The sequence below is a fragment of the Megascapheus bottae genome, chromosome X, assembly GCF_031878675.1.
Source record: "Megascapheus bottae isolate mThoBot1 chromosome X, mThoBot2.hap1, whole genome shotgun sequence".
NCBI classification, from domain to species: domain Eukaryota; kingdom Metazoa; phylum Chordata; class Mammalia; order Rodentia; family Geomyidae; genus Megascapheus; species Megascapheus bottae.
This window is the reverse complement of record NC_143547.1, coordinates 49718807-50007164: the sequence shown is the minus strand read 5'-3', so window position 1 is coordinate 50007164 and position 288358 is coordinate 49718807. Positions and strand designations below refer to the sequence as shown.

Below are 288358 nucleotides of genomic sequence, written 5' to 3'. Positions count from 1 at the left end.
GCCTCAGCACCACTTCCGGCTTTTTGCTATGTATGTGGGATACCGAGGAATTGAACCCGGGTCTTCATGCATGCTAGGCAAGCACTCTACCACTAGGCCAAACTCCCGGCCCCCTAGACCTCCATTCTTAACAATATAAAAAAAATTTTAAACCGGTCATGGGGCTTAAACTATGGACTTGGGCACTGAGCTTTTGCGCTTAAGGCTAGCACTCTGCCATTTGAGCTCCAACTCCACTTCCAGCTTTTTTGGGTAGTTTTAGTGGGGTAAGAATCTCCTGGGAGCCAGGAGCTTAGCCTAGTTGTAGAGTGCTCGCCTAGCATGCACAAATCCCTGGGTTCAATTCCTCAGTACGATTTACACAGAAAAAGCCAAATGTGGCGCTATGGAAGAGCACTAGCCTTGAACAAAAATTGTCCAAGGACAGTGTGCAGGCCCTGAGTTCAAACTCAGGACTGGCAAAAAAAAAAGTCTCCTGAGCCTGGTGCTGAGTGGCCCATGCTGTAATCCTAGGTACTCTCCTGAGATCTGAGGATCACAGTTCAAAACCACCCTGGATGGTGCTGGGATTTTGGCTGAGAGTGCTTTACTAGCATACAGGAAGACCTGGGTTTAATTCCTTAGTACCACATACATAGAAAAAAGCTGTAATTGGTGATTTGGCTCAAGTGGTAGAGCTCTAGGCTTGAGAAATCCAAGGACAGTGCTGAGGTCCTGATTTTGATGGGGATTGCATTGAATTTGTATAGACCTGAGAAAGCCAAGGACAGTGCTTAGGCCCTGAGTTCAAGCCCCAGGACTAGCAATTTTTTTTTAAAAACACCCTGGAGTTGGGTGCTGGTGGCTCACACCTGTAATCCTATATATTCAGAAGGCTGAGATCTGATGTTCAAAGGCAGCTCGGGCACAGAAGTCTGTGAAACTCTTTTTTGGGGGGGGGGTCATGGGACTTTAATTTGGCCTGGGGACTGTCCCTGAGCTCTTCAGCTCAAGGCTACCACCCTACCCTAGAGCCAAGCCCCACTTCATGTTTTCTAGAGGTTAATTGGAGATAAGAGTCTCAGGTCCTTTTGTGCCTGAGCTGGCTTTGAACCTTGATCCTCAGATCTCAGCTTCCTGAGTAGCTAGGATTACAGGCAAAAGCCACCGTGCTGGGCCGTGAAACTCTTTTTTTTTTCTTTTTTTATAGAAAGGTTACATTTTATTTGCCAGATTAAAGGTGCATTACTTAACAATCATTGCTACCCATTCTCATGTTTTTGTCCCCATTTCCCTCCCCCACCCCCTCCCCTCATCTTGTTTCCCCCACTTCCCTATCCTATTTCAAATGAACAAATAAACATATATACAATATATCAGACAACAAGGTAAGATACTGTAACAATACAAGATAACCAAGGGACAACAAAAGAGATGAGAAATAACAGTACACTAAGAACAAGTAACACCTTATATGGCTCTCTTATCTTGGTGGTCATTTAATTTACAGGCTGTGAAACTCTTATCTTGAATTAACCACCAGAAAACCGAAAGTGGTACTGTGGCTCAAGTAATAGAATGTTATCCTTGATCTGAAGAAGATTTTAAAACAGCCCCCTGGACCATAGTTCAAGCCCCACAACCAACACAGAGAGAGAGAGAGAGAGAGAGAGAGAGAGAGAGAGAGAGAGAGAGAGAGAGAGAGAGAGAGAGAATCCCACAACAAATTTTTCCTTCCCAGGCTTGCATGGAACTGTGAGTCTCAGATCTCAGCCTCCTGAATAGTGAGGATTACAGACGTGAGCCACTGGCACCCAGCTACTATATAAACATTTATCTGTCTGTATGTCCCAATGGGGGAGCAGGTGGAATCTGCCAAAAACTAACAGTCTTACTTTATGCTACACAAAGTTTCTAAAATATGAACAGTTTACTTGGATTGCAATAGCCCATTGGGTGTTCTTATGTTTAAATGAAATTGTCTGCAAACTGAAAACAAGAAGAAAGGAGAAGCTTTCAGGGGCTGGAAACGTGGTTTAGTGATGGTGCTTGGATAGCATGCATGAAGCCCTGGATTCAATTCCTTAGCAGCACATAAACAGAAAATGCTGGAGGTGGCACTGGGTTCAAGTGGTTATACCACAGGACAGAGATGAGGTTTAATGAAGTGTCTCTTTGAATATAGGACGTCTTATTTAGGGTCCTGGGCTTCAAAGAATAAGAATTTCTGGACTATGGTAAGAAAACTTGGCAAAGCTTTATTGAGTAAATAAACAATAGGCAATCAAACAGACAAAAAGCAGACAAACAGAAGAGCAGAGGCACAGAGAGTATGAGTGTTTTCATCTGGAGATAGACAAGCACACAGCTCCTTGAGCTGTTGGAGTATTTATAAGTTAAAAGCAGGAGGTCTGGAGACTGGCCTAGTGGTACAGTGCTTACCTAGCACACACAAAGACCTGGGTTCAATTCCTTGGTACCACATACATAGAAAAAAATGTCAGAAATGGTGATGTGGCTTAAGTGGTAAAGCTCTAGCCTTGAGAAAGCCCAAGGACAGTGCTCAGGCCCTGAATTCAAGCCCCCGACTGACTAAAAAAAAAAAAGGCAGGGGGGGTCTGGATTCAATGTTATGCAAAGATGGGTTCTTTGTCTTTGCTATAATTACACCTGGTGTTACTTTGAGTTTCCTAGTAAGAATACATCCTGCCAACAAACAGAAGCTTATCCTGAGACAAGGAGGCGCCCTGTTATCTGTATTTTGGGCAGGTAGCTTAAGTTTTCTCAGGAAGGCACACGTTCTGTCAGTTAGCTGTTAAGTTGGGTGAGATATGCATCCCTCAGGAAGAATAGCATTCTGTTGTCTCTCTTTGAAGTAAAGATAGCACTTCTAATCACCATATTTTTGAGTTGCCTTTACCAGGCCCCAGTTTCCTTAAGTTATCCTGCTTCATTTCCCCTAAAATGACTTTTGTTTCTTTAATCTTAAGGGAAGTATATGATGGAATATCTCCTGTATTTCGTGTAAGCTAACTGTACCTCATTTTCCCTAGTCTATCAAACAGAGACAGTGCCCAGGCCGTTAGTTCAAGCCTCAGGTCTGGGAAAGCAGGGTGCTGTTGGCCTCACTCCTGTAACCCTAGCTACTGAGGAAGCTGAGATCTGAGGTTCAGGGTTCAAAACCATCCTGGGCAAGAAAGTCCATGAGACTCTTTTCTCTAATTAAGCGCCAGAAAACTGGAAGCAGTGTTGGTAGAGTGCTAGCCTGGAGTTGAAGAGCTCAGGAACAGCACTCAACCCTCCCTTCCCCCACCCGCGGCGGGGGTTGGGGGGCCGCGGAGGAAAGCTTTCCATGTTCAGAATTTATGAGACCCTGAGTTTAATACCAGCACTGGGAGAGTAACAGATGCAATTTATTGAGCTGTTGGTTATAGAGTCTTCCTGTGTTCACAGTATAATTGTTAGCATGCCCTCCATCTCAGATCCTCAGCCCCTCCCCCAAAACGAGTTGATCAGCTCAGGCCTACCTAACTGCAGCCGGCCTTCATCCCCTGCGATTCCTCTCACTGCATTTCCCAGAGCCACATGGTACCCCGCCCCCCATCTGCATCAGAGGAATGCTGCCTGTTATTACAATCAGAAAACCTTCCCCTCTCCCCCATGGGCTAACTTCAGTGGTGCGCTGTGCAAGCATTGCCGAAGACTTCCCATATTTCCCGACTATGAAATCACCCCTGAAGAAAAGACAAGCGCCATTTCTCTCTCTCCCATGAAAGAAATGGCTGTGTCAGGCCCTGCTGGCAATAAACTCCTTTGCTGTACATGACTGTGTCTGTGTGGTCTTCTGTGATGGTGGCTTTCTAATTATTCTGCATTTTTTGCATAGTTTCATCATAAAATAGGGAGAACAAGAACTCTTGTATAGCTGTTACTTAGGTGAAATAAAGGATAATATTTTGCCAGCGAGAGGAAAAACATTTAAAGAGACCATATTTCAAAGGACAAGTTACACTTCTGTAATCCCAGCTATATGATTGAGGCTAGCCCCAAGAAAAAGCATGGGACACTATTTGAATAAATCATTATTATTATTATTATTTTGCCGGGATTGGGGTTTGAATTTGGGGCCTGGGAATTATCCCCGAGCCTCTTGTGCTCCAGGTTAATGTTCTACCACTTCAGCCACAGCACCACTTCAGGAAATTTTCTGAATTGTTTCTTGGAGATAAGTCTAATGGACTTATTTACTCGAGCTAACTTAAAACTCCAATCTTCAGATCTCTGCCTCTTGAGTAGTTAAGGTTACAGACATGAGCGACTGGCACCCAGCTTGAATAAAATATTTTTTTAAAACCCACAAAGCGGGGTGCTGGGAGTTTGGCCTAGTGGTAGAGTGCTTGCCTAGCGTGCACAAAGACCCGGGTTCAATTCCTTGGTACCACATACATAGAAAAAATAGCTGGAAATGGTGTTGAGGCTCAAGTGGTAGAGTTCTAGCCTAGAGAAAGTCCAAGGACAGTGCTCAGGCCCTGAGCTCAAGCCCAGGACTGGCAAAACAACAACAACAAAAAACCCACAAAGGGGTCTGGGAATGGTGGCTTAGTGGTAGAGTGCTTGCCTAGCATGCATGAAGCCCTGGGTTCAATTCATTACTACTACATAAACAGAAAAACAGAAAGTGGTGATGTGGCTCAAGTAGTAGAGTGCTAACCTTAAGCAAAAGGACCTCAGGGACAGTGCTCAGGGCCCCAGTTCACGCCCCAGGACTGGCAAAAATAAAAGCTCAGTAATAGCTGGAGGCATAAACCAACAGGTATAGTAAATTGCCTTGCAAGCAAGGGCCCTGAGTTCAATGCCAGTACTTGCAAAATAATGTAAAAATTGAAGTGTGATTTAAAAAAATATTATTAGTTGGGCGCGGTGGCTCATGTCTGTGATTCTAGCTAGTCAGAAACCTGAGATCTGAGGATCAAGGTTCAAAGCCAGTATCAGCACAAAAGCACATAAGACTATCTCCAATTAACCTCTAGAAAACGGGAAGTGGAGCTTTGCTCAAGCTTGGGACAGTAGCCTTGAGCTGAAGAGCTCAGAGCCAGTGCCCAGGCCCAGTTTAAGCCCCATGATGCATACACACACACACACACACACACACACACACACACACACACACACACATCATTAAATCACTCTATGTAAACATTACACGATTTACCTTCTCTCCAGCAATGTGTAAGGTTGCTTATTTCACTTTGGTTTACAGCTTATATTGTATATCTTTTGTATTTTTGTCAATATGATTGATGAGGTATCTCTTCAAGACTTTAAAATGTTAAAATGCTGAGGAGAGGGAGTATTGGAGCTTGAACTCCCTTAGTTTTTCCTTGTTCTACCAACTGAGCTACGACTCCATATCTAGCTTTTTGGTGGTTAATTGAAGAGTCTGTTAGATTTATCTTCTCTGGAACCTTGATCTTCAGATCTATTCTGAATAGCTAGGATTTTAGGTGTGAGTCACCTGTGTCAGCTTCATCTTTATTTCCGTAACACAGTTGAAACATAGTCCCTAAAGGCTGTTTCTCTCTCCCCCTTTTTTTTTTGCCAGTCCTGGGCTTGGGCTCAGGGCCTGAGCATTGTCCTTGGACTTTCTCAAGGCTAGAGCTCTACCACTTGAGCCTCAGCACCACTTCCGGCTTTTTTCTGTGTATGTGGTACCGAGGAATCGAACCCGGGTCTTCATGCATGCTAGGCAAGCACTTTAACCACTAGGCCAAACTCCCGGCCCTCTCTCCCTTTATGTTTTCCTTTTCTCCCCTCCCCCCTCCTTTTTTTTGCCAATCCTGGGCTTGGGCTCAGGGCCTGAGCACTATCCTTGGACTTTCTCAAGGCTAGAGCTCTACCACTTGAGCCTCAGCACCACGTCCAACTTTTTCTAGTACGGAGGAAACAAACCTGGGTTTTCATGCATGTTAGGCAAGCACTCTACCACTAGGCCAAACTCCTGCACCTCCCCCCTTTTGTTTGTCGGTTATGGGGCTTGAACTCATGGTCTGGCATTTGTCTCAGAGGTTTTTTGCTCAAGGCTAGTGCTGTACCACTGTGAGCCATAGGTGTGCTTTCGGTTTTAGGGAGATTATGAATGTCACAAACTTCCTTCTGAGACTGACTTCGAACCGAACCGTGATCCTCAGATCTAAGCCTCCTGTATATATATATATATATATATATATACACATATATATATTACTTGCACCTGGTTGTTTCTCTCCCCGCCCCCAGTCTTCTTTAGAACTCTGTGCCTCAGCCTCAAGTTCTGGCATTACAAAGATGTGCCACCACACCCTGTTTTTCATCAAATTCTTACCCATATTGTATCAAAACAATCCTTCAGTAGTATTAAGTATATTTTTGCTTTCCTATTTTCTCTTTTCTTTTTCAAATATTTGGGATTAAATGCTCATCACTCTAGTGGCTAATATGTACAAAATAAGTGGATTTCAAAAAATTCTAAATGCGTCTTTGGGAAAAAATTGCGTCTTAGCAATTCCAAGCTATTTTGGATTGAAAATATCCGCAGCAATCCACAACTGCGCACGCGTGTTGCGCACGTATGCTGGAACAGCCATTCAGCTCGACATCTTTTCCCATAACGAAAGGGGCGGCCCATTATTTTCAACGGACCAATGAAAAACTTCCAGATGATCCTATTTCTATTGGCTAACGAAGACCAATTAAAGGCAAATCGTCTTTTAGCGGGCGTCTAGCCATAGCGTGCTGTGACGTAAGGTAAGGGGTCGCCTTGCAGGGCTGAGCTGAGCCAATGAGAAAAGGCAAGGGGCGGGTTTGCCTGTTCTCATGTCCCTCCCACAGACCCAGCCAAAGGAAACTTTCGCTTATCTCCGGGAGAGGAGCGAAGATGGCAGCGCGTAGGTGGTTTTGGTGTGTCTCTGCGACTTTGGCGGTGGCGCTGCTGCTCTTGTACAAGGTTCCCTCAGCTTCTGCCCAAAGAAAAAAGGAGGTGAGGATACGCTCTCAGCACCAGAGGCCTTTCCCACTGGGAGGGGCTTGACCGGGTCTGTGGATTCCTTCCCGCTTCCCTTTCCCTGTCCACGCCACTTGCTGGGCTTTTTGTGTCTTTTAATTTCATCGTTTTCGAGGTTGTTGGTTTGCGAAGGAATGAGACGCAGACTTGTTTTGTGAGTGTTGGGTGCAGTAAGTGGCCACCTGGCTTCTGATGGGCTGAGACAAATTTGGCCACTTCAATGTGATGTGGGGCCCCATAGGGTATTGGGGCTGGAAGGTTGTGCTTTAGATTCAGGGTGCAGGATATAAAGAGAGTCTTTCTGATCTTGGCAGATATTAACTACCCAGACATGTGCAACAGCTTCGCAGCCTTTTTAAGATCTAGATGTGGAAATGAGAGCGAAATGAAATTAGACCAGGTTAATCAACCTTGTCCAGATAGTCGATCAGCCAACAAATATTTGGTTTGACATATACAAATGAACAAAAGTAAGATTCCCTTCGGTGGAATTAATCATATTCGTGTGCGTATGTATATGTGCGTATGCGTATGTGTATGTGTGTGTGTTATTCATGCTTAAACCAGCAAAGCAGAGCAATTTGAGCATTGTGGTTTGAAACATCTTTTATTTAGATTTATATATTCTTGCAACATTGAAAAACTTTGTAGCAATCATTTGTGCTCTCTAATTTTAATTCTTAGTTATATTTTCTTTTTTGGTACTGGGGATAAAACCTAGCATGTTGCAATTGGTAGAAAAGTGCTTTGCCACTGAACTGCTTCCCAGCTCACTGGTTAAGTTTATATGACAAAAACCAGTTTACAAAATTAAAGCAGAACAAGGAATAAACCAGATCAGTCATTCTGTTCACAAAGTCACTCAAACATTTCACATGTTAATTTCTGCTGAATTAAGATGAAACTAGCTTTTTCTGTGCCTTTTTTCTTTTATTAAAAGGATTTAATAAAACAGTAAATCTCTACAGAGTATACATCTCTTTCATAAAATTCTTTGATCAAGCTGGTCAAGATGTCTCACACCTGTAATCCTGGCTACTGAGGAGGCTGAGATCTGAGGATCAAGGTTCAAAGACAGCCTGGGCACAAAAGGGCCTAAGACTCATCTCCAATTAACTTCTAGAAAAGGGGAAAGGGGACTTGGCTCAAGGTGGTCCTTCTGTGCTTGGGCTGGCTTTGAACCTTGATCCTCAGATCTCACTCTCCTGAATATGTAGAAATACAGGCATGAACCACCAGGCCAGGCTGCCTGATTATCCTTAAAGCAGCATTTTGAAAATGTTTCTTTTCTGTTTGTTACTATGTAATGTTATAAATGTTTCAAATATGAGACATAATATAGAGAACACCAAGTCTCCTTTAACTGGGAGCATTCTTTCACATTTCCCAGCATATGGTTAACTTATATGCACCCTTACTGCATAGGGAAGCTTTGTTTACATGTGTGGAAATGTCTCAATTCTTATGTATATTATTCTGAAAACAAAGACATTACATGAATATTTGGAAACAAGATTGTCTTGTTTCCAAGCCCCCTGGGCTTGAGCTCAGGGCCTGAGTACTGCCCTTGGACTTTAGCAAGGCTAGAGCTCTACCACTTGAGAGCTCTACCACTTGAGCCTCAGCAACACTTCTGGCTTTTTTGTATGTATGTGGTATCGGGGAATTGAACCAGGGCCTTCATGCATGCTAGGCAAGCGCTATACCACTAGGCCTAACTCCGGCCCTTTTCAGCCAATCTTTCTGTGGTGTTTTATGAGCAACAATCTTAACATAGTATTGCCTGTTCTTTAACAAGGCAAGCTATCACTGGAGAAATTTTTTTGTTGTTGTTGGTCATGGGGCTTGAACTCTGCACCTGGGTGATGTCCCTGGAGCCACAGTGCCTCTTCCCTGGAGAAATGTTTTTGTTTACCAGTCCTGGGGCTTGAGCTCAAGGCTTGAGCACTGTCCTTGAGCTTTCTCAAGGCCAGCACTCTACCACTTGAGCAGGGGCCGGGAGTTTGGCCTAGTGGTAGTGTGCTTGCCTACCATGCACGAAGACCCGGGTCCAATTCCTAGGTACCACATATATAGAAAAAAAGCCAGAAGTGATGCTGAGGCTCAAGTGGTAGAGTTCTATCCTTGCTAAAGTCCAAGGACAGTGCTCAGGCCCTGAGCTCAAAAAATCAAGCAAAGAGACAGTGATATATTTTTACAATATCCAGGAAGTCAACTGAAAATGAAACAGATGATATTGAAGGATTTAAAATGCTCTTCTCATCACTGTCTTCTGAAATAATTATCTGTCCATTATGCTTCTGTATCTGCTCAGTTTCACTCTTCTTATTTTTTTGGTTGTGGAGCTTGAACTATGGCCTAGGTGCTCTCCCTGAGCTCTTCAGCTCAAGGCTATCACCCTACCGTTTGAGACACAGCACCACTTCTGGTTTTCTGGTGGTTAATTTGAGATTAGAGTCTTACAGACTTTAGTGCCCAGGACTGGGTTTGAACCTCAACACTCATATCTCAGCCTCCTGAGTAGCTAGGATACAGTTGTGAGCCACAGCACCGGACATCAATTTCACTCTTAATTCAAGGATGGAGTTGGAAATTTATTCCTTAGCCAGAAATTTCATTTTAGTAACATCTGAAGACCGATAAAAGATTAGGAAATCTAAAAACTTGAAAAAAAGTTTTGTTGTATTCTATTGTTTCCATCATGTAAAGAGGGATTACAGTTATATTCATCAGGCAGTGAGCATATTACTTCTTGGACCTTAATACCCCTTCTCATGTTTTTGTCCCCTTTCCCTTCCCTATTAAATGTTTTGTTTTATATTAATTGAAAATAGTAAAGGGTTATGACATTTACATTCATGGGTACGATGTACATTGATTGTATGCATCCCTCCACTGCTCTGGCCTATCTACCTGCTATTTCCCCCCCTCCCTTTCCTTGTTACCCTTTCCCTTGTTTTCTCCCAGTTTTTGTTTTGATTTGGTTTGTTTGTTTTTTGTCTTTGCTGATCCTGGGTATTGTACTCTTGGCCTGGGCACTGCCCCTTGGCTTCTTTAGCTCAGAACTAACTCTCTACCATTTGAGCCACAATTCCACTTCTAGACTTTTATGTTTAATTGGAGATACGAGTCTTCTGGAGCCAAGTGCCAGTGGCTCACACCTATAACCCTAGCTTCTTAGGAGGCTGAGATCTGAGGATCAAGGATTGTAGCCAGCCTGGGCAGAAAAGTCTGGAGACTCTTATCTCCAGTAAGTTACTCAGAAAAAAAAGGCTGGAAGTGGTGCTGTGACTTACGTGGTAGAGTGTTTGCCTTGAGAACACCCAATGACAGTGCTCAGGCTTTTGAGTACAAGACCCAGGACTGGCCAAAAAATATAAAATGTGTATTTTGAAACTATGAGCCAATATTGTGTGATCTGAAGCATAAGTAACAGTCTCTTGAAGCTATTTTATTCTTTTAAGTGGCAAAGCATGGAATTGAATAGAGAGAAAAATTACTTTGTTAAGGGAAATAGTAGGCCTAGGTCTAGGTCACTGTAGAGCTTCCTGAGGTAGTGTTAGTCTGCATTTCTTCCTTAGCCTATCTTCCCATTGATCAGTCTTCTGCTCCCTTCACTGGCTTGGTTGAATGGAAACTGTGTGTTTAGTTGCTTGAGTATTTAAGACACTGTGCAACTGTTTTGGAGAGTGGCCATGCATACATAGTACATTCCCCTAGAGCAATCTTAAAGAGACCCAGTTTCTCTACATTCTCTTGAGGGTGATTTTATTTTCACTTTATTAACAAGCATACATTGTTATCTCTCCTTGCTTTTTTTATTTTTGTGATGCTGAGGTTCAAAATCAGGCCTTTGTTTTTACTGGGCAAATGCTCTAGCACTTGGGCCACAACTCTTGGTGGTTAGTTGGAAATAAGAATGTCATGGACTGGGGCCGGGAGTTTGGCCTAGTGGTTAAAGTGCTTGCCTACCATGCATGAAGACCTGGGTTCGATTCCTCGGTACCACATACATAGAAAAAAGCTGGAAGTGGTGCTGAGGCTCAAGTGGTAGAGCTCTAGCCTTGAGAAAGTCCAAGGACAGTGCTCAGGCCCTGAGCTCAAGCCCAGGACTGGCAAAAAAAAAAAGAATGTCATGGACTTGGGCTGGGAATGTGGCCTTGTGGTAGAGTGCTTTCCTAATATTCAGGAAGCCCTGGGTTCAATTCCTCAGTACCACATACACAGAAAAGCTGGAAGTGATGCTGGGATCAAGTGGCAGAGCACTTGCCTTGAGCAAAAGAAGCACAGGGATAGTTCCTAGGCTCTGAGTTCAAGACCCAGGGTTGGCAAAAAAAAATTTCATGGATTTTTCTGCCCAGATGATCTCAAAACATAATTCTTAGATCTTAGCCTCCTGATATATGAGCCCCTGATACCCCAACTCTTACTGTGTTCTTAATGATGTTGAACTTTTTTTGGTGGATTAGAGGTCTGGGCCTGGGCACTGTCCCTAAGCTCTTCAGCTCAAGTGAGCCACAGACACACTTACCCTTTTCTAGTGGTTAATCGGAGATAAGAATCTCACAGACGGGGGGGGGGGTAGGGAAATGGGTACCAAGACATGTGAAAGGGTATCAATGTACGTGAATTAATGCACCTTCTATCTGGCAAATATCATGTAACCCTTTTACTAATTACAATAAAAAAATGCAAAAAAAAAAAAAAAGAATCTCACAGACTTTAGAGCCCAGTCTGGCTTTGAACAGACGTGAGCCACCACGCCAGGTGTGAACATTTTCTTTCCCTTTCTTTTTTTTTCTTTTTGTGTGTATGTGGGAGGGTGGGGTCGTGGGGCTTGAACTGCATCTGTTTGCTGTCCCTGAGCTCTTCGGCTCAAGGCTGCTGCCCTAAGCTTGAGCCAAACCCCACTTTCCATTTTCTAGAGGTTAATTGAGATGAGTTTCAGGTCCTTTCGTGGCTGGGCTGGCTTTGAACCTTGATCCTCAGATCTCAGCCTCCTGAGTAGCTAGGATTGCAGGCGTGAGCCACTGTGCCCAGAGCAGCGTGAATATTTTCTTAGGCTAGTAGGTTGTAACTTATTGAACATCTTTGTGTGTGTGTGTGTGTGTGTGTGTGTGTGTGTGTGTGTGTGTGTGTTTGCCACCTATAGTTCCTCTTCAGGGAAATATCTCATGTTTTTGGTTGGTTTGGCTTTTTTTTCATTTTTTTAATTAAAGAATTTATTAACATTGATTTTTACATCATATTTTAAATGACATGTTTAACAAACAAGTCACTTTTGGCTTTTTCTATGTATGTGGTACCGAGTAACTGAACCCACCCAGAGCTTTGTGCATGCTAGGCCATGCTCCCAGCCCCTGTGCTGGCTCTGAACTGTGATCCTCAGATCTCAGCCCACTCGTTAGCTGGGATTACAGGCGTGAGCCTGGCAGCCTGCAAGGAATAGGTGCTTTTTTTTGGCTTTATTTTATTTTATTTATTTCATTGTATTGTAAAGATGATGTACAGAGGGGTTATAGTTACATAAGTAAGGTCAAAATGCATTTTCTATTTGATCTATGTGATTATTTTCATTATTACTATTATTTTTTTGACAGTCCTAGGTTTTGAACTCAGGGCCTGAGCACTGTCCTTGGTTTTTTCCTCAAGACTAGAGCTCTACCACTTGAGCCACAGCACCATTTCTAGCCTTTTTTTTATATGTGGTATTAAGAAATCAAATCCAGGTCTTCGTGCATGCTAGGCAAGCACTCCATCACTCGGCCAAACTCCCAGCCCATATTTTCATTATTGGATTTTTTTTCCTAGGTGTTCCTGTTACTTGAACTCTGGGTGTGGGTGCTGTTGTTACTGATTTTTTTTTGCCAATCTTGGGCTTGGACTCAGAGCCTGGGCACTGTCCTTGGGCTTTCTCAAGGCTAGAGCTTTACCCTTGAGCCACAGCACCACAGCTTTCTCTGTGTACATGGTACCAAGGAATTGAACCCAGGGCTTCCTGCATGCTAGGCAAGGAGTCCAGCACTAGGCCATGCTCTCGGCCACCACTGATGTTTTTGCTCAAGTCTAATTTCAGTTGTTTTTTGTGTATGTGTGCATGTGCTCACACTGGAGCTTGAACTCAGGGCCTCTTGCTGTTGCTCAGCTTTCTCTCTAAGGGCTGTTTGCTGGTTATTTGGAGATAAGATTGTCATGGAAACCAGTATTATAGGTGGCTCCCAACTATAATATTAAATAGTTATGGGGCTAAGATCTGTAGATTTCAGTTCAAAGCTAGCTGGGACAGGAAAGTCTGTAAGATTTTATGTCCAGTGAAGTACCAAAAAGCTAGCAATGAAGCTGTGGAATAAGTGGCAAACCACCACCTATGAGCAGAAAAAGCTAAAGAAAGCAAGTGGACCTGAGTTCAAGCCTCATTACAAGCACAAAAAATGTCGATACATGTGTGTGTGTGTGTGTGTGTGTGTGTGTGTGTGTGTGTGTGTGTGTGTGTGTCTGGTCTGGAGACAAGGCTCAAGTAGTAGAGTACCAGACTAGCAAGAGCAAGGCTCTGAGTTCAAACCTGGTACCACTAAAACACATGCATACATACACACATATATATATTTTTTTTTTTCCGGGAGTTTGGCCTAGTGGTAGAGTGTTTGCTTAGCATGCATGAAGACCCAGGTTCGATTCCTAGGTATCATATACATAAAACAAGGTGGAAGTGGTACTGTGGCTCAAGTGGTAGAGAGCTCTAACCTTGAGAAAGTTCAAGGAGAGTGCTCAGGCCTTGAGTTCAAGCCCCAGGACTGGAAAAAAATATATCCTGTTGTGAGCTGGTGGCTCACACATGTAATCCTAGCTACTCAGGAGGCTGAGATCTGAGGATCAAGAATCAAAGCCAGCTGTACATGAAAATCCCATGAGACTCTTATCCTTAGCTAACTAGCAAGAAAAGAGAAGTGGACATGTGGCTCAAGTAGTAGAGCACCAGCCTCCAATAAGGGAAGGGGGGAAACAAGATGATTCGGAAGGGGGAGGGGGAGGGAATTGGGGACAAAAACATGAAAAGGGATGTCCGTGTGTGAGAAGTGATGCACCTACTACCTGATGAATATAACTGTAAGCCTTCTATACATTACCTGGACAATGAAATGAAAAAGAGTGGGAGGCCCTGATTTCAAGCACCACTATCATTTGCCCTTACACACACACACACACACACACAAGAAAACCAAAAAACAAAAAACAAAAAAACCCACAAATAATTGTGCTTGATGTGATGGTACATGCTAGGAATTCAAGCATACTTAGGAGGCTAAGGCAGGAGGATTATAAATTGATGCCACCCTTGGCTTGGTAGCTAGACTGCCATCTCACAGGAAAAGTGGGGGTGGATTATCAGGCTTTTTTTTTTTTGGTCATGGGGTTTGAACTTGGCTTGGGTACTGTCTCTGAGCTGGCTTTCTTTCTTTTCTTTTCTTTTCTTTTTGTCAGTCATAGGGCTTGAACTCTGGGCCTGGGCCCTGTCCCAGAGCTCTTCAGCTCAAGCCTGCTGACCTGCCCCTTGAGCCATAGCGCCACTTCCCATTTTCCAGTGATTAATTGGAGATAAGAGTCTCATGGACTTTAGTCCTGGGTCTGGCTTTGAACCACAAACCTCAGATCTCTGCCTCTTGAGTAGCTACGATTATAGGTGTGAGCCACTGCACTCGGGTCGCTGAGCTTGTTCTGTTCAAGGCCACAGAGCCTGGGCCCTGTCCCAGACCTCTTCAGCTCAAGACTGCCGACCTCTTGAGCCACAGAACCATTTCCAGTTTTCTTTTGGTTAATTGGAGATAAGGGTCTCATGGACTTTCCTACCCGGGATGGCTTTGAACTGTGGTCCTCAGATCTCAGCCCCCTGAGAAAGTAGGACTACAGGTGTGTGCCACCAGCACCTGTCCTAAATATCATTTTCCATTATCTTTACTTGCTAGTCTTGCTTTATAGTTGCCTGGCTAAATTAACTTCTTATTTTGTTTTAGTTTTTTGGCACAGGGTCTTGCTATGTAGCCAAGTTGACATTGAATTGATGATTTTTCTTGCTCCACTTGAGTGCATGGTCCACTATGGTTAGTTTTTGAGAATATTCATGTTCTCATTTTGTCTTTTATAGATGGTGTTATCTGAAAAGGTTAGTCAACTGATGGAGTGGACCAATAAGAGACCTGTAATCCGAATGAATGGAGACAAGTTCCGCCGTCTTGTGAAAGCCCCCCCAAGAAACTACTCTGTTATTGTCATGTTCACCGCTCTCCAACTCCATAGACAGTGTGTCGTTTGCAAGTATGCTCTTTCTGCTCTGCTTTAAAATTCAGAACCTCATAGCTTTATTTTAACCATTTTTCAATCCCAGGAGAATCAATCTAGTGCGGTGGGTGCATAAATAATTAATAGGGATATCTTAATTAAAAGGTTTATAGCACCACACTGCTCCAGCTACAATTTGTAACCAATTCTCGGAGGGAGAAGAATAAATAACCATCATAGGAATTACTTAAAAATCAAAGAATTATCTTAAATCAGTGACAAGTTATATGCAGTGTGCCAATAATCTTGGTATAGTGCTTTATTATTTATAAGTACTTTCAATTTCATATCGCTGTGTTCTCATAATTCCAGAAAGTAAGTAAAGCAAATTGGAGATAGAGAAAGGGGAGATATTGGACCATAGATTCATAGAATAAATAAGTTTTAGTGGTCTATTATAGATTGTGGGGGTATACTTAATAATAAAATATACTTTGATTTTACTATGTATAATTTGAATTTACTGTCATAAAAAGAAAATGATTTTTTTTGTCAGTCCTGAGGCTTGAATTTATAGCCTGGGCACCATCCTTGAACACTTTTTGCTTAAGGCTAGCGCTCTGCCACTTGAGCTACAGTACATTTCTGGCTTTTTCCGTGCATGTGGTACTAGGCAAGCACTCTGCCATTAAGCTATACTCCTGGCCCCAAGAAATATTTTTCTTTTTTTTCTACTCATGGGGCTTGAACTCAGGGCCTGAGCACTGTCCTTGGGCTTTCTCAAAGCTAGAGCTCTACCACTTAAGCCACAGTGCCACTTCTGGCTTTTTTCTATATATGTGTTTCAGAGAACTCAAACTCAAGTCTTCATGCATGCTAGGCAAGCACTCTGCCACTAGGCTAAACTTTCAGCTCCAGAAATGATATTTTTACTGTTATCTTTTTTTGTGTGTTTTTTGCCAGTCCTGGGCTTGAGCTCAGGGCTTGAGCATTGTCCTTGGACTTTCTCAAGGCTAGCACTCTACCACTTGAGCCTCAGTACCACTTCCGGCTTTTTGTTATGTATGTGGGGTACCGAGGAATCGACCCCGGTTGTCGTGCATGCTAGGCAAGTACTCTACCACTAGGCCAAACTCCTGGCCCCTGATATTTTTAAAAGATAGGGAGTGGCATGTTGGATTAGCTTGCTTCACTCATGGCTGGCATGCTACAAATTGAATCATGTATCCAGTCTAGCATTTTGCTGGTTACTTTGGAGAGTTTTGTAAACCTTTGTGCCTAGATTGGCTTCACATTTTTATCCTCTCTACTTCCCGAGTAGCTAGAATTATGGGCATGAGCCACCAGCATTCATTTTACTTCTTTACATCTAACAGGTGAATGAAAAGTATGTTTAAAAAAATTAAAGAGATAAGTTCCAGTTCAAAAAAAAAAAGAGATAGGGAGTGGGCTGAGTGTGGCCAAGTTGTAGAGTACCTTCCTAGCATGCATGGAACTCTCATTCTTCAGTACCACATAAACAGAAAAAGCCGGAATAGCACTGTGGCACAAGTGGTAGAATGCTAGCCTTGAGCCAAAGAAACTCAGGGATAGTTCAAGGCCCAGAGTTCAAGCCCCACAACTGACAACAAAAAGAGTCTTATGAACTATTCCTGCCCAGATTGGCTTTGGACCATGATCCTCAGATCTCAGCCTCCTGAGTTGCTAGTATTACAGGCATGAGCCACTAGTACCGGTCCATGAGACATTGCCAATAAACTATCAAAAACAAACAAACAACAAAAAATACTGCAAGTGGACCTGTGGTTCAAGTGATAGAGCATTAGCCTTGAGCAGAAAGAAGCTTGGGGATAGTGCCCAGGCCCCAAGTTCATGTCCCAGGGCTGGCACCAAAAAAGTTTGTGGGGGGGTGCTAAAAAGAACCTTTCTAGGGGCTGGGAGTTTGGCCTAGTGGTAGAGTGCTTGCCTAGCATGCATGAAGACCCAGGTTCAATTCCTCCATACCACATACATAGAACAAAAGCCAGGAATGGTGCTGAGGCTCAAGTGGTAGAGCTCTAGCCTTGAGAAAATCCAAGGACAGTGCTCAGGCCCTAAGCTGAAGCCCAAGACTGGCAAAAAAATGGGGGAAGGAGCCATACATCGGTTCTTTATGGTTGTAATCCTAGCTACTCAGGAGACTGAGTCCAGAGGATTGCAGATTGAATCTATTCTGTGTAGAGAAGTCCATATAAGACTCTTACCTTCAATTAACTAGCAAAAAGTCAGAAATGTAGCTATGGCTCAAATGGTAGAACACTGGCTCTGAACAAAAAGCTTTAGGGACAGTGTGCAGGCTCTGAGTTTAAGCACAAGTATAACACAGGGGAAAAGTTAAAAAAAACCAGGGGCTGGGAGTTTGGCTTAGTGGTAGAGTGCTTGCCTAGCATGCGCAAAGAACCAGGTTCGATTCCTTGGTACCACATACATAGAAAAAAGCCAGAAGTGGTGCTGTGGCTCAATTGGAAGAGCTCTAGCCTTGAGGAAAGCCCAAGGACAGTGCTCAGGCCCTGAGATCAGGCCAGGACGGCTAAAAAAAAAAATAAATAAATAAATAAAAATAAACTGTTGGGCACCCATACCTCATGGCTGTAATCCTGCCTCCTCAGGAGACTGAGATCTGAGGATTTTGGTTAAAAGCTATCCCTAGTAGGAAAGTCCATGGAACTCATAAGATTACTATCTCTAACTGAGTACCAAAACAGCTGGAAATGGACCTATGGTTCAAGTGGTAAAGCACTAGCCTTAAGCACAAAAGATCCGGGACAATGCCCAGAATCTGAGTTCAAACCCCAGGACCTGCATACACACACACACACACACACTTAAAAAAAATTAAAAAAACAGGACTGGAAGTTTGGCCTAGTGGTAGAGTGCTTGCCTAGCATGCACAAAGACCCAGGTTTGATTCCTTGGTACCACATACATAGAAAAGCTGGAAGTACTGCTGTGGCTCAAATGATAGGGATCTAGCACTGAAGAAAGCCCAAGGATAGTGCTCAAGCCCAGGACTGGCTACAAAAATAAATAAAAAAACAGATAAACCAAAAACATAAGATAACAACTTACTTTAAAGACAAAGCCATATGATTGAGAGATGTTTCTTTGTTCTTTATTATTTTGGAATAATTGTAAACCTTGGAGATGAACACTAATCTCACTTAAGCTTTTACCAAAGAATGGCTTATTGATTTTATTTCACTTTTTCTGAGTGATCTTAAGAACTAAGATTGTTGCCGGGTGTGGTGGCTCACGCCTGCAATCCTAGCTACTCAGGAGGCTGAGATCTGAGGACCCCAGTTCTGAGTCAGCCTGGACACTAAAGAAACAGAGATTCTTAACTCCAATTAAACACTACAAAATGGTAAGTGGGGCTATAGCTCAAGGAGTAGGGTGGTAGCCTTGAGCTGAAGAGCCTGGGACAGTGCCCAGGCCCTGAGTTCAAGTCCCACAGCCCACCAAAAAAAAGAAGATTGTTGCCTGGCACTAATGGCTCATGCCTATAATCCTAGCTACTCACATGGCTGAGATGTGAGGATTGAGGTTCAAAGCCAGCCCAAGCAGGAAAGTCTATGAGACTCTTATCTTCAATGAACTACTCAGATAAAGCTGGAAGTGGTGCTATGGCTAAAGTCACAGAGCACTAGCCAGAGGCTCAAGGACAGAACCCAGGCCCAGAGTTCAAGCCCCAGGATCAGCAAAATAATAATAATAATAATAATAATAAGAAGAAGAAGAAGAAGAAGAAGAAGAAGAAGAAGAAGAAAATTGCTATTTCCTTAAATGAAAACACCACTGACAATTCAAAATAGTTGATACTGAAAAAAAGAAAGCAGCCCTTTATTTTTAGTGTTTTATTTATTTATTTTTTGAAAAGTCATGTCATTTATTAATAATTTTTTTCATCTATAAATTGTAAGGAAAAAGTCTTTGGTGACACTCTATAAAACAATCTATCTCGGGCCAGGAGTTTGGCCTAGTGGTACAGTGCTTGCCTAGCATGCACGAAGACCCGGGTTCGATTCCTTGGTACCACATATATAGAAAAAGCCAGAAGTGGTGCTGAGGCTCAAGTGGTAGAGCTCTAGCCTTGAGAAAGTCCAAGGACAGTGCTCAGGCCCTGAGCTCAAGCCCAGGACTGGCCAAAAAAATAAATTAATTAATTAATTTAATTAAATTAAAAAAAAAATCTATCTCGAATGGCAAAACCCAGACATAAAGTTACACAGATCAGTGAAGTAAAGCAATATCTATGGCTTTGAAAGTTCTTGCACACACACTCTCTCACACACACATACATACATTAGGGCTTATTTGTACTAAATCATTAATCATCTATAACAAATGAGGAAAACATCTTCAGAAAAGATCGGTGACACTACAAAAACATTGATAACAGATTAGAAAACTCTGTCCCAAATGTACATCGTATACAAAATAAGGTATACTAATTATTTATTTTTTTTTGCTTTACAATTTGCCACCTAAAATAGTTCCAGTTTTCCATGACTTTCTTTCTGTCCCTCAACACAGCCTATACATATTTTTCTCTCAGAATGTACAAGATTCATTACATGGTAACAGGTCGTTTGCATGGCCTTAAATTTTGTAAGAATTAGAACCAAAAGGAAGAGAAGAGTATTCCTGTAGAACAGAAAACTATTACAGAAATCAAGTGACCTGAAAGGCAAATCATTACAAAAATAGAGTGACTGAAAGGCTAGCTCGACTTGATTTAAAACAAGGGTGAGATATACTCCTGAGAGTTCATCTTGCTCAATGGTTGCTTTTCCCAATAGTGGCCCCAAAAGGCCCAATTTGGGCTAGCTCATCTAGGCCCCTGATAGGCAGTACAGTGGACTTCTAGGTCAGTGACAAAGTAGAGTCTCAGTCTAATGAAAACCATGGAAGGAAAATCCTTTTACTCTTAGAGAAAGTACAGATGATTTCCAGCCAGAAGTTCTCTTCATTATTGAGATTATTCTGTAAATATCAGGTTTCTATCAAGAGCTCCTGGACAACATTTAATGAATGTATGAGTGTTTTAATCCACTGTGTTTTATTAAATTAAGAGACAGGTTCTTACTATGTTACTCAGACTATACTCACATTTCTGCACTCTAGCCATCCTACTGCCTTAACCTCCCTGTTGGCTGAGACTACAGGCATGCACTACATGGCATTTAATCATTTTTCAATCAGCATCTCCAATCTCGAAATGACAAAGCCATCTGTAAAGAACTAGTTTAGTAAAAAAAAATAATGGAGGCTTTACAAATCCTGACATACTGAGTCATGTGAAGGAACAGGAACAGGTGACCTTGTTTCAGATCAGATGTTATGTTACTCCAAGCCTTGGTAGCTTTTTCTTTCTTTTTTTCTTTTTTTTTGGTAGATGTTGGTTGTAGGACTTGTCAGGACTGTGGGTCTGGGTGCTGTCCCTGAGCTCCTCAGCTCAAGACTAGTGCTCTACCACTTTGAGCCACAGTGCCACTTCTGTTTCTCTGGTGGTTAATTGGACATAAGAGTTTCACGGGGTGCTGGGAGTTTGGCCTAGTGGTACAGTGCTTGCCTAGCATGCACAAAGACCCGGGTTCGATTCCTCGGTATCACATACATAGAAAAAAGCTGGAAGTGGTGCTGTGGCTCAAGTGGTAGGGCTCTATCCTTGAGAAAAGTCCAAGGACAGTGCTCAAGCCCTGAGCAAAAAAAAAAAAAAGAGTTTCACGGACTTTCCTGGTCAGGCTAGCTTTGAACCGCAATCCTCAGATCTCAGCCTCTTGAGTAGCTAGGATTGTAGGCATGAGCCTCCAGTGCCCGGTTTTGTTACCTTTTCTTAAGTGATTTCCTCACTGGAGGGGGGAGTATAGTCAAAGTTTTTGTCTTTAAAGTGGGTTTTCTTGTGTGCCAGAACTGGGGCTTGAACTCAGGGTCTTTATGCTCTTGCCCAGCATTTTCCCTCTAGTCTAGCAATCTTTCATTTAAGCTACACATCCACTTCTGGCTGTTTGCTGATTAACTGGACATAACAGTCTCTCGAATGAGTTTGCCTGGGCTGGCTTTGAACCTCAGATCCTAGGATCTGAGCTTCCTGAGTAGCTAGGAATACAGGTGTGACTCATTTTGTGCACAGCTAGATGGGCTTTGCATTACTACTGGTAAACAGAATTGATTTTAAAAGTTGTTTATGTTTTCTTCACAAATCTAATTGCATTTAGGCAAGCTGATGAAGAATTCCAGATCCTGGCAAACTCTTGGCGATACTCCAATGCATTTACCAACAAGATCTTTTTTGCCATGGTGGATTTTGATGAAGGTTCTGATGTATTTCAAATGGTAAGATATTTGCTTTATTCTCTGATGTAGGAATCAGTGAATATTTTTTGGTAGACAGAAGAGGTTAAATTGGAGCTGGGAATGTGGCCTAGTGGTAGGATGCTTACCTATAGCATGCACAGAGTTCTGGGTTTGAGTCCTCACTATCACATACACAGAAAAAGCCAGAAATGATGCTGTGGCTCAAGTGATAGAGTGCTAGTGCAAGAAAGCCCAAGGACAGTGCCTAGACCCTGAGTTCAACCTGCAGGACTGTCAAAAGAAAAAAGACTATTTTCAGCTGGGTACGGACAAAAAAAGGGGGGGATTATCTTCTTGATGATTAATACTTTGATGGTATATACTTCATTCAGCTAAATATGAATTCAGCTCCAACGTTCATGAACTTCCCTGCAAAAGGAAAACCCAAACGCGGTGATACCTATGAGTTGCAGGTGCGAGGGTTTTCTGCTGAGCAGATTGCCCGGTGGATCGCAGACAGAACTGATGTCAACGTAAGTCTTCCTGCTTTGTAGAAGTGATTTCCACTGTCCCCATTGAACCATCCTGGAGGCCATAATTAGGCTCCTTCCAAATCACTGAGATAGTAGCAGTTTGTCAGTTAACACAAGTCTCCTGGTTGAGAATGTGACTTACTGGTAGAGTGCTTGCCTAACATTCATGAAACCCTGGATTTGATTCCTCAGTACCACATACACAGAAAAGCTGGAAGTGGTGATGTGGCTCAAGTGTCTAAAACACTAGCCTTGAGAAGCTCAGGGACAGTGCCCAGGCCCTGAGTTCAAGCCTCAGGACTGGCAACAAAACAAAACAGAATTCTCCTGATGGGGGGAAGATTGTAATGTATATTCTTTTGCCCTATTGAGCCTGGAAACCATTCTCCTCACCTTAACTCTGTATGTCCTTGACTTATTCTTCTTCATCTAAAAGCTGTTAGAATTTGAGTCACCTGAATATTCAGTGTATTTCTTCCCATTTTAGAATATGGATTGCTTGGATTGGAATAAGGTTGGGGGAAACAAAAAGTATTTTTCCTGAAAAGACCATTACTTGCTTTCATTCCCTTATGATTGCTTTCTATTTCCTTCGTATGTAATTAGGAAATAAATGTTATGCTTTAAAATATTTTCTCTTCTTTCTATTAGATTAGAGTAATTAGACCTCCCAATTATGCTGGACCCCTTATGTTGGGATTGCTTTTGGCTGTTATTGGGGGCCTTGTGTATCTTCGAAGAAGCAATATGGAATTTCTCTTTAATAAAACTGGATGGGCCTTTGCAGCTTTGGTAAGTGAATTTTAGAAGAAAAATTACTTGCATAGAACTGATCTTATGATTTTTAGATAAACATTCATTTGCATAAGGAATAGCATTTTATTCATTTTTAACCTGAGGGAAAGGGTTTTGGCATATTTATCTGCCTTATTGTCAGTTCATTTCCTCTACTATCTCATTAGGATGATCAGAGCTTCCCAGAACTGATTACTGATTATATCTTGATTGTATGTACTGTATCTACTCGTGTGTGTGTGTGTGTGTGTGTGTGTGTGTGTGTGTGTGTGTGTGTAATTGGAAATATGATTCTCATAGACATGCCCAAGCTGGTTTATAATCACAAACCTCAGATCTCAAGTATCCTGAGGAATTAGGATTACAGGCCTGAGCGACTAATGCCCAGCTTAAATCTGCTTTGAATTCAACCTAAATTATACACTAGAATCTCTATGAGTATATATGGTTACTTTGAAAATACTATTATAAAATGTCTTTTTTTTCCCCGCCAGTCCTGGGGCTTGAACTCAGGACCTGAACACTATCGTTGGGCTTTCTCAGGGCTAGGGCTCTACAACTTGAGCCACAGCACCACTTCCAGTTTTTTCTATGTATGTGGTACCAAGGAGTGGTACACCAGGTCTTTGTGCATGTTAGGCAAGCACTCTACCACTAGGCCATACACTTGGCCCCCTAAAATGTCCTTTAATACTATGCATAGTGGTGTGCTTTTGGAATCGTAGTACTTGGGAGGTAGAGACAGGAAAATGGCAAAGATGCCAAGTTCAAAACTTGCCTGGTCTCCATAGTGAGACCCTGTCCATAAATAAATACATAAATTAATTAATTAATTAATTAACAGGCATTGGTGGCTCATGCCTGTAATCTTTTTTATTTTTTTGGCCAGTCCTGGGCTTGAGCTCAGGGCCTGAGCACTGTCCTTGGACTTTCTCAAAGCCAAAGCTCTACCACTTGAGCCTCAGCACCACTTCTAGCTTTTTCTATGTATGTGGTACCAAGGAATAGAACCTGGGTCTTCGAGCATGCTACCACTAGGCCAAACTCCTGGCCCCTGTAATCTTTTTTTTTTAAGTAAATCTTTTTTTATTTGTTATTACAAAGGTGGTAAACAGGAATTACAGTTATACAAGCCAAGTATTGAGTATATTTCTTTTTTTTTTTTGGTGGGTCATGGGGCTTGAACTTGGCCTCGGCACTGTCCCTGAGCTCTTCAGCATAAGGCTACCACCCTACCCTTGAGCCAAACCCCATTTCCCATTCTTCAGAGGTTAATTGGAAATAAGAGTCTCATGGTCTTTTGTGCCCAGGCTGGCTCTCAATCTTGATCTCAGCCTTCTGAGTAGCTAGGACTACTGGTGTGAGCCACCCACCCTCTCTGTGAGACTCTTAACTCCAGTTAACCAACGGGAAGTGGAAAGTGTAGGGCTGGGAGTTTGGCCTAGTGTTAGAATGCTTGCCTAACATGCACAAAGACCCAGGTTCCATTCCTTGATACCACATACATAGAAAAAAGCTGGAAGTGGAGCTGAGGCTCAAGTGGTAGAGCTCTGGCCTTGAGAAAATCCAAGGACAGTGCCCAGGCCCTGAGCTCAAGCCCAGGACTGGCAAAAAAAAAAAAGAGCTCAAAAACAGTGCCCACGCCCTGAGTCCAAATTCTAGTGTGCATACACACACAATGCTTTTCAATATTTAATTTTAAAATTTGTCAGCTTAGCTATACTGCTTTTTCATACTAATGTTTACCTTTTTTAAAGTATTGCTAAATTATGATTACATACAAAAAGTTATATTTATTATCTAAACAGATATTCCTTTTCATATGTCTACTAATATAATGGACACAGGGCATGCATGGAAAAACCATGAGTATTTGATTTGTGTTTGTTTTCTAGTGTTTTGTGCTCGCTATGACGTCTGGTCAGATGTGGAATCATATAAGAGGACCTCCATATGCTCATAAGAATCCCCATACAGGACATGTGGTAAGGAAATCTGAGATTGTTTTCCAAGTGTACTAAAGTAAACCTAAAGATTATTGCCTTGTTGGATCAGTGCCACCATAGGAAGGAACAACAGTTTTAACCTTTCAGTTTCTTTGTTTTTAGTGAGCTGTAGTTCCTGTTAGGATTCTGTAGTGCTCCCAAAAAGTGAGAAGTGAGGTTCTGTTGGGTGCTGGTGGCTGACACCTTTAATAATCCTAGGTACTCAGGAGGCTGAGATCTGAGAATTGAAATTCAAAGCCAGCTCAGGCACAAAAGTCCATAAGATGGCCAGGAGTTTAGCCTAGTGGTTAAAATGCTTGCCTAGCATGCACGAAGACCCGGGTTCGATTCCTTGGTACCACATACATAGAAAAAAGCCGGAAGTGGTGCTGAGGCTCAAGAGCTAGAGCTCTCGCCTTGAGAAAGTCCAAGGACAGTGCTCAGGCCCTGAGCTCAAGCCCAAGACTGGCAAAAAAAATCCATAAGACTCTTTTTTTGCCAGTACTAGAGGCTTGAACTCAGGGCCTCGACACTCCTTGGGCTTTCTCAAGGCTATTGCTCTAACACTTGAGCCACACTGCCGCTTCCAGTTTTCTGGTGGTTAACTGGACATAAGAGTCTCATTGTTTTTTCTGCCCAGGCTGGCTTTGTGCTATGAACCCTAGATCTCAGCCTCCTTAGTAGCTAGAATTATAGGCATGAGTCATTGCCACACAGCTACAATACTGTGTCTTAATGAAGCATGGCACCCAGCTATAATACTGTGCCTTAATGAAGCAAGAAAACTAATTTTGCATATATTCTCACATTTTCTTCTCATAGTTTTCATTGTATACCTAAAATGAAGAGACAAATGATAATAAATGCAGAAATGGTTTTTGTAGTAATCAGACTTGCTGATGAATGCCACAGATTCAACAGTTGTTTCTTAAATATATCAGAGGAATTAATTGTTTCAGAGTTTAAATTAACCCATTATAGGGGTAGGATATTGGAATTTTTTTAAAAAAATGTTTAACCAGGGTAGTTTCAAATTCATGCTCCTCCATCACAGAAGATTTCATTTTGTCTTCTCTCCCCAGAATTATATCCATGGAAGCAGCCAAGCCCAGTTTGTCGCTGAAACACACATTGTTCTTCTGTTCAGTATCCTTTCTTTGAAAAGACTTTGTAGGTCTGTTTTCATTTGCCTATTTTTCTCATAAGGTAGTATCCACTGTACAGCATGTGGTTGGTACTGCTTTCCTAATGCAGACTATAATATCCTTTGAAAGGCATGGTTCTTGGATCCTCCATCTTAGCCCATTAAGGTCAAGTTCACCAAGGACAAATTTGAAGTTTGGTAAAGCCAAGTTTATTGATTCACTGATACATGACTACACATCAGAGGAAGTAATGATGTCTTCTTCTGAAGAAAAGGTAAGTGCAAATAGTTCACACCTATAATCCTAGCTGCTCAGGAGGCTGAGATCTGAGTATCGAGGTTCAAAGTCAGCCCTGGCACACAAGTTCTGTGAGACTCTTATCTCTAATTAACCATCAGAAAACCAGAAGTGGTGGTGTGGCTCAAAGTGGTAGAGCATGAGCCTTGAGTTGAAGAGCTGAGGGACAGTGTCCAGGATTAGCGTTTAAGCCCCGCAAAGGACCAAAACAAACAAACAAACAAAAACAGAAAGAGAAAGAAAGAAAAGAAAAGCTAAGCCTGGTAGTAAGAATTTGGAAAAGGAATGGCATTGAAGGGAAATGTCAGTGAAGCACCATCTTTGGGGGTTTTTGTTTGGCTGGGATTTTTGTTTTTCAAGCAAAGTTGTATATAAGCCCTGGTTAAGCTAGAACACATAATCTTCGTGTCTCAGTCTCACCTACAGAATGCTGGAATTATGGACCTGTATCACTAGGCCTGGCTTCTTCTATTCTTTCTGCTTATGTTCATTATTTGCAGTGCTACACATCAAATCCAGGGTGTTATACATGAGTTCCCTACTTCTCAGCTTCATCCCTCAGCCTTAGCTTTGTGTTTAAACTATCAAAACAGAGTTGGAGGGGCTGGAGCTAGAACTCAGTGTAGTATTTGCCTAAACTGCACAAGGCCCTGAAATAAGGAAAACAAAAAAGGAAAAAAAAACCTTCTCTACTAAAAACTTAAGGTAATTTAGATTTTGCTTTTTTTTTGCCAATCCTAGGGCTTGAACTCAAGGTCTGGGCTCTCTTGTTTCTGAATCTTGCTGTGTTCAAGGTTAACCTTGAGCCACAGCACCATTTCTGACTTTTCTAGTTTATGTGATACTAATGAATCGAACCTAGGGCTTCATGCGTACTAAGCAAAGACTCTATTAGTAAGCCACATTCTCAGCCCAGATTTTATCTTAACAAACATTTTTTGTTTTTTTTGTTTTTTTTTTTTGCCAGTCCTGGGCTTGAGCTCAGGGCCTGAGCACTGTCCTTGGACTTTCTCAAGGCTAGAGCTCTACCACTTGAGCCTCAGCACCACTTCCGGCTTTTTTCTATGTATGTGGTACCGAGGAATCGAACCCGGGTCTTCATGCATGCTAGGCAAACACTTTAACCACTAGGCCAAACTCCCGGCCCCAACAAACATTTTGTTGTTTGGACTTTGTATTGGTTGTAATTGAAGCTCCTTAGAAACTATACTTGTAGTGGGGCATGGGTGCCTATAATCCTAGGTACTCAGGAAGCTGAGATCTGAGGATCAAGGTTCAAAACCTGCTGGGGCGCTAAAATTCATGACTCATCTTCAATTAACTACCAGAAAACAGGATGTGGTGCTGTGGATCAAGGGGTAGAGCGGTAGCCTTGAGCTGAAGAGCTCAGGGACAACACCTAAGCCTAGAGTTCAAGTCCCATGACCATCCAAAAAAAAAAAAAGAAAAAAAGAAATTGCTTGTAGCCATGTGCTGGTGGCTCCCACCTGTAATCCTACCTACTCAGGAGGCTGTGTTCTGAGGATCACAGTTTGAAGTCAAGGCTGGCAGACAGGTCCCTGTGAGGCACTTATGTCCATTTAATCACTCAAAAACTGTAAGTGACTGGCCAGGAGTTTGGCCAAAAGGTGCTTGCCTAGCATGCAAGAAGACCCACATTCGATTCCACATACATAGAAAAATAAGCCGGCTGGGCATGTTGGCTCATGCCTGTAATCCTAACTGCTCAGGAGTCTGAGATCTGAGAATCTCTGTTCAAAGCCAACCTGGGCACTGAATAATGTGAGACTGTTATCTCCAGTTAATCACAAGAAAACGAGAAATGATGCTGAAGCTCAGGGATAGGACAGTAGTCTTGAGCTGAAGAGCTCAGGGACAGCTCCCAGGCCTAGAGTTCAAGCCCCAAGACCCATAAAGAAAAAAATAAAAGGCCGGAAATGGTGCTGTGACTCAAGTGGTAGAGCTCTAGCCTTGAGAAAGCCGAAGGACAGTGCTCAGGTCCTGAGTTCAAGTCCTGGGACTGGCAAAAAAATAAAAACCTGGAAATGGTGCTGTGGCTTAAATGTTGGAGCACTAGCTTTGTGTACAAAGAAGCTCAGGGACAGTGCCCAGCCCAGAGTACAAGCCCCACAACTGACCACACACACAAAGAAAGAATTTACACTTGTAAATTGAAGGGCTTAAATCCTCCAGGCAAATAAATACGTAGAAATGTAAAATGTTTCATGCTTACTGTTACAATTTCAGAGAATCCTAGCTCCTCAAGAGGTTAAGTCGTAAAGAATTGCAGTCGAAAGCCAGCCTAGGCAGCAAAGTGCATGAAACTCCATCTCCAGTACAGCAGCAAAAAGCTGGTCTAGAAGCATGGCTCATGTGGTAGAGCCCCAGCTGTGAGCAAGAAAGATGAACAAGAGAATGAGGCCCTGAGTTCAATCCCCAGTACTGGCAGATGTAAATATTAAAAAAAAATCCATGCATCATGCATATAGTCCATGATCCAAAGACAGTTTCAAAAATAAAGAAGTGTTGATCATTAATCTGAGATCCTGGTTAAGAAAACCAGCAGAAATGATCCATCTTTGCTCCAATCTGGACATAAAGAATCTCTTTTCCTTCAAGTAAATCAGTGGAGAAAAGACTTGGCTGAGCAACTAAAAGCCATACTGAATGGGCCTCATCCCTAACAAGAGCCTATTGAAGAGACTGGAACATGGTAACGACGGGATGAATCATGAGTTTGTAAAGCAAATTATGTATTCAAGGCCTCTTCTGATCACCTAGTTTTCTCTTTCTCTTAATTATACCCGCATGCAGTCATACACAGGGCGCATGCATGTATGCATAATTAATTTGGAAATATTTTTACTGCTCTTCGTGTACACTACACTGCAGGGTAAATTTCTACTTTCTACAAGAAAATAATGTATTTGTTTGAAACTCGATGTGCCTTATTTTTAACATCTAGCCATGCAAATAGGTAACTGTATTCTGTTTTCACATAGCTTCCATTACTAAGCACAATATAAGTAAGGTGTCTGTATTAGAATAAGGCAAAATTAGGTAGAAGAGTAATAATTTGTGCTTGAAACATTAGCCGTTGAAACGAGAAAAATTTGAGACATTGCTTTCCTAATACAAACAAGTCCTGTCTAAATGGTGTTTTTCCCCCCAGTGTATTCTTTTTTTTTTTTGCCAGTCATGGGCTTGAGCTCAGGGCCTGGGCACTGTCCTTGGACTTTCTCAAGGTTAGAGCTCTACCACTTGAGCCTCAGCACCACTTCCGGCTTTTTTCTATGTATGTGGTACCAAGGAATCGAACCCGGGTCTTCATGCATGCTAGGCAAGCACTTTAACCACTAGGCCAAACTCCCGGCCCCCCAGTGTATTCTTTTGTCGGGAGTGGAGATTGAAATGCTGGAAATGGCTCTCTAGTATTTATAATGTGTATGTTGAGTGTGATTTCAAAGTCTGATTTCCAAAATCCTTGTCTTAAGGTGAGATGTTGAACTAAAATATCAGTTCTCCTTTGTCCAAGTGGAGTTATTTTCCAATCTTAATTTTTTTATGTATTTGTACTACAAAGTTGCCATACTGTATAGATTACTTGTTTTAGTTAATTTTCTGAGGATAAGTGATAAAGACCAGTATTTATTCATTTAAATTGTCTTCAGGAAATCAGAGTAGTATATGTGCTTTGTGTCTATATGAATTTCTCCTTAAACTGTTTTTCCAAGATGGTGGGGTTACTTTAGGAATGGTGCTTTTATGTGAAGCTGCTACCTCTGACATGGATATTGGGAAGAGAAAGTGTAAGTCATCACCTAATGATAACATAATAATTATAGTAATAATAAATAATAAAGGTTCTGCTTTTTCTACAGTCCAATTTTCCCTCTTTGTTATAAGCATGCTATTTTGCTCTTCATATCTGGAATTATAGACCTGCGCTACTGTACCCATCCTTCTGAAACAACTGCTAAGATCTAAAATGAAGTCTAGGAATTAGTGACTTTGTTAGTAAAACAGTTTTTATTTGTGCCAATTGGGATTTGAACTCAGGGCCTAGACACTGTCTCTGAGGATTTTTGCTCAAGGCTAGACACTACCACTTGAGCTAGGATCACTTCTGGCTTTTTGGCAGTTAACTGAAGGTAAAAAGTCTCATGGAGGGCCGGGAGTTTAGCCTAGTGGTAGAGTGCTTGCCTAGCATGCACAAAGACCCAGGTTCGATTCCTCAGTACCACATGCATAGAAAAAGCCGGAAATGGTGCTGTGTCTCAAGTGGTAGAGCTTTAGCCTTGAGAAAGCCCAAGGATGGTATCCAGGCCCTGAGTTCAAGGCCCAGGACTGACAAAAATAAAAGTCTCATGGAATTTCTTACTGCGGTTCGTTTTACACTTTAAAATGCTTTATTTTTATTTATTTATTTTTTTTTGCCAGTCCTGGGCGTGAGCTCAGGGCCTGAGCACTGTCCTTGGACTTTCTCAAGGCTGGAGCTCTACCACTTGAGCCTCAGCACCACTTCTGGCTTTTATCTATGTATGTGGTACTGAGGAATCGAACCCGGGTCTTCATGCATGCTAGGCAAGCACTTTAACCACTAGGCCAAACTCCTGGCCCTAAAATGCTTTAAAATCATAAGAATGCTGGGGCCTTGGGACAGTGCTTGCCTAGCATGCATGAAGAACTGGGTTCCATTCCTTGGTACCACATACACAGAAAAAGCGAGAAGTGGTGCTGTGACTCAAGTGGTAGACCTCTAGCTTTGGGAAAGCCAAGGACAGTGTGCAGGCTGTGAGTTCAAGCCCCAGGACTGGCAAAATAAATAAGTAAATATCCTTAAATGCTTTACAACCATAAAAATCTTGGGGCCAGAAGTTTGGCCTAGCATACACAAAGACTGAGGTTTGATTCCTCTGTACTACATACGTAGAAAAAGCTGGAAATGTGCCAGGGCAGTGGCTCACGCCTGTAAACCTAACTTCTCAAGAGGCTGATGTCTGAGGATCAAGGTTCAAAACAAGCCTGGGCACAAAAGGACCTGAGATTCTTATCTCCAGTTATCCTCTAAAAATGGGGCTTGGCTTAAGGATAGGGCAGTAGCCTTGAGCTGAAGAACTCAGGGACAGTGCCCAGGCTGAGTTCAATTCCCATGAACCACAAGAAAGAAAAGAAAAAAAAAGGCAAAGCTATAAGTGGTGTTGTAGCTCAGGTGGTAGAGCTCTAGCCTTGAAAAAGTCCAAAGACAGTGCTCAGGTCCTGAGTTCAAGCCCCAGGAATGGATAAAAAGTTTGCTAAGATCTCAGCCTCCTGAGCAGTGAGGATTATAGGCATGAAGTCACAGGTTTCCTGCTGTAGTAAGACAATTTATTATTATTATTATTATTATTATTATTATTATTATTTATTACTATTATTACCACCGCACCTGGCTTCCATAAGACCATTTTAATAGTAAATTCTTGGGTGTGACTTTTTTTTGCCAGTCCTGGAGTTTGAATTTAGGGCCTGAGCACTGTCCTTGGGCTTTTTCCTGAAGGCTAACACTCTATCACTTGAGCCACAGCACCACTTCCGGCTTTTCTATGTATGTGGCACTGAGGAATTGAACCCGGGTCTTCGTGCATACTATGAAAACACTTTACCACTAGGCCAAACTCCCGACCCTGGTGTGAATTTTTTAAAGGAATTTATTATTTTATGGCATTTCATCACTCAAGGATGTAAATGTAGTTGCTGTTACGTTGTAATGGAACAAATTAAAAAGAAATGCAGACTCTGGAATACTAAATGTTGAGAAATCACTTATCAAGTAATTGAAGCCCTTCCTTTTACCCTTTGAAAGTGTAAACTAACATTTTTGCCCTGATTGTTTATTTTTATTCCAATTGCTCATTTTGCTCTTTCTGCTTTTCTGCAGTAATGTGCTTAGCTGGCATTGGACTTGTTGTGCTATTCTTCAGTTGGATGCTGTCCATTTTCAGATCTAAGTATCATGGCTATCCATACAGGTATGACTCTTATTTCCATTTACTTAGTGATTACTTATACTTATAGTGATGAGCCTTCATATTGCTTTATAGTGTTTCTTTTCTTGCTTTTCTCTCAAGCCATTATGACTTCAACAGGAAAAAAAAATTAACTTAGATATGTCAGCTATAACATTTGAAAAATCATTTAGGGTATGATGGGCCATTGGTCTATATTGTCTCAGGACAATATATTTATTTGTAATTTAGTCTGATGTAACCTATTTTAATCTGCCACAATGCCAATTCAGGCTTTTTCTGTGTATGTGATACTGAGGCATCAAATCCGGGGCTTCATGCATACTAGGCAAACACTCTACCACTAGGCCATATGCCTGGCCCAGGAATACTTTTTTTTATTGTAATTAATAGAAGGGTTACATGATATTTGCCAGATAAATGGTGCATTAATTCCCATACATTGATACCCTTTCACATGTCTTGGTCCCCATTTCCCTTCCTCCCTCCCCCACCCCTTATCTTGTTTTCACCTATTCCCTATCCAATTTCAGATAACCAAATACAAATATATCCCATATATCAGGTAACAAAGTGAGATAGTGTAACAATATGAGATAACCAAGGGACAGTAGAAGTGATGAGAAATAACATAGTCCAGGAATACTTTTAATGTGTGTCAGTTCTGAATCTTGAACTCAGGACCTGGGTACTCTCCTGAGCTTTTGTGCTCAAATTCAGTTCTCTACCACTTGAGCCACAGCACCACTTCTGGATAATTTGTAGATAAGAGTCTCACAGGGCTGGGAGTTTGGCCTAGTGGTAGAGCGCTTGCTTAGTATGCACGAAGTCCAGGGTTCCATTCCTTGGTACCACATATATAGAGTAAAGCTGAAAGTGGTGCTGTGGCTCAAGTGGTAGAGCTCCAGCCTTAGGAAAAGTCCAAGGACAGTGCTCAAGCCCTGAGTTCAAGCCCCACAACTGGCAAAAAAAAAAGAGTCTCACAGACGTTCCTGTTCAGGCTTTTTGAACTGGAATCAAATCCCAGCCTCCTGAGTAGCTAGGATTAGTAGGTGTGAGCTAGTAACAGCTAAGGAGAATTCCTTTTTTGCCAGTCCTGGGCCTTGAACTCAGGGCTTGATCCTCTCTGTGCTGAAGACTTGAGCTATACCACCTGAGCCACAGCGCTACTTGCAGCCTTTTCTGTTTATGAGGTGCTGAGAAATCCAAGCCAGGGCTTCATGCATGCTGAGCAAGCACTCTACCACTTAGATTCCCAGCCCAATACTGAGTTTGTATGTGTGTGTGTGTGTGTGTGTGTGTGTGTGTGTGTGTGTGTGTGCGTGCACGCGTGTGCGCTCGTGTTGTAGTAATGGGGCTTGAACTCAGAGCTTGGACACACTATCCCTTAGCTTTTTAACTGAAACTAGTGCTTTACCACTTGAGCAATAGCTCCACTTTTGGCTTTCTGCTGGTTAATTGGAGAAAGAAATCTCAGGCAGGGCCTGGCAAAGTGACTCACGCCTGTAATCCTAGCTACTCAGGAAGCTGAGATATGAGAATCAAGGTTCAAAGCCAGCCTGGACACAAAAGGACCTGAGACTTATCTCCAGTTATCTAGAAAATGGGAAGTGGGGCTTGGCTCAAGGGTAGGGCAGTAGCCTTGACCTGAAGAGCTCAGGAACAGAGCCCAGGGCAAGTTCAAGCCCCATGACCCACACACAAAAAAAGAATCTCATGGAGGACCGGGAGTGTGGCCTAGTGGTATAGTGCTTGCCTAGCATGCATGAAGCCCTGGGTTTGAGTCCTTAGTACCACATACACAGAAAAAGCTCAAGTGGCTCAAGTGGTAGAACACTAACCTTGAGAAAGCTCAAGGAAAGTGCCCAGGCCTTGAGTTCAAACCCCAAGAATGGCAAAAAAAAAAATCTCATGGACTTCCCTGCTTAGGCTGGTTTCAAAAATGGATCCTCAGATCTCAGACACTTAAGACATGAACCACTGGTGCCCTGTGCTATATAACTTGCAACACAGATCGTACCAGACACATTATATAGCTTCCTAGTTTATTCATCATCTTGTGTAGCATTGCTAGTGGCCCTTTATTTTTTCAAATTTTATTGTAAAGGGTTTACAGTTATATAAAGAAGGTAATGAGTACATTTCACTTTTAACAGTGTTACCCCCTATCTCTTTTTCTCCCCCTATTCCATCCCTCTTCCCCTAAGTTTTAAAGTTCATTTCCAATATAGTGTCCAGTGAATATCACTGTTGAATTTATTCATCCTTTTTTTTGCCAGTCCTGAGCTTAAGTTCAGGGCCTGAGCACTGTCCTTGGATTTTTCTCAAGGCTAGAGTTCTACCACTTGAGCCTCAGCACCACTTCTGGCTTTTTCTAAGTATGTGGTACCAAATCGAACTCGGGTCTTTGTGCATGCTAGGCAAGCACTCTACCACTAGGCCAAACTCCTGGCCCTTATTCATCCTTGTTATTCTGCTGTTTCTTTTCTTTTTTTTTTCTGGCCAGTCCTGGGGCTTAAACTCAGGGCCTAGGGTGATGTCCCTGAGCTTCTTTTGCTCAAGGCTAGCACTCTACCACTTGAGCCGCAGCATTACTTCCAGCTTTTTCTGTTTATGTGGTACTGGGAATCAAATCTAGGGCTTTGTGCATGCTGTCAAATAACTCTACCAATAGGCCACACTCCCGGCCCCACTTCCCAGGTTTTGTTGTTTTTTTGGGGGGGGGGATTAGTCATTCTTGAGTCTTGAACTCTGGGCTTGAGGTTGTCCCTGAGCTATTCAGCTCAAGGCTATTGCCCTGCCCATTGAGCCATAGCGCCACTTCCAGTTCTGTAGTGTTTATTTATTTTTTTAATTTATTTTTTTAATTTTTTTTTGAGCTCAGGGACTGAGCACTGTCCTTGGACTTTCTCAAGGCCAGAGAGCTCTACCACTTGAGCCTCAGCACCACTTCCGGTTTTTTTCTGTATACATGGTACCGAGGAATTGAACCCGGGTCTTCGTGCATGCAAGCACTTTAACCACTAGGCCAAACTCCCGGCCCCAGTTCTGTAGTGTTTAATTGGAGATAGAGTCTCACGGGGAAAGGAGTTTGGCCTAGTGGTAGAGTGTTGTCCTAGCATGCCCAAAGACCCGGGTTCGATTCCTGGATACCACATAACTAGAAAATAATAGCCAGAAGTGGTGTTGTGGCTCAAGTGGTAGAGCCCTAGCCTTAAGAAAACCCAAGGACAGTGCTCAGGCCCTGGCTGGCAGAAAAAAATTAAGAGACACAGGAATTTCAGTACTGGCTGGATTTGAGATCCTCATATCTCAGCCTCTTGAGTAGGTAGGATTACAGGCGTGAACCACTGCACCTGGCTCAGGAGGTGTTTTTTTTTAATTGTACTGTTTTCAGTTACCTCCTTTTATTCTTTTTTTGTGGGGGGGGGTTATGGGGCTTGAACTCAGCCTTGGCACTGTCCCTGAGCTCTTCAGCTCCCTACCCCTGGGTCTGGGTGTTGTCGCTGAGCTCTTCAGTTCAAGGTTACCGCCCTACCCTTAAGCCAAGTCCCATTTCCCCATTTTCTAGAGGTTAGTTGGAGATAAGAATCTCAGGTTCTTTTGTGCCGGGCTAGCTTTGAACCTTGATCCCCAGATCTCAGCCTCCTTAGTAGCTAGGATTATAGGCTTGAGCCACCAGCATACCAAATACCACCTGCCCGGCTTATTCTTTCTTTTATTCCCTTTAGCTTATTCCCTCTTGTCACTGTTTTTGATGTCTTTTTTTTGGCCAGTCCTGGGGCTTGAACTCAGGGCCTGAGCACTGTTCTTGGACTTTCTCAAGGCTAGAGCTCTACCACTTGAGCCACAGCAGCACTTCTGGCTTATTCTATTTATGTGGTATTGAGGAATCAAACATGGGTCTTCATGCATGCTAGGCAAGCACTCTACCACTAGTCTAAACTTCTAGCCCCTGTTTTTGATTTCTGTACCGTTTGTGTTGTATGTAAGCTTTAAAGCCAGCCCAGGCAAAAAAAAAAAAAGAAATCATCTCTTACTAACCATTAAAAAACTTAAAGCAAGCCGGGCGTTGGTGGCTTACATCTGTGATTCTAACTACTCATGAGGCTGAGATCTGAGATTTATGGTTTAAAGCCAGCTTGAGCGTGAAAGTCTGTGTCTCATCTCCAATTAACCACCAAAACACAGGAAGTGTGCTGTAGCCCAAGTGGTAGAGTGCTAGACTTGAGCTAAAGAGCTCAGAGACAGGGCCGGGAGTTTGGCCTAGTGGTTAAAGTGCTTGCCTAGCATGCACGAAGACCCGGGTTCGATTCCTTGGTACCACATACATGCAAAAAAAAGCCGGAAGTGGTGCTGAGGCTCAAGTGGTAGAGCTCTAGCCTTGAGAAAGTCCAAGAACAGTGCTCAGGCCCTGAGCTCAAGCCCAGGACTGGCAAAAGAAAAAAGAAAAAAAAAAGAGCTCAGAGACAGCTCCCAGCCCTAGAGTTTAAGCCCCATGACTGATAAAACAAGAAAGAAAAGAATTATTTGATCACAAGGGTTTATTTAATGATGAATCTGCATTTCTATTTAAGAGACATTTTAACTTGAGGTTATGTGTAGTTTCTTTCTGTCTAAGACTACCTTGTCTCTTGGTGTTTCTCACTTTATCATTGATCTGCATTGGTTTGTTAAAATCAGCACACTACTTATTTACTAGAGGTATATTTCTTTTCCTTCAGAAAATAATAGATTGATCCATACTTTTGTTTCAGCTTTCTGATGAGTTAAAAAGGATACCAGAGCCACATAGACACTGTGCTAAATGAAACTGAACAAGAACCGTGTGTTTGGAAGAAGAATGCATCCTGTGTGTTTTGTATTACCACCCTTTTTTTTCCATTGAGTTCAATAGTTAAATCATTTAACCAAAGAAGATGTGTAGTGCCTTAACAAGCAACTTTTTTTTTGGTTAAAATCATAAAGTCTTTGTGATTGATTCTCTTCTTAACCTTCCCTTCAGTGAACTTAGAGAACATTTTCTTTCGTAGAATTAAATACATTATAAAGTTCTGAAGTTACTACTTCATTGTAATTGGAACAAAGCTCAAAATGAGTTGAGTGAGCGTGTGCTCATCTGGTTTCCTCCTATCAAAGGTCAGAAATGACAGCTCTTACCCATTCTTCCTGCAGATCCTGTTAGAGATCACTGCACAGGAACCCACTGGTTAGTGTTCCATTTTTGCATTTGTGTGTAAACCTGACAAATCTTTCCTTTGGAGCCAAGAAATGACTTGTGCTCTGTGGTCTTCAGAAAATGGAACATTCTTCAGAGTAGAGGTCTGGTCTTTATTAAGACAAGTTAGCTACCCTTCTGCATGTTTTCTACTGAAATATAGCACAGCTGTCTCTGTGTCTTCAAATTTGTAGACTCAAGCAGTAACTCTCAATACAGCATTAGGATTCTGCATGACTGCTATGTGAACTCCTTGTCTTTGGTGAAATTTCACGTTCACTCTATCTCCTTTGCTTCCTTTTATTTAAAGTGGTCCATCGCAAATAATAAGGTAGTTTAGTGCTAAAAATCAGCATCACTTACAGATGGTCTCTCAAATATCTGTGAATGGTAGAAATTGTCATTTATTTAGTTTTTATCTAAGAAATATAAGCTCACTTGTATTTAGAAAAAATGACTCCTCTAGAATGGGGAAAGAAAACATGAAATATTGGGCTGGGAATTTGGTTTAGTGGTAGAGTGCTTGTCTAGCATACATGAAGGCCTAGGTTTGATTCCTCAGTACCACAAACACAGAAAAAGCCAAAAGTGGCACTGTGGCTCAAGTGGTAGAGTATTAGCTATGAGCAAAGGAAGTTCAGGGACAGTGTCCAGGCCCTGAGTTCAAGCCCAAGGACTGGCCAAAAAAAAAAAAAGAAAGAAAGAAAGAAAAGAAAAGAAAAGAAATACTGAGTATTGGCTGTGTACAGAGGTGGAATGTTTTTTGAAAGCTTTTCTGAGTTTTGTTATCAGCTTAAGCTTTATTATCCACCTGAAATTATAGATGTGCCTGTCCCAGCTTCTTGGGTGACTTAGGGAGGAGAGCATTATTGCTTGAGTCCAGCAATTTGGGGCCAGCCTGGAAACATTCTATCTCGGGCGGGGGAGGGCGGGGGAGGGCGGGGGAACAAGTGTACAGAAAAAGCCAGAAGTGGTACTGTGACTCAAGTAGTAGAGAGCTAGCTAGCCTTGAGAAAGCCCAATGACAGTGCACAGGCCGAGTTCAAGCCCGGAATGGCCAAAAACAAAAAGAGAAAGTACAGAGAAACAAAACAAAATATGAAGGAATTTTGTTAGAATGTTGTTTTTTTTTCTGACAGTGGAAATAACCATTCAAATCAGATTTCTGTGCACAGCCAGGTACCTGTGGCTTATTCTTTTAATTCTATCTATTTAGGAGGCTGAGATTGAGGTTTAAAGCCAAACCTAGGCAGAATACTCCATGAGACTCTTATCTCAAATTAACCAGCAAAAAGGTGGCAATAGAGCTTGGTTCAAATATTAGCCTTGAGCACAGAAGCTAAGAAACAGCATCCAGGTTCTTAGTTCAAGCTCCAGTACCAGCACCAAAAAAAAATGTACACGTACACACAATTTTGTGTGGAACGTTTCATGGTTATCATTATCTATATAACTAGAATCTCCCACATAGTTATGAAAAGTAACCTGAAATGTCACTGTTGGGAAAGGGGGAGGGCAGCGTTTAAAGCTCATCGCAAAGTGTTTGCCTAGTGTGCATGAGGCCCTGGGTTTAATCCCCAGCACCTCAAAAACAAAGAAGTATGAGAATTATAATTGTGAACAAAAATAATCTTAAAAGTATTACATTTAAAACATACTACGAGCCAGGCACGTGTAGCTCCTGCTTCTATTTGTAGCTACTTAAGAAACTGAGATGTGAGATTTGCTGTTTGAAGCCAGCCTAGGCAGGAAAGTCCATAAGCCTCTTTAACCACCAAAAAGCTAGAAGTGGAGCTGTGGCTGAAGTGGTAGAGCACTAGCCTTGAGCACAAAAGTTCAGGGACAGCAACTAGATTCTTGAGTTCAAGCTCCAGAACCTGCACAGAAACAAACACAGACTGTGACTGCCTCCTGTTTTGTTTTTTTTTTTTTACCATTAAACAACCCTCTTGGGTGATCACAATGTCTTATGCAAGAGAGCTTTGTGGAAGAAATGGAGATAAATATATGTGGGTAGTTGATTTCGTGGGGGAGGGGATACGGTTGGCCTTTTGCTCTTAAACAGAGCCACTTTTTGTTAATTACTCTCTTGTAATTCGGTGGTTCTCAGTTCCTCATGTGCTAATCTTATACTTGTCTCTGGCCCTATCACTTTGTGCTGTGATTCTTAGGAGATGTGTATAAAGACACCCTGATTGTCATAGAGGGCTGGAGGGAACATTACTGCCATTGTAGTCTGTATAGCTTAGCTATTTGCCATGGTCACTGAATGAATGAGAGGGTTTTTGTATTTGTTTTGTCTCCTGTTTAAAGAGCACAGTTTGTTTTGTTTTGTTTTCTGTAAGGAGAAGGGCAGCATTTTGGAAAAATGTGTGCAAATGCAGATGTACTATACTTTTTTTCTTAAAGTGTTTGTTTTGTGGAAAATTTAAAAGTCGCTTTTATCTGAAGTGCCTTAAGTAGACACTTAATTTCCTTTTCCTAGTAGTGATACATTATAGTGGCAAACATAACCAAATGTCTGGCTGTGTTCATTTTGACTCTGTCAATAAACTTTTACAACCCGATTTCTGAGACTTTTCTGTTTATTTGTCTGTCTTGATTTGGGGTTTGTTTTGTTGTTGTTTTCCTGTCTTGGGGCTTAAACTCAGGGCCTGAGCATTGTCCTTGAGGTCTTTTGCTCAAGGGTAGTGCTCCACCACTTTAAGCCACTGCTCTACTTCCAGTTTTCTCGTGGTTAATTGGAGAAGAGTCTTATGGGCAGGATTGGAACCATGATCCTCAGATCACAGCCTCCTGAGTAGCTAGGATTACAGGTATGAGCCACCAGTGCCCAGCTTTTGTTTTGTTTTGTTTGAGATTGGGCCTTATTATTTAGTCCAGGCTGGCCTCAGACTCACTATGTAGTCCAGGTTGGCCTCAAAATCATTATCTTCCTGCCTCAACCTCCTGAGTGGTAGGATCTCCAGGTGTGTACCACCAAACCTTGCTTAAATCTGAAGTTGTTGGTTATGTGTCTAAAGAGAGGTCATTTTAAAATACTAAAGGAGAACCAGGTGCCAGTGGCTCACTCCTATAATCCTAGCTATTCTAGTGGCTGATATCTGAATATCATGGTTTTCACAGGAAAGTTCCCTGTGAAACTTATCTCCAATTAACCATTTAAAAAGCCAGAAGTAGGGCCCGGGAGTTTGGCCTAGTCGTAGGGTGCTTGCCTATCATGCATGCTAGGCATGCACCCCACATACATAGCAAAAAGCCGGAAGTGGTGCTTAGGCTCAAGTGGTAGAATGCTAGCCTTTAGAAAGTCCAAGGACAGTGCTCAAGCCCTGAGCCCAAGCCCAGGACTGGCAAAAAGAAAGCCAGAAGTAGAACTATGGCTCAAGTGGTAGAGTGCTAGCCATGAGGACACATGGCTCAGGTACAGCACCCAGGCCCTTATTTCAAGCCCCAGGACTCATGAAAGAAGAAACAAGAGAAGGAGAAAAGGAGTGAGGAAAGGAAGGAAGGAGAGAAATGCCAGGAGTTTGGCCTAGTGCTAGAATGCCTACCATACACAAAGATCCAGGTTTGATTCCTCAGTACCACATACATAGAAAGGTTGGAAGTGGTTCTGTGACTCAAGTGGCAGAGCACTAGTTGGAGAAAAAGCCCAAGGACAATGCTCAGGCCCTGAGTTCAAGCCCCAGGACTAGCAAAAAAAAAAAGAAAGAGAGAGCTGAATGAGTGTGCAAAGCCACCATAATGGCAATACTAAGAAAATATAGCTACATCAAATCCTTGTCCTAATGACAATGCATTTGATAGAACAGGATCCTTAAGTACTTTTTAGGTTAAGATACTCTAGGAACTAAGCATAGAGATGTGTACCAGCAACTAGGATTACAGGCGTGAGCCACTGTGCCCAGCTCATTGCACTATTCACAGTAGCCAAGGTATGGAAACAGCCTGCCAGGATGCTCTATGGTGGGTGAGTGGGTCTAGAAAATGTACCTATACACAATGGAATTTTATTCCTTCATTAGAAAAAAATATGTCATTTGCAGGGAGATGGATGAATATAAAACAAATTGTGCTAAGTGAAGTAAGCCAGACTCGGCTCAGAGACAAATGGTGCATGTTTTCTCTCATATGGAAGCTAGGTCTACAGTACACCAAGATATGATGACATAAACAAGGCTCAATGCATTTGCACAGACTAAAGGAGGTTATGTGTAGTCCAGGAATCCTTTTGGATGTGTACATAACTCCCTTTAACAACTAATATCTTCTATACAAATGAGTACCAGGGGGGCTTGGAAGGTGGCTTAGTGGTAGAATGCTTCCTTAGCATATATGAAGCACTGGCTTCCATTCCTCAGTACCACATACACAGAAAAAGCTGGAAATGGTGCTATGGCTCAAGTAGTAGAATGCAAGCCTTGAGCCAATGAAGGTCAGGCCCTGAGATCAAGCCCCATGACAAGCAAAAAAAATGAGTACCAGGAGCCAGGATTTTGGCCTAGTGGTAAGAGTGCTTGCCTAGCCTATACTTGAAGCCCTGTGTTCAATTCCTCGGTACCACATAAACAGAAAAAGCCAAAAGTGATGTGGCTCAAGTGGTAGAGTGCTAGCATTGAGAAAGCTCAAGGGCAATGCCCAGGCCCTGAGTTCAAGCCCCAGGACTGACAAAAAAGAATACCAGGAAGTAGAAAAATGTTTTTGGGGGTTGGCAAAAGGGGAGAGAGAGCACAGGAATGGAAGGAGGATGAGCAAATGCAGTCACCATATTCAATGTACATTATGGAAAAAAACAACCATGTAACTTGAGGGTAAGAAGGCCTATGAGACTCCAATTTCCAGTTTACCACCGAAAAGTTGGAAGTGGAGCTTTACCTCAAGTGCTAGTGTTAGCATTGAGAATAAAAGCTCAGCGAAAACTCAGACCCAGGCCATGAATTTAAGCATGTTTGCATGCGTGCGCGTGCGCGTACACACACACACACACACACACACACACACACACACACACACACACACACACACACTCTGAGCTTTTTCTCTCAAGGCTAGCACTTTGCTACTTCTACTTGAGCCACAGTTCCACCTCTGGCTGTAGTTGATTGGAGATGAGTCTTTGCTTAGGTGATGATGACTCATGCCTGTAATTTTAGCTATTCAGAAGGCTGAGATCTGAGGATTGTAGTTCAAAGCCATCCCAGGCAGACAAGTTCCCATGAGACATTTTTTTAACCAGTACTGGGATTGAGATCAGGGCCTGAGCTCTGTCCTTGAGTTTATTCTCAAGACTAGAACCTTACCACTTGAGCCACAGCATCACTTCTGGCTTTTTCTATGTATGTGGTACCAAGGAATCAAACCTGCATCTTTGTGCATGCTGGGCAAGCACTCTACCACTAGGACTAATCTCCAATTAACCACCAGAAAACCAAAAATGGTGCTGTGGCTCAAGTGGTAGAGCATTAGATTTGAACTGAAAAGCTAAGGGACAATGCCCAAGCCTCACACACAACAACAACAAAGAAACAATGCATTTAGAACCAATATATTGAATATCTGATTGTAACTTTTTTGTGTAGGGGTCATGGGGTTTGAACTCTGGGCCTGGGCACTGTCCCTGAGTTCTTCAGCTCAAGGCTACCACCCTACCCGTGGAGCCATGGCCCCATTTCCCATTTTCTAGTGATTAATTGGAGATAAGAGTATTTTTTTAGAGCCTGGGCTGGCTTTGAACCTCAATCCTTAGATCACGGCCTCCTGAGTAGCTAGAATTACAGGTGTGAGCCACCACGCCCAGTCTGATTGTAATTTTTGTAGCCCCCATCCAGTGTTGAGCAAGGATGAGATAAACACTCAACTAATATGCTGACATGATTGAAAGCCAAAGCTGAAGAAGTTTAGGTGTCATACAAATTAGTCTCTTCATTTTGACAGCTGATAACCTGCCCTAGAAAAGTGAAGTCACTTATAGAAGGTTATTCCAAGGAAATGCCTGTACATTTCCCATTTGGCTGAAAATTCTCCCTGGATTCCATTTTACTTGTAGGTACAAATTACTGTCTGGTTATTGGAAACCATGGTCCATCTTGATTGGTTCTAGACATCTAGATTGCTGGAAGAAAACAGAGAGCAAGGGAAGAGGTGGCAATGTTCAAAAAGAATGTACGCATTACCCGACTTATGTAACTGTAATCCTTCTGTACTTCATCTTTACAATAACATTTTTTATAAAAAGCCCTAATGAGAGAGGTATTTTCCCCAGGGAGGCTGAGATTGGCTCAGAATTCCTGAGCAGGAGGGAGGGTATTTTGTGTGTTTGGTTTGAGATTTGAGAGTTCGTTGTTTTTGTTTTTGTTTTTGCCAGTCATGAAGCTTGAATTCAGGTCCTGGGCACTGTCCCTCATAAGAAGCTGGGCACCAGAGGTTCTCACCTATAATCCTAGCTACTCAAGAGGCTGAGATCTGAGGATCACGGTTCAAAGCCAGCCCGGGCATGAAAGTCTGTGAGACTCTTATCTTCAATTGAGCACCAGAAGATCTAAAATGGCAAAGTGGCACTGTAGCTCAAGTGGTAGAGCATCAGCCTTGAGCCTGAAGAGCTCAAGAAAAATTCCCAAACCAGGGTTCAACCCCCACGACCAACACACACACACAAACACACAAAAGTTTCACGAGGATTTTTATGCCTAGGTTGGCAGAGATCCCCATATCTTAGTTTCCTGAGTACATAGGATTATAGACATGAGCCACCAGCGCCCAGCTGTTGTTGCTTTTGAGACAGGGTCTCAATTCATTGCCCAGGTTGACTGCAAATTGGTGATCATCCAGCCTCGTCCTTATCAAAGCTGAGATTAGAAGTGTGCACCACCACACCTGGGAGGAACTCATTTGTTTTTGAGTTAATATATACTTGTAACAGGGCATTTCATTGTGATATCACCATATGTGCATACAGTATACTTTGAACATGTACACCTAGGAGAGGAGTTTTGATCAACTCCTCTTATTCTGTGAATGGAGAATTTTAAGTGGGGAGACAGACTTTTATTCAGAAGGGAATCTAGAAATTACATTTCCCACCCACACTGGCTTTGAACCATGATCCTTGGATCTCACAGTCTCTTGACTAACTAGGATTTCAGGCATGAGCCAGGATACCTGGCAATTTCAAAAGTTTCAAGACTGTGGTCAATTATTTTTCCAAATTGATCCAAATAAGTTCCCCACTTGGCTAATCTTGGGACCTGAATAATGCCACTTTCTTGGGTGGGGAGAAACTTGACCAAGTTCCCATCCAGCCAGCTATGGAGTATTTGTCCATAGCTAAACTTTTTGTGTGCCATTGAGAGCCAATGAATTGTTGCTCTATTAAGGTTTCCTTATTAAGGTATACATTTCTCTAGCTCCCTTTATAATTAGGACCAGAATGCAATAGTTATTTGTGTGCCCTCCTGTGTCGCCATAGTTCCCATCTGTACTCCATGGAGTTTTATGTTATTATTAAGGGTTACTGTTTCCTGAGTCAGGTAATAAGTACAATTCTTTTCTTTTTTTTTTACCAGTCCTGGGGCTTGAACTCAGGGCCTGAGCACCGTCTTTGGACACTTTTTACTCAACACTAGGCGCTCTACCACTTGAGCCCCAGCACCACCTCCAGCTTTTTCTGTATATATGGTACCAAGGAATTAAACCCAGACCTGCCTGCATGCTAAGTGAGCACTGTACCACTAGGCCAAACTGCTGGCCCACAGGAACATTTCTGTTAGAACAACGTGATCCCTTCCCTTACTGTCTCCCACATTTTCCCTCTTATTCCCATTCACAAGTTGTATGGTTCATTTACAACATAGTGTCTAATGAGTACCACTGATGTATTTGTCCTTCCATTTGGAGATAAGAGTATCAGGACCTTTTGTGCCCGGACTGGCTTTGAACCTTGATCCTCATATTTCAGCTTCCTGAGTAGCTAGGATTACAGGCATGAGCCACCACACCCGGCTTTGTCACAGTTTTTTTTTTGTTTTATTTTTTTTGCCAGTCCTGGGCTTAAGCTCAGGCTTGAGCACTGTCCTTGGACTTTCTCAAGGCTAGAGCTCTACCACTTGAGTCTCAGCACCACTTCTGGCTTTTTCTAAGTATGTGGTACCAAGGAATCGAACCCGGGTCTTCGTGCATGCTAGGCAAGCACTCTACCACTAGGCCAAACTCCCGGCCCCTTTGTCACAGTTTTTAAAAAAAAAATTTTTTTTGCCTGTCCTGGGGATTGAACGCAGGGCCTGGGTACTGTCCTTGGACACATTTCACTCAAGGCTAATGCTCCGCCACTTGAGCCAGTGCCACTTCAAGGTTTTTCTGAGTATGTGATAAGGAGAAATCGAACCCAGGGCTTCATGCGTACTAGACGATCACTTTACCACTAGGCTACGCTCCCAGCCCTGTGACAGTGTTTTTTACTACATCACTTGTGAGCAAAATTTTTCTGTGATGGCATTTAGTCATTGTTCCTAGGGTTGGTCAACCTCAATATAGATTTTGGTACTGGAGAAACATAAAACTGATAGGACCAGGGAAGCAAATGTGCAATTTCCAATGACATATGTATCTTCATAACATGTATGAAGCATCCATTATTACAGTTGTTTTCTGGAACTTAGTAGGATTGCCACATAAATGTATGTGTTCTGTCCAGATATTGACCAGAACAAGAACATTCTGTATATTGTGGGAATTAAGACAGCACACACTTATGAGGCCATAAGTTGTGCATTCTCTTGCCCTCCCAATATCTAGCCATCTTATTAGTCCTTTATTTTGTGTGTGTTGGTCCTAGGGCTTGAACTCAAGGAATGGGTGCAATTCCTGAGCTGTTTTGCTCAAGGCAAATACTCTGCCATTTGAGTCACAGGTCCACTTCTGGACCTATGTCATAGGTCCCAGGACTGATAAAAAAATTTTGAAAAATGGGCCAGGAGTTTGGCCTAGTGGTAGAGTGCTTGCCTAGCATGCATGAAGTGTAGGGTTCGATTCCTTGGTACCACATACATAGAAAAGCCAGAAATGGTGCAGTGGCTCAAGTGGCAGAGCACTTGAGAAAGCCCAAGGACAGTGCTCAGGCCCTGAGTTCAAGCCCAGGACTGGCAAAAAAAATAAGTAAATAAAAAAGTTATTGAACAGGTCTTGTCTTTCCACTGGACGGCCTCTCTTTTTTGTCTGTGCTGGTCATGGGGCTTGAACTCAGGGTCTGTGCACTATCCCTGAGCTTTTATGCTCAAGGCTAGTGCTCTACCACTTGAGCCACAGCTCTACTTCAGGCTTTTTTTGGTAGTTAATTAGAAATAAAAGTATCATAGACTTTTCTGCCTTAGCTTCAAACTTTAATTCTCAGATCTCAGTATCTTGAATAGCTAGAATTACAGGCATTAGCCCCAGCGCCTGGCTAAAAAACAAAAACACACCAACCATATTTTTGTTCCAGAGAAAGGTCTTTCCACAATGAAAATAGCAGAGCTGTTGATTGCCTGCCTGTCTATGTCAGCTGTGATCACTAGATGTCCCCACATCATTAGGCAGGACACTTTTATGGGTCCCTATGGCAGCTTGCTATTTGTGTCCTGATTGGCTTTTACTTTTTTTTTTTGCCAGTCCTGGAGCTTGAACTCAGGGCCTGAGCACTCTCATCGGACTTTCTCAAGGCTAGAGCTCTATCACTTGAGCCACAGCACCACTTTCGGCTTTTTTCTATGTATATGGTATCGAGGAATGGAATCCAGGTCTTTGTGCATGCTAGGCAAGCACTCAACCACTAGGCCAAACTCCTGACCCGGCTTTTACTTTTTCACTTTGTTGTTGTTGTTTTTGTTTTCGCCAGTCCTAGGCTTGAGCTCAGGGCCTGAGCACTGTCCTTGGACTTTGTCAAGGCCAGAGCTCTACCACTTGAGCCTCAGCACCACTGCTGGCTTTTTTCTGTGTATGTGGGACTGAGGAATTGACCCCAGGTCTTTGTGCATGCTAGGCAAGCACTTTACCTCTAGGCCAAACTCCCAGCCCCCGTTGTTATTTTTAACATTTTATATTTCAATTTTTATAAACTTACAAAAACATTCTAGCTTAGCAGGAAGTAGAAAAGTATACTGACCTCTATATGTTCATTCTGGATGCTGGTAACTGAACCTAACCAGCTTGTGTTTACACACGTGAATGCCAGATATATACACATGCACACACATACCACACACCACAAACACTTATGCATACAGCTTATACCTACATGTACAGACTGCATACATGCACACAGCCCACCACATGTATATAGGACAGCATGCACACACACATGAATGTACAAGCAACACATGAATGTTACATACTGCATATACATGCACATATATTACACACACACTCCATACACACACATATGTACACTTGCACACATGGCCCATAGGCACATCCCATCCTTCAGAGCATATAATATCAATTGAAGAAAATAGATAACTCATGCCTGCAATCCTAGCTACTCAAAAGGCTGAGATCTGAAGATCATGGTTCAAAGCCAGCCTAAGCAGGAAGTCTGTGAGTTTATCATCTCCCCTCCAAAAAATAATCAGAAAGTGGAGCTATGGCTCAAGTGGTAGAATGCTACTCTTTTTTTTTTGCCAGTCCTGGGCTTGAGCTCAGGGCCTGAGCACTGTCCTTGGACTTTCTCAAGGCTAGAGCTCTACCACTTGAGCCTCAGCACCACTTCCGGCTTTTTTCTATGTATGTGGTACCGAGGAATCGAACCCGGGTCTTCGTGCATGCTAGGCAAGCACTTTAACCACTAGGCCAAACTCCCGGTCCTAGAATGCTACTCTTTAGCAAAGAAGTTCAGAAACCATGCCTAGGCCCTGAATTCAAGCCCCAGGATGGATACACACACACACACACACACACACACACACTACTCTGACTTTCATTAAAGATCAGACACAGGGCTTTGTAGAAGTGAGCTTAGGCTCACTTGGAAACCTTCAGTAAGAATCAGGTGTACGGGGCCGGGAGTTTGGCCTAGTGGTTAAAGTGCTTGCCTAGCATGCATGAAGACCCGGGTTCGATTCCTCGGTACCCCACATACATAGAAAAAGCTGGAAGTGGTGCTGAGGCTCAAGTGGTAGAGCACTAGCCTTGAGAAAACCCAAGGACAGTGCTCAGCCCCTGAGCTCAAGCCCAGGACTGGCAAAAAAAAAAAAAGAATCAGGTGTACCATGCTAGGAATGTGGCCTTGTAGTAGAGTGCTTGCCTGGCATGCATGAAGTCCTAGGTTCAATTCCTCAGTACTAAATAAACAGAAAAAGTCAGAAGTGATGCTGTAGCTCAAGTGGTAGAGCACTAGCATTGAGCAAAAGAAAAAAAGAAAGGCAAGAATAATGCCCAGGACCTGAGTTCAAGCCCCAGGACTAGAAAAAAAAATCGGCCTTCTTCTTCTTTCTTCTTCTTCTTCTTCTTCCTCTTCTTCTACCAGTCCTGGGGCTTGAACTCAGGGCCTGAACACTGTCCTTGGGCTTTCCTCAAGACTAGAGCTCTACCACTTGAGCCACAGCACCAATTCCAGCTATGTGGTACCAAGGAGTTGAACCCTGGACTTTGTGCATGCTAGCACTAGGCCACTAGGCCAAAATCCAGGCACTCTTCTTTTTGTACCATACTTGGTGATTTAACTCAGGGCCTGGCCACTATTCCTGAGTGCTCAAGGCTAGAGTTCTAGAGCCTGGCATGGTGGCTTTTTTGTGTTTTTTTTTTTTGCCAGTTGTGGGGATGGAACTCAGGGCATGAGCACTGTCCTTGGGTTTTCTCAAAGCTAGAACTCTACCACTTCAGCCACAGTACCACTTCCAGCTTTTTTACTATGTATGTGGTACCAAGGAATCGAACCTGGGTCTTCATGCATGCTAGGCAAGCACTCTACCACTAGGCCAAACTCCCAGCCCCATGTGATGGCTTTTATGCTTATAATCCTAGCTACTCAGGAGGCTGAGATCTGAGAATCGCCGTTCAAAGCTAGCCTGGGCACTACAAAGCTTGAGATACTCTTTTTTCTTTTCTTCTTTTTTTTTTTGCCAGTCCTGCAGTCCTGGGCTTGAGCTCAGGGCCTGAGCACTGTCCTTGGACTTTCTCAAGGCTAGAGCTCTACCACTTGAGCCTCAGCACCACTTCTGGCTTCTTTCTATGTATGTGGTACCGAGGAATCGAACCCGGGTCTTCATGCATGCTAGGCAAGCACTTTAACGACTAGGCCAAAGTCCCGGGCCCCGCTTGAGATACTCTTATTGCCAGTTACTCACCAGAAAACCGGAAGTGGCACTGTGGCTCAAGGGGTAGGGTGGTAACCTTGAGCTGAAGAGCTCAGGGACAACCTCCAGACTCAGAGTTCAAGTCCCATTACCGACAAAAAAAAAGCCTGGAGTTGTACCACTTAAGCCACAGCTCCACTTCAAGATTTATTTGGGAATGAGAGTTTCATGGACTCCCCAGCCAGAGCTGGTTTCAAACTGTGATCTTCAGATCTCAGCTTCTTTAGTAGCTAGGATTACAGGTGTGAGCCACTGTGTCTGCCTCACTTTGTAACAGCAGCTCTATTACCAGACCCACTGATTTCCATGGCGCTTTGGGGACATCTTCAATTGTTGCCTTACGTGAGGTTGCCAATGTTACTACCAGATTTTTCTAATATTTTGCCATCGTCCATTTGAATTCATCTTGTCGATTATGCCAGTGTGTCAGGGAAACAGACAGCTCTAGCACTGCTATTCCAGTGTGTCAGACAGAGCTGTTTTCATCAACAATTCCGGCAAGAAAAGCCGACAGCTGGAGGCAATTATATGGAGAATATTTATTGTAAGATCAAACTCAACATGGTTTGGGTGTGAGAGTGTGCCTCTATGTCTGCCCGTCTGTTCTTCTGTCCACATGTGCATACCATAGGACCAGCCACCTGTCTTAGAAAATGGGAGAACAAAGAAGGCTTTGTGCCAACTGCTAGGGAATGCCAGACAGGTGTTACATAACCTTTTGGCTTTAAATTGAGGCCTATCCGCATTTTTATCCAGCACATTCATGGCTACTTCCTATGGCACCCCTTCTAATACACACAAAATTAGCCAGGCATAGTGGCACATGTTATAATCTCAGCCTTGAGAGGCTAAAGCATGGGATATCAATCTAGGCTACAAAGATCTATCATGTACCCTCCCTACACACACACACACACACACACACACACACACACACACACACACACACACACACTTAATGTATTATTACCATATAACTCAGCAATTCCACTTCTGGTTATGTACCTCAGAGAAAACAAAAATCAAAAGCAAGCTGGGCACTGGTGGCTCAGGCTACTCAGGAGGCTAAGATCTGATTCAGAGCCACCCCAGGCAGATAGATTGGAGAGACTCTTATTTCCATTAATGATCAAAATGCTGGAAGTGGAGGTGTGGCTCGAGGTAGAGAGCCAACAGAAAAAGCTAAGTGAGGCACAACCCTCCCCCCCCCAGTTCAAGCCCTAGTACTGACACATATTTACAGAACAAACACACAAACAAACAAACAAACAAAACAAAATAACCATCCAGGCTCAGTGGCTCATGCCTGTAATCCTAGCTACTCAGGAGGCTGAGACCTGAGGATCAAGGTTCAAAGCCAGCCTGGGCACAAAAGGACCTGAGACTCATCTCCAATTAACCTCTAGAAAATGGGAAGTGGGGCTTGGCTCAAGGGTAGGGCCTTGAGCTGAAGAGCTCAGGGACAGCACAGAGGTCGAGTTCAAGCCCCATGACCCACCCACCCCCCCAAAAAAAGTCTACATTGATTAGAGAAAAACAAAACAAAGCAATTCTTGGGTCCCTAACTGTACCTATCACCAATGCCAAGGCTTTGTGCTTTTATCTTTTCTGTGCATCTTGCAAATAAGAGGCCTGGCATCAGAATAACTCTGGACTCCTGTGGCAATGATGATGTTGAGAGACCACTTAGGCTCATTTAGTGAGAGTTTAAGGACACTCAGCTAAACCCTCTGCCTGTAGCATAAGTGATGATTAGTGTATTCCAATGCATGCTTTGGAAATAATGACTTCCAGCTGGGGAAAACTCATTAGCATTACTATGTATTGGCTCCTTGCAGTGTCCAGGCTCAGAAAGGATCTATTCATTCTGAACTTTCCAGCTATTAATACCTAATTGTGGCTCTGTAGCTATAAAGTATAGCTACAGAATTTAGGGTCTGAACTTTTTATGTTATTTAGATAAAATGAATGAATGTTTGGCCTAGTGGTAGAGTGCTTGCCTAGTATGAACAAAGTCCACAGTTCAATTCCTCAGTACCAGGACTGGCAAAAATAAAAATCCTAGCTACTTAGGAGGGTGAGATCTGAGGATCATGATTCGAAGCCCCTCCAGACAAAAACTGTGAGATCCCCAACAATAAAACAAAACAAAACACAAACTTCAAACCAGAATCAACAACCTGGAAGTAAAATAGTAACTAAATTTTATTAAATGAAGTGATTTTCTTCACATACGTTTTAGTAAATGTATGGATATCAATGTTCTGTAAAAATATTGTATGAAGAAAAAGAATTTCAAAGATTTGACAGTAAAGTGCCAGTCATTAAAGACTCTATAATACAGAACATCTTGCCAAAATGAGTGGTTTAAAGTTCATAATTGACAGGTTACATGTGGAAAGTAAGCTTTGTGAATTGTTTGATTGATTTTCCATTTATTTAAATCTAATTTTTGTTAGTTGAAGGTTTTACTTTATTTATTTTTGGTTCTGTTTTATTTCTTTTTGTCTTTTATTGTTGGTTAATATATAGAGGGATTACAGTTACATTCATCAGGTAATGGATGCATTATTTCTTGAACCTTGATACCACTTCCTATGTTTTTGTCCCCCCTTTCTCTCCCCCACCCCTCCCAATCATCTTGTTTCCCTCCTACCCTTCCATATTTCAAATAAACAAATAAACATTAAAAAAAACTCTGTGAGATCCAATATCTAATTAACAAGCAGAAAACTGGAAGTGAATATGTGGCCTATATATGAATTGAAACCCCTTTGTACAACCACGTAATGAAAATACAAGTGTTTTTTGTTTGTTTGTTTGTTTGCTGTGTTTTTTTCATTTTGGTCTGAAACTTAGGGCTCAAACTTGGTACCTGACACTTTTGCTCACTGCCACTTCTCCAATCCTGAAATATTTTTTTTGCCAGTCCTGGGGCTTGAACTCAGGCTCTGGGCACTATCCCTGAGCTTCTTTTTCTCAAGGCTAGTGCTCTTCCACTTGAGCTACAGCACCACTTCCAGTTTTTTCCTGTGTATGTGTATGCAGGGCTTCATGCATGCTACATAAAAATCTAACACTAGACCACATTCCAGGCCCCTGCAATAATATTATTTTTACCAGTCCTGGGGCTTGAACTCAGGGCCTGGGCAGGGTCCTTGAGCTTCTTTTTTTTTTTTGCCAGTCCTGGGCTTGAGCTCAGGGCACTGTCCTTGGACTTTCTCAAGGCTAGAGCTCTACCACTTGAGCCTCAGCACCACTTCTGGCTTTTTTCTATGTATGTGGTACCGAGGAATCGAACCCGGGTCTTCATGCATGCTAGGCAAGCACTTTAACCACTAGGCCAAACTCCCGGCCCCCCTGAGCTTCTTTTGCTCAAGGCTAGGCAATATGTCACTTTGGGTCACAGCACCACTTCCCATTTTTTGGTGGTTAATTAGAGTTAAGAGTCTCATGACTTTACTGTCTGGGCTGGCTTCAAATTGTGATCCTTAGATATCAGCCTCCTGAATAGCTAGGATTACAGGTGTGAGCCACCAGTACCCAGCTCCTCTCCTCTATTATTATTATTATTATTATTATTACTATTATTATTATTGCCAGTCCTGGGGCTTGAACTCAGGGCCTGAGCACTGTCTTTGGGCTTTTTCTTCAAGGCTAGTGCTCTAGCACCACTTCTGACTGACTTTTTCTGTGTATGTGGTACCAAGGAATTGAACCCGGGTTTTTGTGCATGCTAGGCATACACTCTACCATTAAGCCGGCCCCTCTTCACCTCTTTTAATCAGATTTTTCTTCCTTAACCTTTCTATTTGGAAAGACTCAAGCTAGAAGCACCGATAGCTATCCATCCTGATGCCTGGCTCTGCCTATTGAAGTGTAAGAGCATCTGAAGACAAGTAGATGACTATGACACAGTATCTCAGGAATTTGCAAAACACCGGTGTTTTGGTGGCAAGACAAATAGAAACCACAGTACCAGTGTTATCATTTTATTTTATCATACATATAAAAGAGCAAGCAACTTAGTAAAGAAAGGAAAATTGAACTAATAATAACAAGCTAGTACTGTTAGTTGTGTTAAGATTAAGATATTAAGCTTGGTTCACGACTTTAATCCTAGCTAATAAGGAGGCTGAGAGCTGAGGATGAAAAATAGCCTGGGCTGGAAAGTCTGAGAGACTCTAAGGAACCACCATAAAGCACAAAGTGGGAGCTGTAACTCAAGTGGTAGAGCACTAGCCTTGAGCAGGGGGTGGTGGGGAAAGGCAGTGACGTTGCCCGACCCAGAATTCAAGCCCTAAGACTGGTACATACCCACAAAAAGCTATTAGGGGAATGGCACTGTGGCTCAACATGGTGGAGCACTAGCCTTGAGCTGAAGAGCTCAGGGACAGCCCAGGCCCAGAGTTCAAGGCCCATGGCTGACAAAAAAAATATTAGGGGGGCTAGGAATGTGGCTTAGTGGTAAACTTCTTGCCTAGTATGCATGAAGCCCTGGGTTTGATCTCTCAGTACCAAATAGTCAAAGATGGAAGTGGCACTGTGGTTCAAGTGGTAATGAACTACATAACTTCAGGGTAGGGACAGGAGGGAAAAAATGATGGAAGAGATAACAGTGATAAAGATACATTGAACTCATACCCTAGATATGAACTGAAACTCCTTTGTACAATCATGTAATGAAAATATGAAAGTGGGGGTTTTTTTGTTTTATCATTTTGGTCTGAAACTTAGGACTCTAACTCTGTACCTGACATTTTTGCTCACTAGCCAGTGCGCTATCAATTGCTAGCCTTGATCAAGAGAAGCTTAAGCTTAGTAACAGTGCTCATGCCCTGAGTTCCATCCCCAGAACTGGCAAATTATATATATATATATATATCTACGAATGTATTGAAAGATCTAAAAGACATATAATGAAAACTACATAACACTGCTGTAAAGAATATGTAAGTTAGCTGGGCTCATGCCTGTAATTATAGCTACTCAGGAAACTGAGATCTGAGGATCACGGTTCAAAGCCAGCCAGAGCACTAAAAATCTGTGAGACTCTTATGTCCAATTAACCACCAGAAAACTGGAAGTGGTGCTTTGGCTCATGTGGTATAGTGCTAGCCTTGAGCTGAAGAGCTCAGGGACAGTGCCCAGGCCCAGATTTCAAGCTCCATGACCAACAAAAAAAAATAAATAAGTTGAGTAGAGGTGTAGCTCTCTGGTAGCCTTGAGCAAAACTAAGGTCAAGGGCTGTGCCCAGGGCCTGAGTTCAAGCCAGAAGACCAGCACACACACACATACAAAAGATTACAAGATGAAAGATAAATCTTGTTTATAGTTTAAATTCCAGTTATGGTAAGGCTATGAATTCTCATAACAATTCTAGTCAAAACCCCAGCAAGCTTTTGCATATGTGTCAAGATTGCAATGCTGATTTTCAATTTTATATGGAAATGTAAGGGGCCAAAAATAGCCAAAGGAAAATGTCAGAATAAGGAGCTCCAAAGGACTGTTCTTGCATACAAACACTGGAAAACTGAGCAAACACTATCAGAATCAGGGAGTTGGTAGATTATGCCTGTAGTTCTACCTTTCAGCAGAAAAGTAGAAAAGATCTTGATACTCTTTATCAATCCGTAGCTGGGCAAAATGGTGTGTGAAATGCTGAGATTGAGAGGATGGCAGTTCCAGGCAACCTGGGGTAGAAAAGTCCATGAGACTTGTTTTCCAAGGTTGTGAAGCTGGGTGCAGTGGCACATGCCTGTGATTCCAGCTAGGAGAGGAATCCTAAAAAGTAGGCAGATTGTTGGCCATGCACATCCAGACAGGCAAGGAAACACTCTTTAAAAATTACTCATGGGTGGGCCGGGAGTTTGGCCTAGTGCTAGAGTGCTTGCCTAGCATGCACGAAGACCCGGGTTCGATTCCTTGGCACCACATACATAGAAAAAAAGTGAAAGTGGTGCTGTGGCTCAGGTGGTAGAGTTTTAGCCTTCAGAAAGCCCAATGACAGTGCTCAGGCCCTGAGTTCAGTCCCCACAACTGGCAAAAAAAGAAAAAGAAAAAAACTACTCATGGAAACCAGGCGCAGTGGCTCACACCTGTAATCCTAGCTACTCAGGAGGCTGAGATCTGAGGATCAAGGTTCAAAGCCAACCCCAGGCACAAAAGGACTTGAGAGTCTTATTTCCAATTAATCTCTAGAAAATGGGAAGTGGGGCTTGGCTCAAGGGTAGGATGGTAGCCTTGTGCTGAAGAGCTCAGGGACAACACCTGGGCTGAGTTCAAGCACCATGACCCCCCCAAAAAAAATACTCCTGGAAATCAGGTCTAGAGGCATGTTTCAGCTTATAAGGTGAAAGACCCTGAGTTCAAATTCCAGTATTTCCCCCCCCCCTAAGAAAAAGTGGGTCCATTAATGGGTTGACTGCTTGCCTAGCATACGTAAAGCTTGGGGTTTGACTCCTTGGTACCACACACACGCAGAAAAGGCCAGAAGTGTTACTGTGGATCAAGTGGTAGAGCACTAGCCTTGAGAAAACCCAAGGACAGTTCTCAGGCCCTAAGTTCAAGCCTCTGGACTAGCAAAAAAAAATATCGATCAGATGCCAACGGCTCATAGCTGTAATTCCTAGCTACTCAGGAGGCTGAGATCTTAGGATTGTGGTTCAAAGCCAACCCAGGGCAGGAAAGCCTGTGAGGCTCTCATCTCTAATTAAGCACCAAAAAGCCAAACGTGGACCTGTGGCTCAAGTGATAGAGCACTTGGCCTTGTGCATAAAAACTCAGGGACAGGGCTTGGCGTGTGACCTAGTGGTAGAGTGCTTGCCTAGCATGTATGAAGACCCAAGTTCAATTCCTCAGTACCACATACACAGAATAAAGCCAGAAGTCGTGCTCAGGCTCGAAGGGTAGAGCTCTGGCCTTGAGAAAAGTCTAAGGACAGTGCTCAGGCCCTGAGCTCAAGCCCAAGACTGGCAAAAAAAAAGATTTATTTCATTTATTATTTTTTCCTCTGCCAGTCCTGGGGCTGAGCTCGGGGCCTGAGCACCACTTACAGCTTTTTCTACCACTAGGGCAAACTCTGGGCCCCAAGAAATATTCTATGTAAGAAAAACTTCAGACCAGCTGGCTTCAAGGGTGACTTCTAGGAAATACTAAATGAAAACTTACTTTTATTCCTCTTCAAATACTTCTAAAAGATAAGAGGGAACACTTTGTATCACATTGTAAGTAGCCAGCAGTTCTTCCATACCACTGTCTGAGCAAGATAATCCAAGAAAAGGAAACTACATTCATATCCCTGAGCACTACTGATGAAAAAAAATTTTACAGGGCACCAGTGGGTCACTTCTGTAACTAGCTACTTAGGAAGCTGGGATCTGAGAATCACAGTTCAAAGCCAACCTAGGTAGACACATCCTTGAGACTCTATCTCCAATTAATCCCAAGGAGCCAGAAGTGGAGTTGTGGATCAAGAGGTAAAGCGCCAGTCTTGAGTGAAAAAACTAAGAGACAGTATCCCAGCTAAGGCCCTGTGGTTAAGCCTCAGTATTGGCACAAAAGAAAGGACAGAGAAATGGAGGGAGAGAGGGGGAGAGAGAGAGAGAAAGAGAGAGAGACAGAGAGACAGAGAGAGAGAGAGAGAGAGAGAGAGAGAGAGAGAGAGAGAGAGAGAGAGAGAGAGAGAGAGAGAGAGAGAGAGAGAGAAAGGATAGAAAAAGAGGGCTGGAAAATTGGCTTAGTGGTAGATTGCTTGCCTAGCATGCATGAAGCCCTGGGTTTGATTCCTTGGTACTATATAAACAGAAATAGCCAGAAGTGGTCTTTTGGCTCAAGTGGTAGAGTGCTAGCCTTGAGAAAAAAGTAGCTCAGGGACAGTGCCCAAGCCCTAAATTTAAGCCACAGGACTGGCCAAAGAAACGATGGGGCAGGGGAGAGAAAGAAAGCAAGGAAGAAAAGGTATCAATGTATGTGAAGTAATGCACCTTCTATCTGGTGAATATAATGTAACCCTTCTATTAATTACTATAAAATATATATGAAAAAAATTAAAAAAAGAAAAAAGTCTAAGCAAAATACAGAATTCATCAGCAAGTTAAAGGAAGTGAGAGCCTGGTGCTGGTGGCTCACACCTTTAATTCTAGGCACTCAGGAGGCTGAACTCTGAGGATCATGGTTTGAAGGCAGCTTAGACAGGAAAAGTTCCGAAGATCCTTGTCAGTCTTGGGGTTTGAACTCTGGGCCTGGCGCTGTCCCTCAGCTCTTCTGTTCAAGGCTAGTGTTCTACCACTTGAGCCATAGCACCGCTTCCTATTTTGGTGGTTAATTGACAATAAGAGTATCACGGATTTTTGATTTTCGTGCCCCAGCTGGCTTTGAATTGTGATCTTCAGATCTCAGCTTCCTGATTAGCTAGGATTACAGGCATGAGCCACTGGACCTGGCTTCAATGATCTATATTTTATTTTTATTTTTATTTTTTTGTGCCAGTCCTGGGCTCGAGCTCAGGGCCTGAGCACTGTCCTTGGACTTTCTCAAGGCTAGAGCTCTACCACTTGAGCCTCAGCACCATTTTGGGCTTTTTTCTATGTATGTGGTGCCAAGGAATCGAACCCGGGTCTTCGTGCATGATAGGCAAGCACTTTAACCACTAGGCCAAACTCCCGGCCCAATGATCTATATTTTAAAAAGTTAAATTGATAGTAAAATAATGGACTATTTACTATTTTTTCCATATTATGACATCTGATTGAGAACTACCATATATTAGTGGTCTTGATGGGTATTTTTCATCTTTTTTTTTTTTTTTGCCAGTCCTGGGCTTGAGCTCAGGGTCTGAGCACTGTCCTTGGACTTTCTCAAGGCTAGAGCTGTACCACTTGAGTCTCAGCACCACTTCCAGCTTTTTTTTCTATATGTGGTACCGAGGAATCGAACCCGGGTCTTCATGCATGGTAGGCAAGCACTTTAACCACTAGGCCAAACTCCCGGCCCTTGATGGGTATTTTTCAAATGAAGTGCAGATACCAAGGAAGGAAAGAATATATCCTGTAAATTATATGTTTAAGTGATATGAAATGTATGGAGTGCCAAAGGGTATTTATAGCAGATAAAGAGGGCTGATTTCTATAGTGGGTAATGGTATATGGGCATTTGAAAAACAATGAAATGTCTGCAAGCTTCTGCTGGTTCAAAAGTTGCCAAAATCTATGAAATTATCAGAATACTATCATTGAAAAAGGTTACAGCCTTGTGATTGTTATGGAAAGCAGCAATCCTGTCATGTACTCTTGACAGGAGCTGTTGTGCATTCCATGAGAAAAAAAATGGAATAAACATGCATGGTATGCATTACAGAAGATATTTGCAAATAAAATTAGAAACTATTCAATTTTGGAGAGCTGATTTGTGATTTGCAGAGATTACCAGTGAACAATCAAATTAGGTTAGGGACCAGCCTGAAGGCATAGATTGCCTATGTAGTGCCACTTGGAAAAAAAAAAAACCAGGAATGTGGATATGGGAAAGTATTTTATGGAGTATGTCGTTAAACCTTTTCTGTAAAGGGGGAAAATATGTAGATTGGGTGGTTGTTCCCTTATCGCATGGAACTGGGAAAATGGCCGACTGATGTGATGCTAGCTGCAAGTGGCAGTTTAGTTTATTTAATGTAGAAAGAATAGTATGCAGATCTTAAGGAGGCTATGTGTCATGTACATGAAGATATACATAAATGTATGTATATATATTTGGAAGCATGTTGGCATGTGAAATATTCCATATCAAGTAGTCCGGAAAGTGCTGTTATACTGGAATAATAAAAATGTATTTATATTCGATGGTACTATAGATTAGTGATTGAGACTGTAGGTTAGGGGTGTAGCTCAGTGGTATAACACGTATTGTAGTAGGTGCCGTGCCAGGTCCTGGGGTCAATTGGAAAAGAAAAAAAAAGGGGGAAGGAAAGAGGGGGAAAAATACCCAAAAATCAAGACAGAGGGCAATACCTGGTGTGATATTTACACTGCTTTGTAATTTTGTGTGTTGGTTTCCTCATCTGAAAAAATATAGGTCTGATTTGACAGGGTGCAAGGGATCGCAAATGCTGACACAGAGAAAAGATGAGTGTAGTGCCGGGCACATAGTAAATTCCCAATAAACGACCCTTGCTTTCTACCGTTTCACCCATTAGATCGAAGGGAAGAGCGATGGATCCAAAGGAGCTTTTTAGGGAATCAAGAGTGCACACGTCATTTAGTCATTTAGCATTTTCAGGTCAACGAGGATCGTTTTGGACCCTCCGAGCAAAGGTGGAGGGGAGGGGGGGGAAATCAAATGACGTCGACCGCCTTAGCAACAGGCCCCCAAAGAAGGTGAATTTCCGTAGCCAATGAGACTCGGCGCTGGGGAGGAGGTAGCCAATGGAGGCCGGAAAAAGGAAGAGGAAGGACGCGCCAATTCTCCTGCCTTAGCCTCGGCCCAACAAAATGGCGGCGGCGGCGGCGTCGCTTTGTTTCCGCGGCTCCTGTGGCGGTGGCAGTGGTGACGGCTTTTGAGCTGGGGGGCGACCATCCAAGCACCAGCTGGCAGGCAACTCGTCCGATTCGCGCGTGCAGTTCGACCGGGCCTCGAACGCCAGGCAGTGCAGAGCGGCGCCCGAGGGTCACAGAAGTCGCCCAGGCGTTTCCAGCTTAAAAAAAAAACAAAAAACAAAAACCCAACCCAAACCAACCAACCAAAAAAAAAACCAAAACCAAAACCAAACCAAAACATGACCGCTGAGCCCACGAGGTAAAAACGCCACTCCCTTGTCATGGACCCTTGGTGAGCAGATCACGCCCGGGGCACCCAAGCGAGTTTGGGGCGGAGGCGGGGGGAGGGAGGGAGTTCTCTTGTAAATGGACTTTTTTTTTTGTCTTGTTGGGGGTGACGCCCGAGTGGTGCTTAGCGGTGAGCGGCATCATTTTCTCTTTTCCACGAGAAGGTTACTGTCCGGGCTGAGTGGGGTGGGGTGGTGGTAGGGACGGTGTTGGTACCTGGGATGGGATGGGGAGGTGGTGGTGGTGGTGGGGGGGACGGCGCAGCATGTGCTTTGGGGGTGCGCGGGGTGAGGTGAGGGGGGGTGGGGGTGGGGGTGGAAAGGACGCCTCTTCCACCTCTTGGAAAGCGGTCTACAGCTTTCGGTTGGCCTCGTGTTGTTTATTTCGTAGGTGCTTGGTGGGATTGGATTGAGACCCCGAAGTCGGGGGCGGTCTTTGGCATCTTGATCGTTCTTCTTAATCTTTGGGCCTAAAGAAACTGCGTGGGGGAAAGAAGCGCGCGGGAGTGAAGGGGGGGCAGGGTGGGAAGGGGGGAGGGGTGGCAGGAGGATGCGAGAGCCTGGGACGACTTAGTGGCGTTTACACTGCTGGAGACGGGAAGTACCGGGTTGTGCGGGATTTATTTTTCCTCCCCTCCTCTCCCCCACCGGTCGTCGGCCCTCCTTGCAGCCTCTGGAGATTGGAGGAGGGGAGGGGCACTTTAGGATACATCTTTCCCAGGTATTTCGATTCCTTCTAGACTTCGAAACCTTAGCAGTATCCTTAGATTTATTCCTGCAGTGGACCGCGGGGTGGGGGGGTGGTGGTGGTGGTGCAAGGTTTTTGCTTCCTCAAAACCTGAGTAATACTACTTTCTTTGTGAAGTCCGGCTTTCAGTGGGACTTCAAAAGATTTGATTATTTTTTGTTTTTGTTTTTTGGGTACCTCTTCCTACCTAGTGGACAAATTTCCTATCGAAGTAATCAGACTCTATTTTTACTTGTTCCAGAAGGGCACGGGGAGCGGATTAACGGGGGCTCGTGGGAAGGAAGATTTATAGCAAGGGTATGTTGGCTGGCAGGCTGTCTGTTATCAATCAAGGAGGTTTATAAGGTTCACGCGGGTTTTCACGCGTGTTTGTGATTTGCTGCTTGACAGTTGGACCGTGAATGGGAAATGTATACCACTTTCACGCAGGTAGCTGGCTTGCTTTTCAAATAGTTGATCTGACTTTTCATTCCACGGAGCGAATTAATGAATTTTACTCCCGCGTGTTACATCCTTACTACCTAGTAGCGAAACCAAATGACCGGGGAGCAAGGACCACGATTTTGTCTCCACACTTGACAAATATGTGCTTTGGACTTACTATTACAGTGGGATATTATGTCTGTAGTACACTTTCAGAATGGAGAATTGGAGAGTGAGCCAATAACGTGTTTTGCTGCATGAACAAGCAATACATAGATGGTTTCCATACGTGTATGTGTGTGTGTGTGGGGGGGGGGGGGTGAATCGACTTTAATTCTGCCACTCTAGAGCTTGAGTTGTGTAAACATGGTTGCTTCCTTTCTCAATTCCTGCTAATTGCCTCAAGGATAACAAGTCTTTATTCATAGGCTATTTGGGACGGAAGACGTGTCCAGCACAACTTCTTGGCTGGTTGTTATCGGGCCTCCATGTTCCTAAGAACACATAGTGTAGCTTCTAGTTAAATGTGCTTCAGAAACCCTACGTTTAAAGCCAAGCATTGCAGTAGCACAGCTAAATGCTTATACTTCTATTCAGCATTCCGGATTGGGAGTTGAGGACCACCCAAGCTACGTCGTGAAAAGGTGTCTGGAGAACAAAAAAACCCGAAAAACAAAACCTTAGTTGGGAGCCCTGCAGGGTGGTGTGCCTGCAGCCTTCGTGCTGGGCAAGACTGCAGCCACTTTGAGCTCGCAAGTTCCAGATCAGCCTTAGCCAACCGAATGAAACCTAGTCTCCGATGAACAAACGAAACCAAAAACAAAACCAAGGTGCTACCGATTTTCTCCTAGTTTCTTTTCTCTTACTTCTCCTCCCCTTCCCTCTCCCTCTCGCTTCCCTTCCCTTCCTTTCCCTCGCCATCTCCCCTCCTTCCCTTCCTTTCCACTCCATTCCATTTCTTCCTTCCCTCCCTTCTTTCCTTCTGAAGGTTGACGTTTCCTTGTGAAAGGAGACCGAATCTTTCTGTGTTGCTCAAGCTAGCTTTCAACTCCTGGGCTTTATCTTCCCACCTCAGCCTACCTAGTAGCTGGAATAGGCAAGTCCCATTGCTACCCCCAAAACCATCAGGCCCACCTCCTACCCCATTTTCTTTGTGTGGACAAATTATGTATGGAATTTTGGATTACACTCCTGGGGGTGTGTCTGTGTGCTCTTGCTGGGCAATCTTGAGAAACCCTAGTATTGCAGAAAAGAAGGAATTTTCAAGTAGGATAGGTCCTTTTTTCCAGGGTCAGTTTTCCTTACTGCTCTTGAATTTTTTAGATCTGATGATGAGGTTAATAATCATAATTAAGGCTGAGTGCATGTCCTTGTGTTTCTGTACAATGTTGATTATTCCTCACAGTATCCTTCTGAGGGAGTACTGGATTTTCCCATTTTATTTGTAAAGCAGTAACTGAAACAGATTTTTTTTGCCAGTCCTGGAGCTTGAACTCGGCATGGGCTCTGTCCCTGAGCCTCTCTGTTATGCTCAAGGCTAGTGCTCTACCACTTGAGCCACAATGCCACTTCTGGGTTTTTCTTGTATGTGGTATTGAGGCAACGAACCCAGGGTTTCATGCATGCTAGGCAAGCACTATACCATTCATTAAGCCACCTTCCCAGCCTTTCTTTTCCTTTTTAATTAAGTGATTATACAAAGAGGTTACAATTCCATAAGTCAGATTATAAATACAGTACATCTTGATTGACGTCACTTCTTCCATCCTTCTCTCTACCATCTTTTCCTATCCCCCTTAAGTTAGGAAGTGTATGTTTTACATAATGCCCTTTGAATATGACTGCACTTGCTCTCCCTTCCTCTCTCCAGGAGCCCGCTTTTTTTCTCTCTCCCCCAGATGAGCTTCTACTTCCTGGTATTCATCTTGGTAAACAGTACATTACTTGTTCAGATGAGTTACAGCTTTGGCCTCATCTTCTAGGTGTACTAGCTTTAGTCAGTTTGTGTATATATGCATAGACTGTTTATATGTTATCAAGAATGTTTGTGTTTTAGATCTCTGCTGCCAATTTCTGAGGTTGTGTCTTGTGAACTTTTCTGCTTATGCTGACGCTGAACTGTCATCCTCCTAGATTAGACAGCATAAGCCACTGCTGCCTAACCATAATGAATGCTCTGTTTTTAATATCCAGAAGTACTCTGTATGAAATAATGAAACACTTAAATCCAGGAATATCTTAAGCCGTGTGGAAAATCCCTTGTAAAGAGTTACATATATAAATGTACGGAATTCATTAAGAAGTGTAACATTCAATGATTCAGGTGGTGGGGGCCTTCGGAACTGTCACGATCTAAAGTATTATCCCCGAAGCTGTAGTCAGTTAATATAATCTGACAGCTACATTGGCTCCTTCAGTACTCTAGATTCATTCTCTTTTTCCTTCTTCCTCTCCATTGCTACCAGTCTTTGAGAAGATCTACTTAGCCCAACCTGTCCTGGAATAGAATAGGCCTTGCCTCCTAAGTGCTGGGATTACTGGTGTGAACCGTCATGCCTGGCTTGATTGTCTTTCACTGTGAAGCAAAAATATAATATGAGCAAGTCTATGCATTATTATTACTTTGATATTGGATAGTAGTTTTTATTTTACGTGGTACAAGTATATACATACATACACACACACACATATATATATCTTCTATGGTGTATGTGTGTGTGTGTGTGTGTGTGTGTGTGTGTGTGTGTGTGTGTGTGTATGTTAGGATTCTTTGGTAGAAAAATTGCCAAAAGGCGATAAGAAGGAAAATAAACGATTGACCTAGCTAAATCATAAACTAAATACGTATTCAGGTTCTTTCTTTTCTTTTTTCCTTTTTTTTTTGCCAGTCCCAGGCTGGAGCTCAAGACCTGGGCACTGTCCTTGGACTTTTTTAAGACTAGAGCCCTACCACTTGAGCCACAACACCACTTTCAGTTTTTTCTATGTACGTGGTACCAAGGAATTGAACTCTAATTTTTACCCATGCTAGGCAAGCACTCTACTACTAGGCCAAACTCCCGGCCCCAATAACCTTACTTTTGAAAAATGTTATCTGTAAAATATTTCACATTTTTTCTATGTGTATATAAATAGTGTTAGGTCACACTTGTGGAATGGGAGAAAGTACAAACTTTCTAAGTTTTTTTTTTTAGCAAATATTCATAAGTATTATGGGCTGCGGTGAAAACCATTTTGGTTTTCATAATTTTAGTTTTCATAGTTTCACATAATTTCGGTTAGACTAGCTCTTGTTTTTTGCACCACTTTCGATGTAGGTGGTACTGAGGAATCAAACTCAGGTCTTCGTGCATGCTAGACAAGCACTTTACCATTAGGCCAAACTTCCGGCCCTAGACTACCTCTTATTACTGCCAACCTTTGGTATAGTTAGCCATGAACTATCAATTGTGTCATATATATATATATATATATATATATTATACAATATACATCATTATGTGTTATTATGTATATATTATGTAATATATATAGTGTTACATAATATTATATGTAAGATAATACATATATATATATATATAAATATAGTTTTGTTTTTGTGCCAGTACTAGGGATTGAACTCAGGGACTGTGTGATATCCTTTAGCTTTTTTGACTCAAGGCTGGTGCTCTGCCACTTGAGCCACATCTCTACTTCTTATTCTTTTGGTAGTTAATTGGAAATAAGAATCTCACAGACTTTATTGCCCAGGTTGGCTTTGAACTGTGAGACTCAGATCTCAGCTTTGTATGTACCTAGGATTACAGGCATGAGTTTGTGATATTTCTGTATTCTACAAGTGGCCTGTAGTATTTGCTTATTCATGTACCTATCCAGGTGTGCTTGACATAGCTGACATTCAGTATGTTTAATCTCCATTTCTTATTTGTAATAGGAACTTCAACAGATATTGAAGGAAGTAAGATGCTTACCTCAGCAGATTTTTGGTCTTGCTATGAAAAGTTGTCATATTCAGGCCTCATTTTGCTGAGTGTTGGAATTGCAGGGTGTTCCCCACCATGCCCAGTGTGAACAGCAGTGCTTAAATGACAGTAAACTAGCTAGGTGCCAGTGGCTTAGGCCTGTAATTCTAGCTGCTCTGGAAGCTGAGATCAGAGGATCAGAATCTGAAGGCCGGAAGTCTGTGAGACTCTTATCTCCAATTAGTCACCAAAATGCTGGAGGTGGACTTGTAACTCAAGTGGTAGAGCACTAGCCTTGGGGACAAAAGCTGTGGAACAATGCCCAGGATGAGTTCAAGCCCCAGCACCAAAACCAAAACAAAACAATAAACTAAATCTTTTCTTTTTTGGGGGGGTTGTTTATTTTTGTCGATCACAGAACTAGAATTCAGGGTCTGGGCACTGTCCCTCACCTCTTTTGCTCGAGGCTAGTAATATTCTACCACATTGAGCCACAGTACCATTTCCAGTTTTCTGGTGATTAATGGGAGATGAGAGTCTCACAGACTTTCCTACTTGGTCTGGCTTTGAAGCACGATCCTCAGATCTCAGCATCCTGAGTAGCTAGGATTACAAGTGTGAGAAACCAGTGCCGACCTTTTTATTGTATTACTATTTTTAACAATGTAAAGACATCCTGAACCTCAGTAATTTGAGAAGTGCTGGTATGTGTGAACCCCAAATAGTGAGCCAAAGCTAGATTTTTAGGTGTAACTGCTCCCTCACTGCTTGTTTCACTTTGAAAAATCCATTTATCTTTGCTTTGCCATTTATACAATGAATTTTTATGAGCTATTCCATTCAGTTAATTTATAAACAATGGATTGCTGGGCTATGGCTCAAACCTGTAATCCTAGCTACTCAGGAGGCTATGATCTGAGGATCTTGGTTCATAGCCAGCCAGGGCACAAAAGTTCATGAAACTTTTTTTTTTGCCAGTCCTGGGCTTGAGCTCAGGGCCTGAGCACTGTCCTTGGACTTTCTCAAGACTAGAGCTCTACCACTTGAGCCTCAGCACCATTTCCGGCTTTTTTCTATGTATGTGGTACTGAGGAATCGACCCTGGGTCATGCATGCTAGGCAAGCACTCTACCACTAGGCCAAACTCCCAGCCCAAGTTCATGAAACTTTTATCTCCAGTTAACCACCAGAAAACCGGAAGTGGAACTGTGGCTCAAGTGGTAGGGTCCTTGAGCTGAAGAGTTCGGGGACAGCACCCAGGCCCAGAATTCAAGCCCCAAGACTGACAAAAAAAACACAAAACAAAAAACCCCAACAAACAATTGATTGTGGGGGCCCTGCTCAAATGGTAGAGTGTCTGACTAGCAAGCATGAGTCTTGACTTTAAACTCTAGTACTGTGCCCCCCCCCCAAAATTCCTGTAATCAAAACTCTGCTTGTATAAAATGTTAATTTTTTTCTGCTGATCCTGGGGCTTGAACTCAGGGCCTGATCACTGTACCTGGGCTTTCTCTAGGCTAGCACTCTACCATCTAGGCTAGCACTCTACCATTTGAGCCACAGCACCACTTGTGCCATTTTCTGTATATATGTTACCAAGGAACTGAACCCAGGCAAGCACTCTACCACTAGGCAAAACTCCTGGCCCAAATGTTAATTGTTTCTATTTTATCACCTTTTGGCCAGGTCAGGAGAAAGATAGCAATGAGGCAAAGTTTATTTAGTGTGTGTCCATCCATTCTGTCCCTCCCCCCACTATAATGTAATACACACACACACACACACACACAATCACACAATTTGGTTGTTAATCTGTGTAGAGTGTGGTGTATGAATGTGCAAACATTTACTGGAAAGTAAACCATTTTATTGCAAACTGTTCACTTTGAAAAGATTGCTCTGGTATGTTTATGTCCTTTCCTATTTGTGGGTGATACATGTGAAAGGCCTCCATTAGTTCTAATCTATTTATCCATTGCCCTTTTTGCCTTTGAGGATAGGTTCTTTGAATTTTGCCCTTTAGCCACTACTTTCAGATCCTGTCTCTGGATCTTTGTTTTGGCTTAATTTAGCTATTCTGGAATCCTGTTCTCTTGTTCACTTTTCTACACCGTGTATATGAAATCATTGGCTTGGCATCAGTTTCTCTACCAGTACCTTGCACTCTGATTCTGGGCAAGTGCATGGAGTTCATCCAATCCTGGGTAGCTAAGTGAAGGGGCGTGGTAGGCCTTGGGCATGGGTGTAAAAGGGCAGTAAAAATTCATACCTTAAAGTATTCCTTAATTTATTATTATTATTTTTGTTGGTCATGGGGCTTGAACTCTAGGCCTGGGTGCTGCCCCTGAACTCTGATGCTCAAGGCTAACACTCTACCACTTGAGCCACAGTGCCACTTTTGGTTTTCTCATTGTTAATTGGAGACTTTGGTGCCTGGGTTAGCTTTGAACCTTGATCCTCAGATCTCAGCATCCTGAGTAGCTAGGATTACAGACATGAGCCACCAGCACTGGCTTTCTTTATTTTTTAAAAATTGTTATTATAAAGGTGGTATATAGAGAGCTTACAGTTAAGTCAGGTAAAGAGTACATTTCTTTTTTTTTGTTTTTGTTTTTGGTTTTTTTTTGCCAGTCCTGGGCTTGAGCTCAGGGCATGAACCCTGTCCTTGGACTTTCTCAAGGCTAGAGCTCTACCACTTGAGCCTCAGCACCACTTCCAGCTTTTTTCCTATGTATGTGGTGCCGAGGAATTGAACCCGGGTCTTTGTGCATGCTAGGCAGGCACTCTACCACTAGGCCAAACCCCCGGCCCCAAGAGTACATTTCCTTTTGGACCACGGAACTCCTTTTCTCGAACTCTCCCTTAAGTTATCTTGATATTGGAAGAGAGATTGGGAAGTCAACAAGTGCTTAGTCTTTGCTTTTGCTAGCAATCAGATAAAAAGGAAACCCTAGCTTTACGGACATCTTGGAAAGGAAATGGTACTCATTGCATCTGAAATGAATAGCATTTACGGGATGGCTGTGTGAGAGAGGGCAGTCTAGGTAGAAAGATTACATTGACTTATTATACCTGTAGTTTTTTTTGGGGGTGCTAGTCCGGGGGCTTGAACTCAGGATGTTTGTCCATGAGGTTTTTGGCTCAAGGCTAGCACTCTACCATGTGAGGCCTCGGTCCACTTCCAGCTTTCTGCTTGTTAATTGGAGATGAGTCTCAAGGAATTTCCTGCTCAGACGAGCTTTGAACTGCAATCCTCAGATCTCAGCACCCAGCTACACTTGTAATCTTACCTACTTTGCAGGCTGAGATCCAAGGATCATGGACTTTACTACCTGGGCTGGCTTTGAACATCCATCCTCAGATTTCAGCCTTTTGAGTAGCTAGAGTTGCAGGTGTAAGTCACTGATGCCTGACTTTTTGTTACCTTTTATTTTGATTATTTGAGGTAGTGAGTTACGTTGGGTAACATATGATTTATAAAATCCACAACAAGGCTCAGTGCTTGCTGGTTCATGCTTGTAATTCTAACTAGTCAGGAGGCTGAGATCTGAGGATCATAGTTTGAAGCCAGCCCAGGCAGGAAAGTCAGTGAGATTTTTTACCTCCAATTAATCTCCAAAAGGCCAGAAAGTGGAGCTGTGCTTTCAGTGATAGAGCACAAGCCGTTAGCACAAAAGTTCATAGCCAGGCCGGGAGTTTGGCCTAGTGGTAGAGTGCTTACCTAGCATGTACAAAGACCGAGGTTTGATTCCTCAGTACTACATACATAGAAAAAAAGCCAGAAATGGTGCTGAGGCTCTAGTGATAGAGCTCTAGCCTTAAGAAAGTCCAAGGCCAGGGCTCAGGCCCTGAGCTCAAGCCTAGGACTGGGAGGAAAAAAACAAAATATATTCCAGGATTGGAGTTTTGCCTGGTGGTAGACTGCTTGCCTAGCATGCATGAAGACCCATAACAATGTCTAAAATAGGGCTAGTAGTATATCTCAGTACAGAGTGTTTGACTTGCAAAAGTTCTTGGATTTAATCTTCAGAACAGAGAATAAAATAAAAAGAAATCCTTTGTGGAGTGGCTGCAGAACTCATTGTTAAAGAGCATCTGCCTATTAAATGAGAGGCCAGGGTTCAAACCATAGTACTGTCAAATGTAAGAATACTAGATTTGTTTCTTTGCTTAATGAATTTATACTAGTCAATTTTTTTTTCCTGCTGATCCAGGGGCTTGAACTCAGGGCCTGGGACTATTGCTGTACCTCTTGTGTCCTAGCTCCATTTTCAGCTTTTTTTCCCTTTTGTTTTCTGTCAGGGTTGGGGCTGGAACTCAATGGCCTTGAGCTGTTTTTTCTCAAAGCTAGTACTCTACCTCTTGAGCCACAGCACCACTTTCAGCTTTTTCTGTTTATGTGATACTTAGCAATCAAACCCAAGGCTTCATGAATGCTTGGCAAACACTCTACTGGACACCAGTGTCAGCTTAGTTTATTTTTTTAGTATTTCAAATTTAGTTCTGTTACATTTCTCAGAAAATTTGGATTTGTTTTAACAAGATTGATAGATTGGGGAAGAATTTGATCCTAAAGCAAAATTTACATTTGCTTACACAGGATTGTGTTTGCTGGGTTAGAGGTCAGAAGCTATGATCCAGCAATTAGTCACCTTTTGTCCTTTTTGTAAAGAAAATTGTATATGGGGCTAGTGATAGAGTGCTTACCTAGCATGCATGAAGGTCTGGGTTTGATTCCTCAGTACCACATACATAGAAAAAAGCTGGAAGGGGTGCTGTGGCTCAAGTGGTAGAGCTTTAGCTTTGGGAAAGCCCCAAGGCTAGCAATTGGAGCCTCAATGTGGGCTTTGGGTAGTCATAAGGACTATGCTTAGGCTGAGTTCAAGGTCCAGGACTGGCAAAAAAAAGTTACATAGGAATAACTCTATGCCTGTATGCATACCTTGGGCTGCTTTGTAGTTCAGGTGGGGCATTTATTTTCAGTGGATATCTACTGGTGGACTAAGCCTGAAGTAGTCACAACTTGTTTGCTGATTCCTGCATAGGTAAATTCAGAAAAGCACCAGAGCTGAATGGCGCTACATCAAAATGCATGCATAAACACGGAGACCATTTAAATTTCTGCCAGCTATATTATAAGGTCAACACTGGTTGGAACTTCACCTCTGGGGGTAGAAGCCATACCCATCTACCTCTTGCTGTTAGAATTTTCCAGGATTTCACATTAATTTCTACTACTTGACCATAATTCTGAACTGTAGCCCCTCCCAGTGCCCCTTCACAAATAAACTTGTGCCTTTTGGAATCACAGTAATGTATAAACTGTAAAACTATTTTTCTTAGGGTGTCATCTCACACACACACACAGACACACACACACACAGACACACACACACACAGACACACACACACACAGACACACACACAGACACACACACAGACACACACACACACACACACACACACACACACACACACACGTTGATACTAGGGCTTCAACTAGGTCCTAGGTTCTGTCCCTTAGCTTTTCTGCTCAAGGCTGGGACTCTACCACTTGTAGCTTTTTTTCTGGTTAATTAGAGATAAGTGTCTTAAGGACTTTCCTGCCTTTTCTGCCTGATTCTCAGATGTCAACCTCCTGAGTACCTACGATTACAGATGTGAGCCACCAATGCCTAGCTCTTTCCCTCCCTCCCTCCCTCCCTCCTTCCCTCCCTCCCTCCCTCCCTTCGTTCCTTCCTTCCTTCCTTCCTTCCTTGTCATATGTCTTGAACTCAGGAACTAAGCACTGTCCTTGGGCTTTCTCAAGGCTAGAGCTCTACCACTTGAGCCTCAGCACCACTTCCAGCTTTTTTCTAAGTATGTGGAATCAAACCCGGTCTTTGTACATGCTAGGCAAGCACTCTACCACTAGGCGAGACTCCCAGCCCTGAGGATTGTGTTTTTGACCTCATTTTTCCTGTAACTTCTGTACAGTGTTGGTTGCACAATGTAGATTTTTTTATTGTTACTGTAAAGGTGATGTATGGAGGGGTTACAGTTATATAAGTTAGGTAATGAGTATATATCTTTTTGAGCAATGTTACTCCTTTCTTTGCTCTCCCCCAGTGTTTCCGTCTTGTCCCCACCTACAATTGTATAGTTCATTTTCTTTAAAAAATTTATTGTAAAGTGAGGTTACAGTTATGTAAGTCAGGTAACCAGTGCATTTCTTTTTGAATAGTGTCACACTGCCTCTCTTTTTCTTCCAGTTTTTTTCCCTCCCGACCCTCTTTCCTCCAAAGTTGTACAGTTCATTTTCAACATAGAATCTAGTGAGTACCTCTGCTGCATGTTTTTTTTGTGGGTCATGGGGCTTGAACTCTGGGCCTGGGTGCTGTCCCTGAGCTTTTCAGCTCAAGGTTACCGCTCTACCCCTGATCCACAGCCCCATTTCCCGTTTTCTAGTGATTAATTGGAGATTAGAGTCTCAGGGTCTTTAGTGCCAGGCTGGCATTGAACCTTGATCTTCAGATCTCAACCTCTTGAGTAGCTAGGATTACAGGCCAGAGGCACCATGCCTGGCTGATTTATTTTTTGCCAGTTTTTGTGCTTGAACTCGGGGCCTGAGGACTGTCCCTGAGCTTCTTTTGCTCAAGGCTAGTACTCTATCCCCCTTGAGCCATAGCACCACTTCCAGTTTATTGTGTGTATGTGGTACTGAGGAATTGAACCCAGGGCTTCATGCATGCTAGGTGAGCACTTACCACTAGGCTTTACTCCTGGCCCCTGAATTTTTTTTAAGGGATACATATGTTAATTTATTGAGGAACTGGCTCTCATTGTCATTCTCCAAAAAGTACAAATTAAATCACCAGGCAATTTGCGGGTGCTGTGAAGTTTAAGTGAGTTAATGGGCATAAGGAAGTTAGATTAGGATCTGCGATGTAATAATAACTCAGATATTAGTTGTAACTGATGACTGTTATGTGCCATAAACAATACAGAATGCATTAACGCCATGGTGTTTGCATTGTACTTTTAGTAATCTGTATAGATGGGAGTTTGGCCTAGTGGTAGAGTGCTTGCCTAGCATGCATGAAGACCCGGGTTCGATTCCTCAGTACCACATACATAGAAAAAGCTGGAAGTGGTGCTGTGGCTCAAGTGGTAGAGCTCTAGCCTTGAGAAAGCCCAAGGACAGTTCGCAGGCCCTGAGTTCAAGCCCCAGGAATGGCAAAAATAAAAGAAATCTATATAAACATTTTGGCTAGTAATTCAGCCCTCTGAATTATTTTGGTATTATAAAGAATAGTTCAGTGTCCATTTGCAGATCAAATACATTTACCTGAAGCAACTTTAGTTAGCATCTGACTAAATAGTGCAATAGTCTATTATTATTATTACTATTATTATTATTATTATTATTATTATTATTATTATTGTCGGTGGTAGGGCTTTAAATCTGGGCTGTCACTGAGCTCTTTAGCTCAAGGCTAGCGCTTTACCACTTTGAGCCACAGCACCACTTACAGTTTTCTGGTGGTTCATTGGAGATGATTCTCATGGACTTTTCTGCCGGGCTGGCTTTGAACTGCAGTCCTCAGATCTCAGCCTCCTGAGTAGCTAGGATTACAGGAGTGAGCCACCAATACCCAGGTACTAAATTATTTTATTTGCTTTTTTGGTTTTACTAATTGAACCCTTGGCACCAAATGATTTCTTTTGTGTGCTAGTAATGGAGCTTGAACTCACAACTTCATGCTTTCACTTGGCTTTTTCCACTTATGGCTAATGCTCTTCCATTTGAGCCTAAGCTCTAGTTAATGCTTTTTGCTGGTTAGTTGGACATAAAGAATTGCATAGATTCCTGCCCAGGCTGAGTTAGAACCATGGTTCTGAGATCTGAGCTCCCTGAGTAACCAGGATTATAGGTGTGAGCCACCAGTGTCTGGCTGATTCCGCCCTCGCTCCCCTCTCCCTCCCTCCCTCCACCCTTTCTTCCTCTCCCCTTCCTCCTCCCTCTTTCCCCCCTTTTTGCCAGTCCTGGGACTTGAACTCAGGGCCTGGGCATTGCCCTTGAACACCTTTTGCTCTGGGGTAGTGCTCTGTTATTTGAGTCACAGTACCACTGCTGGCTTTTTCTGAGTATGTGGTACTAAGGAATCGAACCCAGGGCTTTGTGCATGCTAGCCAAGCACTCCACCATTATGCTATGCTCCTGGCCTTGCTTATTTTATTTTACATGTATCTTCTCATTCAGCTCTTTTTAAAAGTAGGTCTCCTGAGTCAGGCAGTAGTAACTTAGCTATTCACGAGGCTGACATCTGAGGATCAAAGCTCCAAGCCAGCCCAGGCAGAAAGTCTGTGAGAGTCTTATCTCCAGTTAACCACCAAAAAAGCCAGAAGTGGAGCTGGGGCTCAAGTGTCAAGTGGTAGAGGTATTAGCCTTGAGCAAAAAAGCTCAGGGAAGAAAATACATTTTAAAAATAAAAGTAAAGGGCCGGGAGTTTGGCCTAGTGGTAGAGTGCTTTGCCTAGCAGGCACGAAGACCCAGATTTGATTCCTTGGCACCACGTATATAGAAAAAAGCCAGAAGTGGTGCTGAGGCTCAAGTGGTAGAGCTCTAGCCTTGAGAAAATCCAAGAACAGTGCTCAGGCGCTGAGTTCAAGCCCAGGACTGGCAACAAAACAAAACAAAAATAAAAGTAAAAAGCTCAGGGACACCATATAGGCTCTAAGATCAATTCCCAGGCCTGGAATATATATGTACACACAAAGAAATGAGTTGCATGAACTTTTCTACCTGAGTTGGCCTTGAACTATGATCTCAGCCTCCCAAGGATTACACATGTTAGCCACCAGTGCCTGGCTACTCAAGTTTTTTTTTCCCGCCCTGTGGCTTGAACTCAGGGCCTTGTGTGCTGCCCGTGGGCCTCTTTGTGTTCCAGGCTTGTGTGTTCTTCTACTTGAGCCACAGTAACACTTCTGACTTTTTTTTGAATAATTGGTGTATTTTTTTTGCCAGTCCTGGGCCTTGAACTCAGGGTCTGGGTACTGTCCTTGGGCTTTCTCAAGGCTAGAACTCTACCACTTGAGCCACAGCGCCCTTTCTGGCTTTTTTTTCTATCTATGTGGTACCAAGGAATCGAACCCAGGTCTTGGTGCATGCTAGGCAAGCACTCTACTACTAAGCTAAGCTCGCAGCCCTTGAGTAATTTGGAGAGTCTCAAGAGAAATTTTCTGCCCAGGCTGGCTTTTAACCACAATCCTCCAGGATCTCAGAATCCTGAGTTCCTAGAATCACAGGCATGAGCTACTAGCACCTGGCTAAGATTGTGTTCAAGGGTAATTTGAGGTGGCTTCAGATCTGCTTCAAGCAGACAGATAAAAAACAGTCTTAAAACTTATTATGATGATTCAAGCCTGTAATCCCAGTGCTGAGGGGGTTGAGGTAGGAGGACTGAGTGTTTCAGGCCATCCTGGGCTATATAATACCAAACTATCTCGAAAACCCAAATAAATTCTTCCAGGAAAAAAAATGAAGATGTGAAAAACAAAAAGTATAATTTCAGCCTTATAGAAAATTTGTTAACATAGTACAGAGATTTTGATATGCCCTTTATCCAATATGAAGACATAGTAATATTTTCCCACATTTACATTAGCATTCTCTTACTATCTTACTGAGTCTACACATTTACATTAGCATTCTCCCTTTAATATTATCTTACTGAGTCACGTCAGACAGGATGTCCCTTTATTTCTAAATACTATATCCTTGATGCTACATTGATAGGTATATTTTCCCAAAGTAGGAATGCTCTGTTATGTAATCTTACTGCAAGTTAGCAAATTAGCTAAATATATTAAATATAATTAGTTTAGAAATCAGAATTGATACTCCCCCCAGAGGCTTGAATTCAGGGCCTCAGGCTCTCACTTGGCTTTTTCTGTTGTGGATTTTTTTGGTGGTTAATTGGAGATAAGAATTTAACTTTAGGGGCCCAAGTGGTAGTGTTTGCCTAGCATGCAGGCTGCCCTGGGTTTGATTCCTTGGTACCATATACACAGAAAAAGCTGGAAATGGTGCTTTGGCTCTAGTGGTAGAGCAATAGCCTTGAGAAAGCTCAAGAACAGTGCCCAGGCCCTGAGTTGAAGCCCCAGGACTGGCCCCCCCAAAAAGGTCTAACTTTATTGCCTAAGGTAGCTTTGAACAGAGATCATGAGACCTCAGCCTTTTGAGTAGGTATAGTTACAGGCATCAGCCATTAAAATTGTACTTAAAAAATTCAGTTCTCTTTTAAAATCCCCCCACACTTAGTTTGAATGTTGGCACTTGAATTCTGGGTCTCATATATGCTAGGCCAGCTCCCATGCCAAGACCCTTTCTTAAAGCTATTCAAAACGGGCTGAGAGTGTGGCCTAGTTGTAGAGTGCTTGCCTAGCATGCACGAAGACCCGGGTTCAATTCCTGGTACCACATACATAGAAAAAAGCTGGAAGTGGTGCTGTGGCTCAAGTGGTAGAACTCTAGCCTTAAGAAAGCCCAAGGACAGTGCTCAGGCCATGCCCTGAGTACAAGCCCCAGGACTGGCAAAAATAAATAATTATATATATATACATATATATATGTATATATATATATAATTCAAAACAAAACAGAAACAAGGAAGTAAAACTGTGGCTTAACTACTAGAGTGTCAGCCTTGAGTGAAGATTGAGTGAAGATGCTAAGGGAGAACATGAGGTCCTGAGTTTGAACCCCAGTATCTGTGCAGGACAGATAATGTTTTGGGTTGGAATAGGGAATGGTATATAGATGAAATGAATTGTTTTACAAATCTAGAATCATTGGGCTGTTCTTGATGACCTTCATTGCAATTTAAATGTTTTTTTTTGGATGAGGGGGGTAGAGGGAGTCAGATTTGTAGAATTAGAGCTGCCTGGCATGTAGGAGGCTGTGCTGGGTAGAAGCAGAGGCCTCTCTGGCCAGCTGGGCATCCAATGAGAGCTGCGCCCAGGTCAATGCCTGTTCTGCCATCTGCCGTTGTTTCTTGCTGCCAGGACCACTGGACCAGATGGCAGCCTCTGCAGTTGGTGTGACTCTGCTGTCAAGCACACCCTGGGTCCTCCCCATCACGGGGGCTTCAGGAAGCATGACATTACTTACTTAGGGTCTCTTGGTACCCAGCTGTTGAAGCTATAGTAGGTGGCCCTTGCTTTGATGAGCTTAAATTGGTTTTGGAGTATTAAGAACCCAGGGGATATTAAGTTCTATGGAGGTACTAAGTGTAGAATTGCAAATAGATTAGTCTGATCAAGAGGTCATCTGAGCACCTGTGGCTACTCAGGAAAGGAAGATTTAAGGACCCCAGTTCGGTTCAAAGCAAGCCCAGGCAAGAAAGGCCAAAAGATTCCTTTCATCTCCAATTAAACACCACCACCACTGACAAAATGGAATTAGAGCTATGGCTCAAGTGGTAGAGCACTCAAGTGGTAGCCTTGAGCAACAAAGCTCAGGAACAGAACCCAGCCCTAGAGTTCAAGCCCTCGTACTTACCAGTGCGTGCATGTATACACACATGCACACACATATACCCCCCCCCAAAAGCTATAATTGATTGTGAATGTGTAGAGTGTAAGGGTAGAAATTATACATTTTAATAGCTGCTTTGCTTCAAAGCCGTCATACAAAAGGGTGTGCCATGAACCATGTAGTTCCAGGAACTATAAAAGTACCGGGATAGCCTAGGGTTTCTGTGGCTTCTTAATATCAGTTTTCAGCTATTTGTGAGCTGGAATAAAGTGACTTTCTTCCCAATTTTTTTTTTGCCAGTCGTGGGGCTTGAACTCAGGGCCTGAGCACTGTTCTTGGATTTTTCTCAAGGCTAGAGCCCTACCACTTGAGCCTCAGCACCACTTCCAGCTTTTTCTATGTATGTGGTACGGAGGAATCGAACCAGGGCCTTTGTGCATGCTAGGTAAGCACTCTACCACTAGGCCAAACTCCTGGCCTGTGTTTTTTTGTTGTTGTTGTTGTTTAAAATAGTAAGATCAAATGCAAATCTGACTTTCATATTTGTTATTTCTTACCACTATTTAAAGCAGTTTTGCATTATGCGAAAAATGAACTGGGGCCTATCTGTCTGTTTCTTCATTATTTCATTTGCCTGGTCTGGGGGCTCGAACTCAGGGACTGGGTGCTTTCCCTAACCTTTTTCACTCTAGGCAAGTACTCTAATACTTGATCCACAAGTTGTTGGAGATTAAGAGTGTCAGGAATTTTGCTGCCTGAGCGGCTTTGAACCTTGATCCTCGGATCTCAGTGTCTTGAATAGTTAGGATTACAGGCATGAGCCACACTAATGCCCAGTCATTATTGCTTATTTTCTTATTTGTTTTTTTTTTGAGAAGGATTCTTTCTTTGAAGTCTGTCTTAGCTTCTAGAAAGGTTACTCATACTGGAAGGACTGAACTCAGGGCCTCAGACTTGCTTGGCTTAATTGGGTAGCCCTTTATCACTTGCATCACACTTACAGTCTAGCTTTTTTAAAGTTTAGAGGTGGAGTCTCTTTTCTGCTTTTATTTTTTTTAACATTTTAGAGTACTAAATGTACATAAAATAGAGCATTTTAACTATTTAGCGTATATAATTTAGTGGCAATAAGTACATTACATTTACAGTGCTATGTACATTTACAGTGCTGTATTACCATCTAACTCCAGAATGATTTCTTACCCAAAGTCCCATGTTGCTTGTCCCTTGGAAAACACCTATTTTGAAACTTAGGAAGTTTGCTGGTTCTGGAAATTTCACACAAATGGATCATGCAGTGTACTAAATTATAAAATTTAAATTTCTCTGTTCCTCCAGGGCTAGGCCTTTGAATTAATTTGTATGTGATGTAGGATGAGGTTAGATGTCTCATTTAGCATGTGAATATTCATTTCTATTATTATTATTACTATTATTATTATTTATTACCGGTCCTGGGGCTTCAACTCAGGGCCATAGCAGCTTTTGCTCAAGGCTAGCACTCTACCACTTGAACTACAGTGCCATTTCCAGCTTTTTCTGAGTTGTTTATTGGAGACAAATGTCTTAGACAGGCCGGCTTGAAACTAATCCTTAGATCTCAGCCTACTGAGTAGCTAGGATTACAGGAATGAGCCACTAGAGCCTATTTTCTCTGTGTCTGTCTCATCTCTCTTTCCTCTCTCATAAGATTTTATTGTTTCCCAGGCTAGTTTTGAACCCTTAGTCTCAGCATTCCTTCCAACCCACTTCCATCTACCATGTACAGTCAAGTTTCGTCCCAAATTTATTCTTGTTTTTCAAGAGTGGCTAGATGATGCAGGGTCCCTTGAAGTTTCTTCTTTTTTCTTTTTGTGTGTCCAAGTACTGAGGCTTGGGTGTTATCCCTTAGCTTTTCTGTTCAAGGCTGATGCTTCCACATTTACTTACAGCTTTCTGGTGCTTAATGAGATAAAAGTCTCACAGATTTTTTTTTGCCAGTTCCTGGGTACTCTCCTTGGGCTTTCTCAAGGCTAGAACTCTACCACTTGAGCCTCAGCACCACCTTCAGCTTTTTTTCTATGTATATGGTACTGATAAATCGAACCCAGGTCTTCGTGCATGCTAAGCAAGCACTCTATCACTAGGCCAAATTCCCAGCTTCTCATAGGTTTTTCTTCCCAGGTGGCTTTGAACTGGGATCCTCAGCTCTCAGCCTCTTGCATAGCTAGGATTATAATGCATGAGCCACTGGTGCCAAGCTGAAGTTTCTCTCTCTCTCTCTCCCTCTTTCTTTCTCTCTCTCTCTCTCCCTCCTTCTCCCTCTCTCCCTCCTTCTCCCTCTCTCTCTCCCCTCTCCCCTCTCCCCTCTCCCCTCTCCCCTCTCCCCTCTCCCCTCTCCCCTCTCCCCTCTCCCCTCTCCCCTCTCCCCTCTCCCCTCTCCCCTCTCCCCTCTCCCCTCTCCCCTCTCCCCTCTCCCCTCTCCCCTCTCCCCTCTCCCCTCTCTCTCCATGGGGATTGAACTCCGCCTGGTTGTTGTCCCTGAGTTCTTCAGCTCAAGGCTACCACCCTACCCTTGAGCCAAGCCCCACTTCCCGTTTTCTAGAGGTTAATTGGAGATAAGAGCCTCAGGTCCTTCTGTGCCCTGGCTGGCTTTGAACTTTGATCCTCAGATCTCAGCCTTCTGAGTAGCTAGGATCCATGCAGTTCAAGGTTTGGGCTTTCCAAGTGAGTCTTGGCTTTCTCTGTGAAGTGGGGCCAGCTGCGGAGGAAGGGCTTGCTGTAGCAAGCCGCCCAAGGAAGTCTTTCCTGCCACTCCCTTTTGCATAGTGTGGTAATGCTGATCTCCATCATGGCTTCCACCTTTGGCACCAGCCCTGAGTGGGCGCCAGGGGTCTCAGTGCATGACCCTCTCAGTCCTGCCCAGTCCAACCTCTGGGTAGTGAGTAACGTAATGTGGGCCACTTAGGTTAAAGCTGGTGCTCACTTCTCATCTCCCTCCCTCGTCTACCCAGCTACTGATCATCAGAGGTTGTAGATATAGTTTTTTGGAGGCAAGGTTTTAATGTATAACCCAGGCTGGACTTGAACTCTTTTTTTTTTTGCCAGTCCTGGGACTTGAATTCAGGGCTTGGGCACTGTCCCTGAACTTCTTTTTTTGGGGGTAGGGATGGGGTCGTGGGGCTTGGACTCTGGCCTGGGCACTGTCCCTGAGCTCTACAGCTCAAGGCTACCAAACTACCACTTGAGCCACAGCCCTACTTGCGTTTTTTTCTAGTGGTTAATTGGAGATAAAAGTCTCACACTCTTTAGTGCCCGGACTGGCTTTGAACCGGAATCCTCAGATCTCAGCCTCCTGAGTAGCTAGATTACAGGTGTGAGCCAACACACCCTGCTTCCCTAAACTTCTTTTGCTCAAGGCTAGCACTCTACTACTTGAGCCACAGCACCACTTCTGGCTTTTTCTGTGTATGTGATACAGAGCAATCAACCCAGGGCTTCATGCATGCTAGGCAAGCACTGTAGCACTCAGCCACATTTGCAGCCCCCCTGGGTTTGAACTCTTGTTCTTCAGCCTCCTGGGTATGAGGAGTACAGGTGTGCAGTACTATATGTAGCCTTGGCATTTGGATGCTCTTTGTGCTTGGAAGTGTTTTGATTAATTTTCTTCCTGATTCATTCATTGCAGGTATATAGCAGAAGTCCTCCCCCACCCCCAGGAGCAGTCCGATTTTATTGGCTTGGGACACATTGGTGAGAGAGACTGTCACCCCCATGAGAGATTGAATTGAACATAAAATGTGATGATCCCAGGATCTAGTAGTGTAGCCCAGGGTTAATTGTAGCAAAGGCTGACTGTAGCAGCTAATTGCTGCTTGTGCCTGCTAGGGAGAATTCACCAGCAATTAGTGACTTCCTGATTTCATTTCAAAAAGTTCAAGAGCCAAGCTTGGTGGTACATACCTGTCATCTTAGCAGTTGAGAGTTTAATACATGATGATTGCAAATTTGAGGCCATCTTGGGCTACAAGCAAGACCCTGTCTAAAAAAAATGTATTTATTTACTTATTTTTAGTGTCAGTACTAGGGCTTTATCTCAGGGCCTTGCACTGTTGTATAGCTTTTTCACTCAAAGCTGACACGAGTTTGGCCTTTTGGTGGTTACTGGAGAAAAGAAGTCTCATGGGCTTTTTTGTGCTGCCTGGCTTTTAACTACAACCTTCAGAGTAGCTACTGAACAACTAGGATTACAGTTGTGAACCATCAGTTAATGGCCCTTAAAAAGAGAGGGAGAGGGAGAAAGAGAGAGAGAGAGAGAGAGAGAGAGAGAGAGAGAGAGAGAGAGAGAGAGAGAGAGAGAGAGATTGAGTGAGTGTGTGTGTGTATTGGCCCTTAATTTCAATTATAAAAGTGATATAGGAAATCCGTTTCATATTTGAGCCATTTTTCTTGGTTTCCAGCTGAGATTGCTACCAGGTTAAACTAGATTATCAGGATCACAATGGGCCATATGATTTAAGGCGCAGCTCTGGAAAACGTGGATGTCTTTCCCGTTTGCTAAAGGGGAAGGGGATCTATTTATTCCTTACATACTTAGGCCTGCTAACCCTGAGGAGGTCATTATTTTGCTTGCAGTACAGACGTTTGTTTTTAATGCATGTGTACATTTCCATTTACAGCTGCCCCAAAAGTTTTTCTTTTTTTTCCTTTTTTTTCAGCCTTGGGGCTTGAATTCATGCCTGGGCACTGTCCCTGAGCCTCTTTTGCTCAAGGATAGCGCTCTACCACTTGAGCCACAGTGTCACTTCTGGCTTTTTCTGTTTATGTGGCACTGAGGAATTGAACTCAGGTCTTCATGCATGCTAGACAAGCACTCTATCTCTGAGCCACATTCCCAGCCCTGTTTTTTTTTCTTTTGCCAGTCCTGGTCTTGAACATTGGGCTTGGGAACTGTCCTTGAGCTTTCTCAAGGCTAGGGCTCTACCTCTTGAGCCACAGCATCAGTTCTATGTATGTGGTACCAGAGAACAAAATACTAGGCAAGGACTGTACCACCAGGCCACATTTACAGCCTCCCTGTTTTGTTTTGTTTTTAAACTCCAGAAATTTTAATCACATTTTGATCACAAATGAAGCTTCATCAATACATGGACACATAAAGTGTCCATATAGATCTAAGCCATTGCCGACAGCCACAGGACAAGATGACCGATTCCCTCCCCTGGTGGGGAGGGACCATGCTCCCGGCCCTGAGTGTAGGTTTTTTGTCCCAGGACTATATTATATGTAAGTTATTAGGAAGGCTGAGAAAGCCAGTGGGTGGCTCTGAAGTACAATTTCCCTTTCCTACTCCACCCCTGCCTGTGTTGTCCTCCGTGGAATGGCTAGTCTGGGAGAGAAGAACATACACCATGGCTAACAGATATTTTCAGTTTCAAAGCTGCAAGCTTTCCATACTTCGTTGGATGCAGCTCCTGGCTATCTCAGGAAAGCTGGAGAATGGATGGAGCGGTTCCCTCTGTTTCCCTGTGTCCACACAGAATCACAGGTCCTTGAGATCCACGTGTGAAAAGCACTGTAGGGTATATCCCTCATAGGAGAGTCTCACAAAGTGAAAGTTCCAGTGAAGATTTCTTTTAGTGGAACATGTGAAATGAGAAAGGAGTATTTCATGTTTCCCATGCAGGAAATGGGAGTTAAAAACTCAAAATAGAGGGACAGGGAATGTGGCCTAGTGGTAGAGTACTTCCCTAGCATGTATGAAGCCCTGGGTTCGATTCCTCAAAACCACATAAACAGAAAAAGCCAGAAGTGACATTGGCTTAAGTGGTAGAGTGCCTGCTAGCTTTGTGCAAAAAGAAGCTCAGAAACAGTGCCCAGGCCCTGAGTTCAAGCCCTAGGACTGGCAAAAAAAATCCTCAAAATAGGCCAGCTGCAAAATCGGATTTGCTTATAATACTAGCAGTAGGCTGAGATCTGAGGGTCATGGTTGAAAGCCAGCCCAAGTTGACAAATCAGACTTCTTTTTCTTTCTGCTTACTTTTTTTTTGCCATGGTTTCCCTTCTTTGCAATAATTAATATATGCCTAGGACAGTCTTAGAGGATTACAATAGCTCAATAGCTATGTACACATGACCATATAAAATGATGCCAATTGAAATGAACTCCAAGATATGGAAATGAGCTTTTGTGTGTGTGTGTACATGTATGTACTGTTTGCAGTTATTATTCTTTCCTTTAGAGTTTTTCTGATTTATTCCCTGCTATCACTTTTTGATTGTGGTACCCTTTATCTTGTATATAAAATTTATCTGAGACTCATCTCTATTCAGCCACCTAACAAGTGAGTGAGGATCTGCCTCTGTGGGGGTTTGGTGGAGGAACTAAGTGGGTGTGTGAGGCCTTGATTTCAAGCTCCAGTAAGGGCAAGGGGGAAAAATTACTCAAAATGACAGCTGTTTCCTGCTGCCTTTATTATTTCAGAGCTAGGGGATTGCAAAGTGGTCAAGTCTTTTAACAACTCCCAACCCTTAGTCCATGGTTCTGAATAGCCAGGAAGGGTGTTGCTTTGTATTCTACCTGGTTAATAAGTGAACTTTAAGGCTTTCTTATTCTTTACTCTTGTTTTACGTTTTTTTTTTCTTTTTTAATTGCGGGGAGGAGGTGTCTTGAACAGTCCTTGGGCATTGTCCCTGAGTTTTTTCCCTTAAGGCTAGGACAATGCTACTTAGAGCTGCAGCTTCCACTTTTGCTTTTCTGGTTAATTGGAGATAAGTCTCCTCTGCCCAAGATGGCTTTGTACCTGGATTCTCGGTTCTCTGCCTTCTGAGTAGCTAGGATTACAAGGCTTGAGCCACCAGTGTCTGGTTTTGTTTGACTTAATTTACCCTGTCACATTGACTGGTCACGTGTTTACCATTTCACAGCCAAGGGAAGGTTTAGAAGAACCGGTTTTTTAATGTGGCCTCCCCTGGACCTTATAAATTAGCATTTAAATAAAGGGAAGCTGAACTGCTTTTTCAGTTGCTTTCTGGTTCCTACTTGAGTCAGCCCTGTCTTATATTTATCAAAAAGAATGTTGTTTCGTTGTCTTCTTTCCTGTCTCTCTTGCCCCAGTACAATATCTTGAGTTGCAATGGTGCCTATTTCGATAATATAGTAAATACAACGGCTCAAGTCTTAGAAATACAACTGGAGACCACTAGACCTTACAGAAACCTCTGGGCACTGGTGACTCCTGCCTCTGGAAGCTGAGACTTGAGGATCACAGCTGGAAGCCAGCCTGGGCAGAAAAGTCTTATCTCCAATTAACCAGTGAATGCCTGAAGTGTAGGTATGGTGAGTTAAAAGAGTAGCTTCAGCCTTAAGGCAGAAAAGCAAACTGAGAGCACAAAGCTCTGACTTTAAGGCCCAGCACTGGGGCTTGAGCTCAGGTCCTGAGAGCACTGTCCTTGGGCTTTCCTCAAGGCCAGCACTCTACCACTTGAGCCACAGAACTACTTCTGGTTTTTTCTATGTATGTGGTACCAAAGAATAGAACCTGGGTCTTCATGTATGCTAGGCAAGCACAGTACCACTAGGCCAAACTTCTAGCCTCTGGTGAGAATTCCCCCCGCCAGAGCTGAGGGGGGAACTCAGGGCCTTGCACTTGCCAGACAAGGGCTCTTCCGCTGAGCTAAATCCCCAACTCCGGGAATTTTTTTTTAAGAGACATGTTATTGATTTTTTTATAGTCTAGGCTGGGTCTTAGCGAAGCATTTTGATTTTCTTTAGTTCTTTTTTCATGTTGCCCTTTACCTCATTGAACATATTTAAGTAGTTGTTAAATTTAAGTCTTTATCAAACCTGTGTCATGCCTGTGTGCACACTCAATTAAACATTGGAAATAAAAATTTGTTTTGGTGAAAAAAAAATTTAAGTCTTTGGCCGGTTAGGGATAGGAATGTTGTTCAGTGGCAATTTAAAAAAAATCTGGCACTCCAGGTGACACCCCAATTTGATCTTCAGCACTACACATATTAAATAAAGGAATAAGAAAAAAGAAAGCAAGTGAGAAAGTTCCTAGCATTCTCAGTGCTTGTCTTCTTCAGGAGCAGTTTGTATTATTATTTTTCTCATAAGAATAGGCCATACTTTCTTTTCATGTGCATACTTTTTGTTGAAGATATTCTATTTTTTAATTTTTATTGTTTTGTAGGCTAGCTCCGGAAATAAGGTTTCTTCCTCTTTAGGATCTGCATTCTTTTTCTTGCTTGTACTTTCTAAAGAAACAGTGTGCCACTTGAACCATGCTCTCAACCCTTTTTTGCTTTTATTTTTTGAATAGTGTCTTGTGTGTGTGGGGGGGTGGGGAATCCTGGTGCTTGAACTCAGGGCCTGGGTGATCAAGGCTCTTACCTCTTTTTTTTTTTTTTTTGCCAGTCCTGGGCTTGAGCTCAGGGCCTGAGCACTGTCCTTGGACTTTCTCAAGGCTAGAGCTCTACCACTTGAGCCTCAGCACCACTTCCGACTTTTTTTCTATGTATGTGGTACCGAGGAATCGAACCTGGGTCTTCATGCATGCTAGGCAAGCACTTTAACCACTAGGCCAAACTCCCGGCCCAAGGCTCTACCTCTTGAGCCACAGTTCCACTATAAGCTCTTTGTTTGTTAATTGGAGATAAGAGTCTCATTGACTTTGAGCTATTATCCTCAGATATCAGCCTTCTGAGTAGCTAGGATTACAGATGTGAGCCACCAGTGTCCTACTGTCCTTTAGTTTTTTACTCAGGGATGGAGCTCTAGCACTTGAGCCATAGCTCCAAGTCTCAATTTTTATTTGGTGCTTAATTGAAGGTAACACTCTCGTGTGGATGTTACTGCCTAGACTGGCTTTGAACTATGATCCTCATATCTCAGCCCCCCCCAAGTTGCTAGAATTACAGACGGGAGTCACCAGTGTTCAGTCCAGTGTATTTTTATTTACCAAGGGAGTGTTAATAAAACAGCGGTTGTGCTTTTGCATACCTGTAATCAGCCCTTGAGAGGCTGAGGCTGAAGGTCCCCAAGTTTGAGACACTCCTACTTCACAATGACACCTGTCTCTGGAGACAAAATAGATTAAAGAAAGATTTTTCCGGGGCTGGGAGTTTGGCCTAGTGGTAGAGTACTTGCCTAGTATGCATGAAGCCCTGGGTTCAATTCTTCAGTACCACATACACAGAAAAAAAGCCAGAAGTGGTGCTGTCTCAAGTGGTAGAGTGCTAGCCTTGAGCAAGCCCAAGGACAGTGCTCAGGCCCCAAGTTCAAGCCCCAGAACTGGCAAAAAAAAAAGTTTTCCCTCTGCCTGTCACCTCTATAATAGCAATAACAAATTAAAGAAAATATTTTTCCTACATGTACTTTATTATTATTTTTAATCTTTTTTTTTTTGGTGGGTAATGGGGATTGAACTCTGGGTCTTGGGGCTGTCCCTGAGCTTTCTAGCTCAAGGCTAACATTCTACTACTTGAGCCACAGCTCCACTTCCGGTTTTCTGGTGGTTAATTGAAGAGTCTCATGGATTTTCATGCCTGGAATTAGCCACCAGAGTCTAGCTCTACATGTTACTTTAAAATGGAGTTTCTCAAAGGGGTATGTATTGCTAGGCCCAATAATGATTATTTGGGGTGACCTGTGTATTGTGGGGTGGTTAGTACTATATTGTATCTGGGTATAAATGCCAGTGACAACTCTTATATACACCTAATTATAACCCAGTGGGCCTGTAGACATTTTTAGATGGGTCCTGGGAACAGAATTTCCCCTAGGAACTGGTGCCTGCAGGCAGACCTTTTACCATCCCACCTGCAATGGTTCTTTTCATCCATTGGATAAAGACACATGCAGTCATATCATTTTCCTTAAATTTTAGTTTTTCATGTCTAAATGATTTAAGTAGTTTTCATAGTTTTTCCCAACTTTTTTTTATTATACTGGTAAAATACATAACTGATAAAATGTTACCATCTTAACCATTGAGAGTGTACAAATCGTAGGCATTAAATATATTTTCAGTGTTTAACCACTCCTACTGTCCTTTTCCAGTTCTTCTCATTATCCCAAACAGAAAGGATGTGCTGTTAAGCTACACTGGCTGGTGTAGGGTGTGGCCTGCTTTATTCACAGCGGCCTACTTGCTGCAAGGACTGAGTGGAGGAAGAATTACAATGACTCCCCCTACTGGTAAAGCAAAGGACCTGCAGTGGCTCTTTGGTTCAGACATTTTTTTGTTTTAAATTTTTAAATAAAATTTTCTTTTTGCCAGTCATGGGGCTTGAACTCAAGGCCTGAGAGCACTGTCCTTGAGCTTTCTGAAGGCTAGGGCTTTACCACTTGAGCCACAGCAACACTCCTGGCTTTTTCTATGTATGAGATACCAAGGACTTAAACCCAGGTCTTTGTGCATGCTAGTCAAGCACTCTACCACTAAGCCATATTCCCAGCTCCTGATTTACATTTCTTTTATGGGTAGAGATGTTGAACATTTCTTCATGTGTCTATTGGCCATTTTTTGCTACTCCTGAGCCTTGAGCTCAGGACCTGAGCACTGTTCTTGGACTTTCTCAAGGCTAGAGCTCTATCACTTGAGCCACAGCACCACTTCCGGCTTTTTTCTATGTATGTGGTACTGAGGAATTGAACCTGGGTCTTTGTGCATGCTAGGCAAGCACTGTACCACTAGGGCAAACTCCCAGCCTGACCATTTTTTTGCCCGTTCTGGGGCTCGAACTCAGAGCCTCGACACTGTCCCTGAGCATTCTACCACTAGGCCCTGTTCCCGGCCCCCAAATCAGTCCTTTTCAATGACTATCGAGATCCAACCCTCCTTAGCTTCTGAGAGCAAACAAGATCAGGGCTGGGCATTGGTGGCTCAGGTCTGTAAGCCTAGCTACTCAGGAGTCTGAGATCTGAGGATTGAGGTTTAAAGTAAGCCAGGGTACAAAAGACTGTGAGACTCTTTTTTTTTTTTTTTTTGCCAGTCCTGGGCTTGAGCTCAGGGCCTGAGCACTGTCCTTGGACTTTCTCAAGGCTAGAACTCTACCACTTGAGCCTCAGCACCACTTCTAGCTTTTTTCTATGTATGTGGTACCGAGGAATCGAACCCGGGTCTTTGTGCATGCTAGGCAAGCACTTTAACCACTAGGCCAAACTCCCGGCCCCGACTGTGAGACTCTTATCTCCAATTAACTACCTGAAACTAAGAAGTGGCACTGTGGCATAAGTGGTAGAGTAATAGCCTTAAGCTGAAGAGCTCAGGGACAACGTCACGGCCCAGAGTTTAAGTCCCACAACTGGCAAAAGCAACGACGACGACAACAACAACGACAACAACAACAAAAGATTAGGTACATTCAGGGTGGTATGCCATGGACAGCAATTTTTTTTTTTGCCAGTCCTGGGCTTGAGCTCAGAGCGTGAGCACTGTCCTTGGACTTTCTCAAGGCTAGAGCTCTACCACTTGAGCCTCAGCACCACTTCCGGCTTTTTTTCTATATGTGGTACCGAGGAATCGAACCCGGGTCTTCATGCATGCTAGGCAAGCACTTTAACCACTAAGCCAAACTCCCAGCCCCGACAGCAATTTTTTAAAAAATGTTTATAGCCCTAAGAATAATTTTATATTGTTTAGCTTTAATTGTTAGGATTTAACCAGCCCAGGCAGGTTTTGAACTTGATCCTTTAGCCTGTATTTCGAATATGTCCTGAGTAGCTGAGATTACAAGTGTGCATCACCACATCTGGCTGTGTGGGTGGTGTTGAAGATAGAACATGGGCCTTAAACATGCTGGGCAAGTACTCTCCCACTGAGCTACACCCCTGTCATGTTTTGAGTAGATTTTTTCTTTGCCAGTCCTGGGCTTGAGCTCGGGCCTGGGCATTGTCCTTGGACTTTCTCAAGGCTAACGCCTTTCCACTTGAGCCACAGCACCACTTTGGTTTTTTTCTGGGTATGTGATACCGAGAAATTGAACCAATGACTTTATGCATGCTAGGCAAGCACTCTACCACTAGGCCACACTCCCAGGCCCCTGTGAGCCTGTTTATTTATATCATTTTATTATGTGTATTTTGTAGGCAAATTACTTAAGAATTTTTTAAATAGCTCCTATTCATAGTCAGTGATGTCTCTCTAATGAAGCATGGATGAAGCTTACATTTCTGTCAAGTAATGTGATTTAATTTTCAATAATCAATTGAGGAAATTTAAAATAAAAGCACAGTTCCCCTTTAAAAAACATAAACTGAGCTGGTGCAGAGACTCACGCCTGTAATCATCCTAGCTACTCAGGAGGCTGAGATCTGAGGATCAAGGTTCAAAGCCAGCCCAGGCACTAAAGATACTAAAGACCACATGACTGTTATCTCCAGTTAATCACTAGAAAATGGGAAGTGGGGCTTGGCTCTAGGGTAAGGTCGTAGCCTTGAGCTGAAGAGCTCAGGGACAGTGCCCAGGCTGAGTTCAAGCCCCATGCCCCCCCCCCAAAAAAACCCAAAACATCAACTGAGGCCAGGAGGGTGGCCTAGTGGTAGAGTGCTTGCCTAGCATGCCTGAAGACCTGAGTTCAATTCCTTGGTTTCACATACATAGAAAAAGCCAGGAGTGTTGCTGTGGCTCAGGCGGTAGAGCCGTAGCCTTGAGAAAGCACAAGGAGAGTGCTCAGGTCTTAAGTTCAATCCCCACTTCCAGTTTTCTAGTGATTAATTAGTGATAAGAGTCTCAAGGTGTTTAGTGCCTGGGCTGGCTTTGAACCATAATCCTCAGATCTCAGACTCCTGAGTAGCTAGGATTACAGCTGTGAGCCACTGTGCTGGGCTCTTATTTATTTATTTGTGATTGAGTCTCAGTGGCCCACGTTATCCTTGAATTCTCCGTCTTCGCTTCTCAGCCTCGCCAGTGCTGGACTCGGGTGTTCTCCTCTATGCCTGGCTTCTACTGATTTTTTTTTGCCAGTCTTAGGGCTTGAATTTAGCGCCTGTGTACTTCTGAGTTTCTTTTGCTCAAGGCTAGCACTCTACCATTTCTGGCCTTTTCTGTTTATTTGGTACAGAGGAATTGAACCTATGGTTTCATGCATGCCAGGCAAGTATTTTACCACTAAATCGCATTCCCAGTCCCTTACTAATTTTTTTTAAATATATTTTTTATTGTAATTAATAAAAGGGTTACATGATATTTGCCAGATAGAAGGTGCATTAATTCACTTACATTGATACCCTTTCATATGTCTTGGTACCCATTACCCTCCCCCCACCCCCCATCCCCCTTACTGATTTTTTTGAATAAGGAAAACATAGCCCTCATTTGTCTTTTACAAATTTATCCTACATATTACAAGGTGGATGATCATTTCTTGACTCTGTGTTTCTGTTGGGAAAAATGTAGAATGAATTAGAAGTTGGCCATAGAAGAGTGTTATTCGTGGTTCAGCATGGGTTGAATTCAGAAGCTCAGATCAGATGTCTGGAGCTTCTGTCAATTCTCCTAGTTTCTATACTCCTAAGTGCAGATAATATTTTGTAGCATAGGGAATATGGAGATAGCCATAACATTTACAGACAACCACCCATAATATTATGGTTTTAAAGTTGAGCCAGGGGGTAGTTATAACTTTAATGTAAAAAAAAAAGCTAACCAAGTTACTTTGTCTCTTTTAGGATCTAGGGACCTGAACGAGGTCTTAAAACTTCCCTAGCTTAGGGGCCGGGAGTTTGGCCTAGTGGTTAAAGTGCTTGCCTAGCATGCATGAAGACCCGGGTTCGATTCCTCGGTACCACATACATAGAAAAAAGCCAGAAGTGGTGCTGAGGCTCAAGTGGTAGAGCTCTAGCCTTGAGAAAGTCCAAGGACAGTGTTTAGGCCCTGGGCTCAAGCCCAGGACTGGCAAAAAAAAAAAAAACTTCCCTAGCTTAGTGTTGGTGGTTCATGCATAATCCTAGCTACCTACGAGGCAAAGATCTGATAACGAAGGTTCAAAGCCAATCCAGGCAAGAAAGTCTAGGAGATTCTTCTCCCCAATTAACAACCAAAAAACCCCAAAGTAGAGATGTTGTTTAAGTGTTAGACTGCTAGCCATGACTGAAAAAAGCTCTGGGACAGTGCCTAGGCCCCAAGTTCAAGTCCCTAGGACTGGGGCACAAAAAACAACCACAAATCCACTATGCCCCTATAACACCTCTCTAAATTCCTTATATAATCACCACTTTTTATGTTGGGAAATGAGCATATTCAGCAGAAAATAGTATAAAACCCCCCTTTCTAGTATGATCCACCTTCAACCATAATTCTTGCATGAATAGTTGAATTTCATGTATACTGGCTGAACTCCTTTTCTTTAGAGTGGATCATTTTTGAAATGAATTCTTGACTATATTATTGTAAACCAATGATTTTTTTTGTGTGCCAGTCCTGGGCTTGAACTCGGGGCCTGAGCACTGTCCTTGGACTTTCTCAAGGCTAGAGCTCTACCACTTGAGCCTCAGCCCCACTTCCAGCTTTTTTCTATGTATGTGGTACCAAGGAATCGAACCTGGATTTTTATGCATGCTAGGCAAGCACTGTAACCACTAGGCCAAACTCCTGCCCCCCCTTTTTTTTTAAGTGAGTCATGGGGCTTGAATTTGGCCTGGGCACTATCCCTGAGCTCTTCAACTCAAGGCTACCACTCTACCCTTGAGCCAAGCCCCAATTCCCATTTTCTAGGGGTTAATTGGAGATAAGAGTCTCAGGTCCTTTTGTGCCCAGGCTGGCTTTGAACCTTGATACTCAGGTCTCAGCTTCCTGAGTAGCTATGATTACAGGCATGAGCCATTGCGCCAGCAAGAAATATTCTTTAAAATAATAAATTGTTTGGTGTTGCCGTGGGGGTTTGTAGTCAATGCTCTACTTTTACTCAGAGCTTTTATTCATGGCTGATATACTATGCTTGAGCCACACTTCAAGTCTGGTGAGTTTGGAGATGGATTCTTGCAGGCTTAAACAGGGTAGCTTCAGATTCTAGGTGAGCCACTGGCACCTGGAGCTTTTTTTTTTTCTCTTGCCATTTCTGGGGATGGAAGCCAGGGCATTGTGCATGCTCTATCACTGAGCAGCATCCTCAGCACTAGCGCGCTTGCTTTACCACTTCAGCCATAGTGCCACTTACTAGTCTATTTTTTCTGTTTTTCCTTCCTTCCTTCCTTCCTTCCTTCCTTCCTTCCTTCCTTCCTTCCTTCCTTCCTTCCTTCCTTCCTTCCCTCCCTCCCTCCCTTCCTCTTTGTTTTCTTTGCCAGTCCTGGGCCTTGAGCTCAGGGCCTGCACACCATCCTTGGGCTTTCTCAAGGTTAGAACTCTATCACTTGAGCCACAGTACCACTTCCAGCTTTTTTTCTATTATATGATAATGAGGAATTGAACCCAGGTCTTCTTGCATGCTAGGCAAGCACTCTACCATTAGGCCAAACTCCCAGCCCTACTTTATTTTTTCTTAAAGTATATTGTAGATAACCATTACATTACAACTAAAGTTCAGGGTTTTTTTTCTTTTCCTTTTTGGTGAGTCATGGGGCTTGAACTTGTCCTGGGCGCTGTCTCAGAGCTCTTCAGTTCAAGGCCCCCTTGAGCCAAGTCCACTTCCCATTTTCTACAGGTTAATTGGAGATAATAATCTCAGGTCCTTTTGTGTCCAGGCTGACTTTGAGCCTTGATCCTCAGATCTCAGCCTCCTGAGTAGCTAGGATTATAGACGTGAGCAACCGTGCAGGCTCATTTAAAATTTTTTTTAAATTCCCATTCCTGGAATTAGACCCAGGGTATGCCAGGCAAAACACTCTACCCTTGAGTTACATTCTTAACTCAATTTTACTTGTTTTTAATCCTTTGGATTTTTTGTTACATTATTTTTTTGTCTGTTATGGGACTTGAACTCTGGGCCTGGGTGTTGTCCCTGAGCTCTTCAGCCCAAGGCTACTGTCCTACCCCTTGAGGCACAGCACCACTTCCAGTTTTCTGGTGGTTAATTGGAGATAAGAGTCTCACGTACTTCAGTGCTCAGGCTGGCTTTGAACCTCGATCCATAGATCTCAGCCTCCTGAGTAGGATTACAGGTGTGAGATACCTTGCCTGGCCCTTTTTTTTCCTTTTTTTTGGTTATTATTTTACTTTTTGTGCCAGTACCAGGGTTCGAACTTAGGACCTCTGGCTCTCATTCAGTTTTCTAGTTGGTAGGTGACACTCCACAACCTGAATCATGCTTCCAGTCCAGTCCTTATTTTTTTGAGGTTTTACTTTGCCTCCTATCTACCCTCCCCCTTTTTTTGTCAGTTGTGAGTCTTGAACTCTGGGTTGGGCACTGTCCTTGAGCTCTACAGCTCAAGGCTAGCACCCTACAAATTCAGCCACAGCGCCATGGTTTTCTCATGGTTAATTGGAGATAAGAGTCTCATGGACTTTTGTGCCTTGGTTGGGTTTGAACTGTGATTGTCAGATCTCAACCTCCTGAAAAGCTAGGATTACAGGTGTGAGACACCAGTGCCCAGCTATCTACCCTTCTTCTTCTTTTTTCTTTTGGCTAGTCCTGGGCCTTGAACTCAGGGCCTGAGCACTGTCCTTGGGCTTTCTTGAGGTTAGAGCTCTACCACTGGAGCCATAGCACCATATCCAGCTTTTTTCTATATATGTGGTTCTGAGGAATAGAACCTGGGTCTTTGTGCTTGCTAGGCAAGCATTCTTACCAGTAGGCCAAACTCCCAGCACCCTATCCTTATCTTTCACTCCCTGCTTATTTTTTCTCCTGACACCCTCTTCACCTACAAAGGGTCAACCCCAAGGCCTTGAACATGCTGCATCCCTGAGATAATACTGGAAATGGGACTGTGGCTCAAGTATAGAGTGCCAGCTTTGAATGAGAAAGATAAGGAACAACATCCAGGCAGTTCATGTTCCAGTATTGGCCCGCACACGCGCGCGCGCACGCACACACACACACACACACACACACACACGCTAAGAATCCAACTACTCCTTTTTGGATTGTAATGATTTTCTTTTTGCACAAAGTATTCAATAATGTAAGAAAATGAAATACTAGAGACATGGCTCAGCACTGGAGTGCCTACATAGCAAATGTGAGGCCCTGAATTCAAATTCCTAGTACTTAAAATTTTAAAAAAGGAAGCTAGAAGCTGGGAATGTGGCACAGTAGCAGAGTGCTTGCCTCCCATTCATGAAGCTCTGGGTTCAATTCCTCTGTGCTACATAAACAGAAAAGCCATAAGTACTACTGTGGCTCAAGTGGTAGAGTGCTAGCCTTGAGCAAAAGAAACTCAGTGAAAGTGCCCAGGCCCTGAGCTTAAGCCCCAGGACTGACAAAAAAGGAAAAAAAAGGAAGTTGGGCACCAGTGGCTCATGCCTATAATCCTACTTACTCAGAAGGGTTAGATTTGAAGCCAGGTGAGGAGGAGATGTTTTTCAATTCACTGCCAAACAGCTAAAGAAGAGCTGTGGTTAAAATGGTAGACTGTTAACCTTGAGTAAAACAGGAATAGCGCCCAGGCTCTAAGTTCAAGCCAAGAATTGGTACCCAAAAAACCAAAACAAAGCAAAACAAAAATAACAAAATGAAATGAGAGTTTATTGGATTGGATCACCACTGAACACTTCCATGCCAGCTTGTGCGCACTGCAATCTGATGTTTTATTGCTAGGAGTTTGTGTGTTTGGGGCCTCAAACTCTTTACATGCTCTTTTCCTGAGAAGCTGGGGCTGGCACCGCAGGAGTTGGCATTGCAGCTCTGCTATGTGTCATCCTCTGGGAGAGGAAGACAACTCTTGCCATTTCTGGATGTTCCTGTTCAACTAGTGCTCTCAGTAATCAGTGCTTTGCTTCCCGAAGGAGAGTGAGAGGGAGAGTGGGAGAGAAAGGCCTCCCTGAAAGCCATCTTCCCTCCCTGCTTTCCTTTAGTCCCTATGGGCTGTTGACCTCCAAATCCTCCAGTTTGACATCATGCCATCTGTAGGTCTCACACATACTAGTTGTCTTCAGGAAGTCACTGTTGGGGTCAGTGGTTGTACAGGTCAGCTTGTTCAGATCAAGTTGCTATTGTTGGCAGGGGTAGTGCTGCAGGGATTCTTAGAGAACTTAGAACGGTGCCAGAAGCCAGAACCATTGCTTTGGCAAAAGATAATAAAGTGGGATAAATAAAAAGCAGAATCCTGATTTGAGGAAAAGGATGTGGACTTGGTTGATTTTGTTAGCTTTCCCTATCTTGGGCTTCAGAGGAGGTGGCATGGAGTTTGGGGAACCAGGGTTTTTTTTGTTGTTGTTTGTTTTGGTTGGTCATGGGGCTTGAACTCTGGGCCTGGGCATTGTCCCTGAGCTATTGAGTTCAAGGCCGCCGCTCTGCCCCTTGAGCCACAGTGCTACTTTTGGCTTTCTAGTGGTTAATTGGAGATAAGAGTCTCATGGGACTTTTGTGTGCTGAGCTAGCTTTGAAGTGTGATCCTCATCAGTGTTCTTAGTAGCTAGGATTACAGGTGTGAGCCACTGGTGCCCAGCCTGTCATGGATATTCGTGCCTGGGCTGGCTTTGAACCACAATGCTCATCTTAGCCTCCTGAGTAGGTAGGAGCCCCAGTCCTGGGGCTTGAATTCAGGGCCTGGGCACTGTCCCTGAGCCTCTCTGTGTTCAAGGCTGGTACTCTACCACTTTAGCCCTGTACCACTTCTGGCATTTTCTGTGTATGTGATACTGATGAATCGAACCCAGGGCTATGTGCATGCTAGGTAAGCACTCTACTATTAGGCCACACACCTGGTCCCTGATATTTTATTTTTTTGTTAGAAATTATAAAGGTGATGTACAAAGTGGTTACTTTTTCACAAGTACTCATTCACAAGTACTCATTACCTAATGAGTACATTTCTTTTTTTATATATAATTTTTTTATTGTAATTAGTAAAAGGGTTACATGATATTTGCCAGATAGAAGGTGCATTAATTCACATACATTGATACCCTTTCACATGTCTTGGTACCCGTTTCCCTCCCCCCCACACCCCCCATAATGAGTACATTTCTTTTTGGAAAGTTTCAGCTGCTTCCTGTTGTTTTTTTTTTCCCCAGTCTTGGGTTTCATCTCAGGGCCTGGGCACTATCCCTGAACTTCTTTTGCTCAAGGGTAGCATTCAACCATTTGAGCTACAGTGCCATTTCTGACTTATTCTTTTTTTTTTTTTGGTTGGTTGTGGGATTTGAATTCTGGGCCTGGGTGCTGTCCCTGACCTTTTCAGCTCAAGGCCAGTGCTCTATCACTTGAAACATAGCACTACTTCCAGCTTTCTCTGCTTATGTGGTACTGAGGAATTGAACCCAGGGCATCATGTATGCAACTAAAGCACTCTACCGCTAAGCCACATTCCTAGCCCTGCTTTCTTTTTTTGCCATTCTAGTTTGAACACTCCTTGGGCTTTTTCAAGGCTAGAGCTCTACCATATGAGCCACAGCACCACTTTCAGCTTTTTCTGTGTATGTGGTACCAAGGGATTGAACCTGGGCCTTCATGTGTGCTAGGCAAGCACTCTACCACTAGGCCAAACTTCCGGCTTCCAGCCCTTTTTTTTTATAGGGAAAAATGAGGGCACAGAAGTGGAGAGATGAAGTGTGAATAAAGGTAGTATTGAACATACTATGTAAAAAGAGAACCAAGCAACTGTGTGCAGGGATGAGAAGGGGTCACTGGGGGAAAGTGAACGAGTGGTGACATTGTTCAAGAATTATACTTATTTCTGGAATTGTAACTCCTCTGTATACCTCCTCAATAATAACAAAATTATATTAGAAATTATACCAATGTGAACCATCAGTCACTTCATGGGGCAATTTTTTAAATTGTTACAAAGCACACTCTAAAGAAGCTTTGTTAAAGAGAAAAACAATTATTTAAGGGTTAACTAGTGCATTAATAATAAATCAGTGTTGTAAATTGTAGTCAGTATGTATTTACCAAATCCTTCACGTATAAAACCAGATACGGTTTTTTCAAAAATACAGAGATGGTGGCCCAGAGTTTGACCTAGTGGTTGAATTCTTGCCTAGCTTGCATGAAGACCTGTGTTGGATTCCTTGGTACCACATACAGAGTAAAAGCCAGAAATAGTGTTATGGCTGAAGCGGTAGAGCGCTAGCTAGCCTTGAGAAATCTTTAGCCAGCGCTCAGGCTCTGAGTTCAAGCCCCAGGATGGGCAAAAAAATATCCCCCAAACATGTCAAAAACCAAAATCAAAAAGACACCACAAATTGGTAGGTACATATACATGTTAAATATATTTACATGTCAAACATGCATTTATATATGTCAAACATGCATATGTAGATACATATATAGTAAACATATGTCCAGACACATATGAAACTGGCATCCCACTAAAAATGAACTAATTTTATCAGCATTTTACATATTTATAAATGTTATAATGGTAATAGGAAGAACTAGTGGTTTTTACACATCATTAGAACATGTTAACCCCACAATTTAAGTATATTAAAAGAACTATGAGCCACTGGCTAGGAGCTAGTGGGTAACATGTGTAATTGTAACTACTCAGGAGGCTTCGATCTGGGGAATGTGGTTTGAAGCTAGTCTGAGCAGGAAAGGCCTTGAGACTCTTTATCTCAAGGAAGTAGAGGTATGGCTCAAATGGTAGAATCGTAGCCTTGGGAAAAAAAAAGATCAAGGACAATGCCCAAGCTCTGAGTTCAAGCCCTAGTTCTTGGAAAAAAATGCCCAAAGTATCATAATGTACATTATAATTAGCCATTGGATTTAGAAATAATTCCTGACCTTATACTTTGATTCTGTGTCTTCTTTTTTTTTCACCCTCATCCTGGGGCTTGAACTCAGGGCCTGAGAACCGTTCTTAGGCTTTCTCAAGGCTAGAGGTCTACCACTTGAACCACAGCAACACTCTGGCTTTTTCTATGCGTGTGGTACTCTGGAATTGAACCTTTGTGCATGCTAGGGAAGTACTCTACCACTAAGACAAAGTCCCCGCCAATCCTGTGTCTTTTTTTAACCGAGATTTGGGTGCCAGTGGCTTTTGGCTTGTTGGTTAGTTTTCATATCTTGTGGCAGATTGCTGTGTTTTTGACTTTGTTTTGGAGGCAATTCAACTTTTGCTGTGGGATGTGGATATTGAGTGTGATTTTTCTGGCTTTTCTGTCTTATTAGACTTTGGCTGGTTGCCTGAATTCGAGTTAGCTCTTGAAAAGGTGTCATGTTTGTTTGAGTGTGCCCTCGAAATGGCTTCTGTGCTTCCACGCATCACTTGAACGAGGGAGATTTTATGTAGGAATGAAAGGAGTTGTCCTATCTGGCTATTGTCGAAAGTTTTAGAATATCTGTGTCTGTCTTTGGCATTCACTTATTTCGGTGCTTTTCAAGCCGCCCAGGAAAACTGTACATGGATTTGATGCTACAAATCCAATTTTGGGGGGGAGGATGTTGGGACTTGAACTCTGGGCCTGGATGTTGTCTCTGAACTGTTCAGCTCAAGGTTATTATCGTACCTACCCTTGACCCACAGCTCCACTTCCCAGAAATCCATTTTTTTGGTCCGAGTTTTGCAAAGTGTTTATGGCGTCTTCAGCTTTGTTAAAGTGATTGTAAGCAAGCCATCAGCCACTCCCCCTACCCAGATGTGGCATGTAGAAATACAGTGGAATGTATATGTCCATCAAGGAGCTGAAACGACCAAATCTTCGGTACAATCCCATTTGGTATTCCTCATGATATTCCTGAGAAAGAGGGTGATTTTGGGGGGATGGGGTCCTGGGTGCTAGTCATGGTAAAGGGAATTTGAATTAGCCATGCTTCTATAGCGATCTGGACCAAGTGCACAACCAGGGCTCTGGCTCCGAAGGTACTTCCTTCAGCCCCCGGAATCACCATATGAGGTGTAAGGCCATTGGGGCCAAGCGTCATTCAGCTCCTCTATTAATGAGACTTCATTATTGTTCCGTGCATGCACATCGATCTGGGTTTGATTCCTCAGTACCACATACATAGAAAAAAGCTGGAAGTGGTGTTGAGTCTCAAGTGGTAGAGTTCTGGCCTTGAGAAAGTCCAAGTGGTCAGGTCCTGAGTTCAAGCCTAGGGCTGGCAAAAAAAACCCCCCAAAAAACCAAAAAACAATTCACAGTGCCTGAAAACTCGGGCCATATGGGTTAGAGGTCATTCACCTGCACTTCTCACGAGATTTCGTTATCCCCGCGTGTTTTCCCTGCTCTCGCACCAGGTGGAATTCAGTGTTCAAAAAATAATTCACATCATCCAATGGGGGTCGTTTATTTACTTCTCTTCTCACGAGACTTCATTCCCTGAACGTGTACTTGCCGGCCATCTTATAATTTTTCTGGTAAACCACTACAGGGCACTAGAGGTTCCGTCTCTCTTGCCTCCTGTGGTCGCATTCATTTGTTATCCAATTTATGGACCTTAATTTCTTTCTTCTGTCTGTTCTGGGGCTTGAATTCAGGTCCTTGAGCCGTTTTGTGCTGAAGGCGCGCTACCTCTTGAGCCACAGCGCCACTTTCAGGTTTTGACTGGTTAATTGGAGATAAGAGTCCCACGGGGATAGGCTCGCTTCCGGCAGCAAGCCTCCGCAGTTTCCTGAATTGCTGGCTCTCCAGGCGTGAGCTACTGCGCCTGGCTGGAGCTTAATTTTCACAGCAAATTTGACCACTTTTTCAACATTCATTATGAAGTCAAGGTGCGTGCCGTGTTGTGTATTCTCTTTTCTCTGTGTACTTGCGTGTATTGTTTGTGATAGCGCCTCGCTATGCAGGCCAGGCTGGTCTCAAGCTTAAGACCTAATTAACCCTGCCTTGGGAGTGTTTGCACCCACAGGCATGGACTAGGCTCTACGAGGAATGCGTTTTCTTTTTAATTGCCGAATCGACAATTGATGAAGGGATCTATTGATATTATCAGTATTGATTTATACAGTATGTTTTCTAGATGTTAAATGTACTTAAATAACAGTCCACATGATACTCCAGTGAAGCTATTATTAGTAGAGATGTTGGGGAGTGGGCAGGGAAAAAGAAAACTATTAATACAGAATATTATTCTGACTAAAATAATATATGCATTTGTAGCCAGACACCAGCGGTTCACACCTATAATCATAGTTACTCCTGAGGCTGAAAGCTGATGATTGTTGTTCAAACCCACCCTGGACAGGAAAGTCTGTGAGACCTACCTCCACTAAAACTACAAAAAAAAAATGGACTGTGAGTTTGGCCTAGTGGTAGAATTCCTGCCTAGCATGCACGAAGACCAGAATTCGATTCCTTGGTACCACATACATAGAAAAAAGCCAGAAATGGTATTGTGGCTTTAGAGGTAGAACTCTAGCCTTGAGCAAACCTCCAAGGACAGTGCTCAAGCCCTTAGCTCAAGGCCGAGGACTGGCAAAAAAGAAAAAGCTAAAAGTGACGCTATGACTCAAGTGGTAGGATGCTAGCCTTGAGTGAAAGAAGCTGAGGGACAGTGCCCAAGCCTTTAATTCTTTAGTGCCTCAGAGGACACCTGCACCCACCAACCCCCCCCCCACCCCCCACCCCCCCCCCCCACCCCAAAAAGGAAGTAAATAGGCCTTGTTGGAGCACATGGGTACCTGGGACAGGAACTTGGGCTAACAAGAGGAGTGAATGAAGATAAATTCAATGGAATTAATTTACATGTATGAAAATAGAGTAATGAAATCTGTTGGAAGTGAGGAGCAACATATGAAAGATTGCATGACATTGATTGAGACTATTTGTATAAGTGGGGAAATGTGACAGTGAGCCACTCCTTGTACAACTCATGTATGCTAAACACAAGTGAACTTCTTTATCTTTACACATAATTCTTGCATAATGTGACACTGCAGGGATGACTCTTTAAAATTCTATGATTGCTATTGTTCATAACCTGTCATGCTATTTATTTTCCTTTTTCCTACTTCCCTTTCCTTGGTTTTGAACCAGTTGGATCATTTGCAAATTGACATTTTTTTCTGCCGCCATGTGTAGTTTCTTTAGCTTTCTCTCCTTGGAAGAGAGAACTCTGTGTGTATGTGTGTGTGTTTGCTTGTATATATATATATATATATATATATATGTGTGTATATATATGTATACATATATGAAAGTTCTCGGTCTTGAACTCAGGGTTTGGGAACCGTCCTTGAACTTACTTGCTCAATGCTACCACTTTATAACTTCCAGCTTTTTCTGTGTATGTGGTGTTGAAAAATCAAACCCAGGGCTTCATGCATGCTAGGCAAGCAATCTTACCACTAAGCCACATTCCAAGCCTCTCCAAATATTTTATAGCATGGATTATGTTCAGCTTATTAGAGGTTTAGGCCTAGTTAATGAACCTTTACCTTTTTGTTTCCATAGTGAAAGCAAGTTGAATACATTGGTCCAGAAGCTTCATGACTTCCTGGCACACTCCTCAGAGGAATCAGAAGAAACAAATTCTCCTCGACTTTTGATGAATCAAAGTATAGGTAAGTTTAAAGATCAGCAGTATCTTCTAGTCTTTTGTGCAGGTTTTTTTTTGATGAAGCAGTTATTAAAGGCTTTCAATTTGTGGATAATGAAAATATTACACATGATAGAAGTTGCTATTGTATATCTTTGCTTTGCTGGTATCTGGCATAACAGATTTGAATTTCAGTAAGGAAAATTGCATGTTTTTTTTTCTCCCCCTTGTACAACTGATGTTTATGAATAAAATGGGAAAACAGTTCTTATGATTGGTAGAAGCTATGGTTTTATGTATAATGGGAATGGCTGATAAGACCATGAATGCTGACTGTTATAAATACACAGTATTACAGGAGATACTTTAAACTTAGCTGCTTGGATTTTGTCCTTTTAAATTACAGGGTTTTGTGTGTGTCTGTGTGTTGCTTGTACATGCTCACTTGCATGTAGACTACTGCTGGGATTTGAACTCAAGGCTTTTTGCTGTTCATGCCTGGTTTTTTTTTTTGTTTGTTTCAAGAATGATGCTCTACCACTTGACCCACAATTCACACACACCTTCTTTTAGAACTTTTTGCTGGTTAATTGGAGATATGACTCTTAGATTTGTCTACCTGAGTTGCCTTCAGATTGAGATCCTCAGAGCTCAGCCTCTCAATTAACGAGGATTATAAACATTTGGGTGGTCCTGGGGCTTAAACTCTGGACCTGGGCACTGTCCTTGGGCTTTCTCAAGGCTAGTGCTCTACCACTTGAACTACAATACTACTTCTGGCCTTCTCTGTATATGTGGTATTGAGGAATCGAACCCAGGGCTTCATACGTGCTAGGCAAGTACTCTACCACTAGTCCACATTTCTGGCACCTGTTCTTGAATTTGTTTTTACTCAGGGTTAGAGTTCTACCACTTGAACCACAATTCCACTTCTCGTTTTCTGGTGGATAATTGAAGAATCTCATGGACTGCCCAGGCTGGATTTAGACTGTGATCCTTAGATCTGAGCATCCGCAGTAGCTGGGATAACAGGTGTGACCTATTGACACATTTTTTCTCCATCCTGGGGCTTGAACTCAGGGCCTGGGCACTGTCCTTGGGCTTTTTCTCAAGGTTAGTGCTCTACCACTTGAGCCACTACATCACTTCCAGCTTTTTCTGTGTACTGATGAATCATGCATGCTAGGCAAGCACTCTACCACTAGGCCATACTTCTTTTTTGTTGCTGTTGTTGTTGGTCGTGGGACTTGAACTCTGACCTGGGCGTTGTCTCTGAACTCTTCAGCTCAAGGCTACCACCCTATCCCTTGAGCCACAGCCCCACTTCTGGTTTTCTGGTGGTTCATAGGAGATAAGAGTCTCACACATTTTAGTGCCCAGTCTGGCTTTGAACCGAGATCCTCAGAGCCACTGCGCCCGGCTTGCCTGTCATTTTCATTTTTTATTTTATTTTTTTGCTAGTCCGGGGCTTGAGCTCAGGGCCAGAGCACTGTCCTTGAACTTTTTCAAGGCTAGAGCTGTACCACTTGAGCTTCAGCACCACTTCTGACTTTTTTCTATGTACATGATACCAAGGAATTGACCCCGGGTCTTCATGCATGCTAGGCAAGCACTCTACTACTAGGCCAAACTCCCAGCCCTCTCCTGTCATTTTAATCCCTGCTTTCTCCTTTTCATTTCCTCCTTCCATCTACCTAATAGGTTCCCATTTATTTTCTTGACCTTAGGGTTTTTTTTTTTTTTGCCAGTCCTGGGGCTTAAACTCAGGGATTGGCCACTTTTCCTGAGCTTCTTTTGCTCAAGTCTAGCACTCTACCACTTGAGCCACAGCACCACTTCTGGCCTTTTCTTTTTATAGGGTTCAGGGCTTCATGCATGCTAGGGAAGCACTCTACCAGTCGGCCACACTCTGGCCCCCATTTTTTTTTGCTTGTTTATGTTTCGTTTTCTTCTATTTTCTACAAATGAGGGAGAACAAGTGATTTTTTTTTGTGGGACTGGCTTATTTCACTTAAACAATATCTCTAGTGCCACCCATTTTTCTGCAAATGAAATAATTTTATTGTTCTTGGTGTATGTATATGGCACATTTTCTTTATCCAAATGGTTAACGATGGACACCTAGGCCGAATCATATTATAGGCTGAATATTATGAATAGTATAGCCGTGATAAAACATGGCTACACTGGTATTTCTGATTAGCTGAATCTCATTGGGGTATGTACCTATAAGTTATATGGCTGGGTTGATTATTTAATAGGGTGTTTCCATTTTCGTTTACTTTGAGGAATTTTTTTGGATACCAGTCCTGGGGCTTGAACTCAGGCCTTGGGTCGTGATCCTGAGGTTCTTTTGCTCCAAACTAGCTGTCTGCCACTCAAGCCTGTGCTCCACTACTAGTTTTTCCTGAGTTTATTGGTGATAAGAGTCTCACAGACTTTTCTGATCAGACTGGCTTCCTGAGTAACTAGGATTACAGACATGAACCACCCATATCCAGCTGCATTGAGGAATTAAAAATAGACTCATTTATTTTTGTCATAAAGGTGATGTACTGAGGGGTTGCAATTACATAAATCAGGTAAAGAGTACATTTCTTTTTGGACAGTGTCATTACTTCCCTTATTCTCTCTCAATTTTTTTCCTTCCACCCCCACCCACAAGTTGTATAGTTCAGTTTCAACATAATGTGTGTAGGGAGTACTGCTGCTGCATTTGTTACTTTTTGTCCTTCCATTTCTGTGTTGAGGAATTTTTAATTGCTCCTGTGTTTCTTTTTTTTTTGCCAGTCCTGAGTCTTGAACTCAGGGCTTGGGCACTGTCCTTGGGCTCTTGGGCTTTCTTTTTTTTTTGTCCAGTCCTGGGCATGAGCTCAAGGCCTGAGCACTGTCTTTGGACTTTCTCAAGGCTAGAGCTCTACCACTTGAGCCTCAGCACCACTTCCGGCTTTTTTTTTCTATATGTGGTACCGAGGAATCGAACACGGGTCTTTATGCATGCTAGGCAAGCACTTTAACCACTAGGCCAAACTCCCGGCCCCGGGCTCTTGGGCTTTCTCAAGAAAGGCTAGAGCTCTACCACTTGAGCCACAGCACCATTTCTGGCTTTTTTCTAGATATGTGGTACCGAGGAATCAAACCGGGGTCTTCATGCATGTAAGGCAAGCACTCTATCACTAGGCTAAACTCCCAGTCTGTTCCTCTGTTTCTTTAATGACTACTTCACTGATCATTTAATAGGGAAGTCAGTTTATAAAAGTATGGGCATATTTTTTAGTTTCTTTATTGAATTGTAGATTAATTTCAGTTTTTGCACATTGGTTGAAATATTCTTTATTTCCTAAAATACCTACTTTGAAGAAAGTTCTGTGGCTTGGTTTGATGAATGTGTAATCTGCATGAGTTGGTTGGAATACACACACATACACAGACACAGACACATACAGACACACACACACACACACATACACACATACACACACACATTTTTTTTTTTTTTTGCTAGACCTGGGGCTTGAACTGTGAGTGCTGTCTCTGAGCTATTCAGCTCAAGGCTAGTGTTCTACTACATTAGCCACAGTGCCACTTTGGTTTTCGGGTAGTTAATTGGAGATAAGTCTTACAGACTTTCATACCTGGACTGGCCTTGAATCCTAACTACTCAGGAGGAACCCTGAGTAGTTAGGATTATAGGTGTGAGTCACCAAAGCCTGGCAGTTAGTTTTTAGTTTTAGTTCACTCTGCTGGTTTCTTTCTTTATTTTGTGCCAGTTCTAGGGCTTGAACTGAGGGCCTGAGCACTGTTCTTGGGCTTTCTCAAGGCTAGAGCTCTACCACTTGAGCCACAGTACCACTTCCTGCTTTTTCTATATATGTGGTACCAAGGAATCAAACCAGGGTCTTTGTGCATGCTAGGCAAGCACCCTATCACTAGGCCATTCTCCCGGCCCAATTTGTTTCTTTTTATTGGAGAATTCAGACAATGTACAGAGATATTATTGAAAGACATTATACTAATTGCTGCCATTATGTGGTCTTTGATATTTTCCTAATCTTCATTTGCTCATCTACTCTTCTAGTTTGATTTATTCTTTCCCATATCTTCTTTTTTATGCTTATTTTCATCTTTTGCATGTAGGATTATTTTGAAGTACCCTCTGAAGAGCTGACTTAGTGACCATGAATTCTTTTTTTTTTTTAATGTTGTTGTTCTTTTTTCTTTTTCGCCAGTTCTGGGCTTGACCTCAGGGCCTGGGCAGTGTTGCTTAAGGCTAGTGTTGTACCACCTGTGTCACAGGTCTTGCTCTTTAGTAGCTGGCTTCAGACTGTGATCCTCAGATTTTAGCCTTCTGAGGGGCCAGGATTACAGGTTTGCTGCTGCTAGATACCTGGCTCCTTTAGTTTGTATTATGGCAGTTTTTTAGGTTTCTCCTTCACTATTGAAGGATAGCTTTGCTGGATATATCAGTCTTGGTTGGAAGTTATTTGCTTTCATGGTGTCCTGCACAACTAGTGTGCTATAATTTTTTTTGTCGGTTCTGGGGCTTGAACTCTGGACTTGGGCGTTGTCTCCAACCTTTTCAGCTCAAGGCTATCTACTACTCTACCATTTGAGCCACAGCACCACTTCCAGTTTTCTGGTGGTTAATAAGAGATAAGAGTCTTAAAATCTTTTGATTGTGGGCTGGCTTTGAGCCATGATCCTCAGATCTCAGGCTCCTGGGTAGGATTACAGGGGTGAGCTACTGGCATACAGCTGTCTGCTGTAATTCTGCTGGACTTGTCTTTTTGTTTGGAGGTTTCAATAACCTGTATTTTTTTCAGTTGATGTCCCTTTAATATTTAGGAACAACCCCAGCAGTGGCAAGGCTGAGATGCAGTTTCTCTCCACTGGAATGCCAATGTAGCTCAGAGTCCAACTTTAATCCACTAGTGTAGGTCATTGGACTTAATCCCTTACACCTTTCAGAGAAAAGAAAACAAGTAGAAGTCTTTTTTCTTTTTTTAGTTGCTACTTTTCTGGTTGGTTCTGTATGTGACTGTGGGCGGGCCACTCAAGAGTCAGTTGTCAGCTTTAGGACTTTTCAGTTTAAAAGCTTTCTTTGATATGTGGGTGACTGCAGTTCACTCTAATAAGCTTGCATCCTGTGGTCTAGGCATGTTCCCACTTGTTCCCAAGTTCCTCATTTTGTACCCCAGGGGCATCAAGGGTCCAGAACTAGGTGGGGGGATTTCCTCTGAATGAGTCATTGGAGAGGAGCCAAGATAGCACTTGTATTGTTGAAGGAGAACCTGGCAGACTAGTCTTAGCACTTTCTGACCCTGCTAGGCAGTTAGCCGAGGGAGGAGGTTGGGGAAGTGATCTTAGATGCTCAGAGCTCCCAGTTCAAGTTGGCAGTAAACCAAATACAGCTCCATTAACCAGAGCGTCTGAGCCCTGGGCTTGGAGCTTTGACTCTCAGTGGGCTCTCAGGTGCTGGGGCTTGTTACTTGCTACAGAGAGGAGGGCCCCAGGGCATTTTGCCTTACACTGCTTAAACTTATCCACAGGCCCACATCAGCCCCTCCTTTGCTCCCTCTATCTCACCACATCTCATGGGGATCTCCCACCCAGTCACTATGGCAGTGTGTCCCCAAGTCTCTTTGATCTATACTATTTCCTCTTTTCAGGTCCCTCAAATAGCTTAGTCTCCAACAAAAGGATACCTCTCAATGTATCACTTGGCTGTGGCCCTCTGAGATACAGGATACAGGGAATGAAAAAATGCCCCCTCCCTTTTTTTCTGTCTCTTTCTTTTTTTTTTGCCAGTCCTGAGACTTGAATGCAGGCCTGGGTACTGTCCATAGGCGAATTTGCTCAGTGCTAGTGCTTTTATCATTTGAGCCACAGCTCCACTTCTGGCTTTCTGGTGTTTAATTGGAGATAAAAGTCATGGACATTGTTGCTTGGCTAGCTTTGACCAGTGATCCTTTGATATTAATCTCGTGAGTAGCTTGGATTACAGGTGTGAGCCACCAGTGACCAGCTCCAAGGTCTTATTTTTCCCCAGGCTCGCATGGACCACAGTCTTTCTGTTTGTGCTTCTCACTATTGTTGGGATAACAGACAAGCCTTCTGTCTAGCCTTTTCTGTTGAGATTCAGTCTTAAACTTTTTTGCCCAGACTGGCTTGGAACCATGATCACCCTCATCTCTGTTCCTGAGTAGTTAGATTAAAAGTGTACTGGCACCTGGATGACTCATTTATTCTTTTTTGTTGTTGTTGTTGTTTGCCAGTCCTGGGGCTTGAACTCAGGGCCTAAGCATTATCCTTGGGCATTCTCAAAGCTAGAGCTCTACCACTTGAGCCACAACACCACTTCTGGCTTTTTCCATGTATGTGGTACTGAGGAATAGAACCCAGCTCTTTGTGCATGCTAGGTAAGTACTCTACCACCAGGCCAAACTCCCAGCCCAGTTCCCATGTTTTTTTTTTTTTGTTGTTGTTGTTTTGCACCCGTCCTGGGCTTGAGCTCAGGGACTAAGCACTGTCCTTGGACTTTCTCAAGGCTAGCAAGCTACCACTTGAGCCTCAGCACCACTTCCAGCTTTTTTCTATGTATGTGGTTCTGATGAATTGAACCTGGGTCTTTGTGCGTGCTAGGCAAGCACTCTACCACTAGGCCAAACTCCGGCCTCATTTATTCTTTTTAACTGTTAGAAAAATAACTCTTAATTTTCTGTTTTTCTTTTTTTTTTATTTTGTCAGTCTTGGGGTTGAATGCTGTCCCCTGAACTTCCTTGTGCTCAAGACTAGCACTCTGCCACTTGAGCTACATGGGCTTTCCTGCCAGGGCTGGCTTTGAACTGCAATCCTCCTTAGTAGCTAAGATTATAGGTATGAGCTACCTGGTTCCTGGCTCGGGTTTTTGTTGTTGTTGTTGTTTTGGGGGCTTGAACTCTGGGCCTGGGTGCTGTCCCTGAGCTCTTCAGTTCAAGGATAACACTCTACCACTTGAGCCACAGCACCACTTCTGGTTTTCTGGTGGTTAATTAGAGATAACAGTCTCATGGACATTAGTGCCCCAGCTGGCTTTGAGATGCCATCCTTAGGTCTCAGCCTCCTGAGTAGCTAGGATTACAGGTGTTAGCCACCAATACCCAGCTTGACTTTTGTTTTTTTTAAGGTAGGTATTATAGCCTAAGTTGTCTAGGAATTTAAAATGTAGTCTCAACTGGCCTCTAGAACTTTTGATCTTGCCCCAGCCTTTCCAGTGCTGGGATTGCAGGAATGTATCACCAGACTACCATGTCTTGGTTTTAGGGTTTGATAATACACTGAAAAGATAAACAATGGTTTTTATTGGTTCTTCTTTTTTTTAGATAAAGTTCGTGTTTCTGGAAATAATTCTGATACAATGGAAAATAATAAGGAAGAGGTAAGTATATTTGGAGGATTTTAAAGGGATTTATCTTATTTTTTCCCAGTTTTTTATTAAAGAATTTATTAACATTGATTTTTACATCATATTTCAAATGACAAGTTTAACAAACAAGTGTTCAAGAAGGGAATCTCTATATACAATCACTGGGACTTAGTTTTTAGAACTTAATCCAAATTAGGCTAAGGGTTTGTATGTCATAGAAACATTAATTTATGAAATAAAACATTATGTCTATAGAGTCATAGGTTTTTATGTCTATATAATTATGTTTATATTTCCATTACCGTGTGCATAGCATTGGGTATGCAAATATTGAGTCCTTGCTCTTGTACTCTTTGGATTTAATAGCCAACGCAGGCTTTTTTTTGCCAGTCCTGGGCTTGAGCTTAGGGCCTAAGCACTGTCCTTGGACTTTCTCAAGGTTAGAGCTCTACCACTTGAGCCTCAGCACCACTTCCTGCTTTTTTCTATGTATGTGGTACCAAGGAATCGAACCCGGGTCTTCGTGCATGCTAGGCAAGCACTCTACTACTAGGCCAAACTCCTGGTCCCCCAACCCAGTTTTTATTTTTAAAAATTTACTTTCTGTTATTATAGAGGTGATATACAGAGGGGTTATATTCACAGGTTAGGTAATGAGTACATTTCCTTTTGTACAGTGTCATCTGTTCATTCCCTCCCAGTAAAGGGACTTATTAATTGCTAATAATCAACTAGAATATGTGTTGTTATCTTATTTCTTATTAATATGTGCCTATATTTAAGGCTACTTATATATGTTGTTATTATGATAATTCACCTTGCTAGTTGTCCAGTTTGAGAAAGTATTCATTGTTTTTTGGTGTGTTTCATTTCGGTGTCTTAAGTCAGAAAATAGAAGGTTTGCTACCAGATAGGTATTTAACCATCATTGTATTGTATTAGTGGTGTTGGAGGTAGACATTATGGGCATAGTTCCCCAGTTTTGAAGTTTTTTAAAACTTTGTATTCAGAGTCTTCTAAGTATTATTATAGCTACAGCAATCCTCACAGAGTCCTTTACTTCACATATAGTGTTACACTATGGTTTGGAGATTTTTTTTCTGTCTAGTAGAAAAAAAGACTTGACCATTTGAAAAGTTTTGGGATTAAAGATGGCTTCACAAAATATCGTGACTATACTTAAGGGAATTGAACTCTACATATAAAAACAGTTGAAGGGCCGAATGTTTGGCCTTATGAAGCCCTGGATTTGATTGCTTGGTACCACACACAGAGAAAAAATACAGAAGTGGTGCAGTGGCTCAAGTGGTAGAGCATTAGCCTTGAGGAAGCTCAAGGACAGTGTCCAGGCCCTGAGTTCAAGACCCAGGACTGGCTAAAAAAACCCCAAAAACAAAAAACAAAAAAAACAATAAAAAACAGTTGTGATAGACTTTTCAAGAAAATGCTTAAAAATCCACAAATGAAAAAAACAATTTGTTGACAGATTAAAAAATTGGTGCCATCATAAAATAATGATTGAACTAGTCAAACAAAAAGTAAATTTAGAATTACAAAACAAGTCATTAAAAATTTTGGAGGCCTGTGCCATGCTAGTACAGGGGAGAATGGTCAATCTTTTGTTGGTTGTGGGACTTGAACTCTGGGCCTAGGTGTTGTCCCTGAACTCTTCAGCTCGAGACTACCACCCTGACCCTTGAGTCACAGTTCCACTTCTGGTTTTTTTTTGTCAGTCCTGGGCTTGAGCTCAGGGCCTGAGCACTGTCCTTGGACTTTCTCAAGGCTAGAGCTCTACCACTTGAGCCTCAGCACCACTTCCGGCTTTTTTTCTATATATGTGGTACCAAGGAATCGAACCCGGGTCTTTGTGCATGCTAGGCAAGCACTTTAACCACTAGGTCAAACTCTGGTTTTCTGGTGGTTAAGTGGAGACAATTGTCTCATGGACTTTAGTGCCTGGGCTGGCTTTGAACTACGATCCTCAGATCTCAGCCCGGCTGAGAATGGTCCTTTCCAGGGTCCTCCTCTGCTGTTTGTCATTATTTCTGCCCCTTTGGTGTATCTTTGTTGAATTTGGGCCAGTCTATCCCCACCTGTTGCCTTAGTAACAATAATAATTAAGAAAATTCTAGAACCTAGGCACTGGTGTCTCATACTTGTAATCCTAGCTACTCAGGACGCTAAGATCTGAGGATTGTGGTTCAAAGCTATCCTGGGTAGGAAAGTCAGGGAGAATCTTATTTCATGTAAACTAATCACAAAAAACCAGAAGTGGTAGTGTAGCTCAAAGGGTTGAACACTAAAGAGAATCAGGGACAGTGTCTAGGCCTTGACTTCAAGCCCAAAGACAGGCAAAGAGAGAGAATGAGTGAGGAGGGGGTGACACATTGTCCAAAGAGAAATGTACTCTTTACCTGACTTATGTAACCTCTGTACATCACCTTTATAATAATAATAATAATAATAATAATAATAATAATAAATTGAAACAACAGAAGCAACAATGAAAGAGTATTAGAATGTTGCCTAGTCTGCATAAGCCTGCAGATTTAATCTATAGTACCTTCCAGCTTCCTCCCCCTCCACACTTACAAAAATAAAAGACAAGCAGAAATTTGGGGCTTGGATAGCTAATTGATAGAACACATGCTAGAGGCTCTGGAATCAATCTGAATCATCCTTAAAATTTAATCCTCAGTCAAGGAAACCTGATAGTAAATGAAAATTAGTTTTTTTTGGGGGGGGGTGTTTGATCAGGGTATTGGTGGGGATTGAACTCAACAGCTTTTTGCATGCATGTGCTTTAATAGTGAGCTGGATCCCAAGACCTCGAGAATTTGTTTTTGAAGTTTGTTTTAGAAGAATGCTTATTATCTTGTTATATTACAATACCAACTGGGTGGTGGTAGCTCATGCTTGTACTCCTAGCTTATCAGGGTGCTGAGATCTGAGGATTGTAGTTTAAAACCAGCCTTGACAGGAAAGCCTATGAAACACTTTTTTTCCAATTAGCTACCAAAAAATCCCCCTGAAAATGGAGTTGTGTTTCAACGGGTAGAGCACTAATCTTGAGTATAAAAGCTCAGGGACAGCACTCAGACTCTTAAGTTTAAACCCCATGTCTGGTAAAAGCGCGCATGTGCCCCCCCACACACTAGACCTTACTATAGGGAAGTGGTTAATTCTGTAGGAATGTTGCTGTGAGAGTTGACTCACCTTTGTTTTTTTTTGTCACAATTTAGGGAACTGGCTCTTCAGAAAAATTCAAATCTTCAGGATCATCAAGATCAAAAAGGTTGGTGATATTGAAGGGAAAGAAAGTAATTTTCTTTTTGTTGTTGTTGTTGTTGATCATGGGGCTTGGACTCGTGGCCTGAGCACTGTCCCTGAGTTCTTCAGCTCAAGGCTACTGCTCTAACACTTTGAGCCACAGCATCACTTCCAAAATAGGGTTGTTTTTTTTTTTGGTGGGTCATGGGGCTTGAACTTGGCCTGAGTGCTGTACCTGAGCTCTTCAGCTCGAGGCTACCGCCCTGCCCTTGAGCCAAGCCCCACTTCTTGTTTTCTAGAGGTTAATTGGAGATAAGAGTCTAAGGTCCTTTTGTGCCTGGGCTGGCTTTGAACCATGTTTCTCAGATCTCAGCCTCCTGAGTAGCTAGGAGCCACCACACCCTGGCCCCAAAATAGTTTTTTGTTGTAGTTTTTTTTGTCAGTCATGGGGCTTGAACTCAGGGCTTGGGTACTCTCTCTGAGCATTTTTTGCTCAAGACTAGCACTTGACCACTTTGAGCCACAGTGCCACTTTCTGTTTGAGCTGCGGTGCCACTTTTTGCTTGTTTTGATTCCTGTTTCTTAATAATTTACTTTCTACACTTCCATTAAGCACGATTGTGCTTACTAAAGTATTTTATATATATACATACTTAAAATGTACATACACATATTTAAATCTTATAAATATACATATTTAGAAATGTAAAACTGTTGATCTGCCACTTGTTTTTAATAATGATTAATTCTTTCCTGCTTGGGATAATAGAGGAATATTTTTGAAGAAGGATTTATTATTTGTGGCACTTGTAATACATAATAACTTTCTGTGTGTGTTTGTACATATGTATGTATATATGTGCATGTACGTGTGTGTATATATACTGATTTTGGGCTTGAACTCAGTGTCTGGGCATTGTCTCAGCTTTTTTTGCTCAAGGCTGGTGTTTTCCCACTTGAGCTACAGCTCCACTTCCAGCTTTTTGCTTAATTGGAGATAAGAATCTCAGGAACTTTTCCTGCCCATATTGGCTTTGAATGGTGGTCCTCAGATCACAGTTCCCTGAGTAGCTAAGATTATACGCATGAGCCTCTAGGGCCCAGCCTATAATCCTTTTTTTTGTCATAATGCATACTTTGAAAAAGGAGAAAAGGTGAGTTTGTTGATTGTCTTACCAGACCATTTGGGTTTCTGTACCTTCTATGAAGCTGTTCATGGTTGTAGGAGTCGAGTTCTTACAAGAGGGTCAAAGTATGGCAAAATGTTTTCTTCTGAATTTTTCAAAAAATCATGCATAAGGACTGAAACTTATGCCCAATATACTGAATTTTCAGTGTGCCTAAGTAGTTGGAATGACTTTTTATTTTGTTGGTCGTGGGGCTTGAACTCTGGGGCTCGGTGCTGTCCCTGAGCTCTTCAGTTCAAGGCTGGCACTCTACCACTTGAGCCACAGCACCACTTCTGGTTTTCTGGTTGTTAATTGGAGCTAAGAGTCTCATGGACTTTTGTGCCCAGGCTAGCTTTGAACTGCAATCCTCAGATCTCAGCTTCCTGAGTAGCTAGGATTACAGATGTGAGCCATCAGAGCCCAGCTAGAATGATTTTTATTACATAGTTTGCTTGTTACTATTTTTTTTGCCAGTCCTGGGGCTTATACTCAGGGCCTGAGCACTGTCCTTGGGGTTTCTCAAGGCTAGAGCTCTACCACTTGAGCCAGCTTTTTCTATATAAGTGGTACTGAGGAATTAAACCAGGGTCTTTGTGCATGTTAGACAAGCACTCTACCACTATGCCAAACTCCCAGCCACTTGTTACTAATTTTAATTTTCTTTTTCTGGTAGGGATTTGGATTTAGTGCCTCCTGCTCATTAGACTAACTCACTACCACTTGAGTGCTAAAGTAGTAATTCTTTAAAAAATACTTTTAGAGGTCCGCTTGGGTTTTTTGTTTTTTTAATTAAGAATTTGCTGGGTGCTGATGATTCATGCCTGTAATCTTAACTACTCAGGAGGCTGAGATCTGAAGATTGGGGTTTGAAGCCATCCTGGGCAGAAGCCAACCCATGAAAAATTTTTTTTTTGCCAGTCCTGGGGCTTGAACGTAGGGCCTGGGCACTATCCTTGGACACTTTTTATTTAAGGCTAGTGTCCTGCCACTTGAGCCACAGTGCCCTTTCCGGCCTTTTCTGTCTATGTGGTACCAAGGATTTGAACCCAGGGCTTCCTGCATGTTAGGCGAGCACTCTACCACTAGGCCAAACTCCTGGCCCCATGAGAATCTTATCTCTAATTAATCACCGAAAAAGGGAAGTGGTACTGTGGCTCAAGTGGTAGAGCACTAGCTTTGAGAAAAAAGAGGCTTAGGGAGAGTGCCCAGGCCCTGAGTTCAAGCCCCATGATGGACAAAAAATATATTCACATGCCCTACTTTTGGCCTACTGAATTAGTTTTGAGAGATATATGCTTCTCTTCTTCATTCTCATGCATGCTTTTTTTTTTGTTGGTCGGTTGGCGGGGCTTGAACTCTGGGCCTGGGCGCTGTTCTTAAGCTCTTCAATTTAAGGCTAGTGCTCTGTGAGCTACAGCGTCACTTCCTGTTTTCTGGTGGTTAATTGGAGATAAGAGTCTCACAGATTTTTGTGCCCAGGCTGAGTTTGAACTGAGATCTGCAGATCTCAGCCTCCTGAGTAACTAGATTACATTTATCTTTTTTTTGGAGCATTTGTTCCTACTGTCAGAAATGGTAGTAATTCTATGGACTTGATTTCTTTTCATAGGAAACCTTCAATTGTAACAAAATATGTGGAATCAGATGATGAAAAACCTTTGGATGAAAGTATAAATGAAGAAGTTTCTAATGAAAATTCAGAAAATGATATTACTATGCAAAGCTTGCCAAAAGGTAATCTGTAATAATTTGTATATGGTTGAAGTTTTTTAAAATAGTATTGGCAAAATTGGTACTTGAGTACTGTGATATGTATGTAAACCAGCAAAGTTGACATTGTAGTTACACCAGTCTGCAAATAGAGTAGTATGATGGTAATATATTATAGTAAAGTTAAAAATTTGGAATATTCAGTATGTTTTGAAAATAACAAAATGAATTCCTTTTTTCTTTCCAGTGAACTTTAAAAGTAAAGCTCATTTCCAAATTATACTTGGACATGGAAACAGGTTTAAAATGTTTTAATTGTTTGTCATATGTAAAACTTAACGAGTATTCTTAAAATCTTAAAAAATATAGTCTGGTTTAGTCTTGCTGAATTATTGATCATTATTATTATTGTTTGCAGTGCTGAAAGCCTACCACAGGGCCTGTACATGTTAGGCAAGCATTCTACCCCTAAAATAGTCCCCTAGACTCTGTTTTATTTTCACCTTGGTGTTAAATTGTGTAAGACAAAAAGTTACTTATTTAAGTTAGATTGAGGTATGTTTATTGAAGTTCCTATATTTTTATAAACCTTGGTAGACACTTCTTATTTTTCTAATGGTAAAACTTCCTTAGTGAGATTAGGGGAGAGAGCAAATGAATGCCTTGGACTCCTCATAGCTGAAGTCTGAGAGCATTGTGCCTAGTAGATGCAGAATGACAAGGGACTTGGTAATTTCATGGTGTTTCAGGGACCCCAAATTTTAGGCCTTTGTCTTTGTTAAATACTGTCTTCTAGTCTCAGCAGGTTTCTGAATGCATTCACAGTCAGCTCTTTCACAGCATTATTAACCCCATTCTCTGTCTATATTCATGTTGTGTGACACATTTTTAAAAATTCTGGAAGCTTAAAGCTTATGATGGGTAGGAAGGATTGGACTTTTCTTAACTAGGACAAATAAGGATTTATAAAAGCCATTCAGAAAATAAAATGAGGAATGAAATGTAGAGTAGGAATTATGGAAATGAGGGAGGGAGTTAGAGAATGAGAGAGAGAAAAGATTGGAGAGGCCTACCATTTTCTTGTTTTCTCGAACCATCTCTAACCATTTTGTGGAATCATTTTGATGGGTGATGGGCTAAACAACTAACTTGGGAGTCTGAATCCTGATGACAATGAGCGACTCACTTTAGATTTTTTCACTCTTGATAGGTATCACTGCGAGTGCTTATTGTAATCACTAGAAATGCAAACCCGTCTTTTACTGGTACTGTAAATGAAGATCAATCAGTATATGATGTTACTAACCTGAGTATAGGCTAATTCTCTCATGGTAAAACAAAAATAGACCTGTTATGTAAGGTTAAGGTTAAATCTGGGTTGTCATTTTAAATTTTATTTACTATGCATGGATATAATAAAGTCTTTAGAGAATTAACTTCTCCAATCTTCATAACAATATGGTAAGGTAGGTAGTTATTGTTTCTACTGTTTGAGATGAAGATTTAAAACTTTGAGTTGAAGACTTTGTTTTTCCCTGCTTTTAATTGAAGAGCTAAGATTTCAGGTGAGCCGTTCTTTAATTCAAAGCTAGTATCTGTCCTTTGTAACCATGCTGCTTTGTTCCTATGTAGAGAAGGAGTTCCAGGTACGAAAGCTCAGTCATTTCTTTGTTAATTGAAATCATGAGCTCTTTTCAAATGTTGGCACTTGTCAGAGATGATATACATAAAATAATTGCTGTAAAGGATATGTTTGGGAGGATAAGGATTATTTAAATTTAGCACAGACTGGAAGCTCTTAATCTTCTTTGCCTTCCTCTTCTTTGTTACCCTTTTCACACTCAGAAATTAATTTAGTAACTAGATGCTCTAACTTGACAAAATACTCTTGTCCAGTTACATAGAACCATGTTTAAGAGGGAGCCCTGACAAAGCTACCTTTTTAATAGTTGTCAGTAATGGCCCATTATAAAGCCTATGAATGCAGGCCGATGTTGAGGTCTTGGAGCCTTTTTACCGAGCCAGTTTTCTTTGCTCCTTCTCTCCTCAGTTCACAGATTTTTATAATTAAGAAAAGCCATTCTTTCTAAAATACTTCAATAGGCATCCACAAATGATCTTATTCTAGAAGTCATTTTATAATGTTTTTACTATTTCAGCTCAAGTATTTTAATCTTACAAGACTTGAAGCTATGGCATACTCTAGCAGATGCTGTAGAATAGGGGTAGTAGCAATAGAACAAATGTTATAGTTCCCCCCAAAGCAATAGAAAACTACTCAAATCCCCCCCCAATTTTTTGATTGAATTTTGAGAGTGTCTTTTTTCCCTTTCTGCCAACCTCTTGTTTTATGAACTCTTTGTGAAATTTAGTGTGACTCACAGCTCATATTCCTAACAGCTTTTGTGATAGGTATGCAAATTCAAAACTGGTGCCAGGCTTATTATTTTATTGGCATGTCTGTTACAGTCAGTTTGTGAGACCTCTCCTTCCTATATTTCTAAGACCTATAGCCAACAATTAAATTGTGGACACCTGGCCCTTTTACAACTTCCCTGTTTTATTTACTCTTAAGATCCTTTCACAAGTGTTTAAGCTTGAAAGAAAACAAAATATGTACCAACAAAGTTGGCTTTATCTGAACTGAAGTCTTGTACTTCACTTGCACATTTAATATGTGTAATGGTTTTTTGAATGAAATCATTCTAGGTACAGTGATTGTACAACCAGAGCCAGTGCTGAATGAAGACAAAGATGATTTTAAAGGGCCTGAATTTAGAAGCAGAAGTAAAATGAAAACTGAAAATCTCAAAAAACGCGGAGGTAAATACAAACGAGAATGAAACATGAATTACAATTGCTGTCTATGACCATATTTGGAAATCTGATGTGATTACTAAAAATACCTCCACCTTTTCTGCCCATTGTTTTATTAAAAGCACTATTTAAAACAAACTTCTGTTTCTCTTGGAGCTCTGAAGCAGAAAAGGTTAAACACTGTTTTTCTAAACACCTTAGCCTTCAGTGGCTGTTTAGCTATCTCAAGAAGCTTAGCATTTCTTTCTTTCACAGGTTAGTTCTCTAAGATCTACAATATACCACATGCTCTCCTTACCTGGGAGAATTGCAGATGGGGCAAAATTTTGCCTGTTTCTTCCAGGTAACTCCATACATATTCAGAATTTTGTGAAATGGAACCTTAACTATTGCATATTAGGTATTACCTGAGGGGAATTAATTAAGAAACCACAAATCCCTTTACTTTTCTCTCTCACTAGTTGAGTTTCTGGGCATGAGGTCAAGAAGTATGCCCTAGTTTCAAGTTTCAGATCCATGGACACAGTGTATTGATGAGTAGGAAAGAGAAGGGAGCTTGAGCAAATAATGTCCTGCCATCTGTCTTGTCTGATCCACCTTCACTATGTACACAGCCATCTCTAGAAAGGAAGCTGCAGGAGCACTCCTTTAGAAATCTGAAGAGACTGTATGTCCCACTCATTTGCATGTGCTCTTAAAAGAGTGCCTGTGTGTACGAGTCTTAAAAAAATGGAAATACAAGTATAATGACAATGCATCCATTTGATATCGATCATGTTGTATAATGTGAAGTTCATTCACAACAGTGAAATTTTGAGTACATTTTTATTTCACTACCACAATTATTCTCAGTGTAACTAGGAAACTAAATACTGGTTTTCAGGTTGAATTGTTAGGTTTCAGGTTAAGAAGAAAAAAAAAATCAAGGAAATGTTGTTTAGTCTTTTGTCCAGAAGAGGGAGTCCAATTTCCCCTTTGAACATAAAGACAAAAAAGAAATGAGATTCTAGTTCATGGCAGGAAAGTTGTCATTTCAGCAACTCCAAAACCATGATTTATAGTTATTAAAATTTAAGAGAATCAGCTAGTACAAGGTGATGGTAAGAATCAGTAATGAGTTTATTTCATTTGGTCATGAATCCTCTAGTGAAGTCAGAGAAGTATGTATGCTGCATTGTGTCATAATTAATATCTGAATAGTGTCCTTTAGAAAGGTACTATATAAAGCAGTATCTGAAATGTGGATTGGGCTCGAAAGCAGACTTGAAGCACTGTGGTTGGAGAGAGCATTACTAGGGCCATTTGGGTATGCAACTGGTATTATGTTTTAGCTGAAAGGTTTCTAGGACATTTTACTGAGTGTCCATGTAAGAATGTTTATATCATGCCTAAGGCAATATATGTTTGTAGCCATTGAGTGGAGCCTAAATCTTTCACTTTTTTTGCCAGTCCTAGGGCTTTGAACTCGGGGCCTGGGCATTTTCCTTGAGTTTCCTTAAGGCTGAAGCTCTACCACTTGAGCTACAGCACCACTTCCATTTTTTTTCTCTGTATGTGGTACTGAGGAATCAAAGGCTTTGTGCATGCTAGGCAAGCACTCTACCATTAGGCCATGCTCACCGGCCCCTCATTTTTTTTTTAAATCAAATGATTTTCTGCATCTTTTAAACTGTCATTAATCACATAGGAAATTTAAGTCTACGCTTGCCATACACATGTATAAATACACTAGTGATCTGTGACTGTGGTTCATATCTAAACCTTTAAAGTAAACTCCAAAAGTCAAGCTCAATTTTGGAAATTTATCAAAAAATGCAAACTTTATATATAAAATAATGCTGATTTGGAAGACAGTTATGGTGCAGTGACCTAGTTAAGATGGACATTTTAGGAACCAATGCTTTTTTTAAGCTACCATAACCTGTTTTGACATACTTTGCCTTCTCATTAATAAAAATGTGTTCTACAACTGCCCTCCACTGAACTGTATTGAATTCAGAAATGAAAATGTCTCTTCCACCCACATATGGTTAGAATCTTAAGATATTTCATAACGATCAAAACGTAAAACATAGGTGTACAGAAACAAATACATAATGTTAAGTAACATTTCAACATTTTACCATATTTGCTTCAGATCTCACTTAAATAAAATATTGCTTCAGTCCTACTCTCATCCTTTCCCCTTCTTCCCACCCCACAGGTAACGATTGTCTTCAAGTTTTATGCATGTGCATGTGCGTGCATGTTTTTCTATGCTTTCTCTGTATGTATTTACTTTAAACACATTTACTTTTCCATTTTAAAAAAGTAGGTGTTATAAATATCCTTTTGGGAACATTTCTCATTCCATATGTTTTTGGAAATTATCCATGTCAGGAAATGTAATCTAGTTTTTTTTTATGCTTCTTTACCATGCTGGTTCCAGTACACACACACTGCTATTTATTTTCCAAATATGAAATTACTTACTTTTTTTTGTTGTTGTTGTGGGGCTTGAACTCGGCCTGGGTGCTGTCCCTGAGCTCTTCAGCTCAGAGCTAGTGCTCTACCACTCTAAGCCACAGTACCACTTCCGGTTTTCTGGTGGTTATTTACAGAGTCTCATGGACTTCCATGCCTGGACTGGCTTTGAACCACAATCCTCAGATCTCAGCCTCCCGAGTAGCTATGATTATAAGCATGAACCACCAGCACCTGGCTGAAATCACTTTTGATTTTCTAGTTACTGCTGCAGTGAATATCCTTACATGAGATTCCTTTTGTACATGTGGGAGAAATTCTCCAAAGGATTATATGAAGGGTCTGCAAAAGCACATAGAAGATGCTTAATTAATAGTTTTTAACACTGGATAACTACATTGTATCTGTCATCTATCTTGGTCGTTTTTCTGAAAGAAATCACAATTGGAAATGGAAAGCATTGAATATTTTTGTTAAAAAATAACAGACCATATATATATGTATATACATATATATATGTGTGTGTATATACATATGTGTTTATATATATATATATATACACATATATATGTGCCTGATAGGAAAACATCAACATGGAACAAAGTGACAAGTTAAAATATTAGCAACATGTACAGAAAATTTTCAAATCCTTGTTTTATCTTCTGAAAAAGTATGATTGTGTTCTTGCACTTTACACTTTTTTCTTTTTTGTTTTTTTTTGTGCTGGTATTGGGGCTTGAACACAAGGTATTCAAGGTGTGGGTGTTGTCCCTTAGCTTTTAAGGTCAAGGTTGGTGCTTACAACTTGAGCCACAGTTCTACTTCGAGGTTTTTGATAGTTAGTCAAAGGTAAGATTCTTATGGCCTTTCTTGCCTGGGCTGGCTTTTAACCTTGCTCCTCAGATCTCTACCTTCTGAGTAGCTAGTACTATAGGAGTGAGCCACCAGTACTCAATGACTTTAAAGTTTTTTTTCTCCTTCTTTTCTTTTCTCTTTCTTTCTTTTCTTTCTTGCACATGTATAAGTAAAGATGCCTATAATCATGTTTGGGTCCATAGTGCCTTGGACATGAAAACTAACAAAACCAGAAGATTAAATGGTGAGAGAATAATCAGTGTTGTTTTGTCTTCTTTAGGTATATAGAGAGGTCTTTTCTTTCAGTTGCTTTTGTATATTCACTGGTCATATTTGAACCAGTTTTTTTAAATCTTTTTTTTGGGAGTGGGGGTGGAATCTGTTCCTGGGACTTGAACTCAAGGCTTGTGTGCTGTTCCTGAGCTTATTGGCTCAGGGCTAGTATCACTCCACCACTTCAGCTACCACTTCACTTCTGTTTGCTTTTGGTGGATAATTTGAAGGTAAGAGTCTTGACAGACTTTCCTGCCTGGGTTGGCTTTGAACTGTGATCTTTAGCTTCCCAGTAGCTAGGATTACAGATGTGAATTACTAGAGCCTAACATCTTTTTCCTTTTTTCCCATAAATATGATTTTGTTTTATTTGGATCAAGTTCTTGGTTGCACATCAGAATCGTCTGTTAAAAGAAAAATCTCTAAAAGTCTCAGTTCAGTATTTTAGTGATGAGAGTGATGATTTGTGGTTGGGATTTTTTTTTGTTGGTTGTAGGGCTTGAACTCAGGTCCTCGGTGTTGTACTTGAGCCTCTTTGTGCTCAAGGCTAGCGCTCTACCACTTGAGCCACAGTGCCACTTCTAGATTTCTGAGAGGTTAATAGGACATAAGAGTCTCACAGGGAGTTTTGCTGCCCAGGCTGGCTTTGAGCAATGATCCTCAGATCTCAGCTTCCTGAGTAGCTAGGATTATAGGCGAGAGCCACTGGCGCCCAACTGTGACTGGGATTTTTGTATTGCTGTATTACCCAGTAGGTCCAACTCTTCTTCCTACCCCAGCTTTATGAGTAGTTGGAACTGCAGATGTGTCTGATTTGGAAGCGATTCCAGATGATTCTGATGTTGGGAGTACTGTCGGGAGTACTATTGTAACATAATTTGGGACAAAAGTCAGGCTGGAGAGATTCTTTTTTTTGGTCTTTCTAAAGTAGGTTATCTTGAGTGTATGATGTGGAGAAAGCAATGGAGTTAACGTAGAAAGAAGGCATGTAAATCATATAATTATCAAGTTTTCATATACTATATTAAGAGGATCTGTGCAGATGATTCCACTTGAAGGATGGCATGGCTAACTCCAGTGTAGGGTTGAAAAGAATCTGTTGCATATATGTCACTTCCTCATACCCTAAGAACACATACTGAATTAAGTTATAAAGCCATAGCAAACTAAAAAAAAGAGCTCTGGAGCTTTATTTTATTTTATTTTTGTGAGTCATGGGGCTTCAACTCTGGGCCTGGGTTCAGTCCCTCAGCTCTTCAGCTCAGGGCTACCGCCCTACCCTTGAGCCAAGCCCCACTTCACGTTTTCTAGAGGTTAATTGGAGATAATAGTCTCAGGTCCATTTGTGCCTGGGCTGGTTTTGAACCTTGATCCTCAGATCTCAGCCTCCTGAGTAGCTAGGATTACAGGCATGAACCACTGTGCAGGCTAGCTTTATTTTTTTTAAGAACTTTTTTTTTTGGTCAGTCATGGGGTTTGAACTCAGGGTTTGGGCGTTTTCCCTAAGCTCTTTTGCTCAAAGCTTGTACCTACCACTTTGAATCACAGCTCCAGTTCTGGTTTTTGAGTGGTTGGAGAAGAGAGTATCCCAAGGACTTTTCTACCCAGATTGGTTTTTGAACCACCGTCCTCATATCTCAGCCTCCTGGGTAGCTAGGATTACAGATGTGAGCCATCCGTGCCAAGTTTGTTTTTTTATTTTTATTTTTTTAGAACCTTCCCCCCCCCCGCCAGTCCTGGGGGCCTTCAACTCAGGGCCTGAGCACTGTCCTTGGGCTTTCTCAAGGCAAACACTCTACCACTTGAGCCACAGTATCACTTCCAGCTTTTATGAAGACCCGAGTTTGATTCCCTGGTAGGCAAGCACTCTACTACTAGGCCAAACTCATGGCCTCTTTAGAATTTCTTTATGAGGTTTCTTCATGTTAGTCGAGTGTGATCATCTCTAAAAGTAAAGAAGTTGGATTTTGTAGCTCCATATTTGCAAAGGCTGTCACTTTTTTTTAAAGCAATAAGATTAACCTTTTAAACTTGTGGCCTGAATGCCATTTTCCTAAGGATTGTTAGAATTTCATCTCTAACACCAAGCTTGTAATATACTAAGGTAAGCATCTTGTTTTCACTTCATGTTAATGTGTGATTAACAGTCACTCCTTTTTCGTAGAAGAGGGGCTTCATGGGATCGTGACTTGCACAGCTTGTGGACATCAGGTCAATCATTTTCAAAAAGATTCCATTTACAGACATCCACTGCTGCAAGTCCTTGTTTGTAAGGTATGCTATGATTTGTTGATCAAGTTTTTGCCTTTGGAGAGCTTACACTGTAGTAGAGAGAATGGATGCATAAAAATCCTCATCAGTGCCACTGTATGAGAGATACTGTGGTCATGGACTACAAAGGAAGCCTGTGTAATAATTTCCAGCGGAGGAGATAGAAACTGGTACTTGAATTAGGCATAAGAATTACTTCGGTGAAGGGAGATTGGTTGAGCCTATTCTCTGCAGAGGTGACATGGTATTCACAGGCGATAGCTTGACGTATTGCAAAACCTTAAGTTGTATGTGTGTTTTGAAAACTTTCCTCGTCTGTATTCTATTTCTCTGAATCTTCAAGTGAAACACTTTTTTTTCTTTTTTCTTTTTTGTTTTTGGTGCCACTCATGGGGCTTGAACTCAGGGCCTGGGCACTGTCCCTGAGTCGTTGATTCTGTACCCCTCCCTGTCCCCCAAGGCTAGTAGTGCTCTAGCACTTGAGCCATAGCTCCCATTTCTGACTTTTTGGTCATTAATTGGAGACAAGAGTCTTATGGACTTTAGTACTTATGCTAACTTGGAACTTTGATTCTCAGATCTCAGCCTCCCGAGTAGCTAGAATTACAGACTCAAGCCACTGGCGCCCAGCTAGAACAAGGTTTTAGTAAAACTTGGAGGTGATAGATTTTTAAATGTTTGATATGTGTTGATTATAATTTTTTTTGGTTAGTCGTGGGACTTGAACTCCTGGCCTGGGTGTTCTTTAAACTGTGATCCTCAGATCTCAGCCTCCTGAGTATCTAGGATTACAGGCGTGAGCCACTGCATCTGGCTCTAATAAGATTAATTCTATATTAATTGTTTCATAATTTAAAAACACTACATTTGAAATGAAGGGGCAGGCCATATTTTCTTTGGCTTTTGAGTTCTGGATAGTTTTCTTTCTTTTTTTTTTTTTTGTGGGTCATGGCGCTTGAAGTCAGCCTGGGCACTGTTTGTGTGTTCTTCAGCCCAAGGCTACTGCCCTACCCCTGGGCCTGGACGTTGTCCCTGAGCTCTTCAGCTCTAGGCTACCGTCCTACCCTTGAGCAAACCCCACTTCCCCTTTTCTAGAGGTTAATTTGAGATAACAGTCTCAGGTCCTTTTGTGCCCGGGCTGGCTTTGAACCTTGATCCTCATATCTTAGCCTCCTGAGTAGCTAGCATTATAGGCATGAGCCACCCAGCCTGGCTAGATACTTTCTTTTCTTTTCTTTCTTTTTTTTTTTTTGCCAGTCCTGGGCTTGGGCTCAGGGACTGCGCATTCTCTTTGGGTGTTTTCAAGGCTAGTGCTCTACCACTTGAGTCATAGCACCACTTCTGGTTATTTTTTCTATGTATGTGGTACCAAGGAATTGAACCCTGGCTTTTGTGCATGCTACGCAAGCACTCTACCACTAGGCCAAACTCCTAGCCCCCCAGCTATATACTTTCTCATGTGAAATTTTGATAGATTCTGATCTGCCTAACTATGTTAAAATTTTATTTTATCCTTGAGAAACTTGTTTTTCTTTTTCTTTGAATTTGGATTAGCCAGAAGCTACATGATATAATGTCTATTTTTTTTTTGCCAGTCCTGGGGCTTGAATTCAAGGCCTGGGCACTGTCCCAAGCTCTTCATTTCAAGACTAGCACTCTACCATTTGAGCCACAGCAGCACTTTTTCCGTGTTTGTGATACCGAGGAATGAAACCCAGGGCTTCAGGCATGCTAGGCAAGCACTCTACCACTAGGCCACACTCCTGGCCCCAGTGTCTGCTTTTAAAGTTTGACAATCAAAAACTTACATTGATAGATTCATAATCCCCTCCCCTTCCTTTTCCCTCCCCTCTTTGGGTCTAGCTTACTTCACTTTTTTTGGTGGGGAGATGCTGTCCTAGAGCTTGAACTTGGGGCCCTGGGCACTATCCCTGAACCTCTTTGTGCTCAAGGCTAGTGGCTCTACCACTTAAACCACAGCACCACTTCTGGCTTTTTCTGAGTAGTTTATTGGAAATAAAGGCTCATGGACTTTCTTGCGTGGGCTGGCTTTGAGCCATGATTCTCAGAGCCTGCTGAGTAGCTGGTGTGAGGCACCAGTGCCTACCTAGGCTTGCTTCACTTAACACAAATCTTTCCCATGTGGATGGTACAATATCATTATAATTGATGACCAAAATTCCGTTGTATATATAGTCCACATTTTTTCTTGATCCATTCCTCCACTGAAGGGCATCTGAGTTGTAAATATGTATTCTTTAGGTATTCTTTAGGTATATCTTCCACAGTCAACATGATGATCTGACTTTAAACTATGATTCTCCTCCTTCCCTCTCCCAAGTAACTAAGGTTATAGTTGTGAGCCACTGTACTCGGCTCAGACTGGGATTTGAGTAACTACTTTGTCTCTTCTTGTATTAGATATTATTTACTTTTTTCTTCCTTTTTATTTTATTCTATTTTTTATTGCCTGGGTAATGTATAGGGGGGGTTACACTTACGTATAGAGGGGTTACACTTACATTCACCAGGTAGTAGGTGCATTACTTCTCACACATTGATACCCCTTTTCATGTTTTTGTCTCCATTTCCCTCCCCCCACCCAGTAATGAACCTTAGCCTTTTCTTCAGAACACTTTCATGTACTGTTTGGTAGATATTTTGAAATTTAAAACAAATACATGATCTTTATCTGTACATGTAGTAGCTGCTTGCATATAATGACTATTGTTGTGTCACAGCAATATCAAACATGTTCTTGTACATTTTTGTTAGGGCATATTGATTGTACAATGTGGAAATTTCATTGTAATATTTCCATACATGTATATAATATACCCTGATCATTCTTACCTATTTTTACTTCTCCCTCAAAAAAAGCTTTCTTGCAGTTTCTTGTAAGTGGATTTTATTATAAACTCTTCTTGGGTGCATACAATGTACTTCAATTATATTCTTTTCTCCTTGCTCTTTATTTTTCCCCTCCTGCCTTCCACTGTTTTCCCCCATAATAGTTCATGTTCCTTTTTCCTTTCTATTTACATTTTTAAGGTTATACTTTGGTATTGCTAGTTGTGTGGGATCGGAACTTTGTTAGGCTACATCAAATCTTTTATGTATTAAAAGGCACAGTGATGATTGATGCTAGAGGATTTTAAAGGATCACTGTCTGAAGGTACGCATGTTGTCAAAATACTACTATTCTATACCATACTGCTTTTGCTTTGATTATCTGAAACATATTCTTTTTACTTTTTTAATGACTTAAAAATAAAACTTTTGTTCTTCATTCGTTTTAGTCATTTTGAGTGAATTTCTTCTTTTTTCTCAATAGAATTGCTTTAAGTATTACATGAGTGATGATATTAGCCGTGACTCAGATGGAATGGATGAACAATGTAGGTAGGTACTAAGTCAACATAACCTAGCTTGCAGCATTGTATACTTTAGATCCATATTTTTTTTGCCAGTCCTGGAACTTGAACTCTGGTCCTGGGCCCTATCCTTGAGCTTCTTTTGCTCAAGCTTAGCACTCTACCACTTGAGTTATGCTCCACTTCCATCTTTTTCTAAGTAGTATTTTTGGAGATGAGAATTTTACCACTTTCCTGCCCGGGCTGGCTCTGAACTACGATCCTCAGATCTCAACCCCCTGAGTAGTTAAGATTACAAGTTTGGGCCACCAGTGCCCAGCCTAGATCCATTTTTTATATTATTATTGATGTCTTTGTTGGATGATCATTTTTCCCACGAAGCCTTACCTTTATGTCTGCTTTTAAGTCTTTTATAAAAAACAATCAGATGACCTAAATGACTACTAAAAAAAAATCATTGGTTGGAATTTTTAAATTTCTTTAGTAATAGCTGGGTGCTGGTGCCTCAACTGTAATTACAGGTACTCAGGGGGCTGAGATCTGAAGATCGAAGTTCAGACAGCTTGGGCATGAAAGTCCGTGACATTCTTATCTCCAATTAACCACCAGAAAACAGGAAGTGGCGCTGTGGCTCAAAGTAGTAGAGCACTAGCCTTGAGCTGAAGTACTCAGGGACAATGCTTAGGCCCTGACTCCGAACCCCATGACTGATAAAACAAAAATCTTTTTATAATGAAGACATTGAAATTAGTTTCATTGAGAATGATATTTTAATCCTTAAAATATTTCAGATGGTGTGCTGAAGGTGGGAACTTGATTTGTTGCGACTTTTGCCATAATGCCTTCTGTAAGAAATGCATTCTGCGCAATCTTGGTCGAAAGGAGTTATCTACAATACTGGATGAAAACAGCCAGTGGTATTGCTACATTTGCCACCCAGAACCTTTGCTGGACTTGGTCACTGCATGCAACAGCATATTTGAGAATTTAGAGCAGTTGTTGCAGCAAAATAAGAAGAAGATAAAAATTGACAATGAAAGAAGCCCTAAAATCTGTGACAATGCACCCAAATTATCTCCAAAGAAGATTAGTTCCAGTTGTAATGGAGAAGAAAAGAAATTAGACGATTCATGTTCTGGTTCTATAACCTACAGCTATTCAGCACTACTAGTGCCCAAAGAGATGATTAAGAAGGCAAAAAAACTGATTGAGACCACAGCCAACATGAACTCTAGTTTTATTAAGTTTTTGAAGCAGAGTGAAGAAAATTCAGAGATCAATTCTGCTCTGAAATTACGTCAGCTGAAGGCTTTTAAATCTGTGTTGGCAGATATCAAGAAAGCTCACATTGCATTAGAAGAAGATCTGAATTTGGAAATCGAAGGTTTGGATGCTGCACACAAAGAGGAGTATACCAAAGAGCAGAAAATCACAGATGTTAAGTTTGAAGCAAAAGTACGAAAAGGAGACAAACCCTGTCCTTTGGAAAAGAAAGAGTTTTCCAAGTCAGAAGCTAGGCCATCCAGAAAACTGGTTGATGGTGAGCATGCAGACCCGAGTGTTACAACAGAGGAACAGAGGGCAAGTAAAAGTACTAGTGGTGAACATAGGAAATCTGATAGGAAAGATGAACCACAGTATGAACCTGCCAACACTTCTGAAGACTTAGACATGGACATTGTATCTGTTCCTTCCTCAGTGCCGGAAGACATTTTTGATAATCTTGAGACTGCTATGGAATTTCAGAATTCAGCTGACCATCGTGGGGATGGTACCAGTAGAACAGAGCAAGATCTGGAGACATCCTCTCTAAAATTAAATACCCCAAAAGACAACAAAGGAGGTAGTAAGTCAAAGACTACAGCAGGTAAAGTAACAAAAGAATTATATGTGAAGCTCACTCCTGTTTCACTTTCTAATCCCCCCAAAAAGGGTGCTGATAGTCAGGAAGTTCCACAAGATAAAGATGGTTCTAAAAGTTCTGGACTGAACATTAAATCTGAGAAATGTGGACGTGGACAGGAAAACAACAATAATGACCCCATAGAAGAGAATAAAGTTCCTTTACCTTCAGAGGAATTTGATCTTCGAAGATCACCACGTGTGAAGACTACCCCCTTGAGAAGACCAACAGAAACTAATCCTCCATCATCAAATTCAGATGAAGAAAGTAATGAAACCATAAAGGAGAAACAAAAATTGTTAGGTCCTTTAAGAAAAAAGGATAAGAGAAATTCTTCTGACAGTGCTATTGATAATCCTAAACCCAACAAATTACCGAAATCGAAAGACTCAGAGACTGTAGGCCAAAATTCCGATTCTGATGAAATGATAGCCGTCCTCAAACAGGCAAGCAGGATAAGTCCTAGTTCTTCCTCAGATACTGACATTAATGAAACCCATACAAATCATAAGACTTCATGTGACTTAAAAACTCAACCAGGGAAAGATGAGAAAGGCAAAAGAAAGCGGAGGAGCTCTTCTTCTGGCTCTGATTTTGATATCAAAAAGGGCAAGTCAGCAAAAAGCTCTCTAATTGCCAAAAAGAAACGTCAAAACCAGTCGGAGTCTTCAAATTATGACTCAGAATTAGAAAAGGAGATAAAAAGCATGAGTAAGATTACGGCTGTCAGAACCACCAAAAAAAGAGTTCCCAATAAAAAGGACTATGAATCTTCTGAAGATGAAAAACGTAGCAAAAAGGGAATGGCCAAACAGGGGCCAAAAAGTGTGAAAAATGCTCAAGGGGGCTCATCATCTGATGACACTGAAAGAAAACAAGAGAGAAAGAACTCCTGTTCCTATGAGAAAGACAACACGGTGGACTTAAGTGATCAATTTTCAAAGAAGCAGCTGCTGACTGTTTCCTTTGATGGTGCAGATAAATCATCTTCTGAGAAAGAGGAGAGTTTGAATCCTGTGGAAGACAAAAGAGGTGCTAAAATGAGAGAAAAGAGTAAGCATCTGAAAGCTAAAACAGGTAAAAAGGTATCTATTGGCTTATCCAATGCTGCTGAGAAAGTCTCCAAGAAAGAGCAGAGTGATGAACTCTCTGAAGATGATAAGACCCAAAACAGAGGGGAAACGGAGGACAAAGAAAAGGAAGCTACAGACTCAAAGAAGCCAGTTTTGAAGACAGAACAGCAGTACGACTCATCCTCTGATGGCTCTGAGAAGTCACTTGAGGGCAAGGATGTCAGTCGTTCTCCTAAGGGTATAAAACCAAGTAAGGATGACCCAAGTGATGGAGAAAAGAAAGGGAGAAAAGCAAAAGACAAAATGCCCCAAAAGAAAGGATTACCTGACAATGTCGAGGGATTGCCAGAGAAAGGAGACAGTGGTGACTCTTCAGAAGACAGAAAGACTAAGAGCAGAGTATCTGCTAGAGAGAGGAGAAAAGGCAGGTTGTCCTTAAAGGCCCCACAGAAGAGTCAGGAGTGTTCCTCATCTGATGAGAAATACTTCATGAAAGAAGATGCTTGTGACTCTTCTGATAAGCTGAGAAGAATAGAATTGCGAGAGAGAAGAAATTTAAAATCCAAGAGAAATATCAAGAGAGTACCAAGCGGCTCATCGTCTTCTGACGCTGAGGAAAGTTCTGAAGACAATAAAAAGCTGAAGAAGCCAAAAACTTCAACTAAAAAGAAGACAGCTGGTGTTAAGGAGAAAAAGAGAAACTCCCTAAGAGCAAGCACTAAACGGAAGCAAGTGGAGGTTACTTCTTCATCCTCAGATATAGGAGATGATGGGCAGAATTCTCTTGGTGAGGGGAGCAGTGATGAACAGAAAATTAAGCCAGTGACTGAGAATTTAGTCCTGACTTCTTCCCACACTGGATTTTGCCAATCTTCAGGTATGCAAAAATACATTAAAGCTCTTAGAATTTGTAACCCTGTCCTCTCAAATACATGATTTAATTTTCCCCGGGGCCAACCAAATTCAGGATGACCATTCAGAAAAAGTCCATTTAAAAATTATTCATGTACTCACTACAAAATCTTTATTTACTTATTTTTATTCACACATAGGAGTTTTACAAAGGAGTTACATTAGGATATTTCTATACATGTATACACTGTACTTTGTTCATAATTCCCTTTCCTCATCTTGCTTATCTAACAGTGTCCTTATATTCATGTCATGGATATGTATTTTTTCCTTTATTTTTCTGCGATCCATTGAAGGTTTTTTAAACATTGTTCATATTTAATGAAAGGTATACCAGATTTGGATAAGTAACAAAATTTCTTTGCCTATACTTAATGCTTTTTTTTCTGTGATAAAGAGCACTAGATTTTGAAAATTAAACATGCTAGTAGTTTATTAAGTATTCGTTCAGATAAAATTTAGATGAGCACTTGATACTAGTACTAACATGGGTTCTGAAAGGTTTTTGTGTGTGTGTATGCTGAACATGAAGCTTGAACTCAGGGCCTGGGCACTGTCCTTGGGCTTTCTCAAGGCTAGCATTCTACCACTTGAGCCATAGCAACATTTCTGGCTTTTTCTGTGTATGTGGAACTAAGGAATCGAACCCAGAGCTTTATGCATGCTGGGCAAGCACTCTACCACTAGGCCACATTCCTGGCCCTAGTCTGATTTTTTTTTTACCAGTCCTGGGGCATGAACATAGGTCTGAGGATTGTCCTTGGACACTTTCAGTTCAATGCTAGTGCCCTGCCACTTGAGCCACAGAAGCACTTCCACCTTTTTCTGTGTATAGGGTACTGAGGAATTAAATCTAGGGCTTCATGCATGTTACTTTGAACTTTTTTTTGCAGTAGTGGGGCTTGAACTCAGGGCCTGAGCACTGTCCTTGGACTTTTTTTTCAAGGTTAGAGCTCTACAACTTGAGCCACAGCACCACTTTCAGCTTTTTTTTTTGTATTCTATGTATGTGGTGCCAAGGAATCGAACACTGGGCACTGTCCTTGGGCTTTCTCAAGGCTAGCATTCTACCACTTGAGTCACAACAACATTTCTGGCTTTTTCTGTATATGTGGAACTAAGGAATCGAACCCAGAGCTTTATGCATGCTAGGCAAGCACTCTACCACTAGGCCAAACTCCCGGCCCCTACTTTGACTCACTATTTTGCCTACTTAGAGTTATTTTGTTTAGGGGGCAGTGGTAGTGAGAGTACTGGAGCTCGAACTAAAGGATTACCCTGGGCTTGTTAGGTGAGAGCTCTGACACTTAAGCCACATCTCAAGCATGTAAATGGCTTTTAAAATTGAAACAGATCAATTTGAGTCCTGTGAAATTTGTAGGCAATTCTTTTTCTGGTGCTAGGAATGGAATGTAGGATCTCTTGCATGATACCCAAGTGTTAATACCACTAAGATTTGATCTTATCCCTTCTGATAGAATGTAAATTTACTTTATTGAAACGCTGTTGATATACATCAACTACTTTTTAATGATGTGATAAAGTATTTCTTTAAAAAAAATGCTATCAGAATAAAGGATGTAAAGGTAAAAAATATACAGGAAGGGAAATGGCAAAAGTAAATGGATTAGAACCCTTTTGAGACAAAGCATATTGGAGTTTGTGTCACTTGGTCTCTTCTCTCTTCTCCTCTCCTCTTCTCTTCTCTGCCTCGTCTCTGTCTCTGTCTCTGTCTCTGAACTCTTTTGCTCAAGGCTACCACTTTGAGTCACAGCAACACTTGATTTTCTGGTGGTTACCTGGAGGCAAGAGTCTCGTAGACTTTCCTACCTGGGCTGGTTTTGAACTATGATCCTCAGATCTTAGCCTCCTGAGTAGCTAGGATAAGAGTTGTGAGCCACTGGCTATGTTTTCAGAACAATTTTATCACATATTCGTGAAAGCAGCATAATAAAGCACAGTTAAAACTGCTTAAAAGGAGGAGGAGGAGGAGGACAGAAGGGGGTTAAGAAAGAGTAATATAAAATAAGTTAGGCGCTAGTGACTCAAACCTGTAATCCTAGCTACTCAGGAGTCTGAGGATCACTGTTAGAGGTCAACCAGGGCAGGATAATCCATGAGGTTCTTATCTCCAATTAGCCACCAAAAAGCTAAAAGTAGAACTAGGGTTCAGATGGTACAATGCCAGCCTTGAGCAGGAAAGCTCAGGGACAATGCCCACCCAGGCATTGCACACACAAAGTGAGAAACAACAAAACTATGAATTTATTTTATGAGTACATATTTTATTTGAAAACCAAATGTGATTTGAATTAGTTTGATCCTGGGTGGTGTAGGGCTTAACATGGCTATTCTATCGATAAAGTCCTTAAAGAACATTCACACTCAGACAATAGCAGTTAAAGTCAGGTCTTGTTTCCAAATGACCTTTTGTACCATCTTATGGAGATTTCCAAGTTTGAAAATGTTTTGAGTTTCAGAATTGTGTGTAAAGGATTGTGGGTTTGTACTTTAAAAATAGAGTTGAATAGTTACTTTAACGACCTGTTTTAATTATTAGATTAGTTGTGATAAATCCTTAGGTTTAGAATATAAAAATAAAAAATAAAAGAAAAAATTTTCTGATTGTATTGTATGAAATATTTCCATTGGCAGATGGGAATTGAAATAGTCTTATATTTTAGAACAAATTTTAAATGAATCAATCTTAAATTTAGAATCTTAAAATTTACAATTTTGGTTTATGTGATGTAACAGCTTCCCTGGTGAAATGAAAATATTTTATTTCAAATATGTTACTAATTTTCATTGTGCTTTTATTTGACATATATAAAAGTTTCTGTTTTATACTTCTCATATTTGGAATTATAAATACTTATTTTAATAAGAAATATCCTTTAGTAGACCTTAAGCAGAGAGGTTAACAAATGCCAAATACTCAAAAAAGATGTGTCTTAATTCCTTTACTCAACACTAATTTATAGGCCATTATGTTCTGTTTTTTTTCCAAATTTAATTTTTCTATTTTATTGTAATTAATAGAAGGGTTACATTATATTCACCAGATAGAAGGTGCATTACTTCACAAACATTGATACCCTTTCTCATGACATGGTCCCCATTTCCCTCCCCCTGTGTTCTGTTTTTATATTTTTTGTAACCTTGATCTGAAGGGCCAGTGGGTGGTGTGGGTGGTAAACTAATTTTTGATTATCCAGAGAAGCCTTGAGTAACTATCATTTCATTAAATGTCAGTCTTTTATGTATTTAGTTGTGCAAATATTACTTTTTTTGGGGGGGGCGAGGCTTGAACTGTGGGTCTGGGTACTGTCCTGAGCTCTTCTACTCAGGGCTAGTGTTCTACCACTTGAATCACTGTGCCACTTCTGTTTTTCTGGTGGTTAATTGGAGATAAGAGTCTCATGGACTTTTGTGCCTGGGCTGGCTTTGAAACGCAATCTTAAGATCTCAGGCCTCCTGAGCAGCTAGGTTTGCAGCCACAAGAAAGCAGTGTCTGGCCAGGATTGTTCTTTACTCTAGATATTTCTTGAGCCTACGTAGATTACTTTGGATGAAAAGTATAAGATAAATTTGCTGAGGCTTTTTCTGTAAAAATACTTAAGCTGAGTTGAATATGAGAGGCCTTGAAAATAAGCATTATATAATAAGTACTGTTTGGCTGGGAGTGTTGTCTAGTGGTCGAGTGCTTGCCTAGCATGCATGAAGTCCTGGGTTCCATTCCTCGCTACCACATACCCTGAGTTCAAGCCCCAGGACTGGCAAAACAAAAACAAAAAAAAACATACTGTTTTTCATAGCTAATCTTGGGTACAAGCCAATGATAATTGACATTCTGTAAGAATTTACTTGCAGTCAGGTGTAACCCTAGCTATTCAGGAGGCAGATTTGAAGATCGTGGTTTGAAGCCAGTCTGGGAAGGATAGTCCATGAGACTAAAAAAAAAATTGTTGTATAGAGGGGTTACAGTTACATTCATCAGGTATTAGGTAGACATTACTTCTCACATGTTGATACCCCCTCTCGTGTTTTTTTTCTCTTTTATTTTTGCCAGTCTTGGGCTTTAGCTCAGGGACTGAGCACTGTCCTTGAACTTTCTCAAGTTTAGAGCTCTACCACTTGAGCCTCAGCACCACTTCCAGCTTTTTTCTATGCATGTGGTACCAAGGAATCGAACCCAGGTCTTCGTGCATGCTAGGCAAGCACTCTACCACTAGGCCAAACTCCCATCCCCTAAAGAGATTTTTTTGCCAGTCCTAGGCTTAAGCTCAGGGCCAGACCACTGTCCTTGGACTTTCTCAAGGCTAGAGCTCAAAAAAAAAAAAAAAGAGGCTAGAGCTCTACCACTTGAGCCTCAGCACCACTTCTGGCTTTTTTTCCCTATGTATGTGGTACCGAGGAATCGAACCCAGGTTTTTGTGCATGCTAGGCAAGCACTCTACCACTAGGCCAAACTCCTGGCCCCATCTCGTGTTTTTATCTCCATTTCCCTCCCCTCACCCCCTCCCAGTCATCTTGTTTTCCCCCCTTCCCTTTCCTATTTCAAATAAACAAATAAATGAATATCCAATACACCAGGTAACAAAGCCAGATGCAGTAACAATATGCGGTAAACTAAGGGCAAAAAAGGAGAAGAGAAATAACATAGTACATTAAGAACAACAGTCACACAAGATAAAGCTCTTATTTCCATATCCTAGAGTTCCTTTCATTTAGTCTCATCCTATATGACATGAGACTCTTTTTTTATTCTAATGTATAGAGGGGTTAGAGTTATATTAGCCAGAGAGTAGGTACATTACTTCTCATACATTGGTACCCCTTCTCATGTTTTTGTATGACATGAGACTCATCTCCAGTTAACTACCAAAAAATCTGGAAGGAGAGCTGTGGTTGAAGTGGTAGAGTATTAATTTCAAGCACAAAAGCTCAGGGACATTGCCCAGGCCCTGAGCTCTCACCCCAAGACCAACAAAAAACCAAAAACCCACTGTGGGGATGTGTGATAAATGGAGTGAGCTATGAAATATTTCAGGGAAAAGCTAAAAGAACGACTTGTTTTTGAACAAATTTTGGAAGATGTAATCAAAGTGGAATGACAGTAACATTACTAGTATTTCATTTGAAGATTGGTCTATTTTTTTGAGAAATTATGATGGAGTACTGTGAAATTTATTATTCTCTTTAATTTTTTAGTCTATTATTTTTTTTTGCCAGTCCTAGGACTTGAACACAGGGCCTGGGCTCTGAGCTTCTCTGTACCACTTGAGCAATAGCGCAACTTCCGTCTTTTTCTGTTTATGTGAGGAATTGAACCCAGGGCTTCATACATACCAGGCAAGTGGTCTACAGCTAAACCACATTCCCAGCCCCTGCTTTTTATTTTAATTATTTATTTATTTTTTGTGTTGGTCGTTGGGCTTGAACTCTGGGCCTGAGTGCTGTCCCTGAGCTCTTCAGCTCAAGGCTACAGTGCCACTTCTGGTTTTATGATAGTTAATTGGAGATAAGAATCTCACAGAATTTAGTACCCGGGCTGGCTTTGAACCACAACCCTCAGATCTCAGCCATCTGAGTAGCTAGTATTACAGTTGTGAGCTACTGTTCCTGGCTTTAAATTTTTTTTTTGTACTAGTCCCTGGGGCTTGAATTCAGAGCCACTGTGGTGCCCCTCAGGTTTTTTGTTCAAGGTGTGAGACATAGTTCCACTTCTGGCTTTTTGGTGCTTAATTGTAGGTAAGAGTCTCATAGACTTTCCTGCCTGCACTGGCTTCAAATCAAGTTTCTCAGATCTTAAACTCCCAAATTGTTAGGATATAGTCATTGGTGCCTGACTAAGTAGCTTTTTTTTGCCCTTTTAAAACTTTTTTTGTGGGTCATGGGGCTTGAAATCTGCCTGAGCACTGTCCCTGAGCTCTTCGGCTCAAGGCTACCACCCTACCCCAGGGCCTGGGTGTTGTCCATGAGCTCTTAAGCTCTAGGCTACTGCCCTACCCTTAAATCAAGGCTCACTTCTGTTTTCTAGAGGTTAATTGGAGGTAAGAGTCTCAGGTCGTCTTTTGTGTCATGGCTGGAGAGATCCTCAGATCTCACCCTCCTGAGTAGCTAGGATTACAGGCATGAGTCACTGCTGGCTTGAACTTTTAAAGCTTCTATTATGAAATCATTATAGATCCATAGGAATTAGCAAAAAAAAAATCATAGAAGGATTTTAGCCATCCCTGCACTCAGTTTTGTTCAGTGGTGCTAACTTGCTTTCTTTTTTTCCCATGTGGTAATTCCTTATATTAATATAGCTATATAACTTACATAACTGAAAAACTGAATATTCATTCAGATTTGAGTAGCCTTTTAAAAAGAAAGTAAAGAGGGAATATTCCCTTATCTATCTTTCTTTCCCTCTTTCTTTCTTTCTTTTTTTTTTTGCCAGTCCTGGGCTTGAGCTCAGGGCCTGAGCACTGTCCTTGGACTTTCTCAAGGCTAGAGCTCTACCACTTGAGCCTCAGCACCACTTCTGGCTTTTTTCTATGTATGTGGGGTACCGAGGAATCAAACCCGGGTCTTCATGCATGCTAGGCAAGCACTTTAACCACTAGGCCAAACTCCCGGCCCCCTTTCTTTTTTTTTTTTTCTGCCAGTCCTGGGCTTGAGCTCAGGGCCTGAGCACTGTCCTTGGACTTTCTCAAGGCTAGAACTCTACCACTTGAGCCTCAGCACCACTTCCGGCTTTTTTCTATGTATGTGGTACCGAGGAATCGAACCCGGGTCTTCATGCATGCTAGGCAAGCACTTTAACCACTAGGCCAAACTCCCGGCCCTCTTTCTTTCTTTTTTGAGAAATGATGACTGGACTTGAGCTCACTATTGTCCTATTTCTGCCTCCCAAATGCTGAGATTTCCAGGGATGTGTGAGAATAGTTAGCTAGATCCTTCTCTCCCTCCTCCCCTCCTCCCCTCCTCGCCTCCTCCCCTCCTCTCCTCCTCCCCTCCTCCCTCCATCCGTCCCTTCCTCTCTCCCTCCCTTCCTTCCTTCTTTCCTTCCTTCTTGCCAGTCTTGGGGCTTGAACTCAGGACCTGAGCATTGCCCTTGGGCTTTGTCAAGGCTAGAGCTCTACCACTTGGGCTACAGCACCACTTCTGGTTTTTTTTAAATACTACGTATGTGGTAGCAAGGAATTGAACTAAGGTCACTCTACCACTAGGAGAACTCCCAGCCTTAGATCTCATTTTATTTGCATTCCTTCTAGTGTATATACTTTTGCAATTGTATTGTTTGTGTAACTTTGGCACTGTACATCTAAGACACCAAATTGTTCAATTATCACAAAACTTCTTCCTTTACACATCCCTTTCCTTACCTTCATTACTAATTCTGGCAGCTAATAATCTCTGTAGTTTTGTTATTTGAGCTGGATGATCATGAAGTAATATTTTTAGATAGGCTATTATTTTTTTTCCTTCAGAGTAATGCCCTTGACAGCTTCAGCACATCTGACTAAATGCTAAAACACCAATACACTTATTCCTAAATCCTTTAACATGCATAGTATTCAGTAGAGCTAATTATTTTACTTTGAACTCAGGGCTTGAGCACTGTCCTTGGACTTTTTTTCAAGCCCAGCCAAACACTCTATCTCTAGGCCAAACTCCTGGTTTCCTGCTTTTTTTTTAAAAGAAGGTATTCATAGCCGGTGTGGTGGCTCACGCCTGTAATCCTAGCTACTCAGTAGGCTGATATCTGAAGATCAATGTTCAAAGCCAGCCCGGGCACAAAAGGACCTGAAACTTATCTCCAATTATCTAGAAAATGGGAAGTGGGGCTTGGTTCAAAGGTACAGTTGTAGCCTTGAGCTGAACAGCTCAGGGACAATGCCCAAGCCCAATACAAGCCCCATGACCCATAAAAAAAGAAATAATAAAACGTTTTTTTTTTGGCCTGGCATGGTGTCATACCATAAAATTCATGATCTTTCCCTCCTGAGTACCTAAGATGAGCTACCTTGTCCTACTAGAAATGGAACATTTTTTTTGCCAGTCCTGGGGATGAACTCAGGACCTGAGCACTGTCCTTGGGCTTTATCAAGGCTAGCACTCTACCACTTGAGCCTCAGCACCACTTCCGGCTTTTCTATATGTATGGTACCAAGCAATCGAACCCAGGTCTTCGTGCATGCTAGGCAAGCACTCTACCACTAGGCCAAACTCCCGGCTCGAAATGGAACATTTTATTAGAAAATAATCTTTTTATACTCAAATATGTCTGTGTAAGTTATGGATATTATAAGAATTCAAATGCATTTTTCAATTACTTACTATTACCAAAACATTAAAAGCAATTATCCTGTGATACAGGGTAAATTAGACCCTTGTTAACTTCAAACTTGCAATGAGTGATACAAAGGTTACTATAACAAGAGATCTGTGCTAATAATGATGGCAATTGAATTGTTCCTAGGAATGTTGGACTTTAAAAGCCCTTGTGCTATGGGAGAGAAATATGAGGCCCAATTTATCATTTTAGTGCTGTTACTTGATACACAGTTGTTCTTTGCTATGTCCTGGTTCACTTATTGCCGTTTCACTGTATCACGGGTTAAAAAGAACCCAAAAACTTAGTGATCCCACATTTATTGGGGGAGCTATGTTCTAGTGATCCCCACAATTTGTGAAATCCACAAAGTAGCAATGAGCTGTAATATAGTGAGGGATGACTATGTAATGCTGCTACATTGTGGATTTTTACCTATAGCCTTGGTCTCGGGAACATAACTCACGTGATAGGTGAGGGATCACTGTATTGCCTGTTCAGCTTTTTGTTAAACCACTGCCTTCGGTCATGTTTTTGGTTTCAGAGTAGTGTTGAAAACCCATTAGCTTGCTCAAAAGTTGTCTTGTATTATTTTAAATGGTGTTACTCACTTAGATAATTTCAAACTAATTTTAAGTACACTTTTTCCCCCCCAAGGAGATGAAGCCATATCTAAATCAGTGCCTGACACAGTGGATGATGAGGATGAAGACAATGACCCTGAGAATAGGTATGATTCCATCCATAAGGACTTTAAAAAGATTATAACACACCCTAGGCGTGGGCGCAAGCCACAGCACCGGAACAACAAGCTGGTTGTAAAAACCAGGAGAGCCTGCCTTAGAAAGCTTCACTCCCAGTCTTCCTGCAAGTTGGAAAGAAAGGCCAGAAATTGGGCTAAAACTCAGAAACCTTAAGAGAAAGTAAATGCCCGTATTAACACACCTAGCATAGGGTGTGTTATAAGTACAGAACTGTCAATATTGTGTTTCCATGGCAACTGTGATACTTTTTTTTGAGACTCATTTTCAGCTTAATTTTTGGATGCAAGTGAATCCTATTAATAAATTGGTGACAACAGACATCTCTTCATATTTGATTCTTGTTAATTGTCCTTCATTATGGTAATCTCGTGAAGATCTGTTGAGAGCAATGTAAATGATCACTCAAAAACTGAAAAATAAAGCAAGGACGACAGAGAAGTTAGACATACCTCTGTCATAGTGGTGAATACACAAAGGTGTTAGAGACTAAAACCAAGACATTTCTTCATATATTTGAAAAATCTCCCTTATAGTATTTATAGTATAGTATTCATGTAACTGTAGAGACCTTTGCCTATTTTTTGATGGTATCCGGATTTAAACTGGGCCTTGCATTTGCTAAGCAAACATTCTACCATACCCCACCTGTTATAGTATAGGACTCATCTGAGAAGATAGCAATGGATGGGAATGAAATATTGGAAATGGATACTTCTAATTTGAGCATTTCTATAACTATGTGATCTTGGGCAAGTAACTTCTTTTGCCTGTTTTTATTTCTAACCACCTGTTCCTAATAGCTGTAGTATTGGGAAAACATGGAAATAACACTATTTTTTTTTTTTTGCTGGTCATGGGGCTTGAACTCTGGGCCTGCACGCTCGCTGTCCCTGAGCTCTTCAGCTCAAGGCTACTGCTCTAATTCTGTTTTTTTTCTAGGTATTTTTCTAGTGGTTAATTGGAGATAAGAGTCTCACAGTTTTTAGGGCCCGGGCTGGCTTTGAACCATGATCCTCAGATTTCAGCCTCCTGAGTAACTAGGATTGCAGTCGTGAACTACTGCATCCGGCAACCCTGTAATTTTTACCTTACAATTTCATGAGACATTAACTGAATAGCATATGCTATGGGTTAAGTTGAAAACTGTAGCACTATTTTGTACCTTGATGATACTATTAGTTTTCACTGTTTCAAAGATTGGTCAGTCTTCTGTGAATAAACAATATTTTCATTAAGCTAAAAGACTAGATCTAGATATACTTAAATAAAAGTCAATTTTCAACATACACTCACCTACTGCTTTCCTACTTAATTGATAAATATGTGTTTGTTTTGTGGGATATGAATGGGGTCCTAATATAGAGTGCTAAAGGCATATTTATTCATCTGGGAATTTCAAAAGTAGACCATTACAGCTAGATCTGAAAGAGTTTAGAATTTGATTTTTTTGTTTACCAGTCCTGGCTTGAACTCAGGGCCCGAGCACTATCCTTGGGCTTTCTCAAGGCTAGCGCTCTTCCACTTGAGCCTCAGCACCACTTCTGGCCTTTTCTGTATGTGTGGTACCAAGGAATAGAACCCAGGGCTTCGTGCATGAGAGGCGAACACTCTACTACTAGGCCACACTTCTAGCCCCCTTGTTTCCTTTTTTTTCTGGTGGGTCATGGGGCTTGAACTGGGCCTGGGCATTGTCCCTGAGCGCTTCAGATTAAGGCTACCACCCTACCCTTGAGCCAAGCCCCATTTCCCGTTTTGTAGAGGTTAATTGGAGATGAGTCTCAGATTCTTTTATGCGTGGGCTGGCTTTGAACCTTGATCCTCAGATCTCAGCCTTCTGAGTAGCTAGGATTACAGGCGTGAGCCACTGTGCAGGCTCCTTGATTCCTTTTTAAAAGATGCTTTTATTTTTCATTTTCATAGACTTATCCTATGCATTTTTTTTACCAGCCCTGGGGCTTGAATTCTGGGCCTGGGCACTGTCCTTGAGCTTCTGTTCAAGGCTAACACTGTACCACTTGAGCCATAGAATCACTTCTAGCTTTTTCTGTTTGTGGTATTGAGGAATTGAACCCAGGGCTTCATGCATGCTAGGCAAGCACTCTACCACTAAGCCACATTACCAGCCTATCCTATGAATTTTTTGAGGCCTTAAATATTTAGTTGCTGATAGTCTTAATCATATTCAAACACAATATCCTTATTTAACAATGAGAAATGATCTTTCATATTTAACCACCAAATAAGAATGTTGTAAAGGTATAATTTTTGTTATAGCATGTCAAAATATAACAGTTTTATCCTTTCTGTAATTGATAAGTATTTTTTGGAAAGTATCTTTAATTCCATCTTGTATTTAAGGTAAAAAAAAAGTGCAACATTGTTAAGTACCTTTGAGAGGAGATGGATTTTTTTCTTGTGTCTTTATACTCACATTTATAAAATATACAATTAATGACTTGTCTAATATCTACTATACCAGTGAACTATCTACTATGCATGGGGTATTTCATCATGATGGGTATCCATTATGTACTTGCATTGTTTTAGGATAGGTGATGTATTTGAGAATTTTTGAACATTGAAAACTTGTTCATTGATCCTTACTAAGTTGTGGTATTATTTTTTGTGATTTCATATTTTCAAGTGGGGTATATTCTGGTAGTGGGCATGTTGTAATTGTAAATTTGTACACAATTATGCAGTTGTGTATAAATTATATATACATTTCATCTGCTTTGTAGTATTGTAGTAGTAGAATTGTAATGCATTTTAGTATTGATATTTCAGGAGAGGTAAATAGTGTATTCTTTCAAATGCTTGTTTGTACACAATAAATTTGTGTAAAACTATTTCTTGGTCAAGCACTTAATTTAAACTAAACTGCCACTTTTCACACTTATATAAGTTCATCAGAATTGATGATAGAGATGCGTTTATAGCCAAAGAAGTTAGACTTTTTTTGCCAGTCCTGGGGCTTGAACTCAGTCAGGGCTTGGGAGCTGTCCTTCAGCTTTCTCAAGGCTAGTGCTGTACCACTTGAGTCACAGAACCACTTTGGATGTATGTGGTACCCAGGAATCGAATCCGGGTCTTAGTACATGCTAGGCAAGCACTCTACCACTAGGCCAAACTCCCAGACCCAAGTTTAACTTTAATAGAAATGAACTTGCTATTCAACATAAAGTATCATTTATCTAACTATATATCCAAGTTTGCCTTAAATTTCCATCCTTTGTTCACCTCCAAGTAGCTACCATACCTAGATTTACTATTTTCATTTACCACTTGTACTGTTATGGTGTATTTAACAATATTAGAAGTGAGGATTATTATCTTTGGGTTATTCTTTATATATAGTTTGTAGAAAAAGTACTAAAACTGTGGTTTTGAGAGTAAAAATTCTCAGTTTACTATCTCCTGAAAGTTGGGATTTTTAATATGAATACCTTTTCTTGCCAATACATGTGTACATACTTTCTTGCTCCTAGCAGTATTCTAGAAGTTTTTCTCAGTTTCTTTGTGGGTGGGATCATATAGTTTTTGTGTGGGTCAGGGATTGAACTCTGCATGGGCGCTGACCCTGAGTTCTTCAGCTCAAGGTTACCACCTTACCCCTGGGCCTGGGCGTTGTCCCTGAGGTCTTCAGCTCAAGGCTACCACCCTACCCTTGAGCCAAGCCCCACTTTTTCTAGAGGTTAATTGGAGATAAAAGTCTCAGGTCCTTTGTGCCTGGGTTGGCTTTGAACCTTGATCCTAAGATCTCAGCCCCCAGGGTAGCCAGGATTACAGGCCTGAGCCACCAGTTGGCATAGGTTTTTTTTTTCCTTATAGAAACAAAATCTAATATGGGGCTTGCTTGAGGAAACTGCCCAGTGTTTAATGCAGGGTTTCCTTCATAACCTAGTCCTACTGTACTAGATTATTTTCCTCAAAAACAGCTTGGGTTTTAGTGTCAGCAGATAAAATTCATTTTTCGGACTTCATACTGGTCCTTAAATGACAAATATAAGTTGGAATAGATCCTATACTCATTTATCAGGCATAGTAAATACTAAACTGGTTCTCTAATATGACCAAATGCCATAGAATTTTGTGTTAACTTTTATTTTTTTAAGATTCTGTGTGTAGACTTAGACAAAAAAAATATCAGAGAGTCTACATTGTGTATATTCAGGCCCATTTAACCAATATAGCTTTTTTTGTTGTTTTGGTGGATCGTGGGACTTGAACTCTGGGTGCTGTCCATGAGGCTACCACCTTACCCTTTGAGCCACAGCGCTACTTCCTGTTTTCTAGTGGTTAATTGGAGTTAAGAGTCTCACAAACTTTAGTGCCCCGAGTGGCTTTGAATCTTTGAATTGCGATCCTCCTGAGTAGTTAGGATTATAGGTGTGAGCCACCATGCCAGGCTTAGGCAGTTGTTATTGCCTAATTAGTATGTGCTTAAGCCTGTGATTTTATTCAGAATTCTGTTAACTGTATTGTATTGTGATATTGTACAGAATGCTGAAAAAACGATTTTTAAACAAATCTTATTAATCTGTGTATGGTTACACAGTATTTCGGCCTTTAAAACTTGTACTTTTTATTGAACAGTTTACCTCCAATCTGGTGTTAGAGCCTCTTAAAAGATAAACAAGTAGCTGTAGCATGTATCTCAGATGGCTGTCAGTGTATTTTCTTTGATTTATTTCATTATTGGATGTGTGTGTGTGTGTGTGTGTGTGTGTGTGTGTGTCCGTGTCAGTGTATGTCAGTACTGGGGTGCCTTGGCACTGTTTCTTAACTTTTTCATTCAAGGCTGGCATACTGCTGTTTGAGCCATACTTCTACTTTTGGACTTTCCTGCCTAGGCAAGCTTCAAACTTCAATCCTAGAATCTCAGCCTCCTGAGTATATAGGATTACAGGCATGAGCCAACAGTACCTAGCCTTAAAAACCAACAAAACTCTCTTTAAAAAAATCAAAGCTTGGGTTCTTCCATTAACATACATTCGAAATCCATGTAATGTGTCCCTAATATGTATATGTATAACTCCCCTGTATTTTGCCCAGGCACAGTAATGGTTACTGCATAGAGAGTATTACACAGGCATAATAAAACTCATTGCTGATTGGAATTTAGGGTCTTAGGTTCTATTCCTGGCTTTGTTTTCTCCCGTTAAGACTTTCCCCTCTCTTAGCCTATTTCCTGAGCTATAAAATGACATAGTTGGAATTGAAGGTCCTTTCTCTTAGCTCTACATTTTATGTTGCTTTTGTTATGGCTCTTTATCTAGGCCTCCCTGGAACAAGAGATCCTTCTCTTAATCGCTTCTTTTTTAAAGAAAGGAGCAATTCCACATTTTGAAGTATTGATTGACATACTAGCAAGAGAGCGTTTACCTATCTTACTTGAGGCTAAAAGGAGAAAGTACTCATTTCCTTTCTAAATAGTATTGTAGTTTTTAAAGCCTTTTTTTAGCTTTCGAATTTTTTTCTGATTGTTTTATTGGACTCATTTTTATGTTCTTTTTGCTTTCTTTCCATAGAGAAAGTTATAATAAGGCATTATCTTAGTGTTTATTATGTAATTGAGCAGATTTTTAATTTGTGAACATTTTTATTTATTTATTTTATTTTTTATATTTTTGCCAGTACTGGGGCTTGAGCTCAGGGCCTGAGCACTGGCCTTGGACATTCTCAAGGCTAGAGCTCTACCATTTGAGCCTCAACACCACTTCTGGCCTTTTTTCCCCACGTATATGGTACCGAGGAATCAAACCCGGGTCTTCGTGCATGTAAGGCAAGCACTCTTATCACTAGGCCAAACTCCTGGCCCCAGTTTGTGAACATTTGAGAGTCTGTTACTTAGTTCTCATGCACCAATTCCAATCATTATTTGTTTGTGGAGGTTTTCCTTTCCTCCTATATTGTTTTGCTTTCTCCCCCTCTTCCCTGCCTTTCAGGAAAATAGAAGCGTGGCTCCATTACCTCCGGCTCTGCTCAGGTTATCTGCCACCAGAGTGGCATAGTCTGTGCTTCTAATGCTTCTAATAGAGTCATGGCTGCTTTGGATACTACACCTGCCCCAAGATGTAATATTGAGCATTGAGATTTCAGGGGCAGTACCTTGTTGCCTGGATGATTTTCTCAGAACCGTCTTGGAAAACCTCAAGAAAGGAAACTTCAGAGCAAACAGAATCAACTAGGGATCATGACTATACATCCATCACAGGCATGCCAGCATGGGTTCAGCCGAGGCCTCCAAAATGACGCTTTGCCAGCTTCAGCTGGTTCTCAAGTGGTGATGTCCTTTGAAGTCTCTGTGGCCCGTGACTCCAGAGTTAAGGTAGTGGAGTTTCCCTTTAAAGCATCTCACAGCAGGCTTTGTAGATGGGACACATCTCAAACTCAGCATGCTTGCTGTCTACCTAGGTTGAAGGTTGACCTCAACTCTGGGCTCCTTGAAATTTTGAGATATAGTAGGTTAGATTTGAGCCATCAGTTATCATTATGTACTGTTCCTAATTTATGCAAAAGGATTTTATTTTTTAGGAACGTTCTTAATTTACTTGGCTCTACGTAAGATTTTTCTTTTATCAAAAATGTGATGTGGGGGCAAATATAATACTTTGTCTTAGGTAAAGCCTAGGGAGTTGCCACCATTTAATATTTAGTAATTTGGAGAAAGACCACTGTTCTCTGAAGTTTATACTTTTCTTGCTTTAAAGTGACTAATTATTCAGTTTCTGAAGGTTGGTGATAAGTTGTAATTCTTCACTATATAGTTTTGATTCCTTTTTCTGTAATTGCATGATTTATTAATTGATATCCGATTGTACCTGATTATCTCATATGCATCATATTTCTTTGTTTCTTGACAGTCCAGAACTTGACATTGAATTAGGTAGGTTGACATATTTTGACCTTCCATTTAGTAGATATGTTGTTAGGAATTGTTAGGAAAAGATTAAAAGAAGAAAATTTATGCTGCTGTTTACAATTATGCCAGGCTTTTTTTTTTTACAGCTAATAGGAATTTTAGAACTTTTGGTATTTGTAAACACCAATTGAACTCAGTTATTGAAGTAATAGATTGAGATTCAGAATTTAATTTTGGTAGCTCTTATTGATCTATGCAAATGATGTAAGATTGGCTATTTTAAGTTCTTGAGAACTGTTTTTCATTTGGCAATCCACTGGTCAACACTTTACAAGTGGGTTTTTTTTGGCTAGTTGTGGGGCTTGAGCTCAGGGCCTGAGCACTGTCCTTGAGCTTTCTCAAGGCTAGATCTTTACCACTTGAGCCACAGCACGGTTTCTGGCTTTTTCTATGTAAGTGGTACTGAGGAATCAAACCTGGGTCTTTGTACATGGTAGGTCAGCACTCTACCACTAAGCCAAATTCCCAGGCCCAATTCTTTAAAAGTTTTATGCACATGAACATTCATTTTAAAATTCATTGCTCAAGTTAATTTGAGAACAGTTTTTCTGGTATATGAAAAATGAGAGTATAGCTTTTATTGAAGATTTTAGAGATATTTTCCATAAAGATGCTTCCATTCTATTTAAAGAAGATATCCTTTATTCTGAAACTATTTTGTGATATGTGACATGTGTTACATGTGGGCCTTTTTGTAAAATGAGAAAAGTAAACATTATTTGCATTTAATTTTCTTGCTTGGCAAAACAAGAGCCTATTAATGATCTGTTTTTAAAGTGTTAACTCTATGCAATTCCAAGTCAACAAACCATTGGTCTAGAAGTATTAAGAGCAAAAGCTTTAGAATTCAATTCCAGTGAAACTTAAATTGGAGTGATATAATCTATATATTCCCTTGAAATATAAAATGGAGCAGAGACCTCTCAGAATACCAAATTCATGGTGGTTTTCTTTTACCAATTAGTGATTTTTCTATGTTCGCTCATATAATAAACATTTATGGAAGTGACTGCTTACTTTGGTTCAGTCTAGGCATTTTGGGGTATAAATAACAGGGAACATTCTACTTGTAGAGACTGAGGAAGTTTTAGCATACATTAACATCTCCTGCCATTGAAAAAATAACTCTTATTTTTGGTGAATAATGTTGGCACTTCAGCTTGGGGCCTCTCCCTTGCTAGTCAAGCAGTCTATTGCTGAGTAATACCACTAGTCCTTTTTTGCACTTATTATTTTGATTTAAGGTCTTATTTATTTATTTATTTTTGCCCAGTAATGTTCTTGGACCACTATCTAGAGTTAATTACTGTAGCTAGGAAGATGGGCATCCTATTACACTTAACTTTTTCCATTGATATGGAGTCTTGTGAACTTTTTCCTGGGCTAGACTGAAACTTATTCCCTGCCCCACCCCCGGGGTTATGGCACTTGAACTCTGGGACTGGGTGGTGTACCTGAGATCTTCAGCTCAAGGTTAGTGCTCTACCACTGGAGTCACAGAACGACTTCTGGTTTTCTGGTGGTTAATTGGAGATGAGTCTCGTGGACTTTTGTGCCCAGGCTGGTTTTGAACCGTGATTCTCAGATCTCAGCCTCCTGAGTAGCTAGGATTATAGGCTGAGCCACCAGTGCCTGGCTAGACTGAGACTTCTATCTTCTTAATCTCAGCCTCCTAAGTAGCTGGAAAGATAGGTACATGCCATGCAATGAGGTATTAGTTGAGAAGGAGTCTTAACAGAGTTTTGCCTGGGGAGATATAGAAATTTGATCCTCTTGATCAGCCTCTCAGGTAGCGAGAATTCAACTTGTGAGCCCTAGCCCCAAATGAAAAATCATTTCTTCATGCTTTGAAATGTGAACACAGTCAGACATGAAAAGAGGTGTTTCCAATTCAGAAATCAAGGAAGATTCTATCATCTCATTTGTTAAGATGATGCTTGAGCTGGTTAGTTGTGATTACTAAATGTATAATTATACTATTGAAATTAGCTCATGGCAAATTATTGGATTCTTGCCATTTTCTTTGAATATTTATACAACGTATTTCTTTGTTATTGTGATTTATGAATTTATGATAAGAATGCCTACCCTGATGAAATACCTTGTTTCATACAAAAGCTTCATGCTTACTTTTTTTTGTGGGTCATGGGGCTTGAACTCGGCCTGCCTGGGTGCTTTCCCTGAGCTCTTCAGCTCAAGGCTACCACCCTACCCTACCCTTGAGCCAAGCCCCACTGTTTCTAGAGGTTAATTGGAGTCTCAGGTCCTATTGTGTTCAGGCTGGCTTTGAACCTTGATCCTCAGATCTCAGCCTCCTGAGTGTATGTGTGTGTGTGTGTGTGTGTGTGTATGTGTGTGTGTGTATACACACATATATGCACACATATTCCTTTTTGGTGCTGGCACTGGGGCTTCAACTCAAGGTCTCATATGCTTGCTTGGCTTTTTTGTTCAAGAATGGTACTCTACCACTTGGGTTACAACTCCACTGTACCAGCTATTTGCTGGTAAATTGGAGATGAGTCTCATTAACTTTTCTGGCCTGGCTGGCTTTGAGTCTGTATCCTCAGATCTTATCCTTCTGAGTAGCTGTTGTGAGCTACCGGGTCCTGACAATCATAGGAATGTATTTTAGCATGATCATATTAGTAAAGGAATTATTTTCTCATGTGCTTTTAGTAATTGATTTTTCTATTAACAAGTTTGTCTTTGAGTAGCCCCTTGAGAAATTTTATTGAGAGTGATGCTATTGTGCTGTTTCTGAAAGTGATGACTCATGATAATATGTATTCTTTTCCTGTGTATATTGAATGTTTCTAATCATGTTCCTTCTCTGCATTAACTTGAATATTATTAGATTTCTTATTGCTTTAGTACCTAATACTTGGTGATACTTTGATCTGGTTAATAGATTTATGGAATAAAGTGAAGCTGATTTTCAACAATATCCTAGATTGAGTCACTGTTTGATAATAGAATGGTTTATTAATATTCATTTTTCAGCAACATGTTTTGCTGTTGAGTAAAACTTCTCTGGAGTTTTGTCTTGTGTGATTTACCACTACTGGCTCGTCTCCCATTGTGTTTGCTGGGTGATATAGCAATGGAAACTTTTGAGCATCATGTTGGAATTGGTCAAAACAGTAATAAGATAAAATTATTAACATTTCAATTTTGATAACAGAATTATCTTTTCAATTGGTATATTTCACCCCCAAATATATCGTTTTTTATTGTTCTTTTACTCTCAAGAATTGCCAAGAAGATGCTTTTAGAAGAAATTAAAGCCAATCTTTCCTCTGATGAGAATGGGTCTTCAGATGATGAGCCAGAAAAAGAGAAAAAAAGAAATGGAAAACAAGTTGAAGTCAATCCAGGAGATAAAGGTGAGCTCCCCAGAGAGAGGCACTGGATGCCATCAATTAATTATTTGAGCTGTTCAGTCCTTGAATATCAGTAAATATAAACTTTCTTAGTACATACATATTCAAGCTTATTAAAATATTTAAAGCTTTTTTTGCTTATAATATTTAAAGCTTTTTCTCTTGTGATAATTATGGAAGCTCTTTTCATTTAGTCAGTGACAATAAACAGATGAATTTTAAGCAAAATATGCTTGAAAGTGATAGGTACCTGTGATACTTCAATAATAATGAGATATCAAGTGTGATGTGGAAGACTACCTTTCACCAGCTCTACATTGTGTGTGCACAGCTCTGATGTCTGCTTTAAGTTATGTTATTTTTTAGTAACAATGATTTTGAAATTTTTTTCTTATTTTAAATTATTGGTAAATAGTTGTTTAAAATGGTTACATTCCTAAAGTCAGGCTATTAAGTATAATACATCTTGGTCAATGTCACCTTTTCCTTTGTTCTCTATTTTCCGTTCCCATCCCTGCCCTCAAGTTATATAGTTCATTTTTTTGCATAATGTACCTTGAATATAATGACTGCATTTGCTACCTTCCTCCCTCCATTTGTGTGCTCCCCTTTGCCTACCCCTACCCCCTTGAAACATGTTTGGAAAACAGTTTAAGTGAAAATATGGACTACAGAAGGACTTACTGATACTGGTTTTCATTTAGACACAGAAAATCCAATCAATTCGGAATCAGATTCAGATTCTGTAGAATCTAAGAAGCCAAGGTACAGACATAGGCTTTTGAGGCACAAGCTGAGTATGAGTGATGGAGAATCTGGAGAAGAAAAAAAGGCAAAACCTAAAGAACACAAAGAAGTCAAAACCCGAAATAGAAGGAAGGGTAAGATATTTGCATTCTGATTGGAAGAAACATACTGGTTTCACATTCATAATTACAGGAAGGAGATAAGGTGGGTCTATGAAACAAATTGCTCTACTCAGACTGAGAACCTCTTAAGTAAAATATTTAGAGTAGGAAGATGACCTTGAAACTTGAGATAACACTAGGAGTTTTTTAAACCTTTTATTATTATACATATTCACAGTAAAATGATCAATAAATATTACTTAATATAAGTTTATAGGCTACATATAAAAGAAAAGCTACACACAACAAAAAATGCTTTCTTATGGAAACAATGAAGGCTAGTAATGTTATGTATAAAACTTGACTTGTATATAGTCTGATTGTTTTAATTACAGTAAAAGTCTGAGATTTCTTTTTTGGCCCTCTTGTTCTTTGCAGTACTGGAGTTTGAACTCAGAGCATTAATTACACTTCCTAGCAGACAATTTATCAGTGGAACCATATCCCTAGTCTTTTTTTTTGTACTGCTGTTATTTTTCAAATAGAGTTTTGCTTTTTGCCAGAGTAGATTGTACCACAGTGCTGTTTATGTTTTTATATAGCTAGTATGGAAGACCCACATCACCATGTTCAGCTTTTAATGGATTGAAATAGAATCTTGTGAGCTTTTTCCCATGCTATTTCTATCCTCAAACTATTATCCTCCTGATCTCTTTCTCGAAAGTAGCTAGAATTACTGGTGTGAGTTGACTCACTGCAGTCACTTTTTTGTTGCTGTTGTTGTTTTGTTTTGGAGTGTGAGGCAAGTCCTAAGGCTTGAACTTAGGGCCTGGATGTTGTCCCTCAGCTTTTTGTGTTTTACAACTTGAGCCACAGCTCCACTTACGACCTTTCACCCCATCCCTCTTTTTTTTTTTGGATTCACAAAAATATATATATATATAAAAAAGAAGAATCTTATGGACTTTTCCTGCCAGGACTGGCTTTAAACCATCATCCTTAGATCTCAGTTTGCTAAGTAGCTTGAATTATAGCACTTGGCTTTTTTTGTTGTTGTTAAGGTAGATTCTCAATCTGTAGCCCAGGCTGGCCTTGAAATGAAGACTTCGTGCCTTGGTCTCCTGAGTGTTGGGAGAAAATGTGTGTGCCAACATGTTCAGAGTGAGTCCTTATCCATTGAGGGGCTTCTAAGTCCACATTAAATACTAAGGATACAAAAATGAAGAAGGAGATCGTTGGTACAATGCTTTTCAGTCACTACATGTGAATCACTTTGGGGAATGCTAAAATAGGTGAAACTGAGGGATCTGTGAAATGAAACCATGCACAGGAGGACATATACTACATGTTGTGGAGGCTAAACCAAGTTGATTTCATGTAGTGGAGAATGGAATAGTAATAGTGCTCACTACAAGTTCGGAGGGGACTATACACGAGTTTGAATAATAAGTGCTAAGGTGTAGGGCATTATAATTCACATGAATTTATTACTTTTTTTCCCCAGTTCTGGGGCTTGAACTCAGGGCCTAGGCTCTGTTTCTTAGCCTCATTGTGATCAAGGCTAGTGCTCCACCACTTGAGCCATAGCACCACTTCCGGGCTTTTTCTGTTTATGTGGTACTAAAGTATTGAATCCCGGGCTAAATGTATGCTAGGCAAGAACTCTCCCACTAAGCCACATTCCCAGCCTATTACATATTTTGTGTAGAACTACAAGAGATGGGGGCCGGGAGTTTGGCCTAGTGGTAGAGTGCTTGCCTAGCATGCATGCAGACCCGGGTTCAATTCCTTGGTACCACATACATAGAAAAAAGCCAAAAGTGGTGCTAAGGCTCAAGTGGTAGAACTCTAGCCTTGAGAAAGTCCAAGATAGTGCTCAGGCCCTGAGCTCAAGCCCAGGACTGGCAAAAAAAAAAGAACTACAAGAGATGATTATGAAGGTTCCCAGCGCATAGAAATGTTGGATGATTTTTTTGTTACCACAGTGGAACTTGAACTCAGGACCTTGCTGTCTTAGCTTTTTTGCTCAAGTCTGGTGGTCTACAGCTTGAGCAACACCTCCACTTGCATATTTCTACTGTTAGTTGGAGATAAGAGTTTCATGGTCTTTTCTGCCTTAGTTGGCTTTGAACCTCACTTCTCCGATCTCAGCCTATTATCTATAAGGGGATATTCTGGCTAAGGCAGGGATGTCTAGACACTTCATGGATTCATTAATATGTGTTACCTTGTATATACATAGCTTGAAGATAATTTTGTACAATAATCTTTTTTTCTTTTTTTGGTGAGTCATGGGGCTTGACCTAGGCACTGTCCCTGAGCTCTTCAGTTCAAGGCTACTGCCTTAAGCTTGAGCCAAGCCCCACTTCCTGTTTTCTAGAAGTTAAATTGGAGATTAAAAATCTCAGGTCCTTTTGTGCCCAGGCTGGCTTTGAATCTTGATCCTTAGATCTCAGTCTTCTGAGTAGTGTAGCTAGGATTATAGGCGTGAGCCACCACACCGTGCTATACAACAATCGTAGTTCACTTTTGCATTTTGACAACAATTCAGTCACTTGAGGCCAAATACAATGCTTTCTACTTGTAGATACATATTGACCTACAGAACACTTTGGATTTGGGATAATTTTACATTTTCTGATGAGGGCTACTTAACTTGTAACATTACAGTCATTGAAAGGTAGATTGCAAGCCGGGCACTGGTGGCTCACACCTGTAATCATAGCTATTCAGGAGGCTGACCTCTGAGGATCATGGTTCAAAGCCAGGCCGAGCATGAAAGTCTGTGAGACTCTTATCTCAAACTAACCACCATAAAACAGGAAGTGGTGCTATGGCTCAAGTGGTAGAGCACTATTTTTGAGCTTAATTGCTCAGGGACAGTGCCTAGGCCCCCCAGACTTCAAACCCCACAACTTGCCAAAAAAAAAGGTATATTGTATAAGTTGTATTATACAGTCGTATATATTACTACTATTCTTACAGTGCTTTAAATTAATGTGAGATTATTGACAACTCAAGAGAATTTTGTTTCTTTTGTAAAATACTTAGCAATTGATATGCCTTTTTTTAAAAATTTAAGTGAGCAGCGAAGACTCAGAAGATACTGAGTTGCAGGAATCAGGAGTTAGTGAAGCGGTTAGTGAATCTGAAGATGACCAGAGGCCTAGAACAAGGTAATATTAAAGTTGTTTTCCAAAACTTTTAGGGAGTAATCTCAATAATTATGCCCTCAAATTATTTGAAAATGGCTTATTTATATACATATTTTGTATGTTATCGTGAAAACACACTATATACAGTTGAATTGTCGGTTGTAACTGAGTTGGCTTTTCAGTGTGTAGAAACACTCATTACTAGAGGTTTTGGTTATTAGGAAGGGCTTTATTGTGTAGTAGATAAGAAACTGTAGAAAAACTACCTCAACCTATTTTCTCTCTTCTATTTGTATAAACAGTCTATGTTCAGTTTTCTCATTTATAAAATAGAGGATTGCAGTATAATTAATTACCTTACTGGTTATTGTGGGAATTTAATGAGATAGTGCATGTAAAATGATTATAATAACTACCATGACACATAGTAATTCTTGAATGAGTGCTAATAATTGTTCTTAGTATTAGAGTACTAAAGGTGGTTTTGTTTCTTAAAAACATAAAAATTTCAACAGTTTTTTAGGTAATACCATTCTAAGATTAAGAAAAAATAAAATTTCTCCCAGAATAACATTATCCTTCCTAAAATTTAGCAAAGAGTTTATTTGTAGTATGTATCTGCATAGATGTCCCTTTGTATTTGCACGTTAAAAAAACAAATGGGTTATGGGACTTGAATTCAGCCTGTTCGCTGTCCCTGAGTGCTTTAGCTCAAGGCTACCTCCTACTCCTGGGCCTGGGCATTGTCCCTGAGCTTTTCAGCTCAAGGCCACTGCCCTACCCTTGAGCCAAGCCCCATTTCCCATTTTTTAGAGGTTAACTGGAGATAAGAGTTTCAGGTCCTTTTGTGCCCAGGCTGGCTTTGAACCTTGATCCTCTGCTCTCAGCCCCCTGAGTAGCTAGGATTACAGACATGAGCCACAGCACCTGGCTTGCACTTGGATGTTTTAAAACTTTTGTGTTTATTTAGGCTAATACTTAACAGACTATGCTTAAGAGTATAGCACTATATTATATTTTAGGAAAATATAATAATAAGGTATTACAAGAACTGTTTAAATAAGATAATTCATAAAACAAAAAATTCAGCATTTTATGCTTCAGATATAGTCTATTGTTGATGACTCATGCCTTAATCCTAGCTACTTAGGATGATAAGATTTGAAGATCATTGTTCAAAGTCTGTGAAACTCTTCTTTCCAGTTACCCACCAAAAAACTGAAAGTGGAACTGTAGCTCAGGTGGTATAGTTAGCTAGCCTTGAGAATGAAAAATGGCTTAGGGACAAGGCTCAGGCTCTGAGTTCAAGCTCCAGGACTGGCACACACACAAATAATAATAATAAAGTTTACATATAATCTTTAAAACCAAGTTGTGTAGCCATTGTCAACTGTGTGATTTCCTATCATTTCCTTTTCTCATGAAAGAACTATACTAATTAGCAGACATATTTCATTCTTCTTGCCTTAGATACTCATTTAGATTTTTATGTATTTATTTATTCAGGGCCTGGGCACTGTCCTTGAACTTTCAAGGGTAATACTCTGCCACTTGAGCCACAGCACCACTTCTGGCCTTTTCTGTGTATGTGGTCCTGAGGAATTGAACCCAGGGCTTTGTGCATGCTAAACAAGTACTCTACTGCTAGGCCAGACTTTCGGCCCCTACTTTTATTTTTGTACCAGTACTGGGGCTTGAATTCAGGGCCTAGATGCTTTCCCTTGGCATTTTTGGTGAAGGCTGGTGCTCTACTGCTTTAGCTATATCTCCACTTCTGACATTTTGCTGGTTAATTGGAGTTGAGTCTGTCCAGGCCAGCTTCAAACTGTGGTCCTCCTATCAGTCTCTTGGGTAGCTAGGATTAAAGGCATGAGCCATTGGTGCTCAGCACTTCACTACTCCTTAATAATGATAAGAAAATCATCATGATCATCATTATCATTATTATTATTAATGCCAATAGTGGGGCTTGAACATAGAACCTTCCCACTCTTGCTTAGCTTTTACATGCAAGGATGGTTCTCTACAACTTGGACCATAATTAAATTTTATGCCTTTTGGTGATTAATTAGAGGTAAGAGTCTTACTGAGAATCGTGGACTTTTCTGCCTCACCTGGCTTTGAACTACTGTACTAAGATCTGAGCCTCCTTAGTAGATAGGATTAAAGCTGTAAGCCACTAGTACCTTGTTTAAATGATTACTATTATTTTTTGACAGTCCTGAGGCTTGAACTCAGGGCCTGAGCACTGTACCTGGGCTTTCTCAGGCTAGAGCTCTATCACTTGAGCCATAGCACCACTACTGGCTTTTTCTACATATGTGGTACCCAGGAATGGAACCCTAGGTCTTTGTTCATGCTAGGCAAGCACTCTACCACTAGGCCAAACTCATGGCTCCAAATGATTATTTTTATTTTTTATTTTTTGTGGGTAATGGGGCTTGAGCTCTTCAGTTCAAGGCTACCGCCCTACCCCAGATCCTGGGCGTTTGTTCCTTGTCCCTGAGCTCTTCAGGTCAAACCTACCACCCTACCCTTGAGCCAAGCCCCACTTCCTGTTTTCTAGGGGTTAATTGGAGATTAGAGTCTTAGGTCCTTTTCTTTCATATATTTTTTATTGTATTTAATAGAAGGGTTACATGATATTTGCCAGATAGAAGGTGCATTAATTCACATACATTGATTCCCTTCCACCTGTTTTGGTCCTCATTTCCCTCCCCGCCCCACCCCTTCTTAGGTCCTTTTGTGCCTGGACTGGCTTTGAACTGTGATCCTCATATCTCAGCCTCCTGAGTAGCTAGGATTACAGGTGTGAGCCACCCGTTCTACCCAAACGATTATTTTTAATGATGGAAAAAATGTACCTAGCATAAAATTTAAGTGACTATTTAATAGTGTTAAGTAACTCATTATATAGTTTTATTTTTATTTTTATTTTTTTTTGTTGCTGGGTTCATGTATGGAGGATTTACAGTTATATTCGCCAGGTAGTAGGCGCATTACTTCTCACGCCTTGACACCCCTTCTCATGTTTTTGGTTTTTGTCCCCATTTCCCTTCCCCGTCATTATATCCTTTTTTTTTGGTGGGTCATGGGGCTTGAACTCTGGGCCTGGGCATTGTCCCTAAGCTCTTCAGTTCAAGGCTACTGTCCTACCCCTGAGCCATAACCCCATTTCCCATTTTCTGTTGATTAATTGGAGATAAGAGGCTCATATTCTTTTTTTTTTTTCGCCAGTCCTGGGCTTGGGCTCAGGGCTTGAGCACTGTCCCTGGATTTTCTCAGGGCTAGGGCTCTACCACTTGAGCCACAGCACTACTTCTGGCTTTTTGCTACATATGTGATACCGAAGAAACGAACCCGGGTCTTCGTGCATGCTAGGCAAGCACTCTCCCACTAGTCCAAACTCCCGGCCCCTCATTATATCCTTTTAAAACTATTGTCTTTTTTTTTCTTCTGCCAGTATTGGGGCTTGAAATCAGTGTCTTAGAGCTGTAGTACCTTAGCTTTTTCATTTAAGCTGCTCTGTTACCTGAACCACAGTTATACTTTCAAATTTTTGCTGGTTAATTAGAGATAAGAGTCTCAGGTACTTTGCTGTCTGGGGTAGCTTTGAACTACGATCGTCAAATCTCAGCTTCCTGAGTAGGATTACAGATGTGAGCCACTAGCACTTGGCACGACTATTCCCTTTTTTTTTTTTTTGCCAGTCCTGGGCTTAAGCTCAGGGCCTGAGCACTGTCCTAAGATTTTTCTCAAGGCTAGAGCTCTACAACTTGAGCCTTAGCACCACTTCCGGCTTTTTCTAAGTATGTGGTACCGAGGAATTGAACCTGGGTCTTCGTGCATGCTAGGCAAGCACTCTACCACTAGGCCAAACTCCCGGCACATTGGCACAACTATTCTTTAGAACGTTTTCATTTTAGAAAATGGAAACCGTGCATTAGACAATAATTTTTTATCCCTTGACGTTAGTCTCCTTCCACTCACCATACTGTTTTATGTCTCTGTGAATTAGACTACTCTAGCTAGCTATCTTCTCTATAGCTCATTTTGTGAGTGGCATATTCTAACATATCCTCAAGATTCATCCTGATTATAATATGTGTCTGTTTACTGTTGTAAAGCTGAAGAATAGCTAGGCACTGGTGGTTCATGTCTGTAATCTTAGCTACTCAGGGAGCTGAGATCTAAGGATCACAATTCAAAGCCATCCTGGACAGAAAAGTCTGTGAGACTGTTTATTTCCAATTAAGCATTAGAAAACTACAAATGGAGCAATGGCTCAGAGTGGCAGAGAACTAGCCATGAGTAAAAGGGACAATGCCCAGGCTCTGAGTTCAAGCCCCAAAACTGACAAAAAGAAAAGTTGAAGAGTGTTTCATATCTTCGTCCATTCATTTATGGATGCTTGGTTTGCTTCTACCTATTGGCAATTGTGAACAATGTTAATAGGAACATGTATGTGCAAATAATCTTTTCTGTCCCTGTTTTCAGTTCTTTTGGGTATATACTGAGTAGTAGTGTTGAATCATATGATGTTTCTATTTTTAACATTTGGGAAACCTCCATACCACTTTCCATAGTAACCACATGATTACCCGCAGTGCACAAGTATTCTCCTTTGTGTCATTCTGACCTGGCACTTGGTATTTTCTGAGCTTTTGGTTTCGGTCTAAAATAAATGGCTTCTCAGGGATAGCACCCAAGCCCTAGGATTAAGATACACACAATCTTCATGACCTTTTATGAATAAAAGAGAATGTAACTTTTACAATCTACTGAGTATATTATGTCATTTGAAGTTTTAGTAGAATAGTCCTAAATTCACTTTATCTAACTTGATCCTCTATGAAATATCCCTTTTCTCTGTACCTTGAAATGTTGGTTACTGGATTAAACTGTTGGAAAAGCTGAAACATATTTTTGGGGGGGTATCTGTTGGAAGATCTATTTTAAAACCTGTTTTTTTTGTTGCTGTTGTTTTTTTTGATCAGTCATGGGGCTTGAGACTTGAACTCTGGACCTGGGAGCTATCCCTGAGCTCTTCAGCTCAAGGCTGCCTCCCTACCACTTGAGCCACAGCACCACTTCTCATTTTCTAGTGGTTAATGGGAGATGAGTCTCACTGTCTTTAGTACCTGGGCTGGCTTTGAACCTCGATCCTCCGTTCTCAGCCTCCTAAGTAGCTAGGATTACAGGCATGAGCCACCATGCCTGGCTTGATTTGTTTTTGTTTTTTTTTTCCCATTTGTTTTTCTTTTCATTTAGGAATGTACACAAAAATATAGTATTTCCAAACACATCATGACATACTTTAATTTGCATTGAAAATTTTCTTCAGGTCTACAAAGAAAGCAGAATCGGAAGAAAATCAGAGGAGTTATAAACAAAAAAAGAAAAGGCGACGCATTAAGGTTCAAGAAGACTCATCCAGTGAAAACAAGGTAATAATGTTTGTTATGCGCTTGAAGTATAATTAATGTATTTATTTTGTCCTGTAGTTGACTATTGCTTCTTTGTATTCCATTCATATGTTACATTAATTTGTTTATTTACTGTTTATACTTTGGAAGGACTAGTTTATTGAATAGGTAACATTAATGACCTGATATTAACAGTTTTATCTGTATCTTAATTTTTATAAAAGAATTAATTAACATTGATTTTTACATCATATTTCAAATGACATGTGTATCTTAATTTTTATCTTTGTTGTCTTTTATTTTCCTGTGATTATTTCCAACTCATAGTTCCAAATGAATGAAAAGCATTTCCATCAAGGATTTGTACCTTAATTTCTTACATTTTTATTATCTTTAAGTAGTTGTACAAAGAAGTTACCATTCAATAAACCAGTGCATAATTATAATGAATCTTGATACCACCCTTTTATCATTCTTTCCTTACCCCTTCCGTCATTCTTTCCTATATATACTTTTAATTTCTAATGAAAATTTCAGAACATCCTAATTCCTTTCTTTACTTTTACAGGGATATGGAAGTTACTCAACGTGCTGTATTTTCTAACAACATAAAGCACTATCCTGAATGAGTTGCATATAATAAATATAATTCTTCAAGTCAATTTGAATTTGTTGTATTAAAAAAAACATTGCAGATATATGTTTGATTCCTTTAATACTGTTCTCTCATGGTGAAGAGTTCTTTTTTGTTGGGGTGATGCTACTAGGAATTGAACATAGGGCCTGACACATACTTTTTATTAGTCAAGCCCCTTACCACTGAGCCACATCTCTAGGTCAGAGGGGTTCATTAAGAAATTATTGTTGTTAGGACCAGGAGTTTGGCCTAGTGGTGGAGTGCGTGCCTAGCATGCATGAAGGCTCAGGTTTGATTCCTCGGTACCACATGCATAGAAAAGTGCCAGAAGTGGTGCTGAGGTTCAAGTGGTAGAGCTCTAGCTTCGAGAAAGTCCAAGGACAGTGCTAAGGCCCTGAGCTCAAGCCCCAGGACTGGCAAAAAATTATTGTTGTTAACATTCTAAAGTGTATAATTCAGTGGCATAAATTAATTTCACAAGAACAGCTTGAGACCCATTAAATATCAATCCTCATTTCCTGTCTACTCCCCTGTCATTGGTAATCTATATTTTAATTGGTGTCTCTATGAATTTGCCCCTTTTTTTCCAGTCCTGGGACTTGAACTCAGGACCTGGTCACTGTCCTTGTGCTTTCTCTAGGCTAGCGCCTTATCACTTGAGCCACAGCACCACTTCTGGCCTTTTGTATGTATGTGGCAACCAAGGAATCGAACCCTGGTCTTCGTGCATGCTAGGGAAGCACTCTATCTTTAGGTCACACTTTCGGCCCAAATTTGCTGCTTTTGTGTGAGATTGTACACGTTTTTGTATATCTGTGTTGATTATTTGATTGATAGGTTTCTGAGATTTAGTTATGTCCTATCATGTAGGAGAATTTGATTCTTTCTAAAAGTGGGTAAACCACTGTATATGTACACCATATTTTATCTGTTCATCACTTGACAAACAATAAATGTTCCCTCCTTTTGATTATTCAGAATAATGCTGTTATGAATGTGACTGTACAAATATCCACTGACTCTGCTTTTAGTTCATGTTGGTATATATAGAATAATGTATAGAATAATTCTCTTCCTCCTCCTTCCCTTCCTTCTCCCCTGTCTCCGCCTATCAATGTTTATCTTTTTTTTTGCCAGTCCTGGGGCTTGAAATCAGGGTCTGGGCACTGTCCTTGGACACATTTTGTTCAAGACTAATACTCTGCCACTTGAGCCACAATGCCACTTCCAGCCTTTTCTGTGCATGTGGGTTCTGGGGAATCAAACCCAAGGCTTCATGTATGCTAGGTGAGCATATTAGCACTAGGCCTCAGTCCTGGCTCATCAGTGTAAACCTTTCTTTGGGGGGGGATTTTTCACTCTTTTCCCCCCCTTTCTTTCCTTATTCTTTCTCCTCCCTTTCCTGTTTTTTTTAAGTTTTTATTTTTGCCAGCTCTAGGTCTTAAGCTCAGGGCCTGAGTACTGTCCTTGGACTTTCTCAAGGCTAGAGCCCTATCACTTGACCCACAGTGCCACTTCTGGCTTTTTTTCTATTTATGTGGTACTGAGGAATCAAACTTGGGTCTTTGTGCATGATACGCAAGCACTCTACCACTGGGCCAAACTCCAGCCCCCTGATTTATTTTTTCAAAGCCAGGACTCTGCCACTTGAACCATAGCTCCACTTTCTGCTCTTTGGTGGTTAGTCAGAGCTAAGAGTTTAATGGACTTTTACCTCCAGGCTGATTTCAGACCATGGTCCTTAGATCTCAACCATATAAGTAGCTAGAATTACACAATAAGTCACTAGTGCCTGGCCTTTTTTTCTAATATGGATTCACTTTCAGATTCTCAATATTATTGCCAACGTTTTTTCCCCTTATTTTTGCTTTTGTTATTCAGTAATGACCATTCAAATGAGTATGGAATGATGTATTTTTGTGGTTTTCATTTACATTTCCCAGTATGTTGAGCTTCTTTTTTGCCAGTCTTGGGACTTGAACTCAGGGCCTGGACACTGTCTTTGAGCTTTCTCCAGGCCAGCACTCTACCACTTAAGCCACGGCACCACTTACGTCCTTTTCTGTGTATGTGGTACCAGGGAATTGAACCCAGGGCTTCGTGCATGCTAGACTAGCACTCTACCACTAGACCACACTCCAGGCTGAGCCTCTTATTCATATTTTTATTTAGCTGTGTATGTACCCATTTTCTCCAGAATTATCGATTCCACTTCATAGCACATTTTAATTGAAGTTTATCTGACATTTTTTTGAGATCATGCCATATAGTTCAAGCTGTCCTCCTGTTCCTCCTGCCTCCTGAGAGTTGGGATCATAGGCACACACCACCTCTTTATTGCTAAGTATAAGTGTAAGGCATTTCAGCATTTTATCCTTTCTTGATAGTTTAAATAGCGGCATATGAAACTGACAAGTTAAAACAGCTGTTTATTGTTTACCTCTATCCTTTAAATTCCCTAGAGCCATTCTGAGGAAGAAGGAAAGGAAGAAGATGAGGATGAAGATGAGGAGGAAGAGGATGAAAATGATGATTCTAAGTCTCCTGGAAAAGGCAGAAAGAAAATCCGGAAGATTCTTAAGGATGACAAACTAAGGACAGAAACACAAAATGCTCTTAAAGAAGAGGAAGAGAGACGGAAACGTATTGCTGAGAGGGAGCGTGAGCGAGATAAATTGAGAGAAGTAATAAACATTTCTTTTTCAAATACAATATGCAGATATATAACATGGGTATATTTCAGTAGTTCAAGAGTTGAGTGTTGTAAAAAACTACAGATTTCTAGTTAAAACTGTTTTTACCTATAAGCAGATTTTATAATTTCAGAGTCCCCATTAGATTGTTATAGGATAATTAGATATGCAAGAAGGTTTGAATTTTTTTTCATGGTCCTGGGGCTTGAACTCGGGGCCTAGGTTCTGTCCTTGAGCTTCTTTTGCTCAAAGCTAGCTCTCTACCACTTGAACCATAGCATGACTTCTCACTTTTTTTGGAGATAAGCATCTCACAGACTTTATTGCCTGGGCTGGCTTTGAACTACAATTCCCTGATCTCTGCCTTCTGAGTATCTAGGATTGCAGGTTTGAGCCACAGGTTCCTGGCTTAAATTTTTTTTGGTCCTGGTACTTGAACTCTGGACTTAACTGCATTCATGACTTGATTGCATTTGGACAGTATGCATACATACATGTATGTATGTATGTATGTATACTATACACACACACGCACACATACACATACATATACATACATACTTTTTTGCTCAGTGCTAGCACTTTACCACTTGAACTACAGCTTCACTTCTGGCTTTTTTTGTGATTTAATTGGAGATGAGCATTTCTTGTACTTTCCTGCCTCAGCTGGTTTTGAACCCTGAGTCTCAGACCTTGCCCTCCTGAGTGGCTAAGATTACAGATGTGAGCTATTGGTAACCAGCTATTATATCCCCCCCTTTTTTTTTCTTTGCCAGTCCCAGGGCTTGAACTCAGGACCTGGATACTATCCCTAAACTTCTTTGCTCAAAGCTAGCACTCTACCACTTGAGCCACAGAGCCACTTCTAGCTTTTCTGTGGTATCAAGGAATCAAACCCAGGGCTTCATGCATGCTAGGCAAGCATTCTACCACTAGGCCATGTTCCTGGCCTCTCATGTCATGTTTTTTGAGCTTGTCATTTTACAACCCATGTTTCTAAATATATTCCTTTTTATAACATCTTCACTGATTTTTTTCAATGAGAGTCATGTTGCCTTCTTAATTGAGAGAGTGCTTGTTTGGGGTTGTCTTCTACATTGTAGAATTTTTATTTTTATATTTCCCTTCTGTTGTTTCTACATTTAATACCAGACATAAGCAGTCACTGTGATAACTATGTACCCTCACATGTTTTCAGATGTCCTGTCTATGAATTCAACTGGTCCTCGTTATATGTCCATTCAAATTGTAGTAGCACTGTGATAGGACAATTGGAACATTACTTTTCTCACCTAGCAGTTACTATGTTTGATTCAAACCTTTAAGCTTAATTGTTGGCATTACTGTAGCAATTCCAAGTCCTCCTGTTGATTTGACTTTGGAAGACATAGAAATCTAGACTTTATTCAGAAATAGGGGTTGTATTATATGGAAAACGTCTATATTTATGGAAAAGCTCTCTTGCTAAGATTGATACTGTGTCCTTACTTGAAAGATTTCTAGGATCTTAACTATGATCAACTCCCTTTTTATTACAGGTCATAGAAATTGAAGATGCTTCACCCACCAAGTGTCCGATAACAACCAAGCTGGTTTTAGATGAAGATGAAGAAACGAAAGAACCTTTGGTGCAGGTTCATAGAAACATGGTAATCAAATTGAAACCTCACCAAGTGGATGGTAAGAGACTACTTCATGGTTCCATTACTTTTAGTTAGATTTTTTTTAAAGTGGTATTTGGATTTCTCTGTGTACTTCACATTCTGTTAAGTCTTGGAAATCCACTGGTTCCTACTCTGATAAATCATAAGCAATTGAGGAAGAACTGAGTTGAGCAATGGTCAGCAGTGAATGTTTTAAGCAAGGAAGGTGCAAATGTGGCTTATAAACACTAATCACCAGTGGTTGACTAAGGCAAAAGACACAAATTACTTTGGGAAATGTTACTCTAGCATTTTCAGCTATTTTTTTATTAAAGAATTTGTTAACATTGATTTTTACATCATATTTCAGATGACAAGTTTAACAAACAAGTGTTCAAGAAGGGAATCTATATACAATCACTGGCACTTAGTTTTTAGAACTTAATCAAAATTAGGCTAAGGGTTTGTATGCCATAGATACAAATTAGTTTATGAAATAAAACATTATGTCTATAGAGTCATAGGTTTTTTTTTTTTTTTTGCCAGTCCTGGGCTTGAGCTCAGGGCCTGAGCACTGTCCTTGGACTTTCTCAAGGCTAGAGCTCTACCACTTGAGCCTCAGCACCATTTCTGGCTTTTTTCTATGTATGTGGTAGCGAGGAATCGAACCCGGGTCTTCATGCATGCTAGGCAAGCACTTTAACCACTAGGCCAAATTCCCGGCCCTAGAGTCATAGGTTTTTATGTCTATATAGTTAGGTTTATATTTCCGTTATCATGTCTATAGCATTGGGTATGCAAATATTGGGTCCTTGCTCTTGTACTCTTTGGATCTCTAGCATTTTCAGCTTTTTTTTTGCCAGTCTTGGGGCTTGAACTCAAGGCCTGCGCACTGTTCTTGAACTTCCTTAAGGCTAGTGCTCTACTACTTGAGCCACAGCACCACTTCCAGCCTTTTCTGTGTATGTGGTTCCATGGAATCAAATCCAGGGCTTCATGCATGCTAGGCAAGCACTCTACCATTAGGCCACAATTCTGGCCCTTAAGTATGTTTTTAAGCAGTATTCCTACTTTAGTGTTAAATGTTCCCAAGGATTCCTACCCTTTGCTTTGTTAGGGTACAGTTACTAGGTCTGTTTTGAATGTGTATGTGAGTTAATTCATAAGGGAAACCACACAGTTCTTACGTTTTGGGTTGCTAGCTTTCTTTCCCCACTGTTGAATAAAGAAGTAATTGAATTATCTCCTGGGATTTTTTTCCTGATTGATTGGCTCAACGAATTAGTAAGTATATCCATAGTGAACACATTTTAAAGAACACATTCTTGTTTAAGATTTCTATTAGTAGCTACTCAGGAGGCTGAGAGGTGAGAATCATGGTTCAAAGCCAGCCTGGGCAGGAAAGTCTGTGAGACCCTTACGTCTAGCCTAGCCACCAGAAAACCAGAAGTAGCACTGTAGCACAAAGTAGTAGAGCACTAGCCTTGAGCTGCAGAGCTCAGAGACAGTGCCCAAGCCTCACGACTCACACACACATGATTCCTATTGGTATATATTAGTTGTACAGTAGGGCTTCATTGTGATAGTTCTGTTATGCATAAACCTTACCCTCTCCATTACTCTCCCTTAGTCTCCTAGAGAACAATTTCATTGTTTCATTGTTCTCTTTTCATTCTTTTTATGCACACATATAAAGTACTTCAACTATTGTCACCTTCCTCCTCCTGTTTATTCTCACTGTCTAGCAGAGCCTATTTTACTCTCCTGACATATAATTCTACCAGGGGTTGTATCATGGTTTATTAAAAGTTACAGATAGATCTTTATTTCAAAGTCTGATCTGCTAAACTAGCATTATCAACCAACTGGAGGAGCAGAAACCTTCACAGGCTTTACAATTTTTTGTTAAGATGAAGCCTTTGTAGTAGCCTTAGCAGCAGCCTTTGCTGTCTTTTTGGATGCTTGCTTAGCCCTTTTGCTTGCTTGGCAGCCCAGATAGCTTGCTCTCACTGAGCCTTTTTTTGGGGGGGGCTTGGACTTACCCCTTGAGCCACAATTCCACTTCTGGTAATTTGGTGGGTAATTGGAGATAAGAATCTCATGGACTTTTTAGTGCTTGGTCTGGCTTTGAACTGCGATCCTCAGATCTCAGCCTTCTGAGTAGCTAGGATTACAGCTGTGAGCCATTGCACCTGTCTCAGTGTGTGTGTGTGTGTGTGTGTGTGTGTGTGTGTGTGTGTGTGTGTGGTGTGATTTCCTAGCAATTTTCATGGTTTCTCATGTGCATATATGCAAAGAGTTTTAACTTGGTTTTATAAACTGAATTTACTGAAACCATTGTTTTTAGGTGTCCAGTTTATGTGGGATTGTTGCTGTGAGTCTGTGAAGAAAACAAAGAAGTCTCCAGGTTCAGGGTGCATCCTTGCCCACTGCATGGGCCTTGGTAAGACTTTACAGGTAAGAAATAAGTATCATGAAAATATCACAGTTTGTGTAAGAATATACAGTAGATTCTAGGAACAGTTGTTGGGGCTGCAGATGAGGCAGTGAAGAAGATAACAAGATCTCTATTTCAGAATCTTATTTTGAGGGCCGGGAGTATGGCCTAGTGGTAGAGTGGTTGCATAGCATGCTTGAAGTTCTGGGTTTGATTCCTCCATACTGCATACACAGAAAAAGCTGGGAGTGGTGCTGTGGCTCAAGTAGTAGAGTGCTAGCCTTGAGAAAGCTCAAGGACAGTGCCCAGGCCCTGACTTTAAGCCCCAGGACTGGCAAAAATATCTTATTTTCTAGTGGGGAATAAAGTAAGAAGTGTGCTTTCAGATCACAAGTGCTAAAGGAAGATTCATGGGTAAGGTAGGCATTTTGAAAGAGGTGGTATTTGAGCAGAGACCATAATGAAATAAAGCTAACAACTGTAAAAGTCTGATGTAGAAATTCACTTTTCTTCCTTTTGGAGGCACTGCGATTTGAACTCAGGGCCTTGTGCTTACCAGGCAAGTGTTCTACCACTTAAGCCATACCTCCAGTCAGAAATTAACTTCTTGTACAACTTTTAGCAGTCTGTGATACCACAGTTACAAGAATGTAAAATATTTTTTTATTGTATTTTACTATTGAGGTAACGAACAGAGTGGTTACAGTTACATTTGTCAGGTAGTGGGTGCATTACTTCTTCAACATTGTAGAATGTAAAATATTTTTTTTTACTTAAGATGACTGCATTTTCTAGGCCTGGGGTGTAGTCTAATCGCAGAATGCTTATGTAACATGCACACGGTCCTGGCTTTACTCTCCAGTACTTCCAGGTTTAAAAAAACAAAGTTGCCGGCCCGGAGTTTGGCCTAGTGGTAGAGTGCTTGCCTAGCATGCATGAAGACCCGGGTTCAATTCCTCGGTACCACATACATAGAAAAAAGCCGGAAATGGTGCTGAGGCTCAAGTGGTAGAGCTCTAGCCTTGAGAAAGTCCAAGGATAGTGGTCAGGCCCTGAGCTCAAGCCCAGGACTGGCAAAAAAAAAGAAAAAGTTGCCTTTCTAAATGGCCAGAGTGTGTGTGTGGGGGAACAACTGTGATTTTAGACCATAAGGTAATTTTTAGAAGATTCAGTGAATCAAAACATAGGCCAATGGAAAAGTAATCACTTCTTTTCTAAATGGGCAGTAGTATTTTCTAACGGGTTTTTGAGACATTTTGTAGAGTCCACAAAATTTTTGTGTGACAACATCTTCAGATTATTTATATTGATCCATAGAATCATGAAAACTTTACAATTGGAAGAATCTTTCAGATTACCTAGTTGAGCATTCTCCTTCTCCCACATCCTTGGGTCGTGGTGCTTGAACTCTGGGCCTGAGCTCTTCAGTTCAAGGCAGTATAATGCCCTACCCATGAGCCACAGTGCCACTTCTGGTTTTCTGGTGGTTAATTGGAGATGAGAGTCTCACAGACTTTAGTGCCTGGGCTGGCTTTGAACTTCAACCCTCAGATCTTAGCCTTCTGAGTAGCTAGGATTATAGGCATGAGCCACCATGCCCGGCTTCTCATTTTTTTTTGCCAGTCTTGGGTTTGAACTCAGGGCCTGGGCACTCTCCTTGAGCTTTCTCAAGGTAGTGCTCTGCCACTTGAGCCACTGTGCCACTTCTGGCCTTTTCTATGTATGCGGTACTGAGGAATTGAGCCCAGGGCTTCATACATGCTAGACAGGCACTCCACCACGAAGCCATGCTACTGGCTCGAACATTCTCATTTTAAGTTACATTTATTTCTTAGTACCTTATGTGGCTGGGAATGAGACGGTTATGCTTGGTTGGTTGGCTCATTGTTAAACACAAAACAGAAATATTCAAATGGCAATTTGTTTTCTTGTAGGTGGTAAGTTTTCTTCACACAGTCCTCCTATGTGACAAATTGGATTTCAGTACAGCTTTAGTGGTTTGTCCACTTAATACCGCTTTGAATTGGATGAATGAGTTTGAGAAGTGGCAGGAGGGATTAAATGATGATGAAAAACTTGAGGTACTGCATTTTATATGTTTCCTATTAAAATAGTTTTCTGAACTTTGTACACTAAGTGCTTTCGTTCCTTTGAATTCATATTTCAGTGGGAATATTTTTGTATTCATACATTTCAATAGCTATAGTAACTGTCCTTCTTTTCCCACACAAGGTCTCTGAATTAGCCACCGTGAAGCGTCCTCAGGAGAGAAGTTACATGCTTCAGAGGTGGCAAGAAGATGGTGGTGTGATGATCATAGGGTATGAGATGTACAGAAATCTTGCTCAAGGAAGGAATGTGAAGAGTCGGAAACTGAAAGAAATATTTAATAAAGCTCTAGTTGATCCAGGTAAGGTTAACAAGCACTGACATGAAGAATATTAAAAATCATGTAGCTTTGTTTTATTGAACAAATACTAGTATTTCATTGATCCTTCTGGTTTTGACCTCTTTGGTTCTTAATATTGGCAACATTTGTGTAAGGTCAAATCATTTCTCTATATTGTCTGTAAATGATGACAATTTTCCCCTGAGTCTGTAAGTTTTCAGGGGAGACTTTATAACAGTAAGCACTCTCTTCACATTTGAATGTGGTTACGCACACCTATATTCAAAGCACTAGTGAGGGTGAGGTCTGAGTTCAAGGTCAGCTTGGATTATGTTTTGAAACCCTGTGTCTAGATAGAAAGATATCTCGCTAGCTATAGAATTCTCTCCCTACTTCTGTATTCTGAATATAGTTAAGTCTTTCTGCTAGCTAATCTGTCTTGAAGATGCCATCATTATGGGAAGTTTGCATTTCTTTCTTTGTGTGTGTGTGTGTGTGCGCGCGCGCCAGGCCTGGGGCTTGAACTCAGGGACTGGATACTGTCCTTGGACATTTTATTCTTTTTCTTTTTTTTTTGTGGGTCATGGGGCTTGAACTCGGCCTGGGTGCTGTCAGAGTTCTTCAGCTCAAGTCTACCACCCTACCCCTTGAGCCAAGCCCCATTTTCCATTTTCCAGAGGTTAATTGGAGATAAGAGTCTCAGGTTCTTTTTTGCCCTGGCTGGCTTTGAACTTTGATCCTCAGATCTCATTCTCCTGAGTAGCTAGAATTACAGGCTTGAGCTACTGCACCCGGCTCCTTGGACACTTTCTGCTCAAGGTTAGTGCTCTACCACTTGATCACCACTTCTGGCTTTTTCTGTGTATGTGGTAATGAGAAATCAAACCCAGGGCTTTGTGCATTAGGCTAGCATTCTACCCTGGAAGTTTGTATTTCTAATTATCTCCCTCCCTCCCTCCCTCCCTCCCTCCCTCCCTCCCTCCCTCCCTCCCTCCCTCCCTCCCTCCCTCCCTCCCTCCCTCCCTCCCTCCCTCCCTCCCTCCCTCCCTATGTCTTGCTGGTACTGAGGCTTAAACACGGCCTGAGCACAGTCCCTAAGCCTCTTTGTGTTCAAGGCTAGGTTACCATTTGAGCCACAGAGCCACTTTGGGTTTTAAGTGGTTAATTGGAGATCAGAATCACACAGGACTTTTTTTTCTGGACTAGCTTTGACTTAAGATCCTCAGATCTAAGGCTCCTGAATAGCTAGGATTACAGGTTTGAGTCACCAGTGGCCCAACTTTCCATTAGTGTTTTCATTCAAGGACGGCATGCTAAAACTTAAGCTACAGTCTTTTCTGTCTTTTTGCTGATTTATTCGAGATGAGTCTTATGGACTTTCCTACTGAGTCTGGATTCTACCTGAGTCGTTAGAATTAAAGGTGTGAACCATCCTTGCCCAGCCAAGCATTTAAAAGGTTTTTTTTTTTTTTTTGTGTGTGTGTGTGTGTGTGTGTGTGTGTGTGTGTGTGTGTGTGTGTGTGTGTGTGTGTGTGTGTTCATTCCCATTCTGTGGCTTGAACTCAGGGCCTGGGCCCTGTTCCTGAGGGTTTTTTTTTCTAGTCCTGGGCCTTGAGCTCAGAGCCTAAACACTGTCCTTGGACTTTCCTCTAGGCTAGAACTCTTACCACTTGAGCCACAGCACCACTTCTGCCCTTTTCTATGTATGTGGTACGAGGAATCAAACCTGGGTTTCTGTGCATGCTAGGCAAGCAATCTACCACTATGCTAGACTCAGTGTCTCTGTCCCTGAGTTTTTATGCTCCAGGCTAGTGCTGCTGTGCCACATGAGCCACAGGTCTACTTGTAACCTTTTGTTGTGGAGATGAGAGTTACATAGCCTTTAGTGTCTGGACTAGCTTTGAACTGCCATCCACAGTCTCCTGAGTACTTAGGAAAACAAGCATAAGCCACTGGCATCCAGCTCACCCCAATTCTTTTTGGTACAATGTGATAGCAATCTATTATTATTATTATTATTATTATTATTATTATTATCTTTCCTGGTTTACTGGTTCCAGATTTTGGAGAGATTTTGGATTTATTTTTTTCTTCCTAATATTTTTGAAATTTTGTTACTTATTTTTTAAAAGTCTACCAATAGGTGGCAATATAACATACTGAAAAAATTTTATATTTAAATGTTTTATAACAACTTGTTTTGGCTTATTTCCTACCCTACCATGTATGTATGTATGTATGTATGTATGTATGTATGTATGTATGCATGTATGCATGTATGCATGCATGCATGCCAGTCCTGGGGCTTGAACTCAGAGTTTAGGCACTGTCCTTGGACATTTTTGCGCAAGCAAGTGCTCTACCACTTGAGCCACAGCACCACTTCCAGCCTTTTCTATGTATGTGGTACCAAGGAATTGAACCTCGTGCATGCGAGGTGAGCATTCTACCACTAGGCTATACTCCTGGCCACCTACCAGTTATTTTGAAAGTTTTCCCCCACTCCCCTTTTAGTGTAGTTAAGTTCATCTGTTGAAGTTTTCTGATTACATTCAATACTTTAGAAAGGATGTTCTGAAGTTGTTTTTTGTTTGTTTGTTTACTTGTTCTTTGTTTTTTGGTCAGTCCTGGGCTTGAGCTCAGGACCTGAGCACTGTCCTTGGGCTTTCTCAAGGCTAGTGGCTCTACCACTTGAGCCACAGCACTACTCCCAGCCTTTTCTGTGTATATGGTAATGAGGAATCGAATCCAGGGCTCTGTGTATGCTAGATAAACACTCTACCACTAAGCTATACTCCCAGCCTCTAAAGTTTTCTTTTGAACTTTAGAGTTCATAATCGGTTGTTCTCAGGGCCAGGAGCTTAGCCCAGTGGTAGAGTGCTTGCCTAGCATGCACAAAGTCCTGGTTTTAATTCCTAGGTACCACATATACATAAAAATGCAAAAGTGGTGTGTGGCTCACGCTAGCCTTGAATTAAAAGTGTCCAAGGACAGTGCCCAGACCCTGAGTTCAAACCTTAAGACTGGCAAAAAAATATTGTTCTCTCTCTCTCTCTTTGCTCTGTGCATACTTACTTTTTTTTTGTCAATAGTGGGGTTTGAACACAAGGCCTGAGTGCTGTCCCTGAGCTTTTTTGCCCAAGGGTAGCACTATAGCACCTTGAGTCACAGCACCACTTTGGGCTTTTTCTGAGTAGTTTATTGGAGATAAGAGTCCTAGGATCTTTCCTACCCAGGCTAACTTTGAACAGCAGTCCTCAGATCTCAGCCTCCTGAGTAGCTTGGATTCCAAGTGTGAGCCACCAGCATCTGGCTAGCTACCTGTATACTTACTCAGAGTACTGTTAGATTTAAGCAGGAAAATCTGTCTGTGTAATTTTGTAAAGTAATGATAGATGTCCAGACTGTATTAATATGTTCTATCAGGCTTTAATTTTGAACAGAGTAAATCTCTCCTTCTCCTCTTTTTTCCTCTCTTGCTCTTCCTTGTTTCCCTTCCACCTCTTTGTCCTTCATCTCTTCTCTTCTCTTTTCCTCCTTCTCCCCCACTCCCATTTTCCCTTCTGGGGTCTTCCTCCAAATCCCCTTTTCTTCTCTCCATAGTTTCATGGTTGTCATTGTCTCTATTTATTCCATAAAATGATTTCTAAGTATTTTCAAACCCTCAGTTTTTTTTTCTTTTTTCTTTTTTGCCAGTCCTGGGCTTGAGCTCAGGGCCTGAGCACTGTCCTTGGACTTTATCAAGGCTAGAGCTCTACCACTTGAGTCTCAGCACCACTTCCGGCTTTTTTCTATGTATGTGGTACCGAGGAATCGAACCCGGGTCTTCATGCATGTTAGGCAAGCACTTTAACCACTAGGCCAAACTCCCGGCCCATCAAACCCTCAGTTTTATGTTGATATTTGGGAACAGTTTTCCAGAAAAAGTCTTTCTTTCTTTTTTTTTTTTCATGTTGGTCATGGGGCTTGAACTTAGCCTGGGCGCTGTCCCTTCAGCTCAAGGCTACTGCCCTACCCTTGAGCTACAATGCCATTTCTGTTTTCTAGAGGTTAATTGGAGATAGAGTCTCTTGTCCTTTTGTTCCTGGGGTGGCTTTAAACCTTGATCCTCAGATATTAGCCTCCTGAGTAGCTAGGATAACAGCATGAGCCACTGCGCCCGGCTCAGAAAAAGTGTTTCTAAGCTATTGGAAGCATATTTCTTTTCTTCATTTGAGACAGTCTTACTATTTTGCTCATGTTTGTTCAAATTCCTGTACCTAAATGATCCTCCTTCCCTCAGCTTCTGCCATTGCTGAAATTACACATGTGCAGCAGCACACCAACTGAAGCATTAAAATTCCTAAAAAAATGTAATTTTAGAAATTGTTCTATATATATATTCCATTTAATAAATGAAATGTGAACTATGACAATTAACTTCATGTATAGTCCCTCAGGTATTTTGCTAAAGATAGGGCTTTCTTTCCTTCTGTTGCCATAGTAACATATAATTCTTTGAATTGAGAACATTATAAAAATGATACATATTCTTAAGCAAAATAGAAGGGGAGGAAAAAGGGATTGTGTATTGAAAAATCTAAGTGCTGTTCCTTCTTTTTTTTTTGCCAGTCCTGGGCTTGGGCTCAGGGCCTGAGTACTGTCCTTGGGTTTTCTTAAGGCCAGCACTCTACCACTTAAGCAATAGCACCACTACTGGCTTTTTTCTATGTATGTGGTACTGAGGAATCGAACCCGGGTCCTCATGCATGCTAGGCAAGCACTCTACCACTAGGCCAAACTCCTGGCCCCGTGCTGTTCCCTCTTATCTGATCTCTTGTTTTGTGAATATTCTTCCAGAAAGTTTTGTGTTACAACATCTTGGGATATTCATAGGACCCCCCCCACCCCACCCCTTGTTTACTAATTCACTAGCATGACTTAAATAACTCAGAAAAAAAACCTTTATGCTCATAGTTACATTTTATTACAGTGAAAGAAAGCAGATGAAAATCAGCAACAAGAGAAGGTCCAGGCAGGGCCCTGGTGTGAGCCACCCACCTGTTGACTTATTCACAGAGCTAGCTTCCTCCAGCAGTGGTGTGCACAGTTTGCGTAGACGATTGCTCTCTGAGACAGCTTACCTTGGTCTTGTCATATAACATAGATAGGTCTAACCATCCATGTCGCTTGTCTTAGTCTTCAGGGTTTTTGTTTTTGTCCATTGTGGAGCTCAGGGCCTGGGCATTGTCCCTGAGTCTCTTTGTGCTCAGGGGTAGCATTCTACCACTTGAGTCACAGTGCCACTTCCAGTTTTTGAGTGTTTAAATGGAGATAAGATTCTCACAGGGACTTTTCTGTCTAGACTGACTTTGAACCACAATTCTCAGATCCCAGCCTCCTGAGTAGTTATAGGTGTGAACTATGGGTGCCTGGCAAGTCTTCAGTTATTGAAGAGACAAAACGATGCCATGACATAAGCGCATGTACCCTCCCCCCAAAATGTTAGTACCACAGACTATCATAGTGTTCCAAAGCCTTCAGCTTCACAAAATACTCTGGACATTAAAAACAGACTTTGCCTTGGGAAAAATTAATACTTTAAGACATATTTACAAATATACATATATAAAATCAACCTATTTAAGGTGATTTTTGTCTTTACTTAGCCTCAATTAAATGTACAAAGGCATTTCACTCTGATGTGTCCATATATGCATACCATATATCCTAATCAAACTCACTCCATTCACTACTCTCTCTCATCCCTTCTTGTTTTTCCAAACCACTCTCAACAAGTTTGTTATTCTATTTTCATACTTGTACATAAAATAATTTGACCATATCCATTTGCTCCTCCACTAGTCCCCACACCCAAACAAGTCCAGACATGTTTTACCTCTCATATTAATTTGTGTGTGTGTATGTGTGCTTGGGTCATGGGGCTTGAACTCTGGGCCTGGGCGCTGTCCCTCAGATCTTCAGCTCAAGGCTACCTCCCTACCCCTTGAGCCACATCCCCACTTCCTATTTCTAATGATTAATTTCTAATGATTAATTTTGCTCTTTTGTGCCCAGGCTAGCTTTGAACAGAGATCCTCAGATCTTAGCCTCCTGAGTAGCTAGGATTATGAGTGTGAGCCATTGTGCCCAGCTCTCGTATTAATTTTTGATGGAGTTTATGTTGTTCAAAGGGGCTTCACCATGCTATTTCATATTTCATACATGCACATATTGTACCTTAATCAGATGGATCATATATCATCTTTATGTTGGAGTAGTACTACTGTGTGTGTGTATACACATCACATGTTCTTTATCCATCAGTTGTAGGTTATCTTGGCTCTTTCTATAGAATAGGCATTGTCAATACTGTTGCAATAAACATGGGTATGTAGGTGATTTCAGTGTTTTCTATAAGTGATGTTTCTGGATTGTATGCTAATTCTATTTTTAGTTTTTTTTCTGGTTCTAGGGCTTGAACTAAGCCTCTTTGAGCTACAGTGCCATGTCCATTGTATTTAAAAAATTTAATTTACTTTTTATGTTTATATGGTACCAGTGACTTAAATCCAGGGCCTCATGCAAGTACTTTACCACTAAGCCACACATTCCTTGCCCCTAATTTTAGTTTTTTGAGGTGTCTCCAATACTTATTGTCCTTTTTTTTTCCCAGTCTTGGGGCTTGAACTCAAGGTCTAATCACTGTCCTTGGGCTTTCTCAAGGCTAGAACTCTGAGCCTGGGCACTGTCCCTGAGCTCTTCATCTCAAGGCTACTGACCTACCCCTTGAACAACAGCCCCATTTCCCATTTTCTGGTGGTTAATTGGAGATAAGAGTCTTATAGAATTTAGGACTCCAGTGCCAGGCCTGGCTTTGAACCACAATCCTCAGATCTCAGCCTCCTGAGTAGCTAGGATTACAGGCCCACTGCTGGCCAGCACTGCTGGCTTTTACTATGTATGTGGTACTAAGGAATCAAACCCAGGTCTTCATGCATACCAGACAAGCACACTTACCACTAGACAAATCTCCTGGCTTCCATACTTATTTCCATAGTGGCTGTACTATTTTTCATTTTAAGGTGATTGGAAATATCATGCAGTAGAATCTTTTTAAATTTTTGTTTGGTTGTAGGGTTTGGACTGTGGGTCTGGGCGCTGTCCCTGAGCTTTTCAACTTAAGGCTACCATCCTACCCCTTGAGCCACAGCGCCACTTCCCATTTTCTGGTGGTTCATTGGAGATAAGAGTCTCACAGGGATATTTCTACCTGGGCTGGCTTTGAACCTTGATCCTCAGATCTCAGCCTCCTGAGTAGCTAGGATTACAGGTGTGAGCCACTGCGCCCGGTTAGGATACTATATTTTTATACATAATACAATGTATTTTGATGAACTTCAGCCCATCTATTGTTCTTCGTTATCTCCAACATTTTATTTTTGCCCATTTTTGTATATACACTCAGGACCTTAACTATTTCTTAAGTGTTTTAATACTGAAGTGTTGAGATGTAACTAATCCTATATTAATACCATAATAGTGATATACCGCATCAGGTATTACAATTATAGTTATAATAAGATCATTTCATCTTCTTAAGAGGTCAGCTCTGTATATTTACATTGATTACATTTTTAGTTTCATCATTTTGAATTATGCTGTTTTGTATGTTTTTATAGGTCCTGATTTCGTTGTCTGTGATGAAGGCCATATTCTTAAAAATGAAGCATCTGCTGTTTCCAAAGCTATGAATTCTATACGGTCAAGGAGAAGGATTATTTTAACAGGAACTCCGCTTCAAAATAACCTGATTGAATGTGAGTTAATTCATACAGTGATGCTATTGATAGTTGTTGCTGTTGTGTCGTTTGTTTTTGCAGCTTTTGTCATCTGCCTTTCATGTATGTTCAGCATAGTGCCTGACCATGATCTGTGTTGGTCCATCTAGGCTACTGTGAAAGAGCATCAGACTTTTTTTTCCAGTCCTGGGGCTTGAACTCAGGGCCTGGTTATTGTCCTTGAGTTTTCTCAAGGCTAACGCTCTGCACTTTAGCCACAGCACCACTACTGGCTTTTTCTGGGTATGTGGTACCAAGGAATTGAACCCAGCGATTCGTGCATGCTAGGCAAGCACTCTTACCACTAGGCCACACTCCCGGCCCTGCATCATACTTTTCAAGGGAGAACAGTAAACCAGAGTGAATATATGTTTCATTGTGCTTGTTTAGATATAAATAAGGACATTGAAATAGTTAATAAGTATTGGAAAGTTTCATTGAATGCTTATAATTATTTAGTAGATACTTGATTGATATCGAGTAGTTTGTGAAGCAATAACTATTACATGCAAAAGAAATGTCAAAGATGAAAATCACAATAAGCTGGAGAAGGGAGGAGCACTGTGCTATATCCATGGCATGATGATGAGAACAGATGAAATACATATAGGAAGTGATTTGTTTGTTTCCTTCATTTTCTTATGGGTAGTGGTACTAAAGAACTGGTGGGAGATTGGTTATCACCAATCTGGTAATCTGCTACTTTAAACACTTTGCCTTTTTATTTATATGTTCATTTACCTCTTTTCTGTTATCATTTTGCAGAAATGCCGTGTCTCATTGTGATAGTAATTAGTATAGGACAATGATAATACTCAAGTCTTCTGAAACTAAATCAGTTAATATACATTTTGGTTCATTAGTTTATTATCTGTTTGTGTTCTTCTATTTAGTATCTGTTTTCTTCACAAGTTACTCTCACTGGCCATTAAAAAAATGGCTAGATTTATAGACTACTTGCTTTTCTATGTCTTATATCTTGGATAATGTTTTTGAATTAAATGTTTTTTTTTTTGCCAGTCCTGGGCTTGAGCTCAGGGCCTGAGCACTGTCCTTGGACTTTCTCAAGGCTAGAGCTCTACCACTTGAGCCTCAGCACCACTTCCGGCTTTTTTCTATGTATGTGGTATCAAGGAATCGAACCCCGGGTCTTCATGCATGCTAGGCAAGCACTTTAACCACTAGGCAAAACTCCCGGCCCCTTGAATGTTTTTTTTTAAATAACATTCATGTTTAAAAATGAATTTTATTTCAAGTCCTCATGTATGCTATAAGTAATTCAGAGCTAGATAGGACTTAGAAGCACTGTTGACACTTAGCTTGATATTTATTTTCTTCAAGCTTCAATTTTGTGTTTGTATGGGATATGCTTTAGTCTTTTAAAATTTCTTTCTTTCTGTCTATCTGTCTGTCTGTCTGTCTGTCTGTCTGTCTGTCTGTCTGTCCTGGGGCTTGAACTCAGGGGTCTGAGCACTGTCCTTGGGGTTTCTCAAGTCTAAATCTCTATCATTTGAGCCACAGCACCAGTTCTGGCTTTTTTCTATGTATGTGGTACTGAGGAATTGAACCTGGGTATTTATGCATGCTCTACCAGTAGGCCAAACTCCCAGCCCCTTAAGTTTTTAATTTAATGTAATTTTTATTGTATTTTATTGTCTAGGTAACGTACAGAGGGGTTTAATTACATTTTTCTGGTAGTGGGTACATTACTTCTTGAACATTGATACCTCTTCTCATGTTTTGTTCTCAGTTTCCCTCCCCCTGCACCCTTATTTGAGTCTTTTAAGCCATCATTTATGTTGCTAATAAATTAATGTCTTTTTTTTAAAGATCATTGCATGGTTAACTTTATCAAGGAAAATTTGCTTGGATCCATTAAGGAGTTCAGGAATAGATTCATAAATCCAATCCAAAATGGTCAGTGTGCAGATTCTACCATGGTAGACGTCAGAGTGATGAAGAAACGTGCTCATATTCTCTATGAGATGTTAGCTGGCTGTGTTCAGGTATGGACGTAGTCGTGAAACATATAATATCCTTACTTATGTTGTATTCTCAAAATATTTTCTCTCATTTTAAACTTTATAATTCTTCTACTCCTTTTAAGTTTATATTTTTGCATTGCCTTCACAAATATATTTAGCATTCAAATGTTTAAAAAATTATAGTGATGGGCCAGGAGTTTGGCATAGTGGTGGTGTGCTTGCCTAGCATGCACGAAGACCTGGGTTCAATTTCTTGGTATGACATATACATAGAAAATGCCAGAAATGGTGCTGTGGCTCAATTCGTAGAGCTTTAGCCTTTTGAAAGCCCAAGGACAGTGCTCAAGCCCTAAGTTCAAGGACCAGGACTGGCAAAAAAATTATAGTGAGAAGTTTAGAGCAGAGTTGATTTGCTAGTGAAGCCTCATATTTTATTAATGTTTACTTTCTTTGCCTATAAGACAGGGAGTCCTTGTAGATAGCACAGCTGTTATGATTAAAATAGTTCTGCAGTAGGAACTTTCTCAATCCCCTTCTCCTCCCCAGTAAATAAAGGAAGAAGGAAAAAGAGATAAAAAAATGAAAAAGAAATTCCATATACTCAGTGCTTCTATAATATTATATTCTAAACATCACTATCTGCAATATTTGTGGAAGAGTCCAGTATGAATTAAGCAAAAACTATTTTTAAATAATCCTTAAGCAATATTTCTGCTTTGAAGTTTATTCAAGAAGCTGGGTATGATGGTACACGCCCATCCTAGCATTCTGGAACCTGGGCTATTTTGTGAGGCCATGTTACAATGACAAGCACCAAGTATATACTTATGGGAAAATGCTAATACAGACCTTCAGTGAGTCTGTGTTACTGAGTAGGTTTGTAGGTAGTGAGCCATCAGCCAGATCTTCACTTTTCTTCAGAGACTAGACATTGGTGACAGCTACAAAGATGTTTTACACCAAGACAGTCTATGCTTTGTATAGCAGTACTGCCATCATTCATGATAAAGCTATCCTTTTTGGTCTGGTTAGTTGCATGTGCTAGTAAGTACTTGGTGTTTTTCTTTTTGGTATATTAGGATTTGAACTCAAGGGCCTGAACTCACTTGACTTGCTTGCTCTACCACTTGAGCCTTGTCTCCATTCTGGCTTTTTGCTAATTAATTGGAGATGGAGTCTCTTAGACTTTGTTGTGTGGGAAGAATTCAAATTGTAATCCTTTAGATCTGTGTTGTGAGTACGCTAGGTTTAAAAATGTGAACTGCCATTGCCAGAATTTTTTTAGGGGAAGGATTCTGGGATTTGAACTCAGGATACTCTACAACTCTAGTCATTCCCTCTTTTCTACCCTGCACACCCAAGCTCTTGGTGTTTATATTTAGCTGCTATCAGTAGCTCAGACAGAGTTTTTCTTTTTTCTTTTCTTTTTTTGGTCAATCATGGGACTTGAATTCTGGGCTTGAGCTCTTCAACTCAAGGCTACCACCCTACCCCTTGAGCCACAGTACCACTTCCGGTTTTCTGGTGGTTAATTGGAGATAAGAGTCCCATGTATTTTACTGCCGAGGCTGGCTTTGAACTGTGATATTCAGATCTCAGCCTCCTGAGTAGCTAGGATTCCAGGTGTGAACCACTGTGCCTAGATAGTTTTTTTTTTATGTTGAAATATTCTTTGTGCCTCAGTGCATTGTATTCTTTTTTTCTATCCCTATACTTAAATAATTTTAAGAGTATTGTACATGGCTTTTTTGTTTGTTTGTTTTACCTATCGTGGGGCTTGAGCTCAGGGCCTGAGCACTGTCCTTGGACTTTTCTCAAGGCTAGAGCTCTACCACCTGAGCCACAGCACTAGTTCCAGCTTTTTTCTATGTATGTGGTACTGAGGAAGCAAACCCAGGTCTTCATGCATGCTAGGCAAGCACTCTACCACTAGGCCAAACTCCCAGCCCCATGGCTTGTGTTTTTAGACGGGCAAATGTCTTTCTGAAGTTTTATGCGATATTACTTGGTATGTTGCTACATCACACTCAGGTGTGAATAACATTAGGGTTTTTTTGTGGGAGGTTAGTATTTAAAACAGGGTCTCCCTGTGCAGGCTGGACAGCCCTTGACCTCTTATTCCACTGTCTTAGCCTTCCAAATGGCAGGATTAAAAGCATGTGCCATATGAGGTATTGGTGTCTCATGCCTGTAATCATAGGTAATCAAGAAGCTGAGATCTGAGGATCACCTTTCAAAGCCAGCCCTCTCAGAAAAGTCCCTTTGAGACTCTTATTTCCAGTTAATCACCAGAAAACTGAAGTGGCTTTGTGGTTCAAAGTGGTACAAAACTAGTGTTGAGAAAAAGAGCTCAGGGACAGCACCGAGATCCTGAATTAAGCCTACTACTGATCACAAAATGAAAAAACAAAAATCAAAAAGGCATGTGCCACTACACCTGCTCTATTAGGCTTTAGACTCATAGGTTTTGCTATATGAATAAACCAGTTCAATTTTGCTAACACCACATGTTGCATTCTCCCTATCTTTAGTGATTTTTTTAATCTACATGAAAAAGACCATCTTGAGAGTTTGGATTTTGTCATATGACTACTTAATTTAAAATCTGTTTGGTATGCTTCAGTATCCTTTCATCAGTGTACCATATTTTGCAGTCTGATAAAGTACATTAAGCTGATGACTCTGATGGTATATCTGTAGCCCTGGATCTTGGGAGACAGAGACAGAAAAATTTCAAGTTTAAGGCCAGGTATGGCTATCATTTTGAGACACTGCCTCAACAACAAACTGAAATACACATGTATTCTCATGTATGAATGATTGTGTGATTTGATAGGGTAAAAATGTGTTGAAAAAATATTTCATGACTGTGTACATTTTTCTAAATAGGCAAGATGAATGCTTTTTTTTTTTTTGCCAGTCCTGGGCTTGAACTCAGGGCCTACGCACTGTCCTGGGACTTTCTCAAGGCTAGAGCTCTACCACTTGAGTCACAGCACCATGTCCAGCCTTTTTCTATGTATGTGGTACCTAGGAATCAAACCCGGGTCCTTGTGCATGCTAGGCAAGCATTCTACCACTAGATCAAACTCCTGGCCCACAAGATGAATTCTTAAAGCAGTTCATTAACTAATTTTCTTTGTTTTTCTTGTAATTTCAGAGGAAAGATTATACAGCATTAACAAAATTCTTACCTCCAAAACATGAGTATGTGCTGGCTGTGAGAATGACATCTATTCAGTGCAAGCTTTACCAGTACTATTTAGATCACCTAACAGGTAACTGGCACAGAACTCTTTGTATCTTTATCTGAAGAGTGCCTTCTTAGTCATTTTTTTAAAGAATTTATTAATGTTGATTTTTACATCATATTTTAAATGACAAGTTTAACAAACAAGTGTTCAAGGAGGGAATCTCTATTTATAATCACTGGGACTTAGTATTTAGAACTTAATCAAAATTAGCCTAAGCGTTTGTATGTCATAGAAACATATTAATTTAAGAAATAAAACATTATGTCTATAGAGTCATAGGTTTTTATGTCTATATAGTTAGGTTTATATTTCCATTACCATATCCATAGCTTTGGGTATGCAGTTATTGAGTCCTCGCTTTGTACTCTTTGGATTTAATAGCCACTTCTTAGGCATTTTTCCCATATTTGTTCTTCTTGTGTTATGAATAATATGCATATGCTTAAACATCTCATTTTTGAAAAGACACAAATATTTTCAAAACAAATGGAAGCATATCCCAGGTACAGTGGAAGAATCTTCGCTTGTATGCATGGGGCCTTGGATATGTAGATCACATGTAAATTAAAAGCCTTTACTTTATAAAGAGCTATTGCAGAACAGTTAGCAATGTGGAATAAAGCCATGCTAAACTAGCTAAGTTAATCTTTTAGGAAAAGCAGTATATTTTGGGGTAAAGTGATAATGTTCTTCCAGAAACTTCCTGGGGAAAAAAATAAGGTTTGAATCTTAGTGTTCTATAGATTTTTTTTCCTGTCTTATGAACCAGAATTTGCATATGTCTTATCGGATATGTAGGAAAAAGATCAGGATTGTTCTAGGCCAGCCTGGACAAAAGTAAAAGTTCAAGAGACGCATTAATGGTAGTTAAGTGTTTAAAGGTTGTGTGTAGTATTTTATTCCTATAAGCCATACTTACAAAGTGATAAAAAGGAAAAAAAGAGGTAGAGCAGTAGCCTTGAGCTGAAGATCTCAACAACACCCAGGCCCAGAGTTCAATCCCCACGACTGATCACTAAAAGAGTGAGAGTATCACTACTGACCTTACAAAAATAAAAAGAATTAAGAGAGGTATTGTGGCTCACATTCCTAATTCTAAATGCCTGAGATGCTGAGAGTCAAAAAGGATTATAGTTTGAAGCCAGCTTAGGCAAGGAAAAATAAAGTTTGTGATTCTATCTTAACAAAAACGTGGGAGTAGTGTTGTGTATCTGTCTACCATTATCAGTTATGGTAGGTGACACGAAACAGGAAGTTGTCTCAAAAATAGCCAGTGATAAAAAGAGCTGCAAATGTGGCTAGCAGTATCATACTTCATAGGCTCGCCCTGAGCTCAAATTCCCAATATTGCGGAAACCAAAAAGAATTATAAGAGCAGTTATGTTCTCATAAATTAGATTCTTCATAAGGTTTTCAGTGCAATGATTATTATTATATACAGTGGAAATATCTATATCAGGCAGTATAATGCCTGAAGATTTATTTTTGTCGGTTGTGGGGCTTGAACTCTGGGCCTGAGGGCTGTCCTTGAGTTCTTCAGCTCAAGGCTACTATCCTACCCCTTGAGCCACAGTGCCACTTTGGTTTTCTAGTAGTTAATTGGAGATAAGAGTCTCATGGACTTTAGTGCCCGGGCTGGCTTTGAACCTCGATCCTCAGATCTCGGCCTGCTTAGTAGCTAGGATTACAGGTGTGAACCACCGCACCTGGCTCTGAAGATTTTTTAATGTAATTTTATTGTTATTAAGGCATTATACAGCGACATTACCATTTTTCCTGAAGATTTTAGGGATTTTAGAAACTTTTTTTTGCCAGTTCCAGGACTTGAACTCAGGGCCTGGGTACTGTTCCTGAGTTTCTTTTGCTCAAGGCTAGCACTCCATCACTTGAGTCACAGCACCATTTCTGGCTTTTTCTGTGTATGTGGTACTGGGGAATTGAACCCAGTGCTTCACGCATGTAGGCAACCACTCTACCACTAAGCCACATTCTCAGCCCTTCTGAAGATATTATGTATTTTATTTTGTGTTCCCAGGCTCTGAGTTCAAGCCCCGAGACTGGCCCCCAAAAATGTTCTCTTTAAGAAACGAGATAAGGGCCGGGAGTTTGGCTTAGTAGTAGTGTGCTTGCCTAGTATGCACGAAGACCTGGGTTCAATTCCTTGGTACCACGTACTTAGAAAAAAGCTGGAAGTGGTGCTGTGGCTCAGGCCGTGCTCTAGCCTTGAAAAAGCCCAAGGACAGTGCTCAGGCCCCGAGTTCAAGCCCCAAGACAGGCAAAAAAAAAAAAAGAAACGAGATAAACTTTTTACACACAGAGTAAAGGTTATAAAGGCAAGACCTGCAAGGTTGAAGTAAAGAATTATGTATCTTCAAATTGTGCTCTCTTTTGATCAGGTGTAGGGAATAACAATGAAGGTGGCAGAGGAAAGGCAGGTGCAAAACTTTTTCAAGATTTTCAGATGTTAAGTCGAATCTGGACTCACCCTTGGTGTCTGCAACTGGACTACATTAGCAAGGAAAATAAGGTGAGCCAGCTATCTCAAGTTGTTTATGGGGTATTTGCTGGCAACATATTTTTGGCATACTGTGTACCCAAAGCAGGTTTTTTATTTTATTAACTCAACCTCTTGCATTTTTAACTCATTTCTATGTGTCTTAAATATTCTTTTATTGAGTCCATTTATAATAAAAATCCTGTTTGCATTGACTACAAACAGAAAAGTTACAGAAATAGTTGAGAGTGATCTTATACTTTTTATTTTTAATTTAGCCAGTCCTGGAATTGAGCAGAGGGCCTGAGCACTGTCCTTGGGCTTTCTCTTGAGCCTTTGCACCACTTCTGGCTTTTTTCTAGTATGTGGTACTGAAGAATTGAACCCAGGTCTTTGTGCTAGGCAAGCACTCTACCACTAGGTCAAACTCTCGGACCTTATTTTTATTGTAATATATGGAGAGGTTAGAGTTATATTCGCCGGGTAGTAGGTGCATTACTTTGAACACATTGATACCTCTTCTCATGTTTTTGTCCTCATTTCCCTCCCCCACCCCCTCCCAATCATCTTGTTTTCCCCCCTTCCCTTTTCTATTTCAAATAAACGTATATACAATATGCCAGGTAACAAAGTCAGGTACAGTAACAATATGAGATTAACCAAAGGGCAACAAAAGAGATGAGAAATAACATAGTACATTAAGAGCAATAATCACACATTATTTAACTCTTGTTTCCATATCCTGGAGGTCTTTCATTTAGCCTCATCATATATGGCCTTATGTATCTAGGTTTTGTGCTATTGTAAAGAATATGATCTAATACTTTAAAAAACTTTATTGTAATTAATAGAAGGGTTACATTATATTTGCCACATCTTATACTTTTGGCTCAGTTTCTCTCTCATTAACATCTAGTGTAACCATAGTAGTTTAGCAAAATTAGTATAATAGTATGAAGCAGCTTTACGTAGGTTTCAGAAAAGTTTTTCTCTCATCTTTTTCCTGTTGTCCATTCCCATCTATCAGGTCTCCATCGTTTTCTGCAATTTGTAATAACTCCTTAGTCCTTTGATTTGTTATGTTACTGTACGTATCCTTAAAGGAAATAAAACATCAGTATACATCTTCAGTATACGTGAAAATGAAACTGCCACTTTTTTTGTCTTTGTTTCCTCTTAGGGGTATTTTGATGAAGATAGTATGGATGAGTTCATAGCTTCGGATTCTGATGAAAGTTCCATGAGTCTAAGCTCTGATGAGTATACCAAGTAAATCCAGTGCTCTCTATTGTGCTCTGTATTCTCACATTTAAGATATATCTTTTCTAATTGTCATCTGATCACTTTATGTCTTTATTATGCTGTCTTCATATTTGGATTTTTCTCTTTTCAGAAAAAAGAAAACAAAGGGGAAGAAGGGGAAGAAAGATAGTAGCTCAAGCGGCAGTGGCAGTGATAATGATGTTGAAGTGATCAAGGTCTGGAATTCCCGGTCACGAGGTGGTGGTGAGGGAAATCTGGATGACACTGGAAACAACCCCTCTGGATCTTTAAAGCTGGATGAAAGTGAGTCTCATGCCTGTTGCCTCTTAGATGTCAGGTCTTAGTGCTTTCCTTTGGTCTTTTTTTTTTTTTGGCAGGGGGTTGGTCCTGGGGTTTGAATTCTGGACTTGTGCTGATCTCTGCAGCTTAAGGCTAGTGCACTATCAGTTTGAGCCACAGTGTCACTTCCAGTTTTCTGCTGGTTAATTGGAGATGAGAATCTCATGGACTTTAGGGCCTGAGCTTGCTTTCAGCTGCAATCCTCAGATCTCAGCCTTCTGAGTAGCTAGGCTTACTACAGGTGTGAGCCATCAGTGCCCAGCTCAGTAATTTATTATCTGTCCTGCCTGGTAGACTCAGAGGATTTCTTGACTCAGTTCCTAGGAATCCAGGGAGAAATGAGGCTCATTCTAGTCTCTCTGGAATTTGGGAGGAAAAAAAGAGAAATGTTTATTTACATGCATATACCACAACCCAATTATAATTCAATATGCTAATTCTTGAGTCACCTTGCAATTATTTTGTGTGCTGGTACTATGACTTGAACTCTAGGCCTGGATATTATTTCTTAGCCTTTCCCTCCCCCCTAAGGCTAGAGCTCTACTTCTAGCTTAAAAAAAATTTTTTTTGCTAGGCCTGGGGCTTGAACTTAGCGCCTGGGCCCTGCCTTTGAGCTTCTTTTGCTCAAGGCTAGCACTCTACCACTTGAGCCACACCACCACTTCTGGCTTTTTCTGTTTTTATGTGGTACCGATGAATTGAACCCAGGGCTTCATGCACGCTAAGCAAGCACTCCACCACTAAACCACATTCCCAGCCACCTTGTCTTTTTTTAAATGGTTAATTTAGTCTCATGGACTTTTCCACCTGAGCTGGCTTTGAAACGTGCCTCCAAGTAGCTAGGATTACAGGCTTGAGCTATCAGCATGAGGCATGGCCTTGTAATTTCCATGGTGTCCCTCATTTTATAAATGAATGATAGAGGGCTAGAGGTGTGGTTAAGTGGTAGATTGTCAGCTCAGCAAGTGTGTACAAAGCTCTGACTTCAAGCCAAGTGTTGCTGAAGTAAAATAAATAAAATAAAAAAGTAGAACTGGGGAAATGCCGCTGTGGCCCAAGGGATAGTGCGGTAGCCTTGAGCTGAAGAGCTCAAGGCCAATGCCCAGGCCCAGAGTTCAAGTCCCATAACCACCCCCCCACCCCCCCACCCCCCCAAAAAAGAAAAGAAAAGACCAAGGTGTGTGTGCCTAGTTGCAAACTACCCTATTTCCATAACAAGGAACATTTCAGGTAATGAAGTGTGATCGTACTTATTTTATATAGTGAATCTTATTTTAATCTCTTAGGCATTTTCTTTTCTCATTCTGGATAATCTCTAATTTGTCTACATTTTGTTTTTCCTGTATTATGTTCGGTGTCACCTATTTTTTTGTCTCCTGTATGAAAGTTAAAAGTCTGTGATTGAACTCTGTCTACATGACTTAACTTGCCTTTATGCATGTGTGTATGGAGGGACCAGTGCTGAGCTTCCTGTTTTTGCCCTGGCGTGACTGACTAGGTAGAAAAAAAATTTCCAGAGTTGGGAACAGCTATAACTTGGGAAGAGAGAATCATTCGATGCTTCTGAGTACTTGGAATTTAAGAGTTGTAAAACAAAGAATACCCATGTGTGAGCAAAAAGTGGTGTGGGGACTAGTTGAATGATCCTGTGATCAAGCGGGCCTGAGGGTTCTGAGATCTGTTGATCTAATTGAGTGATTCCTTGTTATTTCTCTCTTCAGTACCTCTAATGAGTAGGCAGGTGGCAGTCTAACCACAAACCCTGGCTTCTCCATGAAAATGGAAGGATCTGGGAAAATTAAACTACCAAATTTCCCTCTTCATTCTTCTTTCATTGTACCCCATAAAGGCAATATATTAGCAGTGTTCATCTTGTGGTTAGATTCAAAGACTATTGCCTTTTTTGGTTTGTTTTGTGTCAGTATCAGGGCTTGAAGTCAGTGCCTGGGACATATCCTTTAGCTTTTTCTCTCTACCACTTGGGCCATAGCTTCACTTCTGCCTTATTGGTGGTGAACTGAAGGTAACCTGGTTATCTCTAGCTTTAAATCTCAGGTTCCTAAGTAGCTAGCATTACAGGTGCGAGCCACCAATATCCAACTAAAGATTTTATTTTTGTGGGTCATGGGACTTGAACTCTGCCTGGGCGCTGTCCCTGAGTTCTTCAGCTCAAGGCTACCACCCTACCCTTAAACCAAGCCCCACTTCCTGTTTTTTAGAGGTTAATTGGAGGTAAGAGTCTCAGGTCCTTTTGTGCCCGGGCTGGCTTTGAACCGTGATCCTCAGATCTCAGCCTCCTGAGTGGCTAGGATTACAGGCCACTGTGCCTGGCTTTTTTTTTTTTTTGCCAGTCCTGGGGCATGAACTCAGCAACTGGGCACTGCCCATGGACACTTTTTGCTCATGGCTAGTGCTCTGCCGTAGTGCTACTTCTGGCTTTTTCTGTGTATGTAGTGCTGAGGAATAGAACACAGGGCTTCATGTATGCTAGGCAAGCACTTTACCATTAGGCTACACTCCCAGCCCAAGAATATTTTTATAATAAGAAAATGGAAAGTGGTAATACTTTAAGGTAATGGGAAACTCATGCTATTGCTTCCCTCAGTTTACCTTTCGACGTACATTTATTATCGTTACAAATAATTTGTTCCTGAGACTAATTTTCTACAAATACTGTTATTGAGGTTTTTCCTACATTCTGGTTGAGAAGTGAAGTTGTTGATCATGTGATGCATTTTCCATTGCTGTAAATAGGCTGTGTAGAAACTTTGGCTGAGGTTGGGAGTGGGAAGGAGTCTGATGGATCACTTGAAGAAATGAGTAGTCTCTTCCCATGTTTCCATGTGTTCTGTAAAAGCCTCATACTTTCCATTTTTGCGATAATTAGAATAGGTTGCGTAGCACTGAGGAAGATCTTTATGTTGTGAGCCAGAAAGCACATAGGAAAGATCATAATTAAGAGAAAGATAAAGTTTTTTTTTAAAATGTGTTCTGATCTTAGGGTTTGAACTCAGGGGCTATGCACTATCTCTGTGCTTTTTTATTCAAGTCTAGTGTTTTATGCCTTTAGCTACAGCTCTACATCTGGCTCTTTGGTGATTAATGGATGCCAAGAGTCTCATGGACTTTCCTGCCAAGGCTGGCTTCAAATCATGATCCTTAGAACTTGGTGTCCTGAGTAGCTAGGATTATAGGCATGAACCACTGGTACTGGGATAAAAAAGACAAACATTTGAACTTGCTTAGGTAGGTGTGTGTGTGTGTGTGTGTGTGTGTGTGTGTGTGTGTGTGTGTGTGTGTTTAACCTCAGAGCCTTGAGCTTGCTATGTCTCAGGCCCTTATACGTGCTGGTCATTTCAGATAGTGGTTTGTTTCCTGCTTGGGGGCAAGTCTGGACCCTGATCCACATATATATGAATGATTGAACAATTACCAGAAGTCTTTGTGTTTTCCTGAATTTTAGTAGTAAGAACAGTAAAATACTTCTTGCCATGCTTTTTCTCTTCCCCTCTCTACCCATTTCCTTCCTCACTATTTCTTCGAGTACATCTTGTGAGATTCATCCTCTTAGGCCTGAGGCGTTTCCATTTCTTAGCATCTCTGAGTGCCTGCCTCAGTTCTATTTCCAGGGTCTGTCTCATACTTGAATTTTCTCGGGGCTATTCTTTTCACTACTGTTGGCATTGATGCCAACCTCCACTTCTTCATGCTTCTCTGTCAGTGTAGAGCTCTTTTCTTGTGGAGTGGGATGGGGTGGGAGGGGTAGTGATGCTGTTGCATGCATGTCATATATCCTCTCTCCTTAGATTGATGTACTTCGGTTTCTTCTTTTGTCTTGTTCAATTTTTTCCTGATTAACCTATGTTAATTAATTATGTAATATGTAACCTCTGTTCCCTTTATTTTATTTAGGTAAAGCTACATCAGCTTCTAATCCAAGCAGCCCAGCTCCCGACTGGTACAAAGATTTTGTGACAGATGCTGATGCTGAGATTTTAGAGCATTCTGGGAAAATGGTACTTCTCTTTGAAATTCTTCGAATGGCAGAAGAAATTGGGGATAAAGTGTAAGTTTTTTCCCCTCCTATACTTATAAACCCGTTCACAATCTGTTATTTCAGCAATTTCCTTTGTAATTTTTGATTGTCATAGCACTTCCTTAGTGACAAACACCTGGGAGTGCTTGTCAGGTGGTATCTTGAGTGGACTTTTTCATTTTGAGCCGTTGCTCTTTGGACAGAATCCTGGGTTCACATGTCTAGTTGAGATTTATCAAAGCATAGTTTTTCAGTCCCTGTAGTGTGGCTTCTAACTAGTCACTGTACCAAGATTTTTCTCCTTCCTACAATTACTGGTGAATACTGAATCCCTCTCAGACATTACCTGTTTGATGAATCTGTCTTTATCATAACTATATAGCCATTCCCTTTACTGTTTCCTTCCTACCATCTCACCCATCTTATGAAACCCAAACCATTGTCAAATTTTAAACTAGGCGTATCATATAAGCTATTACAGAGTTTCAACACTGGATCAGGAAAGGTTTTTATTTTTTTAATTTTTTTTTTACCAGTCCTCGGCCTTGAACTGAGGCCCTGGGCACTGTCCTTAGGGCTTTCTCAAGGCTAGAGCTCTACCACTTGAGCAACAGCACCATTTTTGGCTTTTTATCTATGTATATGGTACCGAGGAATTGAACCCGGGTGCTTGTGCATACTAGGCAAGCACTATACAACTAGGCCAAACTCCCAGCTCCCCAGGAAAGGTTTTTAAAACTGTCTGATGCTTTGAATAATTAACATAAGCCTGAAGAAAATAATATTTTATCTTAGAGGCAGAAGTTTATCAGTTAGCTCTTCTGAAAACAGGCAAACCCTATGTTACATCCAATACCACCTTTTAATATACTTAGTTCTCAACACATTTTAATGTACCTCTTTGCTTATATCTTTGCACTAGACCAGAAACTTGCTTAAAGACACAGTCTATTTTTATTTATTTTTTCTTTGTTGTTATCTTTTGGGCAAGGCAGTCCTGGCCTTGAACTCAGCGTCTGGGTGCTATCTTTGAGCATTTTTACTCAAGGCTAGTGTTCTACCACTTGAGCCATAGCTCCACATCTCACTTTTTGGTGCTTAATTTGAGATGGAGATAAGCGTCACTGGGATTTATCTACTTGGGCTGGCTTCAAACTGAAATCCTCAGATTTTAGCCTCCTGAGTAGCTAGGATTACAGGTGTGAGCCACGTGCACCTAGCTTTTTGTTTTTAATAACTATACCTGGCACCTGTTTCATGTTAACTAAATTATTTTAGTGAGCCACTTTATGTATTTATTTCCTTATTTATTTTGTTGTGTTGGAGTTCACACTCAGGGTATCAGAACCAAATAATTTCAGGTAAGGTATGATGTTACCCTAATTCTTTAAAAAATTTTTTTTGCCAATCCTGGGGCTTGTACTCAGGGTCTGGGTATTGTCCCTGAGCTTCTTTTGCTCAAGGCCCACACTCTACCACTTGAGCCACAGCACTTCTTGCAGCCTTTTTTGTTTATGTGGTACTGAGGAATCAAACCTAGGGCTTCATGCATGCTAGGCATGTACTTTACCATTAGGTTAGTACTTTACCACTAAGCCACATTCCCAGCATCATTTTTTAAAACAGGATCTCATTATATTTCCTAGGCTGTCCTTGAACTTGAAATACTCCTGGCTTTGCTTCTTGGGTGTGGGATTATAGGCACACACCACCCTGTCTAGCTTATTGCTTGAAAATCAAGTATTAGTAATTGGGATAGATTATATTTTGGATTAGGGACAATACAATTAATAGAGTAAGGGCAGTAAGGAGAGAATAGTCTTGAGAATGGCTTCCAGAAAAAATGACTAGTAGATTATAATGCTAATTGCCCAAATGGACAAGATTAGAGAAAAACTAGTTTCTTTGTTTTAGCTTTTGGGTTTTTTGTGTACCTGTGTGTATATGTGCATGTGTGTATGTGTGTGTGTGTGCCTGCCTGCCAGTACCAGGGCTGAAATCCAGAACCCCTTGCTCTTATAGGGCTGTTTTTACTTACAGCTAACTGGTGCCCTGTTGCTTGTGCCACATCCTCATTTAGGCATTTTACTGCTTAATAGCAGACAGAGTTTTCTGGACTTTTCTGCTCTGGCTAGCTTTGAATTGAGATTTTTAGCTCTCAGCTTCCTAAGTAGCTAGGATTATAGACATGAGCCATCAGTAGCTGGTTTTCATTTTTTTTGCCAGTCCTGGACTTGAGCTCAAGGCCTGAGCACTGTCCTTGGACTTTCTCAAGGCTAGAGCTCTACCACTTACCACTTGAGCCTCAGCACCATTTCTGGCTTTTTTCTATGTATGTAGTACCAAGGAATTGAACCTGGGTCTTTGTGCATACTAGGTAAGCATTCTACCACTAGGCCAAAATCCCAGCCCCTGGCTTTCATTTTTATACATGTAAATTTACACTTTTTTGGGGGGGGAGGGTCAGTCATGAGGCTTGAACTCTGGGCCTGGGCACTGTCCCTGAGCTCTTCAGTTCAAGGCTACCACCCTACCCATGAGCCAAGCTGGAGATAAGAGTCTCTTGGAGTTTTGTGCCTTGGCTGCCTTTGAACCAGATCCTCAGATCTCAGCTTTCTGAGTAGCTAGGATTACAGGCATGAGCCACCAGCGCCACAGTTTTTCTAATCTTTTAATTCTAAAAACTGTTTAACTGTAGAAAATATCCAGGAAATAGTAACTGAATTGAATTCTTACTAAAGGTTACATTTTATCTGTATTTCTATTCATGATCTCTAATATAAAAGTACCTTTTCATTGTCTAAGTGCTGTTGCTTCATGTTAAACTTAACTAAACCTTTTTCTGTACAACTTGTTTGAAATCAGATTCCTCCATTTTTTTGTCTATTGTGAGTTTTGAACTCTGGGTCTGAATGCTGTCCCTGTGCTCTTTTGTTCAAAGCTAGCATTCTACCACTTTGTGCCATAGCTCCACTTCCCAGATTCCCCCATTCTTTATTCATGCAATTTATCTTATTATTATTTTGTGTGTAGGTTATAGGGCTTGAACTCAGCCTGGGCGTTGTCCCTGAGCTCTTCTGCTCAAGGCTAATGCCCTACCCTTGAGCCAAGCCCCACTTCCCATTTGCTAGGTTTTCTAGAGGTTAATTGGAGATAAGAGTCTCAGATCTTTTTGTGGCCCGTCTGGCTTTGAACCTTGATGAGGGGGGGTCTGCAATTTATCTTTTAAGCCCAAATATGCATTTGATGTTTCACAGGGCTAGAGAGACAGGATTATTTTAGCCAGCGGTGTGTTCTTAAACAGCTTCCTATTTATTTATTTATTTATTTATTCATTGTTATTTGTGTATTCATTTTTAAAAGAATTTATTAACATTGCTTTTTACATCATATTTCAAGTGATGTGTTTAACAAACAAGTATTCAAGAAGGGAATTTCTATATACAATCACTGGCACTTAGATTTTACAACATAATTAAACTTAGGCTGAAGGTTGTATTTCATATATACATATTAATCTATATAATAAAACATTATGTCTATAGAGTCATAAATTTTTTTATGTCTATGTATTTGTGTTTATATTTCTAGTACCATGTCCACAGCATTGGGTACGCAAATATTGAGTCCTCTTGTACTGTTTGGATCTAATAGCCACATATTAAGGATACCATGCACCTTTTGTTCCTTTGGTCTTGACTTGTCTTACTCAACATGATTCGCTCTAGATTCAACCACTTCCCTGCAAATGCCATTATTTTATCTTGTCTGTTGGCTATGTAGAATTCCAGTGTGTGTGTGTGTGTGTGTGTGTGTGTGTGTGTGTGTGTGTGTGTATACACATACATTTTCGGTATCCATTCTTCTGCACTAGGGCATCTGGATTGTTTCCATCGCCTGGCTATTGTGAATAGTGCAGAGATGAACATAGCTGAGCAGGTGTCCTTATCATATCTTGGGTTATGGTGTTCAGGATAGATGCCCAGGAGTGGTATGATGGGGTCGTAGGAAACGTCAATTTTCAGTTAAGAAACTTTCACACGGCTTTCCAGAGTGGCTGAACTAACTTACAATCCCACCAGCAGTGCAGTAGAGTTCCTTTTTCTCCACAACTCCGCCAGCATCTGTCATTGTCTGAGTTCAAAATCTTGGCCATTCTTCTTGGGGTAAGGTGGTATCTTAGGGTTGTTTTTATTTGCATTTCCTTTATGATCATGAATGATGAACATTTTCTCATATGCTTTTCTGCCATTTCAATCTCTTCTTCTGATAAATCTCTCTTTAGTTCCCCTTACCCATTTAGTGATTGGTTTGTTGGGTTGGCGGGGGGGATTAGTTTCTTGAGTTCTCTGTAGATACTAGATATTAAGCATTTGTCTGATGTATTATTGGTAAATATTTTTCCCAGTTGGTTGGCTGTCTCTCTACTTTTGCGTCTATCCTTTTATCTGTGCAGAAACTTTTTATTTTTAGGTAGTCCCATTTATCGAGTTTCCCTCCAATCTATTGTGACCCTGGGATTCTGTTCAGGAATCTTTTGCCTGTGCTTATGAGTTCAGCGTCTCTCCTACCCTTTCATGTAGCAGTTTCAGCGTTTCCGGTCTGACATTGAGGTCTTTGATCCACTTTGAGTTAATGCTTGTGCATGGCGAAAGGCTAGTGTCAATTTTTAGTTTCCTGCATGTGGCTGCCCACTTTTGCCAGCACCAATAATTGAATAGTGTTTGTTCCAGTGTATATCTTTGGCTTCTTTCTCAAATACAAGTTGTCGATACGTATATGATTCTATTTCTGGATCTTCTATTCTGTTCCATTGATCTTCTGATCTGTTTTTGTGCCAATACCATGCTGTTTTTGTTGTTATGGCTCTATAGTAGAGTTTGTCAAATACAAGTTGTCTATAGGTATGTGATTCTATTTCTGGATCTTCTATTCTGTTCCATTGATCTTCTGATCTGTTTTTGTGCCAATACCATGCTGTTTTTCTTGTTATGGCTCTATAGTAGAGTTTGAAGTCTGGTATTGTAATACTACCAGCATTGCTCTTTATGCCTAGAATTGTTTTGGCTATTCTAGGTCTTTGCTTGTTCCATATGAACCTTTGGATTGTATCTTCTATTTCAGTAAAGAATGTCTTTGGGATTTTGATGATCCCCATCAATTTGTATATCAATTTGTATATCAATTTGTATATCAATTTTGGCAGTATGGCCATTTTTACTATATTGGTTCTCCCTACCCATGAGCATGGGATGTCTTTCCATTTCCTCGTGTCCTCTTTAATTTCTTTCATTAGGCTTTTATGGTTTTTATTAAATAATTCCTTTACATCTTTGGTTAAGTTAATTCCTAAGTATTTTCTTCTTTTGGGGGCTATTGCAAAGGGAATCACTTTCTTGATTTGGACTTCTGTTTCCGTATTGTTGTCATACAAGAAGTCTACTTACTTTTGCAGGTTAATTTTGTATCCTTCCACTTTGCTAAAGTGGTTTATTAATTCTAGGAGTTTGGGAGTAGAGCTTATTGCGTCACTCAGGTAGAGGATCATGTCATCTGCGAATAGGGATAGCTTAATTTCACCTTTTCCTTTGTGGATCCCTTTGATGTCCTTCTCTTGCCTTAGTGCTCTGGCTAAGGGTTCCAGCACTATATTGAAGAGAAGTGGAGAGAGTGGGCATCCCTGTATAGTTCCTGATTTTAAGGTAAATGGTTCTAGTCTTTCACCATTTAGTATAATTCTGGCTGTAGGTTTGTCATATATGGCTTTAATTATCTTAAGGAATGTACCACTTATTCCTATTTTTTCTAGTGCTTTCAACATGAATGGATGTTGTATTTTGTCAAATGCTTTTTCTGAGTCCAGAGAAATTATCATATGATTCTTATCCTTAGCCCTATTAATATGATGTATTACATTGATTGATTTGTGACTATTAAACCAGCCTTGCATCTGTGGGATGAAGCGTACTTGATCGTAGTGTATCATTTTTTAAATTTGTTTCTGGATTTTATTGACTAGTATTTTATTGAGGAGTTTTGCGTCTGTGTTCTTTAGAGAGATAGATCTGTAATTTTCTTTTTTTGTTGGGTCTTTCCCTGGTTTGGGGATGAGAGTAATATGAGCTTCATAAAATGAGTTTGGTATTGCTCCTTCTGCTTCTATTTCTCAGAAGTTTCAAGAGTATAGATGTTACTTCATCTTTTAATGACTTGTAGAATTTTGCAGTGAAGTTGTCTGAACCTGGGCTCTTTTTGGTTGGCATTTCTCTGATTGCTTCCGCTATTTCATTGTATGAAATTGGTTTGTTCAATTTGTTTACCTCATCATTGTTCAATGTGGGTAGCCTGTATTTATTTAAGAAGTCATGCATACTAGATTTTCTTGTTTCTTTGAATATAGGCCCTGGTAGTACTTATTCATAATAAACTGAATTTCTTGGTTATCTGTTGTGATTATTCCCTATTCCTGTGGGGTCTCTAATCTCCCCTCTCCTTTTTTTTTTGCCAGTCCTGGGCTTGAGCTCAGGGCTGGAGCACTGTCCTTGGACTTTCTCAAGGCTAGAGCTCTACCACTTGAGCCTCAGCACTGCTTTTGGCTTTTTGCTATGTATGTGGGTTACCGAGGAATCGAACCTGGGTCTTCGTGCATGCTAGGCAAGCACTCTACCACTAGGCCAAACTCCCAGCCCCCCCCCCTTTTTTAAAATTAATCTTGCCAGGCGTCTAGAACTTGAACTCTGGACCTTGGCGCTGTCCCTGAGCTCTTTAACTCAAGGCTACCGCCCTAACCCTTGAGCCAAGCCATACTCCCCATTTTTCTAGTGATTAATTGGAGACAAGAGCCTCAGGTCCTTTTATGCCCTGGCTGACTTTGAACCTTTATCCTCAGATCTCAGGCTCCTGAGTAGCTAGGATTACAGGCGTGAGCCACTACATCCAGCAAGCTTCCCATTTATAAAATAATAAGGAAAATTAAAGGAAAAGGCAAACAACGAAGAAACAATCTGATTTACAAAACTGGCTAATTTCCATGATATAAATATTCCCTTCATGGTCAATTTCAAGCTATCAACATTATATCTGATGTGGGAAGAGACTCTAACAATTAACTTTTTTTTTGTTGGAGTCCTGTTATAGCCAACCCCACTATTCCACTGCTTCTAACCTGATCAGTTAATTAATCATTCAACATTGACTAAATCCTTATGGTCTGCATGAATTTTATAAGCACTGCTTTAATATTTCCATGTAAATAATAAAGCATGTAAAACCAAAACAATTTATGCAGATATGTTCACAAACCATCAAGACAATCGATTGTCATTTTTTCTATAGCTAGGAAAATCAGAGGTGAATATTTGCGTATTGCCTTGTAATCCTCAAAATAAGACTTTTTTTTCTTTTTTTTTTGGCCAGGTTGGGCTTGAGCTCAGGGCCTGAGCACTGTCCTTGGACTTTCTCAAGGCTAGACTTCTACCACTTGAGCCTCAGCACCACTTCCAGCATTTTTTTCTATGTATATGGTACCAAAGAATCGAACCCGGGTCTTCGTGCATGCTAGGCAAGCACTCTACCACTAGACTAAACTCCCAGCCCCAATCCTCACAATTCTTTAGCTGTTTCCAAATGATTTAGCCTCTTGGTTCCTAGACTGTCTTACTTGCTGATTAAACAAGGTTAACTTTATTTTCTACTTTAAGAGCCCACATTCTGGATTAATTTCAATTACATAGTATTTCTTGGAATTTCTGTTTTCCATGTACAGGATATGTCTGGACATTAAGGATATGGAAAGATAATAAGACAATTGAGGAGACAGCACATACTTCAGCATTCAAGCTTGGGAGTCAGTTCACTTCCTTGCCAGTAATGTAGTAGACATAGTAGACTGATAAGCCAGAGCTGAGCTGGGAAACTGTGGAGTAGAAAATATACATATGTGTGCATGTGGTTCATTCTTGCAGCTCGATGCTGCATTTCATTTTACCAGAACTGATGCCTTCTGGTAGTGAATATTGTAGGAGCTTGAAGAATCATAGACCTTTTTTTATTAAAGAATTTATTAACATTGATTTTTACATCATAATTCAAATGACATGTTTAACAAATTAGTGTTCAAGAAGTTTTTAGAACATAATCAAAATTAGGCTGAGGGTTTGTATATCATAGATACATATTAATTTATGTAATAAAACATTATGTCTATAGAGTCATAGGTTTTTTTTTTTTTTTGCCAGTCCTGGGCTTGAGCTCAGGGCCTGAGCACTGTCCTTGGACTTTCTCAAGGCTAGCGCTCTCTCACTTGAGCCTCAGCACCACTTCCGGCTTTTTTCTATGTATGTGGTACCGAGGAATCGAACCCGAGTCTTCATGCATGCTAGGCAAGCACTTTAACCACTAGGCCAAACTCCCGGCCCCGAGTCATAGGTTTTTATGTCTATGTAGTTGTGTTTATATTTCCAATATCATGTCCATAGCATTGGGTATGCAAATATTGAGTCCTTGCTCTTGTACTGTTTGGATCTAATAGCTACATATTAAGGATACCACGTGCCTTTTGTTCCTTTAGTCTTGAATTGTCTCACTCAACATGAAGAATCATAGCACGTTTATAATCAAATTTTTAGAATCAAAACAAAGCATGTTGCCCCAGGGAGTTTCTTATGTGTTCACCTACCTTTGTATATGTAAGGAACAGGAGACCCTCATACATTTTCTTTCTAGACTGTTTTCATTTCCAGTATTCAGTTATGTCCTTTCTCAACTGATGATTTGGAGCTGAGCACTGGTTTTCAAATATTTCCCCTGAGCCCCTACAAATAGGTGACATTGAACACAAAGAAAAGAACCATTGACTTTCTCACAAGTCCTAAAGCAATCCTTCCTTCCTTCCTTCCTTCCTTCCTCCCTCCCTCCCTCCCTCCCTCCCTCCCTCCCTCCCTCCCTCCCTCCCTCCCTCCCTCCCTCCCTCCCTCCCTCCGTCCCTCCCTCCCTCCCTCCCTTGTGTGTTGCCTGAGCACTGAGCTCTTCAGCTCAAGGCTACTGCTCTACCCATTGAGCAACACCACCACTTCTGGTTTTCTGGTGGTTAACTGGAGATAAGATTCTCTGGGCTGATATCTTTGAACCACGATCCTCGGATCTCAGCCCCTCAAATAGTTAGCACTATAGGTGTGAGCCACCACGCCCAACTTCTATTATTTATTTTAACTTCTCATAAACTTTTATGCAAGCATATTATTTTTATGGCTAAACAGACCATGAAGATTTTTTTTCTGCATCTTCTAAATGTCCTACAGTGTTTTTTGTTTGTTTTTTGCCAGTCATAGGCTTGAACTCAGGAACTAAGCACTGTCCTTGGGCTTCCTCAAGGCTAGAGATTTACCACTTGAGCCACAGCACCACTTCTGGCTTTTTCTATGTATGTGGTAGCAAGGCGTGCATGCTAGGCAAGCACTCTCTCACTAGGCAAAACTCCAGGCCCTGTAGTTTTTTAATTATATCATCTATCTTTGCCCTTTGAGTTAAATTTTGTGTTAAGCATGAAGCTTAGACCAACATTTATTTATTTTTAACGTGTGCAGTTTGGTATAGCTAAGGCCAATTTTGAGCTGCCTATCCATTGTTTTGTTGTTGAATTGCTTGTGCCTTGATGAAAATTATTGAGCCATGTCAAATGATTGTATGCCAGCACTGTTTTCTGTTCCACTGATCTCTTCCTATCCCTTTGCTCTAAAGAGAATGTCTTCTTCAAATGGTAAAAATCAGACTTAAGACTTCTAACTTGCTGGGTTTTTTTATTTTAAATTTGTATTGGCTACTCTGTGCTTAACATTCCCAGTTGAATTTTACAATCAGCTCATTAATTTCTACAAAAAATCATGCTCAGATTTTGGAAATTTGTTTATTAAGTGTTAAGTTTATAGATTAATTTAGGAATAAACAGTAAATTGTGAAACTTCTAATGCACAAAACCCCAATCTGTTGCTTTAGACTTGTGTTTAGCCAGTCCCTCATATCTCTGGACTTGATTGAAGATTTCCTTGAGTTGGCCAGTCGGGAGAAAGCAGAAGACAGACATGATAAACCTCTTATTTATAAAGGTGAGTTATATATACATTATATCACAACTTTATAATTGTCATATATTTAGTGTCTTGATATATCAATTTTCCTTGATCCTTATCCACAAAAATTTGGACTTTTTTGTTGCTGTTTTTGTTGTATAGTCTGGGCTGACCTTGAACTGACAGTCTTCCTTCCTCAAGCTTTTGAGTACTGAGATTACAAATGTTTACCACCACAACCACCTTGGTTATTTTATTTTATTTATTTATTTTTGTCAGTCATGGGGCTTGAATTCTGGGCCTGGGCACTGTCCTCGAACTTTTTCAAGGCTAGTACTCTACCACTTTTAGCCACAGCGCCACCTCTGGTTTTTCTGGTGGTTAGTCAGCTTGGGATGACTGTGAACTGCAATCCTCAGATCTCAGCCTCCTAAGTAGCTAGGATTACAAGTGTGAGTCACCGGTGCCTGCCTGCTTGGTTCTTTTCTTCTCAGTCCTGAGGCTTGAACTCAGTGCCTGGGCATTGTCCTTGGGTTTTCTCAAGGCTAGTGCTCTATCACTTGAGTCATAGCACCACTTCCAGCCTTTTCTGTCAAACACAGGGTTTTCTGCATGCTAGGCAAGCACTCTACCACTAGGCCATGGTCCTGGTCCTGCTTGGTTATTTTTTAACTAATGAATTGTGTATACTTGAGGTTTACAGCATGATACATTGGAATACAAACAGTAATATGGTCCCTTTGGTGAAGCATATTACTTGTCATCTCATGGCTAAAATATATTAGCATGTTCTCTAATATAGTAATATTTATTATTGCAATTCATTTTTGCAATTATAGATTAAATGAACACTTCATAAAAAGTCTTGTACAATTCACCTACTTAACGTGATTTTAGTGTATCCACAAATATATACAACCAGTATCAGAGTTGACTTGAACATTTTAATCATCACCAAATATAAAGCGAGTTTCTTTAGTTACCACACTGCTGCCCTGAGCCTCAATTCCTTTCCCTCTAAGGACCACGAGTCTACTTTGTGTGTCAGTGCTGAGTCTACTTTGTGTGTCAATGCCCATCGACTATTTTATACCATTTTGGGGATGCAGTACACATATTTCTTGACTAACTTCTTTCATTTCACATATTTTTAATGTTAATCTATTTGGAGCATTCCTTTTATGGCCTAATATTCTATGTTGTGGGTAATGGTACATTTTAATTACTCTTTTTTTTGCAGATCCTGGGGCTTAAAGCTAGGCCTCTACTACTTGAGCCACAGCACCATTTGTGGCCCTTTCTTTGTATGTAGTACTGAGGAATTGAATCCAGGGCTTCATGCATGCTAGGCAAGCACTCTTATCACTAAGCCAAATTCCCAGCCCCACCTTTTGATTACTCATGATTGATTCATTGATAGGTATTTGGGCTATTTTTACCTTTTGGTTCTATATTTGGGCTATTTTTACCTTTTGGTTCTTAGTGTCACCAGAAAATGATGTGGGCTTTTCTCAGCTTCTCCATGTTCATATAACATCATTATGCCTCCTTTAACAACCCGCAACCAATGGTTGTGGAGGGCCAAGGCGGTGGTATCTCCTGTCTACCCCAAGCCTAGGGATGATAGGTGAGCTCTAGGGCTTCTTTTTCTCAGATAAGCTTCTAGACTTTCTTGTCTTTACCTATCCACAACCACTGTGGATCTTACCATTTCAAAGCAGAGGGTAGGTTTAGAGTGCTACCCCTATGAATTCCTGATGAATTGGCTTTGTTAGAGGAGGGTAGTGCTTGGGTTTCAACTTGGCCTTTTGCTCAGGCCTAGGCAGTTCTTTATCCCTTGAGTCATGCCTGCAGACCCTTTTCCTGTTTTAGTTGTCCAATAGAGTGTCAAGTTTTTAGGGAGAACTCTCCTCAGACCACTATCCTTTTTCTATCTGTAGCCACTTTTGTAACTGAGATGTATACTACCACAGCTGGCTCATTGGTTGAGCTAGCTTTTGGCGCAAGCTCACTGCTGTTTTCCCTTATCTCTGCATTTTGAACAGCTGCAATTACAGGCATGGGGCATTGTAAGAATGGGATTTATTTTTTTTTTGGCCAGTCCTGGGCTTGAGCTCAGGGTCTGGGCACTGTCCTTGGGTTTTCTCAAAGCTAGAGCTCTACCTCTTGAACCACAGCACCACTTTCAGCTTTTTTTCTATGTATGTGGTACTGAGAACTCACACCCGGGTCTTCATGCATGCTAGGCAAGCATTCTACCGTGAGGCCAAACTCCTGGCCCAGGATTTAATTCTTTAAATATTTGCTAGAATTCAACAGTTGGGGAGTGGTACTAACAAATATTAACTATTTTGTCAGAGTAAGTGGCAGGTTTCTGAATAGGAGAAAATACTTGCAAATCATCAATCTGACCAGGATTTCATATCAAGAATAATCAACAAAAAGGAACTAGCATAATAAAAATGGACAAAAATGCTTGAACAGAATATTATGCAAATGGCTACCATCACATTGAAAGGTGGTCAGCATCTCTGGTCATTAGGAAAATGGAAACTATAACCACAATGAGACTCTACCACACAACTGTGTGATGGTGCTTTACTATTAAAACAGGCATTTTGGTGAGAATTTCAAGGAGTTAGAACCATGTGCAGTGGTGGTGAGCATGTAAAATGGGGATCTGGCATGGTGGTACACATCTGTAATATCAGCTCTTCAGGAGGTAGAGATGGGAGGATCATGGTTTGAGGCCACTCTTAAAAGGTGTGTGAACAGCCGGGCACGGGTGGCTCACATCTATAATCCTAGCTACTCAGGAGGCTGAGTTCTGAGGCTCTCAGTTCAAAGCCATCCCAGGCACAAAAGAACTAAAGATTGTGATACTCTAATAACCAATTAACCACTAGAAACCCAGAAGTGGCGCTGTGACTCAAGGCGTAGGGTGGTAGCCTAAAGCTGAAGAGTTCAGGGATATCACCCAGGCCCAGAGTTCAAGCTCCACTACTGACCAAAAGAAACAAGCTGTGTGAAGGTTTCTGAAAATTAAAAATAAAACTTAGGAAGATTGAACACTATCATTTCCTCATCTATACTCCTAAAAATTTAAAGAAGGGGAAAAAGCCGGGAAAGGTTAAAAGCTGGAAAATAGAGCTGTGGCTCAAGTGGTAGGGGGGCTAGTCTTGAGTGAAAAAGCTAAAGGATTAGCACCCAAACCTTTGAGTTGTAGCCCCAGGACTGGCACCAAAAAGAAAAAGAAAAAGTAAAAAGAAAAGAAGGGCCGGGAGTTTCGCCTAGTGGTAGAGTGCTTGCTTAGCATGCACAAAGACCCAGGTTTCATTCCTCGGTACCACATACACAGAAAACCTGGAAATGCTGGGAGCAGTGGCTCAGGTCTGTAATCCTAGATAATCAGGAGGCTGCGTCTGAGGATTAAGGTTCAAAGCCAGCCCAAACACTAAAGAATGTGAGACTCTCATCACCAATTAATCACTAGAAAAGGGAAAGTGGTGCTGTGGTTCAAGGGGAGGGGAGTAGCCTTGAGCTGAAGAGCTTAGGGACAATGCCCAGGCCTAGGAGTAGGGTGATAGCCTAGAGCCGAAGAGTTCAGGAACAGCCCCCCCCCCCCCCCCCGCAGGCCCAGAGTTGAGCTGCATGAGTGATTAAAAAGGAAAAAAGAAAGAAAAGAAAAAGCTGGAAATGGCTTTGTGGCTCAAGAGGTAGAACTCTATAGTCTTTAGAAAGCTGAAGGACATAGCTCAGGCTCTGAGTCAAGACCTAGGACTGGCAAAAAAAAGAAAAGGAAAGGAAAAAGAAAAACTAGGTCTTAATGAGAAAATTGTGTACTTATGTTCATATGCTAATGATGGGAAGTTCACCATCATCAGACATAAATGAAAACACATATACACTCATGTATACCTTCAGAAGGGAGGAAATGCATGATACACTCTTGATAAATCTTCTTTTGTTTATAATAGCTTATAAGAATAATAGACTATTCATCATGAGTAAAAATTTCAGTAACTAAATTTTGTTTCCTAGATTTATACTTAATTATATATGACATATAGTGAAAAAAATCAGAATTTCAAATGATTTAAAATATAAAATTGCCAGGGTCATAAAAGAAATGCAAATCAAAACAACTCTAAGATTCCACCTCACTCCACTTAGAATGGCCAGGATCAGGAAAACGAATAAATAACAGATGCTGGAGGGGATGTGGCCAGGAGGGATCACTACTACACTGTTGGTGGAAGTGCAAACTCGTTCAACCACTATGGAAAGCAGTATGGCAGTGCCTCAAAAGGCTAAACATAGAACTCCCCTATGACCCAGCAATTCCACTACTTGGCATTTACCCAACCATCCAGAAACAAGGGCATACTAAATCCACTAGCACAACAATGTTCATTGCAGCACTATTCACCATAGCAAAGATATGGAACCAACTTAGATGTCCCTCAGTTGATGAGTGGATCAACAAGTTGTGGTATTTGTACACAATGGAATTCTATGCTGCTGTCAGAAAGAATGACATGGCCCCATTTGTTAGGAAATGGAAAGACTTAGAAAAAATCATATTAAGTGAAGTAAGCCAGACTCAAGGGAACTTAGGCTCAATGGTTTCCCTCATTCGTCATAATCAGTAGAAACCTTGGGCTCTACTAGCAGAGATCTGCAATAGAGCAAAATCTTGATACATAAGGCCATATAGTATGAAGCTAATTGAAAGGACCTGCAGGATATTGAAACAAAAGCCATATAAGGAATGATTGTTGTCCTTAATGTACTATGTTGTCTCTCATCTCCTTTGCTGTCCCTTGGTTATCTCATATTGTTATAGTATCTCACTTTGTTATCTGATATATTGAATTTATTTGTATTTGGTTATTTGAAATTTGATAGGGAAGGGGGGAAAACCAAGACGGGTGGGGGATGGGGGGGAGGGAAATGGGTACCAAGACATGTGAAAGGGTATCAATGTATGTGAATTAATGCACCTTCTATCTGGCAAATATCATGTAACCCTTTTACTAATTACAATAAAAAATGCAAAAAAAAATAAAATTGCCGGGTGCCAGTGACTGACACCTATAATCCTACTCAGAAGGCTGAGATATGAGGATTTCTATTCGAAGCCAGCCTGGGTAGGAAAGTCTGTGAGACCCTTTATCATTAAATCACAGAAAAAGCCAGAAATGGTTGCTTAGGTGGTTGAGTGCTAGCTTTGAGTAATGTTGCTTAGGGACAGTGCCCAGGCCCTAAGTTCAACCCCCAAATTGGGGTTTATGATTATATCTTCACTCCTAATATTCATTTTACAAATCAATGTCTTTCCTATTCACTTTTAAAAACTTTTAAAAATTAAATAATGGGATTTCTTATGCTATTTTCCTGTATGTATATGATATAATTTAATCATATTCAGACCCATTACCCTCTGTGGTTCCATTCTGCTCTCCTAGTAGTCTACCTCTCTCCCAGTAGCCAATAGTTCTCTTTATAAGTTTATACTCTATTATCTGTTTGCTTGTTTTTAGGGCTAGGTTCCACATAGGAGAGTAAACATGGTAATTTATTATTATGTGTCTGGCTGGTTTTGCCTAAGATGATGATCTCTGGTTCCATCCATCAAATGACTTAATTTTGTTCTTCTTTATGGCTGAATAATACTCCAGTGTGTTTGTGTGGGGGGGGCATCTATGTTAATAATATACCTTACTTATTGCGGATTCTGTTTTAGCAACATGGCTTTGCAGATGTACCTGTTGTGTGCTGACTTAGATTCCTTTGGGTTTATAGTGAGTACTAGAATAGGCTACATAGTGAGTTGCTATATTAATAAAAAAATCCTGTGGTGTGTGGGACTTAAGGACTTGAGCTTTCCTAGGCAAGCCCTCTACCTATATTTATGTTCATATGTTAATAATGATCAAAAGTTAGAGAAATAATTGTCTGAGTTTAAAAAAAAAAGGTGCCTGGCTGGGCGCAGTGGCTCCCGCCTATAATCCCCGCTACTCAGGAGGCTGAGATTTGAGGACTGTGGTTCTAAGCCAGCCTGGGAACTAAAAGCTCCTGAGACTCATCTCCAATTAACCACTAGAAAATGGGAAGTGGCTCAAAGGGGTTGGGTGGTAGCCTTGAGTTGAAGAGCTCAGTGATAATACCCAGGCCCCCAGAGTCCAAACCCCATGACACCCCCCCCAAAAGGGTACTTGTAAACCTTGAACACATTACTCAGCCCCACTTTTTTGTTATTACTTTTCACATATGATCTTCTGTTTTAGGTGAGGCCAGCTTCAGAATGTTATCGTCCTTTCTATGTCTTTAGTATTTGAGATTACACACACATTCTGCCATGCTCAGTTTCTTTACTGAAATAAGATCTCACTATCTGTTTACCCAATCTAGCCTTAAACCACAATTTTCTTGATATAATATCTACCTCTCATATGGCTGGTAGATATTATATCAAGAGAATTATGTATACCACCACATCCAGTCCTAAAATTGGTTTTAAAAGACCTGTACTCAGCCAGGCACCAGTAACTCTTCCTTATAACCTTAGCTCCTCAGGAGGCAGAGATCAGGAAGATAACACTTTAAGGCCGACTCAGACAAACAGATTTTAGTACAGAAGTTTACATTTCAACATTAGCTGAATGTGAGCCACTGGCTGAGTTTGATGTTATTATTTTGAGGATGGCAGTGTACTGGGGTTTGAACTCAGGGCCTTGTGTTTGCTGGGTACATGCTCTATTGCTGAGTCATGCATCCAATCTTTTCTGTACTTTGTAGGTTTTTGTGCCAGGGTCTAAACACTGTCCTTGGGCTATTTTCTCTGCCACTTGAGCCACAGCACCACTTACAGCTTTTCTATGTTTGTGGTACTAAGGAATTGAACCCAGGGCTTTGTACATGCTAGGGAAGCACTCTATCACTAGACCAAACTCCTGGCACAGTACTTTGTAGTTTTTAGATAGCATCTTTTCTGTCCAGGCCCTTGGCTGGATAGTGATCCTCCTTTACTTTTTGCTTCCCATTGTTGCCAGGGTGATAGGCAAGATAGCATCATATCCAGCTTCTAGCTTTGACATGGAATCTGAGACATTTTTGTCTCAAAGTCAACCTCTCACTTAGCTCAAATGACAGATGTGTGCTACCACACCAAACAGGATATCATGAGTTTTTTTTTTTTGGCTTGGGCTAGTCTTGAACCATTATGTCCCAATATTAGTCTCCTAAGTAAGTAGGATTATAGGGCATAAGCCACTACTACCAAGCTTGTTTTGTTATTTTGAGACAGGGTCTCCCTATGAATCCTCTGGCAGACTAGAACTCATAATTCTCCTGTCTTATTCAATCTCTCTCTCTCTCTCTCTCCCTCTCTCTCTCTCCCTCTCTCTCTCTCTCTCTCTGTCTGTCTGTCTCTCTCTCCCTCCCTCCCTCCCTCCCTCCCTCCCTCCCTCCCTCCCTCCCTCCCTCCCTCCCTCCCTCCCTCTCTTCCTCTCTCCCTCTCTCCCCGCCTCTTCTCCCTCTATCATCAGTTGTGGGGCTTCAGCTTGGCTTGGATGCTGTCCCTGACCTTTTCAGCATAAGGCTACCACCTTACCCCTTGAGCCACAGCGCCACTTCCCATTTTCTGGTGGTTCATTGGAGATAAGAGCCTTACAGGGACATTTTTACCTGGGCTGCCTTTGAACCTTGATCCTCAGATCTCAGCCTCCTGAGTAGCTAGGATTACAGGCATAAGCCACCGTGCCTGACTTGCCTTAGCCTCTTGTATGCTGGGATTCCATGAATGCATCGCCATACTTCTTCTTCCTTTCTTTGATGTGTGTGTGTGCGTGCATGCCTGCATGCCTGCGTGCATACATACATGGCACATGCTCTGGTTCTGGGCTTGAATTCAGGGTATGTGCTCTGTCCTTTAGTTTATTTTCCCTTAAGGTTGGAGATTTGCTTGAACCGTAGCTCCAATCCTGGCTTACTTTTGGTTGTTAATTGGAGAGAAGAGTCTCACAAACTTTTCTGTCTGGGCTGGCTTTCATTCTGGATCCTCATACGTCAGGCTCCTGTGTAGTTAAGATTAGAGGTGTGAGCCACGGGTTCCTGGATTCACCTACTTTTTTTTTCTTGTCCTGGGTCAGCTTGTTTATTTTTTTAATTAAAGTATTTATTAACATTGATTTTTACATCATATTTCAAATGACATGTTTAGCAAATGAATATTCAAGAAGGGAATCTCTATATAATCACTGGCATTTTGTTTTTAGAACATAATTAAAATTAGGCTAAGGGTTTGTATATCATAGATACATATTAATTTATGAAATAAAACATTATGTCTATAGAGGCATAGGTTTTTATGTCTATGTAGTTATGTTTATATTTCCAATACCATGTCCATAGCATTGGGTACGCATATATTGAGTGCTCTCTCTTGTACTGTTTGGATCTAATAGCCACATATTAAGGATATCATGTGCCTTTTGTTCATTTGGTCTTGACTTGTCTCACTGAACATAATTCGCTCTAGATTCATCCACTTCCCTGCGGGATTCACCTACTTTAAGTGAGGAGCAAGAAGCAAAGCCTAGTAACAAAATAGTAAACCCTGTTGCACTTTTCTTATCAACTTCTCAGGTGAAGGGAAGTGGATCAGAAACATAGACTACTACCGTTTAGATGGTTCTACCACTGCGCAGTCACGGAAGAAGTGGGCTGAAGATTTTAATGATGAAACCAATGTGAGGTATGACCCTTGAACTCTTTCTTACAGAGATTTGTTCAACTCATTTTTTATTTAACATACTGTAAAATTCACTCTTTAGTTGTATACTTGTACAATATTTGGTAAATGGAAGATGTCATCAACAGAGCTCAATCACTTTGGACCCCATAATGTACTCAAGGGATCACTTCTTCCATTTAGTGAAATGCACTTGAGCTCCAACTGTGGTTTTGTACATATAAATAGTTCATTCCTTTTTATTGTTGAGTGTGTAGTATTCTACCATAGGAATGTAGCTGAGTTTGTGTTGCTGTTTCCTTTGAGGGCTATTGGAGTTGTTACCATGTTTAATAATTAAAGCTGAGAGTTGGGTTGGGAGTATGACGTAGTGGTCGAGTGCTTGCCTAACATGTACAAAGCCCTGGGTTTGATTCTTTGGTACCACATACACAGAAAAAGCTAGAAGTGGTGCTGTGGCCCAAGAGGTAGAGTGCTGCTAGCCTTGAGAAAGCCCAATGACAGTACCCAGACCTTGAGTTCAAGCCCCAGGACTGCTTAAAAAAAAGCTGAAACTCTTCTAGACATTTGCATACAGATTTCTGCATGCACTATTTCCCTAGGTGCAATAAAAACCCCAGATTGTAGTTGCTGGGCACAGTGGCTCATGCCTATTAATCCTAGCGACTCAGGAAGCTAAGATTGGTAGTTGTTTGATGCCAGACTAAGGAATATGTTCACAAAACCCCATCTCACTGATAGCAGGACATGATAGCACACATCTGTCAACCCATAGATAGGAAGATCATAGGCTAGGACATCAATTTTGAGAACTTTTCCCCAAAATAACTAGAGGAAAAGGGGACATGACTCAAGTGATAGTGCTCATCTAGCAAGTGCCAAGCTCTGAACAACTCCTAGTACTACCAAAGCAAACAGCCAATCTAAAGTGGGACTGACCCATGAACACAAATGCACTTTTCCCTATGCTCTATGCATTTTTTCAATGTAATTTTTTTGCCAGTCCTGGGGCTTAAACTCAGGGCCTGGGCAATGTCCTTGAGCTTTCTCAAGGCTAGCACTCCACCACTTGAACCACAGCACCACTTCTGGTTTTCTTTCAGTATGGAGTACCAATTGATTGAGCCTAGGCTAGGCAGGCACACTACTACTAGGCCATGCTCCTGGCTTACCTAAGTCAATTGTGGCTCTATAAATATTCTTTTTTTTCTTTTGGTTGGTTGTGGAACTTGAACTCGGAGCCTGGGCATTGTCTCTGAGCTCATCCAGCTCAAGGCTAAGGCTCTACCACTTGAGCCACAGAGCCACATCCGGTTTCTGGTGGTTAATTGGAGGTAAGAGTCTCACAGACTTTTGTGCCTGGGCTAGCTTTGAACCGTGATCCTCAGATTTCAGCTTCCTGAATAGCTAGGATTGGTATTCGGCTTCTGTAAATATTCTCCCCCCCCCCAGTCTTGGGGCTTGAACTCAGGGCCTGGGCACTGTCCTTGGACATGTTTTTCTCAAGGCTAGCACTCTGCCACTTGATCCACAGTACCACTTCTGGCTTTTTCTGTGCATGTGGTACCGAGGAATTGAACCTAGGGTTTTGTGCATGCTAGGCAAGCACTCTTCCACTAGGCTACACTCCTGGCCCCTCTGTAAATATTCTTAAGGTACTGAAAAAAGTGCTATTCATATGCATTTGTTTGTTTTGGCTGTTTTCACCCTAGGTTTTCTTCCTCCTAACATCTCATTGATTTATTCCCAAGTTCTTTTGGGAAATATAAAATAAATATATTCTTGTATTCTAGCACTCAATACCTCAGTTTGTCATGTTCCTGGAGCATTCCCTTCCTGAAGCCTTGTGTGTTGCTCCTGTTTTAGCTATTTGGATGTCTTTTATCTGCCTTCTTTCTCACTGTATGTCCACATGCTATGTGACAAGTGTTTGCCTGAGTCAGTCCTGCTACACTTGGTTCCTTTAGAATAGTGTCCTTCATTTAGATTTGCTAGGGTTCATTTCTGTTCCTAGCACAATAGAAACTTGACAGTTATACAGCCACTTTCTGAGTTTAGTATGGTACCTGTAAATAAAACACATTATGAACATAAGATTTCCATACTTACCATCTGTTTTTTTGCCATTTATGGGGCTTGAAGTCAGGGCCTGAGCACTGTCCTTGGGTTTTCTCAAGGCTAGTGCTCTACCACTTGAGCCTCAGCACCACTTCCAGCTTTTTCTATGTATGTGGTACCAAGGAATCGAACCCGGGTCTTCATGCATGCTAGGCAAGCACTTTAACCACTAGGCCAAACTCCCGGCCCCTTATCTTCCCTTTTTATGTGCTGATACTGGGGCTTGAATTCAGAACCGCATACTCTTTGCTTTGCTTTTCCCCCCCTAGTCCTGGGCCTTGAACTCAGGGACTGAGTAATGTCCTTGGACTTTCTCAAGGTTAGAGCTCTACCACTTGAGCCACACCTCCACTTGTAGCTTTTTGCTGGTAAATTGGAGATAAGAGTCTCATAGACTTTCAACCCTCACTTCTTAGCTTCCTGAGTAGCTAGGATTACAGGTGTGAGCCATCAATGCCTGGCAAGTAAATTTTAAATTTAAATATTTCTCTTATTTTGAACATCAGCCATTAATTTTTCAGCAGTAAAGTTTGGAGGGAGGGGTATATAAATGACCAACCCAACTTTTCCTGTGTTGGATTTTCTCTTAAAAGAAATGAATTCTATGAAGTCTTGATCAGAAAATGAACTTAAGTCTTAACATAATTAAGCTCTTCTTTCCTGTTTTCATTTTCAGAGGGCGATTATTTATCATATCCACCAAAGCAGGATCTCTTGGAATCAATCTGGTAGCTGCTAATCGAGTAATCATATTCGACGCTTCTTGGAATCCATCCTATGACATCCAGAGTATATTCAGAGTTTATCGCTTTGGACAGACAAAGCCTGTTTATGTATATAGGTTCTTAGCTCAGGTAGGTTTATAATTTATACTTTCACGTTTTGAAAAATCACGTGAAACTGTCGAGAGTTTAGAGGTGCTGGACACATATGGATGGAACTGATTCAGAGCTGAAGAACACATATGTATTACAGAGACAACATTGAAAATACCATTCCTTTATAGAAAGCTGGAAAAGTCAAAGAAAGTTGGCCTTTTTAGGATTTTCTGGTTTTCAGTTCTTCAATTTTTTTTGCCACTCCTGGGGCTTGAACTAAGGGTCTGCGCACTGTCCTTGGACACTATTTGTTCAAGTCTAGAGCTCTGCCACTTGAGCCACAGCACTACTTCTGGATTTTGCTGTATATGAGGTATTGAGGAATTGAACCTAGGGCTTTGTGCATTCTAGGTGAGCACTCTACCACTAGGCTATGCTCCTGGCCCCATTTCATCTATTTTTATGATGTCAGCTTTCCAGGTGAAAATTGCTTTGCATTTTCCTGCTAGTTCACGAAGGTTAAACATTCATACTTCCCTTTGCTTAGTATATGTACGAAGATGAATAACTGAAACTCATTTTCTTATAGACAAGGCCATTGTTTTCCAGTGGTCACCAGTAAGCTCTTAACTTAGAGGGAGCAAATAAGAAAGAAATATTATATGAACAGTCATGTTAAAAAGGTTGTTTAGTGCTTTCTGGTCAGGACTACAAACCAATGTACTTAGACAGCAGCCAGTAGTGCATGGCTGTGATTTTCAACATTCAGAATATTGAAGCAGGAGGATTGAGTTGAGGCCAATCTGAGCTATAGTTAAAAAAAAAGAAAAATAAGTAAAAGCAAAGGTATGAATACAGTTGGAGCCAATCTCCATTTATAAAAGGAAGCTGCTCTTGTAATCTGCTTTATGCACAGCAGGCATTACTGTTCTCCACCTACCTCCTCATCTGGGCCTCTCAACTAGAGTCTGTGTTTCACTGCTAGAGATCTTTGCTTATTTGATCTTTAGTACGGGAGAACATTGATAGCCTCATTGTAAATTATTTCCTGTTATTTAAATGCACCACTTCTTTATATCCTAGCTTATAAGTAATTGAAACAGAATTTTATGTTAGTCTTTTTGGGGGGAGTTCTAAAAATGATAGAAACCAATGTCTGATACAAAGATAGTTTATATACAAACTGACATCTAAGCCTGGTGTCAGTGGCTTATGCTGATAAATCGTAGCTACTCAGAAGGTTGAGATCTGTGGATCATGATTCAAAGACAGCCCAGGCACTAAAGTCTGAGAGGCTTATCTAATTAACCACCAGAAAACCAAAAATGGCACTGTGTCTCAAAGTGGTTGAGTGCTAGCGTTTAGCTGAAGAGCTCAGGGATAGCTTTCAGGCCCAGAGTTTAAGCCCTCTGTCCAGGAAAAAAAGAAAAACCAACATCCAGTATAAGGAGTTTATGGTGAATATCAATATCATAGTGTATTACATGGAAAAGGAATTAAATCATTTATTGCTTTCAAACTTCAGTGGCCATCTTAAATTATTATTTCACATATTCCTTTTATTTCTCTGTACCCTGACACCTGCCTGCTCTCCTACTTTCACCAAATATAGAAATACATGGAGCAGCACAGGAAATGCATTTTGGGGACAGATAATTTAGAGTGATTATCACTAATTTTTTTCATTTGTTATGCTACACTATGCTAAGAAGTGAAGTCTTTCATGAATTCAACAACACTGGTAATGATTATTTCTTTATGGCAATGCATGACCTTGAAGTTTTAGCACTTTATATTAAGCAGTAACTACATTTCTACTTGATTAAGTTTTATGCTTACAAGAATGTCTTTATGTATTCTTTCTTTTCCCAAAGGGAACCATGGAGGATAAGATTTATGACCGACAGGTAACTAAGCAATCCCTGTCTTTCCGAGTTGTGGATCAGCAGCAGGTTGAGCGGCATTTTACCATGAATGAACTTACTGAACTTTATACTTTTGAGCCTGACTTATTAGATGACCCTAATTCTGAAAAGAAGAAGAAGAGGGACACGCCCATGCTGCCAAAGGTAAGCAGGTCTACTTCACATTAGGAGCTAAGACAAGGCCAGGCTGCTCCAAGGGAATGCAGCTCCTGCTTCAAAACTTGGTCATCTGATGAAGGCTATATTTCACAATTTTTCATAGAGTATAAAATTTCATTGAATTAACTGAAAACATGGTCTGTCACTTCCCTATGTAGCAGGGAAGGATAGTCTGTTTTGAAATACATGCTTTATGAGAAATAAAACTCCTCACCAATCAGGCTGGGAATGTGGCCTAGTGGTAGAGTGCTTAGCATGCAGGAAGCCCTGAGTTCGATTCCTCAGTACCTCATACACAGAAAAAGCCAGAAGTGGCGCTGTGGCTCAAGTAATGAAGTACTATCCTTAATCAAAAGCTCAGGGACGGTGTCCTGAGTTCAAATGCTCAGGGACAGTGTCCTGCGTTCAAGCCCTAGAACTGGCAAGAAAAAAGAAAAAACAGTCACCACCAAGAATGATGAAGGGGTGACATTGATCATGATGCATTGTAGTCATAAACTGACAAGTTGGCATCGAAACTTCTTTATACAACTAAGTACTTAAACGTAGTTTTTGTTAATGTGGGGGAAAAAAACTCCACCATCAAAAAAAATACCTGTATAGAAACCTGAAGCCTATGATTTTCTTTTAATAAACTCAGCAATCAGGGTACTGGTGGTACATGCCTTAGAATCTTAGCTACTCAGGAGGCTGAGATCTGGGGGTTATCATGGTTCAAAGCCAGCCTGCATAGAAAAATCCGTGAGATTTTTTTTTTCATTTTGTGCCAGTCCTGGGGCTTGAACTCAGGGCGTGGACACTGTCTCTAAGCTTCTTGATTTTCTTTTAATAAACTCAGCAATCAGGGTACTGGTGGTACATGCCTTAGAATCTTAGCTACTCAGGAGGCTGAGATCTGGGGGTTATCATGGTTCAAAGCCAGCCTGCATAGAAAAATCTGTGAGATTTTTTTTCATTTTGTGCCAGTCCTGGGACTTGAACTCAGGGCGTGGACAGTCTCTGAGCTTCTTTTACTCAAGGCTAGTATTCTACCAATTGAGCCACAGTGTCTCTTTTGGTTTTTTGTTTAGGTGATACTGAGAAATGGAACCCAGGGCTTTATACATGATAGGCAGTCACTCTACCACGAAGCCACATTCCGAGCTCCACCATGAAATTCTAATCTCCACTTGACCATCAGAAAAGCCAGAAGCAGAGCTGTGGCTCAATGGTGGAACACTAGCCTTGAATGAAAATGCTAAGGACCAAGCCTCAATATCAGTATCAGCACACAAAAACTAGATATTGCAGCTAGGCACTGGTGGCTCACGCCTGTAATCCCAGCTATTCAGGAGGCTGAGATCTGAGGACTCCAATTCAAAGCCAATCCTGGGAGGAAAGTGTGAGACTCTAATCTCCAATAAATTACTCAGAAAAAGCCAGAAGTGGAGCTGTGGTTCAAGTGGTAGAGCACTAGCCTTGAGCACAAAGAGGCTCAGGGACAGCTCCCAGGCCCTAAGTTCAATCCCTAGTACCGAAACAAAAATACATGTTGCAAAGATGATTCGTGTGTGTGTGTGTGTGTGTGTGTGTGTGTGTGTGTGTGCACATACATATCTCCCTGCCTTGCTTCTTTATTATATTGTTCATTTGTATTTCTGTTCTCTTTTTTTTGTTGTTGTTGGTTGTGGCTTCGACTCTCTTCTGGCTCAAGGCTAGTGTTCTACCACTTGAGCCACAGTGCCACTTCCTATTTTCTGGTGGTTATTTGGAGATAAGAGTCTCGTGGACTTTCGTGTCTACTCTGGCTCTGAACCACAATCCTCGGATCTCAGCCTCCTGAGTAGCTAGGATTACAGGCGCCCAGCATTATCTTTCTGTTCTTAGATTCTTTTACTTCTCTACTTTCTAGATTTACTGTCTCAGACTTAATTTTTTTTTTGTTGGGGGGGGGGTCATGGGGCTTGAACTCTGGCCTGGGCGCTGCCCCTGAGCTCTTCAGCTCAAGGCTACCACCCTACCCTGAGCCATAGCACTACTTCCCATTTTCTAGTGATTAATTGGAGCTAAGAATCCCTTGGCTTTTTATTGCCCAGGCTGGCTTTGGACCTTGATCCTCAGATCTCAGGCTCTTGAATAGCTAGGATTACAGGCATGAGCCACCATGCCCAGCTTCAGACTTAATTTCTTAGCCACTCTATTTTTTTTTTGCCAGTCCTGAGGATTGAATTCAGGGCCTGGGCACTGTCTTTCTGCTTTCTCAAGGCTAGTGCTCTACCATTGAATGAGAAAAAGCACCAGCTTTTTCTGTGTATATAGTACCTAGGAATTGAAACCAGGGCTTTGTGCATGCTAGTCAAGCACTCTACCACTGGGCTATAGTCCCGGCTCCTGCTCTGTTATTTTTTCATCAGTATCTTTGCAGCTCTTTCAAGGCAAGAACAGTAGTCCCTGCTCCACCTCTGTCACCCACAGTGAATGACAAATGGTGGCCACTTTTCAAAGGTGACATTTAATTTCCATGAAACTGAAATCTGTCATAGTAGGTTTGTGAAAGGAGGAAAATTGGAGATTTACTTTGTATTTTAATTCTTTAATATGCCATGTTAGTTGACTTCATTCAGCATCCCCTCATTGGAGTGTCTCTGTGTATGTGTGTGTGTGTGTGTGTGTGTGTGTGTGTGTGTGTCTGCCTGCGCGCGCGCGCGTGTGTGCGTGCGCATGAGCATCCGCACCAGAAACTTAAAGTAGAACTGTGTTTTATGTGGTAGAGCTCTAACTTTGAGCAAAAAAGAAAAAAATGCTCAGGAACTGTGCCTAGATTCTGAGTTGAAGCCCCAGGGTTGGCACCAAAGAAAGAAACAAAAAATAACCCCCTCTGCAACCCCCCCCCACCAGAGCCAGAAGCGAGTCCTAGTGGTAGAGTGCTCGCCTAGCATGCAAGAGACCCTGGATTCGATTCCTTGGTACCACATACACAGAAAAAGCCAGAAGTGTTGCTCTAGCTCAAGTGCCAGGGCGCTAGACTTGAGAAAGCCCAGTGTCCAGGCCCTGAGTGCAAGAACCCAGGACTGGTTAAAAAAAAACCCAGACAGTAAAAGTGGCACACACAGCTTTGGCCTTCCTGTCAAACTCTATTCTATCTGAGACTGGTTTTACTACTCTTGCTCTACCACTTAATTAACATGGAACCTGAGCAAGGGTTAACATCTCAGTATTGCTTTTGTGTGCCTGAGCTGGGGATGAACCCCAGGCCTGATGCATGCTATGCAAGCGTTCTACCACCAAGCTACATTTGCAGGCCCACTTAGGTCTTTTTAAGTGGGGACTGCTTGTTGGTAATTATAGGGAGAACAAAATAGGGATTTAAGCTAAAGTGAGGCTTTAGATTTGCTTTCTCCACCCTGATGTTGTGTACAATTTTCCCTCCTTATCTTTAGTCCTTTCTGTGAGCTTTAATACCTCTAAACACAGTTTACTGAACAGAGATGTTATTGTACAGTTTTATCAACCATTGCGTGGTAATGGAAGGTTTTACCTTATTCCTCCCAAAACTAGAATGAAATTCACTCCATTTCCATAATTTAATGTCACATGTGAAACAGCTAATCAACCTATTTCAGGAAACTGTTTGAAACTGACATTTACTTCTGAGAATAAAGGTTCAGAGGACTCATTTAATTAACTGTAGGGCAAGTATTAATAACATGTAACCCATTTTACAGGGCAGTAAACAGGCTAAGAAAGAGAAAATGCTCAAGGACATAAAGCTACTAAGTGGTAGAACTTGGATTTAAATCCACTTAAGACTCTGCATCTGAAGTATCCATTATACAAGAGTCACATATGGCTATTGACATTTACATTAAAACTGAAGTTTAAAAAGAAAGCTGTTGAACTGGGAATGTGACTTAGTGGTAGAGTGCTTGCCTAGCATGCACATAAACAGAAAAAGTCAAAAGTGGCTCAAGTGGTTGAGTGCTAGCCTTGAGCAAAGGTAGCTCAGGTACCATACCCAGGCCTTAAGGTCAAGCTCCAGGACTGGCAGAAAAAAAGAAATATATATATATATATATATATATATATATATATATATATATATATATATATAAAATAAAGTTCTTTAGTCATACTAGTTCTAGTGACTTAAGTGACTCAAGTGCTGAGTACCATACTGGACAACACAAAACAGGGAACATGATACCTCCATCATAGTATATCTATCAGTTACTGTTGGCTGGCATTACTATAAGAGCTATTACATGGATGTCTATATGTGGAGCAGGTGGTAAAATCTCTTGAGGGCCTGGGTTCAACCCACAGTAGTATTACTGCATATAACTCTCCCTGTTTACAAAGTTACCAACCATTTTTATATTTAAGCATTTATTAAACATTCATTCAAAAAAACCTTTCATTCAAAAGGATAACATAGATTTTCTTTTGATTATATTGATATTAATGTTGACTTCAAGCATTCTATCATGATGTCTCTCGTAGAGAAAAACTTAGTGAGGCTTTTATTTTCTATTTATTGGAATTTAAACGGACACACCAAATATGCTATTTCCTTCTAATCAATGATTCTCAATGAATACAGGTACTTAAGCACCACAGCTTTGTGTAGATTAGTGCTGTTACTCTATTGCTTGGCTAATTCAGATGTAAGTCTTGCATATGCCTGTAGTCCTAGAACATGAGAAGGTAGACAAAGGAGGATCACCAGGTCAAAGATAGCTTGGACTACACAGTGAGACTTTGTCTCAGTTTTTTAAAGACCTCAAGGCGTGGATTCTGCCCCCTGAGCCTTTTTTTTCAGCTTAAGGCTAACACTCTACCACTTTGAGCCACAGCACCCCTTCTACTTTGGTTTTCTGGTGGTTAATTAGAGATAAGAGTCTCACAGACTTGTGCCAGGCCTGGCTTTGAACTGTAATACTCAGATCTCAGCTTCTTGAGTAGCTAGGATTAGAGGTAGAGCCCTGCCGGTGCCAAGCTTCAATTTTTTTTAAAACATATGTCTTTTACCATAGATGAGCAACAGACATGTAAGTTGTGATACTTGTAGGTGAATTGTGTTGGTGATGTAGTTCACTTTTGTTTTTTCAATAGATTGCTTGCCTAAACATTTTTTTCCAGTCCTGCAGCTTGAACTCAGGGCCTCAGTACTGTCCTTGAGCTTTCTCAACGCTAGAACTCTAGCACTTGAGCCACAGCATCACTTCTGTTTTGTTTCTATGTATGTGGTACCAAGGAAACAGAGCCAGGTCTTTGTGCATGCTAGGCGAGCACTGTACCACCAGGCCAAACACCCGGCCACTAAACTTTTTTTTTTGTGGGTCATGGGGCTTGAACTCAGTCTGGGTGCTGTCCCTGAGCTCTTCATCTCAAAGCTACCGCCCCTATCCCTGGGCCTGGATGTTGTCCCTGAGCTCTTCAACTCAAGGCTATCACCCTATCCTTGAGCCAAACTCCACTTCTCATTTTCTAGAGGTTAGTTGGAGATAAGAGTCTCAGGTCCTTTTGTGCCTGGGCTGGCTTGAATATTGATCCTCAGATCTCAGCCTCCTGAGCAGCTAAAATTACAGTCCTGAGCCACTGTGCCCAGCTTAAACTTTTTTTTTTTCCTTTTTTGGTCAGTGTGAGGCTTCAGCTCTGGGCCTAGGCGCTTTTCCCGAGCTCTTCAACTTAAGGCTAATGTTCTCTACCACTTGAGTAACAGCACCACCTCAGGTTTTCTAGTGGTAAATTGGAGATAAGGGTCTCACAGACATTTGTATCTGGGCCTCCAGAATAGCTAGGATTATGGGCGTGAGCCTCCAGCCCCTGGCTATGCTTGGCTAAACTTTTTATATCAGGTATATTATTTTGGACTCTTGAATGTAAAATGCAGGAGAAATTTGATAGGTAAAGGATTACTAGATGACTTATTTATTTTATTTATTTAATTAATTTTATTTTATTTTTGTCCATTGTGGGGCTTGAACTCAGGGGCTGGTTGCTGTCCCTAAGCCCTTTTTGCTCAGGGCTAGCATTTTTCTGCTTCCACACTTGCACTTCTGATTTTTGAATGGTTAATTGGAGATAAAGAGTTTCACAGGGACATTCGTACCTGGCCTGCCTTTGAGCCACGTTCCTCAGATCTCAGCTTACTGACTAGGTACGTTTACAGGAATGAGTCACTGGCACCTAGTGACTTACTTGTGTTTTTATTTTTTGTTCTTTTATTTTTTGGTACTGGGGATCCAGCCCAGGATGTTGCACTTGCTAGGGAAGCACTTCACCACTGAGCTATAGCTTAACTCTTACTATTTTTTTTTTAAATTTGACCTCAAGATTTTATTGTCTTCATAACAAAAGATGTAACTTAGACATCATGATGGTACTGTCTTCATAATAAAAGTTGAAACTTAGAAGTGAATCACCTGCCCCTTTCTCTTTTTATCTCTATCCAGTTCAAAATGTTTGTATCTCTTATTAACCAGCAGTTGGGCTCAACACATTCAAGTCTCAGTACAATCATCTTTTTTTTTCCAGTCCTGGGCTTGAACTCAGGGCTTGAGCACTGTCCTTGGACTTTTCTCAAGACAAGAGCTCTACCACTTGAGCCACAGCACCACTTCTAGCTTTTTTCTATGTATGTGGTACCAAGGACTTGAACCCGGGCCTTTGTGCATGCTAAGCAAGCACTCTACCACTAGGCCAAACTCCTGGCTCACAATCATCTTTGTAGTCTTATGTTTTTTATGGAAAATTGGCTTAGTCTGACCACCATAGCCACTCTACTTTCAGTAATAACCACACTTTCTCTGGGCATAAAGAGAATCCTTGCCCTTGTTGTACTGTGTGACTTTGTGAGGTTGGTGCTTGCCACATTCTTACAGTAAGTCCAGTGGGTTTTTGGAACGTTAACCATGATGGTAGGAAGCCTGCAGCAGTGCCCTTATTTGTAGTTTTTATTATTCATTTTCCTTTAATTTGAACTGGTAAATAGCTGCTTTAATTTGTGCATGTGTGCGTATGTGCGTGCATGCGTGTGTGTGTGTGTGTGTGTGTGTGTGTGTGTGTTTTCCTGGGGCTCAAACTCATGACCTGGCATTGTCCCTGAGCCTTTTCACTCCAGTCTTTCACTCCACCATTTGAGCTGCACTTTCTGGCTACTGGAGTCTTACAGGCTTTCCCACCCCAGCTGCTTTTGGACTAAGGGATGAGCCATCACTGCCCAGCTTCATTCTTATTCCACCCTGCCCCCCTCCAGTCCGGGGGCTTGAATGCAGGATATGGGCATTGACCTTGCACAATTTTTGCTCTAGGCCAGTGTTCTGCTACTTGAGCCATAGAGCCACTTCTAGCTTTTTCTGAGTATATGGTACTGAGGAATCAAACCCAAAATTTTGTGCAGCAAGCACTCTACCACTAGGCTACACTCCCAGGCTTGTCCAGTTTGATATTTTGTGTGTCTTCTTGCTTCCTTGTTATATCATATCTATAGCTAAGTTAAAGTATGTAAGAATGGGCTGGGAGTTTGGCCTAGTGGTAAGAGTGCCTAGCATGCATGAAGATCCAGGTTCGATTCCTCAGTACCACATACAGAGAAAAAGCCAGAAGTGGTACTGTGGCTCAAGTTGTAGAGTCCTAGCCTTGAGAAAGCCCAAGGACAGCTCAGGCCTGAGTTTAAGCCCTACAACTGACAAAAAAAGTGTAAGAATATATGTGAACTTCAGATTGTGTAGTATGAGAACTGATTTCTAATTCAGTCTGTACTTCAAAAGCTGTGATGTAGAAAATCACCACAGTCATAGAAAGTCTACAATGACAGCTTTCCACCTCACTGTGGCATGTGGCATGTGTCATAATTGTAACAGATAACAAATTTTTAAAGGTTAAATGCTGAAAATAGTATCTACTTCTTTAAATGTTAAATGAAGGAGAAAACATTCTTATCAAAGTCACTTTGGCAGGCTTGTCTTTTCACTATCTTAATTATACCAACAATTTAGGGATCTCAATATATATATATATATATATTTTTTTTTTTTTTTGCCAGTCCTGGGCTTGAGCTCAGGGCCTGAGCACTGTCCTTGGACATTCTCAAGGCTAGAGCTCTACCACTTGAGCCTCAGCACCACTTCTGGCTTTTTTTCTATGTATGTGGTACCGAGGAATCAAACCCGGGTCTTCATGCATGCTAGGCGAGCACTTTAACCACTAGGCCAAACTCCCGTCCCCGGATCTCAATATATTTATAAATGCTACTTGACAAAGGTTATGGTGGTCTTGATCCCCCCAAAATTTGATAAGAGATATTTGGTGCACTTCATTCAATAAGCGCTCTGATTCCTTATCAAGTACACTAGGTTTTTGCAGTGTAGTTGGGAAGAAACAGACTTCAAATTTGCAAGAAAAGCATTTTTTACTAGGAATATTAAATTACTACAAATCTAGCATTCTTTAACTAGTAAAAGAGATTTTTCATCATTTTTTGAGTGGGTCATGTGGCAGTTAAGTGTTGTAGTGACATTTTATTTCCAGATATTCTGCAACTCAAATTGAAACTGATGGCAAGTAAAATCTTTGTGAAACGTGGCAAATCCCTACCTTACCCCCAGGCAAAGCCTTGATGGTTTTTTAACAATTTTATTTTCAAGGTTGAATTTCAGAATTAATTAGATGGGAATTCTTGTCACCTTGCCAAATACTTTAAACTTCTAAATAAATTAACTTAAACTTCTAATTTATCGTTAATTTTGTTTTATTAATTGAACTAGTCATTTTTCAAGCTTAAACTAATTTAGGTTGTTAGCTAAAATATAGACCATGCAATTTTTTTTCGGTTTGTAGGACTTTTTCATTTATTAGAGCAAAAAATAAAGTTTAAACGAAGAAAAGGTACACATTTGGATGTAATTTAAACCTCATTTTGATGACTGTTGGCTTAGTGATTATAGATTCTGTTCCAGTATTGTTTTCAATAGTAGTGTTACTATAGCAACTAATATAAATGCTGCTTTACAGGGGAAAACAAAGGCCTCTCCACTGATGGTATTGTATAAGGGATGAAATTTTTCCTTTATTAACTTTTATAGCTTGTTCTAAACTTTGCAAAACTGTTTTTCCCAGAGACATAATCTGAGGATCCTGTTACAAATACTTTCCTGCCCTCTTGATCTCATCATTTGTTTTTTGTATTGATACAATACTGCAATTAATTTACAACTAGAAGATTTAGAAACAGTCTTTATTAGAAACTATGATCTTCTTTCTATTATTTGTATCTCACACATTGGCAGCCCTCTGGAGGAAGGGAAGATTGCTGCCTTCCTGTTTCTTAGCTATTATATAAAACAAATTGCTTGTTCTCAAAAAAAATCAGTTAACTTACTTAATAGTAGCTTTTCTGGTTGATGAGATTGTCATCCACATCATTAAGTCTGAGAATTATTAGTGTATGAGTAGGCAAACAAAATATATTAAGATATACCCTTGAATTCATTTCATTGCACATTTGTTCGAAGAACTGGAAGTCATACTGTTTAAAAAATAATCTCTGAAGGGATCAAATATTTGATAAAGTTTATCTCTGTCTGTGATGTTAGCTCTGTGAAGTTCATCCATTAAAAAAGATGAAAATTTACATTTGATGTAAATTTCAAATGTCCATGAAAAGATAAAAACAAAGTAGGCTTCAAGACTAAGTATTAATACATTCCCATTTTTATTCAAAGTAGGAGAGATACTGGAGAGACATATGTCTGTGTGTGTAAATGTGTGGCAGTAACACGTTATCTCTGAGTTTTGTAGTTGGCTATTCCTATTCTCATTAATGTTTTAAAGTTCCTTGTGAAGAGAAGATGTAGTAGTCATTAGAAGCAATGTGGACAGGTTTTTGCTTTGATGGAAGGAGGGAAGAGATACATTGGGGAAAGGGTTTAAATCTTAGAATTTACCTATGACTTACCTGAATTACAGTTGACCATGGATCTAAAGGAGTATTATTGTAGGGACAATAACTGAAGCTCCCCAAACTGACTTTAATTAGATGATCATGCTTATTTTTTTGTTGCCAGTCCCAGTGCTTGAACTCAGGACCTGGGCACTGTCACTGAGGTTCTTTTTGTTGTTGTTTTTCGTTCAAGGCTAGTGTTGAGGCAGAGCACCACTACCAGCTTTTGATGTGGTGTTGAGGAATCAAATCTGGGGCTTCATGCATGTTAGGCAAGCACTCTACCATTAAACCACATTCCCAGCCCATGCTTTATTTTTAATAGGCTAGATCTTAAATCTAGAATTTATGAGAGAAAACTTCTTTTGTCAGTTGTAGGGCTTGAACTCAGGACCTGGGCACTATCCCTGAGCTTTTCTGCTCAAGGCCACAAAGCCATTTCAAACTGAGAAAACTTTATATTTGAGATTTCCCAAAATTATATCTTCTGAAGATGAATGTAAAATAAGCATAAACTAGCCTTTCACAAGTTGTTCTAATTCTATTTTTAATTTTCTTCCATTAAATTGATAAATGATATTTTTAAATTAATGTATTATCATTATTAATGTGATATATAGAGGGGTTACCATTTTATAAATGAGGTTAATGAGTACATATTTTTTGACCGTCCCCCTTCCTTTGCTTTCCCTGTTTCCCCTTCCCATCCCTGCCCATGAGTTATATAGTTCATTTTTCACAATCTATTTTTTTGTTTTCTTCCATTAAATTAACAAATCCTATTTTTTAAATTATTTTTCCCTATTCCTGGGCTTGAGATTAGGGCCTGAGCACTGTCCATGGACTTTCTCAAAGCTAGAGCTCTATCACTTGAGCCCCAGCACCACTTCCAGCTTTTTTTCCCTAAGTATATGGTACCAAAGAATCGAACCCGGGTCTTCGTGCATGCTAGTCAAGCCCTCTACACTAGGACAAATTCCCGGCCCACAAATGCTATTTTTTAAAAGTATAAAAATGTTAAAAAGTTACATAAATAGACCTACTTGCATTTCCCTTTCCCCCAGAATCCTTCAGAAGGTTATCTTTTTCTGTCCAATAAGGTGTATTTGGACAACAGAGGAACTATGCCTTAAAAACAACCACAACAACAACACAAACAAGCATTCTTTGTAAAGGGGTCTGCAGATGTTTTTAGTCCCAGCTAATCCTTTTTTTTTGCCTGTCCTAGGGCATGAATTCAGGGCCTGGGCTTTGTCCCTGAGCTTCTTTTTCTCAAGGCTAGCATTCTACCACTTGAGCCACAGTGCTACTTCCAGCCTTTTCTGTTTTGGTTATACTGGGGTATTGAACCTAGGGCTTCATGCATGCTAGGCAAGTATTCTACCACTAAGCCGCATTCCCAGGCCCAAGAGACTTTTTTCCCCCAGTCTTAGGCTAGAACTCAGGGCTTGGGCTTTTTCAAAGCTATCACTCTACCACTTGAGCCACAGCATCACTACTGGCTTTTTTTTCTTCTGTGTATGTGCTACCAAGGAATCAAACCCAGGGCTTCGTGCATGCTAGGTGAGCATTTTACCACTATGCCATGCTCCCCACCCCCCAAGAGACCCTTTTAAAAAATTACCTGTAGCCGGGTGCAGTAAGTCAAGCCTGTAATCCTAGGTACTCAGGAAGCTGAGATTTGAGGATCAAGGTTCAAAACCAGCCTGGGCACAAAGGACCTGAAACTCTTATCTCCAATTAACCCCTAGAAAATGGGAAATGGGGTTTGGCTCAAGCGTAGGGGCGGTACCTTTGAGCAAGAGCTCAGGGACAGCGCCTAGGCCGAGTTCAAGCCCCATGACCCATCCACACACACAAAAAATCACTTGTAAAGATGATGTACAGAGGGACTACGATTACATAATGAGTAAATTTAGTTTTGAACATTGTCACCCCTCTCTCATTTTCTCTCAATTTTTCCTCTTCTGCCTCCCCAAACCAATGAGACCCTTATCTCCAGTTAACCAACGAAAAACAAGAAGTAAAGCTGTGGAAGAGTGCCAGACTTGAGTGAAAACACTTAAGGAACAAGAGTCAATGCCCTGAGTTCAATTCCCAGTGCTGGCACCAAAAGCAAAAAAAAAAGGAAAAATGCTGATATTGACTATGATTACAATAATTATTTACTGATAAGTAGAAGTATAATTAGTAATGATTCAAGAACATTTGATTTCTGTAATTTATTTGGTTTATTATTAGAGCTGCTGATTTTTCTAATTTTATTTGTCATGATCACTTTGAAAATTACTAGCATTTTTTTCAGTCTTAGAGTTTCTTATACTAAATAATATCTCTTCATCATGCTTTGGGGTTAGATGTAGGAATCACACCTCTAAGAGCATATTATCTTGGGGGGGGCGCTTGATAATACTAGGATTTGAACTCAGGACATGCTTTCTAGGTAGATATTCTACCATTGAGCCATGCCCTCAGCCTCTTTTTGTACTGTTTATTTTTAAGTTAAAAAATTGTTATCATAAAATAATGTACAGAGGGATTACAGTTAGATAAATTGGGTTACACTCCTTTTTAGACAATGTCACCCCTTCCCTTTTTCTCTCCCAAGGTTTTCTCTCCCATTCCTCATTCACTGTACTGGACACGTGACAACACTCCTGGTCTCTTTCCATTGAGATGGGATCTTGTAGATTTTTGTGCCTTTATGATGTGGACTGTGATTCTTTTTCTTTTGTCATTCCTGGGGCTTGAACTTATGGCCTGGGCACTGTTCTTGAGCTTTTTCAAGGCTAGCCCTCTCCCACTTGAGTCACAGCACCACTTCTGGCCTTTTTTGTTTATGTGGTATGGAGAAATTGAACTCAGAACTTCGTTCATACTAGGCAAACACTCTACCACTCAGCCACATTCCTGGCCCTGGAATGATTCTTACAAGGTCAGTCCCCCATATGACTTCAAATGATAGGTGTGTGCCACTCTACCCAGCTGTAGGTAGAGAAAGGGATCTTTTTTTAAAATTTTTATTGTAATTAATAAAAGGGTTACATGATATTTGCCAGATAGAAGGTGCATTAATTCACATACATTGATACCATTTCACATGTCTTGGTACCCATTACCCTCCTCCCCACCCCCCCACCCGTCTTGGTTTTCCCTTCCCTATCAAATTTCAAATAACCAAATACAAATAAATTCAATATATCAGATAACAAAGTGAGATACTGTAACAATATGAGATACCCAAGGGACAGCAAAGGAGATGAGAGACAACATAGTACATTAAGGACAACAATCATTGTTATGTGACTTTTGTTTCAATATCCTGGAGGTCCTTTCAATTAGCTTCATACTATATGGCCTTATGTATCAAGGTTTTGCTCTATTGCAGATCTCTGCTAGTAGAGCCCAAGGTTTCTACTGATTGTGACAAATGAGGGAAACCATTGAGCCTAAGTTCCTTTGAGTCTGGCTTACTTCACTTAATATGATTTTTTCTAAGTCTTTCCATTTCCTAACAAATGGGGTGATGTCATTCTTTCTGACAGCAGCATAGAATTCCATTGTGTACAAATACCACAACATGTTGATCCACTCATTAACTGAGGGACATCTAGGTTGGTTCCATATCTTTGCTATGGTGAATAGTGCTGCAATGAACATTGTTGTGCTAGTGGATTTAGTATGCCCTTGTTTCTGGATGGTTGGGTAAATGCCAAGTAGTGGAATTGCTGGGTCATAGGGAGCCTTTTGAGGCACTGCCACACTGCTTTCCATAGTGGTTGAACGAGTTTGCACTCCTACCAACAGTGTAGTAGTGATCCCTCCTGGCCACATCCCCTCCAGCATCTGTTGTTATTAGTTTTCCTGATCCTGGCCATTCTAACTGGAGTGAGGTGGAATCTTAGAGTTGTTTTGATTTGCATTTCTGAGAAAGGGATCTTTTTTTGCCGTTATCACACCATCCTCCTATCTCAGCTTTCCAATTAGATGAGGTTTTTAGGCATGATAGAATTTATCTTTTTTTTTTGCCAGTCCTGGGGCTTGAACCGAGGGCCTGAGCACTGTCCTTCAGCTTTCTCAAGGCTAGGGCTCTACCCTTTAAGCCACAGCACCACTTATGGCTTTTTCTATGTATGTGCTATTGAAGAATTAAACCCAGGTCTTCCTGCATGCTAGGCAAGCACTCTACCACTAGGCTAAACTCCCAGCCCTTATTTTTTAAAAAAATTTTTTATTGTAATTAGTAAAAGGGTTACATGATATTTGCCAGATAGAAGGTGCATTAATTCACATACATTCATACCCTTTCACATGTCTTGGTACCCATTACTCTCCCCCCCACACCCCCTACCCGTCTTGGTTTTCCCCCCTTCCCTATCAAATTTCAAATAACCAAAAGAAATAAATTCAATATATTAGTCTTGGAGTTTGAACTCAGGGCTTAGAGACTGTCCCTGAGCTTCTTTTGCTCAAGGGTAGCACTCTTACCACCTGAGCCACAGTGCCACTTCTGGCTTTTTCTGTGTATGTGGAACTGAGGAATTCAACCCAGGGCTTCATGCATTATCTTTTTCTTTTTTGCCAGTCCTGGGGCATGAGCTTGGGCTTTCTCAAGTCTAGAGCTCTACCACATGAGCCACAATACCACTTCTGGCTTTTTTCTGTGTATGTGGTGCGGAGCAATCGAACCCAGGTGCATGCTAGGCAAGCACTCTGCCACCAGGCCAAACTGCTGGCCCCAGCATTATCTTTTCAGGCCATTAATGAATGCAGACTGGCATATCTCCTTTTCTGCGTATTTAGTTGGAGGTGGATATAGTGTTAAAAAGCCTGTTCAATGTGCTGTGGGCTAGAGAAGTCAGCTTTGGCTGGTAGATTTCCACACTGAGTGAGGAGAAAATTGTTTAGTTAACCTTCAGACAAACTAAAACTGCCAGCATCTATGTATTCTACCAGTAAACTTGCTTGAAGCCCTTTTTGTATGGTCTTTTAATGTTTTCTAATTTCAACAAAGGAAATAACACATAATAAATGTTAAAATTAAATTTTAGTGCAGGGGCATTGAAGTGAGGGCCTGATATTTGGCTAGGCTAGCATAATACCATGGAGTTGTACCTCTGCCTCATCTATTTTTTCCTACTTGAAAGGAAATAAGTGTTTCAAATCTTTATTATGATGGAAAAATTTAAAAAATACATATTAAATAGAATATATGGAATTAGTGTCAGCATTGGCTACTATACAGGAAAGAGGGCTTAATATTTGAGTCTTTTTGATGTTTTGAGTCATACCAGTTTTTGGACCCAGTACTCCAAGTCGAGTTAATCATGTAAAGATCTAGTTCAGGTGTGGGGTTTATTTATGTATGAATTAAATGTTACTGGATGGAGATTAAATGTGAGTTTAATGTGCTATATATCCCTTCGTTACCTTCATTTAATCAATAAGTTTGTTCCTTTAGTAAATTCCCAGGAGAACTTGTTCTCCTAGTTCCTAGGAGAATTTACTAAAAGCTGTGTATATATGGCTTTTATATGTATCTGTGTGTATGTGTACATGTGTATATGTGCTGGTCCTAGGGCTTAATCTCAAAACTGGGATGCTGTTGCTGAGTTCTTTTGCTCAAGGGTAGATTTCTACCACTTGAGCCGTAGGTACACTTCTGACTATTAGGGGGAGGCTTATTGGAGATAAGAGGCTTATAGACGTTCCCGCCTAGGCTGGCTTTGAACCACAATAGCTTCGGTCTTCCTAAACACTTACAATTACAGGCGTGAGCAACCAGCACCCAGCTGGAAAGTCATTTTTTAAGTGAATTAAAATTTCTGTGATATACTATATTTTATGTGTGCCTTTTGTGTGTGTGTGCCAGTCCTGGGGCTTGAGCTTGCTGCCCCTGACCTTTCGTGCTCAAAGATAGCACTCTGCTATTTGAGGTATAATTCTACTTCTGACTTTTTTTTGTGGTTAACTGGAAAAAAGAATTTCATAGACTTTTCTGCCTGGTCTGACTTTGAACTGCAATCCTCAGATGTCAATCTCCTGAGTAGCTAGGATTACAAGTGTGAGCCACCAGCACCCACCTTATGAATATTTTATTTAATTTTTAATTGTATTTTATTGTTGGGATAACGTAGAGAGGGGTTAGTTACATTCATCAGGTAGTGGGTTATTTAATTTTTTTTAAATTAGTAAAATCCATGATTCACTTTAGTCACCTATCCCAGCTCATTGTAATTTCCATGGCCCTAATTACACGGAGAAGGAATTTAGTGTTCTTAAAATATGTATGCATGTGGTCCCAGTTTTCACACATTTTAATCCTAAAATCTTAGTGGGAACTTGATCTCTGGTGTAGTGGTAGAGTATTTATTTGCCTAGCTTATACAAGGCCTTCAAAAGAAATATAAATATTAGATGTTAAGCTATTCTGTACCTGTTTAGATTTATTTAGACTTTTTCCCTTGTATTGTGGTTAATAGCTAAAGTGACTATGAAATGAAGTTCTTAAATACTTGTAAATAGGCATCATTTTTTTGCCAGTCTTGGGGCTTCTTTTGGCTCAAAGCTAGAACTCTACCACTTGAACCACAGCTCCACTTCTGACTTTTTTCTGTTTATGTGATGCTGAGAAATGGAACCTAGGGCTTCATGTTTGCTAAGCAAGCACTCTACCAGTAAGCCATATTCCCAGTCCACATTATGGTTTAAAACACAACTATCCAGTATAATCACTAATTTCAAAATAAAGCAGAAAACATAAGACATATGAAAAATATTAAGTTGGGGTTAATGAACTCAAAAGCTGAAAAGTGGTAAAATTTAAAAACTGAATTTCTCCCAGCTTGATAGCACATGCACACTTGAAATCCTAGCCCTCAAGGGGCTGAGGCAAGAGGATTGTGCATGTAGGTCTGCCTGAGCTACATGGCAAGACCCTGTGTCAAAAGGTTTTTTTTTTTTTTTTTTTTTTTTTTTTTTTGCGGGGGGAGATTTGGTCAGTTGTGGAGCTTGACCTCTGGGCCTGGGCGCTGTCCCTGAGCTCTTCAGCTCAAGGCTACCGCCCTATCCCTTGAGCCACAGCACTACTTCAGTTTTCTAGTGGTTAATTGGAGATGAGTCTCAGGTCCTTTAGTGCCCAGGCTGGCTTTGAATCTTGATCCTCAGATCTCAGCCTCCTGAGTAGCTAGGATTACAGATGTGAGCCACCACACCTGGCTTCAAAAGTTCTTTAAATTTCTAAATATGCTATGGTAAACATGAAGTTATGAATATATAGAGTTTCAAGTATAGCATTGCTCCGGGAACTGGTGGCTCATACCTATAAACCTAGGTATTCAGGTGGCTGAGATCTGAGGATTGCAGTTTGAAGCAAGTTCAGGCAGGAAAGTCTAAGTAACCACCAAAAAGCTGGGAGTAGATCGGTGGCTCAAGTCATAGAATGCTAGCCTTGAACAAAATAGCTCTGAGTTGAAGCCCTAAGACTGGGGCACGCGCATGTGCGCACACACACACACACACACACGCACACACACACACGCACACACACACACACACACACCCAAGTGTATGATGTTGTATATTTTATGGTTGTTTGTAATTTATAGTATATATTAAAATGTACATAGTTTCTAATCTAACAATTAAGGGGATGTGATCCAGAGGAAGAAAAATAACTATTATTTTAACCCCTCAAAATAGGATACCATACTTGCAGAACTTCTTCAGATACATAAAGAACACATTGTAGGATATCATGAACATGACTCTCTGTTGGACCACAAAGAAGAGGAAGAGTTGACTGAAGAAGAAAGAAAAGCAGCTTGGGCTGAATATGAAGCAGAAAAGAAGGTAGTTCATTTAGAGGGCTGTTTGAGAGAGGAACAAGGCTGGGGAAATGAGAGGGTAATGAGGGTATGTTATATGTATGTATGGAAACATTACAAGAAAACCTTCCAATATGCTTTTGGGGCCAGGTATAGTAACACATTCCTGTAGTGTAGTCCCAGCTATTTGAGAAGCTGAGGTAGGATTACTTGAGACTAGCCTTGGCAACCAATGAAATTTACCAATTTTGGAAAAGAATTAAAAGCCTTTTTAGTTTAGAGTTTTATATTAGTCATTTTAAAAACCAGTAAAGAAGAAAAAGATCCCCTTTGAAGAGGATAATGTTATAATGAGTCTTCAGATACAGGGTCTCAATTATGAGTATCCATTTAAGAGCTTTAGATAACTTTGAGAGGAGAGAATTAAGATAGGAGAGAAAAAAAACAGTAATATACCTGGGTGCCTGTGGCTTACACCTGTAATCCTAGCTACTCAGGAAGAGGCTGAGATTTGAGGATTGCCATTTGAAGCCAACCCCAGTGAAAAATCCATGAGACTCATTACCAGTGAACACCCAGAAAACTGGAAGTAGAGCTTTGATTCAAAGTGATAAAGCTCTAGCTCTTGAGCAAAAGAGCTCAGGGAGAGCGTCCAGGCCCTGAATTCAAGCCCCACAACCGACCTAAAACAAACAAACAAACTTGCCCTCTTAGGAGAGAAACACAAAGGTGCAGTGCTTATGTGCATCTGATCGTTTAAAATAATTATCAAAATGAACTCCAGGAAATAGAAATGAGGTTTTTTTCCTTGTTGCTGTTTTTGTTTTCTTTTTGCCTTGTTTGTTCATTTATCTTTTTTTGGTCGGTTGTGGGACTTGAACTCTGGCCCTGGGCACTATCCCTGAACTCTTCAGCTGAAGGCTATTGCTCTACCATTTGAGCCACAGCACCACTTCTGGTCTTATGGAGGTTAATTGGAGATTCTTATCTCAGGTCCTTTTGTGCCCAGGCTGGCTTTGAACCACGATCCTCAGATTTCAGCATCCTGAGTAGCTAGGATTGCAGGCATGAGCTACCGCACCCTGCGTGTTCATTTATCTTTGTGAGGGTCGGGGGTGGGGGAGATAGGAATGGAGGAGCAAAAGGTGAACACATGCAGTAGTGGTATTTCCTAGACACTATGTTAAAAATAAACTGTGCAATTTGTGGGTGGAGACAGGAGGGAAAAATCAAAAGAGAGTGAGGGAAGAGGTGACGCTGCCCCAACAGAAATGTACTCTTGCCAGGTGCTGGTGGTTCACACCTGTAACCCTAGCTACTCAGGAGACTGAGATCTAAGGATCATTTTTCTTTCCTTTTTTCTTTCATTCTTTTTTTTTGTGGGTCATGGGGCTTGAACTTGGCCTGGGTGCTATTCCTGAGCTCTTCAGCTCAGGGCTACCACCCTACCTTTGAGCCAAGCCCCACTTCCCATTTTCTAGAGGTTAATTAGAGATGTCTCTTTTGTGCCCGGACTGGCTTTGAACCTTGATCCTCAGATCTCAGACTCCTGAGTAGCTAGAATTACTTCGTCAGCCACCGTGCAAGACTTGCCTGCCTGCCTGCCTGCCTGCCTGCTTGCTTGCTTGCTTCCTTCCTCTTTTCTTTTTTTTTTGCCAGTGTTGGGGCTTGAACTCAGGGCCTGGGCACTGTCCTTGGACGCTTTTTGCTCAAGGCTAGCGCTCTGCCACTTGAGCCACACTGGCTTTTTTTGAGTATGCGGTACCAGGGAATCAAACCCAGGGCTTTGTGCATGCTAAGAGAGCACTCTACCAGTAGACTATGCTCCTGGCCCCAGAGGATCATGTTTCAAATCAAAGCCAGGTTGGCCCAGGAAAGTATGTGAGACTCTTTTTTTTTTGCCTGCACTAGCCTTGACCTCAGAGCCTGAGCACTGCCCTTGGACTTTCTCAAGGCTAGAGCTCTACCACTTGAGCCTCAGCACCACTTCAGGCTTTTTTTCTATGTATATGGTACAGAGGAATCAAACCTGGGCCTTCGTGCATGCTAGGCAAGCACTCTACTACTAGGCCAAACTCCCAGCCCCAAATCTGTGAGACTTATCTACAATTAATCACCAGAAAAATGGAAGTGGTGCTGTGGCTCAGTTGGCAGAGTGCTAGCCTTGAGCAGAAAAGCTCAGAGACTGTGCCCAGGCCCTGAGTTCAAGCCTCACAAAAGACAAAAAAGGAAAGAAGGCAGCAATGTATTCCATCCAGTGCTTGTTGAATTGCCAGGTGAAGGGAAAGTGTGTTTTTAGCATCAGTTAACCCTAATCAGTACTGGCTTGCCTGCCCTTAGACTTGGAGGTAGCAATTGCTTTACTATGTATGCTATGAAATCTTGATTTGGAATAAATATCAGAACACGAAGTATGTTATTATTGGACATCAGTGTCAATCTCCAGCAGCAACTTTCCTTCAAATAGTTGCATGTCTGAAACAGCAGTCCACTCGAGCAAAAAGGGACATGCGAAACCTTATCCTAATACCTGAATCCTTTTTAAAGTCCTAGTGCATTGTACCAAACTTCTTTAATGTTAATGTGCTGTTGGGAGTTTGAGCAGAACTCATCAAGTTGCCTCATTTCTGTGGGAATTACCAGAAAAAAAGAGAGTACACCTTTAGGGGTTAAAGCTTTCTGTGTAATAAGATCTTGGTTTCGGGTGAAAAGGGTGTTTTGTTTGTGTGTGGAAGAGTGTTAATAATTTCCTAGATCTGAGAATGTGGGTTCTTTTCTAAACCAGTAGGTGCTGTCAAATTTCAGGTTTTGAATCACACTGTGAAAAGTGCACATTTTTTTCCTTTTTTTTTTTTTTGTTTTTTAGGGACTGACCATGCGTTTCAACATACCAACTGGGACCAATTTACCCCCTGTCACTTTCAACTCTCAAACTCCTTATATTCCTTTCAATCTGGGAGCCCTGTCAGCAATGAGTAACCAACAGCTAGAGGTATGTTATACACTTGATGTGAATTCAAGGCAATCTCAAGTGCCTTGTTGTAAAATCTCCTCTTTGGGACTATCCCATCCTCCACAAGATCACCTGTGAATAGACCCAGACATTTTTCTTTGCATTTGTCGACTGATACAATTTGTTCAGTGCACCAGGGAATTGGTCCTTGAATGAATGAAGAATTGTTAATTAAGGAACAATAAAGCTGTTGAATAGCAATGCCTTTAGCGATTACATATGAGGAAGCAATTGTTTGTCAATTGTTCAAGAGTAAGAGAAATAAACACATTAATTTACATTCTAATGTTATGTAGAAGGCGCCATTAGTATTCTGAAATAGAAAATAGTATTATGGAATAGTATTATGAAATAGAAAACTTAGTGGTAGAGTGCTTGCCTAGCATGCATGAAGCCCTGCATGCAGATTCCTCAGCACCACATATACATAAAAAGTTGGAAGTGGCACTGTGGCTTAAGTAGTACAGTGTTAGCCTTGAGCAAAAGAAGCTCAGGGACAATGCCCAGGCCCTGAGTTCTGGCCCCAGCATTGGCAAAAAAAAAATAAGGAAGAAATAGAAAACTAAGAACCACATATCAATGAACTAGGAAAGACTGAATTTTCTATACAGATTGTTTTGAGTTGAGTCTGTGAGTTCTCCCTTTAAATGTGCCCATGGGTTTATTTAATTGTTTCATATTTTTTTGCCAGTCCTGGGCTTGAGCTCATGGCCTGAGCACTGTCCTTGGACTTTCTCAAGGCTAGAGCTCTACCACTTGAGCCTCAGCACCACTTCCGGCCTTTTTCTATGTATATGGTACCGAGGAATCGAACCCGGGTCTTCATGCATGCTAGGCAAGCACTTTAACCACTAGGCCAAACTCCCGGCCCCTTTTTCATATATTTTTATTGTAATTAATAGAAGGCTTACATTATATTCACCAGATAGAAGGTGCATTACTTCACAAACATTGATACCCTTTCTCATGTCCTGGTCCTCATTTCCCTCCCCCACCCCTACCTCTCATCTTAGAAAAACAAAATTTTTTTAATTTATTTTTTATTGTAATTAATAAAAGGGTTACATGATATTTGCCAGATAGAAGGTGCATTAATTCACATATATTGATACCCTTTCACATGTCTTGGTCCCCATTACCCTCCCCTCCACCACCACCACCACTCCCCCCCCCCCGTCTTGGTTTTCCCCCCTTCCCTATCCAATTTCAAATAACCAAATACAAATAAATCCAATATATCAGATTACAAAGTGAGATACTGTAACAATATGAGATAACCAAGGGACAGCAAAAGAGATGAGAGATAACATAGTACATTAAGGACAACAATCATTCATTGTATGGCTTTTGTTTCAATATCCTGGAGGTCTTTTCAATTAGCTTCATACTATATGGCCTTATGTATCAAGGTTTTGCTCTATTGCAGATCTCTGCTAGTAGGAAAAACAAAATTTTTTTATCTTCCTAAAAAGACACTTCAGGTATTGATTAGTTTTACTTTATATTAATGAAGCTCACTTTTTTCTTGTCTCATTTGCCTTTTTTTTGGGCTTGAGCTCAGGGCCTGAGCACTGGCCTTGGACTTTCTCAAGGCTAGAGCTCTATCACTTGAGCCTCAGCACCATTTCCAGCTTTTTTTCTATGTATGTGGTACCGAGGAATTGAACCCGAGTCTTCATGCATGCTAGGCAAGCACTTTACCACTAGTCCAAACTCCTGGCCTTCATTTATTTTCATTTTAAAACCAAATGCTGTAAGTGGACAAGAGGAAAGAGCTTTTTACTTGAACATGATGCTGGCTTTCTATTCTTGCTAACTTATTTCCATCATTCTTCTAGGACCTTATTAATCAAGGAAGAGAAAAGGTTGTAGAAGCCACCAACAGTGTGACAGCAGTGAGGATTCAGCCTCTTGAAGATATCATTTCATCTATAGTAAGCAAACTGACGTGCTGTCTTATTTCTACTTCCAAATTTTCACCTCCTCTTCTGGCATACCATTTGCTTGTTTATCTAACTATTCATTTCTTTATGTTGGAGACAAGGTCTTGTGTAGCTCAGGTTGGCCTCAGAATTAAGACCTTCATTCCTCTGTCTCCCAACTGCTAGGATTTTAGGGATGTACCCACCATGTCCGGCTGTTTTGACTTTCAGTTATTGTTGAATTGCTTCATGGGAATGTAGCATATTTGCTAAGTACTACTAAAGTAGATCATAGCCCCAAAGTATCCATCTTTTGTGCCAGTTTCAGAGCTTGAACTCAGGGCTGGGAGTGCTTGCTTTGCAATTTTGCTCACAGCTGGTGCTCTACCCCTTGAGCCATGCCTCCACTTAGCATTTTGCTGCTGAGCTCTAGACTCATGTCTCTTATTTTCCTAAGATGACTTTGAACTTTGGTCTTCAGATTGGGACTCCCAAGGAGCTAGACTTTCAGACATGAGCCACCAGTGCCTGGCTATATTTCAGTAGTTTTTGTTGTTTGTTACAAAAGAAGTAGGACCTAAGTATTGAAAAAAATGTAAAAAATAATGTATGTATTGTTTGTTTAAACACATTTTAATTACCATTTGCAGTATTCCAAATAGTTATTTCATTCCAGAGATAGTGAATCTATAAACTGTACCACAGTAGATAACTTAAAACAATGCTTTCACATCACTGCTTCCTTTATAGAAGAATAATTAAGGCAAGGGGAGAGGGAACTATAAAATCCTGAATATCTAAGTGAAGTAAGTCAGACCCAAAGAAACATAGACCCTATGGTTTCCCTCATTTGTAACAATTAGTATATGTCTAGGATTCTCCTAACAGAGGATCATGGTAGCTTAAAAGCTACATACATATGGCCATATAGGATGAGGCTAAGTGAAATGAACTCCAGGATATGGAAACAAGAGGTTTATCTTTGTGATTGCTGTTGTTAATGTACTAACTGAAGCCATTTATTTTCTCTTCTTTTCCCCTTATGGTTTATCTCATGTTGTTACTGTATCTGAATGTGGTAACTGGCATATTGTATATTCATTTATTTGTTTATTTGAAAAAGGGAAGGTAAGGGAAAAACATGAATTGGGAAGGGTCAGGGGAGGGAAACTGGGAGAAAAACACGAGAAGGGGTAACAATGTTCAAGAAGTAGCTTACCCACTACCTGATAAACGTACTGTAACTCCTTATAGTCACCTCAACAATAAAAAAATAACTTAAAAACCTGAATATCTTTAAGTACCTTAATGATTTTTTTCCCAAGTGTATCATTATTAGGAGTAAGTGGATGTTTTTTCTTTTAGTGGAAGGAAAACATGAATCTCTCTGAGGCCCAAGTGCAGGCTTTAGCCCTGAGTAGACAAGCCAGTCAGGAGCTTGATATGAAACGGAGGGAAGCTATCTACAATGATGTACTGACAAAACAGCAGATGGTAAGAATTCTTACTACCTCTAGGTTAGGTTTACTTTGTTTGAATTATAACAGATCACTGTTTCTCTATCAGTAACCTGTCGAGAGGATGGATGGTTACATTGATTATTCTAGAAGGTTTGTCAGAAATCTGGTGAAGATAATGCATTTGGAAGTGGTGCTGTGGCTCAAATGGTAGAACATTAATCTTGAGGTGAAGAGCTCAGGGACAGCACCCAGGCCTAGAGTTCAAGCCTCATGACCAAACCCCCCCCCCAAAAAAAAGTCGTATTACCACAATGCATTTGAACCAGGCATGGTGGCTTATGCCTGTAATCCTAGTTGCTCTGGAGGCTGAGATCTGAGGATCATGGTTTCAAAGCCAGCCCGGGCACAAAAGAATACATGAGACTCTTATCTCAAATTAACTTCTAGAAAATGGGAGGTAGGGCTGTGGCTCCAGGGGTAGGGCGGTAGCCTTGAGCTGAAGAGCTCAGGGACAGCGCCCAGGCCCAGAGTTCAAGCCCCATGACCCACCTTGCAAAAAGGATAATGTATTTATTAGGAAGGGACAAGAACTTCCCACTGATGACTCTACTTGGCATTGGATCTCTTTTATTATAATTCTATTTTCCACATAGCATAGATATTTAGGACCTTTTGCCAGACTTTTATACTACCTTTGCCATTTTTCAATGGCTTCTAACATGTAGAGATTGTGGTATATTTAATTTGAGAATGAGAGGTGGAGCCCTGGATGATGTTGTACGTTCCTACTATATTACATAATTCTTCAGAAAGCTAGCATAGTCTAGAATCCTTGATCGTCTTTCCTAGCCAGTGCCAGCCATCTGCCTTGCACTGTGCTGGGAAATTTCAACTCTTGACACCAAGGAATCAATATCTGTGGCATGAATTTTACTTCGAAAGCATGACAGAATTTTGTGGTTTTCAAATGATCTTAGGAAATGTGAGACATTCCAGGTAGGAATTATTCCTACTACAAACACTTTTCCCTTTGGTGTTTGTCACTGCAATGTTTATTTGCCTGTCATCATGTGAAATATTCAGAAGAATGACAAAGAAAGGAGACTTGACAAAAAGTGCTGTAACTAATACTTGAAACTAATCATAGTGCCAGGCACATTACTATGGCAACTAACTGAAATGCTGCTTGCAGTACAATAGTCAAGTCATTAAGAGAATTTAGCCTTAAATGGTGTTACTAACTGGTTTCTACAGTAATGGGCCTATGAATGCCATCAAATTAGTAATGGTGATAACAATAATGTGTTTTCCTTTTGGTATGGTACCCCCTGAACAAATTGATTTTAACTCAAAACTTGATCCTTGCCTCTTGGAGACCAGTCATACACTTGTAACAGGTTCCTCTCCCCCCCCTCTCTCCCTCCTCCCCTCTTTCTCTCTCTCTCTCTCTCTCCCCCCACCCCTTCCCAGTTAATCAACTGCGTCCAGCGAATACTTATGAACCGAAGGCTCCAGCAGCAGTACAGTCAGCAGCAACAGCAACAAATGACTTACCAGCAAGCGGCACTGGGCCACCTTATGATGCCAAAGCCTCCAAATTTAATAATGAATCCTTCCAATTACCAGCAGATTGATATGAGAGGAATGTATCAGTCGGTGGCCGGAGGGCTACAGCCCCCACCACTTCAACGGGCCCCACCCCCAATGAGGAGCAAAAACCCAGGACCTTCCCAAGGGAAATCAATGTGATTTTGCACTAAAAGCTTAAAGGATTGTTAAAATCATAGAAAGATCTTTTATTTTTTTAGGAATCATGACTTAACAGAACTCAACTGTATAAATAGTTTGGTCCCCTTTAAATGCCAATCTTCCATATTAGTTTTCAATTTTTTTAAATAGGGCATACCATTTCTCCCTGACTTTGTCAGCGATGTTGCCTAGAATCTTCTTACACACATTGAGTACAGAAGATATTTCAAATTGTTTTCAGTGAAAACAAGTCCTTCATAACAATAACAGCTCCCCAGATTTCCTCTCAAATTTTTATGCCTGCTTTTAGCAACCGTGAAATTGTCATAAAACTAATGAATTTAGAAAAAAATATAAAGATTTCTATATTCGTTCTTTACATATGAAAACCACACAGCTGAGTTCTTAGAGTTGATTCCTCAAGTTAATGAACTACTTTTGTACTTAACCCATTTCTGAATTAGGGTAATTGAAATGGTCTTAATGTTCTTTTAACTGAAGTCTGAAACTGGGTTCCTGCCGATTTGTGTCTGTGGTTAAAAGTTGGAAACTAAGAATTATTCTTGACACAGAATTGTGTGCAATATCCTTCAATCCTACTACTACTCTAAAGTCAGGGAGGAGTCTGGCAGGTAGTGTAGCATTGTAGAAACAGCCTTAAGTACAGCCTAAGAAGAGAATTCCTTATTCTTCTAGAGTGTTTCTGCCATTTTTATTTTCAGTTCTGTGTGCTGAAAGAATTCCTGGTAAACATTCAGGGTTGTGGATTCTCTTCCCCACATGACTTTTCTTTCTTTCCTCCTGGCACTGATACAAAGCACATCTCCTCTCTGCACAGTGCCAGTGCTAGTGCTTCATCCTGTTGCTGGCAGTGGGATGTAGACTGAGAAAATCAAGTTTCTAGCATTTGGGGAGATGAGCACGGAAGTTGTGGTTGTTGGGTTCACACCCTGTTTTTAGAAACAACATCAAAATGGCAGAACCACTGCTGACTTTAAGTTCACATGAGGGATGTGCTTGAACAATTCCCAGTACTGTCAGTATTGTGAGATAGATAATTCCTCTTTTTAAAGATAAGGATCACTGGCTTCTATGCTTTTCTGTTCTCTCATCACTCTTCTATCCCCAAATTTCCTTACATTTTTCTCAAAAAGATTTTAGAGCTTATATATGTGTGTGTGTATGTGTGTGTGTGTGTATACATATACACACACATATATACATGTATTTTTTTTCAGTTTAGATCTGTGAGGTGATTTCTTAATGGAAAGTAATTCATGTAGTACTCTTTTTTTGAAACTTTACTGAAAATACCATTATATTTCTTTTTCTTCATCCAGGTTTGATTTTTTAAGACATAATTTTATTCATAATCATTTTGGTTGCTTGAATTTCTTAAAAAAAAGGATTGTTTTTGACTACCAGAGTCAACTCACTATGGCAAAACCATTTTTGAGAAGGTGAGGAAACAGGTTAAAAACAGCTAAAAGAATTCTGGGGTGGTGTCAGGGAGAGCTGCATGGAGGATTTGCTTTGCTCTCACTGGATTAGGATGATGTGAACATTTGCTAAAATTGTTTGGAGTCATTTGGATCTGAAAGAGGTTTCCATTTTTCTCTCTCTTGGAAGAACTTTGTGGGAAATGGTCCATAAGCACTAGAATTATAATACAGAACGTGTGAGGTCCAGTGGACACTCCCCTCACCCCTCTGCCCTCCAACCAAGTCTATGGCCTATGGCTGGCATAGCCAGCCATATCGTCACATTTATTTAATTGGCATGGGTTTTGGGGGACACAGATGTATGTTTACTTTAGAAGAAATGAAAAAGACAAGATTTATGAAATGAATATCTGAGGCTAGTAGTCTCTGGGCCAACTGTTGCCAGTTGGTATTTTTAAGTCCAGATCACTTTACACCTGATTTACCAGACCTGGGGATGTTCAGCATGGTCTAATAATTTACTCAGAGCTATAGATGTGAACATTGTGAGCAACCTTCTAAACTGTTTCATTGTGGATTCCACTATGAATTTAAAGAATGATACTTAGAAAGACTAATTGGAATCAGAGTTTGAAATAAAACTTGGACCACGTTGCATACACTTTCCTCACTTGACATTTTTCGCTATATAATCTGTACTTTGAGTATAACATCAAGTTTTAACAATCTGAAGGTAAAAATCACATCAAATACTAAAAAGGCTCATTTTTATATTTGTTTTAGATGTTTTAAATAGTTGCAATGGCTTAAAAATGACGATTTAAAATGTTGCTTGTAATACAGTTTTGCCTGCTAAATTCTCCACATTTTGTAACCTGTTTTATTTCTCTGGGTGTAAAGCGTTTTGCTTAGTATTGTGATCTTGTATATGTTTTGTCCCAGTTGTATAGTAATGTTTCAGTCCATCATCCAGCTTTGGCTGCTGAAATCATACAGCGGGGAAGACTTGCCTTTGTTTCTGTTAGACTGCTTTTTGGTTCTGTATTGAGTATCTTAAGTACTGTAGAAAAGATGTCATTTCTTCCTTTAAGGCTGTTTTGTAATATATATAAGGACTGGAATTGTGTTTTTGAAGACAAGCATTCAAGTATGACAATATACTATCTGTGTTTTCACCATTCAAAGTGCTGTTTAGTAGTTGAAACTTAAACTATTTAATGTCATTTAATAAAGTGACCAAAATGTGTTGTGCTCTTTATTGCATTTCCCCAGCTTGGAAAATCTGTGCACATATTGTTTCATAGAAGACATACTGCTTTTGATGTCCTGTGTAATGGTGGTGATGCTTTTGCACACATAGTTAAATTAAGACTGGGACGTCAAGGAGCTTGGCTTCTGAATCTGTTATGTCCTAAAGTCTGTAAAAGGAGATCTCTAACCTCAAAAAGAATTTACATACCAGGAAGCCTGTGTGTGTATGTGTGTTAGTTTTGGTTGTCTGTGTATCATCCTACCTCTTAACAGTTGTATCTTTCACTCATTCAGGTCCAACCCACAGTCCATCCCCAGACCACCCACCATCTAATGCTCTCACAGGAGGTAGATGAAACTGTATCATCTGGCCTCTGGTGAAGCTGCAAGTTCTGCACACCTCAATTGGTGATGTTTCTTTCTTTTTCTTTTTTATTTTGGGGGGGGCGCTATTCCTGGGACTTGAACCCAGGGCCTGGGTGCTATCCAAGAGATTTTTGTTCCTTAAGGTTAGCACTCTACCACTTGAACCACAATCCCACCTCTGACTTTTTTTGGAAAGTTAACTGGAAATTGAAGTCTCCTGGACTTTTCCTGCCTGAACTGGCTTCAAACTTGTGATCCTCAGATCCCAGTCTCCTGTGTAGCCAGGATTATAGGTCTGAGCCACCAGCACCAGCTGTGATGTCTACTTTTAATGCCTCTCCTTACATCAAATCAGATCCCCACTTAAGTGCTGCAGACAAGTCCTCAAAATAATTCCTCTCCCACCCCCTTAGTAATGGATATTTACTCCAAGGCTGTAGATAGAAGTCAGTATTGACAGTGAAATAAGCCAGTCTGTCACAAGCTCACTACACTAAATTGTTTTCAGGTTATTAGTCATGTTGCCACATTCAGTCTCAACATGTGACTTGTCTATAACCAAGAAAATGATAAATTTCCTGCCATTGATTTTTTTTGTTAGTTATGGGGCTTGAACTCAGGGCTTGAGCGCTGTCCTTGGCCTTTTTCCTTAAGGCTAGCTAGTGCTCTGCCACTTGAGCCACAGCACCACTTCTGGCTTGTCTATGTATGTGGTACTGAGGAATCAGTGGAATTGGGGTCTTTGTGCATGCTAGGCAAGCACTCTACCACTAGGTCAAACTCCCGGCCCCCTGATTTTTTTGTATGTGTCTGACAAGTGTACAATTTGAGCCAAACTCAAAGGAGTTGTCATGTCTCAGAAATGCTTTCATCTGTGCAACATTCTACACACATAGCATTGGAGGTTGAAGAAAAATTTAATTCAAAATTTCTATTGTGTCTAAGCTTAATCAGACACTTGATACCAGTAGCTTTGGATGTAATAATGATGGTGCCAACTCACCCTTAAAAGTTTTACTCCTTGGGGTACACCCTGCCACAAAATTCCCGCGGGATATATAATTTGCCCTGGTCTCCTTAGTCTCCTTTCAGTAACCTTGGTGACACCACCATCCTAGGCTAACCAAAGGAATCCTCCCTTCTGGCACTCCGGCGGTCTCTTTCTCATGCATACCAGGAAGAAAACATCTGCTGACATCTTTATAAGGCAAATAAGGCCACACACAGCTTTACCTGAAAGAATAGAGGGGTGAGGCATGCCCTCTTTAATAACTGGGGATATGAGACAGAAACAATTCCTGGAAGCTACTAAGAGCAACTGTGTCCTGGAGACTTTCACATTAAATACTTGGCTTTTCAGAAAGGTGAAGAGAGATAGCCTATGGATTTGAGAATGAGCTTTGTTTCAGGTACACAAGAAAAAAGTAATACTGAAAGGAAGAGAACAAAGATTGGGAAGGATGGGGGAAGATTGGAGTGAATTGATGGCTTTGAAGCAACTGAATGAGAAATTCAATACCAAGCAGAATCAGCATTTGTGAAGCAGATGATGTGTTGAGGTAAAGATGGTGATTTAGGCTGGGATAATTGGAATGGGTTAGAATGAATGCAAAGTGAAGAAAGATTGGAGACAGAAAAGTAGCTAATGGGTCCAGCCATCATTCTTGAAGGACAAAAGCAAGGAGGGGTCGAGTGTATACCATAGAAGCCTTTTAAAATTGGTATTTGCAACAAATATCTGTTATTTCCCACTTAACTTTTCCTCCAAGTTTTGCTCAGAATGTCTGATTTTGCACACCCAGTTTCACTGATTATTGCTCTCAAGCTTGCTACGCCCATTAGTGGCATTCTTGAGCTTTTTGTGTTTGTTGCTCTGCACAAAGATGCTAGTGCTCCATTCTCTTTCAAAGCCAGTTTCTTCAAAGAACCAAATCGGTTCCTGTTAGAGACACATCCATTCCAAGTGCTAGTTTCCCTTTTGGTAATGTTATATTTATAAGCTTCCCTTAGGGTTTTCAGTGGGCTTTGTGGTTATTATATGTATTAACCTGTACATAACATATCTGTGAGAGATGTGGAGAGAATAATTACATTCTGCTCATGAAAATTAAGCTCAAAAATGATACCAGCATCAAATCCATTGCACTTAAGAGGTAAAAGATGCATTCTAGTTCAATTCAGTGGGTCTTTCATGTCTCATTTGAAAAAAAAAAGAAAGGGACTATAATAATAACCTTACCTGCTAGAAAGCAGGGGACTGGACTAGGTGATTTCCCAAGTCCCTTTCAGCTCCCAGAGCAAAGCAGGCGCCAAATGCTCTCTCGCTCGCTTGCGCTTTCTCTCTCTCTCTCCCTCTCTCTCTCCCTCTCTCTCTCTCTCTCTCTCTCTCTCTCTCTCTCTCTCTCTCTCTCTCTCTCTCTTCTCTGTGTGTGTGTGTGTGTGTGTGTGTGTGTGTCTGAGGTTATCCAAGGAGTTTGTGAAGAGTATTAGAAATCCTTCCCCTTTGGCTAACCCTTCTCCCCCACTAAGCTATACCTTTCTTCCTCTTGTTTAGAAAAATGAGAGAGCTGACAGGCATTTTAATGACAAAGCAGATAAGTCAAGTTGTAATTGGCTCTAATTACCACTTCCACTAGCTCTATCCTTTTTTATCTTTTGCCCAGAGGCCCTCCCAGAGCAGTTCCTTACTGCCTCTGGAACTCATTGCAGAAAATAGATGAAGAAAAAAAAACCCAAACCACACCAAATTGTTGAACGGGGCTGATTTTTGTGTCTTGGTCATCTCCTTGTACTAAAGGTGATAAACATCAAGGGAAAGACAAATGGACTTTTGTGAAGTCAGCTTTTAAGCAAATAATTGCTAATTCCCAAGTGTATATATTGTTCAGAATTGAAAAGCAAATCATTTTTTATAGAAGTAGTCTGGATAAAGTTTATAGTGGGTAGGTGGCTATACTTGTTTATGTTGACTCTCGTGTAATTACGTGTACCTTTTTGAGGTGCAGGCTTTAGAGTGACATTGTATGAGAAAACAAATGGAAGAATGAAATAGTAATCTTTCTTCCTTCCTTTTTTTTTCTTTTCTTGGTAACTGCTTGTCTGTGCTTGCCGGTAGGAAAGCAGGTAGAAGCCTGTGTCTAGCCTTGGTGAATATATTTCAATGAAAACAAAACCAAACTTGGGAGGAAGAGGAGGAGGAGAAGGAGAGAGGAACGATGGTTCGCAGCCATTCAAGGTCTTACTGGTTCAATCCCCAACCCTTGGTAAATTTTCAACAATACAGCATGGAGGGATTGAACTTCAAAGACTTCGGTGATGCAGGATTGCTTGGATTTTATCCTTCTTAGCAAAGGAAACAATTTATTCTATTAGCACATTTTCCACCCTTTCTTCCCACATCTTGCACACACTATTCCTGGATGTGCTAGGCTCAAATGAAGTGTCTGCCTGCAATTTTCCCTCTTTTCTTCTCCAAAGCATCTACCCTCAACTGTGCCACACACAGACACACCACTTCCAGTCAAATACCTAAGGCAGGGGTGTGGGACTGACTCCTAGAGTCACAGAATACCAAAGGATAGCTGGAGTCTTTTGGGGGCCAGGAAACTAGGGCCCTATTCCAGTCTCCATACCTACTCCATTCACATGCCTGCTAGTCCATTGCAATTCCAATTCATTTGGTTTTCAATCTGCCAGACCACATTAAACAAATTTCCAAAATAATTGGCCCTGAACTGTGGGTGGGAATTGGAAGAATCCCATGAAGCACACTGAAAGGGAAAACAAATCCTTGTGTGAGTGAAAAGTATTTTTAAAAGAGGGGGGACCTCTGACATCACCCCCTAAGCCTTTCATTTGGCATCCTTAGCATTGGCCCCAGGATTTTGTTTCAGAGGGATGATAGTTAATTTGTTTAAAACATTTCCCCCCGCTTTACCACCCTTAGCATGGTTTGACCAATAGGAATCAGTAACTGTGCTTTCCTTGACCAGGGCCAAGAATGGAGTCATTTAGATGTTCGAAGACCAGGCTAATTTTAAACTACTTCAAAATCCTTTATTTCAAATGAGAAGTGCTGATGGAACCAGAGAATGCAAGAGTTCTGTATTACTATAGTACTTGCTGTCAGAATTTGTGTGACTGTATGTGTGTGTGTGGGGGGGTGCGTGCATTGCTCCTAAGGCTTTTTCATTTTTTGCCAGTCTTGGGACTTGAACTCAGGGCCTAAGCACTGCCCCTGAGCTTCTTCTTTAGCTCAAGACTAGTACTCTACCTCTTGAGCCATAGAGCCACTTCCAGCTTTTTGTTTATGTGGTACTGAGGAATCCAACCCAGGGTTTCATGCATGCTAGGCAAGTACTCTACCACTAAGCCACATTCCCAGCTACTGGGGCTTTGAACTCAAGGCGTGGGATGTGTTCCTTTAGCCTTTCTTCTCAAGGCTAGTGCTTTACCCCTTGAGCCACACCTCCACTTCAGGGTTTTTTTTTGTGTTTTTTTTCCCCCCCTTTGGTACTTAAGATAGGCGTCTCATAGATTTCCCTGCCCTGGGTATCAGATCTCAGCCTCCTGAGTAGCTACAATTAGAGGTGTGAGCCATCAGTTCCCACATCAGTGTGACTATTTTCGAATTACAGAGATGCACCTCTAGAACAGTGGATAGCTTATATATTTTCTTTTTAAAATGAAAAATAACTATTATAAAGGTAATGTATAGAGAGGTTACAGTCAGGTAAAGAGTACACTTCTTTTTGGACCCCTTGTCACTCCTTCCCTTTCTCTTTCCCAGTTTTTTTTGGCCAGTCCTGGGCTTTGAACTCAGGACCTGAGCACTGTCCTTGGACTTTTTCTAGGCTAGAGCTCTACCACTTGAGCCACAGCACCATTTCTGGTTTTTTTTTCTATGTATGTGGTACCAAGAAATCAAACCCAGGTCTTCTTGCATGCTAGGCAAGCACTCTACCACTAGACTAAACTCTTGGCCCTCTTTCCCAATTTTTTAGCTCACATATTTTCAAACTAAATGTGGACCAATTCTGTGCTAGGATTTGGGTGTCTAGCTTTCTCTGTGTAAACTTGGACACGTTATTTTACCTCTCAGAATCTTTTTTCAGACACTAATCAAATTTTAGTGAAGGCTTACTATGTGTCATGAATTAGTTAAAGATGAGGAAACTACTTAAAGTTGAGGTAAACTGGGCACCTAGTGGCTCATGCCTGTAACCCTGGCTACTCAGGAAGCTGAGGTCTGAGGATCAAAGATTGAACAGAGCATAGGGGAGAAGAGCTACCAAGTTTGCGCCAGTCTCCATGGTCAATTTAGTTAGGGTCTCTTTTAATGTTCTATTCATTCTCTCTACCTGTCCTGAACTTTTGGGTCTGTAGGCACAAGGTAATTTCCAATCTGCCCCAAGTATGGAAGCCAGTCCCTGACTTACCTTCGAGACAAATACAGGTCCATTGTCCGAACCTATCATGATTGGAAAGCCATACCTGGGTAAGATGTCCTCTAGTATCTTCTTGGCCACTATCTGTGCAGTTTCCCTTTTAGTGGGGAAAGCCTTGACCCATCCTGAGAAGGTATCCACAAAAACTAGCAAATACTTATATCCATACTTCCCTGGTTTTACTTCAGTAAAGTCTACCTCCCAAAAGGCTCCTGGCTTGTCTCCTTGCTGCCTTGCCCCTGAATTTTGCTGATTTCTCCCTACATTATTTAGCTGACATACTCTGCAACCTGAGATAATCTGATCAATTTTGATGGCTGCCTCCTTAATTCGTAGTCCTGTTTGTCTTATTAAGTCTTGCATCTTTCTGGCTTGCAGATGAGTACTATGGTGAATTTTTTGTAGCACCTTTGTCCCTAATTTTTCTGGGAGTACTATGTGACTCCTGGAATCTCTCCACCATCCATCAAGGAGCCGTACCATAGGCAGTTTCTCAATCCATTGCAAGTCTTCCTCCGTATACCCTGGGATCGGTGGTAAGACTCTGGATCCTGGGTCTGGGAGTTGGAGGGCTAGAGCTGGAGTTGAAGATAAGGCCACCTCCCGGGCAGTCTGGTCAGCCAGATGATTGCCCCTGGATACAAGATCTACAGGTTTCTGGTGTCCTGGGCAATGGACTATTGACAGTTTCTTTGGTTCCCAATGAGCAGCCAGGAGTGCCAATATTTCCTCCTTATTTTTGATAGTCTTTCCTTCTGCTGTGAAGTCTCCCAAGTAGCTGGGGAAAGAGAGATTCCACGGTGTCCAGCTCTCCCATATAAACTGTGATAGCCCCTCATAACTAACTCTTCCTTACAGTTTTATTACGATCTAGATTGTAATCTGGACCTTTGCAAAAGGACAGAAACTTTTGATAGCTTCATTCAGTTTTGCACATCACTAAAGATCTAGAAAGTGTTGAATAAGCCGGGCACTGGTGGCTCATTCCATTAATCCTAGCTACTCAGGAGGCTGAGATCTGAAGATCATGAATGAAAGCTAGCTGGGGCAGCAAAGTCCATAAGACTCTTATCTCCAATTAATCACCAAAAAGCTGGAAGTGGAGCTATGGCTTAAGTAAAAGAAGCCTTGAGTAAAAGAAGCTCAAGGATACCATCTAGGCTCTGAGTTCAAACCCCATAACCATCAAATGAGACTAAAAATGAAGATGTGTTATCTGGGGCTCTCCTAGCAGAGGATTACAATAGCTCAAAACCTAGGTATATAAGGTCACACAGGATGAGACTAAATGAAAGGAACTTTAGGATATGGAAACAAGAGCTTTATCTTCTGTGACTGTTGTTCTTAATGTACTATGTTATTTCTCTTCTATTTTGTTGCCCTTGTGGTTAATCTCATATTGTTACTATATCTGACTTTATTACCTGGTATATTGTATATATGCTTATTTGTTTATTTGAAATAGGAAAGGGAAGGGGGGGAAACAATGATTGGGAGGGGGTGGGTGGTGGAAAATGGGGACAAAAATATGAGAAGGGGTATCAATGTGTGAGAAGTAATGCACCTACTATGTGGCGAATGTAACTGTAACCCAACCAAAAGAAAAAAAAAAGATGAAGATGTGTGGTTTAGCTCTGGCACCATTCCTGTCATTGCAAAACAAAAAAAATATGTACAACATAATGAGGGCCTGAAGAACCTGTTATCTGTGTGTCTTTGGCTGTGTTGCCAAAGAAGAATTGACTGAGAAAGATGCAGAAAGGGAAGCACAGCCTATTCTGGGATGGAGGAGTTGAGGCTACTCAAAATCAGGACAGAGTGGGGTATTTCTGCTCTTGTCACAGGGCCTTGTGTCTGCCATATGAGAATTAACCAGGCACCCATGTCTCATGCCTGTAATCTTAGCTATTTAGAAATGGAAATGTGAGGATTGAGGTTCAGATCCAGTCCAGGCAGGATCATCCAGCAGACTGTTATCTCCAATTAAAAAAGCACACCAAGAAACAAAACAAAACACTCCATCTCAAATGTGGAGTGGTGGCTCAAATGATAGAAGTGCCAACTTGGAGCAAGAAAGCTCAGCAACAGTGATCAGGCCCTGAAGTCAAGTCTCAGTGCTCGTGCACACACATACACATACAATCGTAATGGATGTGCATGCTCAAAAATAGCCAGATACTGAACCCACCAGGGTGAGATAGAAGGAGTTTAGCAGAGTTGTCAGTGCCGGCTTCCTTCCCCAAGGAACTTAATTAGACTTGAAATAAGAAAAAGAACACAAGTTTATCCTCTAGCCAAGCCACAGAATGACTCCCTAGCTGCCTGGTGAGAAATCTAGCAGGCTCAGGGTTCCAGGGGGGCCACAGGTCACCTGGGTTCAGTCCAAGTTGCTCCAGCCCTCTCTGCGTTGACCCTTAAGGACTTCATTACTTCTCTCTGGAGTAGAAGTTGGAGCTCCATTGCCTAGAGATGAGAGTTTTGTGGATGCTCCTGTGTGGGCTGGATTTGAACTGTAATCCTAAAATGTCAGCCTCCTGAGTGGCTAGGCTTATAAGCATGAGCAACTGGTGCCTAGCTCCCACCAAAACTTTTGGTGAAATTTAATCCCTATTTTGAGGTGTTATGGGCATGACAATACCTGTACTCCTGCTCTCAAAAGGATTGTGAATTTGAGACCAGCCTGTGCTACGAAGGGAGATACTGCTTCAAAAACAGACAAGACAGACACACAGACAGACAGAAGGTAGAAAGGTGGTCCATAATACTTGCAGGTGGGATATTGAGGAGGTGATTAAAGTTAATGCCATTGAGTGGGTGGGGCTTCAATCCAATGAGACTGTGGCTTTATAAGAAGAGGAGAAGAAGGCTGGGATTTTGGCATAGTGGCAGAGTGTTTGCCTAGCATGCACAAAGACTGGGGTTCGATTCCTCCTTACCGCATACATAGAAAAAGCTGGAAGTGATGTTATGGCTCACATGGTAGAGCTCTAGCCTTGAGAAATCCCAAGGACAGTGCTCAGGCCCTGAGTTCAAGTCCCAGGAATGACAGAAAAAGAAAGAAAAGACATGAGCTCATTTGTCCTGTCTTACCAGGCTAAGCTGGGCATCATCTCAGAAAACTGCCCAATCTTGAATGCCCCAGCCTTCAGAACTGTGAACTGAATAAACTTTCCTATTTTATAAGGTTGTGGTGTTTTCACAATTATGACTTTTCACAATGTATCATTATACATATTATATAATATTTAAGTATATGAGAAAGTTATGCATAATATAGTTATATCATATATAATTAATTATTTCAGTGATTATGTATAATGATAGAGATTAATTAAACAATTACAGAAACAGAAAACAGACCAAGACAGCAACGTTGGGCAGTGGCAGTAGGAATGGAAGGAAAAGTGTGAGGGAGAGGAAGGAAGACCTGGTGTCAGGGCTGTTGTTAGGGTTAGCCTGGTGCTGGGCTCTGTTCAGAACCCCGGGTAGCCCAGGTTGTGCAGCCATTCTCGTTCCTCCCCTCCCTGCACTTATATATATTTTTTGCCAGTCCTGGACTTGGACTCAGGGCCTGAGTACGGTCCTTGATCTTTTTCTCAAGGTTAGATCTATACCACTTGAGCCTCAGCACCATTTCTGGCTTTTTTCTATGTATGTGGTACTGAGGAATCTAACCCAGGTCTTTGTGCATGCTAGGCAAGCACTCTAACACTAGACCAAACTCCTGGCCCCATATCTTTTTTTTTTAACCAGTCCTGGGACTTGAGTTCTACCACTCGAGCACTGGCTCTTACAGGCTTTCTGGGATCTCATAGGCTTTTCTGATGGGACTGGTTTTGAATCATCATCTTCAGATCTCAGCTTTTTGAGTAGCTAGGATTAAGGTGTGAACTACTAGCTGCTTTTTCTTATTTTTCAGTGGGATCTTGTGTTTTTCACCAGGGATGGCTGTAGACTACAACCATCTTTCCTCAGGCCTTCCAGATCATAGATGCATGCTATCACACCTGGCTTACTGATTGAGATGGGCTCACACTAACTTTTTGCCTAGGCTGGCCTCTAACCTCAGTCTTTCCAATCTCTACTTCTCAAATAGCTGAGCTCAGGCTCAGCTTCTGAGTGCACTTTTAGAAAATTTCTGATTTTGCCGGGAGTTTGGCCTAGTGGTAGAGTGCTTGCCTAGCATGCACGAAGACCCGGGTTCGATTCCTCGGTACCACATACATAGAAAAAAAAAGCTGGAAATGGTGCTGAGGCTCAAGTGGTAGAGCTCTAGCCTTGAGAAAGTCCAAGGACAGTGCTTAGGCCTTGAGCTCAAGCTCAGGACTGGCAAAAAAAAAATTTCTGATTTTGCTATAGTTATTGTGGTAGTGATGTTTGAGATTGGAACCTAGGACTTCATGCATGCTACACATGAGCCAGTATGGGAGCTATTTGATTCAAACTCATACAATTCATTGGACAAATAAGGAATGCTCATGTGATCGGAGTGAGGAATACCAAGAAGGACTGTCCTAAATTCAAATCTTTTTCCACCACGCTGCCATAGTGTTTGTGCCCTCAATGAGACCTGCGGCCTTTTGATCCTTATTTCCTGGCAACATTCACTACAGCACACAAATCACCCTGTGCTTTTTTCTCTGCAAATATCAGTGGAGAGGCCAAACCAGCATACCTAGTATAGGAAGGGCACAGCTCCCAGGAATATAATCCTCCCCTCTCCTTCACCCCCATTAACTGGTCACGCTGATTTGTTCTGTGGACCAAGCTACCCTGAGACTTTATAAACCATTTGATTGCAAACACAATTAAGGGAAAACAAATTAGGGCACTGCGTCTCAAACGTTAGTGTGTTCAGAGATTTCCTGAAAGGTTCATTAACATACAGATTCCTGGGCTTTGTCCTCAGAGTTCTTGATAATTTCTGTCTCTAGTTAGTTTCCTGGTGACTGCTAGTCAAAAGACCATACACTTTGTACATTACTGCATGATGGAAAGGTATTGATGGATTCCTAGGAGAAGCACTGGCATGGGATGATGGGATTTGGTAAAGAGATAGAGGAGATCGTCTTCCAGAAAGGAAGCTGGCTGGCTCAAAAAATCAATCTCCCTGTTGATTATTGTTTTGCATTGTTTTGCTCATATTTAAAGTAAGAAGGATTTTCAGTCTTAGGGATTTGGGTTCTAAGCAAGCACTCAACAAGAATTTCTCAATCCCTAATTATTCTAAATATGAATGGGAGGAACTTCAATCAGAATGGTGTTTTATTGTTTTGGTGGTGGTGGTAGTGCTAGGGCTTGGACTGTAAGCCTCATTCTTTCTAGGCCAGCACTCTTTAAATCACAAATTCCAGCTTCCCCACCCTTTTGTGAACTTGTTATTTTGAGGTAGGATCTAACTTTTTTCATGAGTACATGTCTGGACAATGACAGGCACATACTATCACATGCAGTTTCTTCCATCAAGATGGAATCTTGATATTTTCTTTCTTTCTTTTTTCCCCCAGTCCTTGGCTTGAGCTCAGGGCCTGAACACTGTCCTTGGACTTTCTCAAGACTAGAGCTCTACCTCAGCACCACTTTCGGCTTTTTTCTATGTATGTGGTACTGAGGAATCGAACCTGGGTCTTTGTGCATGCTAGGCAAGCACTCTACCACTAGGCCAAACACCCGGCCCCGATATTTTCTTTCTTATTGCTGATTCTGGAGCTTGAACTTTGGGCCTGGGAGCGGTCTCTGTGCTCCTTTTTGCTCAAGGCTAGCACTCTACTAGTTGAGACACAGCACCACTTCTGGCTTTTTCTCTGATTAACTGGAGACAAGCATCTGGCAGACTTTTGCTTCCTGGACTGATTTTGATTTGTGATCCTCGGATCTTAGCCTTCATTGAAGCTAAGATTACAAGCATAAGACACCAGCACCTGTCTGAGATTTTTTTTAATGCCTGTCCTGAAGTTGCAATCCTCCAATCCCAACTTCCTTCATAATTGGGTTAACAGGCACATACTAACTTTACCCAGCTATTGGTTGAGATAGGGATCGCCACAAAAATTTTGCCTGGGCTAGTCTTGAATCATGATTGTCTCAATCTCTACCTCTGAAGTAGTTAGGATTACAAGCTTCCTGAATGCAAGATTCGGCACTAAGTTCAAAATCAAAGGACCTGGGGCTTTGCGTGGGGTTCACGCCTGTAATCCAAGCTACTCAGGAGGCTGAGATCTGAGGATGGAGGTTCAAAGCCAGGCTGGGCACCAAAGACCTTGAGATGCTTATCTCCTATTAATCACTAGAAAACCTGAAGTGGCAATGTGACTTAGGGGTATGGTGGTAGCCTTGAGCTGAAGAGCTCAGGGTCAGCGTCCAGGCCCAGAGTGCAGGCCCCATGACCCACAAAAAAAAAATCACAGGACCTGCCAAGACCACTAGGCTTTCAGTAGTGCCTTGGCATGGTCTGTGGGGTAGCCCTAGCCTAAGAAATTCTAATGAGTGGCATGGAAGAGCTTGACCAACCTTTCATTCTCCAAAATGTACAACTCAATAGAATCACACAGTGTTTACAATATAAAGACAATTTTATTGCCAATAAAAGCCTTTAATAAGTCATTTTTATCCTGTTTCAGTAGGACCTTATTCTTTCTGATGAAAATCCAGTCATAGCATCTCTCATTAAAAATAAAATTATTTTTGAAATAAATAAATATATAAAATAAATAGCATATACATTTCATAAATAGTTTGTCCTTATGCACAGTATCCATGCTTAACATTTGAATATGATTTTCTTACAGCCTAGCCCGCTTCCCACTTTCAATGGCAGGAGAACTGCATGTCAGGACGAATGAGAAATTGGCAGAGCCAGAGCAGGGGCCGGCTCGCAGCAGGGCAGGAGCCCCAAGAATTTACTTCAGGAGACTTTTTTCAAAGCTCTGTAGGTAGCATCTGTGGCAGATTCCTTGGTCTTTCCTTTCTATCCATTCTCAAGGCATTTGGGAGGGGTGTGGGAGCAAGACAACCCCTGACCCTTGGCAGGGTTCCCCTGCGATGCCTCCCCCCCAATTCTTTGTTATTCCACCTCAGAGGAAAGAACATGATTAAAGAAAAAATTATATACAGGCTTTCCCTCAGGCCCGCCCCATCCCCCCATATCCCTCCCCAAAATAACTCAACCTTCATATACACTTTGAACAACCAGGGAACAACAGCTGGGTCAAGTTGAATGGTAAGTGCCTCTCTGTTATCTAAATTGATAGGAAGACTTGGAAAGCTATGAGTATAGTGCTTGTAGACACAGCCGTGGCCTCAGAGTTACTCAGGTCACAGATTCCATCCTCCTCCTCTCCCCCCACTCCCAAGGTCCATTACCTATAGCGGAAGAGGTCTCTGGACATGGAGGGTAACTTAGAAGGGTCTACTGGCCTGGGTAAAAAGTGAGTGAACTTCTGGTGTCGTTTAGTCCTGTATCCCTCGCGGGGTGAGCCATCTTTGTTCAGGGCCACATAATACTGTCTCTCTGAATCTGAGTGTTTATACAAGGTGGAGGCATAAGTGTTGTACCAGTTTTCTTCAAACTGTTCCCGGAAAACACATTCACGTGTGAGTTTCTTCTGTGAGGGTGAGAAAAAGAGAACAGAGCTCATTAGATAACTCTCTAAAACAGCAAGGCACATGGAGGGCAGACAATGGCAGTCCTCTCTCCCCCCCACATTACTCATGTAGCTTTCTTCCAAGTAGCATCCACAGTCCATCCTCTTTCACAAACCACACAGAAATGACTTCGATGAGATCTTTCTTTTTTCAGTTACTTTTGTTTTTGGTTGGGCATGGGGTTTGAACTCGGGGAGGGGGTGTTGTCCCTGAGCTTCTTTTGGTCAAGGCTAGTGCTCCACAACTTGAGCCAAAGCACTCCTTCAAGGTGAGATCTTTCTTGAAGGAAAGTGATCGGAGGAGATGGCTATCACTAGAATAAGAATTATTGTTTTTGTGCCTTACTGAGGCTTGAACTCAGGGCCTGGTGATGTTCCTTAGTTTTTCCCACTAAAGGCTGGTGCTCTACCAGTGGAGCTCCACTGGTAGCTTTTTTTTTTTCTGCCAGTCCTGGGCTTAGGCTCAGGGCTTGCGCACTGTCCTTGGGGTTTCTCAAGACTAGAACTCTACCACTTGGGCTACAGCATCACTTCTGGCTTTTTTCCATGTATGTGGTACTGCGGAACCCAGGTCTTTTGTGCATGCTAGGCAAGCACTCTACCACTAGGCCAACCCCCACCCCTCCTGCCTCCACGTGTAGCTTTTTGTTAAGGGAAGAAAAGAGTTTCTTATACATTTATTTGCCCTGGGTGGCTTTGATTTGTCCTGGGGCTTGAACTCAGGGCCTGGTCACTGTCCTTGGGCTTTCTCAAGGCTAGTGCTATACCACTTGAGCCACAGCCACTTCTGGCTTTTTCTGTGTATGTGGTACAAAGGAATCAAACTCAGAGCTTCATGCGTGCTAGGCAAGCACTCTACCATTAGGCCAAACTCCTAGCCCCCTCTACTGGAGCTCAGCATAAGGATTTCTTTTATGGACTCCAATGCCTTCATGGCACTCACTGCGAGCTTCCTCCCTCCCTAGTTCTAAGAGCATTCAAATCCATTGAGATTGCAGTCAACTCAATCAACTGGCAGGCAAAGGCCTCAGATCTATATAAAGCTCTATGAGCGGTGAGCTGTGATCTTTCATACTGAAGGGTCTCAGGCGTGTCAGTGAAAGAGCTCAGAAAAGATCCCCTTCAAAACCTTCTCCAATCTGCCTATTTGAAGCTGGCAGCCCCTGGTCTCTTGCCTCTGTCCCTTCTCACTCTTGATTGGGCCACCATACTTCTTGCTAGGGTAGTGGATATGGAGTGCTGGGGACAGGCCTATCTCTTAGGTGTCAGGGAAAAATGTGTTCTGATTCCATGGGGTTGTAGGGAGCCAGAAAGCATGCTATGTGACTCAAAAGTGCAAGCCAGGAAATTGGGATCCTCTGAAAGGGTTAAGGTCAGCAGTCACTTACCATACCCCAATGCTGGGCTAGCTTCCAGAAGACAGGACTTGTATTGCAGCCTGCCCGGGCCTAGCTAGGGGCTTAATGCTGTCAGCAGACCTTGAAACCTTCATTTTTCAACCATTTGTTTCATTTGACTATTGGGATTCAACTGAAGCAATGTGGAAATCAGAATCTGTGCTGCTAACTTCAGAATCTTCCATTTGAAGGCATTTACCCACTGCTTGAATTTCTTCGGTCTGCTACTGGGTTATTTCTCTGGACAGCCTTTTTTTTTCCCTCCAGTACTGGGACTTGACCTCAGAGCCAGGGTGCTGCCCTTTAACATTTTAGCTCAAGGCTGGTGCCCTATCCTTGAGCCACAGTTCCACTTTGGGCTTTTTAGGTGGTTACTTGGACATAAGAGTATCATGGACTTTCCTACCCACTGGCTTCAAATTGTGGTGCTCAGATCTCAGCCTCCGGAGTAGCTACACTTACAGGCATGGGCCACTGGTGCCTAGCTCCTTAGCTTTTATGCTTAAGGCAGGCACCGTACTTACTGCCTGAGCTACAGCTCTACTCTTGACTTTTTTATGTTGTTAAGTGGAGATAAGAGTCTCACATACTTTCCTACCTGGGCTGGCTTTGAACTGTGATCCTCATATCTCAGCCTCCCCAGTAGCTAGGATTACAGGTATGAGTCACTGAATCCTGGCTGGCTCTGGACAACTATTAAAAGTACCATATGCTCTCAGTTACTTCACTAAACCCTGACCATCTACCGACAAACGAGTGGCAGCTTGCCATTATCAAGGTAGCTGGCCCTCTAGTAGAAAAGGCAAAAGTAAAGGTATCACAGAAGAGCTTATGTTTTGAAGGGGTGAGGAGCTGCATGGGTGAAGATATTGTAGAGAAGAGTCCTGAGCAGCCAGTTGACAAAAGTGTTTTCAAGTGCTAGATAAACATCCATTTGCCTTATATTGTCCAAACATTGGTTGGTAAAAGCCTCTGATGAAAGGGGAAGTGGGGGCCGGGAGTTTGGCCTAGTGGTTAAAGTGCTTGCCTAGCATGCATGAAGACCCAGGTTCGATTCCTCGGTACCACATACATAGAAAAAAGCCGGAAATGGTGCTGAGTCTCAAGTGGTAGAGCTCTAGCCTTGAGAAAGTCCAAGGACAGTGCTCAGGCCCTGAGCTCAAGCCCAGGACTGGCAAAAAAAAAAGGGGAAGTGGGAAGCTTACCGATCCATAGAGCTCTCCTCGTTCGTTCATCCCCAGGTACAGGCCAGAGTCCACACCCCGGATGCTAATCAACCCCACTGCCAGGCTGATAAACTCCAGAATTCCTAGAGTAACAAAAGGAACACCATTCTGTTAGTCACATCAAGCTAGGACATGTGGGTGACATGACCCTCCCCCACAACAAGAAGCCAGCCTGGGTGTCATTGGGATTCCCTGATAAACAAAAACAAAGAAAACACCTGTTTCCAGGCTCCATTGGCTCATGCCTGTAATCCTAGCTACTCAGGAAGCTGAGATGTAAGGATCATGGTTTGAAGTCAGCCTGACCAGGAAAGTCGGAGAGACTCATCTCCAATTAACCATGAAGAAGAAGCTAGAAGTAGAGTCATGGCACAAATGGTAGAGCATCAGCCTTGAGCAAAAAAGGTCAGAAATAGCACTTAAATCCTGAGTTTAAGCCTGGGGACCAGCGTACATGCATGCATACACACACACACACACACACACACACACACACACACACACACACACACACACCAAACAAAACAACAAAATACCATCTTTTGTAGCAACAATGAACCTTCAGCTGACATCCAGTATCTCCAGACCTGTTTTTCATGTGGAAAATGGAGCGGGGGGGGGATCAATTTTTGCTTTTACCTAACACTTTTAACCATTTTATTGTTTTATTTGACGGTTCTGGAGATTAAATCCAGGGCCTACGAGTGTGTTAGGCAAGCAATTTACACGGAGCTCCATCATCCCCAGCCCTCCTAGTTGTGTTACAAAGAAGAGACCACAAGAAGGCTTTGGTTACTAAAGGTTCATAATTATAAGGTGTTCTTGTCAAATACCAACCATTTCAAGAAATGGGACGGCTGCTTTCTCAATGCAAGAAGTTTCTGGAACCTTCCCAAAGTCATCTCGCTCCTCCCCAGCATACATAGCATTTTCCTTGCTGTCCTCTGGGCTGAACTTTTTTTGCACCCTCTCCGCTCCAATGTCCTTAAAGCCACATGGGGCTGTCAACTGCCCTTAACTGCTGGTAACAAATACCACACAGATCACTCACTGAGTTTGTTCAGTCTGTTCATGGCTGGAGGGAAGACTAGGCCTCGTGAGGGCTTTCTCCTAAAAAGTGCTCACAGCTAGTACAGCCTCAAGCTGACAAGCCTGTCACTCTCCCCTTCTCTCTTGAGATTTTTTTTAAAGTTTATCCACAGCAGAGTTGGCAGGTAGTATTGGACTCCATACTGATACAAAATGTTGCAATTTGAAGGGGAAAGGGAAGAAATTCAGAAATGTCCTTTTAGCTGACAAGGTTAGAGGCAAAGATTTGAAAATGTTTTCATTTACCCCATGGGAAGAAAAAGAACAACTGTAAAGAGGGTAAAAGTACCCAGAAATGAAATCCTGTTGATACTGAAGTCTTGTACAGTTTTGCTCTAATATGGTTTCTCTCTCATCTAGCTATAGATATAATAGTCAGTTGGAGTCTGGATTTTTTTTTTGCCAGTCCTGGGGCTTGAACTCAGGGGCTGAGCACCGTCCTTGGGCTTTTTCAAGGCTAGATCTCTACCACTTGAGCCACAGCACCATTTCCAGCTTTTTCAATGTATGTGGTATCAAGGAATGGAACCCAGATCTTCATGAATGCTAGGCAAGCACTCTACCAACTAAGCCACGTGTCTGGCCTCAGTTGGAGTCTTCTTTGAGATTCCTATCTTCTACTACATTTTAAAATGTACAGACTAAAAACATGGATGCAATTGTTTGATGTATCCAACAGTATAAAATGGGCTCACACTTACTTAGCTGTCATACATTCAAAAATGAAATTATTCAGGGTAATAGTATTCTAAATTACCTACATAGGAAACAGAGATGATTGCATAAAGCTAAAGTAAATTTTTTTCTGAGACAGGGTCTGGCTATGTAGCCCGGGTTGGCTTTGAACTTGCAATCAGTTTTCTGTCCTCTAGCTCCCAAGGTACTAAGGTCCAAATTTACAAGTGGCTAATTTTGAAATCAAGTTAAAACCTCCAGTGGGAAGTGTCCTGTGGATTCCAGAGGCTTGACTAGTAGGTGGTGGGTCTTAGGGTCTAGCCTTTGGTCTCTCATTGCAATCCTCAGTTGGGTTGTGACAGATGCTTACCAATAGAAGAGAGTCTTGGGAAGAGAAATTGGCACATACTGATGGGAGGGAGGGGAAATGGCTAGTGCTGAATAGAGGTTAAATCAAACATGGATTTAATGGATCTACATCTTCCACTGCACTGCACAGGTTTGTGCCCTGCTTAGCATTTTAATAAATGAACCCCAAGAGGACATTTATCCTAGTTCCAAAAGACACAGCTGAGGGTGACACGGTGGAAAGTGAAGAGATCTCAAGAGGATGGCAAAGTGGGCTGGCTCCATCAAAATATGCTCCATTGAGTTTTGGGGTTTTGTTGGACAAAGGTGAGCCCAAAGTACAGAGAGCTGAGTTAACCATAAGCCTTAGTTTGTGGCTATTATAGTCTGCTGGGGCTTTTCAGGCTCCCTCCTCTCCCCCCCACCCCTTCATACCCTGCAAAATTTACCTCCACACTTTGGGTAACCATATTTCTTTTTTTTGTCTTTTCTGTGATGCTGGGGATTGAACCCAGTACCTTGAGTAATGCTACATGTTTCTAGTTAAATACAAATTTGCCCATCTCTAAAAAGATATAGTAACAATGGCCTAAGAGATTTGATTGAGTGAAGTAAATTCAGGATGATAGTGAGTGATTATCAGAATTAGTAAAAATCAAATGTAAAACTGCTTATATAAAATTTTTAAAATTGCCCAACAGGGTGGCATGTGCCTGTAATCCCAACACATGGAAGGCTGAGATAGGTGAATTCCAAGTTTGAGAGCAGCCTGCACTAAATAACAAGATCCTGGGGCCAGGAGTTTTGCCTAGTGGTAGAGTGCTTGCCTAGCATGCATGAAGTCCCAAGTTTGATTACTCGGTATGACATACATAGAAAAAGCTGGAAGTGGTGCTGTGGCTCAAGTGGTAGAGCTGTAGCCTTGAGAAATCCCAAGGACAGTGCTCAGGTCCTGAGTTAAAGCCCTAGGACTGGCAGCAAACAAACTAAATAGCAAGTCTCCATTTTTTGATGCCTGTCCTGGGGCTTGAACTCAGAGGCTGGGCAATGTCCCCAAGCTTTTATGCTTGAACTTAGCTCTCTAGTTTCTGGCTTTTTTTTTGCCAGTCCTGGGGCTTAGACGCAGGGCTTTGAGCACTGTCCTTAGGTTTCTCAAGCTAAGTCTCTATCACGTGAGCCATAGCATCACTTCTGGCTTTTCCTGTGTATGTGTTACCGAGGAATTGAACCCAGGTCTTCATGCATGCAGGGCAAGCACTCTACCACTAAGCCAAACTCCCGACCCCCTAGTTTCTGGCTTTTTGCTGGCTAATTGGCAATGAGAATCTTCAAGATTTTCCTGGACAGGCTGACTTCAAACCATGATCCTCCAATTTCAGCCTCCTCAACTAGGATTATAGGTGTGAGTCATAGCTGCCTGGCCAAAAAATAATTTTAAAAAATCCTTTTTATTTCAAAAGAAAAAGAAAAATCCAATGCATTGTACTTACATAAACTGCCTCATGGAATGGTTACTACTTTGTACATACAACTGTTTAAATATAATAATAAATCAATAGAAAATTTTCAAAGTCATTTAAAAGCTAGTGTAAAATGTAGAAGGGGATGGGGGAAGCTAGTGTGAATGACTTAAGGCCACATTTGCAAAGGTCTAGTGAGTCATATAGGGAGGAGGCTGCCCTGCTACTCGGCTGACCCTTGGCTTGAGTACTCTAGGGGGTGCATGCTATGCTGAGTTCTACGGTGCTAGAGACATACAGAAAAGCAGGGGGACATGTTCAGAGTAGAATGGCCATTTGGTGAAGGAATTAGAAACCAGGTCATGATTTGGTTCTGGGTGCTAAACTCTGAGGATCATCAACATATGGGAGCCTTCAGTTCTTTGTTTTGCTCAGGCAGATCCTATCCAGGCTTAGTCTTTGTTCCTTCATTCTGTCAGTATCTCATGTCTCTGAATACCCTGAGCTCACTTCTTAAGTAGCAGAGGATGGCTTGTGATCTCACCGCCTGAGACCTGGGGTGCAAACAAAATCATGAAACCCAAGAGGTGTGGCTATTTGAGTCACCGCAGTTTTTCTCCAACTCTCTGTGAACCCTGATGCCAAAGGACAGATCATACAGGAAGTCACTTGGGTTGTGTCCAGTAAGAGGGGTCTCCAACAGCTGGAATCATCCCTGCCCAGCTGTCTTTGGGCACCATTTCTCCTTGCCAACTTTCCTATTAGCTGGATTCAGACTGTGGGAACCCAGTGGTACACGATGATGGAATAGATATTTCTAAACCTTCTCCTGAATTCCAGCCAGCATGAAAGGGGAGCGAAAACAAGCCATTTTCCTATTTTCCCAGCTCCAGCTGGACAGGGGTGTTAACAGCAAAGTATTAAGTAGACAAAGTTAGTCCTCCCTTCTGTCACTCCTGCCAGACCCAGGACCTCCCTCCACCCTGCCTTTTCTTGACCTGCACACCTCAGGCGCTGGCCTTTTCTTGACAATTTCCAGACTCTTCTCTTCTTACATGTCTTTCCTCAGAGCTTCCATCAAAGCCCATTGGTCCTGGGCCCCACTGTTTGAGAATCTACCTAGATAAATGGCTAAAGTGTCATTTAATCTGGTTCCATGACTCTGCCTGAGCTATCCTTTTAGATCATCGAGGGCCAAGATGGTGATGCCTTGGCATTTTGCCCGGGTGACATTGATCAAGATGCATTGTACTCACACACAGACATGGTGAATTGAAACCTGTTTTTACTCCCCCTGAAAAAGATCATGTAAAATACTTACAACTCCTAGAATCACATCACTGAAACACCCGTTCCATCCCACCTGGCAGGAAGTCTCTGCTTCACTGTGGCTTCCACGCCTGCTCTGCCAGTCCACAGGTACCCCTGAGGAATGTGAGGATCCCCAGGAACCTCAGTTTTGAGTAAATGCCATCAGCCCAGGCGGGGGCTGAAATATTCCTGGCTACCGATTGCAAATAGAGAGCAGGGAGTATGTGCTGGGCCAACAGGTTATTATTTAGAGTCGGGGCTGTTCTTGGGCTCAGCCTCACTCATTCTGAGCACATGGATTCCAGCGTAATCCTTGGGGGCCCTGCTCTCCAATTACAACAAATAGCTATTTACTTTACATGGCCTTTGGAGACTACCTCCTCCCCCCAAGCAGAAATCTATAATATTTTATATCTTAAGTCTGGCCTACTTTACCCTGTTGGAATGTTGACTGCTAAAGCACTTATGGAATGTTAAAAGTTTCAATTTATTGAATACCCTGGCTGATTAACTCAAATGTGGAGGGAAGAAAGAGTTAGCGAAGTCAAACTCCATGTCTTTCACCCCCGCCCCCAAGAAAGACTCAACTGCGAGAGAGGAGGTGTGTGTTTGAAAGTTGGCAGAGAAGAGTACAGAGACAACTTCAATCAATTATCATTTCCTTTATAGGAAATTCATGAAAATGCCAGGAAGTCAGAGAAGGAGAGGAAAGAGGAAAGAGAAAAAGGTTGCTGGGAAGGGGTCTGAACCAGTTATCTTGTTATTCTAAAAGACAAATCCAGAAATGAAGCTAGCCAGCCATGAAGCGGCTGCAAAAACATCTCTTCCTTTGCCACTTTTATTTCCTTTGGTTTCTGCTTAAACTTAACATCCTTAGCAGATCTGGGAGATGAAAAGAAAGCAAGAAATGAATGTGTCATCAGGGGGGTAATTAAGGATCACTTATCCTAAGAGGTATTACTGATTTCTATTGACCTTGTAGATTACCAGGCGAGCTTGGGCAGTGAGTCTGACAGACACTTGTAGCCAGTGGCTGAAAGGACTTTTTCTACTTTCATGACCCCTGCCTGCATTTCTCCATTATTATACACACACATACATACACACCCACCCACCCACACCCCATACACTCACACTTATTTTATATTCAAATGATTCCAGTATTGTTTAAGCCATTTCTGGGAGCCTCCAAGGCCTGGGTGGAGAGGTCTCAGTTCCTCATGAAAAGGAACAAAAGGGGAATGCAAAATCCCAAGTGAAGAAAGGGAAAGGAGCCAAGTTAACACTCCCCCTCTTCCCACTGCACCTTATCACCCTTTTGAGGACCTGCTACAAGTTTATATAGACACCTGTACCTCTCCATTACCCCTCCCAACCTACTGTACTCCAGCTCTGTTTGAGTGCATTTTTCCAAGATGACATAGATGTCGTTAAGGTTCTTGCCTGCTCCTAGCAAGGAAGACGAGCCATGGGCCCTAAATTGTTTGCTAGGCTTCGTCTTTCCCATACACTGTCCCCACTCCTTTCTCTCCTTTTAGTATCTCCCCCACCCTCCCAGGTGTTGTTCTAGCAAGGCTTGGGCAGTAGGATGGAGAGTTTTGTAGGTGGTGGGGGTGGGCAGGAAAAAGCGAGGGTGTTATGGTTGAGAGGTTGGGTACAGGGTTTTTACTGGCTTAGGCATTAGAAGGTGACTTTCTCGGATTGAAGAGACCTTGGGAAGAAGCAGAGGGCATTGGCAGGTGGGGGAGGAGGAAGGCTATCTATGATGGCACCTGCCTGATGGCTTTGTAGAGAATGTAACATTGAAAATTATTTTTAAAAATGGCAAATTCCTAAGGATGAAACACATTTGTTTAGAAAGGTAAGGGTCTGTATCCTAGATCAAGGCTTCTATTGATGAGGTAATTGGTTTGGTAGGTGAGACAGGCAGCTGTGTCCTCTGACCAATGTTCAGAGTGACAGGCAGGCAAAGAAAGTTGTGGATGGAGATTGGATCTTGCTGTCCCAGCTCTAGGTGGACACCTGCTTCTAGGGTTGGGAGTGAGTAGGGTGAAGTAATCGTCCAGAGGCCGATCTGAGCTACACTGGTTTCTAGGGTTGGTGTGCTTGTAGATTGGATTCCCAGAGGTTTTCCTTGACTCCCCGGTACCCAATTCACCCTGTTCTGTCTGGCTTAGCTCATATGTTGGGGTTAAGCAGTCTGAAGCTAACCAGTGCTGGGGGCTGCTGGGGTGTCCACTAGCCAAGAGTGCTGTGCGCTCGGGGCTGTGTGGCCAGCTCGCTTCTGGCCTTTTGCAGGCTCAGCTCCTAGTCAGGCGCCTCAGGCTTGCGTTCGGGACCTTCTTAGGAGATTTCACTCCCTGGCCTCGGAAGCGACAAGCTCCCTCTCCTCCCCAGATCCACCTGCTTTCATGGAAAACTCAGGTGCAACTCTTCGACAGAGCCTCTCGTTCGTGGGGGAAGGAGGGAGGGTGGAAGTGGGGGGGGAGAGGCGCTTCATCGGTTCTCAAGAGTATCCCATAGTGCAGGACGCTGCGATGTCGCGCGTGGGTATGGTCTACGCCAGACACCAAGTCTCGCCTCGACGGGCGCAGACTGGGCACATAGTCTCGAGTGTGTGCGTGGGGACGACGGTCTCACAGGCCCCACCCCGGGAATCCAGAGTCCTCGACTCACCCAGGTTAGCGTCCGCCCTCCTCCCGTCCCCTCACCGGGCGCGCCGGGTCCTCACCGAATCGGCTGTGATCGTGGCGGGTGCCGTGCACAGTGCCATTGGGGAAGATCTCCAGGTGGAAGCCGGTGCGGCAGTAAAGCTGGCGGCGCCGCAGGATCCCCTTCAGGTGGGCGAAGTCTGTGGGCGAACCCCGCTGCAGTTTCCCCTCGATCTGGCCCAGGCGCTCATTCAGGAAACCCGGGGAGTCAGCTAAGGGCACGTTCCCCAGAGATGATGAGAAACCATGCAGATCCCAGTCCAAAGATGCAAAGACCCCCCCCACCTCCGCCATGGCGGGGGCCCAACGGCAGTGGCGCAGGCTGTGCGGGGCACACACGGAGGGCCCCCCCACAAAGCCGGGATCGCAGTGTGTAGGTTGGGGGGGTACGCGGAGGACTTGTCCCTGTAGCGGGGCACAGGCGATCCGGCGGTGCTCGTTCCGTTGGCTCGCTCGGTGTGCTCGGCTCGTTTGCTCGCTGTGCGCTCTGCCCAGCTGCAGGAGACGTCTGTTGGCGTCCAAGGAAGTTCTCAGCGGCGGAGAGCGTGGGGCCGCGCGCTTTTGACCTTGCTCTCAGTCAGAGGACCGCGTCCCCTCCGCATCCATCCCTCCCAGCCTCGCATTGCTGCCTGCGCGGACGGCGATCAAATGCAACACGCTGGTTTATATACATACCCACTCCCCTTACATTGACATATTGGATATTTAAATACAAGCCACACCTCACTGGCATCCCCTCAGAGACTGGTGTGTGGGTTTTTTTTCCCTTCCCTTCTCAGATCCATTAGACTCTCTCTCTCTCTCTCTCTCTCTCTCTCTCTCTCTCTCTCTCTCTCTCTCTCTCTCTCTCTCTCTCTCTCTCTCTCTTTCTCTCTCTCTCTCTTCTCTCTCGGAGAAGGGGGTGGAAGAGTGCGGGGCGGAGGTAGCAAGCTTCACTCCCTCTCTTATTGTGAAAAAAATAGCAGGAAAAAGCTACACATTGCAATGAGGCAGAAATGCTTTTTGGCAGGTTTTCTTTCCCCCCCCTTTTTTACCCCCCCTTTTTAAGTGGCCATTGGCGTTCTCAGCCACTTGGGCCTGTTCCACGAGAGTCTGGCTGTCACGGCTTCAGTTCTATTCACGGCTCACCCCTCCTTAGCTTGCCCCCCCACCGCTTTGCAATGTGCAGGGAGATCAGGTTTGGAAGATTTTATGAGTTCTCAATCTCCCACCCCCACCCCCATACTTGGTCCTCAGGGGCAAGTGGAAAGCTGTGCACACTAGGGAAGTCTAACTAGAGACAAGGTTCCCCCCTCCAAGTTTCTTTGTTCCTCGATGTTCCAATCCCACTCCCCACCTGTAGATCGGGGCCAGGAGATTGCAGAAGGGAAGAATACGGAAGCCAAAAGCAGTCGCAACATTGAGGATCAGAGGAACTTGGCGGTTCTCTGCAAGGGATCAACCCTGGTGTGTGTGGATTCTCGTGCGTCCCAGAACACTGGAAAAGCCCCCAGGGTAAAGAAGACATTTTTTGTTTGCAAGGCACAGTAGAGTTGAGAAATAAGAGACGTAAAGGGGAGTAAGAACTAGAAAGCATTTTTTTTTTTTTGAAAACTGATCTGTGCTGCTTTTCTGGGCGCGCTTTTTACAAGGCTCCTGAGAGCGAGCTCATGGAGAAGCCATTGGAAGGCTGCTGGGGGGGGGTTCCCCCCACTTCTTTTCTTGTTGCATACAGGTGTTTCCTCAGTCTGTCCTGTGCCCTGTTCCAACATATTCTACCAGGAAGAGCGGCACTTAGGGCGGGAAGCGAGACACAGCCAGGACGATTGGCAATAGTAGAGACAAGCAAGGGAGCAGGTGCCCGACTTGCCTGGAGCACCTCCCCTCCTCCTCCCCCAGCACCTGAACCCCAACATCCCTCGTGGCTCTTGACGTTCCACGTCCCGATCGCCTATTAAAATAGCAGTGTGGCTCTCTGTTTGCACCAGCAGCTGGAACTGGCCGCCCTCCCACCTCACTGCACCCGCTGAACCCCGCCCCGCCCCAGTCCCGCGCCGCCCCCCACGCCGCTGCGCTGTCGCAGCGCCTCCTGCTGGACACCCCACGTAGCACAGCACGTTCGAACTCAAGGTTATTTCACCATCATTCACATAGTGAACTGGAGGTCCCGTTCTTGCGCCCCCATGGGCATCACCCGCCCCTCCCCCCATGCCCATTTCCTAAAACCTCAACAATTCTTAGTTTGGAACATCACGACTTGATCCTTATTATCAGAGTGAACCACGGCGCTGCTACACAGCAATCCATTGTGTTCCTCATAGTAGCAGGATGTACATACAACTCCTGTTCCAATTGATGGGGACACTGAAGTGCAAAAGGAGGTACCATACTGCATTATTAATGGAGGGAATGATAGATTGTTTAGCAGAAAATATGTGTTAGCTGCAATGAATCTACCAAAAATCAGGAAGTGGAGATGTGATTCAAATAGCGAGAGCATCACCCTTGAGAATAAACAAAACAAAACTCAGAGATAGTGCCCAGGCCTTGAGTTCAAGCTCTCGTACTGCATAAAAACAAACAAAAATATTATCCAAATTCACAAGGAACAGACATATAGATGTGATATGAAGTACATGTTGCTACTTGTTGAAGGTGGCTATGTAGAAACTTAGTATACTACATAGTAAATTGTATGTAGTACATATAAAACACAAAGCCTGATACCCTGATTTATTCCTGTAATCCTACCTATACACAAGGCTGAGATCTAAGGATTACAATTTGAGGCCAGCTCTGGCAGAAAACTTCTTGAGACTTTTACCTTTAACCACTAAAAAAATCTAGAAATGAAGCTGTGGCTCAAGTGGTATAGTGCTAGCCTTGGGCACAAAAGCTCAAAAACAAGGCTGGGAACATGGCCTATTGGTAGAGTGTTTGCTTAGCATGCACAAAACCCTAGGTTCGATTCCTCCATACCACATACACAGAAAAACCTGGAAGTGGTGCTATGGCCAACTGGCAGAGCTCTAGCCTTGAGCTAAAAGTATCCAAGGACAAGCCCTGAAGACAGTATGTAGATGACTAGACTACAGGTACTGAGCACTGTGTGGATTCATAAAACCAACAAAAAGTCCCTGGAGTTAGGGCTGGATTCTGGACCACAGTGGTCTTTGTAATATGGCCCTTGAAGGAAGATGGGAAGAATAATTTTGCAAACTCCAATGGGAATTCACTTCCAGGAAGGAGAAACTGGAACAATTGTAACAAAAAAAATTGGAACAATTGTAATTGGTAAAGCCTAATTCTTCTTTAAAAAAAATTAAACTCAAAGGGATCACACTTGCTAGGCTTACTTGCAGGGCTAGTGTTTGGCCACTTGCGTCATCCCTCCTAGCCAGCTTTTTGTTAGTTAATTTGGAGATACAGACTGGAGGAGTTTTCTGCTAAAGTTGGCTATGGATCTTCATCCTCTGGATCTCAATCTCGTTGAGTAGCTAGGATTACAGGCAGGACCACCAACGCCTGGCTTCTATCATCGTCGTTGTTGTTTTTAATGAGTATACAACAAAATATACATAGGACATTGCTTTGTGAAGTAAAGAATTTCAATATTTATTGTGATGTAAATTATACATTGAAAATGCCAATGAGGAGTTCCTCAACAGCCCCTTCAGGGCAATGTTGTATTATTTGTCCTTCAACATTTTCAAAGTCACATAGTTGGCAGGTCTGATGTCAGACTAGATGTAAATTCAGAGCTACAAGCATTCCATTACCCTTCAGGCATCACAATGACAAGAGTGCATACATAAAGTTACTTGGTTTTCACAAGTTTGTAGAGTGAGAGTTGTCTTTATCTCCTTTTAGATGTGAGGAAATTGACTAGGAGGATAAGTGAATGGCACAGAACCAAATAACTAAGTAAGCAGCAGAATCCCAATTTTATTGCTGTTCCATGGGGTCAATTCCTCTCCACTCATGCAATCATGAAATCATGTGAAGATGGATATGCCACGGATGGTAAGGTTTGAAAACATGTGACTTACAGAAAAATCTCACTAGAATGCAACCTCTGGCCGGGATTGTGCTGGCTATAAGGAAGAGGGAAAAATGTAATAGAAGCAAACCTTACTGGAGTCTGATTACCTATAAAGTGAAGTAAGTGAACCCCTTTGCAGTTCTATGGTGAGGATGAAAGCAAACCACTGGTGGGAAGTGTTCAAGGATGATGTGACAAATAAAGTGATTTATGTGAAAAAGACATGGGGAGAAAAGCCCTTAAGGAAAAAGATAGCTGAGTGCATTAGTGCACACCTGTAATCCCAGCATTCAGGAGTTAACTGAGACAGTTGTAAGTACAAGGCCAGTTTTATCTACATAGAAAAACCTTGTTTCAAAATAATTGGCAGGCATGCTGGTTCACGCTTATAATCCTAGTTGCATAGGGGACTGATATCAGGAGGATCATGATTCAATACTCCAGGAGTTTTTGGGATCTCATTGCAATCAATAAAAAAAAGTGTGTTGGCATGCACATGTTATTACAGTTATGCACAATGCATAAACATGAGGATTTTTGTCCTGGTGAGCCCAGGCACAAACAGCAGATCCTACTGAAAAATAAAAGAATAAAAAAAGCACAACTTCCTAGCAGGCATAAGTTCAAACACCCTAGTACACCACCACGGCAACTCTACTACTAACATTACTTTCTCTCTCTCTCTCTCTCTCTCTCTCTCTCTCTCTCTCTCTCTCTCTCTCTCTCTCTCTCTCTCTCTCTCTCTCTCATATATCCAGACAGACAGATGATAGGTAGATAGGTAGATAGATAGATAGATAGATAGAGATATAAATTATATCTTGAGCCACATCACCAATTCTGGTTTTCTGGTGGTTAATTGAAGATAAAGAGTCTCACGGACTTTAGTGCCCGGGCTGGCTTTGAACCACAATCCTCAGATCTCAGCCTCCTGAGTAGCTAGGATTACAAGTGTAAGCCACCTGCACCTGGCAATAATATTTTTTTAAAAAGAAGAAAGTAAGACAAAGGAGTTCTCATATTTCCAGTGGTTGTGATCAGCTCAGGGTCCTTCATGATAGGCAAGGGCTCTACCAATGAGCTACATCCTCAGCCCCCAAAAAGGATGTTTGTGACTTCACCTGCAAGTGACAGAGGAAGACGAGGGAAGGGGCTTTATTCTTGGAGGAAGGAGAAGGGAATACTGATAAGGCTAATGTCCCCCTCCCTATCCACACCTCCAGAAAGTGGAAAAGCACATCTAGGACTATTATTCTGCCCCAGTTTTTAAGTTTGTGAATAATTCATAAAGTGAGTTTCTCAAGATGAGCAGCATTGGGGCTCACACCTGTGATCCTAGCTACTCAGGGGGCTGAGATCTGTGGATCACGGTTCCAAAGGCAGCCAGTGTAGGAAAGTGTTATCTCCAATTAGCCAGTAATAAAGTCAAGAGTGCAACTGTTGTTCAACTGGCAGAGCCCTAGCCTGGAGCAAAGAAAAACCCCTAAAGGACAGTGTCCAGTGCCCAGACCTTGAACTCAAGCCCCAGTACTAGCACACAAAACAAAGCCAAATAAAGAAATGAAGGAACAAATTTTCCCTCAAAGGGAAACTCAGGGACTGTAATTCTGGGGAAATCCTGCAGAGGGCTCAGTCATCTGAGCATGCGTTCACCATTGTTCTGGGTTACTTACCTGCATTATTTCCTGTAGGCCTTCTTGAAGTTGGATCAAATACTTTTATTCTTGTTTTCCCTATGAGGAAGCTGAGATTCAAAGAGATTAAAAATCAAATTGTAGATAGAGTTTCTTTCTTAGAGATGCTGGGAGTGCAACCCAGGGCTTTGCACATGCTGGGTAAGTGCTCTCTTGCTGAGTTATACCCTCAGCCAACCCAGATACTCGTGGACCCTTGATCCTATGTTAGGATTTAGCCCCAACCCACTACCTCACCAAAGAGTTGTATGGCATCTTTGTCCTTCCTGCTTCCCTTGCTTTAGGTGGACAGCAGCAGGGGGCAGCCCTTGAATACCCATCTGCAGTGTTAGATTGCTTACATTCCCATTATCAGCTTTAAGCCATTGTAGGTGTTGGTGCCTTTGTTTCCTACTTTGTATGTGCAAATGAGGTTTGCTACAAAGCATAAGTGAAACAATACATAGGATGACCTTAAAACTGTGCTTGGCACATACTTTCCTTCTTTCCCCCCCTCCCCATCTTCCTCCTCCGTTTCCTCATCATCTTTTGTGCTGATTATGGGGCTTGAACTTAGGGTGTGGGTGCTTTTTCTTAGATTATGTTGCTCAAGACTGTACCACTTGAGTCATAGCTCCATTTCTGGCTCTTTTTACTGGTCAATTGGAGATAAGAATATTACACCTTTTCTGCCTGAGCTGGCTTTGAACTGCAGTTTTCAGATCTCAGTGTTGTGAGTAGTTAGGATTATAAGCACGAACCATCGGCACCTGGCTTGCCATTATTCTTAACATTAGGTGCCCATTGCTTGGCTCAGCCACATTTTCTCCTTGAGTTTTCCCAAAATATGCTCTTACCTAAGAGATGAGATAGATAAGAGTAGCTACTTGACCAGTCATCCTCAAAGCAATGAATTGCAATCCTATTCATCTTTCTACATGTTTCTGGGTCCCTTTGCTTCTCTCTGGACATTGGAAGGCCTGTTTCAGAAACAGAGTCAGTCCTGAGTGGGCAAGCAGAGTAATAAAGGAATGGAAGACAAAGGAAACCAGGAGTTGCTTATTTGTATAATTCGTTTATTGAGCATGTTAAGTGCCAGGGCAGTTTTCTATGTGCCTTCCATTTAAATCACATCATTCCACTGTGAGAGTGATGCTATTATTTTGATTTTGAACAGATGCTGTAACTGAGGGCTAGAGAGGTCAAAGCCAGTGGTTCAAGGTTGTGGGCATTGGGTGGCAGGGTTGTAATTGAGCCTTGGAGTTGGACTCCAGAGACTGCTGTGCATCATGGCTCTGTGCGATGTTGAGGCCTTATTTAGAGGACAGAGTGGCTGCCAGTGTTGTAGGCTTGTAATCCTAGCTGCTCAGGAGGTTGAGATCTGACGATCGAGGTCTGAAGCCAGGCTCCCTGCGAGACTTATCTCCAATCAACCACCAAAAAGCCGAAAGAAGAATTGTGGCTTATAGGGCAGAGTACTAGTCTTGAGTAAAAAAATCCTGAGTTCAAGCCTCAAGATTGGCACACATGCACACACAATGAGAGAGAGAGAGAGAGAGAGAGAGAGAGAGAGAGAGAGAGAGAGAGAGAGAGAGAGAGAGAGAGAGAGAGAGAGAGAGAGAGAGAGAGAGAGCTCTACCATAAGCCAGAAGCCAGTCATCTTCCGCCATGGGCAAGGCCAGGGTTCCATGCCCGGCACTGTAAAATAAAAAAAGTTTTTTTTCGTTTCCTCTTATCTTCTCTATTCTTTTCTCTTTTGTTCTTGGAAGGAAAAAAAGGGACAATCTTCAATCTCCCCTCCCCCTGTTCAGGGTTCAGAGAGGAAAGAAAATCACTTTGAATGGACGAACCTTCCACCGACCTGTCTGGTCAGTCTTCTGCAGTGCCACTGAGCCACGAGTGTCCTTTGTCTCAGCTGTCATTCTCCAGTGGGGCCTCCCTGTAATAGGGGAAGGTAATGGACCATTTCTTCTGACTGAAACTTGCCATTAGTCGGCAGATGATGACATCTTTGTGAAATGATCTGTTAGTTCTCCAAGGGGGAATGAAAGGATAGGAGGCCATGGAATGTAGCCTCAACCCTGGTAACGGTGGGTCACCTCCCAACTCTGTAAATGTGACTGGTTGGTGGCTATGCATAATTAGGGGATGGGTACTGAGGTGACTGGGTGGAGGGCAGAGACTCTGTTTTCCCACTTCAGATGTGTGTTTCCACCTGCATTTGTGACTGTACAGAGGCTATGATATAACATAGATCACCTTGCTAGGTGACAATGAGAGCTGGGATTGAAGTATGCAAAGAATTATGGGAGTCTGTGAGTATACTGGCAACCCCTGGAATTTGCCCAACACCCATACATGATGGTGCTAAAGCTGGGTTCTTTTGAATTAGTGGTCATTTCCTTTTTGTTTCCTGAGTGATTATTTTCATGTGACAGCCTGCGGAAGGTGAAGAAGCCAGGCAGCTAGGCTGGGGATTCCCTCATTTTTTTGGGATCCAATCCACAAGATAGCTAACTTGCTGGGGTGACCTTTTAATATGTCCCTACCAAAATGAAGGGAAGATGCAGCTGCTTGAAATCAACTCATCATTTTTTTTGCCAGTCCTGGGCTTGAGCTCAGTGTCTGAGCACTGTCCTTGGGCTTTCTCAAGGCTAGCACTCTGCCACTTGCACCACAGCACAACTTCTGGCTTTTTCTGTGTATGCAGTACCAAGAAATTGAACCCGGGGCTTTCGTGCATATTAGACAAGCACTCTAGCACTAGAGACACACTCTTATTTCTGGAATTTTGCTGTTTAATTTGGAGATAAGAGTATCACAGCCTGGGCTGGCTTTGAATCAGGATCCACAGATCTCAGACATTCAACTAGTTAGGATTACAGGTGTGAGTCACTGATGTCAACCTATCTGTATTTGTCTTTGTAAAATAACCTTTATTCTTGTTTTTCCTTTTAAAAAGGTTCCTATGTGTACTTACCAGATGTTTTAGAGCAGATGCTCAGTGTTTTCCATGGCCTGTGGCTTTCTGGGCAGGAGACTTTTGTCTACAGGTATCACTCTTATTTTTTTTAACCAGACTTTTAGCTGTAATAGGTGTGTGTGTGTGTGTGTGTGTGTGTGTGTGTGTGTGTGTGGTGTGTGTGTGTGTGTGTGTGTGTGTGTGTGTGTGCTAGTTTTGGGGACTGAACTCAGGGCCCGAGCACTGTCCTTTGAGCTTTTTCTATGTGGGTGGTACGGAGGAATCAAATCTGGGTCTTCATGCATGCTGGGCAAGCACTCTACCAGTAGGCCAAACTCCTGGTACTGTAGTAGTTTTTGTAGTTAGAATCTTTCAGAAAGTTTTCAGATAGAAGCTCCAAAGAGTTGTGCTTTTCTTTTTCTTTCCTTTTCTTTTTTAGGTCTGAGATTGGGATTCGAACTCAGTTCCCATTACTTTTACTCATTGATTAGCACTCTACCAACTGAGCCCTGCCTCCAACTTGCTTTTTTTATTAAAGAATTCATTAACATTGATTTTTACATCATATTTCAAATGACGTATTTAACAAACAAGTATTCAAGAAGGGAATCTGTATATGCAATCACTGGCACTTAAAATTAGGCTGAGGGTTTGTATGTCATAGTTCAACTTGTTTTTTTTTTCTTTTCTTTCTTTCTTCTTCTTTTTTTTTTGCCAGTTCTGGGGCTTGTACTCAGGGCCTGGGCACGGTGCTTGTCTACATTTTGCTCAAGGCTAGCACCCTGCCACTTGAGCCACAGCGCTACTTTCAGCTTTTTCTGTGTATGTGGTTCCAGGGAATCCAAACTAGGGATACTTCTGGTTTTCTTGTGGTTAATTGGAGATAAGAGTCTCATGGAGACATTTCTGCCCGGCTGGCTTTGAACAACATCCATTCTGAGTAGTATGATTGCATTTGTTCACCCTTACTACAGCTCTTTCTGTGCTCCTCTTTGCCTGTTCCCAAAAGAAATACACCCAAAGCAAAAACAAACATCACCACCACCACCAACAACAACATCTTTTCTTTTCTTTTTTTTTTTTTTTTTTGCCGGGCTTGAACTCAGGATCTGAGCACTCAAGGCTACTGCTCTACCACTTGGTCCATAGCGCCACTTCCAGCTTTTTCTGGGTATGTGGTACCGAGGAATGGAACCCCGGTCTTCCTGCATGCTAGGCAAACACTCTACCACTAGGCCAAACTCCCGGCCCTTTTCTTTTTTCTTTAAAAAGAGAAAGTTTTTTTCAGGGTTGGCTGGGAATGTGGCTTAGTGGTAGGTTGTTTGCCTAGCATGCGTGAAACATTGGGTTCAATTCCTCAGTACCACATAAACAGAAAAAGCTGGAAGTGGCACTGTGGCTCAAGCAGTAGAGTGCTAGCCTTGAGCAAAAGAAGCGCAGGGACAGTGGTCAGGCCCTAAATTCAATCCTTGGACCTGAAAAAAATGAAACAAAACAATTTTTTTTCAATTATGCCAATACTGGGGTTTCAACTCAGGGTCTTATGTTCTTGTTTAGTTTCATTCATTCAAGGCTGGTGCTTTGTCACTTGAGCCACACCTCCACTTGTATGTGTTTGCCAGTTCCTTGGCTGGCTTTGAACCCTAATCCTCAGATCTCATTTTCCTGGGTAACTAGGATTTTAGGCATAGGCCACAGGTGCCTGGCTGCTCTTTGAAGTTTCTGAATTTAATTCTCAAATCATTCTGTCTCACATTTTCTTTGCCTTCATGATTTGCAATGATCAAAATTTGTCACTTGGGCCTTCCTGTCTCTGGCTTCCATCTTCTTGGCTACCCATTTGGTCTATCTGTCATCTACCAGGCTTGTCATACCTGCTTGTGATGGGCAGTAAGTGGGAACTGGAGGGTGAAGTTGATGCACTGTAGGCACTGGAGAGCATTGTGTGTTCCCTATCTGAGTGTAGGGACTAATCACCAAAGCTCTCTTCTGATCAATAGCAACCACAATGGCCACTAGCTTGCCAGCATGATGCCCAAAGGAAACCCAGGGCACCTGACAAATCAAACAATTCTGCTGATGGCATTTGGTGAGAAAGAGGGACTACCCATGGTGCACTTGTGTAGGAGATCACTCTGCCTCTCTATAATGGACTTGTAAAAGAAGAGTGTGATTTAGAAAAATGGAGGAGATGGCGAGTAGAATTTCACCCAGGAGGAGGGCACAGGGACAGATCAAGAGGATGGGAGAATTGTGACATGAGGCAGGCACCAGTGGCTCATGCTTGTAATCCTAGCTACTCAGGAGGCCGAGATCTGAGGATCACAGTTAGAAACCAGCTTGAGAAGGAAAGTCCATGAGACTCTTATCTCCAGTTAATCACCAGAAAATTGGAAGTAGCACTGTGAGTTCAAAATGGTAGAGTGCTAGCCTTGAGTGAAAAAGGTCAAAGAGCAGTACCCAGACCTTGAGTTCATGTCCCATGTCCTGAAAATTGCAGGTCTGCTTACCTAACATTCAGATGAAATGACAAAGATTACTATTGGCTACTGAGTCAAATATCTTTCCTTCAGAAGTTTTGCAGCAATTAGGAAAAAAATGGTGCGGTGGAGGGGGCGGGGGGGTGGGAGGGGACGGGGAAACTTTTAGCATTAGGGTTTCTTGTTTGCATTTTTTAGGTACTGTGGTGAACTGATCAAAACCAATTTGGTTAAACACAACTGTTAGATTTTATGGGTAGAGCTCAGTCATCACCAATAATTGCAGGAAGCTGAGGAAGTTAGGTAACTCCCCACAATTCTGCTGCCAGTTTGGAATTAAAACAAGTGTCAACGCTAGATCTGCCACAGATAAACATTTATTAGCAAGCAGACACTAAGCTGTATAAAAATCGCTTCTAGGAACTCAAACATAGTTTAAACCTCTATCCTGTTTGGGTCTTCTTGCATACAAAGTTCACCTGAAGGAAATATAATATTCCAGTCACAGACTCAATTATCCATTTATTAGGGTCAGGGTACCAAGCATTATCCAGAAACAAAAGAGAATTCTGGACTCTTTAGGAATCTGGTCATATGTGTCCCCCTCTTTCTCTTTCTCATTCACATGCTTTCTCTTCCTGTCCTCTCCTTATTTCCCTCTCCCTCTTCCCTCCCCTTCTCTCTTTCTCCTTCCTCTCTTTTTTTCCCTGTCTCCTTGTGCATGCTAAACTTAGCTCTACAATTAAGCTGTATCCCCAGCCCCTTGAATATCATTTCTTTTTCTTCTTTTTGCCCATCTAGGGACTTGAACCATGATCCTGCAATCTCAGCCTCCCAAGTGGCTAGGATTGCTATATAGGTGTGAGCCACTGGTACCTGGCCCTGATCTGTTTTAGCATATTTTTTTGCTGGTCCTGAAATAACTCTGGGAAAAGACACTGTCCCCGAGCTTCTTTTGCTCAAGGCTAACATTCTACCACTTGAACCACAGCTCCATTTCTGGATTTTGCTTTCCTTTTCTTCACTTCTGGCTTTTGCTGAATAGTTCTATTTTTTTTGCCAGTCCTGGGCTTGAGCTCAGGGCCTGAGCACTGTCCTTGGACTTTCTCAAGACTGGAGCTCTACCACTTGAGCCTCAGCACCACTTTGGGCTTTTTTTTCTATGTATGTGGTACCAAGGAATCAAACCTGGGTCTTCATGCATGCTAGGCAAGCACTCTACAACTAGCCAAACTCTCGGTCCCTGAGTAGTTGTTTTGTAGATAAGAATCTCATGACTTTCCTGTCAAGACTGGCTTTGAACCGTAATCCTCAGATCTTGGCTTCCTGAAAAGCTAGGATTACAGGTATGAGCCATTGGCACCTGGCTTATAGTATTTTAAAGTAAATGAAAACATCACAACAGGTATTTTCTTCTGATGATCCCAGGATTAATTCCAATTAAAGAGCAATACAAATCTTTAGGTTTTCTTTTCTGTTCTGTTTTCCCTTCTCCCTTCCCTCCCCTTCCTCTTTCCTTCCCTCCCCCCCCCCTTTTTTTGGGTCAGGGCATTGGGCCTGGGCATTGTCCCTGAGCTCTTCAGCTCAAGGCTACCACCCTACCTCTTGAGCCATAGCTCCACTTCTGGTTTTCTGGTGGTTAATTGGGATAAGAGTCTCATGGACTTTCGTGCCCGGGCTGGTTTTGAACCTAGATCCTCAGATCGCAGTTTCCTGAGTAGCTAGGATTACAGGTGTGAGCCACGGGCACCTGGTCCCACTTTGTTGGCCAGGTTGCCCTTGGGCTCAATCCAGTCTCCTGTTTCAGCCTGGAAAGTAGTTGGAGCTCTAGGTGCATACCATCACACCTGGCTGGAGATTTTCAGTGAGGGAACAAGAATTAGAAAATCAGTACCAATAAGTCTGCTGGAGTATTTTCTCCCCAAAGATAACTTCACTAAACATCAAGCAAGAGCCTTTGGCTTTCCTGAGGCTTTGATTTGGATTTGATCAAGGTTTCCCCCCTCCCCGTCCTGCCAAAGGCAACTGCTACTCAGTGTGTGGATGCTTCTGGAATGTTGAACACTCCATGGTTGGGCTCTGCTCTAAAGAATGATTCCTTACCTCTGAGGCTTGTCCTCTAGAGAGTGGGGTTTGATATGGGTGGAACCCCCAAATGCCAGATGTCCTGTGGTGACAAGTGTTGGCATGTGATTGCTCAAGGATGGAGTTGTACACTTTTCAAAGAAAACAGGGAGCCACGTGCTTAAGTGCAGTTCAAGATGCCAGTGTGCTGCCATGGCTGAGGGAGCTGTACAGAGGACCTGCACCTGCAGTTCCTTCCCTGTGCTATGCTGCCCTTCCAGGGCCTCTTTTTTCTTGAACAAAGTCACTGGCATACTTCCCCTAAATAAAAAATAGGATCAAAATCATAACGAAGAGGGCTGGGGGTGTGGCCTAGTGGTAGAGTGCTTGCCTAGCATACATGGAAGCCCTGGGTTTGATTCCTTGGTACCACATACACAGAAAAAGCTGAAAGTGGTGTTGAGGCTCAAATGGTAGAGCTCTACCCTTGACAAAGCTCAAGAACAGCGCTCAGGTCCCGAGTTCAAGGCCCAGCACTGGCAAAAAATATCCCTTAACTTTTCACTGAAGGCTAGTACTTTATAACACTTGAGTCTGGCTAACTGCAGATAAGTCTCATGGACTTCGTGTCTGGCCTGTCTTTGAATCACAATCCTCAGATCTCAGACATCCTGAGTAACTAGGATTACAGCTATGAGTCACCAGCACCTGGTGGCTTTAGTTATTTTTTAAAAAATTGTTCTTTTTTACCTTTTTTAAAATATACTTTTTATTGTAATGTATACAGGGGTCACAGTTACATTCACCAGACAGAGGGTACATCACTTCTCACACATTGACACCCCTTCTCAAGTTTTTGTCCTCACTTCCCTCTCCTCACCCCCTAATCATCTTTGTTTCCCCCCCCTTTCCTATGTCAAATAAACAAATAAAAGTATGTACAACATACCAGGTAACAAAATCAGATATAGTAACAATATGAGATTAACCAAAGGGCGACAAAAGAGAAGAGAAGTAACAGTACATTAAGAAAAACAATCACATAATACAAATCTCTTGTTTCCACATCTTGAAGATCCTTCCAGTTAGTCTCATCCTATATGGTCTTATATATCTAGGTTTTGAGCTATTGTAGTTCTCTGCTAGGAGATTCGTAGACATGCATTAATTATTACAAATGAGGGAAACTATTGAGACTATGTTCCTTTGAGTCCGGCTTACTTCACTTAATATGATTTTTTCCAAGTCTTTTCATTTCCTTGCAAATAGGGCAATGCCATTTTTTCTGATGTCAGCATAGAATTCCATTGTGCATAAATACCACATTTTCTTGATCCAATCATCTACTGAGGGGCATCTGAGTTGGTTTCATATGTTAACTATGGTAAATAGTGCTGCAATGAACAACATTGTGTTAGTAGCTTTAGTATGTCCTTGTTTCTGGACGTTTGGGTAAATGCCAAGTAGTGGACTTGCTGGGTCATAGGGGAGCTTTATGTTTAGTCTTTTGAGGAACTGCCATACTGCTTTCCATAGTGGTTGAACGAGTTTGCACTCCCACCAACAGTGTAGCAATGATTCCTCCTGTTCAGCTCTTATTTTCTCCCAGGTTTTTTTTCCCTCCTAACCCCCTCCTACCCACAAGTTGTATAGTTCATTTCCAACATTGTGGAGACAAAAATTTTCTTTCCATCTTCTGCCAGTGACTACCATCAATCTAATAACTTGGAGGATGGGCTATGTCTATTTAACTTCTCTGACTGTGATGGCAGGTGGCTGCCACTTGTCCTGTCTTCCCTTTGGAACTCCACCCTGTGTGCCTGCCTCATCTCTGTCCCCGCTCACCCTGCAAGCTCCATATATCCATTGGCAAATGTGTTTTTCTATCCCCTTGTTTCTTCTCCCTATGAAGTGATCAGGACAGTGATTGACAGCCTACATGTCACTTCAAAGTAATAGGTGCCCCTCCCTACTAGGGAATATTGTATATTTCACACCCAATTGTACTTGTGTTGTAGTAGAAGGGTCAATCCTATTAGGTTGGTTGAGATATTGACATTGCACCCAGGAGTTATTGACACTAGCTGAGCCTGTTGGCCTTGGGAGGAATTGTCATGCCCACAGCAACATGGACAGAGGATAATGTGACAGCAGGTCAGATTGGTTAGCCACCTTTCCAGGGTAAATATCTGGCATGCCTTGATTAATAGAGTTAGGAGTATAGCTAAGGGGTAGAACATTTGGTCTAGCAGGCATAAGGTCCTGGATTCCATCCTTAACACTACAGAAAAAAAGAAGCTGGAAGAGTCCATGCAGATTTGGTATGATCAGTCCATGTGAGAGGCTTCTCTGTGGCAGGCCCTTCTCTGGTGATAAAACTGGTGTTGTGAATCTCATCTCAAATGTTCTTGATGCAGTCCTGCCTCTGGGATGGTGAATCACAGTGTGTAATGGGTGGCTGGCCTCAGATTATTCCTGACAAATATCTGAGGGCTCAGTTTACCTCAGTTGGGTTTAGAGAAGTGTGTGTGTGTGTGTGTGTGTGTGTGTGTGTGTGTGTGTTGGTCTTGGGGCTTGAACCCAGTACCTGGGAACTGTCCAGGAGTTTTTATGGTTAAGACTAATTCTCTACTACTTGAGTCATAGGTCCACTTCTGGCCTTTTTGGTGGTTAATTGGGCTTTACTGTGCAGGCTGGCTTTCAGCTATGATCTCGGATCTCAGCTGTCTGAGTAGCTAGGATTGTAGATGTGAGCCATGATGGCTGGCTTAATTCTTTAAAATTTGATTTTTAGGAAGGAGTCTTAGTTGAGCAGTCACCATCAACACTCATCACTCAAGCAAGCTGTCACATGGGAATGATAGATCAAAAATAATGAACAATGCTCTAAAGTATAAAGCGAGGCACAAATGGCCAACAGGAGCTCCCAAGTTTCCTATCATTTAAGAAATTCCTCTGAATTTAATGAAAGTTATTAGTTTCAGGAATCAGTACAATGAAGAGGACAAGATCTTAAGACTGTGATTCACAATCTACATTCAACAGTCACTCCTGCTCTTACCAGCATTTCTACCTCCCCGCCATGTGCCATTTTTCATTTGTGGTAGCTACAGAAACAATAACCATACTTGTATGGACTGAGGGAAAAAAACTTGGCTTTGAGAAAGATTCTTTTATGACCAAAGCCAGCAAGCTCTAATGTATGAACCCTGACATCTATTTTGACTTCCTGGAAGCATTTTCACCCTTTTTGTTCCAGATGCTTGAGTTTTTCCAGGGAGTTAAGCCCGGGATGAGTAAGGTGTTATTCAGCTGAGTTTTGGAGAGCTTCTTACCTTGCTTCAACAGTTTTCTTGTTGGCTCAGGTTTTCTCCTTCTTGGAGCTAGCGAATCCCACTACTATGTATTCCAAATTGGGAGGTGAAATTGTGAGGGTGTAGAGAAGAAATCTTTGTGAATGTTGAGGGACAGAAAGGTAACATTGTTTTGTTTTCCCTTTGAATATAGTGGGATCACTTGCAGTAAATATAATTTCTTACTATAATAGTTCCAGGGAGAGAGAGGAAGAAAGAAAAAGAGAAGAAGGAAAAGGGGAAAGAGAAAGAGAACAAAAGGAAGAAGGAGGAATTAGAGGGGGAGACAGAAAAAAGGAAGATCTCTAATGCATCATGGGATGTGTATTATTCTTTTTTTATTTAGCCATCTCTTCTTTTCACTTTCAAATCTTTCCCGAGCTTCTTTCTTTGGAACTACTTGTTCCCCTCTTTCCCTTCCCCAGGACAATTGAGGAACACAGGGGCAGATGGGAAGTGGTCCAAGGCTGGAGCAGCATCTTCGTAAGCACAAGAGTTTGTCATCTCATTGTCCCACTTTTGCTACATTTCAGATATTTCTTTTTTTCATATATTTTATTGTAATTAATAGAAGGGTTACATTATATACAGCAGATAGAAGATACATTACTTCACATACATTGATACCATTTCTCATGTCTTGGTCCCCATTTCCATCCCCCAAACCCTGCCCTTCATCTTGTTTTCCTCTTGTCTGACTTCAAATAATCAAATAAGCATATATACAATATATCAGATAACAAGGTGAAATACTGAAACAATACGAGATAACCAAGGACAGCAAAAGAAATGAGAGATAACATAGTACATTAAGGACAACAATCACTCATTATATGCCTTTTGTTTCAATATCCTGGAGGTCCTTTCTTTTAGCATCATTCTATATGGCCTTATGTATCTAGGTTTTGTTCTATTGTAAATGTCTTCTGGGAGAGCCCAAGGTTTGTAATGTGATGACAAACGAGGGAAACCATTGAGCCTATGTTCCTTTGAGTCTGGCTTACTTCACTTAATATGATTTTTTCTAAGTCTTTCCATTTCCTTACAAATGGGGTGATGTCATTCTTTCTGACAGCAACATACAATTCCATTGTGTATAAATACCACATCTTGTTGATCAACTGAGGGACATGTGGGTTGGTTCCATATCTTTGTTATGGTTAATAGTGCTGCAATGAGCATCATTGTGCTGGTGGATTTAGTATGTCCTTGTTTCTGGCTGATTGGGTAAATGCCAAGTAGTGGACTTGCTGGGTCATAGGGGAGCTCTATGTTTAGTCTTTTGAGTAACTGCCATACTGCTTTCCATAGTGGTTGAACAAGTTTGCACTCGCACCAACAGTGTAGTAGTGATCCCTCCTGGCCACATCTCCTCCAGCATCTGTTGTTATTAGTTTTCTTGATCCTGGCCATTCTAACTGGAGTGAGGTGGAATCTTAGAGTTGTTTTGATTTGCATTTCTTTTATGGCCAGAGAGGTTGAGCATTTCTTCATGTGTCTATAGGTCATTCTTATTTCTTCTTCAGAGAAGACTCTCTTTAAGTCTTTGGCCTATCATTTAATGGGATGGTTATTTCTTTGGAGATAAGTTTTGGAGTGATTCAATTTTTGGAGCTGTTGATATATTTTAGATATGAGTCCTTTTTCTGTTGTATGGTTAGTGAAGAAGATCTTCTCCTGCTCTGTAGGCTTTCCAGTTAATTTGCTAGCTATGTCCTTTGCCATACAGTATCTCTGCAGTTTAATGCAGCCCCACTTATCTGGACTTTCTCTGATTTGTTGTTTCTTGGTCCTTGTTAAGAAAGTTTTGACCTGTGCCAAGGAGACCTAGTGTATCTCCTAGTCCTTTTTGCAAAGTTTTCAGTGTATCTGCTTTTACCTCGAAGTCTTTGATCCACTTGGAGTTAATCCTAATGCCGGGTGCCAAAGAAGAATCCCACTTTTGTTTTCTGTAGGTGCTTAACCAGGTCTGCCAGCACCACTTGTTGAAGAGGCTGTCTTTCTTCCATTCTATTTTTTGGCTCCCTTATCAAAGATTAGGTGGCCATAGGTGTGTGGGTTAATATCTGGGTCCTCAGTTCTATTCCATTGGTCTTCAGGCCTGTTCTTGTGCCAGTACCAAGCTGTTTTGGTCACTATAGCCCCGTAGTAGAGTCTAAAGTTTGGTATTGAAATTCCTCCTGTGCTGGTTTTTCTGTCAGAAGTGTTTTTGCTATACGGGGTCTTTTATTACTCCATATGATATTTTGGATTTCCTCTTTTATTTCTTTAAAGAATGACATTGGGATATTGATGGGTATTGTGTTGAATTTGTAGATAGCCCTTGGCAAGATTGCCATTTTCACTATGTTGATTTTTCCAATCCAGGAGCATGGGAGGTTTTTCCATTTCCTCAGTTCTGCTTTAATTTCCTTCTTCAGGATTTTAAAGTTTTCATCAAAAAGATCCTTTACATTTTTAGTTAAGTTAATTCCTAGGTACTTTATTTTCTTTGAGGCTATTGCAAAAGGAATTGCTTTGCTGATTGTTGCCTCATTCCTCTCACTGTTGGCATAGAGGAAGGCAGTTGATTTTTGAGGGTTAATTTTATACCCTGCTACATTGCCAAAGTTTTGAATCAGCTCAATCAGCTTGGGAGTGGAGTCTATAGGGTTCTTTAAATACAGAATCATGTCATCTGCAAAGAGGGAAAGTTTCATTTCCTCTTTCCCTATTTGGATCCCTTTATGCTTGCGTCTTGCCTTATTGCTCTGGCTTGGAATTCTAAAGAGGAGCGGAGAGAGTGGGTATCCTTGTCTCATTCCTTATTTTAGACGGAATGGCTTTAGCTTTTCATCATTAAGTATTATGCTAGCTGTGGGTTTGTCACAGACAGCTTTATTATACTGAGGAATGTTTCATGGATTCCTAGTTTCTCCAGCATAAATGGGTGTTGGATCTTGGCAAATGCCTTTTTTGCATCTATTGAGACAATCATGTGATTCTTGTTCTTGCTCCTGTTGATGTGTTGAATTATATTAATTGATTTGTGTATGCTGAACCATATTTGCATTCCTGGGATGAATTCAGTTTGATCATAGTGCATAATTTTTTTGATGAGTAGTTGAAGACAGTTGGCCAGTATTTTGTTGAGAAGTTTTGCATCAATATTCATCAAAGAAATGGGTCTATAGTTCCCTTTCTTTGACGAATCTCTGTCTGGTTTGGGGATGAGGGTTATACTGGCTTTGTAGAATGAGTTTGGCAAAGAGCCTTCATTTTCAATTTTATTGAAGAGCTTGGGGAATATTGGTGTCAGCTCTGCTTTGAAGACGTTATAGAATTCAGTTGTGAATCCATCTGGTCCTGGGCTTTTCTTGGGTGGAAGGTCTTTTGTTGCAATTTCTATTTCAGTGCTTGAAATAGGTCTGTTTAGTTGGATTAAGTCTTCTTGGTTCTGTGTGGGTATGCTAATATTGGCTAGAAACTCATCCATTTCTTCTAGAGTCTCAAATTTGTTGGCATAAAGGTTTGAAAAGTGTTCTCTCATGATGCTCTGGATCTTGGTAATTTCTTTTGTGATATTACCATTCTCATCTGTGATTTTGTTTATTTGGGTGTGCTCCCTTCTTTTTTGGTAAGATTTGCTAAGGGTCTGTCAATTTTGTTAATTTTTTCAAAGAACCAATTCCTTGTTTTGTTGATTCTATAGTTTTTTTTGGACCCCAATTCATTTAATCGTGCTTTGATTTTAATAATTTGCTTCCTTGTACTGGGATTAGGGTTGGTTTTCTTGCTGTTTTTCCAGGAGCTTAAGGTGACACATTAAATTGTTATTTTGTGAATTTTCCAATTTGTTAATGTAGGCACTCAGAGCTATAAATTTTCTTCTGAGTACTGCCTTAGTTGTGTCCCAAAGGAGCTGGTATTTTGTGTGCTCCTTTTTGTTGAATTTCATAAACTGTTGAATTTCTGTTCTGATCTCATTGATGACCCATTGGTGATTCAACAATGTGTTTGTTGTTCAATCTCTATGAGTTGCAGGGTTTTCGTTGGTGGAGATTGGTGTTCAATTCCAATTTGATGCCCTTGTGGTCTGAGTGAATGCAGGGAATAATTTCAGTGTTTCTCATTTCAGATATTTCTAAGTTATCCTTTAAGGCTCTGGTTGTGTTCTGCCTTCTTGTTCATCTTAGGAGGCCTGTTCATGTTGGAAAGCCTGTGAACCACAAGCCTCTCCTCTGATTACCCAATTTCTCTGCAGTTTTCTTTGACTCACCGGCGAGAGTAGCACATCTTTTTGGATGCAATACTTGGCTGAGGGTGCAGGGCCTGGCTAATCCACACAAAAGCGATGCTAACTTACAGTAGTTGGACTTCAGTCTTCTCATCCCATCCTCCCTCCTTTCCCACTCCAATTCCATCCTACTTCTGTGCTTTCAGGAATCTGCACACCGGAAAGCCACTATGAAGAGTATAACTTCAGGTGAGCCTTTCTT

The 288358-nt window shown here is 41.5% G+C and overlaps 3 protein-coding genes across 5 annotated transcripts; 2 read left to right on the top strand and 1 right to left on the bottom strand.

Moving 5' to 3' along the window:
* The first annotated feature begins 6796 nt into the window (after positions 1–6796).
* Magt1 (magnesium transporter 1) lies at positions 6797–38542 on the top strand. Its single transcript, XM_090326727.1, has 10 exons — positions 6797–6994; positions 15162–15331; positions 21553–21670; positions 22024–22164; positions 22816–22956; positions 24855–24944; positions 26027–26090; positions 30121–30195; positions 32307–32397; positions 37152–38542. The coding sequence occupies exons 1-10, from the start codon at positions 6797–6799 to the stop codon at positions 37165–37167; spliced, it is 1104 nt and encodes a 367-aa protein (XP_090182853.1). The 3' UTR covers positions 37168–38542.
* A 21805-nt stretch (positions 38543–60347) lies between these two features.
* On the top strand, positions 60348–243840 carry Atrx (ATRX chromatin remodeler). Of its 3 annotated transcripts, none has more exons than XM_090326027.1 (35): positions 60348–60726; positions 101831–101940; positions 109277–109332; positions 112563–112615; positions 115369–115493; positions 118179–118292; positions 124042–124151; positions 127483–127550; positions 128314–131375; positions 140394–140466; positions 150678–150811; positions 151513–151689; positions 154739–154832; positions 160156–160258; positions 163337–163558; positions 165106–165247; positions 167558–167667; positions 169582–169728; positions 169880–170057; positions 177698–177835; positions 179687–179862; positions 183002–183119; positions 185492–185622; positions 186770–186858; positions 186983–187155; positions 191104–191257; positions 201221–201330; positions 209944–210052; positions 212844–213021; positions 214860–215054; positions 232693–232842; positions 235684–235809; positions 237669–237764; positions 239118–239246; positions 240683–243840. In XM_090326027.1, exons 1-35 carry the CDS (start codon positions 60707–60709, stop codon positions 240959–240961), a joined length of 7449 nt encoding a protein of 2482 aa, XP_090182153.1. In that variant the 5' UTR covers positions 60348–60706; the 3' UTR covers positions 240962–243840. The 3 variants fall into 3 exon arrangements, with proteins under 3 accessions (XP_090182153.1, XP_090182154.1, XP_090182155.1); XM_090326028.1 differs by having other exon boundaries at positions 60348–60759; XM_090326029.1 differs by lacking the exon at positions 118179–118292.
* A 12842-nt stretch (positions 243841–256682) lies between these two features.
* On the bottom strand, positions 256683–267621 carry Fgf16 (fibroblast growth factor 16). Its single transcript, XM_090325925.1, has 3 exons — positions 267348–267621; positions 259713–259816; positions 256683–257071 (listed from the first exon to the last, which is right to left on the bottom strand). Exons 1-3 carry the CDS (start codon positions 267619–267621, stop codon positions 256826–256828), a joined length of 624 nt encoding a protein of 207 aa, XP_090182051.1. The 3' UTR covers positions 256683–256825.
* Between the last annotated feature and the right edge of the window lie 20737 nt (positions 267622–288358).

Bases quoted from the DNA above. Each gene is read 5' to 3' on its own strand.
- Atrx (XM_090326027.1), top strand. From the start codon at position 60,707: ATGACCGCTGAGCCCACGAG. The intron at 150,812-151,512 runs GTGAGCTCCCCA...GTTTTCATTTAG, and splicing joins AGTCAATCCAGGAGATAAAG to ACACAGAAAATCCAATCAAT. The intron at 177,836-179,686 runs GTGAGTTAATTC...TTTTTTTTAAAG, and splicing joins TCAAAATAACCTGATTGAAT to ATCATTGCATGGTTAACTTT.
- Magt1 (XM_090326727.1), top strand. From the start codon at position 6,797: ATGAGAAAAGGCAAGGGGCGGGTTTGCCTGTTCTCATGTCCCTCCCAC. The intron at 6,995-15,161 runs GTGAGGATACGC...TGTCTTTTATAG, and splicing joins CTGCCCAAAGAAAAAAGGAG to ATGGTGTTATCTGAAAAGGT. The intron at 22,957-24,854 runs GTAAGTGAATTT...TTTGTTTTCTAG, and splicing joins GATGGGCCTTTGCAGCTTTG to TGTTTTGTGCTCGCTATGAC.
- Fgf16 (XM_090325925.1), bottom strand. From the start codon at position 267,621: ATGGCGGAGGTGGGGGGGGTCTTTGCATCTTTGGACTGGGATCTGCAT. The intron at 259,817-267,347 runs GTGAGGACCCGG...TTGTTACTCTAG, and splicing joins CCACGATCACAGCCGATTCG to GAATTCTGGAGTTTATCAGC. The intron at 257,072-259,712 runs GTAAGCTTCCCA...TCACCCTCACAG, and splicing joins GAGGAGAGCTCTATGGATCG to AAGAAACTCACACGTGAATG.